The sequence below is a fragment of the Pholcus phalangioides genome, unplaced genomic scaffold (genome assembly GCF_987345545.1).
Source record: "Pholcus phalangioides strain wild (caught in Gottingen) unplaced genomic scaffold, Ppha-v1.0 ptg000011l_1, whole genome shotgun sequence".
Classification (NCBI taxonomy): Eukaryota; Metazoa; Arthropoda; class Arachnida; order Araneae; family Pholcidae; genus Pholcus; species Pholcus phalangioides.
The window spans coordinates 24,037,824-24,277,026 of NW_028301604.1; the positions used below are offsets into that span (position 1 = coordinate 24,037,824).

Below are 239,203 nucleotides of genomic sequence, written 5' to 3' on the forward strand. Positions count from 1 at the left end.
TCATCAGAATAACTGTAATTCGATCTTGATTAATTTATGTCAGCCTCAAAATCTCTCTCCAGATAAACCACCACTTCCCTTTCAGAAAGTTTTCAAACCACTTTATGAAAAATGAAAGATTGAGCTGCATAGGCGGAGATAGACTTGGAAGTCTGGGGGGGGGGGCACGTTCATTATTGCTGGGGGAGGGGCACTTGGATGCTTTCAGTACTCTCAGCAACAAACCGAACAGTCTAGACATTGTAGGAGATTATCTTTTCTATCTGTATGTATCAAAACATAGGAAATAGCTGAATACATCAGATAAGAGGACAACTATGAACCTGACTGGTTTGTGCACATGGTGTAAAATGAAAGCGTCTTCAGTTTCTCAACTTCTTTTGAATTCTCATTTATCCGATTAAGAAACTATTCATTGGTGGACTATAACTAATATCCATATAACTAATTGGTTAGTTATATGGATATCTCAGTTGTATTAGATATTTATAACCTTTAGTTAGAGGTATATGGTTTGGGGTTTTATAAAAATTATCTTCAAATTTTGGGCCGTAACCTGGAACGAATTAAAAGACTTTTCATGGTAAACTTGGAGAAATCGCGTTTCGGCTTACGAACGTGATTCCGGAACGAATAATCTTCGTTAGCCGAGGCATCACTGTACAGTGAGAATTCCTATGTATTCTATGTACAGGGTAGTAAGAAAAAGTCGCTAAGCCACATTTTACTAGAGAACCGTTGATCCTAGAGCAGTGGCTGAGAATCAAAGGTTGAGAACCTTTGGAAGCCCGCAGCCCGGCTGATATATTTTTGTGACTGGAAGGCCTGGTCTCACATACGAATAATTAGAAATAAATAGGAAAAAAATGGAACGACGAATTTTTCTGACCACCTGATTTTGCTGATTTCTGGGCCGGGTACTGGGCCGTGGCTCTCTGGTTGAGAAACACTGTCCTAGAAGCATATTTCCAATTAGGAAAAGCTATCAAAACATCGTGTAGACTTCAGATACGTCATTCATATTACAAGGGGTTGGGTAGTTATCAAAATACAAAAACTGACTTTTTATATGGACACCCTGTTCTCAAAGACCAGTTGAGAAAGTTCTTGCCCTTTCTTCGGAGGCCAACCAAAAAATTCCACGTTTGTAAGTGCAATATTCACTGAGATATTTGAATTCAAATATAGAGAAAAATTGATAGGAAAAGCAAAAACTCTAACGGACAACGCTTCTTTCCCTTATTTATGTTATTTTCACAATTTTTTAATTGAAATATTTTTGTGTATGTTTGTATAAATTTGTTTTTTTTTCTTTTTGATATAATAGTAAAGTTTTCCAGAGTATACCACGAATCTTGGCAACAGGATGAGTCCGGTGGCAGAGTTCTGGCGTTCGTTCATTCATTCATTCGAAATACCACTGTACTGTAATATGTAAGTTGAAGGTGATTGCTTGCTAAGCACCAAAACTTACTGTATTAAATAATTTATTTGTAATACTTTCAGAACAGTGTATTAGCACATCGCAGTATCACTATATTGGCTAAAATTGACAATTTCGATAGAGCCTCGGTTGTGTACGGTTGAAAAAAAAGAAAGCAATATTAGGTCACGATTACACTGTAAAAGTTTTGTAAAAGTGCTTTTATAAAACTTGAAAAATACAACCAACAAGCTGATCGATTACATTCGAGCAAATACAACAGACACTCTCATTGGTTGCATTTTTCAAGTTTTATAGAAGAACTATAATAAAACTTTTATAGTGTAATTCTGACCTTACATTTTTATAGAGTAATTCTGATACAGTGATATCCATTGCGATTCAAACATCGGAAGATTTTTCTTTTACGCGCCCTAAATTTTGTACGCTTCCTAGTACTGTAAATTTTGTCTCTGAATCTTGCTGACTTTCGTTGCGTTTTAGATATACGGTATCATTTACTAAACAATATTGAATTTATTATTCTTTGAAATTTTAAAACAGTATTAGTGGTGAAATAAGCACGCTTGTACAGGGTGATTCAGAAAAGATGGGAAAAATTTTAAGAGGTGATAGTACATACCAATACAAACAATTGTCATTAAAAATGCAGGGTCTAACATGAAACGCAAACGTATAAATCTTAATATGCGCCAGGTTTCCTCCTCACACCTTGGACTTACTTCCTCCTCACACCAGTAACTATAACTGTTCACTTTAAATATGACCGCTACAGTGAGGCCTTACACATGGTATGTACTTGTACCTTCTGCATCTATTTTACATATTTTATATATTTTTATATTGACTGCAACTTTGCTTTTTTTCTTAAACTTGACAAAAAACATTCGTTTTGGCTTTATCTTTTGATTTTTGAATTCAATGGTACTACAGCAGAAAGTCGGGGGATCGACCATCTATTCAGGCCATGGAGGCCAAGGAATGCTCTCAGAAACGTTCTGTGTTAAGCCAATGTCAGGGTGTTTCCCCTGATGAGAGTCTTAGACATTGGGTATGACTTTTTTCATTTTTGAATTCTTCGATTAATTTCTTTTTGAATTTTTCATTGTTCATATATTTTGCTTTCTCTTTCCAGTTCACATAATTAATTTGTTTTTTGTTTTTCATATATAAGTGATTCAGAATAGGTGGGGAAAACTTTAAGAGAGGTCATAGTACACACCAATACAAACAATTGTCATCAAGGAATGCATGGTCTAACGCGGAACACAAACGCGCTAGCGCGTTTCGAAACGGTCGCTCCACAAACGTTAAAACGGCATTCCTGTTGAAATTTATCGGGAGAAAAAGAACACCATGCATTCAAATGCATGGTGTTCATGCATGTAACCTAAGGAAGACGAAAAACCGTATGCAAATCTGTGTCACAGTGAATGAAAGGTGCGGATGCCAGCCCTGTGAAGTTATTCCAGCGTGCAACCGTTCTAACAGTTGTAACGTATTAGGATAATGGCGCACTTTACTAATACTTAAAAAGCAGACATGCGTTTCATTTACGGAGCTGCAAACGAAAGTACCACAGAGGCAGCACGAATGTACGGTGAGCGTTTTCTCCACAGGCGGTTGCCCAATCCGAAAACATGCGCGCGCTCTTGCATCGGCAGTTGTGCGAAACGGGATCCTTTGTTGCTTCCTGGTCTGATTCAGGTCGGACGAGGACTGACAGAACGGATGCATACGGTTTCTTCTTCTTCCCCAGGTTACATTTGCATGCATGGTGTTCTTTTTATCCCGATAAATTTTAATAGGAATGCCGTTTTAACGTTTGCGGAGCGGCCGTATCGAAACGCGCTAGCGCGTTTGCGTTCCGCGTTAGACCATGCATAATTTGATGACAATTATTTCTATTGGTGTGTACTATTACCGCCTAAAATTTTTCCCATCTTTTCTGAATCACCCTGTATAATCAGTATGAATAAGGTAGAAAACACAAAAATAAACTTTTGTTTTGTCTTTATTGATCTTGATATATGTCCCAATTGCAGGATCATAAAATCAGCTATATATGAAAAAAAATGGATTTTTATTTTACATTTCCCAACGAATCGAAGTGATGAGAACGAGAGTATTACGATAGTTTATCAAAAATACATATACCGTGTACAGATTAGATAATTAAAATGAAGTGGCAAGAGAACAAAAATCTTGAAGCGGAACTTTATAAAGAAAACTTTGAATAAAATTGCAATCACTCCTGATTGAAACCATTTTTTTACTGATCTTACAGGTTTAGAAACAACATGACAGGGCTGTAACTAGGATTTTTGCCGCCCCCACAACTTTAAAATTCGATTATTTTGTAATGGTGTTCTTTTTTCCCACCTAAAACTGCTACCCCTAAATTTTACCACCCGGGGCACTTGCCCCTGCTCCCCTTTAGTTACGGCCCTGAGCATGAGATACATTGCGATTTCGCTTAAGATCTAATTCAAGCTAAAACCTCGTTTATCTTATTTTGCAAGTGACAGGAAGTCGGAAGAAAGTTTTCCACAAGTAATGAAAACATGTAACATAATAAGAAAGAATTGCTATATACACGAACAAGTGTAAATATGCATTCACGTAATTACATATAATATTTGATAACCATTGTGCTTGTTTATAAGTAAATTCATAGATTTAACCGAGTTCATAGAAGTTTACTGAGGAATGTCCTCAAAGCTTCCAGTGTAGCAATTTACAAATTTTTAACATCTAATTATGGCAGTTCACAGAAGATCCAGAAAAGAAAAGAACCCATTTCACCTATTGAAATCATGTTTTGTATTTTGACACTGGAAATGATGCATCATTTTGCCTGAAGATTCAACAACGCTTCTCTTATATCACCAAAAGTCTATCTTCCACAAGTTTATAGTATCAAAAAACTTCAATAGTTTTTAATAATCTGCTTGTTAAACGTAGTTGTAATAACAACTGTCATGTTTTTTGTTGATTGAAAAATGTTGAACAAACTATCATCGAATCACAACATAGTTGACAGCTCATTTCGGTTTCACTAAGGTCATGTATAAATGATAGCAATCGCTTCTTAGAAAACAAAATTATATTTAACAGGTGACTGGCTGGTTACTGGCAAAAACTCCCCCGAATTTCATTAACATCTTTGTATTTAGGTTTTCACTTTTCGTTTCAGTCAGAAAAGTTTCGGTAATTTAAATTTTGTGTGTTAAACGTTCGTTATTTTCATTGCACATTTTCCATTCATTACAAATGCTCAAAAATTTCATTTTACAAGTACGATGAAGCCATGTAATAAAAATGTTTATAGGTTTTATTCATTACAGTTGTGCTGTGGATTGTAATGCAGTCAAAGAAACACAAACCCCACCGTCGGCGCAGCGGTGGTCGGCTGAAGTTGGTTTTTCTGCGGTTCCCAACTTCGAGGCGCAAATGCGAGCCGATCTCTCCGTTAAAAGTCTCGCCGCAGAGAGCAACAGGCCTACACAATGGTATAATTATTCATTCATTACACTTCACTCACTATGGTTTGAAAAAAAAACTCATAGTTTTTAATAAAATTAATTGCAGATGGCAAGCACTACACATAACAAGCTTTACACAGAAACAAACTTCACGGAAGGTTTACTATACGTACACACACATTCCAACATGTACCAATTCGTTAGAAGTTCCGCAGAGGAATATGGACGAAGTGCATGTCTGGTTTAGTAGTAGTCAAAGAAACATCAAAACACAAACTTGGACATTTAAATATGCATAATTTTTCACACAGCAGATGCTGAAAAATTCAAAGTTTTCAGTAATTAAGTGACCACACCATTTTCCCATCCTTGCGTTTTTTTCTTAACGGGGGGGGGGGGGGGCAATGGAAGCTATCATCCTTTCCCGTTTGATTAAAAAATTGTGTTATTGGCATAGGCGAAAGGGCGGAGATGGACACATTCACCCCTTCCCCTCCCGTTCCGTTCGAGTAGACTGTATCCACTTGTAACAAGGAAGTGCAGTAGAACCTCGATTATTCGACATGCGGTTATAACTCGACATTTATTATTCTCATGGTTGCCTTAGTACTAAATTCAATGGAGAGAAACCTCGACACAAGATAACTAAATCCCGCTTAAGATGACATGCTCATCGATACTTTCGAGGTGTCGAGTTGTCGAGGTTCTACTGTATATTTTCTAAATGAGATAGGTATCTGTCCCTTACATACATATCATCTTTGTATCTCACACGGCTATTTCAGTCACAACCAGCCAATTCCCAGGACCCACCATTTAAAGCCGATTCCGAACGTTTATACTACTACACGTCTAACCGGGATTCAAGCCCAGACATATCGGATCGACAGTTGATGCGATTTTGAAATAAAAAATAGATGAGAAGAAAATGTCTTTTTTTTCAAAGGGGGCAGTATATACAGAGTGCATAGGTAACAGGGCGTATGACATTTTACTGGCGAACCGTTAATCCTAGAGGAATGTTTCCAATTAGGAAAAGTATCCAAATCACGTGTGGACCTCAGATACGCCATTCATGTTTCAAGGGTTTATATAGTTATTAAAATAAAAAATTCACTTCTTATACGCAGAACCTATGCTCAAGAACCCAATTAGAAAGTTGTTGTCGTGTTTTTCCTGTGTGAAGCCAAGAAAAAAAATTTCACGTTTCTAAGTACAATATTCGCTGAGATATTCGAATTCGAAAAACGGAGAAAAGTTGGGGGGGGGGGGAACAGCGTTAAATACGGGTAAACCATTCCACCCGCATTTAACACTGCAGTAAAAAAAGCAGAAAAATTATGAGGGATTAGGGCGCAATTTTCAATCATGGAGCTCTCACTCTTGCTGCTGGAACCACCTCTCTGTTTCATTCGCAGCAGCTATGGCGTCAGTAAAATAAAAAATTAGAGCATGCACCAAGTCACTCCACTAATCACCAAGTCACACCATTTGACTGTACTATCAATGAAATACTATTTACGCTGACAACCAAAGCTTTATTATTCACCAGTATCAGAAAATAAATCGTCAAGAAAACGACCTCCTAGACGTCTCACTCAGTCATTCAAAACAATGATCATGAGAGAGAGCCATTTTTTTCTCTTATATTAAATAAGAAGATATTTTGCATTTGAGTTCCAGTTGAATTTTAATCACCTTTTGAGTGACATGAAGTGCAATTAATTTCAACCCTTTTTATTTAAATATGGGTTATTTAAAATGAATGCAATTTTTATACAGGGTGTCCTGTCTGTCTTAGTTCGGCTTTTATCTCATATCATCAACCGTTCGTTGCAGAGGTATAGTTTTAATTTAAAACTGCTTAAAATCTGTTCAGCAATTCCCCTGTGCCAGTTTTTAGATTGAAAATACAGTATGTCCCAAAATAAAAAAATTTAATTTTCATACGGTTTCCCTGTCCTCTAACTTCCAAATAAAAAGTTGTTGTCCTGTCTCTTCTAAGGCCAATAAAACAATTTTCACGTTCCCAAGTGCAGTATTTGCTGAGATATTTTAAATCGAAACAAAAATTTTTTTTAAAGACTAATAAAAGTTTGAGAGACCTCTACTTTTTTTCTTTTCGTAATTCAATGCCAATTTTAACATTGGCGTGAGTGCATCGAGACTGTGTAGGCTACTACTTAATATCGATTACACTTTTCAACCTATAGATAGATCAAGGTGTAGCATTCAAAATCTGAATCTTTTTGTCGTCATTAAGAGTACGGGATGTATCGGAAAGTTCCGAGAGATCGCGGGGGGGGGGGAGAATGTGTGTAATAATACGTTGATGAAAGTATATTTCCCCTTGATGGCATAAGAATGATAAGCAAAATTTGGGAAACAGTTTCATAACGGATGATCATGAACTGTTTTCGTAAATTAGGCTTTGAACATGGTCAAGAAATTCTGCAGTGATGCTGATTCCAGAACAGTGGAATAATGTAGCAGCTACGATAAATTATTATAATTATAAATTATTAAAATTTGGTTAAAAATTTCGTAACTCATGATAAAATTTCAATAATTAACAATATTGTTATCCTATAAGGATGTTGATGATTAAGTTGCAATTTGTAGTCCTCTCACAAATCCAGTATGAATTAATTGGATAATTCGAACTTTTTTCCCGCGACTTTGGAGTTCGAATTAACCAAGTTTGATTATATGTAGGGGTCAACCAGGTCGAGATAAGATACTCGTCTAAAATAGCAAAGGATGTTTTGAGGCGTCGCAAATTCGATACCGGTCTAATTAGCCATCGTGTGCAGAAAATGACCGTGGTGCGACAAAAATGATCAAATGATCAAATTCGACTGTATATGAATCGCAAATTCAGATTTGGTTTTCTAATACTGGCACTAGAAAATTCGTATGAAAATTGCACGTATCACAAAGGTACCTATGAAAAATGCGACGTACATCTTCTGTCCCTGTTAGAACTAATTAAACGGCAAAAAATCAACTTCACGTGATGAGCCCTGACTATAGAAACCGGAAGAAACTAGTTAGTGTGTGTGCTCACGCAACCCCGAAAAAACAATGAGCGCATTCCTAAACAACGGAACAAGCAAAAAGACTTCGGAAGCTGTAAGGCTATCTAATGCAGCTGTTTAACTCCCCGTCCCTTCCTTGCCTTCGTTATGCTTATCGACTTCCTGGACGTAACAATCTATTCATCCACGCAGTGCCTGGGTGATTGTAATTGTTGTCCCGCATTCTCTAAATTTCTCGGCCGAAGATCATGAAATACAATGAGCTCCTATTTACCTGAAATGCTCACTGCAGACCCGAATACCTACGGTTCCATTTAATAATCGACAACATTACTTGCGTGATTGCATCGATATCATCCGGTGAAATCAATGATAACCAGTTGAAGGACACTGCGGAACAATAGGTCTCGATGTCTGCTGACCTTTTAGACATGAATTTTCAGTGTGTAGCGTTTCCGACCCACTTTTATGATTTTATTTGTCGTGGGTGACAAAATGCATAATATTCAAAAAGAAAAATGCAGAGAAGTTACAAGAAGCAAGGGCTAACAAGGTTTCCATGATGCTCCTATTTCAAAACAATAAATGACAAATTACCGGATTTCGCTCGAAAAACGTGAGTTCAATTGCTCTCAAACCTTTAAAGATGCATATGCAAATGAGGGAAGAACCCCACACTAAGACGTCCCTAACCCAGCCTCAGTGATAATTTCCAGCTTATGCTCGTAATATGCCACACAACAGGTAAAATCAAATAGGGAAGTAAAAGATAGGAAACAAAAAAAAAAAAATTTCTTTTACTTTCACGGGATCATACTACAATTACTTGGCTTACCCTCGGTATGCTCTACACTTATGGCTAACGATTTGACGTAATCCCTAGATATGACGTTTCGAGCAAAGTTGTTGGAATGCTCAAATTTTCAAAGGAAAAATTTACGCTACTAAAGTACGAACATTAATTTGAAAAAATTAGCTTCGAAAACAAATTTAATAATCACCAAAGTTTCATTTGAGGCATAAGTATAAAATATACTTTAATAATGCAACAATAGTAAAACAAAGCAGTCGATGGCACACAGATAAGCATTCCTCACGACCAAATATTTCATTGGAAAATATTTTATAATGAAATGCATTAATAATCATGCGTTGTGTAAGCCGATTCCGTTTATGTTGAAGGTTTCATCTGCTGTATTTCCTATGACGGGCGTTTTATTTAGATAATGATTGTTCAATGAAATAATGGAATTCGCGCTGATTGCTTGAATATACAGGTTGGACAAAAAGTCCGTAAAACTTTAAAAATGAATAAAAACCGAAGTAAAAAACGGTTTGCACACACACACACGGTTAGCATCGCTAGGTCACGGGAATTTTTTTTTAAGACAGGAAAAAAAAAATAAATAAAGGGTGATAGATGGCACTGGGACGAGCGACTTTGGTGGAAATATGCAAATGAGATGGTTATAAGAACTTGCACTCCTAATCCACAACCAGTTCACCGTTGTAAACCGTGTATGTGAACAAGGATGCTGAGTGCGAAGGATAAAGCTTTGTTGAAGTTGTTTTACGTGAACCAGGAAGCAGCGACGATTGCCTTGCGTAAATTCCCAGTTCAGAAGAATGTGAAGACTGGAAAAGGGCCTTTAACAGCGACAGGCCTCATAAAGCTTGTTCAGCGGTTTCAGCAAACTGGAGGATTGTGTAAGAGGACGATCGGACGACCATGTTTAAGGAAGGCACGTTCACCGCGTGTTGCAGCCGAAATGGAAGCGTTAGCGTCCGAATCAGCTGCAGGGACCAGCAGTGCTCGTGAAGCTGCCAGACGCTCGCGCTTACCACCATCCTCGATACGCAATATTCTTCATGGAATCTTTAATCTGTATCCATACAGATTGCAGTCGTGCCGTGAATTTTACCAGCGGATACCGTACAGAGGGAAACATCTGCGAGATGCGCTTTCTCCAAAATCGAACAGAATCCCGCCTGGGTTTTTAACATCTTGTGGACAGATGAAGCTCATTTCCCGCTTCATTTCACCCATAAATCCGCATCTGGGCGACATATAATCCACGTGAGTTCACGCAGAAACCATTGCATTCCCCAAAAGTGACAGTATGGTGTGGGTTCACGGGTTCGTTCTTGACGGGACCTTTCTTTGAAACGCAGTGCCCAGTAAATGAGTGGAAAACGGCTACGCGGTGAATGTGCACAGCGTTATTTAACGCTTCTGCGCGAGAAGGTCGTGCCATGTTTGCGTGAAAGACATGCGCTTTCTACAGTCACGTTTATGCAAGATAGAGCAACTAGTCACACTGCTACTCCGGTCAAGGCATTCCTGATACAACCGTTCGGGGAAGACAAAATCATTAGCAGGCGCTGCAGGTTATCATGGCCTCCTCAGTCTCCAGATTTGACACCGGCAGACTTCTGGTTATGGGGATATTGGAAATCTCGGGTGTATCGATCCGGTCCATCCAATCTGTCGTAACTGAAAGATGCGATCCACCGAGAGGTGTCATGTATACATCCGGACCTGCTGAATTCTGCCGTTGCTGGATTTGTGACTCGCCTGCAATGTGTTATCCCCTGTAGTGGTGGTCATGTGGAACACATACTGTGTAATAAACGATTTGGAGGTATTCTGTTCGTTATTTGCGTATGTTTTCTTTGACTTGTGTACGTCAGCGCCACCTATCCGCTGTTTTGTAGTTATTTTTTCCTGTCTTAAAAAAATTCCCTTGATCTAGCGATGTTAACCCTGCAAACCGTTTTTTATTTCAGTTATTTTTCTGGTTTTTATGAATTTTTAAAGTTTCTACGGACTTTTTGCGAACCCTGTATAATAGAAAGTTATTAGAGAAGAGAGAGAAGAAAACACTTTATTCTCTCTTTACATTTTATCCAAGGGACAGGAGAGCGACAGGAGAGACGCTCAAATAAATCTCCTAGGCAGTGTTTCCCAACCGGTGTGCCCCGGCACCCTAGTGGGCCGCGATATCGCCTAACCGGTGCCGCGAGATATTATGGAGATAAATAAAAAAATATATTACAGTCCACTTAAGGTCTTAAAATATAAAAAAAATATAAAAAATAAATAAATTAAGTTGAATTGATATTACTCTCATGCATCACAGACTCATCCGATAAGTCATTATCTGGTGGCAATGTCAGCAATGTGCTTTGGCCTGAGTTAGGTCTGGTTGTCCATGTACGGCCCGTTCAGTCAACACCATCTATAGCAGAAAGAATCCACGCGAAGCTCGTGACGTCACTGAAGAAATCCATTTCACGTATAACCATTGGATATACTGCAAAAAAAATGTAAAGATATCGCATGCGTCGGCCTGCTTTACCCAATGGCTACAGATGAAATGGAATTCTTCAGTGACGTCATGAGCTTCGAGCGGAGGCTTTCTGCTATATGTGATGTTGAGTCAGCTCACACGAGCTCTGAGAAAAGAAGATTCGTTGGCTTTGTAGTTTATTGGTCTAGAGCGCTCGCACGGCAAGTGAAAGGACGTGGGTTCGATACCCAGCAAGGCCAGTTGAGTTTTCTTTCTTGAATTTATCTTCGCATCGGCCAGCTGTCCAAACCTTCGTAGTAATTGCGGAGAGTGACATCATCTTCGGATAATAAGAAAGACCTCATTTATCAAGATTGCAAGATGCACACACACACACAATAGGTATGTACTTTCTTTCCACTGAGAATTTCGACTGGATTGTCTCACCATTTGATTTCGCAGACAGCGCGGAGGAAATAAATTTCACTGCTTGTGAACGAGATTAATTTATTTATCTTAGGGCTTTTATATATATATCGCCATTTATTTTTATCTTATTTATTCGTCTTATTCCACACTCAAAGGTAACTTCACCAAGAGTGAGGCGTCGGTGGCTGCTTTTGGCGTGGACTGAGAGAGGATTATCCTAATCTATAAGTAATAAAGAAAGCAACAACATATCTGTGCTAGCAAGATTTCTGTGCTATGGCAACAATAAAATACAAAGCAAGAAATAAACGACTACTACTACTTCTCAAGCGTACATGCAGCTCACACAAATTCCTCTACGGGATTTCTAACGAATTGGTACATGCCGGAATGTGCGTGTATGTGTTGTGAATCCAACGTGAAGTTAGTTTCTGCGTAATGCTTGTCATTTGTAGTGCTGCCATCTGCAAAGAAATAGACTGCAAGAGTTTGAGGCGAATTTACGCGTTTCGTTGCAATCTGTAAGGCTTGATTTCAAGTAACTGTGCTCTAAGCATCAATCAAAAGTTTCATATTAATGATTAATCGAACAAAACTTTATTGATATATTTTTACTCGGTGATTTTTGTTGCAGTGAACTGTATTTTGTGTGTATTCAAGGAAGGGTGCCCCAAGTTTCTAATGTTACTCCCAAGGGTCCCGCGAACTCCAAAAGGTTGGGAAATACTGCTCCAAGGTTCGCATTTATTCAGTGAATATCAACCGGAAAAATATGTAATTTAGCAGATATGAACAGAATATTCTTTTTTTACTTTAAAATTAATTGGACGGGTTTTATATAAAAGGAACCAAGCGCCATTTTTAACATTTTTGAGATATACCGAGAGCCATCTGAACTATTGAAAGAGATGGGATTTTTTTATCTAAATAGAACCAAGTGACATAGGCTGTGATGCCGTCTGTGTGCACTTGAACCAACTACCAAACTGAGAGATACCAGAATCGACGATAACTTTGAATAGTTTTTCAGTTTTGATTTAATTCCGCTTGGTTCCTTTTATATAAAAGCCGTCCAAATAAGCAAATAAGCTAGCTACAGTTCTGTAATTAATTTTAAAGGCTAGTTCATTAAATCACACTCACAACAGCCAACACAGACCCATAGTCTCGATTGATAATTCCTCGTGATGATCGAGTTATTTGTGCAAAATCTCCTGGTTATAGCGTATACAGGATTTTCTGAAAGGTGGGAGGGGGATGGGTGTTCATTTTATTTCCTCGAAAGAGAGAGGGTCGTATTTTACTAGTACTAGAGGGAGGTATTTTACTGCAAAAAAGAAGGGGGGGGGGAAGTCACTTGCATATGATAGTGCTTCTGTCTCAAAAAGCCCGAGCTTAAGAGTTTTTGTTCAAACTCGATCCAAACAGTTGGCCCCGGTAAAATTAGCTGTCAAGTATATGAAAGAGCATTAAGGTGACAAAATGAATTAAACAAATGAATGGTGCAACAACCTTTCTTCTTAATGAGTTTTAAATTTACTGTTTTGCACTCAGAGAGAGAGCCTTAAACATAAAACAATAACATTTACTAGAGACGATTACGCTGAACAATAGAAGACGCTGTGTGTGTGAGAGAACTTTTGTTTTATTTACTTGAGTTTCAACAAGCTTGTTCCTTTTATTCTGATGAGTCAGAGAATGTGAACCCATTAAAGATTTGGAGTTTGATTTACTCGTGTGTCGAACGGGAAAGTCGATTCAACCACACTTGGAGATTTATTTATTTTAAATTGACGATTTATATCGTTTACTTTGTAAATTTTTAAGTAGGTTCCAACGGGAACGAAATAGACAGACAAGAAACAATAACATTACCCCCCAAGCTTGACGATGATAGATTTCTTTTACATGGCTATCCATTATCAGCTGTTTTCTCAATAGAATCCCGTAAGCAGAATAAGATCATCAATCATTTAAAGATTTATAGAGGTAATTACCAGTTTTATATCAGATGCGCAAAAAAATCATTTGGTAAAAAAGAAAAAATGTGTATTGAGGCGAAATGTGTGATCAATGAAAATCTAGATTGAATAAAGTCAATGTGCATATAATACTAGTGATGTCGTACATCTTCATCCATATGAGTTGAATTCTAACTTTTTTGGAAAATTTTTTTTTTTGTTTTCTACTTGTATATTCTTATCTTTATCATCTTAGAAGTTACGATATTTATTCCACATGAATTCGAGCTTTCCATAAAAAAGTCGATTTAGCAAAAATTGTGGGTCGTAATGACGTCTTGCCCATTTCAATATTACACAGTCAATTACAGGGCTACCATGACACTCAAAAAGGGCACAAACATGAGGTTCTTACTTTTTCTAATATTTTTACACTGCATCACTGCATTCACTATAAAATCCATTCTCTAGAGACCATTATACCATTACAAAAGTCCTGGCCTAAAGCCCACTTCAGAACGTGAGTGAGGGCTTTGGTCTTAATACATGATCACACTTTGACAATGCTAAAGGCCCTTGATACATGGAAGCTCAGTGATATTGCAATTTAAATCAATTGCAGCATTTTAGTTAATTTTAGTATAGTAATAACTTATACTACAGTAAAACCTCTCTTTTACAGACACAGGTGGGGCAAAAGAATTCATCCGTAAAAGAGGGGGTGACCGTTAATCCGGGGTTTGAAATGCATACTTTTATTATATAAGGGGAAAATATTATTTGGCCGTAAATGAGGGATGTCTGCATCTGAGGGATGCCCGTTAAGAGAGGTTTTACTGTAATACAGTAATTTAGTATAGTAATTATTTTAGCCCACCGTAATTTTCGATAAATAAGACCCTGGAATACATAAGTCGCACCAAGAAAAATGGCCGGGGGAAAAAGTTTTCGTAGAAATGCTACATCTCTTTTGTATGAGTACATAATATACGGTATGTGATTTTGTAAAAGAAGAGGGAGTGATACAACACGCCCTAAAGAAAACCTCCTTCTTGAGGGGATATTGGCAAAGCTTCCTAGATACTACTAGTACTTCTGGGAAGCTTTGATATTGGGCAATATCGTTACAGCTCCTATACACTGGACCTAAATCTCTCCGTGTCGTCCCCCGAACTACTCAAAATTATGCTTAAATTGAATTTGTATCTGTTTGTTCGTTTGTACGTGTGTATGTCTCTATCTTTCTACAAATTCTCATTCTTTAACAAATTCCATTTGATACGAGGGTACACAGGAAAGTTCCTTTGACCTCGAATAACTTACGAACAGAGTAAGAGTGAGAGCTACATCTATGCTATTTAGATAATAGTATAATGAAATGATTATTTCGCTCAGTTTCTCCTAATGCTTAATTCGCTCAGTTTCTCCTAAATATTTTTTTTGGGGGGGGGGGCGTAAAAAAATTTAAATTTTTATACTGCTCAATCAGAAAAATGTCAATTAATAAAATTTGCGCCTCTCTCTCGATGAAAAGTTACCACACAGAAAAGGAAAATATATACGTCTGTTTCAGAGACGTCACACACAAACACGCACACACACAGTGTTGTGGGAATAAGATTGTAACTTTCTCAATTGTGTTGTGAGAAAAATTATATATATAACAACACATATGATGTGAAATGTTTCAATAAACCAAGGGTGCTCAACCTTTAGGAGAGCGCGGGACACTTCAGTGTCGCTTAAATTAACTGAAACAGCGCCACAGGTCACTAAGCGATCTGCAAATGTGAACGGATCGCTTAAGTGATCTGTAAATGTGCCGTGGATCACGTAAGTGATATGTACATATGCCGGGGATCATTTAATCGATATGTACTGTGCCGGGAATCAGGAAATATGCCTCGGATCACTTAAGTGATCTTGAATGTGTCACTTGGTTCAATTTTTACAAAATGAGGTCGAGGTCGCGGGCCACTTCAGATGACTCCGAAGATCACATTTGGTTCCTTGGACATGGGTTGAGCATGTATGCAATGAACACTTTCAAATTATTATTCACCCTTCAAAAACCCTCCACCCCCCTGGGTAACAGCTTTTTTACCCTAGATAACTAAACTGGAATCAGTGTTACTCAGTAACTAATCGGGTCGGTAGTTTACTTCGGCGGGGTGTGTGTGTGTGCCTTCGGCGGGGCTCACCAAAGGCTGCTCGCCAAGTGCGAAGACTGCGCGAGACGATGATTTGACCGGAGCGGAATACTCAATCAACGTGTTGTGTGTGATTTGAAGCTAATGTGTTTTATATCATAAAAGAAATATTATAAAAGAAAAAAAAATTATTTTAATGGCATCTTACTCGGTGCGCAAAAAACTGTTTTTTTTTTGTTTTTGCCCACAAGTGTTTGTCAGTGCCTACAAACTTCACTAGTTTGTAGACACCTGAACTAACATTCTACCCATTGATAAGTCCCCTACAGAGCCACTTTAATGATCTCTAAATGTTTCGTGGATCCAAGTGCTCTGCAAATGTGTCCGGGTCGCTTAAGTGCTCTGAACTGTGTCACGCATCATTCAAGTGATCCGTAATTATGCCGCGGATCACTTAAGTAATCTGGGAATGTGCAGCGGGTAACTTGAGTGATGTAGAACCGCACTGGGACCTCTTAAGTGCTCTAAAACTGTGCCACATGTCACTCAAGGGATCTCTAAATGTGCCGTGGATCGCTTAAGTGTTCTGGAACTGTGTCGCGGGTCACTTAAGTGATGTGTGAATGTGCCACGGGCCTACTTGAGTGATCTGAAAATATGCCATGGGTCGCTTAAATACTCTGGAGCTCTGGAATTGTGCGACGGGTCACTTAAGCAATCAGTAAATGTGCCACTTAGTGTATTTTTACAAAATTATGTTTTGGGGGCAGGCCACATCATATAACCCCCAGGGCTACATTCTGTCCGCAGGCCAAGGGTTTACCATATATGGCTTAGAGGGTGGGTCGCAATGAATTTCTTAAAAAGAAGTTTTGAGTTCTTAGCCTTCGAATAGCATTGAAATTAACAGAAATTGATTATAATAACATATAAAGGTATTTTATTTCGAAATTTTAATTTTTTTTCTTGAAATATTTTTTGCATTAAAAAAATAAATTTTTGATCGTCTGGGGATGGGGGGGGGGGGCACGAGCCCCGCGTACGTCTCTGATCCCACCAATTTGCGTTAGGACCCTGGAGGACTCCTTAGGAGGTGGGGGAATCTAACGAAATTTTGCTGACAAGGGGAGGAGGGGCGGTGAGAGTTTTGCTGACTTTTACTGGCGGGGAGAGGGGGTCAAAAATGTCTAAAAATTTGCTGACGTAATACTTGAACGGCCTCTTATAAAAAAAAGTTATACAATAGCAAAATTAAATATCATAAAGGTCATGTGGTCAGTCTATGATACATCAAAAGAGCCATTCCGTAAGACGAATGTTTAGTTATCTAGGGTTAATTGGGTTTTGGGCACAGGGTGTTCGTATAAAAAATTATTTTTTTTTATTTTAATAACTATGCAACTCCTTGCAACATGAATGATGCAGCTGAAATTCCTAAGTTTGCACATTTATATTCCGCAAGAATGACTTCAATATCTGTCACCGTTTCCTTGCTATCCTATTTTGAAAACCGTCAGTCGATTGTGGGACACTGTAGATAGAATATTTCAAGACGAACAATATTTGCAAAGGAACAGAGGCCGCACTCCAATCAAAATGCCAGGAAAGGCTCAATTCGATAAACGGTATAACTTGTACACTATTACCACTATTCATATGGATGGACTGAAGTAGCACGATCTTGAGCACGTTTCTGAGGCCCTACCTCTAGGTCACTCTTTTGGTTATTCACATGCTCCCTCTTGCACACTTTTTGTCCTCACTGACTTAGTCCCTATCTTTCTAGACAGAGGCGGATTTGTGGTGGGCTATACCAATTTTTTCTCCCTTCTCTCCATATTCTAATTTTCTTAACCACTTATTCCTCAAATTTGCCGACTCTTCGAACTTGGAGACCTGGGCTCTAGAGTCTAAATCACCAAGCCCCCCCCCCCCTAAAGAGATACTTATCCTCGACCTCGCGAACGCGATTCAACATACGGCGTTCCCTGAAGGCGGTAGACGCCACGAAGCATCTCCCCCCCCCCTGAGCCCGAGAGGAGCCTCCATGTAATTGCATGGCATTGTTTACGAACATAATTCATCACGCGTATTTTCATCAAGTCAAACTTCTCTATAGAAAATAACGGAAACTCAAATAGATTCATTACACAACCCTCACGCCAGCCACGATTCTTTTCAAAGATAAAGTGTAGGTTGATTTTATTTATGTTATTGCATATTTTTCTACTTTATATTTTATATTGAAGGCTCGGGTATTTTCGGAATGATCCAAAAGAGCAGAGGCTCCACTTTGAAATTCCCACTAGCATTAACACACAAGATAAGGTGAGAACAGGTGCGGATCCAGGGCGATGTGTCGGGATGGGCGAATTATGTAAGCTCTGTGAATCATCCAGTATTTTTTTCCCCATATTATTCGGCTATTGGGAGGAGCAATCGTGCCTATCCCCCCCCCCCCACTGGTTCTACGCCTGGGCGAAGGCAAGCATCTTCAGCTGTGAATGAAGCGAAGACGACATCTTCAGCTGTGAATGAAGTAGAGGCAGATAACTTCAGCTGGGAATGGAGAGGAGGCAGGCAGATCCACGGCGATGTGCTGGAGAAGCGACCTATTATATAAGTGCATTGGATCATCCCATATTTTAAGGGACAGATAAATTTACCCCGTATCACTCGACTCTTGGGAGGGGCGATCACCTCCATCGCTCCCTTCTAGATCCGCGCTTGGGTGAGAAAGTCTTTTGGGCTAATGCTAAGAATTCCACTCCCGTATTCAGTAGTATCTTACCGAATGGGCCCCAAGCTGAACAGGACTCTAAACCAGTGGTTCTCAACCTTTTTTTGTCCATGGCCCCCTTTCAACCTTTTCTCATTCCTGTGGCCCCCTTGCGAACATGAATAATTTTCTACTCCCCCTTCCTTTCTTCCCCCCCCCCGTTTTCCCATTAGAAGATATTCAAAAATTGTCTGAAGTATAAATATTTTTGAATTTAATTTGACTAATTTTTAATTTACGAAAATAACGAAAAAGCAAAATAACCATAATAGAATACAGTAAAAAGAGAATAAATCCCTTGAGGTCACAAAGGGTCTGTATCATCGTAATGTTACTTTTTGTGAAGTTTATTGTTTTGTGTTTTTTTCAGTTTGATTTGTATGTTTTATGTGTTTGTGTTGTGTCAGTCCAATTAAAAAAAAATATTTTTAATCAACGTAAACTTTGCGCTTGAAGATGGCACAATGTCATTAAGTTACTGTACTGGATGAAATTTTTATTATTATAGGTAGGGGCTATGAAAGGTGCAATAGGTAGGAGGCGCAAAAAATAAGTCCCACACGGGTACAGATTTTGTCTCGAGCCGCCCAGATAGCTTACATTCTTGTTTCTGGTATTACGATCAGAGGCCTTGTCTATTTTCTCAACGTTTCCGTTGTCGAGACTCAAAAGCGTGATGTCGTGAATTTTTACTGTGTTAAATTTTTTTGTCTTAAGTAAAGTCTATGCTGCCGCCCCTTACAACCTGCCGCCCGGGTGCGTCGCACCCCTTGCACTCTCGCTTAAGCCGCCCCTGTCCCAATACATTATCACAGTAATGTAGTTTTAAAAAATTTTAAATTTCGCGGGTATTTTTCCTCATGTATGATTTGGTCTCTTGGAGTTCGTTATAACTGAATTTGACTTTCTTTTCAGCAGGGGCAATGCATTGGCACCCCCTTTCAAAATTCATAAAAAATACCCCAAAGCAATCATTCTCTATTCGATTTTTATAAATATATTCCCCATCAGACCACTGTTGAAGATAGCTTTGTGCTAAACTAGATGGCTATCCGTCTGTAATTGCATGAAAACGATGGTTTTTTTTACAAGCTTTCATTTTTCACCCATCTACTTCTTGGATTACATTTACTACCAGCACTCAAAAGAATGTCAATGAATGGTCAACAAATCTTTGTCTGTTTTCTTTATGGCAGCCCTCTTTGAATGAAAAGTCTGAACACACACAATTTTCTGTCTTTACAGTTACACCATTTTGCTTAACCTCTTCTATAGTTTGTGTCAGGGCCTACTGTCACCCCCAAGTCGTAAAACCACCGAGATAAACATGAACCACTTTAATAATAATAACCACTTTAATAATAATAACCACTTTAATAATAATAACCACTTTAATAATAATAACCACTTTAATAACATATTACATGAACCACTTTTTTTTATTTCCTTCCTCATGTTAATGTTACTTGAATGGGGAAAAATTACGAAAAAGATAATCCATGCATTTTGTTTTAAAATTAAATTTTTTTAGTCAGAGTGACTAAAAAACATTTAATGTCACAAATTTCTTCGTGGCACCGTATCAGTAGCCGTGGCTCCCCTTTTGCAAGATTTTCATCCGTGGCCCCCCCCCTGGAATATCCTAGGGCCCCCGGTTGAGAACCACTGCTCTAAATTATTAAGATTTTCACATTAACAATTCTCACACATGCGGGCGTTTTCAGCTGTAACGGTAAAAGTGTTTTATCCTTTCTTCTAGGCGCAACACTGGCGCAATATTGCAACCTTGCAAGGGCAAGATTACTTTATTCGTAGGTGCCGTAACCTGTGGGATGAGGCTATTTGAGCCCCCCCCCCCCACATTAATTCATGAATATACAATGCAACACACCATTCCACCTCTTGCGTACGGTTTGACTTCCGTCCATACGGAACGAATGGCGATTTTCAGCCCCCACACAATGTTTTCTTCATGTCGGCACCTCTCTCTCTGATTCCATTCACACTCTCTCATCTCCGTTTTTGTTTTTTTTCTCCTATTTTATATTTTTCCACCCACTTGAATTGAACAAAAAGAGAAGGGAAAGAAAAAGATCAAACACCATTTCTTTTTCCGCGTTTTAAAAAGTGGAACAAAGGATTCCACACTACTCGACAACATTCTGCAGCTGAAGAACGAGATTAAAATTCCAGTTAGACGAGATTGTGTACTAAGATCTCAGTCCCTCGCATGTAATTTGTTAATGCGCACACATTTGCGCACATACAATATATTTTCTAATTTGGTTTTGTTCGGGACTGATTGTACTATTTCACTAAAATAATAAAATCAGTCTCGAACAATGCTTGGGCCTGCCGCCTATGAACCCGTTAAGACAGTTGCGATCATGTCAAAACCCATTTCTTTCGGAGGGGAACAAATGCTGTTTCGAGAGGGGAGTAGGACCATCTCTTGGGCCGTGCGACCCGTGCAGCCGCACTGGGTGTTGCTCCACTCAATTCGAGTTTAAAGAAAGCTTTCTCGACCAAAAAAATCACGGGTCACGGGGGGGGGGGGAGAGAATTGGTTGCACACGGGTAGAGATATTTTTTCTCGAGCCGCCCATGGGCCAAGCTGATAGAACAATAGACGTTAACATATTATTCCACGAACAGTGTGTCCTGCGAGCAGGGCCACAACTAGATGCTTGGTCACCCGGGGCAAGTGCGCATTTTGGCGTCTCCTCGTAATGTTGAACGACAGGTTTGAGAATAAAATTTGCGCCCCCTCTGGTCCAGCGCCCGGGGCACGAGACCCGCCTGTTCCCCCCTAGTTGCGGCCCTGCCTGCGAGTCCTAATTGGGCCTCATCAATCGTTCGTCATAGAGGTATGGTTGTCATTTAAAAGATGCTCAAAATGCGTTTAGGAATCACTTTGGGCAAAATTCGAGAGTGAAAACACAGTGGGTCATAAGATAAAAAATCAAAGTTTTAAACGGTCCCGTGCCTTCCATTAGAATGTTGTTGCCCTGTCACACTCCTGAGGCCTGTGCAATATTCACTGAGATATTTGAATTGAAAATTGGGGGAAAATAGTTTGGAAAGAACATCGTAAACTATATATATATATAATGGTCAACGCGTTTTTCCCTCATTTATGCCGTTCTCTTTCCCACCTCTCTTTTCTCCGATATATATATATATTTTAAAATTCATATATCTCAGTAAATATTACATTTAGAAACATGGAATTTTTTTGGCATCAGGAGAGACAAGGCGACAACTTTCTGATTGAAAGTTAAAGGGCAGAGGGACCATATAAAAATTAAGATTTTCTATTTTATGAACCCACGATACCTCGGAAACACCAATTATGGCTTCGACTTCGGACACACTGTATTTTCAAACACAAATACAAATACAAAGGCCACAATGACAAAATTTCCAACGAGGAAGCTGAAAAAAGATGTCCATAAAAGTATATATTTATTATATATATCTAAACTACATCGAAAAGAGCAACCCAATAAGAGCAATAAAAAAAACAATAATTATAATAAAATATAAATATAGGGCATAAAAGATTATGGTCGAAGTATTGATTGCTTCTCGATTTATCCCAATATGTTTATCGTATTTCTTTTTAAACGTGACAGTTGCATTGGAATTCACGATCATTGGAGGAAAGCTATTCCATTTATTCACAACCCTATTAGAGAAACACTCCCTACGAGACACCAAAGCCTAGAATTGTCCCTTATCAATCGATACTGATGTCCCTCGGTCGAAGCAGTTGATTGACTCTTGGTCCAGTTTATCCATTCAGTTGAAAATTTTAAACACTTCGATCATTATCCCTTCGACACCTGCGCTCTTCCAGTGTAAACATTTTGAAAAAAATCAAGTCTCTCTTCATAACTGTGCCACCCGTGTGCCATCACGAGCACGCGTGCCTCTTCTCTGCACCTCCTCGACCAAGTAAATGTCCCTGTGTAAGTATGATCTCCACAACTCACGGCATATTCCGATTCAGAACGAACTAAGCCCCGGAAAAGTGGAAGGATTGCTTTGGGAGAACGTGAACGCACCATTTTGAGAATGAAACCTAGCATTCTGTACGCTTTTTAACCACTGCTTAACAATGTTCAGAAAACTTAAGCAGCTGGTCAATGAGGATTCCCAAATCGGTGACCCTCTGTGCATCCGGAATGACACTACCATTCAACTCGTAGGTGAAACATGGGTTGTTCGAACCAAAATGGGCGACCATGCACTTGTCAACACTAAAGGTGATGCTACAATCACGAGCCCATCATATTCAAGTTCGTCAAAAGCCTCTCCCTTTCGCTTTGGTTTCCTACTACTCCTCTAAGTTTTACGTCATCTGCGAATTTGTTCACAATCTCATCGATACCCGGATCGAGATTATCGATAAAAAGTGCAAAAAAAAATGGGGCCAAGAACCCTTCCTTGGACTCCACTTTTAACACCTGCCCAATCAGAAAATTCCCCATTCACCATAACCCGTCACAGCGGGTTATGGTGAACGGGGACGGGTCATGAACATCTCGCAACCACGATTCTATCCAATTTAACAAGTTGCCCTCATTACCAAGCTCATGTAAAAACGCTTCAAGAGTTTACCATGTTGGACTAGATCAAATGCTTTCTGGAAATCAAGATAAATAATGTCGACGTGTTTGCCTTTTTCTCAAGATCTTAGTCACGTGATCATAGAAGCAAAGGAGGTTGCTTACACATGATTTCCCCCATTCCTGAACCCATGCTGGTCTTCCGACATTAAATTATTTTCGTCTCTCCACTTCACCAATTGCCTTTTGATAATAATTTCTAAAATTTTCGAGAGGGAGCTCGTCAAAAACACTGGACGATAATTCGACACGGTTCTCTACTACCCCTTTCAAATATCGTAACACCATTATCGAGGTTCCAATCCTCTGCGACGATATCCTCAGCAACATTACTTCTGTAAATCAGTGCATTTGACCACAACAGTTCAATAGCACATTCCCCAAGGACCTTAGGGGATATATCATCTGGTCCTGCTGCTCTGCTGGCACATACATTTTTTACAAGTTTTAGGAGTTCCACATCTTCCACTTGAATTTCGTTGAGGAGTTTATCACCCCATGACAGACCAGTACTTCGAATATCCCCTTCACTATTAAAAGCTGACGTGAAGAGTCATTGAAAGTACTGCACTTGCCTACATTGCTCTCTACCCTGGACCCTTCTAACTAGAGTGGGCAATTTCCCCTTATATCCATTATTGACGCAACTGAAAAATGATTTTGAGTCAGAGCTAGTGTTATTTGCTAACCTTGATTCAACTACCTTTTTACTATCCCTCATCGCTTTCTTCAACACCCTTTTTTTCAGTAAATGACAGGTCACCTCTTCCACTTTTTTATTCTCTGAATGTCCTTCTCTTTTTAGGATAAAGATTACGCAGGTTATCCGTGAACAAGAGGGGGTGCGATGAATACACCCGCTTTTTAATAACAAAGGGTATGACATCATGTAAAACAGAGGACAGTTTTGTTCTGAATTCTTTCCGCTGACCTACCGCACCCACTGATATCAACCCGTCTTTTGAAAATTAAAAATAACCTTTGCTGCTTCTAAAAAGTTAAGTTGTTTCATCGTAAAGAAGGAACCATTCTTTAATTGTTCGATTTATCCGCGAAGAAAAGCTACAAAAAAAGTTAGTAACCCGACGATAACTAGAAGAAAAGTTGTCTCCCATCGAAACATGTTCAACAAGATCCTCGGAATTAGTGAGAATCAAATCCAAAATAGAAGTGCCCCTAGTAGCTTCAGATATCTGCTGGCACAAGAAATTGTCGGACACAAACCTAAGAAAATCGCTCATATTGATCCCTAGCCGATATAATCGATACCCGGATAGTTAAAATCCCCAAATATTACCACCCTCTTATGTTTACACATGTACGGAATTCCTTCATGAAGCTTGGAGATGCTTTATAGCAAACTCCTACAATAAGCCTTTTTTTATTTTGAAGCTCAACCCATATAATTTCAATATCACTTCTCTGTACGTTACACTCTCTAGCCTTCAAACATGATTTCATGTAAATCAAGAGTTCACTATCTTTCCTGTCAGATCTATTTTTCAAAAAAGTATCGTATCCGGAGAAGTGTAAGAAAGATTCGTCCCCATCGTTTGCCCAAGATTCCGTAATTGCTACAAGGTTAAGGCCCTCCACAGCTATCATACTTTCAAAAAGTCTTTCTTATCACCCAAGCTCCGGGCATTTATTAGCACACATTTTAATTTGCCCTGTGATTTAGAGGCAATCGAGAAGCTATCCGAGTCAGAATTGGGTAATTACCCGTCTACAATGTTATTAATATTATTAACTAACCCACATTTCCATCTACCTGGTCTAGGAGTAAAAAAACCTGACCTAAGCCTATCGTAAACCTCCCAGACTCCCCGCCTATTTAGGTGAATCCCATTCCAACGAAGCCACCTACGAGTGAAATCAGAAAGCTCCAAAGAACATGACCCCCAGAGAGGAGCAAATATCTTCCAGGCCCAAGTTGAAATACTACTAAACCACACACGCACCTCGTCCACATTCCTCTGCAGAATTTCTAACGAATTGGTACACTTTGGAACGTCAGTGAACGTGTTATGAAACTAACATGAAGTTTATTACTACTACTAAACAACACATGCACCTCGTCCATATTCCTCTGTGAAACCTCTAACGAATTAGTACATGTTGGAATGTGTGTGTACATGTAGTGAAACCTGACGTAAAGTTTGTATCTGTGTAATGCTTGTTATGTGTAGTGCTGCCATCTTCCACCAGTTTTTATAACTATGCGTGAAGTGTAATGATTGAATAATTTATCGTTGTAGTCCTGTTGCTCTCTGTGGCGAGACTTTTTAATGGCGAGATCGGCTCGAATTCGCGCCTCCAAGTTAGGAACCACAGGAAACCAACTTCAGCCGACCACCACTTCAGCGAAAGTGGGGTTCGAACCCGGATCCTCGCGATGCGAGTCCGTCACTATGACCACTCGACCACCACTGCGGCGTGAAGTTTATTACTGTGTAACGCTTGTTATGTGTAGTGCTGCCATCTGCCATCAATTTTTCTAACTATGACTGAAATGCAAGGATTGAATAATTGTACCGCTGTAGGTCTGTTGTTCTCTGTGGCGAGACTTTTTGAAGGGGAGATCGGCTCTCGCATTTGCGCCAAGAAGTGGATAACCACAGATGATTTGAAATACTGGATCCTACTCCTAAATGCCTACTTCCCCCACGAAAGACTTACACACCCTGTTCCGCAGTTCCCTAATCATAGAATCCCCGATAATTACACCCTATCGCTATCACCCTCTACCACATCCTTAGCAACCCATTCCCTTTCAAAGCTATGATTGTTCGTGGAGACTGTTTCCTCGACGACAGGTGGCTCCGTTATACCTGAGCCCTCCAAAACCCTAGATCTCTCCCTCGAGCTGCAACCTTGCCCTCTCTAAACAACCCTTACATTTGATACTATTAGCTACTATCCACCTAGTCCAGGGTAACCTCCCGTCACACCCGCTATACAACACTAATCGAGGTCCAGGCATATTAATGGTATAGCTAGATAAGAAGAGAAATAAAAAAACACTTATAAAAATAAGAGAAAAGCGAATTGTTAACAACAAATTAAAATAACCTAAGATATGTTGCAAATCTACAACAAACAATCTACGAGAAAATCGAAAAAAAATATTAATTAAAATATAATACCAACACTATACTACGAGAGAGAAAAAAAAGTTTGAAATATGCCTCGAAAAAAAGAATCAAGATATTACATTACAAACTATCTTGTCTATTAAGACAATAGTATTAGGTCTAAAGAAATAAATACCAATTATCAAGAAAACCAGAAAAATAAAACTATTCTGTTTGGTATATACTACGGCGAAAAAAAACCCAAAACAAAAAAAATACAAAAAAACTGTTCATCATAAAAGGGAGGGGAAAACAACAAAAAACCCAAAACACAAAAAGAGATTTTCTCAATTAGTACGAGCAAATAGGGGGGGCAAACCGTAAATTACCAACTACAAACAAATCAACTGAAAACCTGACAGGGTTTAAATAAAAGCGAAAGAGAGGGGGAAAAAATTTAAATTGATCTGAATATACGCAAATGAAAAAATTCAAAAAGATAATATAATTATTATTTTTTTATGCACTTATTTATTTTTTATTTTTTTTACACTTATTTCACAAATCGAAGCTGGCTGACCTTCGCGGGAACGGGGAAATTCTACAAAATAAAATTCGCTAGCGAACACTACCTAACACTAAAAAAAAATTGAACACTAATCCACAAATACAATAAGAACACGAAAGAATTAAATCCGCAAAGCAAACACGAAATCGATATGAACACAGAAAATTCGAGAACCAAGCACAAGAACAAAAAAAAACCCGTGAAATTTCGCAACGACGCCGCGTTAAACCAACACCACCTACAGAACAAGGCCACCACACGAAGCTCGTGACGTCACTGAAGAAGCCCATTTCAACTATTTCCATTGGATATAGCAGGCCAGCGCATGCGATATCTTTACGGTTTTTTTGTAGTATATCCACTGGCAATAGGAGAAATGGCCTTCTTCATTGACGTCACAAGCTTCGTGTGGAGGCCTTGTTCTCTAGGTGGTGTTGGTCAAACTTGACTGCCGATACTTAATCGGCGCGATCCCGCTACCCGACTCGGCCAATTGCCGGCAAACGGAGCGAGATAAGAAGACAGAAACACATTTTTTGAGTATTTTTAAATTAGAACTATATCTCTACGAGAGAGACGAACAGTTGTTGAGATAAAGGAATTACATCACATTGGTTATATTCGGTTACATTCGCTGGAAAGTAACGGATGCACTTATCGGTTACATTTTAGTAAATGCAATAAATGCGCTTATTGGTTGCATTCTTCAAATGTTATGAAAGAACTTTTATAAAACTTTTATAGTGTAATCCTGGTTTATGAGATAGATTTTTGTCCCGTCCCATCTTTATGAATCGAGCTTTGCGGAATACAACCACGTGGAATTATTCGAGATGCTCCCAGAAATGATGCCGAGGCCAAAAGGATATACAAATGAGATGAGTGACGCGAGAAAATCAGAGTACCCTCATAGTTTTTTCAACTGCATTATATTGTAAATCGGAAAAAAGTATTAATGAAAATGTGTATTGAGAATTTCAGAATGAGTTTTCAACACATATCCTTTCCAATTGTACTTGTCATCTCTGAGAAACATTTCGTAAAAAATTCTGACTTACTTTTTTTTTCTAATCGCCAATTTCTTCCGGCACTGTAGAAGTCGTAAAAGCGATTCTTTTTTTCTTGTTTTTTTCGAAAAATTCGCTAAGAGTGAGGCTCCCCTCGAACCTCAAAACTTAGGTGAACATAACGGGAAACATTGTATATTATAAGAAATACTCAAAATTTGTTGGGGGTTTCGTGGCATGTTCCCCACATTCTTCAGCAAAGCTCCTAGGCTGGAATCTTTAGCGGGCCCCCAAACCAGATTTTTCTCGGACCCTTCTATAGTGAAAATTTATAGCATCAAAAAACAAAAAATGGTAGTAATTGTTCCGTGCCCCCCAGGGCTGGAGCCCTGTCAGCCCCACCCTTGTGGAGGCCATGTTCCGTGGAACAGCCGCATAACCATCAAGGGTACATAGATTTTAGACTTTTACGTTGGAGACCGCTGGAGTTTTATAGTCCTCATCTACGAGCAGAAACCCCGGCATAAAAAAAACATTAAAGGGAGGAGGTTGGAAGTCTGCTGGTCGTTCCTTACGTACGGGCCAACGTACGCAGGAGAGGGAAGGTGCATTGCGTTGCTTTTTCAGATATTATTGGCATAGGCGGAGATAGACATGGAAGTCTGGAGGGGCACGGTCATTATCACTGAGGGGGCACGATGATGATGATGTCAATTCATATATACATACATACATTAGATCAGTCGACTCCACCTTTGACGCTGGGGGGGGGGGGCAATGCCCCCCACGCCCCCCGCATCTTCGCCCATGGTTATTGGGGATGCTCAAATGGTTTCAGCCCCCAAGGTTCCGGCGCCGATAACTAAGGGGCATCATCTACTTACCTTCGCGTACTGCGAAAAATCTCTAGTTTAAAAAACATTTGCAAAACATTGTTGCAAAACATTTCTCGTTTATCAAGTCAAAATTTGTTCGAAATTTTCGCTCGTCTTTTGAAATACTCGTAAATCGAGTTACTCGTAATCCGAAGCTTTATAATAGAAGTTTCTGTTCAGTAATGTGGTGTCGCCATCTATTGTATTTTAGAGTAAGTTACAAATATGAATTTTCACTAAAAATCAGATTTGAGACAGAGATAGTTGTTTAATTCCTACTAGACGCGAAGCCGGATGTGTTTCAACATATCTTGAAACTTCGGTTTTTCAAAATAAATAAGAACCATGACCCCACCCCGTCTGCATAGTGCAGCAGGGTTCTAGGTAAGCATCTTTCACGGGCCCCCCCCCCCCCCACAAAAGTGATTTTACAGTAGGAAAATCTGAAAATAAGAATTATATCCCGGGACCCAGGATTTGAGCTCTGTCAGCCCAGCATTGTGAAGGCAATGGGCAATGATTAGAAAATCTGGATAAAATGCATCAATTTTGCATAAAGATTTCAATACAAGTATACCGCAGCCGATTCTACGGCAATGCTCATAGATTAGGCGAAAATTGTATTTGGCCTAAGGGCAATGTCATATCCGAGACCCCCCTGTCCTTGGGAAGAAAACAAGTTGCTCCCCTAATCCCCTTGAAAGTCCTGTGTACGCCACTGCATATGAACATAAGCCACAATCTCCATAGTATTGAAACATCCGTGTTGCGTTCGATTCATCTTCCCCCCCCCCCCCAACAAATTTTCAAGCCCAATATTTTCAATAACTTCACGCCCATGATAGTGGGAATTATTACTTATACTCTGGGGGGGGAGGGTGTTGGGGCGCTGTGGACCACACCGGCGGGGCCTTGTCGCGGGTGTCGAGACGGAGGAGTGTTGCACTCGCGGTGCTTCCCTGACTTTGTCGAGCGGTGATGTGCCCGGGGATTGGGGGTTTGGGTGTGGAGTGTGGTTGTGCTGCTTGGGGGTTGGTGAGGTGTTGATCCGAACCGGGTGTGCTTTCCTGGCTGGGTTGCCGGTTTGAGTTTTCACCAGCACGCCCACGATCAATGAGCTTATATCGCAAAAGTGACAGAGCCTGAGCGTGCTCGGATCTAAACTAAACTAATACTCTGATTACATATACAGTCTATCCCGCTTATAACGTTCCCGCTTAGTACGACCTATTTCCACAGTTCATGAAAATTAGAGTTCCCAAATCTGATTATCATTTATTTCCTGTGTAAAGCGTTCTCCCGCTTACAACGTTTTACCACGATAGTTTCTTGAAAAATGTGATAAGCGGGATCCCCCCCCCCATGTATATACCTAGAATTTGTAACGGACGGAGATACGGAGGGGGGCAATGCCTGCCAGCATCAATGATGTGTGTGGGTGATCACAAGGGTGTTCGTAAACTACGAAGGTTTTTAACGGTTAAAAATCTTCGTATGGTCGCGAAGAGTGACGTCATCCTTGTATATGTTCGTAAACCGTTTAGAAACAATTGGAGGGGTCATAATACACCCATCAAGACGAACAATATTTACAGTGGAACCAATCCACCAATCCAAACCAATCGTCGGAATTCACTCAGAGCGTCAGAAAAACATAACTTAAAGCCAGTGCACACTACTCTGACGTAACGTGAGTGCATAGGCGAAGATAGACTTGGAAGTCTGGGGGGGGGGGCATGGTCATTATTGCTGGGGGGGGGGGAGACACACGATGATGATGTCAATTCATATTTACATATATACATTACAAGATATACGGAAGACTGGATGTTGTGAAGATATTTATTATTTGAGATGTTGATTTTTTTTTTCAAGGAAGGAAAAAACTCATCTCTGCCTCTACCCGGAGGAAAAAAAAAATTAACATCTCAAATAATAAATATCTTCACAACATCTAGTCTTCCGTATATCTTGTATTAACAAGTGAAGAGCGACATTCATATCATATATATACATTAGATCAGTCGACTCCAACTTTGACGCTGGGGGTGGGGGCAATGCCGCTCCCACGTATCTCCGCCCATGTGTGTAGTGGCAGTACATCTAAAAGCCGAAACACATTGCACTGTTTTCCCCCGTCTCAGAATTTCCACTAATCAGAATTCATAATGCCTTTGACATGACATAAAACCCCGTCACGTCGGTGTAGTGTGTTTCGGCCTTAACAAGCATAAATCATTTCTGCTGGAGAAACAGCATTTCTCCAGAACATACCGTCAATGATCCGCCGTAGAAATTTGCATACGGTGAATAATTGACGCCGGCACGAAGAACCAGATAATCAGAAATGACGTCAGAAGGTTTTAATGCCAAAACACAACTGACCTGACGCGATTATCACGTTATTTTATCATTGCTTGAAAAATTCATTTCTTGAATTCTCATGGCTGCAACCCTGGGGTCCGGGACGCATCCTGCTACTTTTTTACACTACAAATTTACTTTGAAGGGGCCCGTGAAAAATCCTGGTCCATGGTCTGTCAAAGATCTTAGCTTCAGAATCTAAAATTTTGATAAAAGATCTTTTATAAAACTGGAAAAATACAACCAATACGCGCATCGGTTACATTCGAGCAAATGCAACCGGTGATATTATTGGTTGGATTTTTCTAGTTTTTTCAGAGAGCTTTTACAAAACTTGACAAATGCAACCAATAAGCTGATCAGTTGCATTTGCTCGAATGTAACCGATAAACTTATCGGTTGCGTTTTCCCAGTTTGATAAAAGTACTTTTATAAAACTTGAAAAATGCAACCAATAAGGTGATCGATTGCATTTGCTAGAATGTTATCAATGCTCTTATTGGTTGAATTTTTCAACTTTTATAAAAGTACTTTACCAGACTTGTATAGTGTAATGGCGGCCTTATATGTGTTTCATGGATGTTATGTGATAAGAGAGGAGATGTCACTTTCTCTCTCTCTCTCTCCCTCTCACATACAGATCAGAAATTTAAAAAAATGGACAAAGTGAATGAATATTTTTATGAGCGTGATTTGATATTGTATCAATCAATATCGTAATTTGATATCGATTGTACGTTTGCTAATAACTTGATGAGATTTGTTTGAAGAAAAAAGACCGGCTTTAAATTTTTTTCTGAGAATCATTGGTAAAAATTTGTGTTTTTAGCTGCTATAACGAACTCGAGCCTGTTCAATCCGGTCAGGATTCCTTTTTCATTAACTATCGAATTCGATTCCCTGTAAATATTTAGGTGATTGCAGAAACTGCTATTCGCTGTTTTTGTAATGAATAAAATACCGAGTAAAAAAGTCGAAGTTGTTTGTATTTTAAACGAGTGGGGGTAAAACGAGACGGCAACGAAACACTTTATTTACAATTGCAATATATCTGATTTTACGAAATTCGTAGTCAAGTCCCGTGAATTTAAGGCGCATGACCCCCACATCCTGAAGCAGGGCCCCAAGGCTGGGATCTTTTACGGGCCCCCCCCCCGACCAGACTTTCACGGGGGCCCCCTTTATGATGAATTTATAGCGTGAAAAAAATGATTAAAATCCTCCCGTGCCCCAGGCCTGGAGCCTTGTCAGCCCACCCCTTGTGGGGGCCATGTTAAGGCGCCTATAAAAAGAATCCTATTTTTAGGAGCTTTACCTGTCGGTATATTTGTTCATCTCAGTCGACCTCGATTCAATGAATAAAAATGTTGGCTTTATCTAATATGTCAGATCTTAGTTAGATCAACTGCATACTGATATTACTTAATGAAAAAGAATAACCATATATAGTATATACAGTGTGGTTCAAAGGTTCAGTCATAATAAGAAAATTATAATGAACAGAAAAACTAAATAGTGTCAAGAAAAACTTTCTTGATGTTTATTTTGATACACACGAGGCTATGTATCGAACGGTCCAATATCATAACATGGGAAACAATTGTTTTTCCTTTTTCCATATTTTGAAGCTAAGGTTGAAAACAAGACTCATTCTTTCCCTTATAAATTATCGTTATCAACCTAGAAGACTATGTAGATGGTCAAAAGGCTTCCTTCTTGACAAAAATTTCCGTACTCATTTCACAATGTCCGAAGAGGGCCGTAATAGCTGTTATGATCCATGTAGCTCTGCTTTTGCAATGGTTTTCCTATAGTGTGTGAAAAGAGACAGTTAAAAAACCTTTCTTCAGTTCTCGGTCTGTTTTTTTCAAATAATCACATTTACAGTGCTTCGGCCGGAAAAATTTTGCAAGGGATCTATGGAATGTACCGTACATATAAAAAGTATTGTAATTCGTGATACACATTACACAGTTAGTTCCATTTCAACAACTCACAATTTCTGAGTAAAAAAAGGTTTTTTTTAGCTTAAAGGGGGGAAAAATCTTGTGTTTCAGAACAATATGAAAACAAAAAGGGCGCTGTTCAATATTTTGAAACTAGTTATGTGGGAAAGAAAAACGGAGCTGTTCCGTTCAACTGAACAGGACATTGGTGATCATACTTGTTACCGGGATTTTTTTTCGGATATAATTATCGATTGGTTATTGCTATCAAAAATATTGAGTCCCAATGTGATCACATTAACTGGCGTGCACCGTATATAAGACGCAAATTTTGTTTTCACCAATTTTTGATTTGTCATGTATAAAAAGTCAATAATCATTTTACGGGAGTGAAACTACCATAGCTTACGAGGAAAAGGTGCCAAGATGACGTCTTCGAAAACTTTGGAAACAATTACCACTGATTATATTCATTCGAATATGCACAAAAATAGTAAAAAAAAAATCCGGTGGAATTATTGTGGATTACTCAAAAAAAATGTAAATATTAATATTTTGAACGCCAATGGAGGCCAAGAATGAATTTAAAAATTCCGCAACCTTAGTGTAAGGCGACTTGATAACTTTATTCTAGTGGCTATACCCTATAAGTAGTACCCCCCTTATAGTGTATTAGAATGACGTCATTCAAACAACACATGATCAAGTACAGCACTATCTTTGAGGACGACACCTTGTCACCCTTTCCTTGTCAGAGAGTTTCCCTTTTTATACTTGCACAGTATATATATTTTTTAATATTCAACTGTAATTGCACACACAATCAACCGTTGAAGTTTTTTTTCCTTTCGTACAGACTTCGTGAAACACTCCGTATGCGGAATGAGAGAGGACCGCCGAGCTAATGAAACGAGAACTATGTACTTAATTTTCTGACTCTTCAAACTGCGCGAAAAGTGGGAGATACGTACAAATGTCACGCGTGCGAAAAAAAAAAAAAGACAAATGGTTCTACCTTTTTTTTGGAAAGATAGATGGCGTCTGCGCAAAGAATAAAGAGTATGGTGTAGTGGAACTTCGGTTTACGAGCAAAAATCGTTTCATGGATATTCTCGTAACCCGAAACACTCGTATATCGAATCAAACTTTTGTAAGTGTAGGTTGATTTATATTAGATTATTGATTTTTAATTATTCTACATTGAAGACTAGATTATTTTCGAAATGCTATAAACCAGTGTTTCTCATCCACCGGGCCATGACCCAGTACCGGGACCCAGGGCCGTCTTAAGAGTATCATGGGCCCTCGGGCTAAGTGGTTCTTCGGAGGCTCTACCTGGTATATCTTGGAGAATTTCAACCAGATCTCATTTTTGTGAGGCCCGGGTGGGCCCATGCGTTGAGACGGCACTGCCGGGACCTAACACTAGTCACACCGGGCCGTGAGTGATTCGCAGTTTCATTTTTTCCCTTAATTTCTCGTTAATTGTGTGTGTGTGAGCTATGGCCGGGTCTTTTACTTACGCAACAGAGATTTACCGGGCCGCGGGCTTCCAAAGGTTTAGAACCACTGCTATATACGAGCAGGAATTCCTACTTTTTGCATTGCCCCTTCTCTCAGTGTCAAGTATGGAGCTAGATTCGGTTATCAATTTCTCATATTTACATACGAGAAATACAAGTAAATTTATAAGCATTTAATAACAGATAAAGTATTAAAATTAAGAAGTTATTAATATTTAAAGTTTATTAGCTAATATCATTAATAAAATTATGCATTTAGTTAATTTGTGTGTTATTTAAAAAAAATTAAATAATAAATACATTGATTAATAGAAATTATTGGTTCTACTCTCGCCGAAGTTTCTACTCCGAAACAGGTCAATGTGCCTGAGAGGGAGATGAATATATCTCGTGGATTGCCAATAGTGTTTTGAGCCTAAAATATACTATTTATACAATGGATGCGGTGAATAAATTATTATAATTAAACTATTGCACAATAATATTCTCATTTATTAGAAGAATGATCGCAGCGTAAACTATTCTATAATATTATTGGAAATAATAATCATACCCCATCAGTTCGGGCGATGGGAGATTTAACAAAAACGGGACATTTTTGTTCAATGTGTGACGTATGGTCTTCATACATATCCAAGTGAGCATTATCATCGAGAAGAAATATTTCTCCTCTAAGAGCATTATGTTCATTACTCGAGCAATACCGAACATTTTTGACTTCCGGCGTCCCTGCGTTATATCTAGTATCGTTGTAGCGAGATTTCACTGTATATGCATATATATGTATACCATATTCTCCCGCATCATCCGGCTTACCGGGAAATATCGAGAGAGACCAGCATGCCGGGAATACCCGCATTTTCATGCATGCCGGGAAATTTGAGTCACAGATTCAGAAAAAACATTAAATATCTAGACCAGCGGTTCTCAACCTTTTTTGACTCGCGGAGCCCTTTTTAGTAAAAGAATTCTATGGCGGAGCCCCGTAGGCCCATTTCTTAATTATTCATCAAAGTTGCTGATTTATTTTTACTATTTGAAAATATTTATAAGTTGTTTTTTTTTAGTTTTACTGTTTTTTTATTTTCCTCAAGCGGCCGCAGAGCCCTTGGAGAGTGCACAAGGAGCCCAAGGGCTCCGCGGAGCACCGGTTGAGAACCGCTGATCTAGACTAAAAGAATCGATTGAATTGGGTGATTTGTACCTTGTCTGTTCTCTACATTTTAGAATCCTTTATCTTCAACAAAGATGGGTTGGAGATGGTTCGAATTTCACGTTTGTTTTCGCTCTCATAAGTCTTGGTTTATTGCAAATATCGGATACTAAGCATATTCGTACACGTAGATTAGATGAGCTAAATGGAAAAATTAGTCTACTGCGAAATATTTTTGTATTCTTTGATCACGTGTTCAAGATTTGAATAATCAGACCAAAAAATTAATGAATTGCTCGGCGAAACATAATATTGTCAGCATATTCAATCTATTCTTTTGCAAAGTGGATTTCCTCATTCGTTTGTATATCTTGATGATGTGTGTCCCCTCACTCACTTCACTTCTGAAATATAGATGGCAGCACCACTGATGAAAAATCAAACACAACACTACATACGCACTCAGACCGTTAGATACATACACACACAGTTACACTTCAGGCACAACTCACTAGATAGTAAATCGGCCATAGAACAGGGGCGTAGCCAGAAATTTCGTTCGGAGGGGGGGGGACCAAAGTGACAGAACAATGGATTTGGCCATCTTTTCCCCTTTTTTCGGTAATTTTCTCACATTTCGGGGGGGGGGGGACCAGACCCTCAAGTCCCCCCCCCCCCGCGCTACGCCCTTGCCATAGATGGTGATAAACCTGAGTTGTGCTCGGTTTGAAAGAAAGAAAGAAAGATGTGTGTGTCCTATATATATATATATATATATATATGTATATATAATTAACTCACACGGATATTTTTCTTCTACAACGTGAATCATTCTGAGTGATTTGGGCTTGGATACATTAAATTTTGTGAAATATTCATGAATTTGCTTCTTTCACACATTGGTGTTTTCCTGTCTTTGCTTGATGCAGAGGTGGTTTGAAAAAAAATCTACACCCGTGCGGGACCTATTTTTGGCGGCCCCTGCCCGATTTCGTTTGTTCGACAAAGCTCGTTTTAGCCCTTTCGTCTTAGAGGAGGGGCACCCCGGCTTGATGTCCTGGTTAACTTATTCTTAATTTCTTCAAGTTCAGCTATATTTTGAAATTTTGCGTCTCAACAATTTCGGGGCACCAAAAATGTATACGACCCCCTTTCCCCGACTTTATATATTTTATGGGGGAGGGGAATCGGCATCCAATATTTCAGCATATACAGGCATGCTAAGAAAAATATCCATACAAAAATTTTAAAAACACAATTAAATGTAGAAACAAAAATACAAAAAATTAATGAAAATTCATCACTGAAGGCAGGGGTAGCTTAAGCGAAGGTGCAAGGGGTGCGGTGCACCCGGGTGGCAAGTTGTAATGGGCGGCAGTTTAGAATTCAGTTAGACACACACACACACCCCAACATTTAAAAAAAATTTTACGCTTTTGAGCCATATTTTGACGACGAAGACGTTGAGAAAACTTGAGGGAACGCACGGATGCGATGGCCCCTCCCAACAGCCGAATAATGGGGAACGTTTGTAAGTCCTGCAAAATACGGGAGGATTCGATGCACCTATACAATAGGTCGCTTCTCCTACACATCGCCTTGCATCCTGCTGCCATCACTCCATTCGAAGCTGATGTCTGCCTCTGCTCCATTTGTAGCTGCAGATGCCCACCTCGGCTTCATTCGTACCTAAAGGTATCTGGAAGAGTAGACATTTGATGACGACTTTTTGAGTACTAAAGATATCTGCCTCGCAGGTGTGCGTGTGTGAAGATGCTACTTCCACTCAACTCGCAGCTGAAGATGCCTGCCTTCACTCAGGCGCGGATACAAAGGGGCGCGATAGGAACCACCACCCTTCCAAGAGCCGAATAATATGGGAAAATTCATCTGTCCCGTAAAATACCGGACGATCAAACGAACTTACATTACACAATTCGCCCCTCCCGACTCATCGTCCTGGATCCGCATCTCGGAAACATACAGGGCCTGGTGCCGTAATACTAGTAATAAGGATATACTCTGTCACAAGGGAGGAAGTGTGCATTTGCCCCAAACCAGTAATATTTCTGGAACTGTCAAGTAAAGACAAAGTAAAAATTCGGCTTCTTACTTGTCCGGTTTTGGATCACCAGAAACGAATTTGAAAAAAATAATTACCATCCTACATTGCTTGATACATAGTGATTAGTTCAGCTGAATATAAAGGCGTTCTTTAGTTTCGACATATTTTTAAATAAAAATGAATTTCTTATTTGGAAGTTTTACTTTGGGGAATCTCTCGCGGACCCCCCCCCCCCCAAGTTCACTGACGGGGGGGGGGGGGAAAGGTCGCGACTACGTCTGCGTACCACTGGTTTAGAGCATAGTTTCCCAAACTTTTTTTGTTCCATCGCCTCCTTCTACAACAAATTTTTCTTCCCATCTCCCCCCAACTCGTAGGATCCTATATTAAATCCACAGAGTAATAATACTAATTTATATCTTAAGTCTATGATTAAACCTAAAGCTTCTACCGCCCCCTTGTACCATTCCATCGCCCACTTTGGGAAGCACTGATTTATAGTGTGGCTCCCAATCGGAGGTGCGGGAGAGCATTTTTGGGGTGCAGATATATAAAACAAAAATACAACGTGTTGACTGATTATTCAAGAAAATTAAAATGATGATAAAAATTGAATTTTTCATTTCCTAAAAAAATATGAATCATACCCATATTTTGAAGCCTCATTTTCTGACTTCTGCTCGCAGAAATGTGCCATACGAATTTTGTGTTGTAGAAGTTTCTTTTTCAATTAGAGATCATACTTGTTTCCATTTCGGTTGAAAAAACAACATTATTTACCTAAATTATTTCGTGGTTTGTTTACATTGCTATACCTCGTGCTATTAACATGTGCTTAGATTTGGTACTGTCGTGAACACACAACTCAGGGAAAACGTTTAAGAATTCAGTCAAGTGTCAAAGAAACATTAATTTATAGTTGTTGCGGCTGGAATCAATAAATGAAGAACTATTCAATGAATCTTATTTTCGCAAATATCAAAATTTTTTAAAAATACATTTTTTTTAAACTAGTTTAAAAAAATGAAGCCAAAAAGTATAAATATTTATAAGTTTAAATATTAGTAATAATTATAAGTTATATTATCTAAATATTAGTCACGCCGAAAAGACATTAAACAATAAGTAAATTAATTAATAGAAATTAATTATTGGATAATTAATGTAATCAATTACAGGAAAAAAAAAATCTGAATTTTTTTAGCAGATAAATAACGTATTATCCAGGGAGGGTGCGGGAAGGTAAGTCGCATTGCTCTGGGGGTGCGGGAAAGGAAAAGGTTGGGAACCACTGATTTAGAGCAGCGGTTCTCAACCTTTTCTGACTCGTGGAGCCCTTTTCAGTGTATAATTTCTATGGCAAGCCCTGTTTTTAACTCGAGGAGCCCTTTTTAGTATATTATTTTTATGGCGGTACCCTTTAGACCACTTTTTTTTTGTTTTTTTAATCAAATTTATTGATTTATTTTATTATCGTCGAGTGGCCGCGGAGCCTCAGGGAAGTGCGCACGGAACACAGGTTGAGAACCGCTGGTTTAGAGCATCAACGTCTCGGCGAGACATGCGAAAAGAAAAAAAAATCCTGCCATTCGGCAAGTCCTGGTGTGCAGAAAATGATAGTGGTGTGACAAAAATGATCAAATAGTTATTAAATAAATCAATAAATTGAAAGGAAGCTACCAAATATCGGGTTAAAAGACCATCGGGAGAGGAAGGCGTTTGTTTCTCTTCCGCAACTCAGTTCACGGCATTGTAACCTGTGAGGTCACGTGATTATTGGCAACCTGTTGAACTTTCGTTTCCGAAGAGAGAGAGAAAAAATATCGTTGTTATATACAGCAAAAAAAACACAGGTGAACTTCTATCATGAGTTCCGCGAAGTTGTACAACCGATATTCGCTGGCTTTCTTCTCGGCGCATCATTTTATTTGCATTTGTTTGACAGTTCGCAACTTTATCATTATGATGCAGTTTTGCGTACAATGCAGGGCACCGTGACAGCCACTTTCACTTTATCATTATTCATCATCTACTGTTTGGCGGTTCCTCCAGCAAGTAAGTTGTTTTGTCCTTATAGTCATATAACTTGCTTCTCTGTGATAATTCCAAACAGAAATCAGTGTCTCATCTCTGTTTAAATGGCTTTTAAACTGTTACTTTATACTGTACAATGTAAAAAATAGTTTAACAGTTATTCATACATGATACGACACCTTTCGTGGGAACTGCGGGGCCCCTTTAAAGGCTTCGGAACCGGGGTTACTGTGGGTTCTTGAGCTCCAGTTTTTTTGTAGCACGGGGTGAAGCACCCGAAAAATTAGTTCAAAAATCAAAATCTCCCATATAAAGGTCAAGCCGAGCACCCACAAGTCCCATGGGCCCATTATATTGACTCTAGGAAATATACGGTATAAAATTTTATATTTGATCTCCGAGGCTATAGCTCTGTTGTGGGGTAAGGAGGAAAGGGTGTGCGTAAAAACCAAGTTGATTTTTTTCCTTGATCTATTACTATAAAAAAAAAAATCTGACAAGGACTGTAGAGGCATACACAGGATCGACCTTTGAAAGGGCCACGTAGGGTTTAGGTGGAGGGGACGTCGTTTGAAATCATCTCTTCCTGAGAATTGGAGCCTAATCTTCAAATAAACAAAAATTGCTTAAGATAGCATATAAAGATATTTTCTTGCAATATTTATATTTTTTCAAAATATTTTTAATTGTTGATCCCCTTAGGAGGGGATTGTGGCCCTTATCTCTCCTTGGGCATATCTTTGACAACCTCCTACTATATAAAAACTTACTGTAAGGCAGGGCCTGACAAATTGCAAGAAAATCTAGGCTCCAGAACAATTTTTCAGGTGCCAAAATTTTTGACCTGAAAAAAGTCCAAAATAATGTTTCCTTTGACTTTTCCAAGGCATAGTGAACGTCTTTCATGTTGACAGATATGCATATATGCTATAAATTCCGTACATTTTGTACTGTTTGCAGCCTGCAATTTAGTAACTACACAAAGAATATTTTAGGAGCCAATATAGATTTTTTAGTTACCATGGCGACCTGATGTCTGGGACTTGTCCAGCCCTGCTGTAAGGTGGCTTTTTTAAAATCTGCCTTTTTTTTTGTTTCATTTTTAGCAATTCTGTAAGGGGGGGGGGATACCTAGGAGTCCTGTTCTCACTTCCCAAAGTGAGAGAAAATGACATAGACCCTATGTATGGCAGAGGTACCAACATGAAGACAACATTGGGGGGGGGGGGCTGAAAGTTGCTGGTCGTCCCGAAAATTTGGGACTCAAGCACGTACGCAAGAAAGGAAAGGGCCATTGCATTGTTTTTTTCCCCCAGAAATTATTGGGGGGCTCAGCCTCCCTACAAAATTTATTGGGGAGGGGCTCAAATGGCCTCAGCCCCTAGGTCCCTGTGCCTATGATATATGGCACATCATGGTCAAAGCTATTGTTTTATGCCTTTGGTCCCCACCCATAATACCAGTTCCCCTCAAGAGAAATTTGAAACCCTGTAAGTGGTGCAGCCCTGATTTTTACTTATATATTTGTTAGGTGGTAATTTATAGTATTATGTTAGTTATTTTATAGATGACATTAAAAAATATTTGCATCAATTGCTAATATAGTATTTTAAAGGATTATAGCACCATTTGCTGATTAGCATTTCAGCATTTGTCAGAGTTTCTATATGAGTGACCTTCAGATTATGGGTACTGGCAACTGGAATGGTTGAAGACCCTAGTAGCTGGTACCAACGTAATGTACTTAATTCTCATATGGTCTGTTTACTATACTTTCATGACAGCTTTTCAAGTTAGCCAGATCATGTTTTATAACTAAAGTGTGGTTTTGTCCACCTGTTAAGATTTTAAAATGAAGACTCCCTTATCATCGCTCAAACGTGCGTTCAAGCCGGAGCATCACAATTAATCGTGCTCTTGTACTCCCCAAACTGTAAGTTATTCCTACTAAATTTTTCTAACATGAAGTCAATTCTACTCTTCCTTTAGGTGTCTTTAACCTTAGCTATAACATTCAGACTTAGTTTCCATTGGTAGACAGAAGATAGGTATATGGCCATGTATATCACTTTTTTAACTGGAAATTGATATTATTTGAGAAATTTCATAGCTAATTTTTTTATTGAGAAGCTAAATGACGTGTCTTTTTACATCAATTTAAATTTTTTAAAAGCACTCTATTAGGAGCAATAATATTGTGAATGTACCACATTTGTTGGCTATATAACTTAATCTTCTACTTATATATTCCAGATTTTCCTTCAATAACTCCAGTTCCGTGTCAGAATCAGGTTACCAAAGAGAGTGGTGTTTGTATGTTTTATTGGTCTTGTACTCATGTGGCCCACGGTGTTCACATTGCCTCTTGCATGGACAGATTTCTCATTGGGAGCTGTTGCAAACTGCCACAAGACACTCAAGCATACACCAGATGGTTCTTTGGAAAAGTCACCAGTCAGCTGTCATCATCAGAGAAAAAATATATGCAAAAAGAAGACAGTGAAGTCACGTCTAGCACAGTTCCTGAAATCGCATCAGTTCTTTTTTATGAGGGGCAAAACAAGAAGGATATTGGAAACAAAGAAGTTATGACACCTAACAACCTGACCATTGCCACATCAAAAGAATACTATTTAAGATCTGGTTCTCAAATTCATACAAACATTAAGTCTAACAAAACATCATTTCAGAACTATGACAGTTTGATGCCCCTCTTTCCAACTGTGCTTGATCAACCTAATGTGAAGCCAGTGGATCACTCTCATAACTTGCATAAACCAGTTGCCATTGAACTCGCATATAACATTCGTGCACCAGTAGACCTCGAATCATCTCATGATATTCGTGTGCCAGTAAACCTTGAACCATCTCATGATATTCGTGCCCCAGTAAACCTTGAACCATCTCATGATATTCGTGAGCCAGTAGACCTCAAACCCTATCACGATATACGCAAACCAGTCACGGTAGAAGAATCTCATGATTTAAGAAACCCTCTATCTCAAGTTAATTATTATGAAATGGAAAATCATGACGATAAGCTGAACAAAAGTATGGATAATGATATCTCGGAAATGGTTATTGACTATGAAACAGAATCTTCAATCATGATAGAAAATATCAGTCTTGCAGAGAAAACGAGTATTAATGGAAATTCACAAATGATTGAAATTGCAAACCATTTTCATAAAAATTCCACTCGTGCACCTGATGAAAATCAAACAAAAATATTTGAGAATTCAGTTATTCACTTATCTACTGATTCTACATACACTGACAATGATTTTAAATTTCACTTTTCATCAACAGTACCACCTATAACACTTCACCTTTCAACATTTTCATATTCTTCTGATTATTTAAGTGATACATCAACTAGTTCAATGGAGATGAGAGAAGCTGGTGAGAGACTCTTTTTCCAAGATATCTATATCATTGAGATAAATAATTTAAATGCATCCCACATCTTAACAGTACAATACCTATTTTTTCAAACATTTAATATTTTTAAATTACATACATACAGTGGAACCCTCTCAAGAACCCATGGATCACAAATTTTGTCTTTTAAATTTGTCCATGAATAGGTTACAATCAGGGCCATAATCAGATGCTTAGTCAGTTGGGGGCAAGCAAGTATTTTGGCACCCCCTTGTAATATGGAAGGAGAAATTAGTGTCAAATTTGAACTCCTCCCCTCTGCTTCAACGTTGCCCTAATTGTGGCCCTTGTAACAATTATATAATGGAGACTTATTTCACACTATTAAAAAAAATTTTCATTAATGGGATGATACACTGCAGGCTATATGGGTGATTCTCACGAAATTGGTCTAAGTTGTGTCCCCAGCAGTTTACATTGAATATATTTGACAACTTTTTTTTTGTCACTTTCTATTTGTATTCTAGTTTCTAAAAAAATCATCATTAATCATCAAATTCTCATTTGTTCAAGGAAAAAGGTTTGAAGGAAATGTCCTCATGGCTGTCCTCGGCCCATTTTTTAAAATGATAAATTTCTATCCTAAAACAAAAAAGAAAAATATTTTTTTCAATAATATTTCATCTTTTTTACAATTTTGAATATTTTTGTCAATAGTTTAATATTTAAATATTATAGGAAATTTAATATTATGCAAAACAAGAAAAAGGCGAAAAATTTGCAGACGCATATTTTTATCGTATATTTTTCGTGACTACGATGCACGGTCGTCAAGTGTAATTATGGGCAGTCGATAGAAAGAATGCTCCGGGACAACATCATCCAAGGACTGTGTGACAAAACACTACAAGAAAGACAGGTCTGAGAAACGAGTAGATCAACAAAAACAAGGCAGGATGGTGCTGCCATTAATGTTATTAATTAGTAGATATATTACAATACCCAAATGAGAATTTTTCCCAGTGTTTTTTTTCCATTTACGATATTTGCAAAACATTGGTTCAAGTCTTAGAATATCAGTTGCCACTTATCTATTTATTTTATTTTTTTGAGAAGGTTAAGAATGTAGCTATCACTTGAACCTTCTTTTAAATCAATTAGAATCGTAAATTAATTCACGAATTAGATTTATTTGGAAAAAAAGAGGCGAGTGTTTTTATTAAATGCCCTTCTGGTTTTTTTTTCTTTTGTGAGAAGTATATAATTGAAAATTATTTTCATTTTACTATGTGTTTCAGTTCAGAGACATCTATTATTTCTGGAAAGCACATGTTTTCAATGTGCTTAGTTTTTTTTTAAAAATCGAAGTAATTAACTAGATCATTGTTGCAACACATGTAAAAATATCTTTCTCCTGACATTAGGTAACCAGAAGAAAGGTTTGATCATAAGTTAAGGGGGAAGTGAACAAAATCAAAATTTCTTGGTTGCAACATGAGACTGCAGTAATGTTTCATCTAAAGACTGTTTTGAGAATGCAACTTGTGCTCTAGTAAAATAGACAAATTAGAAATCTGTTGTCCCCATAAAATTGACAAAAGAAAAAAAGAAGCAAGAAGCACAAATAAAAAAAAGAAATAAAAATGCAATCGATAAAAAAAATTAAGAGTATCAGTACTTGTCCAAGTTGAAAATACAATACCAAAATATATGGAACATGTTGGGAGTGTCAAGCATAAATACCGATTTAAGTGCTGAAAAAGTGCTTTCAGATTTGCCTATCTCTTAACATGGTTAAATTTGAATTAATTTTTTTCAAACTTCATTGGTGACTATATTTTATTTATTGGCAGGTAAGGAAGCTGCTGTGGTGGTCGAGTGGTCACAGTGAGGGACTCTCATTGTGGGGACCCGGGTTCGATCCCCACCATCGCCACAGTGGTAATCGGCTGAAGTTGGTTTTCTGTAGTTCCCAACTTTGAGGCCCAAATGTGAGTCGATCTCCCCGTTAAAATGTCTCGCCACAGAGAGCAACAGGCCTACAAACAGTACAAATATTCAGTCATTACACTTCTGAAATATAGATGTCAGCACTGAAAAATTATGCAAAACACTAGATACACACTCAGACTTAGGTACATACTTACACTTTCGGCACAACTCACTAGGTAGTAAATTTTTCATGGCGATAGACCTGAGTTGTGCTCGGTTTAAAAAAAAAAAAAAGGTAAGGAAGTGTCCCTAAGAATGTTTTTTGGATTTTTTGGTTGCCTTTCTTTTGATAACTTTTTTGTCATTTTTTATTATTTCGTGAGAATGATCCATATAATATTTTTACCAAGTATCATAAAAACATGTTATAAGACATGAACAAAAGGTAATTAGAAATGGATTACCTTTTGGGTTTGATAATACGATTAAATAATACGATTAAACCCAAACGTCGAGTATTTAAAAGGTAATTGCAATCTAATTGGTCAGACATATTAGAAATGGCCTATGTGCTTATTGATGGCTGATGGAAATTCTTTTCTTGTTACAGAATGTGGCATTTCTCCAAGATATCCTTCTGGTAGAATAATTGGTGGGCATAAAACTAGATACCTCAAATGGCCTTGGATGGTATGTTATGGTACATTTTCTGCCGTTCTCTCACTTTGTTTTAAGTTTATGTCCAACACATTTTCTCTCAGGGTTTTGGAATGAATGAACATACACCAGAACTCTACAGGTTTTTTGGCAGTGAATTAGGACAATGTGTTGCTGTATTACCAGCAATATATCTCAGCAACTGCTATCTTTGTTAACATTTAAGAAATAAAGAGGGTAAGAGATGAGTGAAGTAGGCAGTTCCTTAGTTTTCAACTACATTCACCACTCTTCTAATATATATAGATATGTATGTCCATGCATTTTTTGTACTCTATCTTCTCCCTTCTCACATGATCTTCACTCGGGAAAAATGATTAGAATGTAACTAATGCTAAAGGAGAGAGAAAGTGTGAAGGAGAAAAAAGAGAAGAAATACAGTGGATCCCGCTTATGTTTTTCAAAAAGCCGCCATGAAAAAATGCTGTAAGCGGAAAAACGCTTTAAATGGGAAAATCTTATGAGTGTAGCGAGAGTTGGGATCACAAAAATAAATCTTACTAAGCAAGAAAACGTTCTAAGTGGAAACATTATAAGCAAGATCGACTGTATAATGAAAAATTGCGAAGATGAGAAAGTAAGTAATGTTAATATAAATTCATTAATAGAAAAAAAGGCAAAAAGTCGCTGCAGCCTTGGGGAGGGAGGGGGGGAATAAACCCTTGATATTAGTATTCACTACAGTGTATATACAGGGTGTTTCAAAAAGAATCATCCGATTTAAAAAATCATAACTGTTCAGCTTTTAATCCGTTGTGATCAAATAATGTATAGGGCAAGTGTGAAGTCTTGAGTTTCACGCAGTTGCCAACAAGTAGTGCTAACACTCTTCCTTTGGCCGCCACTTCAGTGTTTGTCAATATGGTGACTGCACAACAGAAATCGTTTTGTGTTCTAAGCTTCCCAATGTGTGAGTCCGTAACAATTGTTCATCATGCTTTTCATTGACAATACCCTGGTGTTGAACTTCCTACCTCTCAAAGAGCATCAGGTGATGGTATAAACAATTCAGAGACACGGGCTGTCTATGTAAAGGGAAATCCCTTGGCCGTCCCTGCATGTCAGATGAAAATGTGGAGCGCATCCGCCAGTTTCACACATAGTCCACAGAAATCCATTCGCAGTGGATACAAACATGCTCGCAAAAGTTTAGGACGAATTTGACTACCATATATAGACATATGCCGCACATCCAAAGGTGGACATATTGAGCTCCTTTAATTTGGTTTGTAAAAACACTTCATGATTAGCCATGTAATATAAAATTAATCTTAAATGTATGTTCAATATTTTTCATAATATACGCATTTCAAATTGGGCGATTCTTTTTGAAACATCCTGTATATATTCTTATTTTTCTTCCAGATATCGCTTCAACATTTGGAAAAAAACCGGTACAGACACAAATGTGGTGCTATTTTATTGAACAGAATGTGGGCTGCCACTGTTGCTCATTGTGTGGATAAGTAAGTCTGTAAGACCATTATATTTCTGTAAAAACTTGTACCGTAGGCTCTCAATAATCAGCCGGTAATCCTGCGCTTTCTTGCAAGTTCCTTCAAAATTCTGTTTCCCTGTTTTTTAGTTGTAAAAACAAACACTTTTCACAAATATGCAAACCTGACAAAAACATGAAGACGAACAAAAGCAATTTAAAAATACAGTATATGTATTCAAGGGACTATGCATATACTGTATATTGTCTCAATTGAATTTCTATGATATATCCCTCTATAGATTTTATTTGCGAGGGATTTTGGTTTCTTTCAGATGTGAAGGAGTAGAACATCTCACCGCATGTTTGTTAAATGGAAGAAAAAAATATTGTTACCTGTGCCCATTGCCATCTATGTAAATCGATCCCTACTCCTATATGATTGTCAGTATTTTACATTTGTGATGGTGTCGGCATCTCTATCATTTGTTTGTTTCTCTTGCAAGTGCAATATGCCATCGCAGTGTGAACAAAAAGTAAAACAAACTCTCCTTAAAAATTACATATAATTAATTTATATGTAAATATTTATAAATTAATTTATATGTATAAATTTATTAGTAAATTACATATGCAGACAGTACCATCTGTGGAGGAATTTCAGAACCAAACACTGCTGAATGATATCTCAATGACTTTTTTTTTTTCGCATATCCAATTAATAACTGTCAGGTACTGTTTCAATATCTCAGCGATATAAGTATTTAAATGAAGTGTGGTACTTAACAGTACTATCAGTAAATAATTGGTTAAAATTTTCATTCAAGAGATTTTTTAAAAATTTATGCATCTTAATATAGGGTGTCCCATAAATTTGGACCGATTTTAAAAAATAATAAGAAATCAAATTGACATAACAGGGTTTGTGCCCTTAGACTTGTCAAAGAGTCACATTTTTTCTGACACAAAGAAATTCTTTTTTAGAATTCTTGCTGATAGGTGGCGCTGCATGGTTTTGTTTCTTGATAATAAACAAGTTTAATCCTTTTAAAAAAACAAATATGAATCAACAACTAGCTTGCAAACACGTTCTTCTTAGATCAGCACCGTAGCGTGCCTTTTCTGGCAGACTTTTTTGTCTCCCCCCTGCTCCCCTGAAAGGGATGTTATGCAAAATAACTGTCCCATTTGGCTCGGGCCCTGGGGTAGTGCCCCAGTTACCCCAGCATAGTTACAGGCCTGTCCTAGATGATAGTGAACGTGAATTGAATTACAACCTTGTTACATTATTATGTCTCCTTGAAAGACTGCAATGTTGACACTGGTAGAAAAGACACATTTGATAAACATTCTTAAGTGAAAACAAATGTCTTCTGTATAATCTAGATGTTTTCAATATATGTTGTCAATGGGGAATCGCCCTTGTGCTGAAAAAAAATCTGACTCTGACAAGGCAAAATCCCTCACCCTAGTACATTTATTTTTTTTTTAGATTTCTTTTATAATCCTATAAATTTATATATTTTCAAGGATACCCTGTATAAATACAATGCAATTTTTACAATTTGCAGTTGTAGTGTGATTGTGTGCATTAGAATTACTTTTTGTTTTTTTAAAATTGAGTCTATTAAGTGGATGATTTATTGAGTGAAAATTTTAATGAAATACTCTTCCATAAAAGTACAGCTACTATATACTCTACGTAGAGCATCGATTATCCCAATATCAATCAACTGAAACATCGGTTAACTAAAAGGGTTCTAGTTGGTAAATTCACTACCTTGAGATGGCTATAAAGTGGTTAGAACAACATGAAGAATGTGATGCTGTTCAATTGCTGTCTTTAAAATATTTGCAATATTTAGTGGTAAAAAAGAAAAAAAAAAACTATTCTAAGCTCTGAAGCAAAAGAAAATTTTGGACTTATTTTCCTAAACTGTAGGCCTACTTTAATGGCCATTTTAAACTTCAGTCAGTTCTGTTTTATTTGTAAGACGTGTGACTCAAAATGTATACAGTTTTGTGTTTAATATCACTGTTTCTTTGTTTCATATTGCTCCTATGACACTAGCTATAATTTTTTTCCATGAATGATCAGTTATCTGAACACCCTCAGTCCCCAATTGTTTTGGATAATCGATGCTCTACTATATACTAAACATTCTGTTTTCATCATTAATTTGGCAGTCTTATTGTATATTTTGTAAAAAAAATAATACTTATACACATGATAAAAGTTAACTTTAATTTCAATTAATGATTTTGAATTATGTTTTAATGTCTGCTATAAAGTTAACAAAATGTTCTGGCATAGCTGTATAACAAAAAACATTCTTTGGTGTAAAAAATATTTTTTGCAAGATATTTGTTATAAATAGATGTTCTGAAGTAATTATTTTTGATGAAGCATCTGTGGTAGCCATGACGCCTACAAGGGTGGGCAAGGTTTACAACACATTATTTGGATGTTTTTCTAATTCGAAGTATGCCTCTAGGATTAATGGTTAGTCAGTAAAATGTCATGCGCTCTGTTGCTACCTATGCACCCCGTATATTTGGAAAGTAATGCTACTCAAATGCATTTATTTTATGTGTGATTTTTGAGGTTTTACATGTCTTCAATAAGACCTTGTATGAGCAGCACAATTCGAAAACAATTTTTTTAAAATGCTTTTTCTGGCTTTCAATACATGTCATTAAATATTAAAAAAATTATGTACTAAAAAAAAATTGAGCATTTAAGGATCAGTGATGTATGTAGTAAAAAGAATTGGATTTATTATTTTATGGATTTGCATTCATGAAAAGTATCTAAAAATTAAATCTTGACATTTAATTGAAGTGAATACAAAATGGCTTTCTTTTCGAAGTCTCATTATTATTATTTTTAATTAAACCATAAGTTATATTTGTATTGAAGGATTTGGAACTTGTGAAATTATTAGAACATAGTCTTCTTCATAGTCGTATCTTAATAATTTTTAGTATAGCATAATAAATCTTCAAAAGAATATTTAAATTGAATATATTGAAAAGTGGTATCAGTTTACACCACATCGGCTCTCTTGTATTGATTGTTGTTCATTTTTTTTCAGGAAGCTACCAAATGAGGTTATTCTTACTGTTGGTGACTATAATTTGCATAGTACTGAGGAATTTCATTCTCATAAAGAAATGAGAGTGTATTTAATAGTGATGCACCCTGATTTTAATCCACATACTTTCGAAAATGATCTAGCACTTCTTCGTTTTTATCAGCCTGTTCCAAACCAAGTCAACATAGCTCCTATTTGCCTTCCAGGCCCAGGGATAGATCTAAATGGCAGAACAACTGTTGTTACAGGCTGGGGAAAATTAGCAGAAGGCAAGTTTTTTTAAGTTTATTTTTCTTCAGCTAAAACAAATTCAGTAACTGAAACTTACTTATAACTCATTTACTGGTGATAGTAGACTCTCGATAATCTGGCCGTGCACCACTACAGCCCGTTCAGTAATCCAGTGTTTTTAGGTGGGTTTTCTTCGAGTGTAAGAGACTAAAACATGTTACTGCATGTCTTTTGTGTAGAAGTTTGTATTATATAACCCTTTCTAAGGCTTCTGATACTTCATCTTAAATACTCCTTTGGGAAGTGCCTATCATCCTATAATAGTTTGGGCTTGTTATTATAAGTCCAATATATTCAATTAAATAAAAATTGTTTCATTTATTGGTGATATGTTTCTTTTACACTTTGGTGTGCCAAGTGGATAACACATGGGTATGGCATAGCTGCCAAGTGTCCCAAATTTTAGCTTCATCTCTCGACCTCCCAGAAAGTTCTTAAATCTTCCGAATTTTTAAGAAAATCACAAAAAATTCATAATTGCCTGTAAAAATTCCCTACTTCATTTAAAAAGAATCCCCGCTTCTGAAAACATTTTGTCTGCCAACCTCTGGGTAGATGACAGCTAATTTATTTTTAAAACTATAACACAAGAGCAAACGTCACTGCATGTTCACGTAATATAAAATTTTGTTAAGCCTCAAATAACTTCAGAGCATAAATTTCTTAGACTAAAAAATGCTCTTGAGATTGTCCTTTTTTTTGACGAAAAACATTCTCTCTGAAAAACACAGTATCACATGGTTGTAGTGTGCTCATTCTGCTTGGTGTTGACTGAAAGGGTCTTGTGTGCACTAAGTGCTCAGCATTTATTATATTGTAATATAATTTTATGTGCAATCAGTATGTTTGTTATTCGTTTCCAATTTACATATAATAACTTATTGAAAATACAATTGAGAAAAATTAATGAATGCAACGATTAATACAAGTTAATGCTAGATTTTTCATTTCTTGTATTAACTGAGTTTGACTATACAGGGTGATTCAAATTGATTGTCACTGGACTATCTCTAAAACCGTTGACAATAGAAGTATATTTCCAATTACAAAATGTTTTCTAATGACATGGTTTTTTAAAATGTCAGTTTTTTCAAGAAGTCATACACAAAAAATAAAATAAACTTTTTATACAATCTTTTTGTGCTAAAACTTTTAATAAGTGGAATGTAGAACCTGCTCTGAAGAGTCATTTACAAAAAAATTCCATATTTTAAATTCAAATTTATCAAGATATTAAAGATGAAAAATTATGTTTTTTGGCGACTTATCACTGTTGCCAAGTTTTTTTTTTGGTCGAAAATCTCCAATTTTAAGGACTGCGCACAAATAAAGTAATCACAAGTATTATTTTATTGCATATTTTAAAAGGTAAATGCTTTTCACAACTCACTGTGTCTGATACTTCTCATCCCTCTTGGTTGAAATTATTTTCAATTATAAAAAGTTAGTAATTATTCAAAGTCCAAGAATTGAAATGAAAGTAATAAAATGAGCCTATAATGTGTTACAAAAAGTCTCTTCAGAAGATACATAAAATGAAAGTGCAATAAAAACTCCAAACAGGTGGTCACATGAGAAACGTAAACGGTGGTTTCATTGTGAAACTAAAGCTTGAAACTATTTTAATATTTTAGTCATAATGACAAATTTTTACAGAGTTTTAACACTTTGAATTTGGTTTGTTTTCATAATTTGTGAACCATACAATCATTGGTGATAAATGCTGAAAACTCAAAATATCTGTAAATTTTACATTTTCAAATGTGGAATTTTCTAAAATGACTTTTTGGAGCAGGCTATATATTTCAATAACTGGAAGTTTTAGTACACAGAGACTATATAAAGTTATTTTCTATATTTTTTATGCATATGATCCATCAGAAAAATTATGAAATTTTGAAAACCGCACGTCATTTTTAAACTTTATATAACTGGGAGTATACTTCTAATGCCAATAGTTAGAGATAGTCCTATGGACAAACAGCTTGCATCACCCTGTATAAAAGTTTGAATCTCAGTCATAGAAAGTCTTTTCCCCCAAACCTTTGTTTTTAAAAATATTGAATATTTTACAGATGGAGAATTACCAGGATATTTGCAAGAAGCTCATATCCCGATCGTATCTAATGAAGAATGTCAAGCAATGTATATAGATGCTGGTTATCTTGAAAATATTCCTGAATCATTTATATGTGCTGGTCGTGTAGAAGGAGGAGTTGATTCTTGTGAGGTTTGAGCGATTTTCTTTTACTTTAAATATGCATGAAAATACATTTTTGAGAACACAAATTTATGAAACTTGTGTTCTTTTCTAACAAAAGCTTTAACCATAATCAGCATTGTGTAACGATAAGTTAACCACTTCACATACAAGGTTTTGGCAAGAATTTTTTTTAATTTCTACTTGATGAATCAGTGATAAATCTGTTAAACTTGTTCTAACCTAACCACACATTTTACAAAAAGTATATAAAAAGGAAAAAATGTAATAGATAAGAGAATTATTTTTAGTCCATTTTTCTCTTTTGTTGTATGTGTTCTCTTTTGTTCTTACATGTATAGAAAGATAAATTATATGTGTTGAAAAAATGAGGAAGGAAAGAAAAAAAAGCAAGGGTGACTATAAAGCTTTGCGATGATGAAGAGAGGGGAAAGAAAACAACTTTGAATTTATTCCCCTGGTGTTTGAACGTAATATTACGCCTGTGATCATAAAGAGGTTAAAGCAATTCATGTAGATTTAAGATTAGTCAATGGTTTTCTAAAACGTTTATTATTATCACTATATATAGTATATGACATCGTTAATGGTAAAAGCAGCTTATGTGTAGATTTTATTTTTCCCCTAAATTAAAAATTGAATCAATTGAATTACTATACACAGTCAAACCTCACTACAACAATACTCTATAATCATAAATCCCTCTAAAATGATATTTTTCAAGTCTTTTGGAAAAATGTAGTCTAATGTTTAAACTACAGCCTCTTGATATAACCATAGTCCCTCTACAACAGTGTTTTTTCTTGGTCTGTACAGAATCATTAAATAAGGAATTCACTTGTACATTAAATAAAGGTAAAAGTTATAGTCTCACTTAAGCAGCCCTCTAACAACAGTTTCCCCCTAAAACAGCCTAAAAGAAATTAATTTTTTACTCAGTGTTGCAAATGATCTTACCTTAATACATGTTATATCATGAACAAACATTGTAATATACATCTCCTTATTAGTACGAAACATAATCTCCTAATTTTTAATTCTAATTCATTAGTTTAATCTTCATAAAAAATATAGTCAAACCCAGTTATAACGAACACAGATATTATGAATTTTCACATATAACACAAGGTTTTTCCATGTCTTGAGAATTTTGTATTGCTTATCTGTGCTATTTTGATTGCTTATAACAAACACCAATTACAGCAAAGAATGCCTGTAACAAATTTTCAACTAGTTTTCAAACAATAATTTTTGACAATTTCTTTGTATTCTTATCTAAATCTTATCTGAAAATTTATCTTTCTACAATGTTTAGTTGCAGATGAAAATGTTTTGCTTTTTTTTCTTGGAAGACATTCTATTTGTGCGTTTTTTATTGTGAGAAATCTTTTTTTTTACTGTTCTCCATTGAGTCCTATTTTGCTTAAAGAAAGTCTTAGAAGAAAGAAGTGAAAGGTTATTTTATTCTTCAGACCATAACCTCTAAAATACCTTTGTTACATTTGCCACCAGTGGCATCAGAGCCGGGGCCAAAGCTGCATTAAGAGTTTAACTTTCAAACGGCTTTGGCCAGGGTGCTTTGGGTACTCCCCATAGTATTTTTTATCACGTCAGACCAGCCCCAGAATTTATTCAGAAATCAAAGTTTCCTATGTAAAATTCAGTTCAAGCACCCACAGGTCTAAAACACTTCCGATGCCTCTGCTTGCCTCTTTTCTTTAGCTAGATTTGGATGTTGGTTGTGGTAATGTTATCGTGAGTGAGTAAATTTTGAGAATGTCCAAGTGCAAAGCACTTTCCATTGTTTTCAAAATTGAAGCTATATAGTTGGTTTGAAACCAAAAATACACAGACAAAGAGTGAGGTATCAAAGAAATTCTAGATTACTCGAAGTTTAAGAGAAATTCCAATGAGGCAGAATTAAAGAGAAATTCCAATTGAGAGAAGAATCTGATGCTGATCTGAACATCTGTAAGAAGAGATTCAGAGAAGGAACTCTCACTGATTCGGAGGCAGCTCTTGCATTGTTCGAAAGCAGTCATGTTTATTAGGCAAATATGTTTTTAACACAAAACATTCAACGTCTAAAATCATATCAAGGAAAAATAAACTAGTACAGATAAACATATTTTTGTTCACGTATTATAAACAGGTTTGACTTTATAACTGTATTCCTTTGCATTAGTCAGCATGCAATAAAACTCCAGCTTTTTGAATGTCTGGTTTGAGTAAGGTTGATCCCTAGTATGCAGGGAGGTTTTACCCTTTCACTGATCCACATTATAAGTGGCACAGTGGAAATAACCAGACCCTCTATAAAATGTCACATCTTTTTCCAATGTTGTGCGGTGATAGTGCTCTCTCTGTTCCCATCCTCATTTCCAAGAATTATAATAAAAAAGACCAAGGAAGAGAAATAGACTATGTTTTTCTATTATTTATACTGTATGCATATTCCTATACTACCTGGAAGGTGAAGAAAAGTTGTATTTTGAACACTCTCTCTCCTTCTGTTGATCAACATGTTGGATGAGATAGAAAACATGTTTGACTAAAAAAATCATTACCCACCTCTCTGTGCTTATCATTGCTGAAATAAGAAGGTTTTAACTCTTTTATATACAGCCATTTTCCCCCCTCAAAATAGACTCCTCCAAGTTTGACTAATCTTTTTTCTATTTTTTCCTTCTCACCCTTCTACGAGACTTAGACTTGATTTTCAGCTTTCCACCCCAGACAAGAACTTTCATTTTCTTCCTCACCCTTCACAAATCCAAAACATACCTATATTCCCTATCTCTGCCGTCTTCGGACGTTTTGGCTTTTATAGAGTTGAGGCAAGGTATCTCATAATTTCTTAAATACAAAGCTTCAACTTAGGCAATATATATTGTTGCCACTGAGAGGGTTAATAAGAATTGGAGAATAACAATTTTTCTTTCAAAAGACCTACACAAGTGGGAACTCTGCGCTGCACTGCACAGCACCAAAGTTAACATCTTTGCACCATCCTGCTCCAATAGTGTATTTTTGTAATTTTCTGTGCCAAATAGCAAATTTTGCTTCAGTATGCCCGGAATTTTGGAAAGGACGCCAAAAAATTTTTGTTCCTGCTTGCCGCGAAACGATTCTTTCCGAGAAGAGCGTGTTTTATTCCACTGTACTTAAACTATCTGCCCCTTATCGGGCTTTCCATCGTGAAACCCTGGTAATATCCATGATCGTGCAACTGAAGATGGTTTGCAATGGTCTTTCAGCTTTAAAGCGCAAATGCGAGTCGGTTTCCGTTTTTAAAAAAAAAAGTCGCCACTGGAAGCAACAGAAATTACTGTTGTCGATCGTCAAATCCAAATGTTTCGTAAAAAAAAATTTCATTCCGAGAGTAAAAAGCGCATGTCCGCTGAATTACGAATGCTGATTTTGAAACTTTGCCGAATAATGAGTGTTAAATCGTCAATATCACCAAATAACGAGTGTGAGATCGCCAGTCTTGAAAAATAATGGGTGCTGAATTGCCAAACATCGTGTTGATTCTTCTGAAATTCTCTCCCATTTTGCAACAATTTCTTTCAGAGTATTAAAAGATTGAAAACTTCTAGAAATTTTTTTAGCCCATTTGAAGTGCTGCTGTTCCAGACAGCAAATAGTGCCCTCAATAAGCAAAAATCATCTTAAATAGACTGGTGGGAAACATTTTATGTACAAGATAAGCCAGATAATAGATTAAGATAATAAATGCTAATAAAAATAGCCAGGCTATATTCTACTGAACCTCCTATCTCTCCAATACACAATCAACTACTGATCTATGGATCCACTACATATAAAAGGGAAATTTTCCCAGAATCCCATGGGCTTACTCTGATTGAAGGATAATGAGTGATGTCACATAATTGCTAATTTACATATACTGATGTCACTTTCTAAAAATGTATAAGTACCAATTATATCTTCAAACAAACTCAAACAAATATTATCTCTAACTTGATAATTACACAAATTATGAACATAAATATAATATATACTTCACATTTGAGCAAAAATACATAAATATATAGTTCTTTCAATCTAACAAAACAAGGTGTCAAAAGCTTGAAACACCAAAAACAAAAAACAAGCTGATGAAAAGATGTTTGATAACAAAAGACAGTGCAGTTGTGTTATTTTGAAAAGGGGGTGAGGGTTAATAAAAATATTCTTGTTAATTTCGCTGCTCCAATTTATAAATATCTGCCCTGAATCCTATGTTTTGCTGCTCCAAAACTGCTACGAATCCTTAATTTGCTACTCCTTGAACTGCTCCGAAATGGACTTTGTCACTTCCCACCCCTGCCAAATAACCAAATCCGATTAAAAATAATAGTTTTCACTGTAGCACGCATGGTTTGTCCAGGAACTTGACAAAAATAATGAAAATTGAACATTTACTTATTGCTGTAATTATCAACCTAGACAAAATATGGATACTGTATCTCGCATGTTTGCCAGTTGAAGAAATATGCTGTCGCTTTTGTATTGCAACATCATGTGCAGTGTAGTTTTTAATTTTTCACTTAGCTTATTTCAATTTTACACACATGATGATGAAATACAAAAATACTTTGCAGTGTACCCACTTATATATCCATTATTAGAGTTCTGAGAGTTTACCATTTTTCCCTTAAAAAATTACAGGAAGAAGGGGGGCTGCTAAAAAAAAAAATAGATACTGGCCTCAGGCGAAAGAGTAAAATTTTGTTCCTAGTTGTGGCTCTTTTTAGGGATCATATGATTTGTCCATGGTGAAATTGTTACTGAAAAACAGTATATGAATGTTTTTCAATAGACTGAAGAATAGCTGATAATGATAAGATTTAACTGGCTATGCAACAAACCTATTTTAGGGTTTTTTTTCTGTAAATGTGGTAAATATATATGCTGATGGTTTGACTTCTTAATTTTTATTTTCCTACTGATAGGGTGATTCTGGTGGACCTATGATTATTAAAGGAAATCATGGGCAATGGCTTCTCATCGGCTTGATTTCTTGGGGTATGGAATGCGGATCACCTAGACTGCCAGGTGTGTACACTAGAGTACCAAAATTTGTGGAATGGATAAAAAAATTCATCACTATTTGAATTTGCAACATTAGTTGTTTAGGTGAGATGTCAGCTTAGATTTTAATTTTTTTTTTCTGACACAAAATCACAAAGAAAGTCTATAACCAATGAGAGCAAAATTACTTTATTTGTTAGTGTATTGGACAAACCTTTTGTACTCGTATTTTGTATGTAATACACTTAGAATGGTGATTCTCACAGTGGGGCCCATGCCGCACAAGGGGAGGGGACAATTTGAGTTTTTCTATGAAGGCTTGGAATCTTCTGAACTCCCTTCATTTTTATATCAGTTTAAATTTTTAAATGTTTTGGTGCAGTTTGACCTAATTGGTCCTTGCACCAATAAAACTAAAATCCAATCCTAATTTTTAAGCAATTTCTTGATGAGGTTTCTTTTATTTTTTTTTACAGAGGGACGGGTTTGACTATAGGTTCTTAATGCTTTGTGTTACATGACAAACTTGTGCCAGTAACACGAAGTCCATGCACCCCCTTGCCCATAAAATGAAGGCCATGAACTCCTTTACAAAATAATATTCTGTATATAGCAATGTAAAAACACGAGTTAATCAGCAATAAATTGTAGGTCCCAGTCTAATTAGCCCTTGTGTGCAGAAAATGACAGTGATGCGACAGAAATGATGAAAATGATCAAATTTTCTCATCCAAGCTCACAGAGCCCCTGAAATCCTTCCCAGGACCCTGATTTAGAGCTACTGCTTTTGATTAAGTAGACAGAAATGGAAGGGAGGGGCAAAGACCCATGCCTTTTAAAATTTAAGGAGGTGAAGCAAAAAAGAATGATACATTAAAAAAATTATTATGGAACTATGAAGTTTCATGGGGTAGGGGGTACCCACTGACAAAAGTATGGGGGAAAATCATGAGGTCAGAGATGCTTTGGTGGTTCATGGCCTAAAAAGGTTGGGAACCACTGACCTAGGTTTCTTCAAATGATTGAACAAGTGAATGACACTGCAGCCACACCGGAACAATGAAGTCGATGACCATCTCTGTTAAAACAACTTATCAATGTGGCAACATGCATATGTACTGTACGTGGTTGTGGAGGAATTGAGTACTGTTTATGATATTTTAGACTTTTTTTTACAAATAGTCATATTTTCTAAAAGATCTGTTGCATCAACAGCACCAGTCTATATTGTGCTGTTTACTTATTAAGCAAGGCTAAAACTGTTACCTGGTGTTCATTTCAAATTTTTCACACTAGATCTAAAACTTTAAATCCAGTTTCTGTCAACTTTTTATTGCTGTCCTTGAAATATATTCTATATGATCACTCATCTTAAAAATTTATTTTTCATATTGTTTGAGATTTTATGTTGAAATTTATCTTTATTTTTTGAAACTTTAATCTTCTAAATAATTGTTAAATGATCAATAAGCTATGGTGCGTTAATATTTAAATGTACAGTATATCATCATATTTAAAATCGATGATATTTAAGATATGTAATAAAATCAATGTACAGTGAAATCTTGATATAATGATACTCTGTGGACCAAGAAAAAATATTGTTGTGGAGGGATTGTTATATTGACACAACAGAATTTAATGTTATAGTATAGACGTTCCAAACAAGACTTGAAAAAATATAGTTGTAGAAGGATTTATTGTTACATCAAGTACCGTACCGTTGTAGTGAGATTTCACCCTTATTACATTTCTGAACACTTCTAATCTACCTTCTGACTGGAAAATTAATAAGATAATTCCCATCCATAAAACTGGTTCACTGTCCCACCCTCTCAATTTCAGACCTATCACAATCACCTCTTGCAGCTCTTTGAACACATAATTGCCAAGAATATCCATTCCCACCTCGATTCGATTAACTTTTTCTTTCCAACATGGATTTAGATCATCGTTATCTGTATCTACCCAATTAACACTTTTCATACATGACTTAACAAACTCCATTGACAAAAACCTTCAATCCGATATAGTTTTCCTAGATTTTTCCAAAGCATTTGACAGGGTGTCCCATAATAAACTTCTACTAAAACTTCCAAACCTTGGTCTAAATGTTCAACTGTTGAAATGGGTGGAGGCCTTCCAACTGTAGCCAGTTTGTCAAGGGCCAGAACTCCCCTTTCCTTCATGTCAAGTCTGGCACAACTCAGGGATCGGTCCTCTCGCCATTACTATTTCTAATTTACGTAAATGATCTACCCAACTCCCTAATCTGCCGTATCAGACTCTTCACTGATTGTGTCAGCTATAAAACAGTGTCCAATCTTTCTGACCAAGAATCTCTCTAACACAACCTTAACATTATTTCTGAATGGTGCTCAACCTAGGAATTACCCCTCAATTTCTCAAACTGTTTTTATGAAAGTTAACCTTCAAAAGAATTCTCCCACAACTTCCCTCATTCAGTAAACAACGCTTTGATCTCTGAGATTCCTATTATAAATACCTGGGCATTATAATCTCTTCCGATCCCCGCTGGAACCTTCACATTGATTATATCTTTAATAAATGTCTCCAAAAATTCTTTTTCCTTTGCCGTAACCTGAAATACTCCACTCATCATGTCCGTCACTTGTGCTACCAGACATATTTTCCTTGCCCTCTCCTATGCCTGTGAAGCTTGGGATCCCCATACCCAAACCAACATAGACAAATTAGAATCTCTCCAAAATAAGTCCACTCGTTTCATTTTTAACTGTTGGTCTTCATCTGTCTCCATAACGGAACTCAAGTGCCAACTCAATATCCAACTCCTCTCTCCGACTCATTTCTCATTTAACTTTTCTTTACAAAATCCTCCATGGGTTTTTTAATATTGACACTACCAATATTCTAATCAAACCTTCTCTGTTAGATTCAATCATTCCCAAAAATTACAGCCCCTCTTTGCCTCTTCAGATTGTCACAAATTTAGCTTCACAAGAACTATTATTGACTGGAACAACCTACCATCAAATATTGTAGATTGTACTACGATTTCTGAATTCTCTTGTACCATCAATCGTCACTTTCGTCATATAAATTCCGCATCCTCTTGTATAGGCCTCAGCCAATCAATCTTGAATAAATTAATAAATATTTAGATATAAGAAAACTACATTTGAAAAAAACTTGTATGTATAATATTTTTTTCTTTTTCAGGTATGAAAAAGTAAAGTCTAAAATATTTGTTAAAGTTTACAGACATTTCTGCATTATTCAATGATGTATATGATGGGCTTCATCTGAAACATTGTACATATTAATACTGTCACATCATTAGTAAAAACATTTTCACATTGAATTGTTTTCATCATTCAAAATGTATTTTATATGATATTGTAATTGAGTAACAGTGGTTCCCCACCTTTGTGCTGTATGCGGGTAAGATCTAAGACAATTTCATACACAGATTTTCTACACCCAATTTTCACACCTACCGTTGTTTTTTGAGCAGTTTTTGATTTATATACCCACAAAGATCCGCAACTAGGGAGATCGGGTCTGCTGTCCGAGGCGCTGAAGTAGAGGGGTGCCGAATTCACCCTTTCACCACTCCTTCTAGCCACTCCCTACACGGGGACGCCAAGAGTGTGCTTGCAGCAGCTAAGAAAGTGCCTAGCTGCGGCACTGTACATACCTTAAGCCTTACAACACACTTACAGTGAGGTGCCGGGCCACAACTACATGCTTGTTCAGTCGGGGCAGATATGCATTTTCGCACTGTCTGCTCCTTCCTAGTTGCGGTCCTGGTGCTGTGTGTACAGGGTAACCACCTGGGGGCCAGGGTAGCAAGTTCGGAGGGGCGGCAGATTTCAGTAATTCGTGGTCAAGAACTTTAAATTATAACGTGAAAAAGGAAGAGCAATTTGAAAGCCAGAAGGCAACAAAGCCGTAAATATGTGTCTCAAACGAGTTTATAAAGAAGCATTTATATGCTTTCGTAATCCAGTATGGGCAGCCTCCAAGAGACCGGAGAAATCACCTTGTTATTACAAAATTTTGTTATAAAGGAATTCCAGATTTCTCGCATTGTTCCTATGTAAACTTTTCGGGGGGGGGGAGGGGATTGGAAAAGTTGTTAAAACAAAAGATTTTCACTATAACGGTGTTCATTAAAACGGGATTCGTCTGTATTTTTTTTATTTCAGAAATCTCTCTCCCATATATTCATTCATATTCCCATACTCATTTTAAGATATCCTGAAAATTTTACTGTACTCGGATAATCTGTTTTTGAGAAAAACCACTCAAAGTATGAGAACTTTAATTATAATCCTGCATCAGTGGTACCACATCTCATCATGTGGGCCCCATGCGAACAAGAGGCCCTGGGCCAAGCCAATATGGGTTGAGATGGGCTTTGCTACCTTCTGAAACTGGTCCCTTTTTTCCCAACGTAGTGTAATTGGAAGCTTCTTTTAAGCATGGCTCTCTGCCCCCCCCCCCCCGCCCGGTGATTTTGACAAAGAATCCTTTGTAGCCCCTTCCCGAACTGCTGGAGTTAAAAAAAAAAACAACATTTTATAGACATTTTCAAGTAAAGAAAACACTTATATTTACTTTTTTTGAAACATTTTAATTTGCTGAAACATAAACAAGAATAAAGATGACTCACAACTTGAAAACATAAGGCTCTTGTTAAAAAAATAACACTATATACAGTAAAACCTCGTTAAGTCGTCACCCTGATAATTCGTCACTCCGGTTAAGTCGTCATTTTTCTTCAGACCCTTCCAGCTCTCATAGACCACAATGTTATTAAACCCTCGTTTACTCGTCGCTAATTTCGGTTAAGTCGGCAGTATGAGAAAGAGGAGCAGACTATTTTTATGGCTCCCATTTAAAAAAAAGAGCTTGTTAACAGCATTGCCATATGCTTAAAAGTCACCATAAAATCCTATACACCCAAACGGAACAGTTTAAGTAAGTTACGCTGGCGAAGTTCATTTGCCGAATAACGTTTTTGGAACGTTGGGGACTGTTCAAGCTAGATCTCATTTCTGCCTGGACTCCATTGGAGAAACTGGACAAACCGCGAGACACCCAAGCTCTGTCGCAAGAAGTAACGTAAGCACTGGGCCCCCCCCCCCCGGGGGGGGGGGGCATCTCCGGAAAAAACCAAAATTTCTTGATATGTCAAAGATTACATATAGTGCAAGGAAATCAAAAATTATGTAAATCGAAGAATCAAATTAATCAAGTTAAATTCAAAGCGCAACGGGCACGGATAATAAATAATCATAGAAAGCATGGACTCTACTAATTTAGGGCTTGAAATTTAAATAAAATATCTTTGTTGAAAAAAATTAGACATTCTTTCCCAAGTTGAGGTCTTCAGTTTACTTTTCCCTGCCCAGGGCCCCTCCACCAAATCAAAAGTGTTCGAGATGACCTTGTAATTGCATCATGAACTACTGATGGAGAATTCAAACACTAAAATTAAATTTGATGTATATGTAAAATTAATGTGCAATAGAGAGTTCTGTTATTAAGAAAAGCAACTAGTAAAATTACTAGTATAAATCAAAGTGTACAGTACATTTCACCACAATAATTTAAGTAATGAGATAAAAAGATAAAAAATTTCTATTATTTTTTCTTAATATTGAGATAAGAAATTTATTTAATATTCATTTATAATATAAATTTTATTAATATTGTTATTTTGATTCGTACTTTAATAAATGTCATATTACTTTAAATTTATACGATTTTCGTAACATTGCACATTAAAACTGACGGAATGCCGCGTAAGTCGTCACTCCGCTTAAGTCGTCATAATATTTTGATAACTTGAGGTGACGACTTATCGAGGTTTTACTGTAAATGTAACATTCATTTTTTCAAATCCACTACAAACTCTTTGTCACTGCAAATTGGTCTAGGTTCATTGATTTTCATTATGATTTGGCTCCGCGGATACTAAATTTCATCGGCTGGGTCAAGCCATGGTGAGTATCTGCTTGTTTCTTATCGCACGAAGAGCCTCTTCGAGTGTTTTATTTGAGTAATTGCGGTAGGGTCGACTACTGAGCTTCCGCACGTGCTTGCGAACCATTGCTGGAACAATAAAAAATTACAAACTAATGAAAAAAAGGGCAAAAACGCTGAAGAAATAGGTGGTACAAAGTCACCACCTGAATCCCCACTTTTTTGTTTATGCGTCATATTTCTGCAAAAAATGCTGTATTTTTACAATTCAAATAGGTATTTCTAATCGTAAGTAACTTGTACGTAGAAATATCAACTTATCTAGTTTCCACGAAACTGCACTAGGAGAGGTTTACAAGCACTTGAAAAATTTTGTGTAAATCATAATATAACAAAAAATTCTCTAGACTAGAGTTGACTGGCGATGATCCAATAAATGCGGTCGGTGAGTCACCTAAAGCTCCTGAATCGGCATGAAAAATCTTGAAACTGACACTTCATGCACACGCTCCCAGGAAGCGCTTGTGTTCTAAAATCCGTGAATGGCACATAGTCGGAACCTTTAACTGAAAGTGATGTCAAATCGTCGATTAAACGACAATACTTAACATCAAGACAAAACAATCTAAAAAATCAGCGCCTAAAATAAGCCGCTTGGCATCTACAATAACAAAGGACCATTCGAAAATACGTCTCAGGCCTAGATCAAGTGATACGAATTTATTAACAAAACTGAATTTTCGATTTCTTAGCCGCATATAAAAAATATCGTTATCGGTGGCTCTATACACATTAGTATCTCTAGGTATCACGGAAACACTAGCGCCTGTATAGTGTTTCCGTGAAACACAACTAGGTATCCTTCGCCGGATTTCCTATCATGAATAAAAAGACGAACTACTACTGGCAGAAAGTGTTCGTTCATCCATGAAAACACTAGCAATGTTGCGTTTAAAACGCAAAAAACAAAAATAATTTTTTTTTTCCTAGTGAAAAATTTTGTTAAAATCAATCATTCTGCATTCGGAATAAATGAAAAAAAATCATAAATTTATTACAAAATTTGACCATGAAAATCATTTTATAAACTTGTTACATCCGATAAAAAAATGTTCGATCACCTCAGTTTTGAGGAAAGAAGTGATCGATCACTGTTTCAAAGAAATGTGTTGACTCGAATTATGTGAATTAAACTGTCTGCGCAAAGAAAAAAAAAATGAACTCGACGGGTTTTTATCATCACAATGTTTTCTGAAGTATAAGACATGGCTTCCAGAAGAGAGAGAGAGATATCTTTCTCATTCATGATTTAAAAAACGGATAGTTTCCATGCTCAAAGATAACGTTTTCTCAAAGGGAATTCGCAAGAACCTTCAGCTGTGCTCAAAGTACGGTGTGCTGCCTTTGGATGAAATATCGGAGGACTGGCGGTGTAGAAAATTTTGCCTCAATCTGGTCGCCCTCGTAGTAAAACAAAGAGAGATGATAGAAAACTGATCGCAGTTGCCAAGAAAAATCGCCGTGCCATCTCGAAACAGCTGATTGCAGAGTGGGTGAAGTACAACGTTCGTGTCTGCCACCGTACCATACGCAATCGTTTACGAGAAAAAGGATTCAGGTACTGCAAATCAACACCTAAACCTCATTTAACTTGGCAGCAGAAGAGGTCTCGGTTGCTATGGTGTAGAAACCATGTCCACTGGGACGTGAATGACTGGAATAAAGTCATTTTCAGTGACGAGTCAAGAATCGGCTTTGGGACTGGAAATAGCTAGAATAAATTCGTTTGGAGAAGAACAGGAGAAAAGTTTAAAGATAAGTGCATTGATAAAAGAACTAAATTTCGTCGCTCGTTTACCGTGTGGAGTTGCATGATAGCTGACAGATCAGGGAAACTGAGCATCGTGAAGCGTACAGTCAGCTAAGTCTACATGGACATTCTTAAAAATGTTTTGATTCCCAGTGTTGACAATTGGTTTGAGGATTCGACTGACTTTACGTTTCAAGACGACAATGCCTCTTGCCACCACAGTAAAAGAGTTGAGAGACATGTAATAAGTGCTAACATTTCAACGGCGGACTGGCCTGCAAACAGTCCAGATATAAACCCAATCGAGAATGTTTAGTACCAGTTGAAGAGGATAGACTCCAAAAGGCGTAATAACGTCATGGAACTGAAGCAAGTGTAGTGCTGTCCACACGATGGCGCTGGCGTATCTTCCCAGCTTGTATAATTATTAGTCTATTTTCTGCTGGTGGCATCACAACAGAAATCGGGAGTCAAAGGCGTCTGGCTCGGGTTGTTGATGGTTGATGTTGTCTCACTCACGGACGCGCGTGTCTGCGTCTCATCATGCACGGGCCACATTTTCCTCTACCAGCATCCCCGTTTGTATTGTGTAAATATTATCCGTTGTAAATAAAGTGTAATATAACAACTAAAGATTGGCGACATCGGACGTGAAGCAAAAGAAACCACCATGGCAGAGGTGAGTGCCGTAGTTATACCGCCATTCAACGTGCGTGATGTATCGTTATGGTTCGTGATGTGTGAAAGCACTTTCGAGTTAGCCGCTCCGAAACCGATAACAGAGTCAAAAACAAAATACAACTACATCGTTGCAAATCTTCCTCCAGATAACGCATCTCTAGTACGAGACATTCTCATGAACCCGCCAACTTCGGAGCCATACGAAAAACTAAAGCACGAACTAGTCACGCGTTGTAGTGAATCCTCGTCTACACAGCTTAGGAAACTTCTCGCTTGTGAGCCATTAGGAGATCGGAAACCGTCTGACATTCTCCGTGAATTAAAACGAAGAGCGGAATCTCTCAGCGTTTCGGACGAACTATTGACAGAACTCTTCCTGCAACAACTACCCAAATCTACTCGATCTATACTCGCTGTCGTGAGCCCACTAACCCTTGACAAAACGGCTGAGCTGGCCGACAAGATCCAAGAAGCAAGCCCACCTCATGTAGACGCCGTGAACAAAAGTCAACAGTCGAACACGATCGCACAACTCCAAGAAGAGATTGCCCAACTACGCCGCGAACTGAAAACAGTTTTGCGTGTGCGTTCCCGTAGTGTTTCGCGCTCGCGTTTCTCCCGTTCAAAGAGATCAACATCACCATCTACGTTGCCGGATAGGCAATTTTGTTGGTACCATAAGACATTTGGCAATCAAGCCGGAAGGTGCACTTCACCATGCAGGTTTACAAAAAACGACGAAGGCGGAGAGTAGTAGCGACATGCTCCCTGCCAACGACATCTCGTCGCTTATTCGTAGCCGATCGAAGCACCAACATTTCATTCCTTGTAGACACTGGATCTGACGTTTCAATACTCCCAGCGTGCAGCACTGACAAACGTCAACCACTTCTCCAACTTTCCGCTGCAAATTCGTCTCCAATAAACGTCTATGGTGAGCGAACAGTCACTTTAGATTTTCAACTCAGCAGAGTCTTCCGGTGGACTTTCCTCTTGGCCGCGGTACCGAAACCGATTCTTGGAGCCGATTTCTTGTATAACTTCAATTTGCTTCCGGACTTACGACGACGATGTCTCCTCGACATGAGGACGAAACTTACTGCAAACTGTCAACTAAAGAAGTCAGAAGTGCACTCAATCAAACTTTTCGACGGTGACTCAACTTATCAAAGCCTGCTCAGCAAATCTTCGCTGAACTCCAAACCATGCTGTGAGCATATCATCGAGACAACAGGTAGGCCAATTTTTGCTAAAGCTCGCCGTCTCTCTCCAGAAAAGTTATCTTGCGCCAAAAAGCAATTTCTGGACATGCAAAAACAAGGATTATGTCGGCCATCAAACAGTGCATGGGCCAGTCCAATTCATATGGTCAAGAAACCTAATGGTGCGTGGCGTATCTGCGGTGATTACCGTCAGCTAAATAAGATCACCACACCAGACAGATATCCCATTCCTCATATCCATGACCTAACCCACATGCTTCACGGGACTGCAATCTACTCGACCATCGACCTCGTCTCGGCGTATCAACAAATTCCAGTGGCAGAAGCTGACGTGCCCAAGACTGCCGTCATCACGCCTTTCGGGCTTTATGAATTTCCTTTCATGCCCTACGGACTTTGCAATGCCGCGCAGACATTCCAGAGGTACATCGACCAAGTGTTGGCTGGTCTTAGTTTTTCAGCGGGATACATAGATGATATCCTCATCGCATCAGCGAACTCTGAACAGCATAAACAGCACCTGGACATAGTTTTCAAACGACTGGCCGAACATGGTCTAAAGATCAACTCTCTGAAGTGCAAATTCTTCCAAGATGAAGTCACATTTCTCGGACACAGGATATCATCAAAAGGAATTTCTCCTCTTCATGATAAAGTGAAGGCGATAAAAGATTTCCCAAGACCGGCAACCATCCAAGAACTTCGACGTTTTCTAGGAATGTTGAATTTTTATCGGAGATTCCTTCCTGGGTTAGCAGAAACACAAGCTCCACTATGTTTATATCTTCAAGAAAAAGCCAAAAGCAACGTGAAGATTGAGTGGACGGAAACATCAAATCAAGCTTTCGTAGATTGCAAGAAAAAACTCATTTCTGCAACCCTTCTTGCTTTTCCACATCCATCGGCCGAACTCTCTATCATGGTAGATGCATCCAATACAGCAATCGGTGCTTGCCTACAACAGCTTGTCAACTCGCACTGGCAACCTCTCGCTTTCTACTCCAGGAAGCTTACCAAAGCTGAGATGAATTATAGCGCTTACGACAGAGAGCTACTAGCAGCATATGCGGCAGTGAAGCAGTTTCAACACATGATCGAAGGGAAACATTTCATCCTCTACACCGACCATAAACCCTTGACATTTGCATTTCGTCAAAAGCCTCACAAGACATCTCCCAGACAAACACGACATCTTGACTTCATCGGACAGCATACCACCGACATACGTCACGTATCAGGCGTACAGAACCTAGTCTCTGATGCTCTTTCTAGAATACAAGCCATTGCATGCCCTCCATCAATAGACTATTCCAAGATCGCAGCAGCTCAAGCGACCGACAGTGAACTTGACTCTCTCAAGCATTCCTCCTCTTTAAAACTCAACATCTGCAATTTAGTTGGTATAGACAAACCACTCTGGTGTGACACATCCTGCAATCGAGTACGCCCATACATACCGAATACTCTTCGAAGACACGTTTTCGATGTTCTTCACAATCTATGCCACCCAGGCATCAAAGCAACAACACGTCTTGTCTGCGATCGCTTTGTATGGCCTTCAATTCGGAAAGACTGCACCACCTGGACTCGATGTTGTGTGCCTTGCCAAAAGTCAAAGGTACACAAACATACTGTTTCCGCTCCAGGAAAAATAGAAATGCCAGACGCTCGTTTCAAGCACGTTCACATCGATATCATTGGTCCACTTCCGTCATCCCAAGATTACACATATTGCCTCACCTGCATCGATCGATTCAGCCGTTGGATCGAAGTTTTACCGATGAAGGACATGACAGCAGCCACTGTTGCTTCAACATTCTATTCTGGTTGGATCAGTCGTTTCGGAACCCCAGAGAAAATAACAACAGACCAAGGTCGCCAGTTCGAAAGCTTCATCTTTCACGAACTCACCAAACTCCTTGGCATTCAGCACATCAGGACGACACCTTACCATCCTCAAGCTAACGGGATGATAGAAAGAGTTCATCGACAACTGAAAGCAGCTCTGATAGCTGGGTCAAACATGAACTGGGTGAACACACTTCCAACAGTCCTGTTAGGGCTACGATCCTGCTACAAAGAAGACCTCAAAGCCACACCAGCACAACTCGTATACGGCACAGAGCTCAGATTGCCTGGCGATCTAATCACCAACAGTAGTAACAGCATACCGTGTCCCACAGAATTTGTCTCCATTCTAAGGGACCAAATGCAGCAGCTACAACCAACTCCTGCAACGGCGCATGGTGAAAAGAGACTGTACATACATTCGGAACTGAAGAACACCACCCACGTGTTCCTGCGGTCAGACACAGTAAAACGAGCTCTCGTCCCCACTTACAACGGACCGTACGAAGTGCTGAAACGTGGTGAGAAGACATTTTGCCTTCTCATAAAAGGAAAACCTTCCATGGTATCGGTCGACAGGTTAAAACCTGCCTTTCTGCTCACCGGCAGTGTGCCTCAGCCAACCAACAAAAACACAGATGTATCCGTGCCAAAAACTTGCTCCGTCGTTCCGAAAAGCATCCTAAAAAAGACAACGACCTGCAAAAATATTTGGAAAAACCGTCTACGTTCATCGAAGCACGTGACTTTTAAACTTTAATTCTTTCTCTTCTGTCCTCGTCCTTCGGACTGCGAGGGGGGTACTGTAGTGCTGTCCACACGATGGCGCTGGCGTATCTTCCCAGCTTGTATAATTATTAGTCTATTTTCTGCTGGTGGCATCACAACAGAAATCGGGAGTCAAAGGCGTCTGGCTCGGGTTGTTGATGGTTGATGTTGTCTCACTCACGGACGCGCGTGTCTGCGTCTCATCATGCACGGGCCACATTTTCCTCTACCAGCATCCCCGTTTGTATTGTGTAAATATTATCCGTTGTAAATAAAGTGTAAATATAACAACTAAAGATTACAACTAAACAAGTAATTAAGCCGCGTATACACTAGCGCCAGCGTCAAAGGTGGAGTCGACTGATCTAATGTATATATGCATATATGAATTGTCATCATCATCTTGCCCCTCCCCCAGCAATAATGACCGTGCCCTCCCAGACTTCCAAGTCTATCTTCGCCTATGACTAGCGCGCAGATCATGCAATGAAATCATTCGCAATTGGTTGTTCAGTAATTTGTAAGGTGTTGCGAACGATTCTTGAGCTGTTTTCACTGGACCCACCCGGAATCGGTTTTTCAATGAACACAAAGGAAAGAAAGGAACACAAAGGAGGTTTGTGTACCCACGAGCGGATTAGAACCGCTGCAGGATCGGCGCGCTAGTGTATACGCGCCTTTAAATTTCTTATTTTCGATCCCATAATCGCTCACTTTTCTCGTCAAAACTGAGGTGATCGAACTTTTTTTTTTCTCGGGTGTTACAAGTTTATAAAATGATTTTCATGGTCGAATTGTAATAAATTTATGGTTTTTTTTCCATTTATTCTGAATTTGGAATGATTGACTTTAATAAAAATTTTCACTCGAAAAAAATATTTTTTAATTTTGGTTTTTTACGTTTTTTAAACGTAACATTGCTAGTGTTTTCGTTTCGTGGGTGAACGAACACTTTCTGTCAGGGGTAGTAAGTTTCGGCTTTCATCCATCGTCGCCGAAACGGACGAGCCACTTAGTTTCCGAAAACGTGCAAGGGTTAGTCTGTGATTTTGCCCAATCCAAAAAAACCCACCAAAAATCACACCTTAAAACTGTACTTACAAACATTTTGCTTTCTAATAGATTATTGAATTGTCACACTATCTAAAGAGAAAATGCATTAATAAGTCTATGTATTCGATGCTATTTAGACTAGGGGTTAGAGAAAAACCCATAAAATATTACCCGTTAAAACTGCACTTACTCGCAAACAGTATGCTTTCTAATGTCGTTATTTGCATTGTCAACCTATAAAACCCGGGCTTTTGGCAATCCTGGGACCACACACTTCAAAGCTTTTTTTTTCCAAACTTAAAATTGATACCGACAAAACGTTTTATTTTTTATTTTCGGATCTATCAGGAGTTTGAGATCGATCGGAATTTTCTACGTTTGTAAAAATGTTTTTGCCTATTTCGTGACAAACGATTAACTGCGATTTGCAAATTAGAAATTTGTGTCTGCAATGAATGCAAGTTGACTGAATCGACATTGACGGCTGAAATTTCATGTGTATTTTCTGTAATCTTGCTAATTTTGTCTGAAAGCTGTGACAAATCTTGCAAAGAATCTTTGCTTACCGAGAGAATTTGTTGGATTTGAACCGGTTTCATATATTAACCACCCCTTTTTTTCCTTGCCACATTCAAAAATTCCAAATCTTATATAATATAGGATTAATCTAATAATATAAAAATCTTACAATATCTTTAATATAGGCTATATATGTCCTACTAATGACGCTGGAAAAAAAAATTAATGGAATAAAGCGAATATAAAGATAAGTTTAATTTTCTTCATCAGCAAAACTGTTAAAATTTCGAAAACTGGCTCACGAAACTAGAGCTTCAAAAAACGAAATAAAAAAAATAGCAATGTTAGAGGAGATATAATTTTTGACACAGTTTTTTCATTACATTGTTTAATTGGTAATTTGCATTCAAAACAGTATTCAATTAATAATTTTCGACATGAATTTCATTCCTTACATATTTATAAGTAAAGGGTTCCTCATTCGTTTACTCGCACAATCACTCTCTCATTCGTCCGCTCACTCACTTACTTGCTCACAGACTCAGTAGCTCACTCATCACTCGCTCAAGGACTCAGTAGCTCACTCATCACTCACTCACGGACTCAGTAGCTCACTCATCACTCGCTCCCTCACTATTTCACTCTCTCACTCGCTCAAGAACTCAGTAGCTCGCTCGCTCACTGACTGAGTAGCTCACTCACTCGTGTCGAACTGTTGTCGGTGAATTTTCCGGACACGAAGTTGTTCTCCACCATGGCACCACGCCTCCTGAGACGAACCAGCTTATACGTATCCCCTAAGGGGGCACAGAGCGGGGGTGACGGTTGGTCTGGAGGACACGAAGTTGGTCATAGTTGTTTCTACTTGCTCTGCTGCCAACAGAAAAAAAGAAGAAAATTACACGCCTACCCTAGTGGGTACTCCATAAACGAAAGATTGTTATACCTTTCGTCTACGGCCGAGATTACACTATAAAAAGTTTGATCTTTTGCAAAACTTGAAAAACACAACCAATAATCTCACTGGTGGCATTTTTCAAGTTTTATAAAAGAGCTATTCTACAACTTTTGTAGTGTAATGCCAGCATACGGTGTACTCTTATCATCCTTTTCCCCATTTCCCTTTTCTTCTTGAGAGGGAAAATCTCAATCAGAAAAATTGAGAAATTTTCATTTGGGATTACGTAGACATAAAATTAACTTAGTGTTATATTATATCTATGTGGTAACATGTTTTGATGTCCCCTATAGACAGGGCTACAGCTAGATACTTTGTCAGCCTGGGCAAGCACTCATTTTGGCTCACTTGTGTGCAGTAATGTAGAGGGAGCAGTTAAAGGTTGAACTCCGCGCCCCCTTCCTAGTTGCACTTTGCCTATAGATAAGAAAATTTATATGAAGTACCATATATTATAATTATACCATATAACGCCGTTCAAACATGTTTTTACATCATAATGGTTAGATTTTTTTTTCAACGTTCCTGGACTAGAATTCCGAAAAGTCTCCCCCCCCCCCTTTAAACTTCCATTCACGTTTCCTCCTTTCTCAGGAATATGAATGGAGAATGAACCGGTTTATATATATACGTGACGACTACCATCTGAAATAATTTCATGTGTTCTTTTTTCCCCGGTACGTGATAATAACTTAGTGGTTGTTTGATGCTCCTGAGAGGACTGTGTGTTTGTTGGCCTTTGAGAGAGAGGACTTACCTTGGCCTTCCGCTGCCGCCGGCCGAATTCCTCTTCGTATGGCGTAACGCAAACCGCTATTTGTTGCGACGAGCTGAGGTCAATAACATAACTATAGTTGCAGCCGGTTTTCAGAAAAATCAGCTTTCACCGGTTAACTCAAGACGCTCATAGTTCTATACTAATTGTTGACAGTATGCCAGTGAGAAGAAATCTACGGAATTTTTGAAAAAAATAAATAGAAATCGCTCCGCGTTTGTTTTTCCTTCGAAATATCGGTGAGTTATAACGGTACCTTATTTTTCATTGTTATCATGTTTATGAATCCTTATATAGATCTCGATTGTGTGATATTTTGTGAAAAGTCTTTCAACTTGTTGCGTGATTCATTCACAATTACTCGAATTGAAAAAAGAAAAATCTGAAAATAAATATATTTAAGTTAATGATATGTATTTTTTCATTCACATATATTTTCAGTTCGATTGATAGTTTTTGAGATTGTGTTGAAATTGATTGAATATCTCGAGATTGTCATTTATTTCCCTTGTACTCAACTTTCTATTCACTAAAGAGAGAGTAAAATCTTTTTTCGTTCTCGAGAAAAATTTCTTTTTTCATTCTCGAGTAATTTTCTTTTTTCGTTCTGGCCTACAACATATCAAAGAAAGAGATTTATGGATATTAGTGCCGAGAATTGAATCCTCTTGTAAGAGGACCCAGGTTTGATTATCGGTGCAGACAAACAACTTTTCTTTTCGAAGATCCTCTCGGCACCAATATCCAGAAAATCTTTTTCTTCAATATACTGTACAAATTATTTACTCTTTATGTAACTTGAAATTTAAAAAAAAAACATTTCATGAAAAAGATACTGCAGAGATACTTTGAAAAAAAAATTAAGAAAGTAACACGACGTGATTTTTCTTATGAAAGTAGGTGTACCTGATATAATATTTTATTAACCGTCTTGATGGTATTTGTCGGAAATGCGTCATCGTTGATGCAACATTTGCTTCGTGTTTTTCACTTCACACAGAGTGCTTAACATTTCTTTTCAATTCTAGTAAAATGAAAACAGCAACTGATGCCATCCAGCCAACCACTTTCTTCTGGATGATCAGAAGAACTGTATGGACAGTTAAACAATGGATCTTAATGGGTTGGATGTCGATTTGGCAACGATTGAATTCACGAACTAACTATTCAGCTAGTGTTGACTGTTCTCAATGGATTTAAATCATGGACTATGTTGTTGACTACAAGTAAGTGAAATCTTATTTTATTTTTGTACAACTTTCGGATGAACAAAAGAAATCAGGTGAATGAAAATTATGAGAACGATTATTAAGTGGCATTGAATATCTTAAAAATTATCTTCATTCTTGAAATAACATTCATTTCCTGAAGGCAATGATGTTAAAACATATATAAGTTAGTAAATTTTATCGCTCAGTACAATAAATGTTGAATAATTTAGATTGAATTGCACTCATTGATTGTGTTCTTAATGTGTTCACGCGTATATTTGAGCTGAAAAATAAGACGATGTTATCATTCATTCCACATCGATTACGTAAAATGAGTCAGCAAGCTAAATATGTGTATCTTGAACTCTCTGCCAGAATAATCACGTTTGATTTTGAAATAGATTTGATAAATACGATAAAAAAAAATTTAAATATTTTTTTTTTCATTTCAATTAAAAAAAAAAAGATTCCGGTGTGCAAATTCGCATGAGAAATCTATATCTTCGTTATATCCAGAACCGGAACTGGGGGGGGGGGGTAAACAAAGGGGGCTCGTGCCACGGGTGGAAATTTTACAGTGGAGAAAGGCCGTAGCGAATGTTAGAAATTGCTTTATTTTTATGGAATAACGTGGTTAACCCGTTTATGCCCGCACCTCGAAGCGCTTTGAATTACATTACGATATTGGGATATTTTTTTGAAATTGCACCAGTTAAGAGACTTTTTGAATACATCAACAGGAAGTATGATACTGGACGACACGGTGTCCTCGATTGAGGACAGCAAAATATGACGACATATTTGAAAAAAAAAGTTGAAGCGGAACGAAATATATATTAAATTGTGTTAGTTATTCACATTAAACTGTAATCTAAACAATATATAAATTATAAAAGAATCACTTCCATGAAAACAGCAATATAATGTGTGTCATGGACGGAGATACGGGGCCCCCCGTCAAAGGTGGAGTCGACTGATCTAATGTATATGTGTATACATGAATTGACATAATCTCATCATCGTTCCCCTCCCAACAATAATGACCATGCCTCCCCCCCCCCCCAGACTTTCAAGTCTATCTCCACCTATGATGTGTGTGTCGATAAGGTGGAAAACAAGAGTGCCCACGAGATAATAAAATGTACCAACTTCAAGAGAGAGAGTTCATTTCTCTAAACCAGAAATTACTTTTCGAGAATTTTTTTCGATATCAATATAATCTCTGAGTAGGGTTGTCATTTACACGTGATAAAATATACAACATCTAGCTGCAAGGCTAAAATATTATACAAAGTCAAATCCTTGCTGTACTCAAATGAGTACAATGGGCAAAATCTATTGTTGTGTGTGTATCACTTTGCCCCCCCCCCCGATCAAAAATTGTGGTCAAGACCCTGTTATTGTCGAACTAATACAATATACAGTCGATCCCGCTAAAGAACTTTTCCACTTAGAACGTTTTCCCGCTTAGTACGACCTGTTTTCATGTTCCCAACTCTATAATTCTCATAATTCCCTCTCTATAATTCCCCGACAGTTTCTTGAAAAACGCTATAAGCGGAATCCACTGTATATATATTTTTCAATCTCGATTACAACACGTCTTTAAAAAACACATTTTTTTGTGAGGAATGAAATAGTGTTAAACCGAAATAGATCTCTGCTACAAAGCTTGAATTAATAGAATAAGTGAAGCAAGGAAGAGAGAGACTACTAACATTCGAGAACTGGCATCGGTCATTGTTCCCGACGTATGCATGCGATTTCAGCTATGTTGCCAATACTCTTAAATGTCTTTTTGGAGTCTAGACACAAAGCAGAGAAAAGACAAAATAACTATATTAGAAGTCTTATGATGGCTACATACTACTAGGATTGTATGAGAAAAAAAATCGTGTGTCGTAAACAGCTTTTTTTTTTTTGTTTTTATATCGTGGAGAAAGATGGGTGGTTTCGCTTGATGTGGTGGATGGTAGAAAAACTGAAGAATTTTTCTGCTTCGCTCTTCCGCGAAATAACGTGTAAACTGTTTGAGGCCAAGGTCGAGTATGACCTGAGGAGGAAAAAAATTGCTGTTATACGTAGCCACAGCTGACGTACAAGGAAAAATGAAGAAAAAGATGTTACGAATGCCGTCGTCTTCCGCGAAAGGTATTATTCGACATCATGGGTGACGTTGAAATACACTCACTACATAATAAGCACCCAACAACGTCACTTTTGGTGTGTGTCTGTATGATGGCAGAGCTCATTGAACTCTTGGAAATAAAAATTTACAGAAATGCTCGTCGTATTTCTTCATCACTCGACCCGTTTTCATGGAACCCACTTTAATCAAATCAATGCATAGCCTGGATTTTCATTTTTCAAACATGCGTAAATCAACTTGTGCAGTTAAATTTTGTGCCTAAACTTTTGTGCTGCATTGTATGGATGATAGTGGTTTCTTGAAACTCCAAAAACACACGTGTTAAGTTGGTCACAGTCGTTTCTACTTGCCAACAGAAAAAAAAATTACATGCGTACCCGACTGTGCACTCCTTTTTTATAAACGAAAGATTGTTATATCTTTTGATTTAAGAGGAACACTTTTACTATCCTTTCCCCATTTCAATTTTCTTCTTGAGAGGGCTAATATCAATCAGAAAAATTGAAAAATTTTCGTTTGGGAACATGTTTTTGGTGTTCCCTGTATAAGGGTCGTAACTAGGATTTTTGCCTCCAGGGCGGGCAAACATGATTTATCAGCCCCTCCACAAGTTCGATAATTTTATAACGGTGGTTTTTCCCCACCTAAAACAGCTGCCCCTAATGTTTTCCAGAAGGGGAGCTGCCCTCCACAACCCCTCTAGTTCTGGCCTACCTATGTATAGGAAAAGCTACAGTCAAACTCGGTTACAACTAGGGCTGGTCGGATTAATCGATTAATTGTTAATCGCAGTTAAAAATTTTAGTTTAGTTAATGGACTCGATTAATCCGATCAAAATTTTTACTAAAAGCTGATAATTTAACCAGATTTATTTGTCTAAACCGATTAAATGTCTTAAATTATGTTCCTATACATAACATTTCTGGTAAGTGACCGTATTTAAAAATATTAGAATGAATATTTTGATCAAATTTTTTGACATGGGGAAACACAAGTCGATTCAACGAATACTAGTAATGATTCCTAAAATTACCGATCAGTCGTATAGTGGTCATGTCATTCAGCAAGTCCATTATATATATATAATGGACAGATTTATTTTTTTCCAACGTTCCTGGGCTATAGAATTCCGAAAAATCTTCCCCCTTTAAACTTTCATTCACGTTTCCTCCCTCCTATGAATATGAATGGAGAATGAAACCACGAATGAATTTTTTCTAGTCACATGCATTTGAATTTTTGTAGTAATCCGACAAGGGTTCGACTATATCGAGTGTTGACGATACTTGAGGTTGAAAGCAATAAGAAATACGACAGTCATCACTGAATTCTGAAATGCGTAATTACATTCTGAGAGATCGAGGGTTTTTGTTTTCTCAATGAACTCGTTGAATGAAAATGATTTAAAAAAAGTTATTGTAAATGCCTATATTTTGTAGATAAAAATAAAAGAAGTTATATATATATATATATAGAACCAACTCTAATAATAAGAACTGAAATTCAAAGTATGAATATAATTTCGAATGAGATTTCGGTCTTGGTAGTGCATTGAAATTTCATAAAAATAATTCTCTCGATGCGACAATTTAAAAAATTTCGATGTAAAAATGTACTCGTACACATCATATATGAACAAAAATAACAATAAACTTATTTAGCTAATATATAAAAAATAATTAAATGAAAAAATAGTGCAATCTTATCTCTTTTTTTGTTATGTGTTGAAGAAAAAAATACAAGAAAATATCTCTAAATTTTATTCTGGAAATGAAATAATAAAACTGTCCACATAAACTGAAATTAATAAAAATATATCTTGACGAGTATAAATATTAGGTTGGGGAAAAAGAAATCCATTATTTTTACGTGAACTTCAAGACTTTATTTAACATATTTCGGATTACCAATTTTGGTCAAATATGCACCGTTTTGTTCTATAATTTGTTGCCATTTTAAAGGTAGCTTCATAATGCCTCTCTCATAGAAGTTTTGGTCCCTATTGGCGAAAAACTCTAGTAATCGATTTTCACAATCTTCTCTTGATGCCAATTTCTTATCACTAAGCAAGTTTTGAAATGCAAGAAAAACATGGTAATCGGTTGGTGCCGGTCCGGACTATATGGTGGATGCATCAAAACTTTCCAACCAAGCTCCTGGAGTTTCTGGCGAGTCACTATAGACGTGTGTGGCCTGGCGTTGTCCTTATGGAACACAACACCTGTCCTGTTGGCCAATTCTGGCCGTCTCTGGTCAATCGCTAGCTTCAAACGGTCCAGTTGTTGACAGTAGTTACAACTTACTCGTGACGTCCGACTTCTCTGCTACCAAACTTATATTTCTCCCGTTCTTTCTTATGCAGCTGAGTTCTGGGACTCCTCCCACACCTCTAGTAACATCGACAAACTTGAATCTATCCAAAATAAATTCGCCCGCTTTATTCACGACTGCTGGTTATCTTTTAGTTCAGTTTCCGATCTTAAACTCAAACTTTATCTCCACCCACTCGCTACTAACTGACTTATCTCCCGGTTAGTCATGCTTTACAAGATTATTCATGGTCATTTAGATTTCAATACGTCCGGTATTCTGACTAAGCCTTCCTATGTTTCTAATACAGTAAACTTGACCACCCCAAAAAATTAAAACCTATTTTTGCCTCTACAGATTGTTTTAAATTCAGTTTCTTTCCCAATATCATAGGTGAATGGAACAAGCTCCCCTCTACTATTGTTAACTCCCACACGATCTCCGATTTCTTGTCAAATGTTACAAAGCATATGTGTACAAATATACCGCGTCCTCTTGTATAGGCCTTGGGCCAACAATATTGCATAAATTAATAACTGTATTCGATTTCAGCTGAACATTTCTTTCAAAAATGTGAGAAGAATAGCCAAAACCACGCTCACTTTGTGCCAAAATATTTCACTCTGATTTGATGGCTCCAAATGATTAATTTAAAAAATTTAATCAGAACGTATTCTTGTCCGGAAACAATATTTTAATCTACTTAAATACTGATGCATTTTATGGTGTAAAGCAGTGGTTCCCAACCTTTTTCAGTCCGCGTACCCCCAGCTGGCGCGGTTCCTTTCCGCGTACCCCCAGCCCCGAATCCTCCGGACTTCCCCCCCCCCCCAATCTGTTTCACTCATTACAGTTATCGGAAAACGTAAAAAAAAAGGTACATGTTGAACTAAATTAAATGGTGTATTTTTCATTATTTAGCTTTTTTTATTTTTCAAGTAAGCAAACAAATTAACACAAAGATTGGGAAAAAAATTAATGTGATGTTTGGGACTGTATTGAATTACAAAGTTTTGAAAAATTAAGCTCAAAGGGATAAATACAAACTCAAAGCCGGAGCTGCGTTCAATTTGCTTCTATATTTATTTTTCATGTAAAAGTTACATGAAGAAAACGCCCGTTCAACAAGCTCCGCGCTAACAAACGGCAACAAAAACATTATGGCTTTTCTAGAAAGTTCAACGTATTCGTCACCGCGGCAAGCCCAAAAACTGACTAGTTTCACCATTCCGTCATTGAAGAGGATCTTCAGAGGGGTATCTGATGCGAGCTCTAGCAATTTCTCCTTTTCTGGAATCGCCAATAAAGCCGGTTCAAAATACTTTGAAAGGATTAGATTTCCACCGATCACTCATTTCCGGCTCTGAAAAATATTTTTAAAACGAGGATTTTTATCCGTTCAAGTGGCCGACTGTTAAATTTAACTCGGCTTGTGACAAGAAATCGTGAAGTGTTTTAAACACTTCCTAAAAAAAGGGCTACCTCCTTCCGAAGTTCGAACAGCAACATCAAGACTTAACCCCGGGACAGCCACGTAACTTCCGTGTACAAAAAGCAAAGCGTTGTGAAGGATGTCCATATCTTCCCACAACCAGGACCGTCTTAAGAGCATCATGGGTCCCCGGGCCAAGTGGTTTTTTTGAGGCCCTACCAGGTACATTCTGGAAAATTTCAACCAGATCTCATTTTTGTGAGGCTTCCGGGCCGTGCGTTAAGACGGGACTGCCCACCACAATTTAAACAACCTGAAGTTGATAGGATTCACCTTGACAAAGTTGAAAACCTTGATCGCTTCATCAAGAACGTTTCGCAAATTTGGAGGCAACGGTTTCGTTGCAGGGCCGTGAATATATCAGTGAGTCCATTTCGTTTTGGGGGTGACTTCTGCCACGCGTGCACGGCAGCCTGAGTAGCACCCTTCCGTGGATTTTCCTCCATCGGATGTGAGCCCAATACATTTTTACCATTGAATTCTTTTTCAATGAAATAATCATTAATTGCTTCAAATAAGTCTTTAACAGTCGTACGACCCCTTCAATGGGTGACAAATAAAAAGATTTACTTTTCGAATTCTCTTTCAAGTGCTTAGCAATTACAAGTAGCACAGAATATTGCGCAAAACGCCGATACTTTCGTCGACTTGGAACGACGAAAAGAAAAAAATCACAACCTTTGACGTGACTTATGACTGCGCTCTTAACATCGTCTGACATGTCCTGTATTCTCCGAGACACCGTATTATTTAACAGAGGTATCAAACTCATTATAAGAGCACTTTCCTCAGCAAACATGCATCTGACATCATATTTTTACCAATAGTGTGATTTTTTTCCCCGTCTCGCAATACGATAGCTAATGTAGTAGGAAGTTTCGGTAGCTTTGGTAGAATCACTTTTGGAAGATTCAAAATGTTTTCTCGTTTACAGGTGCTCGGTATTTCATTTTGATGTTTCGGTGAACTTCCGCGCAGATCTAGTTTTTAGCCACTGATCCATAGCGCAAATCGCATGAGTAGTAGGTGCTTGGTAGAAAAGTTGACGCGAAAAACTGTGGGAATAACACGCACACGCCTTAATACAAACGTCCATAACAAAAGTTAAACACAAAACGAATTAATTCTACTCTTTTATGCACAGCCAGGCATGTGTCAACAATCAAATCTAAAACACCGAAAAAAAGTGAGTCGAGAGGATGGAGTTCACGAATCCCGATCATAGTGTGGGCGGGAGGAGGGAAGGCCGAATCTTCCAGCGGACAAAACCCCTCTGTTATAGAAGATTTTGTTGATAGGGAAGGAAAATATATTACAACTCACAATATTAGTAAAAACATCTACCTACTTTTAAAAATTCTTTTTAATGTTTTTTAATTATTTTTGTTCTTTTTTAGATGGATGGCCGTCATTACCATTTTCTTTTCGCGTACCCCCTAACGGCCTCTCGCATACTCCCGGTTGGGAACCGCTGGTGTAAAGAAAGCAAGGGGTGATTTATTGGAATCAAAATTTCAAGAAAAGAGTATCAGTGGAATAGTTACTATGCTAATAATAAATATTAATGCGAAAAAAACTTAATTGGGAAAGGTTTTATTGCTAGCAAGGACAGCAGTATGTTATTTATTCTGTAATATCGGGAGATTTATTATATTTTTAAGCGTCCACATCGTCCACACGAGGAGTTTCTTCTTTCCGTTGATATTTTTAGCCACTTATCACGTTACATCCCCCTGGATGCAAGAAACTTTCAGCAAACTTATATCTGCGGGCTATAATCATTATTTTTCGTCAACCGCAGTGATTTTCAAACTTATTTGACCCATTGCCCCCTTTTTAGACAAGAAATTTCTCAGTGTCCCCCCCCCCTTTCCCCTCGATGAGAGTTATCTTCAAACTGACAAATAAAGTGATATTTAGTGGTAATTTCATATTGTTTTATGTATCAATGGTGTCTACTTACATCCTACAAGATTGTGCGATAAAAAAAACAGATTTTGCTGTATAGGAAATATGAAATTACTTATTTAACCCTAGAATATATATGCTAACTCTACGTCTCAGAAACGTTAGACGTATAGGCAGTTAACATGCAATTTTTATAAATTTTTATTTTAGTTAGTATTTTATTGTTAAATTAATCGCCTTATTAATAAAGGAAAAAACAATAACAATTATAATACAGTATTGTAATAATCCTCGCAGTAATATCTAACAAAGCTGTGCTTTGTCGCCAATCGGGCGCGGTAACCCAGGTCGATAAGATACTCGCCTGAACTACCAAAGAATGTTTAGAGGTGTCGCGAGTTTGATACCCGGTTTCGTCCTTGGTAGAAACTTTCTTGACACAGGGGTACACACAACAGAAATGGTGACATGACGACAGAAAAAGACTATTACAGCAGGGAGTCGCACCAACCCTTTGTCGTACAAAAGGTAATTTTTTTATTTTAATATCTATACAACCCCTTGCAATATGAATGACTTATCTGAGGTTCACACGTTATTTTGATACTTTTTCTAATTAGAAATATGCCTCTAGGATCAATGGTTCACCAGTAAATTGCGATGCCAGTTGTTAGCTATGCACCCTGTGTAAAACATAAATGATCATACAAATAAGCATTAAAAATTTGACATATTTTTGACCGTCAAACCCGGGACAAATTGAACCTGGTAGGGTAAAATTGACTAAATAATAAATCTATAAGATTAGCGACACAAGATACATAACACAGACTTAGATTGAAAATGACACCATCGAAGAAAAAAAAAACCACATTCCTTTTTCATTTTCAGGTTGCTCCTTTTATTTGTGTTTTATCTCTCAATATTTCCATTCAAATGAAGTAAAATGCAACTTTCTATTTACTCAGCTGGTTCTAGAGTGGTTACATTTTTTTATTTAAAAAATTAGGTTACTATGACAGAGTGGATGGGATTGAGGATATTGGCTTTGTTGGGCATATGTATGAGCCTAACATCACATGCGAAGTATCATCAACAGAGGTTACCAAACTTCAACACAATGAGTGAGTACATAATTTTTTCAATTCGAATAAATATTCAGCATGCCCAACACTTTGAATAACTTTTTTTAACTTGTCAAATTTTTTTTAATGAAATATGGAATATTTTTTAACCGAAAAATTTTCCAAATCCTTCTGGTCTATAGTTTTTAATTTGTATATGTTACGTAAAAGTCTGAAAACTATTAAAACCTTGGATTTACCTGTAAGACCTAGGTTTTATGAAGGCGAGTTGGCAAAAGCCGGAAATACGCTTGCAAACGTTTTCATTTTGGACTTTTACCAAGTCAAAGTCCGCGTATAATAAATCAATGAACCATCATGACCTTATTAGTTGCAGCCGATTATTAATTTATCAATAATTATAATTATTTAATAGTTATAATTAGGGCTGATCCGATTAATCGGTCAATTGTTAATCGCAGTTAAAAAATTTAGTTGAGTTAATCGACTCGATCAATTCAATTAAAATTTTTATTAAAAGTTTATCATTTAACTTGATGAAACCGATATTAGCTGTCTTAAATTATGTGTTAATAACATAATATTTCAGATATGTGACCATATTTAAAAATATTTGAATAAATATTTTGATGAAATTTTTCAACACGGGAGGAAACACAAGTAGATTCAACGAAAACTGGTGGTGATTATAGTTTCAAATTCAGTCTGATAAAAGTTTTGGAAGAGAAGACCAAAATTTATTGTCTCTACTGTGAACAGCAGTTTCCGTTTTCGTTCGGAAACGTCAGTTCTCTCTCCCCAGCCCAGTATAATACCATTATTTTATACTACTTGGGAGCAATTTCTAGGGAAACAAGTAATAATATGAAAATCGAAAAAGTTTCGAAATCAGTAACAAAATAACTGATTGTCTAAAAAACGGCAAAGATCTAAGTGAAGAAATTCCAGGATTTGACAAATATTTTCAGCATATTAAATTGCTTCAAGCTATCATCCTTAATTCTCAATCAATTCCTATATTTGTTTGCATCTAGGGAATATGTGCGTGAAATAAAATATATGAATAAAGATATTTTTTTATGGCATCAATTATCATACAGTTATAAATACCACGCTAGTTGTAAATGGTTAGCATTTGAAAATTTTCGATTAAAATTCGATTAAATTTTTTTTGACTAACCAGTTAAAAATTTTATTTGATTCGCAGCCCTAGTTATAATTAATTAACAATTAACAAATGAATAAACTCGCCGACTTATTATTCTTATTAAACTTATTAGTTCCTTACGCTAACTAAGCAATTAATAATGATAATAAATAAATAAATTAAATTAACCATCATGAACTTACCAATTCCTGATGCTTATCAATGAATTAATAATTATATAGTTAACTGCTATAATTACAGTCAATTGATAATTACAATTATTTAGTAATTATAGTTAATTGATAATTATAATTATTTAAAAATTTACTAATGAATGACGCTTATTAATTAATAATTATAATTTAAGTAAAAACTTTTATTATGCCATGTGACCTTATAAAATTAACAGAAAATAATTGATCATTGTAACCAATTTATTAACCGTTGATTATAATAATTAAAAAATCATAAATTAGACTGGTAAAATCTAGGATTTACCAGTCGTCGTGCTTTTGCGGTGACATGTAGACAATTAGAAGCAAATAAATTGCTACGACAATTTTTTTCCTTTTTACAAATCTCACATAAAAAAAAACCTGAGTATATCTATATAAGAGAGAAGCAGTTCATTTGAATTAATGATTTATTTGTTTAACTTCTTAATGCATCAAACACATCCAATATCGACATCGATTCATTTCTGAATGATATTCAGAGTTTTCTATATTACTATATGGTTTCATAACGAATCCTCTACGATTTCTGGGCTTCGACGTGTCCCTTCGAGCTTAAAAAAGACTGTATTTATTTTGTTAAAGTGACCAAAATTTCCCAAGGGGACCTGAGAATCGTAAACACACTTCATGTTAAGCTTTGTTTTTTGTATGTTAAAGAAAAATGGAAACTCTCGTGCTTTTGTTTGCTCAAACGAGTTTGTTTTTTAGATTTTGATTTGGTTATAAATCCAAATATAATAAGTAATTACTTTTAATAGTTTCGAGTTGATTTTTTTTACAATCGTTAGAGAATCAAGGAACACTTCAGAGTTGTTATATTCACAGTAGGGTTTATAAAAAGTATAGTTCAGTGGACCGTGGCACTATTTACTATGGAAATTTTCATGATGGTTCGACCTCTACTTCTCACACTAGACCCATTTACTCTGTTCAGTCACATTCGCACGCAATCGATTGTGTTCTTCTTTCTCTCAGCAGAATATATATTTCCTATTCCATCGCTTAATTCTTTCCGAAACTAGTTTCTATATGGGAGAAAGGGGGATTGTGCGAAATCGATTTACGTTTAACAATTAATAGCGTTCATGTAGTAAATATTTTGTTTCAAGTTTTTCTGCATGGAAATATTTCGATCGGCTTATATTTTAATCAGATTTCATCATGAGAAAATCTTCCATCATTCTGAATGGTTATTTTCGGTGGGTGAACCAATTTATTCATTGGAAGTACTTTGTTTGATTATATGAATTTCAAGTCAACGGTTGTTTCTCCTTTGATTAAATGATAATTTGTAAAAGAGTTTATACATATGATTGGAATTGATGCAAGATGACATTTTCTATTCGTATTTAACGATACATAGGGATGTCTCATCAAGGAAATTTGTAGTTAGATAATTCTTTGCTTACTTCAGCGTTTATAATTACAGTAATGAAAAAATTCACAAACGATTCCATTAATTTCCATTACATGCAGTCCAATCTTTTTCAAACCATGAATGAATAGAATAGAAGGCATTAATTTTCTTTGAAAAACTAGATTTTAGTGTAGTTAAATAAAATTTATAAAAATTCTCAATAAGATAAAAAAAGAATTTCTTTACAAAGGGGGAGTTTCTTTGATAGATGAGAAAATGTTCACAAAACTCTCGATTTCTATGAAACCTTACACCCAAAATCACCCTGAGGCGATTACTCCCGCCAATTGTGTGTTTTTATACTCACATTCACATATTACAGAAATTTCTTTTCGAAGAAATACACCGAGTGGCCACTTCATCATGACCATATGACTGTTGTCGCTAGAGGGCTAGGCTAGTATTAAAAAGAAAAGCTTAGTTCCTAAGACAGTAATATAGGTGAATTGCGTCTGCAAAGATATAAGGGAAAAATGATTTGACGGACGTTGAACTTGGGGTGATTGTAAGATCTTGGAGCCATGGAAGCGAGTATCAGCGAAACTACCGCATTTGCGAAATGTTCAAGTATGTTCAAGCTGTAGTTAAGTGTTCAATGACAGGCAAAAATCTGGGTCTCAACGAGCAACTTGTGGTCATCACCGACTGGTGAATGGTCGGGTGGAACAAAGTCTCCAAACTTGTAAAAGACAACAGAATGGTAACTATCCAACAAATTGCAGATGATCCTAATAAAAGATCGTTTCAAAGGATCTCTGAACACACTGTTTGCCGTACAATGCATTGTATGAAAAATACAAGAAGAAAGGTCTCGAATTCGATCAGGAGCGCAAGGATTGGACAGTGGATAATTGGAAACAAGTTATGTGGTCCGATGAATCATTTTTTCAATTACACCATGCAGATGGTCGAGTGAGGATTTTTTCACTCGAAATAGCACGAAAGCATGGATGCCAAGTGCATTGCTACAACCCATCAAGCTGGTGGAAGCAATGTGATGGCATGCTTTTTGGGCTCTTTAATTCATGTTCATGAACGTCTGGATAAGACATTATACCTAAACATCGTTACTGGCCAAGTACATCCTGTTAAGTCTAGGGTTCATCTCAATGGTGATGGCTACTTTTAACAAGATAAGGCGTCCTGCCATCGCCAGAGTTGTACAGGATTGGTGTGAGGAACATGAAGGAGAGATTATTTTGCTTAGATGTCCCCCACAATCCCCAGATCTCAATCCCATTGAGCATTTGTGGGATATGGTTAAAAGAGCCATCAGACACGCACAACTACCCAATCTCAGATTATGGGAAAGTGCCATTCATCAAGCATGGTCTCAGGTTTCACAAATGACCTATCAACATCCCATAGAGTCAGTACCAAGAAGAAGCTGCGCTAAAGGCAAATGATTGCCTAAAGAAATATTGACGAAGTGGTCATAATAAAGTGGCCACTCTGTGTATAAGCTCGAGTTTTCAAAGGTGTAAAATTGAAATGTAAAATTTATTATAACTTTTTTACCTTTCTGTGTTGTATAGGCCTTTCTACCAAAAATTGTCTTATCATTTACTTCAAGTATGCATGCATAGTATTCCGTAAAAATCTTCACAGTACAATGAATGACTTCAATATTTGACGTATAATAATAGAGTTGTATGTGTCTCACCCCTTTCTTAGTTTTCTTATATCAGACATTTCAATAGACCTAAAAAAATAAAAAAAGTTAAACCCATAAGTTTCAGATAGAAATTTTTCAACTTGTGACTATGCAGGTGTAGTGGGTAGAAAATGATTTTAAATGAAATATTTATTCTGTGAAACGATACGGTGTGAATGTTCACGAGTATGTCAAACATTTATTATTACCATTTTATGTATGATTTTTTAATGTACACATTCTTGTTTTTTTTTGACAGAACGATCATTTACGATGAGTAAAAAGCCTTGTCAAGACTCAGCAGGAAACTCTGGAGTTTGCTTATTTAAATGGGATTGCATCAGCCAGAATGGTGTTTCACTTGCCACTTGTATAGATGGTTTCCTGTTCGGAGCTTGTTGCAAGTTGGGAGCAACGTCTACAAATGTGAACATTTTGGTAACAGACGAAACTACTCATACTGAAGATGCATTTTCCATTCTGAACAATTCTTATTACACTTCTTTTTACGGAAAAAATACGGATACCACGCAAGATTTCTCTGTTACTGCTTTGACTTCGCTGTCAAATTCAAGTGACCAATCAACATTTGAATCAACAGAAAACGTTACTTTTGTTTCTTCTCTGGATTTAAACGCATCATTTGATGTTGAGTCTTCGAAAGATTATTCTTTATCGTCAGTTTTCCAAGCTTTTGACGGGAGCACCGAAGCAAGCACTCTTACAGAATCATATTTAAGTGAAAGCGAAGATATTACGGAAATTCAGAAAGAAGTATCACCAACTGTTACACAAGCATATACAATTCTTAAAATACAAGCTCTTGGCCTCACATCCCCTTCTTCTGAGGCCGTCGAGTTAAATTCCACCCAAATAAATATGTCTGGTAATGACGAATTTAATAGCTCAATAACTAATATAAATGTTAATGTGAATATAACTACGTATTCTCGAAATAATTCCGAGACCGACACCTTAAATCTTCATTCAGATTTATCCTCCCAGATGGGGAATGAAAACGATTCATATGTATTTTTGAACGACGCGAGTTTGAGTAACGCTATTGTATCGAGTACAAAAAATGACTTAGAAAAAACAAATAACTCAAACTCACCAAATAACGGGAGTAATGATATATTATCAGAAGATAAATTTCAAATAGATATAGATCTCTCAACAACCACTCATACATCTGTGCTGGGTTTAAGTGAAATGTCAACAAATGCAATAGATCAAGGTGATTTTCTGTCGACTGATCTTTCAAAACATATTTTACCGATACATGAAATGTCTACTGGAAAAATGTCTACCGAACAGTCTGAAATTCTTTTGAACAAAGGGGTAACATTTTTTGTTCACCATGATACAGTAGAAACTGAAACTGAGACGAATTCTAACGCGCACGAAACATTTTCAAGTCCTTTAGCATTAAAGTTTTCTGAAATTACTGGCGATACCCAGAACTCAAATGATGTCTTTGAAATGACTTTATCGGGTATTGAAGATGACGTTGTCAGTAACAACCAAACGGAGAGTATTTATGAAGTCACAGGCACCCAAGATGACGATACAACACTTTTGAGAAAAGTGCCAAATAAAGTTGTGCTGTCGATAGGAAGCACGCCATCCTATGACGCAAATACAGCCGACAATCATATACATGCCATGACGAACTACACTATTCCATCAACTGTATTTCATATTTTCCATTCAATTATTGGAAATAGCACCGAAACAATGCTTTCCGAAGAAACGCAGTTCGACAGTCATTCTCAGTTCGTAACCAAAGAAAGCAATGATGCAACCAGTTCTACTAATGGACAAAATGGTGGAACAACTCACATTCAGTCCAGTTCACATGTGCGACAAAACACAACAAATCTGTCTGTGACGACACAAAACGTATCAACGCAAACTCAACAGCAACAAAAAAACCGTACTGTCGAAAATGATATTGATTCAATGTTCACCGGTTCAACGTTTGAGGACTTCAGTGACTATCTCAATATTTTAAAACTAACTTACAAACCTTCCACTACTATTTCAGATTCCCAAAACACATCAAAAATTCTTGAAAGCCAAACTAGTCAAACTACCTCTCATTTTTCGATTTCTACTAGTACAATGACCTACGAGGAAACGGAACATTTCAGTGATTTACTTCAAACGCTCAACCAGTCCTCGGCTTCAGTACAAAATTATGACAAAATTACTGCTGATGTGACATCCACAAATTTACCTGAACAGTTTCACACTTTTGATTCGAATTTGAATATAAATACTTATGAGGTTGTTATTAACAATCATCTCGATGCAAATGGTGATAAAAATGAAGATTTTGATGGTGTAATTCTTAATCAAAATAACGATAACACAAATTATGTCGGAGATCTGACGAGCTCTAATGTACAACAAAGTTTAGACGAAACTACCAATTCTGTGACATACTATTCAGATGCAACATCGAATATTAACGAAATTTTTGATGCCAACTCATCGAGTACCCAAGATAGTGAAAATTTTCAAAATGAGACGACACCAAGTTACGATAAAGCCACGGAAATAGACATATCTTACCACTCAGTACATCAGTCACACGTCATCGCACCTGATTCTAACGAGCTGATAACTACTACTCGTGAGATTTCATCTACAGCTGTATCTGCTATTAAAACTATTTCAGTCGATAACTCAACAGATTCGGTTTCTAAAATATTCTCCACAACAAGTCCCAATTTTAGTGATGGTAATTCTACGATATTTGACGTTCCATCAACCGCGGAAACCTTGGATTACAAAAAAGGTGAGAAATTAGTTTTCAATATTACTTTCAGATCAGTATTCTTCAAGTAAAAAATTTTCTGCAAAAAAAAAAACCATGAAAAGCTGAACTATGTATAAAGACTATATTGTTTGTCCAGTGTTGTTTGTCTCTTCAACCCTTGACTTTAAAAACATACTTCCAATAAATATTTATAAAATGTTTTCGAATGACATGCAAATAGATGAAGAAATATCCGCCGCAGAAAGCTTAAAATACATAAATCAAAACACCATGCAGCTGTTTCGAGAATAAGATATAGCCCCTTCTTCCATATTGTCTCGATGCATGTACTAGGTATTGTCATGATTTGAGGAAATAGCTACGCTCTTACTTTAACAGATATCAGGGTGAAGGTATGAGCGGCCTCAACATTCAATAAACACACACCTTTAGCAATCCTAGATAGGAGAAAGGACGCACAAAAATACATGTAGGCACTAGAAAATCATTTCATTATTTTTGATTAAATTTTAGGTAGCTAGAACTGGTGCTTTTCAGCATGATAATGCTCCCATGCATATTTCCAACGTTTCGAAAACCTATTTCAAAATGAAAAATGTGACTCTACTGGACTGGCCGCCGATGAGTCCTGATCTCAGTCAGATAGAAAGTGCGTGGAACGTAATGTTCCATAAAGTCTGCTCCAGAGGTCTTCAAACCTTTTCTAGTCGCAAGCACTGCCTGTACCCATCATCAAAAGAAGAGCACCCTTACGGCAAAATTGACATACGTACATGAAATCAGGATTTTAATCCTTCAATAGAATTTGTACAAGGTATTTAATTGGGACGTTGATCAAGGGCTGGTGAACTCGAAATCGGACACGAGCCTCAAGCACTCTTTGGGTTTCAGGGAGTTCCATGGTGCTTGCGAGTAACAGGTTGAAGATGTTTGTTTGATGTCGTTGAAGATAATGGAAAAATTATCAATTATTAATCAACACGAGTTTGCCAGAAATTATAATGTATTTGATTATTCTATAAACTTTTAGGCCCTCATTTGTTTTTGGTTTTTATTTTGGTATAAAATTTATTTTCCTTTTGAATGAGTTGTTGAATGCCAATCACATCTGGTCTGTGGCACAATATCTTTTATTCATGCATTTATATTTATTCGTCTGAAAAACAAGTTTTTCGAGATTCTATAAACTTTTGGGACAGAGTGTAAGACACCGCACTGACAGGAAATATTGTAAGTACTCCAACTGTTCAGGTCTTGTTAGTGCGGTCTTTCATATACAAGGTGTCCCATAAATAGAGGTACAAACTTTAAGTGGAGGTAGAGAACATCAAAAGGATTGAGAATTACATAGGAATCCACGACCGGAAACGTCGCCGCTCGGCAGTGCTGTTCGAGACAGAGCTGGAGCGGAAATATGGGATGTTTCCTCATTCGACCGGTATTTGCCGTAGGAAGAGCATGCAACGGTATATGAACGGGAGCTGTCATGAACAGAACCGCCTAGCGGCGTACGATGACGCTTCCGGTCATGAGTTCCTATGCAATTCTCAATCTTTTTGATGCTTTCTACCTCTCCTTGACGTTTGTACCTCATGGGACAATGTACACTGTATTCCAAACCATAAAATGTCTGAAATTTTGCCTCTCCGAAAAAAAACGATGTGTTAAAAATCAGGAGCTCAAACAATTCTCTCTTGCCCAACATTGCTGGACTAATAATCACCATTTCAATCTTGATACAAGCAGAATCATTCAAAAGACCTTGACTTATACAGTGAAACCTCGCTACAATGATACTCGATATAACGATATATTCCTCTACAATGACATTTTTTACAAATCTTGTTTGAAATTGCCTATAGTCTAATTATGAACTCCTCTCGATAAAACGATATCCTCTACTACGATAAATCCCTCTATAACGATATTTGTTGAGATTTTGAGACTGCTACAATGATGTCTTTATGTATCGCTCAAAATCACTTTCAATATATTTTTAAATTCCTCACCAGTTTTCGTTTGTTCGAGGATGTTTAACAACATTGGTATTTTGCACTGTTTGCCCTCCAAAAGTGTTGATGAAGTTGCTGTGAAACCACTTTCTGTGTACTACACAAAAGTATTGTATAAAAAACCGCTTTACAGTGCGGAAAAACAAACTGAATTTTATTAACTAATCAACTAGAATTTTTTGTTGCGAATAAATACTTAAATAGACATTTTTTATGGTTTTATAACAACGCCAATTCAGATAAGATGCCAATAACAGCATGAATTTGTTCGGCGACTGATGATAATGTAACATCTCGATATAACGAGAAGCCCTCTACAACGATAATTTTTCTTGGTCCGCAGAATATCGTTATATCGAGGTTTCGCTGCATTTCTTTTCTTTGAAGCTTTTCAGATTCATCAACATTCTTTCGCTGGTTAACGACTTCTCTGGCACTCTATATTTCTCCAACATTTCGGCTCAATTTTTAATTTTTCTCCTCGTTACTCCGTCATTGAAGAGTAAAAATAAATACGATAAACATGTTGGAGTAAATCGAGAAACTATCCATACTTAGTATAAGACAAGCATAAGTATTCTTTATGGGCATTGTATAGTATTATCATGTGCATATATATTGATTATAATTTTTGTTAATTGCATTTTTAATTGGGTTGCTATATTTTTTTGGAAATATATGACATCCATATTTTTATGGACATCTTTTTCTCAGCCACCTCGTTGGGCATTTTGCCTGTTGTGGCCTTGTATTTATATTTGTATTGATACATTCTATCTTACAATCGTCATCATCTCATGCCCCTCCCTCACCATCATCACTATTTTTCCATTATTGTACAAGGTGCGTTCCATAAGAACTTAAAGTAAAATCAGAAAAATCCAGAAAAATAGTTACAGCAAAAAATAATTTACTCTTTTCAAAGTATCTTCCTTCAGATGTTATGCAATGGTCCTTGGCAGCCTTTTCTGGAAGCTGTCTTAATCCTACACACAGCTTAAATAACTAATAATTCTCCCTCGGTGCTTCTCCTTCAACATCGGAAACAGCTAGGAATCGCATGCTGCCAGATCCGGAATGTAAAGTGATCGTGGCATGATGATGATTTTAATATTGCATTTACACATTACGTTTCAGCTTTGACAAGTTTGTGACAACACATTTATTTATTTGCACATCTCAATAGGCTGAGACCAATTACAGAGATGGAAAACCACTACGGACATAAAAATACAATAAAGTAATGAAAATAAAAGTAAAATAATAACAATAAAATAATTCATCAAATTTACGCGTTAAAAAATAAATAACCAAATAAACACATCATGAAATATATACACTGAAGAGCCCAAAAAACTTGTAAACCTGCATAATATCGTGTAGGGCCCCCGCGAGCCCGCAGAAGTGCCGCAACACGACGTGGCATGGACTCGACTAATGTCTGAAGTAGTGCTGGAGGTAATTGACACCATGAATCCTGCAGGGCTGTCCATAAATCCGTAGGAGTAAGAGGGGGGTGGAGATCTCTTCTGAACAGCACGTTGCAAGGCATCCCAGATATGTTCAATAATGTTCATGTCTGGGGATTTAGGTGGCCAGCGGAAGTGTCTAAAGTCAGAAGAGTGTTCCTGGAGCCACTTTGTAACAATTCTGGACGTGTGGGGTGTCGCATTGTCCTGCTGAAATTGTCCAAGTTCGTCGGAATGCACAATGGACATGAATGGGTGCAGGTGATCAGACAGGATGCTTACGTACCTGTCACCTGTCAGAGTCGTATCTAGACGTATCAGGGGTCCCATATCACGCGAACTGCACACGCCCCATACCATCACAGAGCCTCCACCAGCTTGAACAGTCCCCTGTTGACATGTAGGGTCCATGGATTCATGAGGTTGTCTCCATACCCGTACACGTCCATCAGCTCGAAGCAATTGGAACCGAGAGTCGTCAGACCAGGCAACGTGTTTCCAGTCCTCAACAGTCCAATGTCGGTGTTGTCGGGCCCAAGCGAGGCGTAAAGCTTTGTGTCGTGCAGTCATCAAGGGTACACGAGTGGGCCTTCGGCTCCGAAAGCCCATATCGATGATGTTTTGTTGAATGGTTCGCACGCTGACACTTGTTGATGGCCCAGCATTGAAACCTGCAGCAATTTGCGGAAGGGTTGCACGTCTGTCACGTTTAATGATTTTCGGCAGTCGTCGTTGGTCCTGTTCTTGCATGATCTTTTTCGGCCGCAGCGATGTCGTAGATTTAATTTTTTACCGGATTCCCGATATTCACGGTACACTCGTGAAATGGTCGTACGTGGCCAGTGGTTTCATCGCTACCTCGGAGATGCTATGTCCCATCTCTCGTGTGCCGACTATAACACCACGTTCAAACTCACTTAAATCTCGATAACCTGCCATTGTAGCAGCAGTAACCGATCTAACAACTACGCCAGACACTTGTTATGTTATATAGGCGTTGTCGACCGCAGCGCCGTACTCTGATTGGTTCCATATCTCTTTATTTGCATACGCATGCCTGTACCAGTTTTTTGGCTCTTCAGTTTATATATATATACGTAATGGAAATAAAAATTGGTAATTCGATACACAAGGAAGACAAAGCTAAGTCTATCCAAGATTAAAAAAAATAAAAAACCGAAAAATAGATGAATTTCACAAAAATAACAAAATAAAAAGATAAGTAAACAGAAGAAAATTAATATGAAAAACAAATGAAAACAAGAGAAAAAAAAATCATGATGGGAAAGCACACTTAGAGATAAAAAAAAACATTAATGAGAAATATTTACAGAGTATATATATATACCTAGTGAAATGAGGAATCTTTATGAAAAATATCTGGGAATTCACCCGTGTTATAATTTCTACATGCCCGCAAAATAGGTGAAGTATCCAAAATGTTCGTGAGCGTGCACGAGGTATATAAAAAAGCATTGCGGGAACTCGCGAGATCGCACAGAGATGCTAATTAGACTCGTCAAATAAGAGTCATTAATTCTGACGAGAAAAACTTTGTGTAGAAATGACAGTTCTCGCATTGTACGTCTGCTATCGAGAGATGCCATCTTGAAAGAGAGAGGAGATCCGAAGTAGGTACATCTGGAACGTACACACCAACACCAAAATCCTTCCGGAATAATGACCGCAAAAATTTATTCTGTACACGTACAATATATACGCACGCCCATCGCTGTAGGAATATGGCCCCATATTACTGAGCATACTCAAGTGAGGGTAAGATATATGCGAAATATAGTCGTACCATCGCTGGAACAGAGGTGAATGGTCCAGAGAACCTAACGATAAAGCCAAATGACTTGTTGGACTTTGGCAGGACACTTTCCGCGTGAACGCTGAAGTTCAAAATCAGTCTTGAAAATTACACCTAAATCCATTGAAAGGCTCTTTTCTATAGCTGTTGCTTCTACGATATAATCGTAAAGCAATCCATGCAATTTTCACGTGAATGAAAACACTTTGAAACATTCAGACTTAGATTGTTGTCGCGACACCAATCATTCAGACGGAATATATCATTTTGAAGAGCCAGTAGTCTTCTATGGATTGAATTGATCGATGGTATTTTACGTCATCTGCGAACATGAGGCAACGGCTATTTTGGAGATACAACGGTAAGTCATTTACAAAAATTAGAAATAATAACGGACCAAGGTTGAACCCTTGAGGAACACCAGACGTGTTTGTATTGTATATGGTTTAGAAAGATTTCCTGAGATGGCTGCCTAACGATATGTTTGTTCCATCACTCAAATAGGAAGTGAACCAAGCTATAGATTCATTTGACAAATAAAGTTGTGAGCGTAATTTCGTCAAAAGTACATAATGATCTACTCGATCGAAAGTTCTTCAAAATCTGTGTATATAGTGTCAATCTGTTCCCCATTGTCAAGTGCAACCGACAAATCATGGGTAAATATCAAAAAAGAGTGATGAACTGGTAAAAATTTCAGTTGTGCAGAGTTCACTCACTCACTCTCTCTGAGGCAGTTTCCAGAAAAAACTTTCTCCATTTGCTTTGAAAATACATTGAACGATGGGATAAAATTGCATATCATCCTGAGGGAAGATTCTTTGAAAAAGAATAAATTGTTTTTTGCTGTACCTATATTCTTGATTTTTTTATATATGATTTTACGCTAAATTCTTATAGAACGCGCACTTACACATATCATGCTTCGGATTTCAATACGATCACGTGCTATGATTTTTCATTCAAGCGACTTTTCATTTATTTCTTCTCTATTTTGTGATAAAACTAGGAAGCAATACTAAGATATTCGAGGAATTAATTTGAATAGTATATGGTTTATATTTCACTAATCAACAATGTTAGAACCGGGACTGCATAAACATTTGTTTTTTATTCTGTCACGTATACGACTGCTCAAAAAAATTGATGACATTTCATGGACAGTAACTGCATGCCATCTGAAAACATTTTATAATAAGTATGTTTCTAAAGTCAGTCGCTACAGAGATAGATAGCCTGAGACACCCTGCAAACTGAGTAAACTTTTTTTTGAGCAACGTGATCGTCACATATTCCCAAGAGATCTTTACGATCTGTCCGCGGAATTGGTTAGTACACATCCATGCCCGAACCGGGATTCGAACCCAGACCCGCACAGTCAGAAGCCAGCTCCCTAACCACTCGATTGCCGCCGGGCAGTCGAGTTACATTTTAATTTTTACTTATTATTAATGAAAGTGAATTTCTACTAAGAAAAATCATTATCATTATTGGTTTCTACAGACTCTTTTGATGGTGAATTTGTTTTTATGCTTAACGATCGCGATTGATTCAATGATTTCAGATTGTGGTGTAAGGCTCATCCGTCCGTTTGGTCGTATCGTCGGCGGGAAAAACACATATTTTGGCAAATGGCCATGGCAGGTAAGGAAAAAATAAATTAATATATATATATAATTAAAAAAAAACTAAATACTGTATATATATATACACACACATACAGTATGTATTTAGTTTTTTTTGAATATCTATTTACAAATACCTCATTTTTATCTTGATTCGAAATGCAAAATTAGGTTTGAGTTTATTTTTCTAACATTTTTTGATATAAATTATTTTCTAGTCTGGTTATTTTTCTCTATAAAATGATCGTATCTTTGCCTTTCAATAACAGGCTCTAGTGAAAGAAGCCACGTGGTTGGGTCTGTTCGTTAAGAACAAATGCGGAGGAGTTTTAATAAATGCCAAATATGTCATTACGGCAGCTCATTGTCAACCTGGGTGAGTTATGATGGTTCAATGCATATACTGGTGTATGCCACCAGTTACTCATTTACTACACTTTATATGTATAAATTTGTTTTTCAATGCTGATGTCAAAAAATGTTTACGTTGATGCGACGAACACAAAAACAAATGTTACGTGTTTTTGTGGAAATTTCATTCTTTGCAACCATCAAAACAAGTATAAAAACACCTCAGGCGGAATACAAAATAAGTCGTTGCTGGGGACAGTAAGTAATACTAGCCCGAGTGGCGCAGTGATAAAGATGCTCGCCTTCCACTGTGAAGGTTGCCATCAAGGTTCATGGGTTCGAATCCGGGCATAGAACATCAGAAGCAAGTTCTTTACCTACCGAGCCTAGGGCGACCACCGATGGATGTAGCTTTCATTTCCCTCCCAACTACAATGGTTGGAAATTACCGTATGGCGATATATGACTGGAGTTGGTGTGTGGTGAAGTAGTAAGTAATACTGCGCTCGAGTGGCGTGGTGGTAAGATGCTGCCACGGTCCTGGATTCGAACCCGAGGGAGGATATATAGATAAGATATTTTCCCTAACGAACTTGAGGTGACCACCAATAGACAGCGCCTCCATTTCCAACCCATCTCATTAATGGCAGTTAATTACAATATAGCGATATGTCCAAAGCTGGTGTTTGGTTAAGTAGTAAGTAATACTGCATCAGCTCTGACGAACCTCAATTCGCCGCTGAATTCATTTCATTCAGCACTTTTTTAATGGAGATGCCCACGAAATCTGTTGCGAGGATATTACGATCAGACACAGATTCAGGGCTATGCGTTGGGAGAGAGCAACTTAGTTGGACTAAAGATAACACATGCGGTGACAGTACGTCCAGTATTTTACGGGACTGAATTATTTTTTGGTCGTGGGGGACTGACTACGTTTCTGTCAATCAACTTTTCACCCGCTTGCACCAAGAAACCATAAAGATATACATACATGTCAATAATTGTAACAAGAAAAAAAACTTCAGACCAGTGGTTCTCAAACACTTTTCACCCGCTGCTCCCTTGCCCAATTCATGGCTTATCTGCAGCTCCCCAAAATATATATAGTCGACATTTTCACTTATAAAGAAAAACAACTTCGAAGCGTATATAAAAGGCACACAAATCAACATCTCTAGCTCGTCGCAACGCCCCTCACAAAGGTTAGCGACGTCTTTAGGAGCCGCGACGTACACTTTGAGAAACATTGCCCTATACCATAGTTTCCTAAACGTTTTGTGTTCCATCGTCCCCTTTTTCAGAAATTTTCTTCTCTCGTCGCTCCCAACTCAAACGAAATCATAGGATCCTACTTTACACTCGTAGCTTCTATCGCCCCCTGGACCATTCCATCACCCAACAGGGGGGGCAATATTGCCCACTTTAGGAAAAACTGCCCTAGACCGTTGAATAATGATACAATATTTTTGTTAATTTACATATATATTTTACATTGGACTCAAACAGTTGCGTCATAACATTTGGCCCCGAACTATCAATATTCCGACACATCAAGTGGGGCATTCCGAGTTCAGGCTGAATGGGTTTTAGGGAGCGATGCCTTTCATTTTATCATCGGTTTATCCCTCAGACTGAACAAATTTGGTACATTGCATTGAGTGGAATGAGAAAGAGAGAAACAGAGTTGAAGCATTTTAACATTAAGTAAGTGTACTAATTTGACTTGTTTGACCAGTAACTTTCCGCTGATAATGGCTCCCCCCACAGTTGCAGAAGAATAAGCTGGGGGGGGGGGGGGGTTAATAGCCCTGAAGAAGAACCGTGTTTTCGAGGTAAACGGTGATTTTAATATTACGTCAGCACCGAGGGGGGGGGGAGATTCCCCCGATTTTGCTGACTTTCGATGACGGGGGGGGGGGGGTTTGGATTATGCTCACGTCATCAACCACTTTTTATAAAAATATTAAATATTCTTAATGGTATCTTTACTGAGTGTGCCAAAAACGACAAAATCCTCCCGCTAGTTTATGAGCACCTAAACTAACATTCACCCTATTGATAAGTCCCAACAGAGCCACTTTAGTGATCTCTAAATGTTTCGCGGATCCAAATGATCTGGAAATGTGTCCGGGACGCTCAAGTGCTGTGGAACTGTGCCAAGTATCACGTAAGTTATCTGGGGATGTACCGGGGTAACTTGAGTGATGTAGAACCGCACTGGAGCCACTTAAGTGTTCTGGAACTGCGTCGCGGATCACTTAAGTGATCCGTGAATGTGTCACGGGCCTACTTGAGAGATCTGGAAATGTGCCACGGCCCACTTAAATGCTGTGCAGTTGTGCCACGGTTTACTTAAGCGATGTGTAAATGTGCCGCTTAGTTCATTTTTACAAAATTAGTTTGAGGGGGCAGGTTATATCAGGCAGCATTTGGCCTGTGGGCCAAGGTGTTGCTGACTTCTGCTGACGGGGGAAGGGGTCAAAAATGGCAAAATATTTGCTGATGTAATACTTGAAAAGCCCCTAACGAAAGCCATGAAAATTAATGTTCGTTTTCATTTTTATACTGATATGTACTTTCATGAGAATTTTACTTTTTTTTTTTTTTCTTGATTCATCGCGAATACTTTTTGCATAGGTGCCAATGCTTCCGATTTTTCGACTAAGGCCAGTATTACATTATAAAAATTTGATAAAATCCCTCTTATAAAACTTGAAAAATCCAACCAATAAATCTCATAGGTTACATTCGAGCAGATTTAACCGATAAGCTTGAATTTTTCAAATTTTATGAAAGAACTTTTAGAAAACTTGAAAAATACCACCAAAATAAGATATTAGTTATTGATAACATTCTAGAAAATGCAACCAATGATCTTATTGGTAGCATTTTTCAAGTTTCGTAAAAAGACTTTTATAAAACTTGAAAAATGTCACCAATAAGATTATTGGATACATTCTATAAAAATGCAACCGATGACATAATTGGTAGCATTTTTCAAGTTTTATAAAAGGACTTTTTTTATTAAACTTTTATAGTGTGATTCCGGCCCAATCAAAATCTTCCGGATTCTTCCGAATTTTCGTATCTGTATAGAAAAACCCTTAAAAATCCTTAAATTGTACTTCGCAAAAATTAAAAATTCCGAAAGAAAATGGCAGTTTCCTTGCGATATCAAAGTGACCGTTTTCTCGAGAAAAATATTGCTAACTTTCGTCAAATATAATACTAAAACTGAGCAAAGTTTCCAATTATCGCTAAGATCTCCAAAAAGAAATCGCCAATGGCGATAAATGAAGTGCCTGAAGTGCTACTCACATCACAATGGATCAGCATGAATTCTACAAAAAAAAAAATTTAACATGACAAATACGTGTGACGAAAATTCCTGGTCATAATAATCTGCTTGATTTCAGTGAAAAATAAAAATTCAAGTATCATTAAAAATATTGGAAAACAAAGGGACAATTTTGATTTAAAAAAAGTCGGGATGACCGAAAAAATATAGTAATGTCCGGAGAAAACGGTAACTGAAAATACCCAATTTTTTCTTATTTGGGTTACATGTTTCCTTGGGTAGCGAAATGTTTCGTCACTTGACAAAATACATATTTTTCAACTTAGGAAATCGGCACGTATGTTTTTGTGATAAACACACACAAATAACAAAATATCCATTAACTATCATCGATTCCGACTCACAAGTAGTAAAAAAAATAGAAGTACCTTTTACTATGCATATACATCTGTCTCATCGAAGTTAACCATTTTTTACAAGCAGTACATTACAGTACTAATTTTGATTTCAAGATAGTTTTCAAGATAGATCTCAAAGCTTGAGTAACAAAAAAAAAAAAAAAAAGAGATAAAAATAATAAAGAAAAATATCATTTAAAAACCATGTTTTTTTTTAACATCACAATTGCCATTTTTCTTCGATTTGTAATAAAATGGTTGCTTTTTTTTCACTGATACAGATTTTTAGCTACACTTGTTGTTGTTTTGGGAGCTCACGATCTCACTGGATTAAGCGACGTTAAAGGTCCTATCACGAGAAACGTTAAACGAATGGTTGTTCATCGTCATTACAATGCCCAGACATTTGAGAACGACTTAGCATTATTGGAAATGGAGACGCCCATCGAGTTCCATCCTCATGTGGTACCGATTTGCCTTCCTCATCGGAAAGAAGATTTTACTGGGAAAATGGCATTTGTAACAGGATGGGGAAAACTTGTACATGGCAAGTTCATCTATCGTAGATATACAGTACTTCATATCCGTACATTTACTTGGATAAGTCAATAGATTTTTATTTATTTATTCACGGTATTTCATAATGCAATACTACATACAGGGTGACCGGTTAAGTCCCTCGGCCGCAAATCACTGGCGAAACGTTGATCCTAGAGGAATACTTCCAATTAGGAAAAGTGTCCAAATAACGTGTAGGTTTAAGATACGTCATTCATATTGCAAAGGGTTAAATAAGTTATTGAAATAAAAAAAATTAACCTTTTCTTCGGCCACCCTGTCCTAAAAACCCAGTTAGAAAATTGTTTCCCTGTCTCTCCTGCGGCCAACAAAAAAAAAATTCCACGTTTCTTCGGAAAATATTCGCTGAGGTATTTGAATTTAAAAAATCGCTGAAAAGTTGAGAAAGAACAGCATATTGAGCTTGACCGTTAGTTTATGCTGTTCTTTTACAACTTTACTTCGATTTTTAAATTTAAGTATCTCGGCGGTATTTCATTCAGAAACGTGGATATTTTTTTTTTGTTTTCCTCAAGAGAGACAGGGCAAAAACTTCCTGTTTGGGTGTTTTCGGGCGGGTGGTTCCGTATAAAAACTTGATTTTTTTTTATTTTAATAACTATACAACCCTTTGCAATATGAATGACGTCTCTGAGCGTCTCTACGCGTTATTTGGATACTTTTTCTAGTTGGAATTATGCCTGAAGGATCAACGGTTTGCCAGTGATTTGAGGCCAAGGAACTTTTCACCGGTATTCTGTATATATGATGCTGCCGAAGTCCGTGGTTGGCCATTTCGCCTATTGGACCCGGCCAATGCCCGATATTCGTTCCTTCGCCGGACTTCAGCCGGCCCCTATATATCGATCCCTATGATTCGGGGTCATCGCCGCGTTAGCGTATTTTTTGTGTGATAATAATGGCTATTTATAATTAGCCACAGCTAACCATAATTTTCATGGTTAGCTATGGCAACCCTAACGATCAAAGGAATTTGAATATCGATATCTTAGAGTGATACATATGTAGGGATGTATAGGGATCTACATATAGGGGCCGGCCAAAGCCCGGAGAAAACTCGAATTTCGGACATTGGCCGGGTCGACTGGGTGGGCCATTTAGCGAAGTGGCCAACTTCGGGCTATGGCAATAACACACACACACGTGACGGGATCAAATTTTACTGGCATGTTGTAAACAGGGTGGTAACTATCGACCGCCCAGTAATTATACACGTGATTCCTTGTGAAAAACTGATATGGAAAAGTGTTTTCTCTCTGTTTTTGGATCGAACGAATATTAAGTGAGTTATAAGGTTTTGAAATTTTGTGACGTGTCATTTTTCTAACTGTCAGTTATGTGCCGAATTCCGAACGAAAGTATATTTCTCCGCCAGCATCTGGTTGTCACTTCTTCAAAATGAACTGAGATATTCAATCCCAATAGAAGCCAAGTTCTCTCTCTCTCCCCATACACACACACAGCCTTCCTTCACGATTGGCACTTTTTCTCTCTATGTAGTGTGATACCTTGCTATTATTACGTACAGCTTACGTGTTAGCTTTCCCCTCTCTATGTTGATAAATTTACCACCAGATTTGTACCGTGTTAGGCAAATGAGATGCGTTTGAAAGTTTTTTTAGCCAAAGCAACACTTTTTTTGCCGAAATGTGGCAATTCGTTTACCTTCACTATCAAGTCAAATTTTTTGAGGGAAGGTGCATACAGTGCGTACGTGTTTACTGCGAGATCGTTTTTTTACGTTGTCGTTTTAATCAGATTATATGTTGATCAATAAAACGGCAATATACTTATATATTCCTTTGGATTTTTTTTTAACTTTCCTCGTCATATGTAAAATTCTTCAATGAAGGATGTAAAAATTATAGCTTGACAAATGTGTGACTGGTGGAAACAGTAAAATAATAACAACGATTCAATCAGAAATTTTTAACCAAACTTATTATTATCACAAAAAAAATGAGTAACTTTGCCTGGTTTTAATTTATACAAAAATTGCCACGTTTTTAAGACAAATAAATTACACTGGTCGAATGATCGACGCGTTTCGGCTCTTCAATGGAGAGCCGTCATCAGGACCTCGTGGTCAAAACTCACACGAATGAAGAGTGATGTTTACGTCTGGTCGTCCGAAGAGTTCGCCTTTGTATTTGCTGCGTCCGAGTGGTCTTTGGATGCGAATTGGGGAGCCATCTGTTGTAAAGTGTTGAAAGTTTTTTCACGACTGAGGTTAATAAAGCCTGTCCAAGCTGACGAAATAGGTGGTGTGTTTCTTCCATCATTAACGAGGAAATTCTGGCATGTTCTGATGAAGTATTCCTCGAGAAAATTCAATTCCGAATTGTGTGTTGCTTTTTTAAAAACAAATGCTTTGTCAAAATCAAAATGATGTGAATGTTGCCAGCAGTGTTGGGCAATAGCCGAATTATCCGTCCGAGGATCAGGTATGGATCAGGTTGGATCAGGTATGTTGATGACACATTCACTTTAGTTGATGAGACTGATGTCAATGTCACTGAGTTATTCAATTTTATGAATTCTATTGACCCACATATTGAATTCACCTATGAAATGGAAAAAAATAATATACTGCCTTTTCTCGACGTGCTCATTAAAAAGACAGACACTGAATTTCATACATCTGTGTACCGTAAGCCATTCGCTATCTCCATGCCACCTCATGCAAAATCCTTTCATCCTCCCAATCAGAAACTTTCGGCATTTTCTTCTTTTGTTCATCGAGCACTAAAACTTTGCAGTGATTCAGCCTCCCTCCAGAATGAACTCAATATCCTTCGTGACATCGCTTCTAATCGGGGTTTTTCACCTTTTATCATCGACAAGGTCCTCAGAAAAATGACCCAGACATGCACCACGAACCTGCTCCCAGCTGACTCAAAACAGTTTTCTAATACCGTTGTTCTTCCATTCGTTTCTTCAAGTTTCATGATCTCTTCTATCTTCAAGAAATTTGACTTCCATACAATATTCCAGCCAACAAATATACTCACCTTTTCCCATCTGAAAGATCCTATCTCACCCTCCAAAGAATCTGGTATCTACTTCATCCCATGCAAGAATTGTGAAAATGGATATATTGGCCAAACTAGAAGAAATCTAAATATTCGAGTTCTCGAACACCGAAAGCATGTTGAGAAGGGACGGACGGATAATTCGGCTATTGCCCAACACTGCTGGCAACATTCACATCATTTTGATTTTGACAAAGCATTTGTTTTTAAAAAAGCAACACACAATTCGGAATTGAATTTTCTCGAGGGATACTTCATCAGAACATGCCAGAATTTCCTCGTTAATGATGGAAGAAACACACCACCTATTTCGTCAGCTTGGACAGGCTTTATTAACCTCAGTCGTGAAAAAACTTTCAACACTTTACAACAGATGGCTCCCCAATTCGCATCCAAAGACCACTCGGACGCAGCAAATACAAAGGCGAACTCTTCGGACGACCAGACGTAAACATCACTCTTCATTCGTGTGAGTTCTGACCACGAGGTCCTGATGACGGCTCTCCATTGAAGAGCCGAAACGCGTCGATCATTCGACCAGTGTAATTTATTTGTCTTAAAAACGTGGCAATTTTTGTATAAATCAAACTTATTATATTATGAATTATATTATCACATTGTGTGTGTGTGTGAACATATTCAAAATAATTTTTGGTTTCGGATTTTTTCTATTGATTACACTACTCAACACTGATTTTGTCCTCAGATATTTCAGTGATTTTAGGGTGCTTTTGGGGCACTGATTCCGAATTTGACATTGACTTTATCAGATCGACTCTAGTTTTTGAGATAAAGAGAAAGTTGAATTTTTCAATGGTAATACCATAAGCCAGGCGCGTATCTATGCGGGGGGGGGGGGGGGGTGGAGATTATCCCACCGACCCAAGCAAAATGCGATAATTCATGAAATTTTCGAAGCTTTTGTATGATAATATTGCATTTTTAATCAATCCGTTGAAAATTACATGTATTAACGTTTTCGATTAAATAACAAGTTCAAGAAAACTTCGACTAAAAAATAGGAAAAAGCAGTACATTTTTTCAAAAAATTCGGGATGGAGAAAAAAAGGAAAAATCAAGACTATTCCGGAAAATATGGGACAAAATGAAGGACGTATGGTTACCCTATTCAGTGACTTACTCATTTATTTATTCATTATTATTATTATTTTGTTCAATCAACCCTCCCAACAGAGAGCTCTGTATCAGCTCATGCCACAAGCAGCATACAAATCACATTGAAACTGTGCGAAATATAAATCATTAATAAACTTAATATCAATACATAAAGATCAGTGATGTCTGGTAATGATGTAAATGCGATGATGTGTTGCATAAAATAGGAAAGTAAATAAAAAGTTGAAAGAAAAATTTCCACGTAAAAATTAGTGGCTGCAGAGTTTTTATTATGCATTATCTGAAAAACTGGAGCCAATTCGGTAAAACTAACACTGTAGTTTTTAAATCAGCAGCCCAGCTAAAACCATTAATATTTCCTTTGCGAATATGAAAAAAAAAATTTCTGGCCTAAAATTTGACTATTTTAACCTACTTACAAACGTTAAGTTTTACGGTAGTTACTAGTGCCAGTATTATTCGAAAAAATATAATTTTGAAGGATAATTGCATTCCTTTCAAAACATTTTAAGAGTAGTTTGGTATAAAAGATTTCTTTCTTTCAAACCGACCACAACTTCGATCTATCGCCATGGGCAATTTATTACCGAATAAGTTTTGCCGGAAGTGAGTGACGTGCACCTAATATAAGTTGCATGTCACAATATTCTTGTATGCTGAATCTCATCAAACTAGAAATTATAACAAAAAAATAGACGCAGTACTTTCTGGGGAATAAAACAAAAATGACATGCTTAGCTATAACTCTGTAAAGCTGGCGTTGTGAGATGCAAAGAACATATTCTGATTGACTTGTTAAAAAAAGTTTTTCTCTTTTCTGAAAAGTTTCAGGGAAAAAACTCGTTTTTATATCTCCCGTTTTCTGAATTTCTGTGTGAAGGTAAATGCATTTTAAGCATTTTCAAAAACGCCAAGTTATATGTTTGGTGAATTTGGCAGGATTTTGAAGTGGCGTCATCAATTTTTAAAGCGTTATAACTCATTAATTATGGGTCAAATCAAAAAACTCAAAACACTTTCCAATATTAGTTTTTCACAAGGAATCACTTGTGTAATTATTGGGTGGTCGATACTTAACACCTTGTATAAGGACTCCTTATATTCATGATTAACCAGAATTTTTTGTGATTTTTATTTTCATATTTATTATATCTCTGCTGAGACTGAGACGCGACTGTATTATTTTAATAATAATAATTTATTGACACAAACATGCAAAACGTGGGAAAAGACTGGACATAAATCCCAATCGGAATGAGGTGAGTAAATAAATGCAGCGACTCATGAGATCTAAATGATCTCTCTAAGGTCAAGTCACAAAACAATTATCAGCGTTGTCACATACTATTGAAACTCAGTTTTATAAATATACACCAAAGTCAGAAGATACAAGTAGATCAAATACAGTATACAGTTATCATTTCTTGCAATGTTTTTTTTTTACATAGAAGTGAAACACAACAGAGACAAAAACCCACTTGATTAAATGATTGGACACTTGATATACAGTCAAACTCGGTTATAACAGAATTATAAAATTTTTCCTTATCTTCTAATTTAGTAAAGGTTATAAATTAAAATGAGCTTCGTCGAAAAAACACAGAAAAACAGGACATTTTTATTAAAAGAATAAAATTGAGAAGAGCAAAATTACGATAATGTTCCGTCTACGGGTCATGTAAGTCGGCGCATCAAACTTGTAATGAATTTTCATTTTCATCGCCATTGTGAAAACGCCATAAAAATGAAAGCAAAAGAGACGAAAAGTGCGTCGTTATATCTGATGTCGTTGCTTTTCCATCGACGTTATAAGCAAGGTTCATTTACGTAATTTTCTATGGGAATCAGCCGAGACCACCAATTTTTGATGTTATGGTCGAGGCGTCTTTACAACCGAGGTCGTTATAACCGTGTTTGACTGCACGTTGGTGTTTCTTTAGCGTTTGAATTTTAGACATAGTTTTTTTTTAGGAGTTAACGAGTAGACTATGTTTAAAATTTTAAATACCACAACTTGATTCGTGTGCTTATCTCTGTTCGTTTCATTCACAGAACTTCTCTTCATAATTTTTTCCTAAAAACACAAACTAGAAGGAAATATTTATTCTTATTGTTTAAATAATCGATAATTGTTCATTTTGTAGGTGGTGATGTGCCAAACATATTGCAAGAAGTACAAGTTCCAATATTATCTAATCCAGAATGTCAAAGAATGTTTCAACGGGCTGGTCATCAGAAAACGATCAGAAACCATTTCATATGCGCTGGCTACAAAGCCGGAGGACAAGATTCTTGTGAGGTAAAACCTACGGATTAAATCCTCTCTGAAAAATTCAACGAAACTAAATAATTTTTTCGCTTATATTAACTTATATTTTATACTCTTGATTAAATGGACATGATGGAATATTTGCCCCATTATATTAGATAAAGCCTTTTTCGATTGAAGTCACTGAATATATGACATTGAAAAATGAAAAAATTCAACAAAGCACAAAGAAACAATATGATAGATAAGGTGATCATGTAAATATAAATGAAATTATATTTATAATGAAACAACCCTTTTTTTTAAAGAAACCCAAAATGGCAATTTTGTTCCCTTCTGTTTTTGAATATGCAAATTAACTTTTTTTTCTACCATCATTTGAAATTTTTTGTCATCAGTCTCAAAACTGAATCAGCATGAGTATAATGTTAAATATTAACCAAAATGAAAGAAAAAGGGGTATACATATGGGGGAAAGGTGTGGATAAGAGTACGTACACATCTAGTGTATTTTTGATTATAAAAACGGAACTTGAAAAAATGAAGTCTGGAAAATTTTATATAAAACATACGTTATTACATCAGAAATAATTGTAAGAAAAATGAAGGAAACGAAAAAAATAAATGAAAGCAAGTGACCTTATAAGCAAATCAGTTATTTATATATATTTTTAAAATGCGTGCTCTTTTTGCGCCTTACGGGTAAGGGTACTGTGTACCAAGAGTATGCCCTCAAAGATTTAATAGCCAGACGCAAACGAATACTCCGGTGTACGAATACTTTGCAATGAGAGCTGTTCTCATGCCACCACTTCTTATATATTCCCCATTGAGTCTAATCTTTATCTATATGCTGGTCAGAGGGACATCTCATTCCATGGCCAAACTTGTTGTGAGAATCGTTATTTCAATACAGTTCTAAAAGTCTTTTTCAAGTGATTTCAGGGTTTTTTAAACCCGTTTAGCAATTACACGTTTTCATCCTTTTATGGGCTTGGTCGACCCTTGATAATAGAACTCGCATCACAGTTGTGTGCGTACTCTTAGCCGCTCGTGCATTGTTTTCCAAATCACTCACAGATAGGGCGCAGTAATAGGCCAGGTCGATAAGATATTCGCCTAAAGTACCAAAGGATGTGTAGAGGTGTCGCGAGTTTGATACCCGGTTCATCCTTGTCAAAAACATTCCTGATGCAGGGGTACAACAGGTACAGTGACATGACCACAGAAAAAGATTGCTACCTCAGGGAGTCCCACACCGAGGGGTTAGTACACCAACCTCTCGGTGAGTATAAAGAATACTGCCGTTCGGAATCGGCAATAAATTGACCGTGAAAATGACCGTGGTGCGACAAAAATGATCAAAGCTCATAGATAGCAACACCCTAAGATACAGTTGAATTTTAACGTCACCCTATTATTCGGGAGAGAATGTTCTTCCTGATAACTTATACCTTAGAAACTTTCTCAATCTTCTTATCCTGAAAAAAAAAATTTATATTCTCCTTCGCATAAAAAAATTACATACCAACTTGACAAAGTCAAATTTTACCCAATAGGAGACATCAACGGTGTAATCAATAATGCCACTTTCTTGAGACCGTTCGAAACACGCATAAACTCTTCATCGTCACTTTTACTTACACTGTTGCCATCAGTAAAAAAAATGCATGTCTACTCTTACACGACTGCAAACTCTTACCCAGCTCGCCCCTATATTAAATCGTTGCAATAATTTTAAAAATAAATTGAGTGTTTGAAATTGAATGAATTGAATGCGTTTTTTTTGTGCATATTATACATGCTGTTCTAAATTATTATCCACATTATGTGAATTTAACGAAATTTTATTTTTTCAATTAATTTTCCTTATTTATTTTATGGTTGTTTAAACGAACGCCTGGAAAACTGATCAAGTTTAATTAAAAAAGTTAATCAACCAACTTAATTATTCTCAATGTTCACTCTCCTCTAGAAGCATCCAAATATTCATTCTTTCAAGACGATTCGTTAAGTGTTATTGTGTCTACTTATAATAATAGAAATAATAGTATAGGCCTAATTCAATAATGTTTTGAAAGAAGCGTTAATACAGGGTAATCAAATTTGAGTTAAGGGAAAAATATTTCTCGTGACATCCGGGTATAGTTGTGCAATCTCTCATCAACCTACGTAGGTCTTTTCGTTGCAGGGAGATTCCGGTGGACCACTCATGGTACAACGTGAAGATAAGAGATGGGCTCTGGTTGGAACTGTGTCTCATGGAATTGGATGTGCAGATGCAAATTTACCGGGAGTATACATGCGCATGTCAGCATATAGACCATGGATAGACTCTATAATTAACAAATAACAAATGCTGAAAGAGAAATTGGACGTGCTCGGAAAGTAACTTTATTGTGCCAATAAAACGTTTATTCTACGAAATTCACTCTTGGTGATGAGAAATCCTATTGATGAACATTTTCAATTCGTTTTAAGGAAGAAAGATTTGTTCGAGAATTTTTTTTTGCTTACAAAAATTTAAGATCTAATAAAACGATCATTTATGCAGAGTATATGTTTAAGATAACATTTCCATGAACTTTATTTATTTCTATTGCTATGTTACTGCATTACTGCAAGCAAAGTCATTTACACAACAATTACGAGATTATACATATAATATATGATATATGAATTGATATGATTGTGAATTTGCAAAGTATGTCGACGTTCTTTTGCTTTTAATATGTTATTGCTCATCATCTAAACCTCATACCTTTTTGAAAATATCAATACCACAGTATGTTATAATTATATATTGAAAAATAAATATATGAAAGCAAGAAGTTTCTTTCCTTTATTGTTTTATGAGCATACGCCTACACAACAGTGACATAATATGAACGTGGTGATTTTTATTTTTCTTTCTCTATCTATGGTAACATTGCATTCAACCTGTAAATCACAATACAATTCAAGTTTGAAGCAGAAATTAAAAGATTTATTTTACATGTTTTTTTTCAACCCTTCATCTACCGACGTTACTTTTAAGTACCAGGTTAAATAATTTGTTATGCACTAAGTGTGAAATTTTTTTCGTCTTTAATTAGAACTAAAATGGCTAAAATGTTCTACCAATTAATTTATGTAAGAATTATTTATCATTATATCAATATATTTTTATTTATTACCATTTTTCTCCTATTTTATTTTTCATAATGCGGTAGATGAATGGTTAATCTAGTACTGTATTTGGTAAAAATATGTCAAAAAATAATACTACAGTACCTCGATACAAAGTTTTTCATCATTAGGACACAGAATCATTTTGCATGAGTTTTATATAAAAGTGACGTTTTAAAATTTCTGTATACAGAGGTTTAATTTGTCAAGAGATTTCATACTTGAAAATGCGTTTGTTGGAATGCGATGTTGAAAAGGACATATACTAACTATACATATAGCTTTGAGTTAGTAATACGAATACAGTACTTATAACCTAATTTAATAGAACTTTTCAGAACTCCCACTATTTTTATTTCAGTTTAAAATTTATACATTTAAACAACTTCTTAATGACTTCTTTCTTTTATTTTCCTCTTTCAGCATTTTCTTTGGGAAGGATTCGATCGTGGGGGGGGTTCAAGTTTTGCGTTCCACGGACAATTTTATATATAGAATAGTACTTTGTAAAGGAGTGCATGGCTTTCATTTTTTTTTTCATTTCATTGGTGCAGCGGGTGCATGAGTGAATTATTATCCCATCTTAAGCACATGGACCCCCTCCCCCCGAAGTCTTTCCAAGGACCCTTAAAACCACTGTTTTTGACTAAGTAAATGACCTTTTTGGCTCCCTCGATATGAATAAAAGTTTACTTTTCAATAACAATAATTATTAGTAATAGAGGAAATATAATTAGGGTGAGGGCAAGGCAAACAGGTTGCAAAATTTAAGGATTTAAAGCAAAAAAAAGAATGGTTTTTACATAACAAAAAACCTTTGTTATGGAAATATGAAGTTTCTCAGTTTTGAAACTATTGAACTCGTTTTTCAGAAGTTTAGCAATCATTTCATTGTTAAAAAGAATACCATTTTTGAACGAGCACAGTTCACCAAACGTGCACAGCAAGGAGAACCAGTAAACAACTTCATTACTGCTTTACATGGCCTTGCTGAATAGTGCGATTATGGAGAATTGCATGATCAACTCGTACGTGATCGTATTGTTGGTGTTCAAGATAGAGCTTTTAGTGAAAGGTTGCAATTGGATGCCGAACTTACACTAACGAAAGCGGTAGAACAAGTTATGCTTAGTGAATCAATCAAGCGTCAACAACATAAATTCAATGAAACGGAAACCACAGTTTTTATACATGCAATGCCTTCTAGAAAATCTGATCTCTTTCGATCAAAAAAATCTGGTATGAAAAATAAACCAAAGAGCATCAGAAATTTTCTGATTCTCAACCCTCTGAGACATGCAAATGGTGTGGCAAGCAGAAACATGAGAGAAGATTATATCCAGCTAGGGACGCCAAATGTTTTAAATGTTTGAAACTGGGACATTTCGGAAATGTTTGTTTAGCAAAAAAACCAAACCACAGCATCCAAAAATTTCGTTCTTGGGTCATATTTGAGACAACGCAAACCAGGACAGGACAGTTTTGTCAATGTTATGAACAAGAAAGTGAAATGTCGACTAGATAGCAGATCATGCAGTGATATCTGCAAATTTGTATCGCAAGTTGTTTCAGAATCGCATTTGAAACCAGCTGATAGAACTCTCTGTGGTCTCGATAATACTTCGTTTAAAGTGCTGGGCATGTTCGAAGCACCTTTGAACTATGAAAACAAACAATGCACACAAGAATGTCATCGATGGCTTAGAAACTGTCTTCTTGCGAAACCAGCTTTGATATCCTTTGGCTTATGAACCAATATTAGTGCTGTTCAACGGATTAATGCAATGGATTCAAAAAAAAAGTTTCCTGAACTGTTCGAAGGACTTCGACTCATGAAGGAATGCTATTTCATACAACTCAAGCCTGATGCTGTTCCATCTGCAGTAACATCGCCAAGACGAGTATACTGCAGATGGAACATATATGCGTATAAGATGACTTATTATACGCATATATATACACCTCTTTTGAGAAAGACAGAAATCGAGATAAAAAGGATGGTCGAACAAAAACTCAAAACTCCAGTCACTGAGAAAACTGAATGGTGGTCTCCCATCGTCATAGTGCCCAAAAGTGATGGAAAAGTGAGAATTTATGTGGACCTAATGGAACTGAACAAAAATGGTATTCGAGAATTGCATCCGTTATCCAAAGGGAATACACTAAATCCCTTATCTGGTGCTAAAGTGTTCTCAAAACTGGATAAAAATTCAGGATTCTGGCAAATCCCATTGCATGAAAAGTCATCTTATCTCACAACATTCATTACTCCGTTTGGAAGATTCAGATTTCCTAGGCTGACCTTAATTGAGAGAAGTTTGTTAATTACTGAAGGATGTTCATTTGACTTTGAATGAAGAAAAATCTATCTTCCAACCAGCAAAACTAAATTTCTTGGTCACATCATTGGAAACCAAGGAATTTACCCAGATGATGAGAAAATCATTGCTATCAAGGAGTGTAAGCCACCAACAAATAATAAGGAACTGAAGCAGATGTTGAGCATGGTGAATTACTTGGCTTGTTTCGTTCCAAATTATGAAGAAGTGCTTTCTTCTCTAACTACGCTTCTCAGCAACGAAATAGATTTTGTCTGGGATACACCTCAACAAAATTCTTTTCTCAAATGGAAGGAGATACTGTTATCAGATCCTGTTTTTAAAATCTTCAATTCCAACCAGGAATTCATAGTTACTCTCGATCCATCATCATATGCCGCTGTGGTGGTCGAGTCGTTATAGTGACGGACTCGCGATGCGAGGATCCGGGTTCGAACCCCACAGTGGTGGTCGGCTGAAGTTGGTTTTCTGTGGTTCCCAACTTCAAGGCGTAAATGCGAGCCGATCTTCCCGTTAAAAAGTCTCGCCACAGAGAGTAACAGTCCTACAACGATAAATCATTCAATCATAACACTTCACTCATAGTTAGAAAAACTGATGGCAGCACTACACATAACAAGCATTACAGAGAAACAAAAAAAACTTCACGTCAGGTTTCACTACACGAAATAGAAAAAAAGAGAAAAATTTCACACCTTGTATTAAAGAATCTAAGAATGGGCACCAACCTCTCATTCCGACACCATTTCCTGAAAGACTATAGGATATTATAGGTATTGACTTGTTCAAGTATAAGAATTCATGGTACTTCTCTTAGCTGACTGCTATTCTCGTTTTCCTGAAATTGCCAAACTTGATAGACTGACAGCTGATAAAATCATAAACCATTGCAAGTCTATATATGCTTGACATGGGATTCCAGTTACTGTTTGATCAGACAATGGGTCTTAATTTGATCCAATGTGGACATTTGAATTTCAAACGTTTTCTGAAGGTTATGGGTTATGGATTTATACACATTTAGCCCAAAGTTTGCTCCCTCGTAATGAACTGGTTGAGTCAGCAATGAAAACAGTTAGAATGCTGATTAAGAAGTAAGAAGACCCATGCATTGCTTTGATGGCATATCGAGCTACTTCTCTAGAAAATCGATTCAGTCCAGCAGAGTTGTTGATGGGTAGAAGAATCAAAACAACTTTGCGAATAGCTTAAGGTCAATTGTAACCACAAGCAGTAGATAGAAAAACCATCGAGTTCAAGGTAAAGGGAAGAGTCAAAAGGCAATGTCAAAACTACAGCCAAAAACATGGAGCGAGAGATCTCTCAAGAAACTAAGGGAAGGAGAAGAAGTATGGATAACTGACAGAAGATCTACCGGTGTGGTTGCTCTCTGTACAAAATAAATCGAAGATCATCTCCATTTTCAAGATCTTATTTGTTTAAGTCGGGAAACAAGGTTTAGCGAAGAAATAGGAAACATCTGATCCCATCACAGAATTTCCACCCAGAGATAGAAGATGAACTAGACTTTCCTCCACTGGAATATTCGGATCCAGACGTAGCAGCAAGTCCTGTGGCAACTCCATAAAATTCGAGTGACAGCAATTAAGCTGTCAGGGCAAGGAATTATGTGACTAGAAGCGGAAGAACTGTTCATCCCCCCTAACAGGCTTAACTTTTGAAAAAAAAGATGTGTCATAAAAAAAGAACAATCATCAATCATCTGGACAATAGGATTCAAAGCCGTCAGATGTAGAGGTGGTAAATAAAAGCCATGTGTGTATGTTCTTTGTGTATGTGATGTGTCTGGTTAAATAAAGTGATATAAAGCACTGTTTTTTATGTCCTGGATTTTTTTAAATTGGATCTTGCTGTTTTTCAAAAAAATTGGTTAACTTAGTTTCGTCAGTTATTTCATAACTAATTTCAATCTTCATACCGTTACTTTCCTCGTAAAATAGATAAGTAAAGTGATAAAGAGTGTTCCGATCTTAAAGGGAGCTGATGTTTCTATAATATGAAAAATGTTGCGTGTACGAATGAATGAATGAACGCTAGGACACTGCCAACGGACTTATTCCGTTGCCGAGATCTCTTCATGCACAGCTTCGTGGCAGACTCACTCTTGTGTGCAGCGAAAATGATGAATTTTGGTCTCGTCTTCTAATTTTTTTCCACCTTGAAATTTAAAGATTTACCCATTATTATCCGAATTAACCCGAATTCATCCCATCTCAAAGTTAAAAAAAAATAACAAGCAATTTTCTTTGAATCAACTTGTTTTTTGTGTAAAAAAATGTTATCTAAAAGTTTCACGATTATTGGAATTGAAAAGCACAGAAAAACCAAGAATTCGACTATCAACTTATCCTTGCTAACAAACAAAATGAATACAGAATAATGATATTCTAACATTATGAATTATTATTGATTTGAAGCATTCGCATACAGGACGGCCAAAATCAAAGTAAAGGTGTTCAGAGGCAGATAGAAAAAAAATTTGGTTTCAACTTAACTACACTTTGTGTAAATACCATTTAGACCACTGGTTCGCAGAGTAGGGAATATCAACCTCTGGAAGGCAATGAAATGGTAGAAGCTACGGATATAATATAAGCTCCTATGGGTTGGCTTCAGTTTTGGGCCGTGAAGGAAAAAAATTTCTGAAGAAGGGGGCGATGGGAAAAAAATCAAGTCAAATCAAATTTGTTTATTTTCATACATACAAAAATATTTAAAATCAATTAGGGAAAATATTTTTACCATCCAAAGGCTATGATTGCTGTACAGGTAATTGAAAACTTGATGCAATGAAATAAAATAAAAAATACAAAACGAACAGAAACGTGAAAAAACGCACACACCCACACAAAAAAAAGGCAAAATTCTTAATATACGACGAGAATGTAAAATAAACCAAACATAAAATAAAAATATATAGAAAGAAATGAAACTCTCACATACATAATACATCACAAACAAGAGCAAATTTTGAATTTCAAAAATATACATAATTAAAGTGGCAAAGCTATAATGGATAAATATTCTTGCTCCTCCTGGCAAAAGGTCAAAGTAAAAGTCTACATCGTCTATTGAAATGAATAATTTGAATAAAATAATTTTTTAAATGTCGCGTGTGTGGGCATATTCTGTACTTCTAGAGGTAATAAACCATATAATTTCGGTACTAAATATTAAAAATGTTTACGAAAAATTTCTTTCCTAAACTTTCTTACTTATACCGTAAATTATATGGTCTTCTTTCGGATACATTATCTCTCAAATTGCATAAGCCTTTATTGCGGTTTAAGAAAAGATTAATACGGATAAGAGCATTATTTAGCACAGGATTAAGATTTCTAAAAATTGGAGAAGAATGAAAGTGACCCCGACTCAAAATTTTCAAAACTCTTTTTTGTATTGAAAATAAAGGCAATACATTAATTTTATGACCACTAAATCGTATAATTGTATCGTTATTTATAAGTGAATAAAAGCATGCATATATATAGTATAGGACTTCCAAAAAATTAGCAGATACCTTTTTACTGATATACTAAAAATATATGAAACAAAACGAAGTTTTTTAAGTAATTCATAAACATGGGACTTCTATTTTAAATTGCTGTCTACATTTAAACCCAAGTGTTTTATAATATTTACTGCTTGAATTGAATCTCAATTTCAATGAGGTTGCAAATTGGGGTGTGAAATTTAAGATTTAGATTTAAATCTGTTTGCAGATTAAAATCAACGTATTTTGTTTTTTTTTTGGAAATTTTATTTTAATTCATTAACATAGAATCATTTTTGAGGTAATATCAAATCGTGGTCAATATGATTCTCAAGACTGTTAACATCATCACATAAATATATTAATGCAGAATCATCGGCATAAGTAATCATGGAAACGTGCAATTCCGAATTAAAGTATATAAATCATTAATGAATATCAGAAAAAGCAAAGCACCCAATATAGATCCTTGTAGGACTGCTCTTTTTATTTGGATTTAATTACTCAAATTATTCTGTCTTTTGACTCGTAAAAATTTGGAAAACTGATTTATAGACCATGGGATTGATTTTAAAAAAACCACCAGAGGTCAAAATGGTACAGTATTGGTGTGTTTTTTTCATTAGAAATACAGAATATTAAAAAATTATTTATTGGTATAACATTTGTGTGCATCTAAAGCCCCTTCCCAAATAGATAGATGGATGGCAGCACTTCTGAACAAACAACACGCACGACTCAGACATGTATGTACGTTACGGAACCCAACACTTCCCAGCATGTTGCATCATTAGTTGGAAATTTCTCCGAGGAATGGTGTGCGTCAGTAGCAGCATATATGTTACTGTCAAAGCCCGAAGTGCTGCCAATTCGCGATGGGGAAGGCCACTTCTCGAATTGACCAAGAGTTTTGGTCAAAGTCCGAATTGCAGACATGATTCGGACTTTTGGCCGACCATTTCACGAAGTGGCAGGAGATGGCAGCCAAAGTGGCCAAAGCTCGTTGTGTTGATGTAAGACGGCCCGGTAGGAGAAAGATCTAATTTTTTTTAATCGCCAACGTGTGATAGATACATGGGTATATATAGTAGCTGTATTGGATTAGCTCCATGTGACGAGGGGAAAAAAAGTGAAATTTGAGAGAAAAACCTAAAAAATAATTATATAAACATATAGTTTTTTCTGCCAAATACATACAGGGTGGTAACTATCGACCGCCCAATAATTACACACATCGTTCCTTGTGAAAAACTGATACGGAAAAGTGTTTTCAGTTTTTTGATTTGACCCATAATTAATTAGTTATAACGCTTCAAAAAATTGATGACGTCGCTTCAAAATCCTGTCAAATTCACCAAACGTTTAACTTGGCGTTTTTTAAAACTGAACTATGATACAACCCTAAGAAATTGAAAAAGTAAACCAGTTTTTTTTCCTCTTTTGTTGTATGTGTGTGTGCACTTTCCAAATTTTTACGATTTTCCAAGATTGCAGGGTTTTGAATTCATCCGTTAGATTAAAAAAAAAAACTACCGCCCTAAAAATTCTGAAATTTTGCTCAAATATGTTACTCGCCACGTGTTAGTAAAACGAACCTCAGCTTTAGAAATTAATCCAAGTATTTTTTAAAACAAATATTGAATTCTCAGATTTTTGAAATTTATTCAGTTTTTCAAACTTTATAAAATTCTAACCGGATGATCAGACATCGAAGTTCGAGGTTCATCATCATCATGCCGTACAAATTTTTTTACAAAATTTCAGAATTTTCGGTGTAGTAGGTTTTTTTTCATATCTTAAACGGATATGAGCTCAAAAACTGCAATTTGTGAAAATCGCGTTCAAAGCGTTTTTTCTTGTTTACGTTTAAACTGTAATTCATTAATTTTTCTTTTTATTTTGAAAAAAAAAACAAATTAACCAAATTGAAACAAATTTATATGAAACAGTAGGCTCCTACTCAAAACCATATTTGGAACAACAGACAGTAAAGACATGGCTTTCATTTCGGAAATTGAGAGCTGGGGGAAGGGAGATGTAAGCATGATTTTTCGGAAAAAAATTAAGAAACAAAATACATACATATAAGAGCAAAGGGACGGCAAAATTAGTAGTGCCTAGAGCGGCGACATCCTGAAGTCCGTCTGTGTGAAGAGGGGGCCCGGGAGCATACACAACTGCCCCCTTATAAACACACGCCTCCTTTCCTGACATGACAAGCGCAGTTATTTTTAATTGGTCATTCGTTTTGGCGCAGTTTGACCTAATTGGTCCTTGCGCTACAAAATACATAATCCAATTCAATAAATACGCCCCAGAATAAACCTTCATCTGAAAAAAATGAACAAGTTCTGCGCGAATCATGCAGGCTGGAAAAAATAGTAATCCAAATCTTTCTTGTGAAAGGTAAAGTAAAACTTTATTAATATTTCAGCGCGACAAAAATCAATTGCAGTCAAAAAGGAAATGAAAAATCTTCATTGCACATGCAGAAATCAGTATGAAAATGTGACTCGATGAATAATCGATAAAAAATATCGGAAACTACTAATTATTTTGAATATGCCAATTCATAAAATGCCTTAAATGTTATTATTTTACTGTTTTTACAAGTCACCTTCGCAAAGCTACCATTTTTGCAATCTTCGTTCAAGTTTTTTACACGTGACTGTTTCGAGATGAAGTTTCAAAATAACTCAAAAATATTGTGCCGTTTCATTGATCAACATGTACGTAATGATTAAAACGACAGCACATAAAAAGGATCGCGTAGTAAACACAACGCACTGTATGCACCTACCCTCAGAAAATTAGACTTAAGAGTGAAGTTAAAAAAATTGCACATTTTGGCAAAAAAGTGCTGATTTGGCTAAAAAAATTTTCAAACAGATCTCATTTGGCTAACATGGTACAAATCTTGCGATAAATTTGCCAACATAGAAGACGAAGCTAACACGTAAGCGATACGTAATAGCAAGGTTATAGTACCACCCTACATGGAGAGAAAAAGTGTCAATCGTGAAGGAAGAAGGCCGAACTTGGCTTCTAATGGGATTGAATATTTCAGTTCATTTTTAAGAAGTGACAACCCGCTGCTGGCGGAGAAATGCACTTTGGCACGTCGCAAAATTTCAAAACCTTATAACTCACTTAATATTCGTCCGATCGAAAAACGGAAAACACTTTTCTTTATTAGTTTTCACAAGGAATCACGTGTGTAATTATTGGGCGGTCGATAGTTACCACCCTGTATATACTTTTGAGGGAAAAATGATTACCGCATTGTGACTGCGGTTTAATGGGTTGCCATAACTAACGTGGACATAATTATCACGAAAAAATACGCCAACTTGACGATGATCTCGAATCATGTCTTTTGTTATCGGACTTCGGCCAGGGAACACCGGCCACTTCGCGAACTGGGCTAATATTTAACAAAATTTACCAATTCGCGAAGTGGCCGGCTCTGTCGCGAATTGGTCACTTTCGGGCTTTGGCAGTAACACATACATAGTTGCACTAGCAGAATGCTTCCCCTGTATCCGTACGCGCTAACGATGATGCTTTACACACCATCGAAATTCATCTACCATATTGGTGTCGAAGATTAAAAATATTAAAGGACAGGACATAAATTTCTTACAGAGCTGTTGACTTGAAATGCATATGGCAGCACTTCGTATGCATAATCATGTACATTGGTAGAGAAGTTTCGAAAATTTTGCTTGGATATGCCTTCAACAATGTAAATAATAAGTAAAGTTTTAACTACTTTCCTAGTAACAAGATCATTTAATCTACAAACTAACATGTTTTTTTTATATGGTACTCAAGGTTCTCATTTTTGCCTACGGCTTTACCCTCTGTATAATGGAGAGGAAAACAACATAGCCAAATTAACAGTACCGAAAGTAAAAGTGGTACGTATCTTTGTTTATGGTACGTATAGTAATACGTATTATAGTTTTACGCTACTGCCTCTCACTCTCTCAATTTTTACGCAATACTCCAAATTTTAAATATAAAAAAAGAAACATACACCTGAGAAAAAAAATTATGAATATAACAGTACAGTGGACTTTCAACTATCCGGCTCGCGACGAACCGGCCTCATTGAAAAATTATAATTCTCCATAATAAAATGATGAATAATTTACTTTCCCAAGACATCGAAATAGCCTTTTATTTATGAATGAAATACGTTAAAAAATGATTTTTGTAAAAATCAATCCTATGCTTTACGTTAATATTTTGTTTATTTTAACCCTTTCTGCGGCATAGTAAAAATCACTAAACCTCCTATAAAATGTGATATCTTTTTTTAATGAAGTAGGCTTTCGTCAGATTTTCAGCTGGTGCAAACTAAAAGGTATAGGGAAGAGTGTTTCATTGAAAAATCTTCACAAAATACCTGGGCTTGTCAATACTAAAATAAAAGACACTTTTAAGGAGGCGAGATATCTCGTCAATGCCGCTGGGAGCGTTAAAAGAATGTATATCCATACTGCACAGTGTAAATGATTTTATGTTTTCTGCAATCCAATTGGCATTAGAAAATGTATCTTAAAATTTGTGCAATATTTTTATTTTTGGACTGCATTTTTCTGTAATAAGTTTTTAAAACGTACAGTAGTTTACAGTACATAACATTTTTAAAGTACTGGCCTATACCGAGAGGTCAGAAAATATGAAATAAGAGCGGTTTTGGTATAAAAAAAGGAGTTTTCTCAATTGTATGGGTAGGGTAGGAAGGGAGCATTTATAGATCTCCGGCCTATCCGCTATTAGGCTGGATAGTTGAGAGCTTACTGTATTTTGCAGTGTCTTTTGTTTTTAAAAAAATAAGTGTAGGGTCTTGAGAGGCCCGGGACTTTTCAACAAACTCTTCACAGTAAGCCAATCTTTTCAAAATTATATATGTATGTGTTACGGTAATAAGTATAAATAAGTAATTATGCATAATTACCGATTATTATGCATAATTACCTATTATTATGCATAATTACCGATTATTATGCATAATTACCTATTATTATGCATAATTACCTATTATTATGCATAATTACCAATCGTCTTGGTCAGTTTGATAAATTTCATTGCATTTATCATTTTGGCCAGTGATTATGCAACATTCTCCAACGGAGTTCGTAAGTTTGATTAAATATGGAAAAAATCATGCAGAAATACACTTTACTTCAACAACTTAACAGTTTTAGCCGTGCGTGATGCGTGCACTGCACATATTTCGCTATAAGAATTGAATTAAATTGAAATAATTGTGAAGAAGGTATAAAAATAAATTTTTGCATCGTCCTTGTTCATGTTAGCTTTTTTCGTGTGTGTATCAACATGTGCAAACATGACCAACATTACCGATCGAATTCGTCATCCTAGACGGAAGTGTGTGAATGAAGTCCGGAAAATTTAAACAATTGATTTAAGATTTATAAAGGCCGTAGTCAGAAATTTATTTGGGGGGGGGGGGAAGTGATAGGACAAATAGATTTTACCATGTTGTTCCATGAAAATTGGTCATTTCCTAACATTTCAGGGAAGAGGACCAGGGTGTCCGATCCCTCTTCCCCTCTCGTTACGGCCTTGCGATTTATCTATTAACCAATACGAGAGCTAGGGATTATAAATAATCACCGGTTAAAAGTACGGAAATTTATCAAACTTATCAAAATGGTCGGTGATTACGTATAATAACCGGTTATTATACATATTTACCACGTAACATATATGTATATATCCTCCTCATGGGAATTTAGTAATATTCAAATACTATATAGTTTGCTTTCTCTGAATTAATTCATTCAATTTGTAAATGATAGAGGGCGCTGCACATTGGACTTCGGTTGTTTGGGGTAAAGATAGCGCACACCGTTTAAAGCAGTGATTTCCAACGTGGGCGTTAACACCTCCTTGGGGGTGATGGAAAGTTCCGAGGGGGCGGTAGAAGCTACGGGTATAACATAGGTTCATATGGGTTAGATTGCGTTGCGATGTGTGGGACGAAAAAGGTTGGGAAACTATGGTTTAAACTTTAAACCATACTTTCCCAACCTTTTTGTCCCATCTCGCTCCTTCTTCAGAAATGTTTTCCTCCCATCGCCCCCAACGCAATCCAACCTATAGGATCCTATGTTATACCCGTAGCTTCTACCGCCCCCCCCCCTGGAACATTCCACCGCCTCCCAGGGGGGGGGGGGTTAACGCCCACGTTGGGAATCACTGGTTTAAAGCATGGAGGTATTATCTATCCCATAATAACTCCATGGTTTAAAGTGATGACATCGGGAACGGAACTGCAGGTTTTTTAATAACAATAACAAATTTATAACTATATCCGAAAAAATCCCTGTTGTAAGAATGATGACCAAATGTACCGTTTGGTCGAACTAAAAGCTAAAACTTTTTTTTTTCAGAAATTGTGAGGAGTTTTAGAATAGAGCTGTCTGTCGTGTCAAGCCCAGAAGTTTAGGCACTCAAAAAGGCATTTATAATTTGGAAAAAAAACTATCTAAAAGATAAACGATATTAAGGGTGTGTGAATATTGGATTAAAAAATTGATTGCACTCATTCAATCTATTTTTCAGTAACAGATTATAGTAACTGCATTAATAGCTAAGTTGATATTATTATCCGAGGATGATGTCACTATTCATGCGAAGGTTTTTAACAGCTGGCTGATGCGAAGATATATTTGGGAAAGAGAGAAAATTCAACTACCCTTGCGGGGAATCGAACCCACGTCCTTTCATTATCCGGGTGAACGCCGGATGAACGCTTTTATTACACCGCCAAAAAAAGTGTTTGCGATCCTTGAAAGTTAGGTCGGAGTTTGATTTAATCAAGCATTGATACGTAATTTTCTGACGTACAAAATAGTGCTAGCTGAAAATGAAGAATAATTATATCAAAACTATGTATAATGTTTTTACATGGAATTAAAAAGCATTTTCATAACAACACGACATTATTTTTCTCAAAATGTTCAAATATCGAGTTTTGTATCCGATCAGTTTGCATCGATTTAAAAAAAATCTCTCGCTAATTCTGGAGATGATTTGTGCACGTGGAAAATAACTTGTCATGGTTGTTTGAAATAAAATCAAAACATGCATCCCCCCAAGGACCCTGTCAGCTCCTACCCCACCCCGTGTGAACCATGACCAAGGGCTATTGAGACAGCTATTCATCTACAATGCTGTGCAGTGCGTGAGCAAGACGTGTAAAGCATGTGAAAAAACAAACTTTCCTAATTTATTCTCAGCTTTTCACATACAGTACGTGGGTTGCTTTCATCTAGAACTCTTACAATTTTACGCAAACTTGATGGTACGTTGAGTGCTACTGTATCGAAAGATGAAAATTCTTTGTCAGTTCTATGCCTATTTTCTTGTCTCTCAGAAACTTTCGTCTATTTGCGTTCAAATGGGGCTGGGGGGGGGGACTGTTGATAAGAATTAATACCAAAGGCTAAAGAATAAAAAAAAAGTTATTTTGAAGTTGAGAAATTGAATTTTCTGGATGTTATGCCGAAACTGATGTTTGGAAAGAAAAGTGATTTGTCTCCTCCGGGAATCGAACCCGCCCCCGTGGGACACTGGGCGAGTGCGCTAACCATTACACCAGAAACACGCTTTTCAAACCCTTATCACACTTTAATGTTATCACTTTATCTTTTTTCTTCCCAAATATCAGTTTCGTTATAACAAAGAAAATTCAATTTCTCAGTATATTTCGTGCCGAAAAAATACCATCTCTTCTTTTGAATAAACATAAAACAATGTGAAAATAGGCATTCACGGCAGGAAAAAAAGTAATTTTCACAAAAAGTTTTAAAATAGGCAAAAAAAAGTCATTTATGGCATTTTGCCTGAGCTTCCGGGCTCTCTCGTGTGTCATGAATTAGGATACTTTTCATAATGTACGCGTTCCATAGATCTCTAGTGAAAGTCTTCCTGACGAACAACTGTGAATGTGGTCAGCTTTTGTCAATTGACAATGTCATCTAGACAAACATTGTAAACTGAGTACGGAAGTTTTTGTAAGCTATGCAGATTTCTGACCTCCCACAGTCCTGTAGATCAATAACGATAACTTATAGGGAAAAAATGAGTCTGGTTCAACCTTTTAGTTTCGAAATATGCACAAAGAAAAAAATTGATAACATAAAACCGAATTTTTTCCTGTTATAATCCATTGATCCGTTCCGTACTTAACAAAAGCGATAATAATACTCGAATGATAACGTCATCCATGATTCTAGTAAGCGGTATCTATGGCTACATTCTCTGGAATGTAACCGATACGCTTATTTTTTGCAACTTTCAAGTTTCATAAAAACACTTTTATCAAACTTTTAAAAAAGGTAAAGAAAACAACCAATAAGCCTATTGGTTATATTCGAATGTAACCGATACGCTTATTGGTTGTTTTTTCCAATTGATCTTTTATCAAACTTTTATAGTATAATCTCAACCTTAGACTGATTAAGTCTTTAAGATTTTAGACCTAAGACAGTATCAGCAGTTGAAAAAAAACACTTTCGAATCGATTTGTCGCGGAATTAAATGGATCAAAATATTTTTCTCCAAATCTTCTTTTTTTTCCCGAAGTAATATTTTTGAAATGGCAAAACAGAATATATTCATTATGAATAATTGCAGCCCATTTAGAGAAATAAGTGTTTTCCACTTTTCTTTCTTCGAATCCGGATTGTAGTCCACACTCATGGCCAGAAGGCGCGTTTTAAAATTCTGTCAGCATCCATTTATGAGAAACAGTTTATTTAACAACAGTATATTACTTTGCTTTCAGTAAAGGCAAAAATGAGGTTTCGTCAGTGTACATGTTCAACCTCCTATTTCTATTTTTATTAAAAAATGATTTCCATCTTTTTTTCGAGTGAAACCGAGTTTGAGGAAAACCACAAAAAGATCTAAAAATAAGACCAAAACAACCCCTACGCAAATAAAACATGTATAGTCTTTGCATTCTGTTATGACTGAGGAAAAAATAAGTTCAATGGCACTGGTGTTGCCTCACGCCTGTCGTTCCTTTGCAAGTTCAATGTTAGGGATCGTCAAGAAACAAACTTGTCTCTATTCAAAGGACACACACTTTCCTACTTTATTGCGATCTTTATAAAACAAAACTGTAGTTTTGTGCCTCACACACCTAATTGTACTCTCTGGATTTTGCTCAGACAAGATAGCATTTGGATAAAGTTATACAGCGCTAAAATTTTTCTCTGCATGCTACAATGCGGGAGCTCTTAACCTACGTGGTTTGGACAAAAGTAGATTTTGTCTAAACTTTCTTTTTTACCTGTTTTCTTTTATGTCTCCCTTCGGACCATATTTATTGCTTGTGGCTTCCCGTATTTTTTAGGGCCTCATCCACTAGCGAAATCAGTTTTTGTTATCGAGTTCATTTTTGTGAAAATTTATAATTAATAAAAATTTTATAAGTAACGTCAGTCTTCGGACTCTCTATGCTAGAGTTCCCTTGTGAGTGTTTTATGCTAGGACGTCTTAACATCATGGGCCTAAAGCAAAGTTATGTTCTGGGGTCCTTAAAATTTTCTGGCGGCCCATTAGTTGGAGGTAACAGCAAACTGATTGTTGTATAGTTACATACTTAAACGCAAAAATCATAGCACCAGATCTCATTATTTATCTCATTTCAGTACAAAATACGACTATGTAAATACAATGCTTTATCTAAAAAGAGTTGATTCCTTGTTGGTGTCATTACGAATATTTGAGAGCTGTTGAAATTTTATGCGTTCAGAGATTTATAAAATCACACGAAAAATTGAGGGAATTGAAAATAAAATTCAAGGTAAATACTCTTCAATATTGCTGAGCAAGATTTTATCCGTTTATAAATAACATTAAAATCAAGGCTCAAACATATTTTACCCTTAATTATCATTTAGGTAATTAAAAAAAATCCCCTCTACTCAATTAAATTGCTGTACTGATATATTGTTCCAATTAAAAATATGCTAACAGCACCCATTAGAATCCGTATTTAAAAAAAAATTCTATTCGTTTTTATGGGAGTGAACCAAAGAGATTTACATTTTTCTCTGAGATATCTTACAGCTGTTGAAATAAGTATAGAAGTGGCAGTGAAAATGACAAATCGTGACACATTGAAACTTAGAGCATCTTTTCTACAATAGATCCGGGTTCTGTTGCGTTTGCTTTTTTTAGATCTATTTTTATTTCTGTTTTTTATTGTAAGAGAAAAGAATAGTTTTTTAAAATTCAGAAGTAAGTTAACAAAAGGGGAAAAAAAGAAAGAAAAGAGTGAAAAATCTTCAATGAGGTGTTATTTTTCTTCCTATCATGATAGGTATTACGAAGTGGTCCTTTTTGTGCCAAACGTTAAAATGAGACAAAACAGATGGTCTAAGACGAAGCAAATGTCGCCTCCTATACATATAAAAGTGGTTTGTTGAGATAGATCTTCGTCGTTGTTGCAGCCATTGTGCCGTCAGTGACAAGCTTTTACTATTTGTGCTGACCTTCCTTATCCAATAATGCGGGCGGCGACGGGTCAACAGGGTCAAAACAAATCCTGGATCAGCTTAACGATGTTGGTTAGGCGATGATGGTGCTTTTATTTTCTAGTACAACGTGATAAAGGTTCAACATGACCTAAAATAAAATACATAACTTTTATAGAAATATTTTCTCTCATACTGATGCAACTGCAGCATTGCTGTTAAGCAACCTCCCGGAATAATTACGGCATCCTTTGACATGTCACGAAAGTTGGGCTACTTTACTAGTTCTAAAAATACAATGTTACAGATGTTAATATGTGTAATAATTTATTATGTATCAACCCGTTTCATTTAACAGCAAAAAAAAGTTAATATAATTTTTCTGTACCAGATTTAATGTTCAATGGTTTATTGGTTTGAACTACTTTTTATCGCTTTAATCATATGTGATATTTATTAAATATCACAGTTTAGGAACTGCCTATTATTACAACTATCGCCTGATAAGCGTATTCTGTACGCCTCTATAGTCTGACAGCTGGAAACGAATGTTAATCGTGCTATGAGCCCTTTAGAATAACAATCACCAAGAACGGTAAATTATGGCCCAAACGGTTGTGAGAATGAAATTATATTTTCAAAAATTTTTTAATTATATATGTATACCGTGTATGTGACTCAAATAAGGTTTCAGTCAGATCACAATACCACAGAGCTACTACCAGTATATCTGATGGAAGTAGAGCACTTACTATCAATCCAAAAACAGCTATACAGTAAATCCAAAGAACTGATAAGTTTTGATTCCGTCATCCGTTATGTTTTAAAGTTATATTCTGACAGATTTCACGTGGAAAAGAGACAGAATAGAAAGTTCAACAAAAGGAATGAAGAATGACACCGCAATACCACTCCGTAGAAAAACTTTCACTCTTTAATTTGTGCATATTTTTGCGTATCACTATATTTTAATATAATGATAAGACCCTTATTTTCACGTGTACCTGAAATTCTCATTCAGGGACTAACATATTTTCCATCAATTTGTGTTCACCACCAACGTAATTAAAATGAGATGAGAAAAACAAACTGGTAGAAGTTCACACACAGGAATTCGTTCTATAAACGATAAAGTATTTCGAATGAAGTTACAGCATCTGCAATAGCGAATGCGATGACTATATATCATTTATATTACTTTGAAAAATTGCATGATAAAGTGGTGTGAATGTTAAGACCAACATGATTTTCACGCCCTCAAAACTTTTCCGTTCATTAGCTCCGAGATTTCTCCATGCTTTTTTATTCCCAATAAATTCATTTTTTCGTTTGCAAACAACACACACACCCATATACAGTGCATGCACGAAAAAAATCAATCACAAACATTTCTTTGTCAACTGGAACTGATGGCAACTGAGGGATTGGAGTGAATTCTCACTTGACGAAGATAAATTTGAATGGATTATTTGTTATACGGTAGAATAAACAACTTTGAGAAGTCGCTCAACAACTTTCAGTATTTGTAGAATTGAATTTAAATGATAGAAACAACTTGTCTCTAATTAGAAATGTTTCGATTCATTTCAGGTTGTTATTGAAAAAATCAACCTAGTCGTGATGTGATTTTTTTTATAAGACTTGCATATACAGTGCGTAATAACGTTTATCGTTTGGCAGCACAAAAACAGACCAACAAACAAACCTCAATTACATTTTTACACAGCTTGTATAGTATCACAAATATCGAAAAACCCAGTATAACATTAAAAAAGGTTTATACCACATTCCTATGAACATTCATTCCCCCCCCCGCTATTTTTACTCAACATCTTTTTCTTTATATTTTGGGGAATTTTTATGAATATTATAATATATTGGAAGATGTTCTGGAAGCGAAAATCCGTTGTCGAAACGAGTTCATTTTCTCAACTTTTCCTAACACCAGTGGTTAGTATCATCCGTAGAGCCGCAACTGAAGAGAACTGGCGCCCCTATAAAAAAGGGGACAAAAATTTCCCCCTTTAACCTTCCTTTCAACATTACAAGAGGGCGCCAAAATCATAGGCGGAGATACACATGAAAGTCTGGGGGCATGATGATCATGATGATGATGATGTCGGTTCATATATATGCATATACATTACATCAGCAGGCTCCACCTTTGACGCTGTGGGGGGCATGTCCCCCGTATCTCCGCCTATGGCCAAAATGCGTGCTTGCCCCGGCTGACAAAGCATCTAGTTGCGGCCCTGATCATCCGGAAGTGATGATAATATTAGAATCTATTCTATTTTTTCACATTCATAATAAAAAAAAATTAATTTCCTTCATAATGTTTATTATAGTTTCTGTACAATGCAAATGCGTGAAACATCTCGAGCTTATAGACATGAATCATAGACACACACACTTGAATTTATCTGATTTTTCGAAAAACAATTATTCCAAATGAATTTCTACATCACTGAGACACTAAAGGTTCTCTAATAGTCATAGTTCCTAAGGATGCTTTGAAAAATAACTTAATAACGTAATCTTTAAAATTGAAATGTGCCAGAGCATCCACCTACTCAACCCCTCGTCCGTACAACGTTTTTGCGTTGACAACGAATATTCAGCAAACATCAAAACATTGCGTGTATGTACCTCTTTGAGACGAAAATTTTTGGACTATGTCTACTTTCCAGATTTTAAACCACCAGATGCACACCGCATCACAGCCAAAACACTCATGTGCACCATGTTTATCCGAAGAGAACGTGAAAGAAAACATGAGAGTAAATACTAGAGTTCAACTGACCTTTTACTCTTGAATTACTACAAGCTGGTGAATTCAGCAAAGCGTGTATTCCAACAATAAACCAAATTACAGAGACTTCTGAGTTGTATTTATAGAAAGACCGTCATGCACTGAATAAAACAAAATCCTCACGGTCTGAAAAAGTGCATGGCTATGTTAGAGAGAGGGAAAGCTCTTGGAAATCTCTCGGACTTTTCAATACCCGAATAACTGTGCTCAGAAGCCGAGTTAATTGTTTCTTTTAAAACGGAACATTAAGAAGGCGATTGACGATTTGTCTGATATATAATCAGTAAACTTACATAAAGGCTCTTCGTAAATCACTGGTCAGCCATAATTACACATTGTTCGTAGAGGAAGTGATATGAAATTGAAAAGAGAAAAAAAAGTTCTAGAGAAAGATATGATGATGTGTAAAATTGCAATGTGATTCAACGTTTCATTTGCCCGAAGATATTAAACGTGAACTCGATAATTTAATCTCTCATCTTGTAATATCAGCGCTTTCTTTCGTTTTTCATCTCTGACGTAGAAACTGTATTCATAAGTGCTCAGTAAATCAACAATAGTACTTTTTTTCTCTTTGCACACGTCAAAAACTTTTATGTTCGATTTGTTAAATGGTTTGATATTTTTCAGTGAAACAGTTTGTCATTGGTCATTGAAAAAACCTGGATAGAACACATTTAAAACCCAGAGTGCCTAAAATACTATTTTTCATGTCATTTTTTTATTTGTTTTTACGTGATTTTTAAACTTTTTTAGTTTAATGACTTCCGAAGCATAACTATTGAATGTATTAGAAAAGGAATCTCGTGGAAACAGAAAAATTTTTTTAGACAGATTTTCGTACTTCGGAAAATTTTTCTTCCTAGGAATATTTTTTTTCCTCGCTTCAAAGACAATCCAATAATCTTTGAAGATTTTGATTCTTCTAGGTCTTGTTCGCCATTTTTGCGAAGTAATAGATCTCAATTTTCTGTTTATGTGGACGGCAAGGACCTCCAGAAAATAACAGATGACGACACTGAAGTGTTAAAAATTGAGACTATAGAATATCATCAGTATGACATGGCCGGTCAATTTCCCGGACCTCAATTTTATCAAACGAACATGTGATGCTCTTTGTAAACGCGAAAAACACCACCCCAGAATGTGTGCAGGACCTTCAATTGCCAGAACAATCGGAAAGTTTCGCGCAAATTGTTCTGCACGGCCTAGAGATATGCAATACCGATGCAGGACGTGTATCGAAGTCTCAGTAGGAGCCAACTTCCTACCGAGAGCTGTTGCCATACACGAGAAAAGTTGCATAATAGCTGTCATGAAGCCCATAAATTTCTATGAGACTTTATGGATCATGCGATACTTTCTTCCTTCAGTAGGGGTTTTGAGGGACATGAAAAAAAATATATATATAGTATCCAAGGTAACCAACTAGGTGACTTCACTAGATGCTTATGAAGGAAAATTTTAATTACAGAAATGTAGAAATGGATGAATTTTTTTCCTCCGTGATCGGTGCTAGATATTACTAAAAAATTTCAAAGTTCAAGTTCCTGTTTGATCTTGAGTCAAAAAACGTTTCAACTAAATCTGCAGACTTTCTTCGATGTATTTTATGGCTCATTGGAAATTTATTTTAAAAAATCAAACTGTGCGAATTGATGCAGTTAACTATTCAAATATGCTATAAAAAAAGACGGATATTCTTTTTCCACACTCATTAAAATATAAATAAAATGTTTAAATCAATGTTATTGCATGTACTGCATATCGAACTCAAAAGCAACTGCGATTTATTATTTTCTATTTAATTTTTACTGCTTCTTATCCATAAGAAAACTCAAGATTATGAAAGCCGAGAACACTTTTAAAATTTTTGAAATTACTGAACAACCATACAAAATTTTTGCATTTACACAGTGAAGTAGGATTAATTCAGTAAATTACTTAAGTGTATCCTTTTAACAGCAATTTATGGCGGTCATCCTGTGCTTATCCTTCAAAGTGATGGTGATGATGATTACAGCATCTATTCGAAAAAACCTCATTGGGACTTTTTTTTCATCCTGTGCTTTTCTCTGCTATGCAATCTGTATCAATATGGCATCGAAAGACACCAAAGTTTTCTGCTGAGGATTACGAACTTTTCATTCCGTTGAACAGTTTTGCCCAACAAAATCTCTCGCTCTTTCTTAACAATTTTCAAACAGTGTAGTAGATGCGAAGTATGAAAGACTGGATAACCAAGCGGAAATGAAGATGAATTCGGAAAAATAAATTCACATTCCTCCGTGGGGAATCGGACCACCAACCTGTCACTGTCCCGGCGAGTGCTCTACCATTCAGCTACAGAGGAATGTGAATTTTCTTTCTGAACTTCATCTTCTTTTCTTCTTGGTTATCCAGGCTTTCGTACTTCGTATGAACAGCGGAGAGTGACATCATGCGCTCACGCGCGCGTATTTCTAAGTGTAGCAGATAGACGCTTTTTGACAGCTGGTTTTGAAAAGTTTTCTTGTTCTTTCCTGGGAATAAATCTCGAGTCTACAACTGCAATTGATGCAGCTTTTTCTTCTTCCATGTTCAAAATGGCACATTTTTTTCCTCCATTTTCAGCTGTTACGCTACGCATCCTGGAGTAATTCTGACGTGATTCTCTTCCTATGAAATTATAGACCCGAGGGTATACAAATCAACTATCAATCCTTCTAAACACCGTTGTGGAAAAAGAAAGTCATAATGTTGGTGGTTGCTGTTGTGTTCTTATTTCCCTTCAAGTCATAAATATAATGTCAGTGTGATTATTCTCCTTCATGCTTCAGCAAACTACCGACCAAATCCACCAACTTATTTCTCGGTATTAGAAAATTGACAATTCTTTTTCTTTTACCTTATTTATTACAGCGAAGTTTTTTATTGAAGTAATTGAAGATCCGACATGGAGATGCAAATTTCTCGTTTATTCTCCAAGTTCCTCAAACATTTATCATTTTGTAATTGACTGTTATGGTGAGAGTTTACTCACCTTATTATAAAACGGATATGAGCAGGCATACAATGCGTTTTATCTACGACGGTGATTCCACATGTTATGTTTGTTCCCAGGTTGTATGAAATGCCATTTATACTAACGTTTATTTCAAATAATTCATGCATTAACTTCCAACCTGAAGTCATTTTTTGAGTCATTTGATGTCACAAAAACTACTTGATAGAAATGTCTCGAAACATATGGTTTTTATCGGACTCATCGACCGGGGAAAATAACGAGAGGTGCGTAACAAATAAGTCTTATGAATGCCAATTCATCAGATTTATATATCCGGGTTGAACTTTGTTTATTTCCTGTAAATTTGGTATATTTCAGATATGCATTTGAACGTTCCGTATATCGATAAAACTTTGCATCAAAAATAAAAATTTGCATCAAAATCGTGATAAAAATTTTCATCAAAAAAAAATTGCATAGAATTTTGGAAAAAAAATTCTCTGAAGCAACGAATATTTTTTCCCAAAAGACTGAAATCCCATTTACAAAATTTTACGGTTTCAATAAAACATCCCTCATTTTGAATATAATTTCACTGAGAACATTTCTTTATTAGAACTAGACGTTTTATAGTTGTTTTCAAATCACATTTTTTTACAGAAATTCAAAATTTGCTCATAATACGATTCCGTGCATATTCGAGTGATTAAATAACAACCGGATTATGTATTGAGCACGTCATTAAATCGGACGGACACGTAGTCAAAAAACAACTCGAAATGAATCAATGAAATGGCTATCATTTGTTATCCATCGCGTAGGTAATGAACCTAATGTTTTATGAGAGTGGGAGCACACACTACTTAACATTCAGCACTGTTTGTTTTGTAAACAACCAAGTTGCTATTAGAATAGATCATTGACCAAACGATGGAATACATTAGGAAAAAAACTAATTTTTTAAAACGTTTTTGCAGGATATTGCCTAGTACATTTTCATTTTTTCTGTACTTTTTTTGATTGAACAGTATATGGTAAAATACATATACTAATAATATAGTTGTTATACATAATTATACATAATATATATGCTACGGTAAACATGATAAATCAGTTATTATACATAATGGCCGGTTGTTATGCATACTTACGAATCGTCTTGGTAAGTTTGATAAATTTATCACTTTTACCGGAGAATATGCATAGTTCTCAAGCGTCGTTGCTAAATTTGATAAATAATAAACAAATTATCACTTTTACCAGAGATTATGCATAATGCCCTAGCGTCGTTGGTAAATTTTATAAATACTTGAAATTTATCCCCTTCATCTGTGATTATACCTTGATGTAATTAGTGAATTTGATAACTATGAAAAAGGAATTCCAAATGAGTCTAGTATGTGTGATGGATATAGTCAGACCCTGAAATAATGATAACAAATTTTACGATCGTGCACCGATATAATGATAGAACACGCGTATCATGTACACATAATATATCATATAGTACGGTTTATTATGTTTACTAACGACGCGACGCTTGGCTATTATGCATAATCGCCGGTAAAAGCAGGTGCGGATACAGAGGTGAAAGATGGGGCGATCGCCCCTCTGAAGAATTATTTTCCGTAAACTTTCAATCTTTTTACGAGTTACAGTCACTCTCACTTGTTTTCCGTGTACGTATTAGAGGGGAAAAAATTACTATCAGTATTTTAGATAGTGGTAATCGAATGCAGAGATGGCCAAGTCAATTTACATGAAATATGATATAAATCGATATTTTAATTAATATACGTGGCATCCTACCTAATACATAATTGTTATCTCTACCAATTTTCCGATATGCATAAAACTCAAATTACACTTTTGGTCTCGATCGCGGATATGAAATGATGGCGATAGTTATGTTTTTATATATATACCTAGCTTTTATTGTTTTGATTTAACTTCAAATTTAACGGAATTGACACATTTTTCATTGTTGCTTACTTCTTTTGTCCACCCGTTTTTCATTCATTGTATGATACATTTCAAGCTATAAAATGGACTTCGCCCCTGATCACACATTTGAAAAGAAGAGCACGTTTAATGTATTTAAGTTAAGAAATCTCCACCTACAATACAGCACAGAACTTGGCGAACCAACATTTGGTTTCTTTTCGTCTTCTCTTGTCAAACGATTGCCGTAAAGTAAGTACCTCCACCTTGCGTTCTAGAGTTAAAAAAAAAAGAAGATTTTTTTTTTGTTTTCGGAGGGAAAACCTTTCTCTCGATACATCATATATAGACAAGGCTATTGGCGAACGAGAAAAGGAGAAAAAAAAGTAGGTCTTCTATGGACAATCCTTCAGCATGCATGCTCCCGCCTGCAGGCCCTACTAACACATATCTTGTTGACTGTTCGTTCATTTAAGCATTTCCAGAGTATTTCAAGCTGGCTGGACGTCGTCGGATTCAGCTTGCCGCTCATCAAAAGAGGTCAGGCTGGGGAAAGACTTGTTGCTTCTCCCTAAGGAGGCTTTCAGGGTGGAGAAGAACTCGCTCTAATTTTTCACCCTTGGTCGTGAAATCAAATTCGCTTTTTTAAAGCCGGGGGAAGTTGTTCTCTTTCGTTCTAATCAATTTTACCTTCGTTTGCCCCCCTTGGGAAAAAATAACCCGATGGAATGACATCAAACTGTAAACAGCAGTGTCCGCCGAGAGGAACTTGGTGAGTAAAACGTAACTTATATATATTTATGTGTATCAATATATCAATGATTTTTACCCGCGTTTTTTTTAAATTTAAATTTCATTCAAAAGTTTTGCTATATCAAAAATTATGATTTCGTAGAATGTCTATTTGATTCAAACGTTGTTATATGGTTGGTGTTGATGAACACTGGGTGAAATATGAATTGGAGAGATGATCAAATTTGAAGGAAAAAAAACCTTTCCAAAAATGTAAAGGGTTTGCGTGTATGAGTAAAATATTCAATGATCATCCGAGATTTTAGACTTTTTTCTTCGTTTCCACGGGAAGCGCAGCTAAAGTAAGTATATAAGACGAAGTATACAAACGCATGCATGATGATGTTAGCCAAAGAATGTATACTCAAAAATGTACGTGTATAAAAAGGTAAGTGTTCTCATAAAATACTCGAATCACGTTTGAAAAATTTTAGAATTGCTTACGGAAAAGTTCAGAGGGTTTTTCAGGTATTTTCAATGATAGTTGTCTCTCGCATTTTTTTTTCTAATACTTTACATTCGAGGTACTGCAAACTGGAGTGACTTGGATACAGATTTTGGACATTTTTTGTATCATCTCCCTTATGAGTTACCATTTGTACTAAAAGTTGCACCACTAGAGCTAGAAGTTTTTAGCCATCGTAACGATCGTTAGCTATCGTAACTTTAAGCAAGTAATTGTTTTTTTAACTAAATGGAGAGAGAGAGAGAATAATGCAAAGTCGTATCCAAGTCATCCCTTTAAAAAGAGCCACACTTGGGGGTGTGCGACAGGTGCGGTTGCACAGCGCCCTGCACTTTGTTAGGCCCCGTACTCACGATAAGTTATTGCAAGCTTTCGAGAATTCTTAAATTATTTCTTGCAGTAATTCTGAATTTTCATCAATTCTGGAATTGTTTTCTTCCAATTATTTTAATTTATTCCAATTATAAAATTTTCATTAGTTGGGAATTGTTTCTCTCAAAATATATAAAATTGCGACAAAGGAGGGTTCTAAAAATTTTTTGTGCCCCGAAATTGTTGAGACGCAAATGGCCCCGCTATTATTTTTGCACTAGGCCCCACGCCCCGTAAGGGCAGCCCTGACTTTGAGTTTACGGTATTCAACATTGCTGAAATTTTCTCATTTTTAAGTTACAACCCAAATTAAGAAATAAGCTACTCGCGGGAAAAATTCAGTTTTTCGAAGACTCGGCTAGTTTTTCATTGGCTCTTTGATCGTGCCTTAAATTAAAAAGTGTGACTGAAAGTGTGACTCGAAAGTGTGACTAAAAATGAGAGGAATTGCGCAATATACAACCATATTTAGTCATAAATATTTATCCTGTTACAGGATCAGGTATTTCTTCTCAATATTATTCATTACAGATTGTTATTATTATTACTACTATATTTTAATATACAAATTGCTTTTATACTTTAGAAGAAACAAAAATCTAGTTTATATGATGTCTTTTATTTCCAGCAGTCATAGATTTCTTTGCGACGGGTGTTTTTATTATGTTGTTAGTAACCGCTGCAAATTTGAAGAGTTTTAGAATGTTGATATTTAGCAATTTTCAGCCGTAATCTCTACATTTAATATCTGCATAAAAAAACAACAAAATAATTGTGAAATAAATTCGGTCGCTAGTAATTATATAAAACAAATGAGTTAACTTGAATAAAAACAATTATGTAATCTGATAGCTAACCTTATGTCAGATCGGAAACACATTGAAGATAATTTAAGCAAAAAAAGTGAATATTAATACACTCCACACTCTGAAAAATAATTATATAATAATGTTTTTAATAAAAATGATTATATACTTTGTTAAAATTAAGATAGTATTTGGTAATTAAGATGATTATATTTTACTTTGTCTGGAAAGTTCCAGGATGGAGTTTATAATTTTTCACCAAAGAATTTAATCACAAGAAATGGGTTTCATTCAGTCACATGATGTGTTCTATAAAGACATGCCTGGAAGGCGTTTCCATGTAAACTCTCTAGGTATCAAGGCTGTGCTTAGCATCCCACTGTTCGGCCTGTTGGTTCATTTAGTTGGAAGTATAACAGGAGTTGATAACACTTGCTGCTGAACACTAATTAGAAAGGGCCAGAATTGATTTCTTATTTTTTTTTTGTGTAAACATTATTTTGCCGAAAATGACAGCTGATGTCACCAGTATGATTCCGGGCGCGGTAGTCCAGGTCGATAAGATACTCGCCTGAAGTACCAAAGGATGTCTTGAAGTGTCACGAGTTCGGTACCTTGTTCGTCCTTCACAGAAAACATTCCTGACACGGGTACAATGAAGAAACAGCGACATGACCGCAGAAAAAATTGCTTCCGCAGGGAGTCCTCCATCGAGGTTTTAGCGCACCAATCTCTCGATGAGTATTAAAAACAAGCCTGCCGTTCGGAATCGGCAATAAATTGTTGGTCCCGGTCTAATTAGCCCCCGTGTGCAGAAAATCACCGTGGTGCGACAAAAAGTGATCAGTGATCAGTATGATTCCCTAAAATGAAGTGCCGAACGTCGAGGTCATGATTCACCAGCCTCCAAAAAAGTGCATATTTCGATGCTGAAGGATTAGTGCTTCACAGTTGCCCATTTCAAACGATGAAATATAACTTTATAACTTTTATATGGACATGCTGAGTTTTTCGGAACCAGAGCAGTGATTCTTATTTCACGACAATGCAAGACCTAAAACTACTGAATCAGTCCAGGCAGAAATATCTGGCCAAGCATCGTGATCCTGATCTACCACTTGACCTGTCACTGCATAATTTTTGTTTGCCCACGTGAGAATGCCGCTGAAAGGGAAGTGTCATGAGGAAATTGTAGGCAACTCAAACGGGTGTGATAAATGTACTGAGAAGCATCCCGAATAAGCTTTCTCTGCTTACTTTCATGCCCTTTCAGAAACGATGGCGGCTGTGCATAGACAGCCGAAAGCACTACTTCGACAAGACTTAAAACCATTAGTCGGTTAGTTGAATAAATTATTTTTTACGAGCCCTAGTCCCGCAGCTTCTCTAACAAGGCTTACTATATGATGAATATCTTCCGTTCATCTTCGTTTTCAATAGCATTGTCTGTAAATGGTAGTAAGACAATCTTCATCGTTTAGTAACTAAAATGGAATTAACCCTATGTTTTTAATTGAAACATTACATCAACACAACAATTTTATTAATTAGAGTAGATTTTTTAGTTAGTTAAATGGCTAAGTAATGGTAAAATGTGCAGTTTGCCTGGACTTTAATGTTATCTATAAAGAGATAAAATCCTGCTTAGCGAAGTTGTATAATTGCTACTTTAAATTTTATTTCCAGTTCCCTCAATTTGATGCGATTTTATAAATCTCCGAACTCTAAAAATTTTAACAGCTCTTAAAAAAATGACATCAACAAAGAATCAACTCTTTCTAGACATAAACAAAGCATTGTACTTATATTGCTGTATTTTATACTGAAATGACACTAAAAGATGCTTAAAAAGATAGTTAATTCGTACGTGGTTAACTTTTACGAACTCCCCTTGAATTTTCCATTTATAAAACTTGAAAAACGTAACCAATTATCTTATCAGTTTCATTCGCTCGAATGTAACCAAGATTGTTGGTTGTTATTTTTTCAAGTTTTGTAAAAGATATTCTATCAAATCTTTATAGTGTAATCCTGGCCTAATTTAATGTTAAAAAGTTTTTTTGTTTAAATTAGATTTTTTTTCCCGATTGTTGTGCATAATTCGAAGTTGGAGAAAAAAGATAGAATTTTTGTATATGAGTAAGTTCATTTTGGAAAATTCAAACAAGAAGTCACTCAGACTTTTTTAAAAAAAAGTTGGAAAAAGTCTCGAATTTTTTAGATAATTTGAAGTTGGAGGGACAAAAATCATGATTTCCATTTTAGCAAATTTAGTTTAGAAAAATTCTACAAGAAGCCAGACTACTTTTCTCAACCAAGTTGTTAAGCAACAAATCTTTAAAGAAAAATAAAAGTTCAAAAATTCTGTTTTCCTGTACTCTTTCTTTGGTAATTTAATGCCTATTTGAAGATTGTTCAGCTGGAGTGCACACATCGAGAATGTGTACCACTTGATACCGATTATATTATTCAACCTATGGATCAAGGTGTACTATTCAAAATCTGAATCTTTTTATCGTCGTCATAAAGAGTATGGAAAGTATCGGAAAATACTAATTGTGATATGTTAATGAAAGTATATTTCCTTGCATAAGAATGATAAGCAAAATTTAGGAAATTTCTTAACGAATGATCATGAACAGTTTCCGTGGATCAGGTTTTCAAAATCGTCAAGAAATTTTGCAGTTATGCTGATTCCATAACTATGGATAATGTAGCAGCTAAGATCAATCATTTATATACTAGCTGTTACCCGCAGTTTCGTTCACGTGGATTTGGTAATCTGAAATTATTTGGCGCTGATTCCATGTAACATTTGAACGCCTCACGACACCCCTTCGGGGGGTTAAATTTTCAGAAATCTCGCCTTAGTGGGTATCTACATTATAAAATATAATACTGACCAAATTACATATTTGTAGCTTCAGGAGTTTCGGCTCGGCGTGATTTTTCTACGTTCCTTTTGAACCCTCTCAAAACCATTTTACCGGCTGAAAACAGTTTTACCCGCATTTAATGCTGTTTTTTCCCCACCTTTTCTCCGTTTTCCGAATTCGAATATCTCAATGAATATTGCACTTAGAAACGTGAAATTTTTTTAGTTGCCATCAAGAGAGAAAGCGCAACTTTCTCATTCAAAGCACACGCAAAACAATGAGATAAATTATTGTTTTCTATAGTGTAAAATCACTCAAATAGACATGGTTCTGAAGTACAGATATATAGATATACAGGATGCATAGGTAATAGGGTGTATAGAATTTTACTGACAATCCGTCGATGTTTGAGGAATATTTCCAATTGGAGTAAAGTATCCAAATAAAGTGTAGCACTCAGATATGTCATTCATATTGCAAGGGGTTGCATAGTTATTCAAATAAAAAAGTTTACTTTTCATTTGGTACGTTTAATGCCACGTTTCTAATGCAATATTCGCTGAGATTTTCAAATTCGAAAAAAGGAGGAAAGTTAGGAAAAAAATGTTAAATGCGGATAAAATGGTTTACCCGTATTTAACACTATTTTTTTGCCAACTTTCCTCTGTTTTTCGTATTAAAATATCTCAGTGAATATTGACTTATAAATGTGGAGTTTTTTTGGCATCAGGAGAAACAAGGCAAAAACTTTGTAATTAGTTTCTTGAACACAGGGTGTACGTATAAAAAGTTAAAATTTTTATTTTAGTTTTTTGCCAAATAAGCATGCAAAATTACTTTTTCTTTTAGAAACAGCACGGATATCGGAAAATTTTTTTCATCTCATCTTTCCCAACCATTTGAAGAAAGAATATATAATCCCCTTTTTTATACCTCACTCTCTTTTTATATTTTTGGCTTTCAAACAATTGTATAGCTTTTTAATTTTTGAAGCAATAAGCAGTGTTTTGCACTTGCACTTCTCAAAATTAATTTCCACACGATGAAACCTCCACAAACAACATTCGAATTAAGCTTGAGAATGGAAAATGTGCACTGAAGATGGTTAGGAGGTTGACTAATAAATAACTTAGGAATAATTAGGAATAAATAACTCCTCGTTCCTTACTTTCTAATGAGGTTTTCTGCTAACAAAATGAGATTTAAAAGAGAAAAGTAGAGAATAAAGAAGCAAAAAATAGGATTTTACAATTTCCCAAAACAGTCTTACTAGAATGTCTTCCAAGGAAAGAATACATGAGTTGCTGAAAGGTAAATTTACAGATAAGAAGATTTAGATAATATTACAAAAAAAGAAATTCGTGACATTCGTGAATGTCCTGTTTGAAAATCTGTCTAAAATTCGTTATAGGCATACTTCGCTGAAATTTGTGTTCATAAGCAATCAAAATAGCACAGATAAGCAATACGAAATTCACGGGATTTGGAAAAACTTCGTTATATGTAAAAATTCGTAATATCTGTGTTCGTTATAAGATATTCCGACTGTATTATAATGATAAATTATTAAAATTTTTTGGAATTGTTTCGTAACTGCTGATAACATTTTAATAATTGATAATAGCAATTCTATGTGAATGTTGATGATTAGGTTGCTGGTCATTTTACGGATCCAGGAGTTTTGGATAATTCGAACTTTTTACAGTGACTTTGGACTTTGAATTAACCAAGTTCAACTGTATGATGCTTTAAAGTGAGAAAAGAGAATTTCTTGATCAAAGAGGTGTGATTAATAGAGTATTAGAATATAAACGATTCCTAGATAGAATCGAGAGCCTTATTCACGATATCACATATTGGAACTTGGCTATTGCACATGCCTAATGGTTATAGGTGCAGAACGTTTGTAGTCTTTCTTTTGTCAATAGCATTTTCTGCATCACGGGATTAATTATCTTAATCCAGTAGTAAAAAAACCAATTAATACGTCAAGCTTTGTGATCGTTGGAAACGCGTATCGTTGCTACTGTTAAATCAGTATTACCTACTGTATGTAGAGTAGAGCGCACCGGTCATTCATTTCTGTCACCGCCCCCACCGCCTGCCGCATGTGGAGATCTGGTTCAAGTATTCCTACGCCCGAGTAAATAAACAAAGATCCCATTGTGTTTTCCGCATAACTGATGAACTTTGTAAATCTATACATTGACCAGGAAACATGTAAACATATATTTACGGGACCAGCTAATAATTTCCCTCTCTCGCTTTGTGCGAGGAGGCAGTTTGATTTTTGTTCTTGAGTGGTTCTTCTGTAAACTTTTTTTTTAATACTTTCACGTTATTTTCAATTTCAATTTTTAAAACGTACATTTTCACATACAGTGTACTCTGAAAACAATGAATTTTTGCAATTTTTTTTTTGCATACAACTTCTGTTTTTATTTGTTCTAAGTAGCTCATCGCATTTAGCCTGGTATTTTCTGATGTACCATGGGGCCGTCATGTGGTCAACATTTGTACACCATATTTTCTCCAACGCCAGCATTTAGGCCATTGGTTCTCAAACTTTAGTCACACGCAGTACTTTCACTTTATTCATCGATTATCCACGGCTATCTAGAATAATCTAGAAAATAATTACTTCATAGCACTGAGCTTCGAGCATTGATTGGAGTTTATAACAACAAAAAATATACTCAGATTTTTTAAGAAAGATTTTTGAGAACAAGAATAAATACTAGTATTATTATTGATTAACAACATTCTCAATGAAATAAACAGAAGAATCGGGATTGGATGGAGCACGTTTGGGAAAAACTGCGTGATTCTGAAGAGCGACAAGCTCTTCAGAAGCCTGAAAAGAAAAGTATTCAACCAGTGTGACTTATGGAGCTGAAACTTGGACACTCACAAGGAAGCCGTCTTATTTGCGACTGAAACAAAAACCGTAGTATTTGCGGCCGAAGCCACAGGAGGGCATCAAAGCAGAGGCGGATTTAACGGCGGGAACACCGAACGCACCCGTGGCCCCGACTTTTAAAGGGCCCGAAAAAATCCAAGCCTCTCACTATTTTCTAATTTAAGGGGCCCGATATTTTCTTTTGCGTCCGGGGACTCGAACGACTTTAATCCGCCACTGTATCAAAAGAAGGGTAAGTTGAAGGAAGATGTAGCAAGAGGTGATTTACAGCACTCAACGTGTCAGAACTATCTCAGGGAAAGGATTGCACACTCGATTTAACGGACTATAGCGGCGTATGGTTCTCGTGAAATCCGATTTTTCTTTTGAAACTAAATAGCTGCAATGTTTTACTGCACAACTTGATAAATATCATCGATAGTAACGGAATAGAATATTTACAATATTTTAGATGTACAGATCTTTTGCATCGTGAATTTTTTTGTTTATTTCAGGTGGAATCTCCTTAATATTAATTTTTTTTGCGTTATCACGATCAGATTGTCAAAAATTGGAAAGTTTATTTATTCTGTATTATCCGGATACAATCCATTCAATCCGAAGTTGGATCCGTTAAATCGGGGTTTGTTGCGTCTTATTGGGGGAAATTAATTCCACAGTGTAATATTTCAGATAAACTTGAAATAGATTACAACACATTTATCACTAAATTAAAAAGTAAATGTAATATATACGTTAAAGTATAGGTCAAGAGAAAAGGTTATACTGGTTTGAAAAATTCTTAAAACGAAGTGTGATACTTGTTACGATCTGTTTCGAATAAACATTTCAAGAAGCTTGAATAAATTTTTGAAATACAGGGTGGAAATAAAATTCAAAAGCCTTACAGGTGAATTAAAAAAAAAAGATGGCTGAAAAAAAATAAAAAAAATGCTCATAACAAAAATATGGAATATCATTGAGCATACAAACGAAGAGAAAAAATTATTAACAGATTAATTAAAATTTCAGAAGTACCCAATGTGATTTCCTATTGCGATGTGATAGACTGGTAACTGGTTCACAGAACACTTACCGACAGAATTCATCAACTGTTAATAGTTTAAGGAGACAAATTATTATGTACACGCCGAAATATTATTGTTGTCAAATATACATTAATTATTGAATATTATTAATACTTATCAATTAAAACAGATGCCGTCGAACTCATACGCGTGATGTAAGTAGGGAAATTATCTACATAATTTTTTGTTGGTGATTTTACTAGATATACTAGCAGACAGACAGTTATTTGTTTTTCTGAATGTACCTAAAAAATTCGTCCAGAAATTCTTACCGCATTTCCCAGAATCCCGGGAAAATTTTTTCAGAACCCGGAAAAAGGGGAACCCGGAAAAAATAAATTTTTTTTTTAAGTAATGGCCCTTTTTGGAAATGTGTCAGAGACATTTTTATCAATGGGAGAATGCGTCTTGGAAGCTATAACTGTTAATTTTTGAAGAAAATTGAAATGTTTGAGAACAAATATAAATTTCTCATTAATGCTTATGTATGACAGTAGCAAAATTCGGCACAACTCTAACAACATAAATACGTCAGGGGCCACACTTACACTCTGGCCACGCGTTCCAGCATGTACCGATTCGTTATAAATTCCGTAGATGAATGTGTACGAGGTGCATGTACAGTTAAGTACTAGTAATAACTGACTTCGTCAGAAAGATCCGTCACTTTAAACAATGCTTCAAATTATCATCAGGCTGTAGAAATTAGCGAACTTATGGCATTCGCAGCAACCTTGGGAATGAGATCAGAACTCTAAGTATCTCAAAGTGTTTCTGTACGATCTTGAGGGATTGCGGAAGTACTTGAAAATGCCCTGGAACAATGGTTGGGAATCGCAGAATATTAATACAGTAGTACTCAATTATCCGAATCAATTGGGAATCAATTCCCGGATAGTTGGATAATTCATGAAATGAATGTTATTTCTTGGTAAAAAAAAGTAATTTTGCTTTAGTACGTAATGTAACTTGATGACTATTAAAACAATTTTGTTTACATTTTGTACTTACGTACTGTATTAAAATGTATCATTCCCTGAACATATCGGTTCGGCCAGTTGTTTCGCTGCCTTCACTGGTTTCAGAGCAGCCGAAGCGATCCAGATAGCTGCAGTCTTACTATATTTTCCCTAAATGTAATTTTATTTCTGAAATATGTTTTTGCATCCCGAACAATATCGCGACCACAGAGTAAGAATTATATATTTAGTCTATGATCGCGGCACTCTACGGCATAAATTTCCAACTATAGTCCGTTTCAGGTTAACTTTGCAGTGCAGAGAAAGGTAGAGAGTGTATTCCTTCGCCACAAAATATAGTTCCCATATATCGGATGCTTACGATGATCATTTATGCAGAATATTTCAATTTTTTGAATAATTGAAGAAAATACTGAAAAAATATTGTTCTGAATCGATCTTTATTTGGTTAAGAATTTTAAATTAGAAAAAAAAAATGGTCACCATTATACGTGAAAAGATTTTTCTCAGTGAGAATAAGCTATACCTTACCGCGACCGCGCATCGATACATAGGTTGAAAAGCTTTCGTTGTCATAGCAACGTGTGATGCGGTTCCCTCGTAGCTTCCCTTCCACTGCAAAGTTAACCTGAAACGAACTATAGGGTACCATGAGATCTTTTTTGGTGTTCCACGGAATCAAACGTCACGGAAACCCTAAAAAATTCCCGAACTCCGGGATGTAAGAGCTTCTAAATAAAAACATTTTTTTTAGTTACCGATGTTACAGCGGTTATTTATTTTGAATTCTGGTGAAATAGTTCCATGTGTGAACAAACACAGACCATTTGGATGACTGAACAACTAACTGAGAAACAGTAGTTCCAGAGTAGTTTTGTCGGTCAAAAACTATGAACATTCTAATCATGGAGAGAATTCAAAAATAACATTGCTCCGTGCAATTTTTTTTCTTCAAACACTTCTTTTGTTCAATGTCTAAATCTGTTGTATTTTTTTACATTGAATTTTAAAACCAGATGCTGGTTTCAACTCCATGAGACGGTAAGACGCCATAATAGGCGATATTCCGAGTTTATTTTTTGAAAACAACAGGATGACCATATAACTCATCTTTATGAGACATTCAATGATTTGGATGTTTAATTTACCCTTTTCTGTATGAACATGCATGTTTATGACGTAGATGAATAAACTTGAATTTGAATAATTCGTAAAAGGATTGCTTTTTTTGGAAGATTTTCTCTTTGATAGGAGTGAGGATTCTTGAACCACCAAACTTGAGTGAACTTTACGGCACACCCTGCATCTCTACTACATACTAATGTAGTAAAAGCGTCAAGATACATAGAAACGCTGAATGAATCGAATAGCGTACGACAATGAGCTTCTTCAAAAGTGTACCTTTGAAAGGTACGAAATGGGTACTGGAAAAATGCAAACACTATGACATAACATCTGTTTTTTTCAATATTATTTCAATGTCCGCTTATGAAGACTGTTTATTTCAGAATTTTTTATAATCACGTTAGTACAGAATCTCGGTCATTTTTACTGCTACCGTTGTTATAAGTATTTGAGAATTATACTGCAGTATATTCCCAGAATATTTGTATTCTAGGAATTCAAAAATCTCAGATAGATGGCCAATCTTGGTGTAATCGCATGTTAAATGAGCTTTCCGGTCAAAACGACCGCTTCCGTCGTTTTAGTGTTAAAGTGGTTCATAAATGTTCAGATAAGTATGTAAAAAAAGACAATTGTGAATGCAAAAAGAAAAATATATGACACAATTACAAAGTTCTTCTCTTGAGATGTTAAATTAACTTTTCTGTTGTGGAAAATAAGGTTCTTGAAAATACTACGATAGAATTGCTATATATGTCCATGATACCAGCAACCCATTCAAAAAGCACTTGCAAGTAACCTCCTAAACAATATATTTGTGGTAAGATATTTAAAGGAATGATGAAAATCGTAAATAACCAGAATATGACACCAATATTTGATCATTTTAGAAAAGAGATGGACTCTTTTCCTTGTGAGATAAATGTACCGTAATTTCCAGCGTATTAAAATACGCAGATGCAAATTTCACTACTTTGAGAAAATTATATATTTCTTAATCCGCATTTGCAAGTTTTATGCACTAATAATGAAATATAAGTTTTTTGTAGGTGTTATGGGCCACGTTCTTGTTAAAAAAAGTCGATTTTCAACTTGAATTTATGTGCCATCTATATATGTTTAAAAATTAGTTTTTGCTAGTCAATTTTTGAAAATATCCATTTAAATCAGCAAAAAAGCTATAGATTACACGAGAAGTCACATAAAATCTGCAGTAAAAAATCGAGATGGGTTTATTTTTTAAATTTATTTTTTAGTATGTCTATCTTGAGCCCATCCCTCTTTCCAAGCAAACTTCCTTTCGCACTTTTTTAATGAATTTTCAAACTGATTTGAATCACAAAATTTTGAACTTGGGCGCTGTTTCACGTACTGTGATTCACTGGATCAGTCCGGGGTTGTGAGCGGTTCTATCTACTGTGATTCATCCTTTTTCATTTTCTCTGATCTTGCTGAAAAGGGAAATTTGCAGATGGCCATAGGTCAAAGGTCAACACGAAAACGCCTGAGAACGGAAAGAGATGAGAGGATCTAGATGCCCATCATCGTCCCTTAGCTTCCCTTGTGGTTTCGGTCGCAAATACTACGGTTTTCGATTCGGTCGCAAATAAGACGACACGCTCACAAGCAAAACGGTGCAAAGACTACAGACGGCAGAAAGAAGCACGGAAGAAAAGACAGAAAACAAATTACGTGGATAGGAGCCAAGCAAAAGTATATGATATCATAGAAAGAATTAAACGTCTAAAATGGAAATGGGCTGGACAGATTGCAAGAAAACAGGACAACAGATGGACCACAGGTATTCTGGATTGGTACCTTCGAGGTGTTAAACGTCCGAGAAGGCGTCCCCAAACAAGGTGGATCGACGATATACGAAAAGTGACTGGAGTCAATTGGATGGCAAAAGCATCAGACAGAGTAAAATGGAAAAATTTAGAAAAACTTTAAATGGTAGGTTTGTATAGAGAACATGCACACAGGCAGGCAGAAAATCAATTGTATATATAATTTATATAGATTGAATCCTCTTAAAAAAGAACGTAACGAAGAATAAAAACTAATTTTTCATTTACTTCCAGTGGTTAAGAACTGGTAATCATGTTCAACATCATCGAACATTTGCGTAATTTCTGATAGCAGTTTCGATATAGCGCATACTATTTCGGTATTTTCTTGAGTTTTTCCTTCTAAATATGAAGAACCATTCGCCAAACCTTTCCTTAAAAGAAAAAAAATGTGCTTGGTGAAACTTTTGCATATATGTAATATGGAGATGATGGTATATCCTGTTTATTTAAGTTCTCTCTATCCTACACTCGGACACGCAGCTATGAACACAAAGGAAAACAAGAGGGACCTTTAGTTTCCAAGATCAAGGTTTCTTACGCACTCGTTCTTTTTCAGGTCAACGAAACTGCATCAGCTAAGGTTCGCTTGCCTGTCAGGTAACTGCCCGATTCCTCCCATCTTCCAACGCAAACAGAAGTAACTGGATTTGACAGCAGCCGTCTTCGTCAATTGTCAGCACAAGAAGAATCCTATCGAACTGACATTTGTATCCAAACCATCCGAATGTTGTTTTCCCTTTTCATGTCAAAACGTCAGATACCCATTCAGTTTGAAAAAGAACGAGTGATCTACGGTCATTATGCGTTTTAGTCCTATATCAATCAACGTTGCATTTAATTTCACACCCGGTCAAGGAACTGCGAAGTGTGAAGAAACTAGCAGTGGCAGTGCTAAAAATATACGCGCTTCACTTAATGATCGCGTTGTTTCTTCAACCAAAATCTTTACCACCTTTGAGAATACAAATAGGGCGTAAGATTTCCCTATACATACATTATACAATCACACACAGAAAATTTGTATAATTTCACTCGGTTCTCTGTTCTTTTTCATAAGAGCGCAACCATTCTTTTTTCCTTATTAGCGAATTTTAAGGTCTGATGCTATATAAGAGTAGAAATTAATGTTTGATTTTTCCAAATTTGTTTTACATTTTGATGCAAACCTTGTGAAACAAATTGATGAAAAAAGTATCGATAACTACGGCAGCCCTCAAAACATAACTTTTGAAGCCCCTGGGGGTTCGTGCAACAAAAAAAAATTGATAACAGTTTTTGATTCACTCCTTCACATACAGGATTTACCAACACATTTTGACGATCTATAATTGAAGTATCGGCGATAAATCTCAAAAACTGGCTTCCTTGCTCGCATATTAAAAACAGAAGAGGAAAAGATATGAGCGCAGTAGATTTCTATTTCGTGATCAACCACATCCTTCAACCGTCCCGAAGTGTTCTCTTTCTCTTTCATATGCATATAGTGTATGTAGTAGAAAGATAAAGTAGGACCTCTTAAATCCAACTTCTCGAGACATAAGGAATTCCGGATTAGGGAGTCTTCAGGATTATGGATCCAGTTCTGTTTATTCCCAAGTTTTCATATTTAAAGCAGTAATATATCTCTGAGAAACAATTAATAAAGCAATATACATGTACATGCGTGTAGTAAGAAATAATTTACTTGAAAAAAAAACAGAATTTCTAATTTACATACTGTTACTAGAAAAAAATTCCTTACTCTTTTTACAGTTTTTGTAGTCATTGTTCGGATCCGGAAAAAAAACTAAAAAATATATTTTTTTTTTTTGTTTCTGAAGGTCGTAAACGATAGCTTTTCGATTTTTATGTTCTCCACACAATATTCGTACTGGTGTTCCGCGTTCTTAGCTTTTCAAATTTCAACTTTCTCACGTATACATAAATCATCATGTTTCCGTTTGCACCTTGCACTTGTCAAATCACTTGGCGTTTTCAGCATGTTTGGAAATTCACTAAGATAACCGCAGAAAAAGTAGAGCTTTGGACAAGTTCTAAAACATTAAGGTTAACTGTACAGCATGGAAAAATAAAATGAGGAAAAGTTCTTTTTATCAAAGCTGACTTTCTGACAATCACATTCATTGAGACACACAGGTGTCATCATTGCTCCACAGAAGCCCAAAAATCGCAGTGGACCCCTAAAATAATTGATACAAAAAGAAATAATAGAGCCGATACATTAAAAAAGGCTAAATCAGAATTCGAGCAAAAAAAAAAACAAACATTTAATTCCCCGGTTGAAAAAAACAAGAAGTTTGGCTGAAGCGTCCGGACATGGGAAGTCCTATTGTACATTATATATGGGGGCGAGAATCACACTAAACAGGTGTCTAGAAAGATAGAAAACGAATAACATCCGTTTATAGGGTTGCGATGAAGCTTCGAGATGATGAGAAAAGGGGTAAAGAAAACAAAAATAGCTGAAATGTATTTTAGCTTTCTTTGTTTCTCCCACTTTCATTGGGCAAAGATATCCAGTCGCTAATCGTTAAGGGGTAAAATTCTCTTTGTAATTATACAAATACGCAGACACAAATGTATATGTGTTAAGTATACAACAGAAAGATGTTTCCACATTATATATAGAGTTGAGAAAAAATAAAAATTCCACAAACACATTGACATTTTTCAGTTGAAGACAAATATTCAAATCTTTCAAAACGCGTCTTTTTTCTTTACCATTATGGTACTTTTCTATGACTTCACAAAATTGAATTTGCTTTGTGATTGTGATCCGGTTCTTAAAAAAAATCGATTACCTAAAATCTGTTCAAATGAAAATGGCGTGCTAAACGCTCTGAAGGTTTAGATAACACCTTGGTCCATCGTAAGAAATAAGCTATCTGTGTTTGTGTTTGGAGGGAAGAAAGCAACTTTTACCGAAATTAATTCACAGTTGTCGATCATGTGCATCGTCATCAATGAGCGTCACATTGAACGAATGTTTTTTTAAGACTGCCAATAACGTTGGACTTCAAATATGAAATTGTGATCTATTCTGCAAAAAATTTAGATACCATACAAGCCTTAGATTTCCATTTTTAAATAAACCGCAAAATATTATCTTTATGAACTGTCACCTCTCAAAAATCAGTGTAGTTTCATTACATATTATGTTCTAATTGAATAAAATAATTTTTACTTGATTATCATTTAATAATCTATACTATCTCAGCAATTAATCCGGTGATTTTTTATATTTGAATTTTGAAATGTACATGTTTCACAAGAAATCTCTTACATGTTGAAAGAAAAGAAAAAATACTTTTAACCTGACTAAAAAAATGCCGCGATCATGATTCACAAGTTTGGCATCATGTGCGCTAACCTGGGCGGATATTGTGGAGGTCAAAGTATCATGACTATTTTTTGTCATTTTAACGATTTGATTTTGACCTACTTTTTTTTTGTGGTCTGGACATTTATTACATAAATCCGTTACGAACGTTGACTCCAGACGGTCACTCATGCAAATGAATAAACTCCCAACTCCCGTATATACCGCAATTTAATAGTTTCAAAAATTACTTTTCTCTTTCTGATATCGTTGGGGGGGGGGGGGGAGTTGTATGTAATGCTTTACGACCTTGTTATTTTTTGCAATAATAAAATAAAATGAATTACATAAGGATAACCACGCAAGTGATGTTATATAAGCGAAAATAGAAACGGAACCGGTTCGTAAGGTCAAATATATTTCTTTTTGATCTGATGTTATGTTTAAGTCACCGCTAATTCATTTTATTTCTATTCTGTTTCGGTAGGGTATGTTTACTGATGTTTCTCGTAAATTTGGTCGTTTGAGGTTTGAGATATCTTATTTAACGTTAATCAAGTTCGGGCTAGAAAATTGCTTCATCAAATACTTAGAAACCCCTTATTATAGTAAACAGAAAAATTCTAATATAAACGAGAGGTTGACCGTAAAAAAAGGGGGTCATATGAACAAAAAACTAATGCTGTAAAGTCTTAGAAAATTTGTTCGGTTTTTTTTTCTATTTAAGAATCTAGCTGAAATTTAGGTTCTTGATGCATTAAAATTTTTAACTGCATCCCTGCAGTATGCTCAATGATAGTTATTTTACTTCAACAGACAAGACAAAAAGAAAAATTATGTTTTCGTTGATACTTTAGTCCATATAAAACCATTGTCAAATAAACAATGCAATCAAATCGTGTTCACGTGAATTACAAGTGAACAAGACAAATAATTTACGTTAAACGGAATCCGTGTTATCCGATAAAATAAAATAAAAAATAGGCAGTCTCGGACACTGCAGTAATTATTTTAGTGCAAACGCCAATCGTGTAAATTGAAATTAAATTAAATATTTTGTAGTATAAATGCTGTGAAGGGGAATCTTAATTCATGTTTAGATACGTCAGCAATGCAAAAAAAAATGTAATCCACATCCATACTTGATCCAGACCACCAGATGCCACCTGAGTTGTCCGAGCAAGCTTATGTTGCCTACAGGGTGATGCCTTAAGTCCCTTGGAATCAAATTACTGTTGATCCTAGAGGCAGACTTCCAATTAGAAAAAACATCCAAATATAATCTCTCTCTCTCTCTCTCGAGGTAATTCAATTCATTGATAAATTCACGAAAATTATGAACGTTTGAAAACGTTTGATGTTGAACTGACATGAAAGAACTAACATGAAATAATATGAAACGACATGAACTGACGGATAAGCTCATTATGCTGTTCTTTCACACCTTTTCAGCTACTTTTTTATTTTGAATATCTCACCGTATAGTATATCGCACTTGGAAACATTGAATTTTTTTTGTGAGCCTCAGGAGAAACAGGGCAACAACTTTCTCTAATTGGAATTTTTAGGACAGGATCACCAAATGAAATAACTATACAACCCTTTGGAATATGCATGACATATCTCAAATCTACACGTTATTTGGAATTTGGATACTTTTTCTAGTTGCAAGTATGCCGCCTCTAGGATAGGTAGTAATCGCCAGTAATTTGTGGTCAAGGGACTTGAGTCATCAACCTGTATATTCGTAACAGTACTGCGCGTTGGTTTTGGGTTCGGGCCTGATGTTTCCCGGAGTTATTCTCTTTAGAATTTTGTGTCTACATTTCATTTTTGACTCCCGTTTGTTTATTTTGACATCGTTCACGTATGTTATGTTTAAGCATTTCTCTTATATAGCATCAGACACATATGCTCCTTCATTCGCATAATGCTGTGGACTTATTCTCGAAATAATCAAATAACAGAAAATAATAGAAATACCAATTTGTGGAAAATTCCTTATTATTCAGTTGCTTTCAGCAAGTTTCGAAATTACAGCTCAAAATATCGCGCATATCTTTCTGAATTTTCACGACATTCAACTGGATACGTTTTCATTATATATCTGGCAATCAAACTATAAAAAAAAATAAATTTATATTTGTTATGCATGCGCAATTAATAATCATTTACTAAAAATACTCGTGTCTCATTTAATAAGAATTTCTCGCATTTTAAATTTTATACAGTATGTGCCATGTATAGCGTCATGTTTTCTGTAAATACCATAAAAATTAATTGAAAATTCGGTATGTTATAAGCAAAATTCATGGGATGAAAATTGGAATTTTTATACAAGACACTTTTATTTTTGTGAATATACGTGCTATTCTCACGAAAATGCACAGAAATATTATAGAAAATTAGTACAACATTTTTTCAAAGTTGCAAGTCATCTGCAGCTTTTTCTGGTACAGAGTTGATCCAAAACATTTTTATATTATTTAAATTTTTGTCAGTCCCCTAAATGCAATCGTGACTAAATTTTCACTGGAAATGGTGACTATTAATATAGGGCTCATGTGACCGAAATTTCAGAATGATTCGCATAGTGTTTTTCTAAAAATTCGAGAAAAAATGTCTAAACTCCAAAAAGGACAGAAACTTTTGGAAACATAGTATATTTTCCGTGCTCATGCAATTAACGTTTTCAACTTTAAACATGTAACTTCTTAATATGACACTTTTCATCACACTAATTCATCACACTTTCATGGTGTAATCCCGGCCTAAAGAAGATAAACGAGAAACAAAGTGAAAAACACATAAGGTCGGGATTACATTATAAAATGTTGATAAAAGATCTTTAACAAAACTAGAAAAACCTATAAGCCTATTTGTTACATTCGTTCGAATGTAACCGATGTTACATTTTTCAAGTTTTATAAAAGAACTTTTCTAAAACTTTTATATTGTAAAGCCGCTAAAGGATTATTTTTTTGAATTGATCATCTGTATGTATTAATATGTGAAATTAAGAACGCTTTTGTGTTCTTTAATACTATCGATATCGGTTTTCTCAAGCCAGGATTACACTATAAAAATTTGATAAAGAATTTTTTACAACTTGAAAAAATAATCAATATGCCTATTGGTTACTTTCGCTCGAATGCGATCAATAGGCTGAGCTTATTGGTTGCACTTTTCAAGTTTCATAAAAGAACTTTTACCAAACTTTAATAGGACCTATTGGTTGCGTTTGAATTCTGAATCGGTTGCATTTGCTCGAATGCAACCAATAATCTTATTGGTTGAATTCTTCAAGTTTTATTAATGAAATTTTATGAAACTTTTATAGTGTAATGCGGGCTTTAGGGAGAGAGGAATGCAGTATTTCTCTCTCTCAATCGTAATCTCTCTCGAGCCTTTTACGTACTTGTTTATGGCTTTATTAGGCCGGAATTACACTATAAAAGTTTTCTAAAAGTTCTTTTATAAAATTTGAAAAATTCAACCAGTAAGATTATCGGTTGCATTTGCTCGAATGTCACCTATAAGCTTTATTGGCTGGAATTTTCAAGTTTTATAAAAGGGATTTTCTCAAACTTTTATAGTGTAATCCCGTCCTTATTCAGTGCTTTTAAATCAATGCCAATTTGCACGTGGCTCTCTTCGCGTATACGTATTCAATATTCACTGAAGGGATTTTTATACTTATAACTTTTTGTGCCACCAAAATGTATATATGCATATATAAATATATATATATATATTAATTCAGAAAATAAAAACCATTCAAACGAAAATTTTAAATAAGATTATGAAAATAAAAATTTGATATGTTTGTAAACCACGGGCACAAATAGCATTTTTCAGTGTTAGAAAAGTCATTTCCTTTATTAATTATTTCTCAAAGACTCAAAATCTTTCACAATAACATGTACACTACGCTTCAAGAGAACCAGTTGAAGCATTTTTTTTAGTTATTTATGCATTAGTATTTTTTGTTAACTTTCTACGTTCTCATGCGAATACAGCTGAATCATATATGGATTCACACAGCATTTGTTGTTGCGTATTTATGAAGTAATTCATTCATTTGTCATATTGTTCAAACCATTTCAAAATTTTGTCTAATATCACATGTCGAAATTAAAAATAATAAATGGACAAAGAAAAAATATACAATAACAAGGTTTGCAAGTGTTTTAGTGTTCATTTTCCGTTGGCTTGCGTAATAATAATTATTTTAAATGCGTTCTTTGGTTTCCTAGAGTTAATATTATGTGTTGGATGACCTACTCTATTCCCAAATCTCATTGCTATTTTAATTTAGAGTTTTGATTTGTTTGTTGGGTGTTCTCTATGTGGAAAAAAAATCTTCACGCGAGGTTTGTTTTTCAATTTTTTAAATCATAATGTACAGTTCACGTATCATCCATCGGTTTAGTTAGTCACGTTTACAATTAACCCCAAAATCGACCGCTTTTAGTGTCAATTAGCTGCTGACAATGCAACTATCGACAAGTATAGTCATTTTTATAGCGAACAGGTTCACCGTTGATCGGAGCAATTAAAGAAAGATGTAGACAAAAGTTGAGCTACTGATGGCTTAATCAGATATCTTTGAAAGCGATCGTAGTGTGCTCTCACACCGTGACTAACAAACAAATAAATACAGCGTTCGAACACGTAAACACATAATCAATGAATCGTAATCAATTTCACGAAAAAGCATTTCTAGTTATGGTCACGAAATAAATTCGGATGTAACGATAACGGTAATTTGTGCAAATAAAACACGAATTCTTTTCTTTTACGTGTAAAAGCATTGTATGTGTGACGCATATTACCTTCTTTTTTATTACAACCATTGGTTATAATAAAAACAAAGCTTATGCTTCCAAAGTGAATGGACTCTCAAACACGTTCAAAATTCTAATTATCAAAAGATAATTTTAATATCAGTCAAGGGAAGAATATATACAACGTTTGGTTGTTCCGTGACACAACTGAGACACATTGCTTTTACCAGGTGTACAAGTATGAAATCCGCATTTCATACTTGTACACCTGGTATTAGTGTGCTCCAATTCCTCCCACAACGCGTTTCAAACTAACCTTTATGGAAAATAAAAGCTATGTGGAAATGGCAAATTTAAAATTTGATTTAAATAAATTTAATAAACCAAAAACTCAGAAATTATTATCCCAACTGATTTATAAAATTATTTTCAGAGCAACACATTATGTAACTAAGCGTTTATTTATTATGCAAGAAAAAAGTAATAATATGCGACCAAAACTTTTCTCCGATTTTTAAAATTTTTCATGGGACTGAAACAATCAAATTATGAACAAAGAAATCAGCTCGGTGCATGAGCAGGTGTTTCTTGCATAAACATTATTTGTCCTTGTGAGAATCTTTCCTGACACTGAGATAAAACAGAAACGGCGATTAAATGCCACATAACATATACTACAGCAGGAAGTTCCCTACAGAGAGGTTAGCGCGTCCCAACCTCTCAGCCAGACATAATGCATATGAATAAAAAAACCCGATCTTTGCCGTTTTGGAATTAGCAATAAACTGTAGGTCTCGGTCTAATTAGCCCTCGTGTGCAGAAAATGACCATGGTGCGACAAAATGAAAGATGATATTAAATGAACATTAGTTACTATGTACAAAACGAATGGATATGTAAATGATGACTATGCGTTCGTAAATTTTACTATTATCTAGGCTATCTTAGAAGCAGAAGAGCGATGCCGTACATCAATTGTCCCAAACTTTTGCCACCGGTGGCTCCTTTATCCTAGTCATCGTCCATCTGTGGCTCCCCAGAATAGTTTTTCAGATATTATGCATTCATAAAAGAACCAATTTTAATACACAAACAGGCACACTCATGAATGTCTTTAGCGTGCCGCGACGTGCCTGGGACCCTTGAGGCGCACTTTGAGAAACTTTACCTTAAATCATAAGAAAAAGGAGACGCAACAAGTACTGTAGCCTGAATGTTTTAGAACGTATAAAAAATTCAATTACATCCTTGGAACCATGCACACAAGAATTCCAATAACAAAAAATTCGTTTTGAAAAAACAAGGAACGATTTGATCTTCTATGTCATGTTACCTGTGAAATATTTCAGTTCAAAAAAGGGTATGCATATTTAATTCTTTGAAATATTTATGTATTTTTCAGAGATGAACTGAAAAAACAGAACCTCTCTCTGTATTTTCACATGTAAGCTATTTGGCTTGTAATTAAACAAACCGCAAAAATGAAGGAGTATTACTCCAAGAACTGACACTAAGTGACTAACATAATGTCTTTTTTAGCGTTCCACGGCTCTCTAAATCACTTCGACCTCTTTTTCGTAGGATTGACCAGTTTATTTTCAACTCGTTTTAACAACTCTGATAACAGTATTATTTTATTCCTCTTCTCATTAGAAACCTAGACAGATGCATCTTAAAGCTTTATTGAAATTCTAACCGATCTGGGGACTATCTAATTTATGTGAAGGATGCCATATCCTGAGTGTGAAAAAAATTAATACGTAGTGATGAGATGAACTTGTTTTTACCTATTACCTCAACTATTCCAGTAAAATAATTCTCCAATCACCCATGTGGCAGTAATGTTAGTCATCTTTATGTAAGAGGTTTTTTTTCTTTCATTGATGTGCACAGCAAAATGCTAAATCTTTTCTCAACGTGGAAACAAAACAAACTTTTGTGTATTATAATATGAAGATCGGGGAATTTTATCATTTCTACTTCACGTATTCGTGTGGTTAGTCAGAGAACATTATTATTGATATTATTAATATCATTATTATTTTTATACCTATTGTTTCCACTAACTATGAAGAAATGTTTCTCAAAACTACATTGTTTACAAAAAAATTACAATTGATTGAAACTGTTCGGAACATCAATAAACAAACCGGATTCTTGTAGTACGCGTTCGAGGCGGAAATGCGTTTTTTGCCGTGAGCAGCCAATCCTTCCGTTTAAAAGTCTGGCCACAAAGAGCAACAGGCCTACAACGATACAATTTTCATCGTTACAATCATTACACTCATAGTTATAAAAACTGATGGCAGTTAGCGGCACTACACATAACAAGCAGTATACAGAAACAAACTTCACGTCAGGTTCACAACATATACACTCACATTTCAACACGTACCAACTCGTTAGAAGTTCAGAAGTTCTGCGGAGGAATGTCGACGGAGGTACATGTGTGGTTTAGTAGTAGTATATCGATATGCATCAAAATAAAACAAAAATGATCTCAAAAAATCGTGCTAGTCATTTTGTTCTCACATTTCTTAATAATTCGACTACGACATACTCCATTGATTATCCAGATAAGATTATAAGAGCTTCAATTTTTCACGGTCCTGTAAATTTTTCGATCTCTATAATTCTTTGTCTTGTTGCGTAAAAATGAATGAAAAACTTTCTGATTATTTAATCATCGTGTTTTAAGATAACAAATCAGAGATATACGTGGAATGGAAATTATTTATTGAGCGAAAAATATACCGATTTCTACTAATAAAGGAAAATTAATTTCATCCATAGAAGATGATGCTCAACTTCCAATGATTAGTTCTTCAAACAGTAAAAAATGCACACGGTTATAAGTGAATCATGTGTATTGTAACACTCATTTAATTCCTGTTAAATACAATATTCTCGTTACGCCCTCTCATTTATACGTTTCTTTCAGTTATAAGACGCTTTTCTGCACTCCTGGGCGAAGGTATAGAAAAATAATATTTCTAATTCATTTGTATGACTTTTCACATTTCATTTACGAGACTCATTTTCCGACGTACCTCTCTGTTGTGAGTTACAGAAAATATTTTGATTATTTTTCTTTTCTTTTTTCTTTCAAAAAGATTTTTACGAAGAGTCTAAAGCGACTTTCAGTAAAAAAGCTAATTATGGCTAACCATATATCTTATATTTGTGCTAAAGATGGTATTCTCTCCCTTCCTTGGGGGTCTAGGTCAATTCGTCGCGATCAACTTGTCGCACGACAATTCGTCGCAATCAATTTGTCGCAGCGTCAATTCGTCGTGCTACAAACTCGTCGCGGTACAAATTTGTCGCAGAGTCAGTTCGTCGCGGTACAAATTTGTCGCAGAGTCAGTTCGTCGCGGTGAAAATTTGTCGCAGAGTCAGTTCGTCGCGGTACAAATTTGTCGCAGAATCAGTTCGTCGCGGTACGAATTTGTCGCAGAATCAGTTCGTCGCGGTACAAATTTGTCGCAGAGTCAGTACGCCGATCAAATAAATTTTCAAAATTAAATTTTCACCGTATAAGCCGCACTCCCGCTTTCTGGCGGGATCTCCATTTCTCGCAGCGAGGGGCGTTGGGCGAACACACCAAGATGATAAATTACGATAAAATAAATTTTCAAAATTAAATTTTCACCGTATAAGCCGCACTCCCGCTTTCTGGCGGGATCTCCATTTCTCGCAGCGAGTGGCGTTGGGCGAACACACCAAGATGATAAATTACGATAAAATAAATTTTCAAAATTAAATTTTCACCGTATAAGCCGCACTCCCGCTTTCTGGCGGGATCTCCATTTCTCACAGCGAGTGGCGTTGGGCGAACACACCAAGATGATAAATTACGATAAAATAAATTTTCAAAATTAAATTTTCACCGTATAAGCCGCACTCCCGCTTTCTGGCGGGATCTCCATTTCTCGCAGCGAGTGGCGTTGGGCGAACACACCAAGATGATAAATTACGATAAAATAAATTTTCAAAATTAAATTTTCACCGTATAAGCCGCACTCCCGCTTTCTGGCGGGATCTCCATTTCTCACAGCGAGTGGCGTTGGGCGAACACACCAAGATGATAAATTACGATAAAATAAATTTTCAAAATTAAATTTTCACCGTATAAGCCGCACTCCCGCTTTCTGGCGGGATCTCCATTTCTCGCAGCGAGGGGTGTTGCGGGAACACACCAAGATGATAAATTAGGATCAATGCCCATCCCAAAGCACAATTTGCCTAAGGGGTCATTCAAGTATTACGTCAGGATCGGGGAGGGAGTTTCGGATTTGTTGACTTTTGATGGCGGGGGGGGGGGGGTTGAAGGTCGCTTACGTCATCAACCAGCCCTTTTTGAAGATATGAAATATTCTAAGCTTCTGGTGAAATTTTGCTGACGGGGGAGGGGATGGGGGTCAGTGTTTTGCTGATTTTTGCTGACAAGGGGGAGGGGGTCAAAAATGGCTGAAAATCTGCTCACGTAATACTTGAATGGCCCTAATTCACTATTGAATATGTATCTGCCATGTAGGGAATACATCTTTGAGGAATTTTTTACCGACAATATATCTAAGGCTAGCATTACACTATGAAAGTGTTCTAAAAGTCCTTTTATAAAACTTGAAAAATTCAACCAATAAGATTATCGGTTGCATTTGCTCGAATGTAACCTATGAACTTTATTGGTTGGATTTTTTGAGTTTTTAACTTGAGCAACTTATCCGGTGCAAATTAAATTTTGAAAATGTATGTGATCGCAATTTATCATCTCGGTGTGCGCCCCAACTCCCCTCGCTACGAGTAATGCAAATCTCGAGAGAAAGCGACAAGTGTGGCTTATCCGGTGAAAATGAAATATTAATTAAATTAAATTATTAATTATTTCAGGTTCTTGTGGAGATACTGTAGTGGTTAATGTTGGTGGGAGTCTCGATTCCACATGGGACAGATACAAGTTTACACTTAAAGACAGCCTCCGCTGTACTGTAATTTGGGGAATATCATAAACACCGACATTTTTTTACAGAATTTTAAAATTTTATCATAGAAAAAATGATTTTTTTAACATTTACAATAATTAAATAATAAAACATTAATATCAATTGTAATTTTAATTTCGATGTAATTTCGATGATTTTTTTCGAAATGACAAAAAAAAAAATTTAGTAAACTGTGTGCATTTCTTGATGGAAAAAAACTTTTCTTCATGTTTATTTTTTCACGTATGAGACAAAAAAACCTACATACAGATCGCGTGACGAGTTGACTCTGCGATAAATTGACGTCCCGACGAATTGGTTACACGACAAATTGTCACTGCGACGAATTTGTACCGCGACGAATTGGCTCTGCGACGAATTTGTACCGCGACGAATTGGCTCTGCGACGAATTTGTACCGCGACGAATTTGTATCGCGACGAATTTGTACCGCGACGAATTTGTATCGCGACGAATTGGCTCTGCGACGAATTTGTACCGCGACGAATTGGCACTGCGACAAATTGATGCGCGACGAGTTGAGCGCGACAAGTTGATTGCGACAAATTGACCGGCTACGCTTCCTTGGACAGCATCGTTGTTTATGACTGACAAGAAAATGATCCAAAGGTACGATCCTCAAAAAGTTATGACAAAAATTAAAGTACATTCATCTCACCCCAGAACATAAAAACAAAAAAATTAGCGACGGAGTTCAATTACTAAAGCCGCGAAAAATTATTAAAAATTACAACAATTGGCTATTCATCGCCTCTGGCGCTTCTTGGCGATATCTATTAAATTTTATTTTCTGTTGAATACTAAGCGGGGAGAAGAAAAAGAACGGAAGAGGAGAGAGGGGGAGAAAAAAATAGCAATAAAAGAAAGCGATGGGACGCAAAACAGCATAATGTGCATAAGCAAAAAAAAAAACTTTTTTAAATTTAGCGCTCTCTTGCGCGAGTTTCCCCTTCCAGCTCCTAGAAACCAGTTATTTGTCTCTTTCTTTGTTTTTCGTTGTACCTGATCACGAGTTGTTTGAATGACGTCACTAACACTTTAGGGTTGTGGGATTTTTTATCATTATGGGCTTCTATTGGCGTTCAAAATATTAATATTTAAAATTTTTGGGAGTGACCCATAATAATTCAGCCGCATATTTTTATATTTTGTGTATATTTTAATGAGTAGAATTAGCAGTAATTTTTTCGAATTTTTTTGAGGATGACACCTTTGGACCCTTTCCTTGTGAGATCAGAGTAATCAGAGTGCTTTCTCTTTGGAATCCTTTTTTGGAGGTTTTTTGCACTCCGTACTTTTCAAGGTGCGATTCTGTTATCCATCATTACTCTGGCCAGTGAGGCTTATCAGTATCAATAAATCACCACACCGGTGGCACAGTGATGGTTGGTTGAAGTTGGTTTTCTGTGGTTCCCAACTTCGAGGCGTGAATGTGAGCTGATCTCCCACTGTTAAAAGTCTCACCACAGAGAGCAGCAGACCTACAATGTTCAACCATTACAATTTACGTATAGTTTGAAAAACAGATGACACAGCACTAAACATTCACGCACAACGTTCAACGTTAGATACGCACTCAGACTGTTAGGTACAAGTACAATCTTACAGCACAACTCACCAACTCACTTGGTAATATATCCCCAAGGTGATAGACCAGAGTTGTGCTCTGTTTGAAAGAAAGAAAGTATCAATAAACCATGCCGCTCTACGGGTGATATGAATTGCAACTAAAGGGGTTAGTTGAATTGATGTGATGATGATGAGAGAGATTGGCGATTTGGACAAAATGTTGCAACTAATATCAAGTCTTTCAGAAAGGTGGAACATTTTTGTTTTTGCTAGAGATTACTTAATTTGTGAAATTGGCACTGTTAAAAACTTACTATCATCCCAATAAAAATGAATCACCAAACATTTGTATCACTAACCGTTATTCATCTTCAAAGTCATGTAGCCATTTTCTAGACACCTTGTGTTTATGCAATTCGAACAAAAACCTTGGGGGAAATTATTGTCTCTCTAAAAATGCTGAAGTTAGTCTAGATCAACTGATCAAGCATGAAAATACAATTCACATAGTTAAACTAGAGGGCGCTTTTAATAGTTGACCTGTCGTATAATACAGTCGGCCCCCGTATTCGCGGAGGGTTACGCGAATACGGGAAATCCGCGAATAACTGAAACCATAGGTTTTTTTGTATATCTCGTTTATATGAGAAAGAAAGACGGCCTCGCCCCAGACGATGCTCGAGCAATTGCAAGGAAAGCCATCATCTCCAACGAGGAATGGATAAGAGCTGCCCTTGCATCTCCCGAAACCAGAAGGAAAATAGACGAAACCACAAGGTGGGATACCGTCTAAGAAAAGAGATGTCTGAATCCAAAAACTAAGTTCCTGGCAACTTGTCTCCGGCCGGACCCCCTCTTCTTTTTTCTTACCCGCTCTTTTGTAGCGTCCTCTTTCTTTATGTGATTTTTTTCTTTTATTTTTTATTTTTTCTAATTCTTCTCGTAAAAAAATCCAAAAATCCCCAAAAAAAATCAAAAAATTTTGGAAAAAGAAAAATCTCTCATCTCTCTTGTTTTTCCTTCTTTTTCACTGGACTTTGTTTTTTCCTGCAATCTTTCTTTCCCACAGGTCAACAGCCAATCCTGAAAAGGCGAGCTCCTGGCCAATGACGTTCCACCGTTGGATTTGGGCTATTTTTTCTTTTTCTCTTTTAGGTGCTGTTAGGACTCGGCGGCATTTTACTTGCGGAAAAATTTTAAATAGCCGGAACTTGAACTTAAATTCCCAAATTTGTCCTTACACCACATCTTACACACACTTTTCACACAATCACTCACACGCTCCAAAATAGGCCACTCCCTAGTGGCCGCTTCTAAGACCAGTAGAGCGGCCATAAAAAATTGTGCCGCGGGACTGGCAAATTAAATTTAATTCAGTTTAGTTCAATCATGAGAAAGAGCCGGGTGACGCAGAGGTAGAAGGGAATGTAAAAGAGGGTGCAGCGATTGTTGGCGATGTTTTCTGAAAGAACAATGTGATTTCTGCTTGCCGTTTCTTCTTCATATCATCAAGTATGTTGGAGTATGTTGACAAGGCTTACTCTACTAATTTTTCTACTTGTGAAGAACGTACCATACAGGGATCTATGTCATGAAAATAATCTATTTCTGATTTGAACTTGCGAAGCCCTTCCGCTATGTCACTTGTGGTAAACATGTCTTCTACTTCTTTATCTTAATCTTCTTAGTCTGGTACCGCTTCAGTTTCAGGACCAGTCAGCTGCATTAATTCGTCTTCTGTAAATGCCTCTGAATTGCTATTAATTAGCTGTTCAACTTCTTCTATATCCATATCATTGGACTCTTCCCTCCCCCTTCCCCACCTGTTTCGCTAACGTGACAATGTCTTTTATAATCTCTTCAGTTGGCCCTGTAGAAATGTTTATGTCCTGGATGTCATGGAGCGCACATTGTGGCCAAAGGTTAATCCAACCTGAGTTGACTATTTCTTTCTTAAGAACTGACAGCTCTAGTGGTGACAGTAATGACATTAACAATAGTGTAATTCTTTCATACCTTCAAGACATTTTCTGCATTTGCATCTCCTTCTATTGCGTGCACAATCACCTCCATTGAGTCACGTGCATAGTGAGCCTTGAATGCTCGCATTACACCCGATCAAGGGCTGAATGATAGATGTTGTATTAGAAGGCATATAAAGGACTTCCACAACATCAGCTTTGAACTCGTTGACATCTGGGTGTCCATTATCCAGTATCAAAAGAACTTTGAATGGCATGTATTCACTCTCAAGGTACCTCCTGACTTCCGGAGCGAAACACTGTTTAAACCAATCCAGGAAAAGTGTTTTCGTTGTTCAAGCCTTTTTATTGTTCGTCCAAAATACTGGGAGCTTTGGATTATCCTTCCCTTCAGTGCTCGCGGATGTACAGATTTGAAAAAAACGATGGGCTTCATCATGTACCCATACGCATTTGTACAAAACAACATAGTAAGTCTATCTCTACTTGCTTTAAAACCAGGAGCTCGTTCTTCTTCTATTGCTTAACTTCTTTGCGGCATTTTCTTCCAAAATAGTACAGTTTCGTCAGCACTAAACGCCTGCTGAGGTGCATAATCCTTCTCTTCAGTAATTTTCTACAAAGTCTTTGGAAATTTTCTAGCTGCCTCCTGGTCAGCAGTGGCTTGATCGCCAGTGATTCTTACCTTACGTGATCCGAATCGTTTCTTAAACCTATGAAACCAACCTTTACTTGCATAAAATTCTGATGAAATGGACGTTTCACCAGCCCTTTCCTTTATAGAAGAGTAAAATTTTTCACCCCTTTTCTGTTATAATATTACAATCAATTGGAATACCTTTTTGTAGCAGTCTTGTACCCACAAAAAACAGCATTTTCTGTACGAAAAACACATGGATCCCGTAGGCGATGCAAAGTTTTCACTGCCACGGATGCAGCTACAGGCACGGCTGATCGAATTTCAGATTCCTTTTGCTTGATATATCTCGCCATAGATACGTTGATTCCGTAATGGCGGACTACAACAGGTATTGACTTACTTTCTCCAAGCATAGTCAATAAATCCAGTTTTCCTTGTCAAGTTTTCACTTTTTTTTGTCTTTTCAAAGCATTATCAGTAGCACTAGAAAAGTAAGCCGTCCTAAACACATGCAACTCAAATTTTGTAAACAAAACACGTGAATGACGATTGTTGTGTTACCAAAAAAAGTTTCCAATAAAAAAAAAAACCGCGAATACAGGGGGCCGATTGTAGTTGAAAAATGGGGAAGTGAAAAAAAAATCATTCATCCGGTTGTCTTATCAGATCACATATACATAACACCAAACATGGCCCCCGCTCTGTCCCTTGCGGGATATCAGATCACATATGCTGACCAAACGACCAATCGTAACCGAACCAGTTCAACACGATTTACTGATGGTGTGCGTCAAACTGATGCATGCTAATTTGCTAACGAACACTTGATAATCACCTAACCGAGCGACTGTAACTCGATCATTTTATAGATAAGAGTTTGGTATGATGATAGAGTACCTCTGTAAACTGTTTGCAATGACCAGATATACTATCGAGGCAGAAAATCAAAACAATGTGTGATTATACTCCTCTTATTGAAATCAAATGTGTGTGCGTACACAACAGCTATTGCTCCTAACTTTGGATGTTGAAAAGCGTTATTATTTTTTTTTTTTTTTTTTTTTGTCATGGTTTGACAAACAAGGATAAGTATTCTTTATGGGCATTGTATAATATTTTATCATGTGTATATATTGTTTATAATTTGTGTTAATTGCATTTTTAATTGGGTTGCTGTATTTTTGAAATATATGACATCCATATTTTTATGGGCATCTTTTTATCAGCCACCTCGTTGGGCATTTTGCTTGTTGTGGCGTTGTATTTGTATTTATTTGTATTTGAAAACTACAAATTTTTTGGTAGCATTTTGGTAGTATTTTTAATTTAAAGTAGAAAACTCACTAGCGTTAATGTGGGAAAATTCGAAAATCACTTAACCAGCATACTTTCGACAAATTTGTACTTTTTGTACGATTTAAATAACAATCTGTCACTAAATGCATTTCTTTTTACTATATGTCTTGAGTCAATCAATTTAACCTGTTCACAAGATTCTGACGACTCAGCATAACACCAACATCGGGAAGGAAATAATATTTTAACACACTTTTATTTAAAAAATAGGAAGTTAGATAAATATACTGGTAAAGTTTTAAATTATTGTTAGAAGGCAAGTCCGTAGCCAGAAATGTATTTCGGAAAGGAACCGGGGAGGGACCGAACCCCTGAGCCCCCGTCACTTCGACCTTGTTAGAAGGAAAGGGATAGCTTTGCTGAACAATCTTAACCTTTACAGCGGTAATCCCGAGTTATCTTGGATTCTTGAAACCCGTCAAAACATCAATCCCGAAATATCTCGAATCTCAAAACGGCAACCCCGCTCCCGTTGTAAAGTTTTTTTCTCCTGATAACATTTTTTCCTTCTCACCTATCCTGTCAATCGACTGTGCCAGTGGGTGGAGTCAGCTTATGTTCAAAATATGATAACAGAAGGGGAGAAAGAATGCCCTACACATGCTTGCATTACTCTCTACCCCAGGCCCTTCTAACGAGAGGTGGTCAACTGTCCCCTTACATCTTCTATTGACATACCTGAAAATGATTTTGCGTCAGTGCCAATGTTATCTGTCAATCTAGAATTAACTTTCTTTTTACTATTCCTTATCCTTTTCTTCAACGCCATTCTTTTATCATTAAACGATGGCAGGTCACCTAGTCCACTTTTATACACCCTGAATACTTTTTCGTTTTAAGATAAAGATTACGCACGCTATCCGTGAACCAGAGAGGGTGCGATGTACAAACGTGTTGCTTACGAACAAAAGGTATGACATCGTGCAAAAAAACAGAGAACAGTTTTTCGTACTAAATTCTTCCCATTGACTTACCACCTCGACTGATTCTAACCGGTCTTTGAAAACTTCCGCTATCCGTGTGGTTCTCTCAAAACATCAACGTTAGTTTTCCGAAAACAAGGAACCAGTCTTTTGTTATCAATCTTACTAGAAGAAAAGTTACAGAAAAAAACTAACGACACGAGATGTGTGTGATCACTGAAGAAAACTCGTTTCCTACCGAAACATGTTCAACAAGATCCTCGGAACTAGTGAGAACTAAATCCAAAATAGCAGTACCCCAAGTGGCTTCTGATACCTGCTGATACAAAAAATTATCGTGCACCAATTTAAGAAAGTCTGTTCCATGTCGATCTTTAGCTGAAAGATTCTCTCAATCGGTACCGGGGTAATTGAAATCCCCTAATATGACAACCCTTTTACGCTTACTCATGTAAGAAATTTGATCATGAAGTTTATCGATGCAGTTTGGGTCTTTCGGTGGATTATAACAAATCCCTACAATAAGTTTATGACGCCTTTTGTTTTCGAGCTCAACCCATATAGTTTCAATATCACTTCTCTATAAATTACACACTCTAGCCTTCAAACATGATTTCATGTATATCAAGACTCTACCCCACTTTCCTATCAGATTTATTTCTTAAAAAAAAGATCATATCCTGAGACGTGTGTGAATGATTCATTCCCATCGTTTGCCCAAAATCCTTTTATGGCTATAAGATCTAGGCCCTCCACACCTATTATAGTTGTTAAAAAAATGTTCTTATTATCCAAGCTCCTGGCATTTATTAGAATACATTTTAATTTGCCCCGCGATTTAGTGTCAATCGAGAAGCCATCTAAGTCAAAGGTGGGTAATTCCCCATCAATACTTTTATTATTATCATTAACTCACCCACATTCCCGTCTACGTAGTCTGGGAGTAAAAAACCTGATTTAAGCCTATCGTAAACCTCCCAGACCCCAACCGTGATTTGGGTGATTTCCATCCCAACGAAGCCACCTATCGGTGAATGCAAAAAGCTCCAAGAACGTGACCCCAAGTGATGAGCAAATGTCTTTGTATAGTTTTATTGTGTGCAACATAATAACAGGAAACGATATTTTTTCGCTCTTCCGTTGTTTTTTATTTCGTGTTGGGGTGGGAGGGAACGAATTTATCAGCTCGCAATCGGAAAAAAATTCTTTTTGAAAATAGGTGACAGTTTCTAGAACGTTTAGTGATTTCCAATATGGCAGTTATAATGTGATCAGCAAAATTTTAAAAACCACTTAAAGGGTTAGTGCGAACTAAGTTTTATTGTTTAATTAATATTCGGATATAGAAGATGAGAAAAAATGAAAGAAAAAAAATTCTGGTATGAAATTTATGGAACATATCAACGTTCCTTTTCTCATTCGATTGAGATTAGGCGAAAAATATTTTTATCATGCTATGAAATATGTAGTTTTGAAAAAATGTGGAATTCTATAATCAAATATTATGTTTATGTTTATCTACTTTTACAGATCAACCATCCCACATGTGCCAGATACATAATGCGATCATCTTTCCTCACTTTGGCACTACTGCTAATGATAAGTGATTATACGCACACAACCTCGAGTTACTCATCTGTATCGGTCCGCCAAAACAGTTCAGCTTCAACCAATAGACGTATGAATTTTTTATTCTTTTAAATTTGATACATTTGAAATGAAATCGTTCAATCGCTATTTTGAGCAAAATCTATTATGGAAACTCAATAAATTTGTTAAACTTTTTTGTTTAGTTACTGTAGAACTTCATTTATACGACGCGTCATAACACTTTGCTATCGGCAAATTTCTCTGATGGGAGTACTAGCTAGTTGGAGCAAATTTAGTTTTCGGAGTTATTTCTCCCTACATGATGATTTAAAGCAAGTATATGGATATTAAAAAACACAGAATTTGTTGAAACTGACTTGTGTTTATATAACAGTACTTATAATACATAAGACATAAATTTTTAATTTCTGTAATTTTGTTTGATGAACTCTCAAAATTTCCCACAACATGCCGCCAGGCTGGCGGCATCAACCGCAAAGGGTTAAACGTCCAATCTCATTTATACGACTCAGCCTGTCCGGCCTTTTGACAAGCCGAGTCAAAACGTCTTGTAAATGCGTAGGTCGAATAACACTGAGACATTGAAAAAAATTATTCCCACCCACCCCCCCCCCCCAGACATACAAATATTATAAAATTCAATATGTTTGATTGCATCTCCCCAATTCTGTTATACAAAAAATATCATTTCAATCAGACTTGAGGAAAAAAAGTCAAATCGGATTTCAAATCACTTGAGGAAATAAAATTTATCAGAAAATTACTTTTGAGACACGACATTGGGCAAAAAACCACAACAAAATATTCTCGACTTGGGAAAATTCCCAATCTTGGACTTATTTTTTTTTCGCAGTACATAATTTGCAACCACAGCTTGGTTTTTTGATTTTGCTTCTCTGCTTTATAAACGTTTTCAGAGGGATAGTAACCTGTTTTGCAAGATATAGTTTTAGTCACTAATTTAAAATTCTTGTCGAATTCTTCTAAAATTCATTATACAGTATTAGACAGTTCCATTATAACGACTCACAATGGTTGAATAACAAAATTGCAGGACTTTAGCTCAAAGGAAAAAAACCGTTTTAGAATATGTAATTTTAAAAAAATGGAATGATTTTGAACATTTTGAAACCAATTGTGTGGGAAAGAAAAACAGAGTTGTGCCGTTTTACCAACCGGTTTATACCATGCCATTCGACCAAACGGGATTTATGGTCACCTTACTTGCAAACGGGACTTTTCTCGGATATTGTTATCATCCGGTTATTATTATCAAAATCATTAAATTCGATGTGATCACAAAAAGCGGCATGGACTGTATATACGATATTATTTTCCTAGGGGCTCTTCAAAAATCATTGATATTAATTAAAAATCGATAAAAATTAAACCATGAAATTTGATGTAAGTATATGGTACATATAGGCAAATTATATGCTTACATACTACAAAATCTTTCTGATAAAAGAGCAATGTACTTCTGAAATGTATACATTTGAACGTATGAATATCATGCATAAATGTTATACGATCAACATACGCTTATCCAACACACATAACTTTTACATAACATTATCTGAAAAAAGGAGACGTGTCTATGTACGGGGTGATTATAAAAAAACTATCCCGACATATGGGCCCCTAACTATCATACCATTCACAGAAACTGAATGAAATTTTGGCATAAGGTATTTTGAGGTATGCGCTCAAGAATGATATGGAAAACAACAGTGTCACTCTAACAGTTACGGTTACAGTGAGAAAATTTCGAAAATATCAAATGGCAACACCAAGTTTTTTGTATTGGAATGCGATCTCCATACTGAAAAATACTAAATAGCGTTGGAATGGCACCTGTAGCACGAAAATCCCCGGAGCTAGGCAAGGAAAAAGTAAAAAGGACTTTGCCGTGCACCAGAGCATTAATGTTCGTTTCATTCGTCACACCGTTTCTTCGGCTGAGATCCCAGCCTGATTAGTCCTCCACAAGGAAAATTTGTGAAACACAATAAAATGCTTTATTTTATGCTGCTTCTCTGTCCTTATTGGTTGTCCTCACTTTTAGCCTATCTACCGCCGGTGATTTTCGTGCTACAGGTGCCATTCCAATGCTATTTAGTGTTTTTCAGTATGGAGATCGCATTCCAATACAAAAAACTTGGTGTTGCCATTTGATATTTTCGAAATTTTCTCACTGTAACCGTAACTGTTAGAGTGACACTGTTGTTTTCCATATCATTCTTGAGCGCATACCTCAAAATACCTTATGCCAAAATTTCATTCAGTTTCTGTGAATGGTATGATAGTTAGGGGCCCATATGTCGGGATAGTGTTTTTATAATCACCCTGTATATAAAAACAAACACATTGTTTAAATTTTCAATGCGTGTGTTTTAACCAAGCGTAAGTAAAAGTAAGTTAAAAAACTGAAAATGGTTATTAATTAAATTAGATTGATTAGCATTTATTTCTATCTTATTTGCAGGTTCATTTTCGCAAGACCTGAAAAAAAGCTCTCGCATTCGAAAACCAACTATTTTTCGCAATCTTTTAAAACCGAAACGAGTGACACTATTTTCTGGTTGTCCAGCAAACACGAGATGCGCTTTTATAATGACTTGTTGGATTTCAGGAGATTCCGTAGGAACGTCTTGCGGCCCATTTTTTTTTTGTTGCGGAAGCCAAGATAGCAGAGGTGATCAACAAGTTCATCAATTATACTATGGTCCTGTTAGGAACGATCCGCGTAAGTCTTTTTTCACTCCGAATTCATCTCACACAAAATAAAACTATACATTTTATACTTGCACTCGAGTTAAATTCATTTTATCGCATCATGAACATTTGAACAATCGAGAACAATTTCGTACGGGTGCTCGATAGACTTCATTCCTCCCTAGCCCAGCGTTTCTCCGCAAAAGATGGCATCGGTCTGCAGGCAGACTTGGTAATTGAATTCTAACTGAACGGAAAAGTCATTGAATTGTTACAATTGTTACAATATAAGTACAGTAATATCCTCACATGGTTTAAAATAGAAAATTAGACCTTCGTTATTAGGGTAACCATAGCTCGAGAAAAATACGGGAAATTTCAATTCTAGGGAGCTAGCCTCTCACTGTGCAGGTCTGGGTTCGAATCCCGGTTCGGGCATGGATGTTTACTAACAAATTCCCTGGACAGATCACGCTGATCCCTTGGGAATACGTGATGATCGTGTTTTAATTTTTAAAAAAATACGAGATATAATTGTAGTTAATTTGGCTAAAAAGACAGTTTATGATGAAACTGCAAATCATTACTGAAATTGCTGAAGGACATAAAATTGAAGATCTGCTGCAGATGTAAACAAAAATTTGTTTCAATGAAAAGATTGATCATGATTCGGGTGACCATATTCATTCAGAAAAATACCGGAAACTGGGAGCTTAAAATACGATAAAATAGGAAAAGCATCGGCCATTTTCACCGAAAACGATGCCATAAGACGGAAAAATCATCAATAATTGCTTAAAAATTATCGATTAGTGGGTAATGAAGAATTACTGGAAACCACAGTGAATTTTGAAAATTAGTTCCCGAAAAAAACTTGAAACAAGACAAATATGTTTATGATATAGTTATAGTCGTAATTATCATAATATACTTTATAAGTGATGAAAATTATTTCCATAAAAAATTTTAGTGAACATTGCAAATTAAAATATGCTTCGTTGAAAAAAACGCGAGACAGGTGTATAAGTAAGTGAAAACGACCAAAAATACAGGAATATAGCTTGCACAGTACATTCCTGTATAATACTGTATGTATTTTATTCCTGAATTTAAATGCCCCATATTTATATGTATTTACATCACATATGGTCACACTACTCATGTTCCAAGTTGGTGTCCATCGAATTGTTTCAGCCATTTTACTAGTTCTTGTGTTCAGAAAGGTTGAGAAACGCTACCCTAGCCGATATTTAAACCAAGATTCACCAAATCTTTTTTTTTAAGGCAATGCACTAAACTCTTACTGCACAGGTCACTTTTACAATCGGGTGTTCCAATATTAAATACTAGTCATTTTTATTGCATGAAAAATAACTAGTATTAATATTTTTTCTTATTTTATTTCGTAAAATTACTATAATCAGCATCTACAAAATAATTATCCCACAATATTTATTCTACTGAAAGAGAGTGAGGTTCACATTGACCTCGAAAGACTCAAATGGGTATTTTTTGTTTTTTCGTAATGAGATCGGACATCGATTATCATTTCATTTATTATACATTATTTGATGATCATAAATACCTGAAACCATGAAACCCTTCTTGTAAATTCCAAAGATTCAATGAATAATGGTTTTTTACAGAAAAGTGAAGGAAAAACAATTTTTTTTCATCGACTCATGACGCTCTCGTTCTTTTTTATGCAGAATGAAAAACGAGCTGTCTAATCAGTGTAGTGCTGTTTTTGAATTGAAAAACGTTTAATCATTTTTGAGGTTGAAAAAGAAACAAGTCCATGTACAAAATATATCAAATAATTGCTCCAGCTCGTTGTAGAACTTTATACTTTTTTTCCATCCTTAATGATGACAAGTGTTCTCTCTGATGTAATTTTTCAAAACGTCCAGCTCATCGATGTAGTTGAAAAATGACTACGAGTGAATAGCTAGGGCATTTTATTTCAATTACGACACGTTTTTGCTTCTTTCCTTAAACATATAAACACATCATAACAGCATATGATGATAGCCGGAATGTTATACTAATAATTCGAATTATGAACTTCTTGAAATAATCGTGAAAGACATTTTACGCGCCAAAAGAATCTAAAGTGTTTTTGAACCTCTCCACACAGGCATACGCTTTTGGAGTTTAGTTAACATAGAAAACTCTCTTGGATAACTTCTGTTATTTATTTATTTATTAGTTTCTGGTTCTTTTTACAGAAGAAAAATGTAAAACGTAACATTCGGTTACCAAGAGAACTCTGAAATCGAAAATTAATATTAAAATTTCTGCACCGTTCATCTATGATTGATGAAAATATAAATTGATGGATGAATATAATCACAAATGATTGATGAAAGTTGCAGCTTTTTTTATCCATGTAAATAACGTTATGCAAAAGTGGTTCTTTCGATTATTTTAGTAAAAAACTCTACGTCTTGAAAACGATGCGAAGGTAAAATTAATATGAATTCATCAAAGGGGGAAAGAGAAGAGAGGTTGAATTCTAGATTTCTCATCATAAAGATGAAAAGCTAAATAATGATTAAGGATATAAAACAGCAGTATTGTTTAATCTTCGCGTGAAGAAATTGGTTAAAGGAATCGATATATGTATATATACACATAATGTCAAAAATTATAGTCCGAACGCTATTTTGGGCCAAAAAAGGCAATATAAACAGGAAAATTCGTATCAAAGATGCAAAATGATGTCAGCAGAAAATTCTGACCTATATCCGTACATACAGAGCACAAAATATGATCACAAGGCAAATTTATAAAATATAGCAAGAAGGGGGAGGGCAATATAAATTAGAAAAAGGACAGAGAACGATTCGTCAAGTCTTTTTCTAGAAATTTGAGCAAAAGAAGGTCTAAACTCCAAAGCGTACACAGACTTATGGCTATATAGTGTAGATAGCACAACCTTAACGCCTGGTCCACACCGACCGTGCTACACAATCTTCAGTGGCTCAAAACTGGTTTTTGGGTGTGGCTCCTCAAAATTGACCGTTAAAATTGTCCGCTCTGTACTAGCCACACCCAAAAAACAGATTTATCGCGGCGCGAAATTACGTAGAGCGGCTATGTGTGGACCCGTATTAAGATACATATGAATTCTAAAGCCGGGTCACACCCGCAGATCTCCGATGCACAAAAAACCGTTTATGCGATGTGGCTAGCACAGCGCGCGTGATTTTAATGGTTGATTTTGCGTAACCATACCCCAAAATCAGTTTTTGCGCTGCGTAGTTCTACGGATGTGTATCCGGCTTACTGTCATCATATTGTTCGGCACAGAATGTTCTTCACAATGAACTAAACTTTGATAGCTTTTATCAATTTTCTATCAGCAGGAAAATTGAGAAAAAGTACCTAATGACTTGCCAAAATCCCTTAAATAATTTTGCATTATTAATTGGAGACATCACGGTGTTATAAATAACGACGTTTTTCTGAGACTGTTCAAAACACACTTGTTAACTTGATCATAGTCACTTTTACTTACCCCGTTGTCAGAAGAAAAAATATTGCATGCGTATTCTTTAGATCGAAACACACCACATGACGTAACATGATTTTACGTCATGTCAGAAATTTTGAAATTCTGATTTGTGGAAATTCTGTGACGTAGGAATTTCACTTCACCTAATTTCGACGTCACAGAGTTTCCACGAATCAGAATTCACAACGTCTATGACATGACTTGATTTTCACGTCACGTCAGTGTGTGTGTGTGTGTTTTGACCTTTTTACCCACCTTTCCCCTACTCTGTTCTAAAAAGAGTGAAATTCTTAAAAAAATATACCGTATATATATATAATGCAATTTAAGTATAATGACTAATCAAAAAACTATTTCATATTTATTTATTTGTACTTGAAGATGTTACTAACTTGAAATTATTTGAAATTAATCTAAGTAATATAAATAGGTCTCTTCAATCAAAATGATAGACAATTATTTGATTGTTGGGAAAAGAACAGCGTTAACTACAGTCCGACCCAATTCGAATTCAACAAATTCCTGGATTTAACAATTTTTTTTGGAAATTCTGACGAAAATGAAGTTCAAACCCCTATTTAACGAATAAAAATCTTCGATATAACGAACTATCCCAATTTTGTTTTTCTCATTTCTCGTCACTCAAAACCACAATCCGTCGATTTGACTTCCCAGGATTTTACCTGCAACTCTTCTCCTGAGACAAACAAAAAAGCAGGACTCGTTTTTTTGAGTGGAGGAGACAATAAAGTCATTTATGGTGTTCGTAGTCAATAAAACACTGTGCTGTCCGCATGTTTAGATTTCAGTAAAGAAGTTACTTCAAGTTTATGCTCTGTCTTGGCAAGCAGAATGGCGGGTCATATGAAGAGAAAGCGTTTTTTGGTATGCTAAAAAAATCACCATTTCGACAGGATTCAATAAAAATGTTCAACGTACCAAACAACCTTCTGTAAGGCAGTTTATTATGCGTGCTAACTTTATTCTTAAGTTTATTTTTATTTCTTCAAATTTTAGTCAGAAATAAGTGGTAATAGAGCAACCCCAAAGCCAAAGTAAGTAGCTTTTAAAATTAGCCGTTTTGAGTGTGTTTATGCTTCTGACAGTGCCGTCTTAACGCATGGGCCCACCCGCATGGCATGGCCCGGGGGCCTCAAAAGAAGAGGGCCTCACAAAAAGGAGATCCCTTTGAAATTTTCGAAAATGAAAGTGTATATTTACCAAGAAGGTTCTCAGAAACACCACTTGGCCCGAGGGCCCCATGATGCTCTTAAGACGGCCCTGCCTCCTGATCAATTTTACCCCGATTCAACTGTATTTCATTTCTGCTATTTAGACGTAAGAGCTCGAATATATGTTTAAGGGGGTTGGTGCACGCAAATGTTCCAAAAACACATTTTCGAATTTTTCAATTTTCAAACACTAAAATTTTCACAAAAACTAAGATTTTGTTCTACCGGTACTGGAAATATTTTTAAAAAGTTTTAATATAGACTGCTAGGAGTCATTATATATGCTAATAATTTCCACTAAAATGCTCTTTTCTCAAAACTAATTTTTTTGTTAGATGAGGAATATTTTTTCAAACACCACACATTCAAATATCTTGAAACTTTGCGCGTCTCTCAACACTATGGTGTTACATACTTTAACACGAGGATTTTATTATAATTATTTTGAAAAAACTTATGGCACAAAATATGAGTACATTTTGGTGATTGTTGAAAAAGTTGCATGTTGTTAAGGATGAAGTTCGAGAAAAAAAATAACCAGCAATATTAAAATTCTAAATGCTCGTGTTAAATTATGTAAAAATATCCTTAGTATTTGAGGGAAAAAATGAGTGCCTAAAGTGAATAGAAAAATTTGAAATGTTCCTTAAAAAGGAAGATTTTTCCCATAAGAAAGCATCGGAAGTCAAGATCGGGCCCATAGACTTAAGATATAAATTATATCTTAAGCGATCACAGAGTATTATTACTCTGTGATCGGGCCTCAAGTTACACCAGCGACCCCTAGTGTAAGCAGGAAGGGAGGGATGGGGCTTCAAACCAAGACTGTAGTGGTTTTTCTGGTAAAAAACGAACTCTTCCCCCCTGGAGAAGAAAAAAAAAGGTACCCACTTCCCCCTTCTGAGCTGTATAATTGAGGTATTTATTTGAAATATTCTCAACAGGTCACATCTCTTCACCCACAAAAGAAAATTTTTTAGACCCGTAGTATCCATAAATTGTATTTCGCATGTTTTGCAATAGTTCATCTCTGGGACAGAGTAAATTGTGAACTGAAAGACGATTCGAAATGATAAAATATTCGGCTGAGAGAGAATGCAGCAATGTATAGAGAGAGATTACTACAATTTCATACATTTATTTTTTCTCACCCGTAGAGTGCGGCAGAAGTTCTGTTTCTACTAGTCGTATTGTTGGGGGTGAGGACGCTGGTTTCGGTCAATTTCCCTGGCTGGTAAGCTGTTTCATTTTTTGTAAGCAAAAAAGGTTCTATCTCTTCTGTGAAACAATACGCATAACATACTACATAACAGTACTTACGAAACTTATTTTTGAAAGAAAAAAGATTTTCATTTACCTAAAAAGTTTCGAAATATATACATTGAAATACAGGGCGCATAGCTAACAGCACGCACCGCAAATTACTAGTGAACCTTGATCCTAAAAGTATACGCCTATTTCCAATCAGAAATAAAGTATCCAAATAAAGTGAAAGTGAAATAACGTGCGGACCTCAAATGTCATTCATATTGCACACAAGGGGTTGTACAGTTATTAAAATACAAAGAATAAACTTTTTATATCGACACCCTGTGCTCAAAAACCCAATGGTAAAGTTGTTGTCCTGTCTCTCTTGAGACCAAAAAAACTCCACGTCTCTAAGTGCAATATTCGCTAAGATATTTGAATTCAAAACACGAAGAAAAATTGGGCGGGGAAAACAGCATAAATGGAGCTTTACTACAAAAAGAAATTTTTTATATATACCAAGTTGCTCCTGCAAAAATTTAACATAGCCTTTTGAGTTCATCCTTGAGAGTAGAAAAACTACATCAGTCTATCCTTGAGAAGAAAATGCTCTCCAAACCATCACTGAACCAACCCATTCGTCGGCTCATTAACTGCAGCGTTGCAGGTCTCAAATTATTCCAATGGAAATCATTGGTCAAGATTAATTTTTTTCTTCATCGGAGAATATAATAGAATATATCACTGAGGAGTCCAAGACATGGTACGTTTTGCAAAAGACAAACGATCATGTTCGCTGTGAGCACTAAATTTGCAAGGCAGATTTTATATTTCTGTATGACATTTTGCTCCTCATTGCTAGAGCACAAACAATAAGTTTTATTCGGGCAGACAAACTTGGGGTGTGCTTTTTTCATAAAACCACGTATTTCACAGCTCAAAGCCTTTGTGACGGCACATCGAGAACGTCGATGTGCCGTCAGTTATATACCAGTGCAATTTTATTTGCTACATACCAGTGATTCCCAACGTGGGCGTTAACGCCCTCTGGGGGGCGATGAATGTTCCAGCGGGGCGGTAGAAGCTACGAGGATAACATAGGATTCTATGGGTGAGATTGCTTTGGAGGGCGATGAGACAAAAAAGGTTGGGAAACTCTATGCCATATACGTTTTAGAAACGCCGGTGCCATGCGATAGCCAAATTTCACGAATTTCACTTTCTTGCAGCTATGTGCCCCGTGGTATTTTTTTTTCTACTGATGAGAGGTAGTTGTAAAGAGGGTATATTTTTAATAGCTTGCCATCCAGTGAAGTAGAGGTGACAAAAAGCATTTGCATAAATTTTACCCAGTGCTACACTACTTAAAGCAGTGGAAATTAAAAAAATGTCTTATATTCATGTTGTTCTAATTTCTTAGTGGGGAGAGAGAGAATTCACAGAAATATTAAAATATCAAAAACTATTTCTAGGACGTCCTAGTAATTTCACTTGTAAACAACATGACCAATACATGTATTTAAGTCTTATAGTGTCTTATAATTATGTCTCGCACTGTAAGGCAGGGATTACACTCTAAAAGTTTTATAAAAGTTCATTTATAAAACTTTATAGTGTAATAACTGCTTTAGGCCGGCATTACAGTTTCATTTTTCGAGTTTGATAAAAGAACTTTTATCAAAATTTTACAGTACAATACCAGCCTAAGGCCGGGATTACACTATAAAAGTTTTATAAAAGCCCTTTTATAAAACATGAAAAATTCAACCAATAAGCTTATTGGTTGCATTTGGTAGAATGTAACCTACCAGCTTTATTGGTTGGATTGTTTAAGGTTTATAAGAGGGATTTTATCAAACTTTTATAGTGTAATCTCGGCTTTGAGCCGGCATTACACTATAAAAGTTCTTTTATAAGGTTTGAAAAATGCTACCTATAAGGTCACATCAGTTATTTTCTAGAATGTAACCAATAATCTTATTGGTGGCATTTTTCAAGTTTTATAAAATTACTTTTATCAAAATTTTATAGCGTAAACCCGGCCTACACTATAAAATTTTGGTAAAAGTTCTTTTATAAAACTTGAAAAGAGCAACCAATAAATCTATTAATTATATTCGCTCGAATGTAATCAATATGTTTATTTGTTGCATTTTTCGCGTTTTATAAAAAAACTTTTACAAAACTTTTATAGTGTAATGCCGGCCTAAGAGTAAAATTGGTCTTTCAGTGAACTTTGAAATATTTGCATAATTGAAAATAAACGATTTTTAAGGAAATTCGTGGTTTTCACTTGTTATTTTCCTCTATTGCTTGTTTCCCTTTTATTACACTGAATTAATATAAGTCTGTAAGAATTATATTATTTATCTAAATGTACCATTACTATCACCGGTAATGTCAAATATACATGCCAGGTAAAATTGATGAGGAATAATCAAAAAAGTGTCGTTTGATTCTTATTCTCCATGGATTAACTTTTTTCCTAGGCTTTCATCCAAGTGGGTGGGAGTAGATGTGGAGGAGCCCTTGTAGCCTGGCGACATGTTGTTACAGCAGGACATTGCGTTGCCAAGTGAGTGCGAGTTTTTCAAGTTCATTTTTAGCATGATCAAAATTACACTAGTTATATTATCGTATTACTTTAATTCTCTGTCATTACTGAAACTATCAACACGTACATTAAAAATACTAAAAAAAATTTTTATGTTCAGAATTTGAAGTAAGGAAGGAAGTTACTCATTTTAGGAGCTATCTATATGGTGCTATCTATAGCTCTGCAATGTAGTGTAGAATTTGTAGCAAATGAATACGTATCTAACACAGAGAGAGGAGAGATTACAATCACCTATAATCTAAGATAAGGGTTTGTGCAAGCATAGCTGCCTTTAGAGAGTAAAGGGACTGTTATCCGCTCGGGAGGGAGTGTCAGATATGGCAGTGATGCCAGTACTGCCAAGAGGTTGCAGGGCATATAGGAGTAGGATCCAGAGAGAATTTCAATTCAGTCCTGAAGGATATTTTCTCCACTCTTGGAGTCACGTTTTTGAAGCTTCCTGGATTCACTGATAGTCCCATCCACTTCGTTTGGATGGGATTCACCTGAATAGGAGGGCTCTGGGAGGTTTACAATAGGCTTTGGTCAGGTTTTTTACTCCCAGACCAGGTAGATGGGAATGTGGATTAGTTAATGATAATACTAACAGTATTAATGGGGAACTACCCCCCTCTGACTTGGATGGCTTCTCGATTCACACTAAATCACGGAGCAAATTAAAATGTATACTAATTAATGCTAGGAGCTTGGGCAATGAGAAAGATTTGTTAGAAACTATATAGCTGTGGAAGGCCTAGACCTTGTAGCCATTACAGAATCTTGGGCAAACAATGGGGATGAATCATTCTTACACATCTCAGGCTACGATACTTTTTCAAAAATAGATTGCATGATGTCATACCCTTTGTTTGTTAAAAGTGGGTTTGTTCATCCCATCCCCTCTGGTTCACGGATAACGTGCGTAATCTTCATCTTGAAAAGATAACAGCATTCAGAGAATACAAAAGTAGAAGAGGTGACCTGTCATCATTTACTGAAAAAAAGAAGGGCATTGAAGAGAATCATTGTGGCGAAAGTAAAACGGAAGTTGAATCTAGGCTAGCTGATAACATTTGCGGCGACACAAAATCATTTTTCAGGTTTGTTAACATTGGATTTAAGGGGACAGTTGTCCCCCCATAACATTAGCATCTAGAGTAGAGAGCAATGTAGTCATGTGTAGTGAGTTCAATTACTTTTCGCGTTATTTTTTGATAGAGAAGTTGATATTTAAAGTACAGATGTGTCATAGGGTGATAAAGCTTTGAACGATACACTATAATTTACCGTTACATTCAAAATGCAAAATTTTCCTGGACCTCCAGCGCTCATACAGCCCCTCACCGTAACAGATACATATAGCGAATTTCACTGAGCGTTTCAAACATTGTTTAGTGAATGTTTCGGGTTTGTAGCGCCGAACGCGGATGCTCATTTGATCATTTTTGTCGCACCACGGTCATTTTCTGCACACGAGGGCTAATTAGACCGGGACCTACAATTTATTGCCGATTCCGAACGGCAGGCTTGTTTTTTATACTCATCGAGAGGTTGGTGCGCTAACCCCTCGATGGGGGACTCCCTGCGGTAGCAATTTTTTGCTGCGGTCAAGTCGCCGTTTTTTGTTGTACCCCTGTGTCAGGAAAGTTTTCTGACAAGGACGAACCGGATATCGAACTCGCGACACCTCTAAAAACCTTTTGGTACTTTAGGCGAGCATCGTATCGACTGGGCTACCGCGCCCCGAACGCGGATGCCTTGAATGACCGTGGGACACGCAAAACATTGACGTGACTCGTCATTTAGGCCGGTATTACACTATAAAAGTTAGATAAAATCCCTTTTACAAAACTTGAAAAATCTAACCAATAAGGTTATTGGTTACATTCTAGAAAATGTAACCGTTGACCTTATTGGCTGCATTTTTCAAATTTTATAATAGGACTTTTATCAAACTTTTATAGTGTAATACCAGCCTAAGAAGTACGTTTTCCCTGTTTAGTTGACCTCATGCAAGCATATTTTTGCATCATCGAACTCTAGCAGTTTTTTGCTTGGAAGTGAGAAGTGGCTTTTTCTTAGGCACACACGACTAAAATCCAAATTTATGCATTCGTCTGAGTGCGGTGGAAGATGATATGTGTGGTGTGTGCAGTCATTCCTATTCTTCCCACTCTGTAAATAAATCGCAAACTTTTGAAGTGGTTTTTTTGTATGATTTTTTTCAATAGTCTATCTTGACGATTTATAGTCACTGGCTTACGACCACTATTACCACGATTGTTCCGAAAACTACTGTTGCTTATAATTTTACTTACACATGCTTGAGAACATCTTCATGGCCGTAGTATGCCTTTTCGGGGCAGACTTTTCTTGGGGCCTCTTGAAAGGGTTATTATGATGCAATATAAGTTTAAATTTTTTTGTGGAGTAGGGGGGGCATTTGGCCCGGGGCACCGGTTGCACAGCCTAATTACGGGCCTGAACATATTGCTTTTCGGGCAATATCCTGTTGAGTTAGGCCTTTTCCATGTGGAAGTTTGGTAGAAAGTTCGGAAAGTCTTTCTTTCTACCCATTTTCAACGTATAAATGACTAAAACCTGCTTGCTAGCAGGTATTTATAGCAGTAGCACATGCACAATCGAAAATGTTTCCCTCAGTGACAAGCTATAAGAAATATTCACGAATAATCCAATATTTTGACAGTTTTTTTCCCCTCTCCAGAGTATTCAATTTTGCGATTGGTTGCATTCTTTAAATATTTTATATTGATTTAGAGTGAAGGTGTGAATAATATATGACACTTCTAGCTGATACCCAGTGACGTTGCCTACCCCGTAAAATATTTATATATCTATAGCTCAATTAACCGGTAATTTCCGGCTCATCTGAAAGAAAGTGATCCAATAATGTTAATAAACTCTATATTTTATAAAAGGACTATATAGTCTTTGGATGTATTTCTTTAGAAAATCTTTAGTGAGTATTTGAGTATATACTCAAATAATCACTAAAGATTTATTCACGTGATTATATTTGATTGTTACTCATAACACAGCAGAAAAGAATACACTAATCAATGCAGCACTTGTTTTTTTCTCTTGAATACACTGATCGCCGCAACATTTGTACATGCACCGAAAAAAAAATATATTAATCAAAGCAACATTTGTATTCATAAATTAAGATTTAGGGTAGAACACAAAAACCTATTTGACTCAGTTATTTGTTAACCGATTTTTAAAATTCAAATTGCAATGGAAAACCCATCATTGAGCATCTTTTGTGTAGAAAAAATTTGGGAAAAAATTGTTGTATCTGATTGAAAACTTGGCAAAAAATTGTGAAAAAACAGGGTTTTTTCGAGAAATTTCTTCAATAAAAAAAATTGATAAAAATATTTTTTGGCGGGAATATGCTTACGGCTCCTTCCACACTTTAGCGAAGAATCCTGAAAAAAATTGGAGTAATACGATCAACGGTGTGAATTTCTATAAAGAACAAACGTACATAAATACTTTCACATTTATATATAAGATTTCCAAGTCTTCATATATATAGCATGACCATTTTTTTTCCAAATTTACACTGTTTATTTTTCAAAATATCATTTATTTTAAAACATCAAACATCCATTTTTCACTATATTCTAATTTTTTGAATGGGAGTTGTAATCAATTAGACGTTTGCTACGAATAATTGCAAACAAATGAATTTTATCAAGGCACAAACAACGCCAATTCAGAAGAGACGTTAATAACAGCATGAATTTGGTGGCTATTGATGATAATGCTACCTTTCGATATAATGATAACCTCTCTATAATGAAATTTTTCTCTGCCCACAGAGTATTGTTACATCGATGTTTCACTGTATGAAGTGGGATATCTGCTGTCTTCAACTATGAATATGTTTATGAGAATCTAAATAATGTAAGGAGTCCTACAGGACCCATTGTGTGGGAGATCGAACCTTAAATTCACATTTGTGCATTGTTTGTTGTTATTATATCGATTAGATACTTATAAGTATTGTAATGCGCGCTTCTTTTTCGTTCGTTGAATAAAATATTTTAAAAAAGCTACATAGTAAAAACTATTCTTCTCCGGAAAGGGGGCCTCGCGTCTGGTAAGGGCTGCATGTTTTTTTCAAAAAGCTAAGTATCAAGTTTAAGCAGCTCAAAAATTGCTAAAAATTACTTGAGAGAACATTTTCGTTCTGCTTTTAACTTTTTGAACGGCATTGATGAGATATCTTGTCTCCTTAAAGGTTCCTTATTTTATCATTGACAATCCCACATATTTTGTTTAGCATAATTTCTCAATAAAACGCTGTTCCTCATACCCCTTACTTTGCAACTGCTGAAAATCGGAAGAATGACTACTTAATTGAGAAAGATAATATGGCATTTTTTTTAATTGGCTTAGGTTTTAGTGATTTCTGCTATATGTCACTTAAAGGGTTAATATAATAAACTTTTTATGAGCAAATACAACAATGCACAAAATATGGGCATATAGCATACTAAATAAATACACATTTATGAAAAAAAAATTTTGAAATAAAAAATACAGTGCTGTATGTACTTTAAAAATACTTCAATAAAACAATACATATTTCTTGTTTTCTAATATCAAAATTTAGAGTTCAATAAGTCTGTAAATGTTGCATATGTGGAGTGCATACAAAAATTTTATGCATTAAAATAACATAGTATATTTCGTCTCTTGCAGAACGCAGCATAATCCTGGCAATATTCGTGTCACTCTTGGTGATTATATTCTTAATTCGGACTTGGAAGGTCTACCAAGTGAGAGCTTCGGCGTTGATGAAGTCAAAGTTCATCCGAATTTCAGGTTCACTCCTCAGGCTGATCGCTTCGATGTAGCTGTTTTGCTATTGGACCGACCAGTTGCATATCGATTCAACATGAAACCCATTTGTCTACCAGAAAAAGGAACCGATTTCCTTGGTAGTATTGGTTTTGCAGCAGGATGGGGTGCATTAGAACCAGGTGAGATATACATATGCAATACCAACCGGTCCTTCATCTGAAAAAAAAGCTTTTTGGAGAAGTGGACTCTTAATGAAGATCAAATGTGTAAAATGGTGTTTCAGACAAACAATTCATATAAACGGATAGTCTTTGTCTAATGTTGTATTCAACACTGTATTCATACGTGTTTCACGAAGATCGTCGGAAGGGAATAAAAAATCTAGTCATTTTTACCGTAGAATTCGCATTCCTTCTGGAAACCAGTTATTGGAAATACTTGCAGGGCTCAAAAATGTTGGGGGAAGATTCAACCCCAATAAAATATTGGGGGCGGGGGGGGGTCCTTGCTCTTCATGTGCTGAATGCAAGTTTGCGTCTATGACATAGACATTGAGTGATAGAAAGAATATCCGAATCTGATCGAACTCCGAACAAAAATTTAAACCATTATGAAACATGTATGGCATTCAAACAACAATCAGATAAATCGTTTTAATGTCTTTGCTCTTGATTATAAAAGATTAATCAGTTTCTCAGTGAATATTGCACTTGGAAACATGGAATTTTTTTTTTTTTTTTTTTTGCATTAGGAGAGACGGCCAAAAAAATTTTAATTGGGTTTTGGGGTACACGGGGACTGTATAAAAGTTAATTTTTTTATTTTAATAACTATACAACCCCTTGAAACATGAATGACATATCTGAGTACTACACGTTAAATTGTGGAATGTGTATGGGATACACATATGTACTATTTTATTTTGCTGGTTATTTTACTGTGCTTGTATGTAGGACTGTTTCTGAAATGTTTGAAAGTTGTGAAATGCGTACGGGATGAGCATATGTATTATTTCATTTTGCATTTTAAACATAATTGAAAATATGTTTCCCGGTGATGGCTTTTCGGTTAGAAGTCCCGTAGGATATGGACCGGGCCATCACACGGTTAGTGAGTTAGTACTACACGTTATTGGGAAACTTGTTCTAAATGGAAGTATACCTCTAGGATCAACGGTTCGCCAGTAAAATGTCATACCCTCTGTTTGCTATGCACCCTGTATGTATAGAATGAATTTTCCAGTATTAATTAAAATTGTCGTGACACATTTACTTGGTAATCACTATCTTCACTACGTCTAGTGCCGTAACGACGTTGGGTCAACCGGGCTGAAGTCGGGCTCCAAGACCCCGATCTTCAGGATGGCCCAGTTAAGCAATTTAGATGGAAAAAGATAAATACAGTACACCCTTGGTTTACGAACGTCTCGGTATGCGAAAAATTGGGTTTACGAACAGCAAAAATTGAGAAAGCATTTCCAGAAGAATAGATTTTTTTCCCGATAAAATTTGGTTGAAGAAATAAAAAAAATTTCATCAGAATAAAATTCCTGCCATCAAATACGTCTCCTGTTATCCAGTTCACGGATCTCATTTGAGGGGTTTGACACTAAGATTATAGAAGATAATAATTATTCAAGGAACCAAACTTGCATTTGCATTTCATCGCTTTCAAATTATGGTAAGTTTTTCAATGTTGGTTTAATGATAACGATATTGGTTATGCGCAGGAGGAGCACAGTAGAAGTTCACACTAAAAATCGTCGGAGTTCCAGGAATAGATTAATTGTAGCAGGAATAGTATGTAAGTCATAAAAACCAAATTTAAGTCTCTGTGTACCAAAGCCATAAACACTCATTGCTAACACCATCTTTACAGAGCTGCAGAAACTAAATTATTTCTAGCAAGAAAAACTTATTATCTTTATCATGCCAGTGGCATGGGTTCATGTTATTTTATCCGTAAAAGAATAATATTCGATTTCTTGCAACTTGGGCCATGTCTACAATCATATATAAAGTCGCGCAACAAATTGCTTGATTTGTCGAGCAACAAGTCGCAGAACAAGGCACAGAACACGTATTCTGCGACTTTGTATATGAGTGTGGACATGACCTGAGATGCTTCTCCTATCAATGCTACAATTCGTTTTACATTGATTCCTATGAGAAAAATTATTTCGGTTTTCAAACGGACTTCAGGAACGAACCAAGTTCGTATACCGAGGGACGACTGTATCGGGGGGGACCCGGATTCTTTTTCGCCCAAGACCACTGCAGTAAACGGTGTTGCCCTGATATGCTCAATATAATTTTACCCGACAATACATCGCTCGACCCCTGACCAGTCTTACGGCATACTAGAGCGTCGTGACACACCGATTGGGAATCGCATAGGGGGAACCGTCTACACTCATTCACACTCAGCAGTGACCTTTTCCGATTTGATTGTTCGAGTGCAACAGCCAAAGAACTTTATCCGGCAACGTGACATTCGACAAAAATTACCTGAGCTGAATTGAGATTTGGCTCTCCGGTTCCGTGTCACATATTTTTTGGCCGTTCTACCGGTCTTATCCGTGGGCACTCTGTGGAGGGAGCCTATGGTAGACAACAACAAATTATCACCATTGCAAATTATTTATGTTTAACTGTAACCGCTTTAAGCTCCGCACCATACATTAATATCCCAATAAAAGCTAGAATAATGTCGTTTCTGATGTGTTTGAACATTTCACTAACATTGGTTTAACTTATTTCATCGAGAAAAACGGGAAATGGGAAAATCTCCAGTTGTCATCAGAAAATTTTTATGCTTTACTGATATATTAAGGATTAAAATTATTTTCTCAACTCATAAATTATATTGTGATAATATATATATAATGACTTTGAATATAAATATTAATCTCAACTACTGCACAAGGTCTTCCTCGCTTTACGCTATTAATTAGTTCCACAATTAGTTGTGGGTAAGATAGGAATTTGGATTTTCTTCAGAGAAAGATAAAAAAATAAACCAACTTCCAGCAAAAAAGAAAAATTTTAATGACAGAATTGAAATTAATTTTATATATATATATAAATCTCGTAAATGCTTTTTACTTCTTTCTTCGGTAGAAACTTCTGATTTATTCCAGTGGGTAAATGTAGATGTTTTCTCTTTCCTGAAGAGCCTGGTATGATATAGGCTGATAACTTTTTTTAATGAAATGGTCTCGAGATTCAGGTGACAAGCTGCATTCGTGGTCTCCATGAAAATTTCAGTGGCAAAGAGAATTTGAAGATGATGTCACTCTCTGCTATCTATACGATTTTTAACAGCTGGATGATGCGAAGGTATATTTTGGAAGGAAAGAAAATTTAACTGCACTTGCGGGGAATAGAACCCACGTCCTTTCACTTTTCAGGTGAATGCCCTGGACACTAATTCTGAGCTTTGGCCTGAGTTGGGTCCGACCGTCCATGTACAGTCCCGTTCAGCGCACACGAGCTCCAGAGAAAGATTGAGATATTCGTTTCCTTTATAGTCTAGTGCGTTCACCCTGAAAGTGAAAGGACGTGGGTTCGATTCCCCGCCAGAGCAATTGACCTTTCTCTATTTCCAAAATATATCTTCGCATCAGGCAGCTTTTAAAAACCTTCGCAAAGAGAATTGCCACAATCCTCTGGCAATTCTGCTTGTGAAGGTTCTGAATATCCCTCGGAAATACGACAATTTTAGTTTCATTAGGATATTTTCTTCAATCAAAATTCTGATAGCATTGTCAATGTTATCAGATATTGAGTACTGAGATCTGGTAAATTGGATTTGAGCGTTTGTCCCATATCTGTCTCATCTAAATCATAAAATCTAACGGATTTTGTTATTTTAACTACGTTATATCTTCAATTTGCGAGCCCATTTTCAGGATGAACATCAAAACTCCAAGTCAAATTGCGCAGTTTACGTTTTCTAAAGTCAAATTTTCAAAATCACGTTATAGCGAAATTGCGTGTCAAATGAGACCACGTAAAGCGAGGGATACATGTATTTGTCATGACTAGGGCTAGAATTTTTATGCTCTAAAAACTACTAAAAAACATTCTCTATTAAATATGCATTTATGCTTTTAAAAAACTGTAAATATGCTCTATAAAACGAAAAATACCGGTATGTCCTAAATTTTTTTCATTCCTATCTCAAATAACATTAGTTTTAGCAAAATAATATGATAATGAGAGGTGTTGATGCTGGCTAAACTATTTTGAACCATTACTTTTATTGTATGAACAGAAATTCTTCGCTTTGCTATCTCACCAAAATTTCGCTTTTGAGCATGTTTTCCCTATAAATTAAGAATAAAAGTGCTGCTATCTATAGGTAAAAATACCTAGCCAAGTAGTGTATTTAGGTATCTTAAAAGGGCACAAAATTAAAAAATAAATAATTCTTTTCATATGATGAACACTGAATATTTCCCACAAACGCTAAAAAATTCCCCATTTGCCAATTTTGGCCAAAAGTTTTCCCATGAGTTACCATCACCGACACCGATTCAGGTGATTAATCTATTTACAGCCACACACCAGTGTTGTTGAAGGGCTAGTATTTTTATGCTCTAACAATTCAGTGTCATTGCTGATTGGTTGAAAAACCTGTATTTCGGCCTTTTTACCAATCAGCAACGTCGTTCCATTTTTAGTGCATAAAAATCCTAACCCTAAGAGCTTTCGTCAGAGGCGGGAATAGTGAGGAAAAAATTTACTTTTTATCGAAAATCATGAAATATGCAAAATATGCCCTAAAATTTAGAAAATATGCTCTATCACGTAAAAATAGCGAAATATGCAGACATAGAAATCCGAGCCCTAGTCAATGACCAACGTTCCCTCCCCCTCCCCACTAGCCCCTTGAACTGCAATTTATTTTCAGGCAGCACTGCTCAGACATACAATTTCATGGTGAGCTGGACTCGTCATTTCAGTTCAAGAGGTTAAAATACTAAAAACTGCTCAACATAGCAAAAATTTTAAGTGATTTTACCTATAAGTATAATCCACTTAGCTATGGAATCATTTTTTTGGTGATAATTTGTGATTTCTCATATTTTTCCTGTATTTCCGATCAAAATGTTCCGTATTTTTTTCGAGAAAATATGGTCAGCTTATGTGAGAGTTTTTTTTGTTGATAGGTTCAAAGTTGAGACCCAAAATTTTGCAGTATGTTCCAGTTCCAATAATCGATAATAAAATGTGTGAAGGCTGGCACCGGAGAAGAGGAATCAACATAGTTATTTACGATGAAATGGTCTGCGCTGGATATGAATTCGGAGGTCGAGATTCTTGTCAGGTAGAAAAAACTTTTTACACATTTTTTAAATTCGAAACTGTTTTTTTTTTTTTTTTTTTTACATGATGAAACGGTCACAAAATAAGCAATGACCGTATACAAAATGACGCTATCGTCAGCTGGGATCGCCAGACCGGGCGTATTTCAAAGATATTTTTATAGCACTTTTTTCTTATCCACTATTTTATTAACAAGAAAGAATTAACGAGGTCCAACCGAATCTTTTCGCCGACAACATCAAGGTTTTCCTACGCCAGCTAAAAATGATTTTGTCACTATTGTGTCAGAGACACACAGAGAATGATTTCCTGTAGAAGTATTACTTGTATTGGAAGAGTACTACACTGCCTCAAAACAATTAGGAGAATGTATTACAGTCCACACCGCTATTTGTGATCATATCGAGACTCGGGATTTTTTAGACCAATAACCGAATGATAACTGTATCTGAGAAAACTCCTGTTTGCAAGTACGGTGAACATACATCCCGTTTGGTGGAACGGGATGTATGGTAAATGTGTATTGGCAAAACGGCACTACTTTCTCTCTCTCTCTGTTTTTCTTTTTTCTTTCCCACACAACTAGTTACAAAATGTTCAATTATTCCATTTTTTAAAATTATATTCTAAAAAGGGGGGGGGGTTTCCCTTTGAGTTGAAGTCCTGCATTTTTGTTATTCAGCCATTGTGAGGCGTTGTAATGGAACTGCCTAATACTGTATAACGAGAGAGAATCAGAGAATCACGATATTTTTTAATGCACAATTCCATAGATCCGTTTAGGAAGTCTCTCGGAAAAAGAAATTTGAATCTGGCCAACTGGAAGAAACTAATCAAGAATTGAAAGAAAGGGCTATTTTTTCGTCATGCGTTTGCCTTGACATAAAGTATGGGAAATGTATGTCAACAAGGGAGGGGAAAGAGAGCACCTTCTAGCCTCCTACATAGTCTTGCAGCCTGATAACGATAACTTACAGGGAAAAAAATGACCTTTGTTATACCTTAGCGCTTCATCATGCGCAAAAAAAATTCGACGAAAAAAAGTGATAACATTATCCAAAACCCTGATATCTATAAACGAATTTTCCCCATGTTACGGTATTGGCCCGCTTCATTCTTTGCAAAAGTGATAGCAATGCCCAAATGATAGCATTATCCGTGATCTTAATAAGTGGCGTCGACTATATCTATTCAAATTTATTAAATTTACTTACTTAATTTTTTAAAATTTAGTTGATGTGTTAACTCTTTGACACAACTCTTTGTGAATACCTAACAATGTTCTTTATCAATATTTTATTAATTAAATTGTTTAGAAATCACAAGTAAAAACATTTCCCCTAATTGTTTTGAGCAGTGTAAAAATATCCAGTTGTAGAACCATTTGTGTGCTGCACACAGAGGCAAGCAACTTTCAAAAAACTGCCTCACTTAAGTGCATGATGGCGAACGTCCAATCTCAATGATTTTTGTTGTTTAACATTGTGGAATTTGCAACAGAGGAAGCCCGAGATAAAGCCAGTCTAGGGCCCCACTAAAAGTATGTGAATTGGGTCTCGGATCCTTGATTGGGTTGGGGGCCCTGGAATTTATTTGTTGGTAAAATGAATACAAGGGAAAATTTTTCGAGATCTAACAGGGCTACAGTCTGAGGTAGTACTTGGGTAGTACTTTGGTAGTAGGGTACTTGATGAATCACATTTGCTTTTCGTTGCTTTATTATTGTAAAGAAAGCCGGTGCTTTCACATGCCATTTTTCATAGCACTCTGATGAAGTAGGAGGAAAATAAACAAGATATGTTGTGTAGAGAAGAAAGGGGGGTGGTGGCCAGAGGCAGCAGGGGCGGGCAGAGCCTCCTAGTACAGTTATAACTTTAAATACTGTATAATTTGAATATAATAAAGTACACATTTTTTTTAACACTTTACAGTTTGATATGGAAAGCTTTGAAACAATTCCTATATAGCACAAAACATTAAATCCTTTTACAATTTGAGCAAAACATAGTTACGTAGCCATTTTTGCATGCATAATCTGCATCGTCCCTTTGATCCATGTTCACGCCAGTGGACATACGAACCATATCGATTGTTCTGCGAAAAGGAATGGTAACTTTTTCTTGGGTTGTGGTTCCGAGTCCAAAGATTGCCTACGGATTTTTTTGCTTGCTAGCATTATCCACAGCAACCTCATACTTGCAACCGTATCCACAGATACATCTCACAAGTGTTCTAATTTTACTAAATTTTGAAGAAGAAAAAATTACTTCGGCAAATCAAGAAAAAGAAAACGCTGTACTGTAATTTAATGGTTCATAACCGACTTAGAAGGTAAGTGAGGGTAATATGGCCATGTTAAGCTTCAGTGATTTTTGCTGCATCACCAAACATACTACCACTCTGCCTCCATGGGAGAGATATAATTTATCACTCTATTATATAGAGTGATTTTTGCTGAGGCCTGTATGATAAATTCTTAAAAACAAATAATATTTAAAAAAACATTAAAGTGTAGTTATACCCTAGGCTGCAAGAATAGCTGCTCTCAAAACGGCTAAGTAAAAAAAAAGATTTTTTTCAGTTGTCTTTTGTGAAAGATAGATGGCACTCAAACTCATACTTTTCAAATACAGTGATACTTCGACTAAAACGATGATAATTCGTTCCGGAATCACGTTCGTTAGCCGAGGTATCACTGTGCAGTGAAACCTATCTACGACGGAAACCTGTCTTCGACGGAATCAAAAATAAAAATACTTCCTTCATTGACTAATGCTTTTATGTGTGAGAGTGCACATTTGAGAAATGGAAACCTATCTAAAATGGAATGTTATTTCAGTCTCTTGAGAAGTTCTGTTTTGTTCAGGTTTCATTGTATAATACAATCTAAAACAAGGTGTGATACAAACAGAGAATCTGTCTTCGAACCTACAATCGCCAACAAATTTGTGATCAAGCAGGTACTCTACCATATAACAATATACAATCATCCCACATAGAACAAGCAAACCTGTTGCAGAAACAGAAATGATTTAAAAAAGCAATCCAGAACATGGGATGAGATACGGGGGGTGGAGGGGCATTGCCCCCCAACGTCACAGGTGGAGTCGACTGATCTAATGTATATATGTATATATGAATTGACATCATTATCATCATCTTGCCCCCCCCCCCCCAGACTTCCAAGTCTATCTCCGCCTATGATCTAGAATTTAGACGTCCTTTTCAAAAAATTAGAACGTCCCAGACATTTACGAGAGTAGTTCATGAAATGCTCAAGCTGAATTGAATGTTTTTTAAAGTGTCAAATTATTTTTCCTCAAAAACTTAGAACACCCCGAAAGTTGTTTCAAAAAATTAGGATTATTATTGAATATTTTAAAGCAAATTTACATCAACTTGATCGAATTCGTGTCTTATGTCTTTCTTCGTTATACAGGGTGATTCAGAAAAGATGGGAAAAACTTTAAGAGGGGATAGTACACATCAGTACAAACAATTGTCATCAAAGAATGATGGTCTAATATCAAACGCAAACGCGCTTGCGCGTTTCGAAACGGCCGCTCCACAAACGTTAAAACGGCATATAACAACGGCCTAAAATTTATCGGTAGAAAAAGAACACCATGCATGCAAATGTAACCTGGGAAAGAAGAAAAAGAAGAAGAAACTGTATGCAAATCTGCGTCACAGTGACGATAAAAGGCGCGGACGCCAGCCCTGTAAACTTATTCCAGTGTGCAACCGTGTTAACAGTTGTAACGTACGAGATAATGGCTCACTTTAGTAATACTGAAAAAGCAGACATGCATTTCAGTATGAAAATACTTAGCGTATTTCTCCAGGTTATATTTGCATTCGTGGTGTTCTTTTTCTCCCGATAAATTTCAACAGGAATGTCTTTTTAACGTTTGCGGAGCGGCCGTTTCGAAACACGCTGGCGCGTTTGCGTTTCATATTAGACCATTATTCTTTGATGACAATTGTTTGTATTGGTGTGTACTATGACCTCTTAAAGTTTCTCCTATCTTTTCTGAATCACGCTGTATATGTATAAATGTAGATTCGTTCAATTTTCGCAATACAGGTAGAGAAACGGGACATTTCTGCAAACGCAAAATTGCATGTGTATTTAGTAGGCTAGTACGAGGAATCGCGTGCTAATATCGTACGAATACATTGTATTCTGGCCATCTTTGGCCTTGACCATTGATTTTATTCATCAAAACGTTGAATTTATATGTGAGTTGCTGAAGCATCGATATAGGTTTTTAGACAATTTCAAAATCTTGATGCAGCTCAAGAGTTCGTTTGAAGATGGAAAACGCAAATTGCATCAAGAATCGGCAATGCCTATAAAACATCATTGATACTTCGTTGGTTTTGTGATTCGTAATATTTGATGATTGTACCTGACACTGATCCTACCAAGACATTGTGGAATCATGCTAAAAAACAGCTAATCAATTACAAACCAGCTACTATCGGCTCTAAAATAGTGACGATGGGATTCATGGTTGTGGTCCAATCCAGATCTTTGCCTGAGACTTAGCAATTCAATGTCTTGATGCATAGAATCCATGGTCAAGGCCAAAGATGGCCAGAATACAATGTATTCGTACGATATCAGCACGCTTTTCCTCATATTGTCCTACCAAATACACATATAATTTTGCGTTTGCAGAAATAACCCGTTTTTCTACGCGTATTGCGAAGATTGAACGAATCTAGGTTTACATACATAACGAGGAAAGACAAAAACACGAATTCGATCAATTTTTTGGAAACTCTTTCGGAGCGTTCTAACTTTTTCAAACAAAGAGGAAAAAGTAATTTGACACTTTAAGAAATTTTCGTGACGCGAGTGCTGGTGGATGTCTAGTTGTTTAAGAAATACACTAGATCATGTGTGTGTGTGACTCCGTTTCCTTTTTTTTAACTTATTTAATGTATGGAAATAGAATAGAGAGATTTTATTACATATGTTGGTCTACGGTCGGAGCCAGACTGAACTGCAATGCAAGAGGACTAGATAATGCCTATCTGTTGGGGGGCATAAAAAACATAATAAAAATATGAAAATTGTATGAGACAAGCAGCGCCACAAAACTGTCAATCTACTTTATGCAAATTTTATGCCGTCGATTTGCTCAAGAGAAGAGCCTCTCAGAAGATGAAAATAAAAATTTCAACCGTACTCTTGATTTTGGGCTTTCGAGCTGGAACACTTCATGGACTGCTCTCGTAAATTTCTGGGGTGTTCTAATTTTTTTGAAAAGAACGTGTATACATATACGCCATCTGTACGTCATTTTAAGAAATGTTAAAAAATGTTGAAGTTAAAAAATGTCTGCAAAAAAATCCAGATCGCTGAAGATAATGGAGCACGCCGCTACGCTCATCATCCCTGGATGATGGCACGCTTTGAGGGTTAAAAGAAAAAATAATAATGATATAATCTCAGCTGAAAATATCAAAAAATAGTTTATAAAAAAGTACCTCTCTTGGCCATACTCCCAACAGGTGAAGGTAATATGGTCATTATAGTATACCATATCAAAAAACGGTTAGAGATAACACAGGGTTGCTATGGTGCTTTATGTTCCACTTGGGTTCGTCTATCACCTCCTTTCATTTGACAGATTAAGTGCACTTCACCCTGTATATTGATGAACAGCGAAGTGAAGTCCTCAAACCCTAATTTTTGAACCGTTGATCAGGAGATACATATATATTAAAATGCAATGTTTATTTTTTTATATGCCTCACCTTAGCAATAATTTAAATCAACAAAATTTTATCATCCATGATCTCATAAATCAAAACAGAAAAAGTTCCGTGTTTATGATCATAGGCGGAGATAGACTTGAAAATCTTGGAGGGGAATGATGATGTCAATTCACATATATAATGCATATATATTAGAGCAGTCGGCTCCACCATCGACGCAGGGGGCGGCGGCAATGCCCTCCATGTCTTTGCCCATGTTTATGACTGAAATGCTGGACGAGAAATTCAAATTTAAAATCTTAGATTTTCATCACTCACATATTTCAATGAAACCCCCCCCCCCCCCGCCGCTCCCGCATGTTCCGAAATTTCTCATTAGTCCTGCAATTAGGACTACCGCTAGCCAAGTCCGTAGCCAAAAATTTGTTTCGGAAGGAGATGACCGGTGCTTCAGGGGGGGGGGGTGAGAGCAAAAATAGGCTTAACCGTATTATAAATATGTGTCAGCCATTTTCTCAAATTTCGTCTCGTCGCTCTTCCACTCTCGTATACAGGATGAATGTGACCTGTTCTGATAAACAAAAGGGGCTGATAGACAAATTCGTTTGAAAGTTTAATGCAGCTTTGGTGATAGACGAGCCTTATGGAAGTACGTTAGAAGTACGGTCGGTCACTTTTTTATGTATACTTTGTACGGTAATTTTTTTTAAATACCTTAGAGATTATTTTCTGTTTCTAACTTTTCCACCTTGTTTCGGTGCCTCCTGTTATTTGGCTTCTGGTATAATTGTACAGGTGGCACTGCCGTATGACCGGCACTGGCACTGCCATCTATGTTTCAAACTAACAGTCAATAAATGACGAGGGGGAGCTGTTAGCTGGCGATATACGATAACTAAAGCAATGGAGCCGCAATGTCAATTTATTTTATTTTTTTTGAGCTACTGCTGTATAGGTATCAGTAACACACATTTAATTAATACAGAATATCATAAAAATCCCGTATATTTGTAGATTAAGTGTTATTCAATAATCAAACGGTTTGTTTCAGGGTGATTCTGGCGGCCCTCTCATGATCAATCGTTTCGGAATCTGGTATTTGGTAGGTATAGTTTCTGCGGGATACTCTTGTGCCAAACAGTTTCAACCAGGGATCTATCATAGAGTCAGTAGCACGTCAGACTGGATATCGACGAACCTCTACTGAATTCCAAAAAAACGGCGATGGTTTCGAGCTCCGTCGTCTCTTGGGCTGCCTCTCCCGAGTTTTCTAGTTCTGTTTTATTACCTCGTGCATTTTGTTCCGTGCATGCATATTGCTCAAATAAATCCCGTGCGGATGAACTTTCCTGTTGGTTAGTAATACATTTTGATGGACAATTTCAGTATTTGTATATCACTGAAAGGAAAGAAAAACGACGAATGCTTGAGCGTATTCTTGAATATGCCGACATCTTTTGTGATTCAGTGTTATTCTTACCTGGACTCTGACTCATAGTGAATATTTTCATAAACGAACTGTCAACGCAATGGCAGAAGTGATCTCACGTGTTACATTTTCACGAGCTAGATTAGGCCATACAATGTGCGATAATGTATTATTCTTGAATTAAAATCGTATTTCCGTCTTTTGTTTTCATCTTGTTCATTTTATATTCAAATTATTATGAATACCGGCAAATTTAAAAATTTATCACATTTACAAGGGTCGAATCTTTAAGCATGCGCCTCCCCAGAAAATTTGAAATCATTAATTCTTCAAATGGATCAGCCGAAATTTATGTATTTTCAAATGAATTTGATAAAATTAAAAAAGAAATATATCCAAAAGAGCATAATTAAAAAAGTGTCCTGTAAAATATGGGTCATATAGTCTCCTCATATGCAGAATGACGCATGAGGGTCGAACGCCAATGAGAGTGCCTTAGTAGTTACAACGGGGAAACAAGGGGATGGGTGATCTGCTTTAGCGAAATACGGGAAATTAGGATTCAAGATACGGGAAAATACGGGTTATACAATTATCGCCAAAAATAATGCCGAAAGTGAGCAAAGTTACAAATATTGCTGAAATTACATAAAAATCACAATGACGGGAAATGAAGCATTATTGCGAATTGCAGCGGATTAAACGTTCATTACCTTGGTGGATATTAATCTCCACATTTAAATGTGGGAGATTAATATTCTTATTTGTAGTTTTAATTATCATAATATAATATGAGTTGAGAAATTATTTCAAACTTTGACTCTTCAATAAAAATTCAAGTAGGCTTCGAATAAAAAACGGGAAAAACTGGAACACGTTTTCCAAAACGTCGGGACGGCCAGAAAAACAAACAAAAAACAGGGACTCCCGACAAATACGGGTCACCTTATACCTTCATATATGGTCACCTTAATTATACCCCTCCTGGGCAATCGGGAAAAACGGCCAAGAACACTGATGCTGCAATCTATCTTTTAAATTAAAATACAATATTGAAAGAAGACAATGGATTTTCGCAAAAAATTTGTATAATTGTATAATATAAATACAGTATTGCGTGGCAACTGCTGAGCGTTGAAAAAAAAATATCACACAGCTGGGCTCACTTCACAACTTATTCACTTCAATATTGCGTTGATAGAGTATTGTTATTTTCGTACAGCATATATATATATATATATAGACATACTGATAATGAAAAAATAATTAACTAACAAAAGTAGTGAATTACCCGTAAATCCAGGACCATAGGTGTAAACTTGTATTGGACCAACAGGCCAGGGGAGTACGCAGGATCGACTTTTGGGAGGGACACAAAACGCTTGAATGGGCATAAAAATTTTCTTCCCGAGAATTTTTAACTTACCATTCTTCCAAGGCATTTAAATTACAGAAATTGGTTAAAATAGCATATGTATATATATATATATATAAAGGAATATAACCGAAATATTTTTCAATTTTTAATTTTTGGTCTTCTTGGGGAGGGTATGGTACGTACGTCTCTGCAACAAGCTCAAGCTCCCTTCCCATCTCCCTAATATGTCACTATAATCCCTATAAAACGCGTCATAGCGGGGGGGGGGGGGGACTTGGGGTCTGGTCCCCCCCCGAAATGTGAAAATGACCGAAAAAAGGGCAAAAGATAAGCAAATCTATTTTGTTCTATCACTTTGGTCCCCCCTCCCCGAAATGAAAGTGGTCCCACCTCCGAACGAAATTTCTGGCTACAGCTCTGCCCAGGATCTGATTTCGACTTGCGGGGGCCCCTCTGTAACTAAAGTAAAAGATGTTCGGTGAATCAGTGTGAATATACAGAGTGATAACTATCGACCGCCCAATAATTACACATGTGATTCCTTATGGAAAACTAATATGGAAAAGTGTTTTCAGTTTTTCAATTTTTGAACTGACCCATAATTAATGAGTTATAACGCTTCAAAAATTGATGACGTCACTTCAAAAGCCTGCCAAATTCACCAATCGTACACGAAACGTATAACTTGGCGTTTTCAGAAATGCTAAAAATATCAGGGGCGTAGCCAGAAATTTCGTTCGGGAGGGGGGGGGGGACCAAAGTGATAAAACAATAGATTTGGCCATCTTTTACCCTTTTTTTCGATCATTTTCGCACATTTCGAAGGGGTGTCCTCTCAAGTCCCCCCCCCCCCCCCCCGCTACGCCCTTGAAAAATATATTTACCCTCACACAGAAATCCGGAAAACGAAAGAGAGATATAAAAATTAGTTTTTTTTCCTCACACTTTTCACTCAAGTCAATCAGAATATGTTCTTTGCATCTCACAACGCCATCTTTACAGAGGTTATAGATAAGCCAGGGGTGCCACGTGAAGGAGGCGCGTACGCGCGCGCTCCCACTCCTGAAAATTACGTCATTAATTTAATTTTTTAAATGGATTTGATGCCAACTTAATACCATTGAATTTATTTATTTTTTATTTTTTAAATTAATTTAATAAATTAGAAAAGAAAAGTTTTCGGAATCATTGATAAAAAAAAAAGTCCCATCAAATACGGGTCATATGGCGAAGGTTCGACAGCGCTTTCCATGGAGAGAGCTGTGTATTCTTCTTTCCTCTTTGGCCGCTTTCCGTCGCGCGCCGTATGAGATACCCTTTAGCCGGGTTTTCTTAGGAGTAGAACTTTTGCACCGTGTGCAGCGTGAAAAAGCTGATTGGTTATTTTTCACCAATCAGCGTTTTCACGCTGCGCGCGCTGTAGAAACCTGCTCCTAGGAAAACCTGGCTTTTGGTAGTATGAAAACCAGAGGAGGAAGAAATATATATGGGGATGATATATATTTATAAAATTAGAAATAATCATTTTTGGTTATGAGTTCTGATTTGATGGCATACAAGAATATCGTATGAATATTCAGCATACAAGAATATCGTATGAATATTCAGCATACAAGAATATCGTATGAATATTCAGCATACAAGAATATCGTATGAATATTCAGCATGCAAGAATATCGTATGAATATTCAGCATACAAGAATATCGTATGAATATTCAGCATACAAGAATATCGTATGAATATTCAGCATACAAGAATATCGTATGAATATTCAGTATACAAGAATATTGTATGCTAAAGAACCCTTAAAAATTTTGAGAGGGATGAAGTTATTCTTCAAAATTATTTTTTCGACATAAACACACTGGCATATTATTCGACATATTACACTAGCTCTAATAACTACCATAAAACTAACCATTTGTGAGTAAATTAAAATAGCCAAATTTTAGGCCAGAAAAAAAAAGTTTTCATGTTTCCAGAGGAAATTTAAATGGTTTTAGGTCAAACTTGGGCTGCTGATTTTAAAACTGGTGTTGGTTTTGCCGAATTAGCTCCATTTTTTGAGATAATGCATATCATCAATATTTCAATATAGTCTGCAGCCACTAATTTTTGCGTGGAATTTTTCTGTCAACTTTTTATTTACTTTCCTATTTTATTCAATGCATCATCACATTTATATCATTACCAGACATCAGTGATCTTTTTATGTATTGATATTAAGTTTATTAATGATTTACATTTTGCACAGTTTCAATGTGATTTGTATGCTGCTTGTGGCATGAGCGGATCCAGCGCTCGCTGTTGGGAGGGGGGATTTTACAAAATAATAATGAAAAAAAATAAGTAAAATGAGTTATACACTGTGAATAGGGTGCCCATACATCCTTCATTTTGTCCCGTATTTTCCGAAATCGTCCTGATTTTTTCTCTTTTTCTCCTTCCCTAATTTTTTGAAAAAAATGTACTGGTTTTTCCTATTTTTTAGTCGAAGTTTTCTTGAATTTGTTATTTAATCAAAAACGTTGATATAGGTAATTTTCAACAAAAAAATTCAATATTATCATATAAAAGTTCCGAAAGTTTCATGATTTATCGCGTTTTGCTCCGCTATAGATCCGCACCTGGATTATGGTATTACCACCGAAATTCAACTTTCACTTCCTCCCAAAACTAAAGCCGATCTGATAAAACCAATGTCAGATTTGGAATCAGTGCCTCGAAAGCACCCTTAAAATCACTAAAATGTTTTTTTTTAAACAAAATCAGTATCATAGAAAAAATCCGAAACCAGAAATTATTGTGAATAGGTCAATTTATAACATAATAAGCTTGATTAAAAGTTTCCGATTGAATCGTTGTTATTATTTTACTGTTTCCACCAGTCACACATTCGTCAAGTTACCATGTTTACATCTTTCATTGACGCTTTTTACGAGTGACAGTTTCGAAGAAAGTTAAAAAAAAACCCCCAACAAATATATATTGCTGTTTTATTGATCAACATGTAATCTGATTAAAACGACAACGTAAAATAACGATCGTGCAGTAAACATGTACGCATTATATGCCCCTTCTCTCAAAAAATTTGACTTCGTTGTGAAGGTGAACAAATTGCCACATTTTGGCAAAAAGTGTTGATTGGGATAAAAAAAATTTCAAACAGATCTCATTTGACTAACACTGTACAAATCTGGTGATAAATTTGCCAACATAGGGGACGAAGTTAATACGTAAGTTATACGTAATAACAGGTTATAATATCCCACAACATGCAGAGAAAAAACGCCAGTCGTGAAGGAAGAAAGGAGAACTTGGCTTCTAATGGGATAGAATATTTCAGTTAGTTTTTAAGAAGTGACACCCCCCTTTTCATAACTGACCGTTAGAAAAATGACACGTCACAAAATTTCACAACCTTATAACTCACTTAATTTCACGTCTGATACAAAAACGGAAAAAAAACACTTTTCTGTATTAGTTTTTCACCAGGAATCACGTGTGTAATCAGAGATTTCGCTTTATTTCTAAGCCCAGAGCCATCTCAACAGCATCATAGGTCCTCGGTTAAAACCAATTTTTCCACCCATCTAATAGCCCCCCCCCCCTCCCACCTAAATATAGATAAGCCTACCTGCCTCCCAATTTGCATACTCGCTCTCTCCAAAATTTTAATCACGTGAAATTGTTGTGAGGCCTTCCCGGAACTTGAGGTTCCCGAGCACTGACATCGTAGGAATTCGGGCAAAAATTTCTACTTCTTCCACACCCCCACCTAAAAAATAGGTGAGTGACCGAGTGAGTGTGCAATTGACTATATGAGTGAGTGACAGTATGAATGACCAACTGAGTAACCAAGTGAGTGACAGAATGAATGACCAACTGAGTAACCAACTGAGTGACAGAATGAATGACCAACTGAGTGACAGAATGAATGACCAACTGAGTGACAGAATGAATGACCAACCGAGTCGATCTTCCAGGACAGACGAAATGTCGGGGTTAAATGTCCAATTCACTTGATCACTGATAGGGTCACTCACTTTGTCGCTTATATGGTCAGGGCAGGCAAAATGTACCAGAGGCGAAACGTGCTAAGGGCAAAATGTCGGGGGCAAAGTTTCCGTAAACCCCTAAAAACACCTGCTTGCCAATTTTCATAGCCTACTTACACTCGAAAATTGTAAACAGATCTAATTGTCGTGAGGCAGGGGGCCATGCGTTAAGGTTGAAAGTAAAGGGAAGGGGGCTTAACGAAAATTCCTTGAGTGCTTAGGGCCTTGATATGGGTTAGTCCGGCCCTGATCATTGACCAGACAATGTATGCCTGCAAGCATATGCTGATGATATCATTCTTATAGTATATCAAGCAACACATCAAAATCCATCAATGAAACGGCAACCCGATGTCTAAAAGAAATAGAAGAATGTCAAAGAAATCAATAATCTGCAACTTCAATCCAACAAGATAGCATATTTCTGGCCTTATAGAAAGAAATGAATAGAACGCCTGAAAATTCAACACGATAACCAATACATTGAAAGAACACGGAACTGTAACTATCTGGGAATCAATTTTGACGAAAAATTTAACTGGATCTACCAGATTGACCAACAAGTACTTAAAGCTCATAAAACACTCCAGTCTTTCTATAGGATTGGGAGCTGCAAGTGGGGTATTAACAGGCTATTTAGAAATGTCTATTATCGAGCCATCATCATCCCCCAATTATCCTATGGATCGAGTATTTGGTTTGCAAACCCCACCTGGAGAATGAAACGCAAGAGGCGTTTAAGTATTGCTCAAAGGCAATACTTACTTTTTGTAACGGGTGCATATAGTGATATAGTACTACGCAAACTAATGTGTTACAACTTTCCATTGGAAATTTACCTTTAGATCTTCAAATAGAAGTTATATCGAAAAGAAGCCGACTCCTCCTATTAAGACACAATGTCATATGTAACGATTTCAGTCTACTAGCATCTGCATACGAAGAAAAAATAGCCTCATGGCCTCACAATCCAGCCATAGATGTTCAAGATAATCAGCTCATCACTGAAGCAAAATACATTCCAATTGCCATCAAAATATATGAGGATGTCTCGAAAACCTCTAATGGAGCTGCTTCGGCTTTTGCCGTCTTTCGCGACAACGTCATCATACACGAATGGTCACAAAGGCTCCAAGACTTCACATCTGTTTTCCAGGCAGAATTGTATGCTATTCTCTCTCTCATCAGGCCATTCTCCATATACTTCATGAGAACGAACCCATTCAGATTATAAGATACATAAGAACATAAGATTATAAGAACATATTATATTCAGAACCCATTCATATTCAGATTATATCAGACAGTCTTTCTAGTATTCTCGCAATTTTATAAATACAGTGAAACCTCGTTAAGTCGTCACCTTGATAAGTCGTCACTCCGGTTAAGTCGTCACCTTGATAAGTCGTCACTCCGGTTAAGTCGTCATTTTTCTTCAGGCTCTTCCAGCTTCCATAGACAACAATGTTATTAAACCCTCGTTTACTCGTCACTAATTTCGGTTAACTCGTCACTATGGAAACGTTTGAGAAAGTCAGAAAAAAAACAGACTATTTTTCAAAGTCACCATAAAATCCTATATACCCAAATGGATTAGTTTAAGTAACAAAAGTTACGCTGAGCAAGTTCATTCGCCAACTAAGGTTTTTGAAACGTTAGGGTCTGTTCGAGCTAGATCTCATTTCTGCATTGGCCCTACTAATTTAAGGCTTCAAATTTAAACAAAATATCTTTGTTGAAAAAAATCAGTTGATATCACCCCCAAGTTGAGGTCTTCTGTTTACTTTTTCCTGCCCAGGGCCCCCACCTCAAGTCAAAAGTGTTCGAGATTACCTTGTTGTTGTATCATTAACTACTGTTGAAGAATTGAAACACTAAAATTAAATTTGATGTATATGTAAAATTAATGTGCAATAGGGTGTTCTATTATGAAGAGCTACTTATATTAACAGTTGCTCTGTTAATCTAAATTAAAAATTACTGGTATAAATCAAAGTGTACAGTACATTTTACCCATAAGTTAAGTAATAAGAGATCAAAAAAGGTAAAACATTGGCTATCATTTTTTCTTTTACAATCTAAATTTTATTAATATTTTTGTTTTGATTCATACTCCAATAAATGTCATATTACTTTAAATTAATACGATTTTCACAAGATTGCACATTAAAACTGACGGCAGTCCGCTTAAGCCGTCATAATTTTTCGATATCATGAGGTAACAACTTATTGAGGTTTTACTGTAATTTTTCTCCCACCCAATTTATACAAATCAGAACAAATCTAATTGACAAGCCCAACACTTTCCTTTCGTGGACCAGGGCCCATGCGGGTAAACAGCTACTTAAGAAAATATGAACTCTGATGTTTCACCTCCTTAGTCTCATGCCAAACACAAGATACTTTGTGTAGCGAAAAAAAACTTGGCAATCTAGACTCTAAATGGATTGATGAAATGGATGGACTGTCAACGAGACAGAAAAGTCTTCCAAATCATAAATAAGACCAAAATCTTCAATCAACCATGGATTAGAGAAAGGACAATCCTATATACACTGCTCAAAACAAATAGGGGAGCAAGCAAAAAAGTGAAGAAAACCGTGCGAGACAGCCACGTATTGGCATACAATGGATAGTACACGCGTATCAATGCGCAATACAGAAAAAAGACGTAAAAAAATTTGGAATTAAGCTTTAATTCTTTGAAAATATGGAAAAAACATGAAAAGATGATTTAGGGCAACAATTTGGTTACATGTAAACGATAAAAAAAAGTACTGTTTAGACATGATGCATGAGTTTTAATGGGGCGTGTGGTCTCCTCGAACAGCTAAGACTGCTGCACACCTGTTTGCCATGGATGCGATGAGGTTATCGATCAGACTTTGGGGAATACTGTTCCACTCCTCAAGAAGTGCAATCTGCAAGTCTCGGACAGTAACAGGCGGCCTTGGTCACGCAGCAATGCGTCGTCCGAGCATGACATGCTCGATTGGATTCAGATCAGGAGAGCACGTTGGCCATTCCATACGCTGTATTGTTTCAGCTTCAAGCATGTTCTCCACCAGACGAGCTCTATGCGGTCGGGCATTATCATCCTGGAAAACAAAGGAATCTCCAATGGCTCCAGCGTAAGGGATGACATGAGGTCGCAGTATCTCGTCTGCATACCTTTGGGCCGTCAAAGTGCCATTCCGAATGATATGCAGGTCCGTACGTCCACCTATGCTGATTCCACCCCATACCATCCAACCAGCTCGTCTGTATTGTGACCTTTCATGAACGAATGCGGGGTTATTTCGAGTGCCCCTGTCCCTCCATACCAGAACACGTCGGGTGTCACACTCCAGACTGAATCGGGACTCGTCTGTAAACAGCACTTGGCTCCAATCATGTTGCTCCCAATCTCGATGTTCAGCAGCCCATCTTCTTCGGGCCGCACGGTGGCGTGGGGTCAACGGAATGCAGACCATTGGCCTACGTGCATAGAGCCCTCCCTCATGAAGCCGATTACGTACTGTTTGGCTGGACACCCTTCGTCCTGTTGCCAAGAGCAACCGTCTTTGCAGCTGCGTAGCATTCTCTGTTCTGTTTCGACGGGCTGTTAACCGTACATACCGGTCATCAGTTGCTGTAGTGGCGCGTGGCCGACCTTGCCCTGGTCGACGTCTAACATTTCCTGTTTCTTGGAATCGATTCCACAGCCTTGCAACAACACTTCTGGCGACTCCAACAGCGTCCGAGACACTACGTTGTGTTTGCCCGGATTCCAGTCTGCCTATAACACGCCAGGCCATGGATTTCGGTAAATCACGTTGTCGAGACATCCTCAAGTCACCTTGTCTCAAAAAAAAATACTGCGCAATCGAATTTCACAGTTACGGCAGTAAAACAGACGTTTCTGCAACATCCCGATTTCTGCCCTTATCTCCTTTTTCTGGTTTTTGACGTCATGAACTTTGATTTGCATATGAAGTTTTCTTCTTCCGTTTCCTGCTAGGCTTTAAATTATGGATGATTCATTTTATGTTACTTATCGGTATACATCTTTGCGTAATTTTGTTAAAACCATGTGCTCCCCTAATTGTTTTGAGCAGTGTAGTAAGCATGGCCCTGTTCGGTGCTACCCCTAAGGAGATTTAAAATATCTATAAAATAAATTATGCGCTTGTGGGGAAATCGGTACATTTCCTCACTATATTTGGTCTTGCACAGCACTGCATCCTACCACCAGCCCCCGGTTAACCTAAAAAATTTCCACGTGTCTGGAAACGTCTAGTAATACAAACTATAAACTGGGCTGACATCATCAAGCTTATCCAATTTCTAGAAAAAAATCTGTCGTTATTGCACAGCAAAACTGAAAATCTCTTCGAATCTGATGAGAGTAGTCAAGACCTTCCCCCCACCCCCTTTCCTCACCATGGTGACTAGATCCATGACCAGATCAGCACCAACACCCCAAATTTAATGATTACGCTGAAATTGTAAAAAAATATGTGTCCACATTTTCTTTTTCTCCGAGTATTTTTTTTTCCTTTCGGACTGAGACGTGCAATGTGCTTACCACAGATATATAATTTTTGCATTGTTTTGTGTTTACCGTGTTTGCATTTTTTGTTTCCCATATTTGCATTTCTGTTGTTCCCATTTTTTTTCTTGGATTGTGACGTACGTGACTTCCCCCCCCCCCCACAGATGTTTATTTTTGCATTTTTTGTGTTTATTATAGTTTTATATAATTAATATATATAACATATATATAACTGATGTCCCCCCCCCACCACTTTTCTATTTTTCATATGTAGGCCTATGTACTTGGACTATGACATGCATTCTGGTTACCACAGATGCTTAATCTTTGCATTTCTCGTGTGTTTACCATATTTGCATTTCTCATGTGTTTTCATATTTGCATTTTTTGTGTGTTTACCATATTTGCATTTTTTATGTGTTTACCATATTTGCATTTCTCGTGTGTTTACCATATTTGCATTTCTCGTGTGTTTACCATATTTGCATTTCTCGTGTGTTTACCATATTTGCATTTCTCGTGTGTTTACCATATTTGCATTTCTCGTGTGTTTACCATATTTGCATTTCTCGTGTGTTTACCATATATGCATTTCTGTTGTTTCCCCTTTTTTCTGAGAAATTGCAGTTTTTTTTTATTAACTTCATTCATTTATAAAATTGATAAGATTTATTGCAAATACACGCTATCAAGAAAATCATTCAGAGACATCATGAAAACTTTTACCATCTGACTATTTTTAAAAACATTTTATTATTTGGCTGTTTAGCTTTAAACCATTAAAATAAAAGCAAAGTTTATTATGTATAATACAAGCTGGAGAAAATTATCCATAAGAGAATTTTTTAATATTAACTGCTCGGATATTATAGTGCATATTCATTCCTTTTTATGTTTCATCAGAAATTTAATAACATGCAGCACTTATTTATCTTATCACTATTGCAAAAAATTGTAGTTGTTCAGTCACTTAATTGTTAAAAGGTTGATGGTTTTTCTTTAGAATGCTTTCACACACACACACACAGGAACAGTCTCTTTGCTGTGTAAGTGTCATGTGTGAAATTCAGTGCCTAAATGTGTAATATCTGAGCCATATAATGTCCATAAATAATCTTAGGCAATAAAAATTCATAGAGAAACCCCTTTGAGAAATCTTTCTTAAAACATAGCAAAATACATTATATAAATCCAATAAACTGTAAGAAGAATTCAGAAAAAAAGCTTAACACTTCAAAGAATAACATGGCCCAATGTTATGAAATTTGGTTAAAACATATATCAAATATGTTATATGTATTATATCAAAACAATTCAAGACGTTATAAGAATACTTTCTCATCAGAGAAATACAACATGTGCTATAGGACACTGGTTAAAATAATAGTAGCTGAACTAAGTAAAGTGGGTGTAAAAAAATTTCAAGTTCAAGTTTTCATCTTTTTTATTGGATATATAGAGCTGATGTTAAATTACATAATGCCACTCATTAAGCACACTTTGCAGCAATGATCTTCATACTCACAAAATTGTTTGAAGCCCTTTATGTGCTTCAGAAGTTTGGTTCAGAGCAGCAAAATAGCATATATGTCATATAGTATGCCACATGTTTTATTAAAAAAAACTGATGAGTTGAAAAGAATTATAGTAGACCATTTTATGTTCAATGTTCTCATCCTAAAAGTTATCATATATATTCACAATAATGAAATATGGAGATATTGGTAAAGATAAAATATCACGAAATAATGCAAGTTCAAGGCATGAACTATGATTTATAACAATGTATTGCAACTTTTTTTAGTCTCTGACATACCAAACTTAGAACGTGATTCTTAATAGCATACCAATAATATTACAAACATTTTTTTAATGTTATTGTGTAATTCTAAAATCTACACAAAAGTGTTAAATACATATATATACATATTTTATATCCTCTTTTTTATGAGGCCCCCCCCCCCACAAAAAAATATGCATCTACCTTATTTTCAAATTTGAGATTTGTATGTCAAGATTTCATTTTTTTTAATTCAATGCACAAGTAGCTGGTAACACTTGTGTGTTGTGTCACACTGGTTGCAGAACATGATGATGAACAAATGCATTGGACTTTATGTCATCTGCGATATACTTGCTCAATATGTGAGAATATAGGCTATTGAGCAATTAAAGTATGAAATTACCGAACACTCACACAAAAACAGTACTTGTTAGATTGAATTCTTTTTTTTAAATTATTGGGTTTAAGGTAAGAATTCATCTAAATTAAGGTATTCTTTTAAATAAAAATCTATGCACAAGTAAACAATATATACCAAACAGTTTCACTGTTCAATTTTTGTGAACTTAGAAATTTCAGTTATTATATATATAGAATGTAATATATATAACAATATATACAATATAAATATGTATCTTCATATATGTACAATATATATTTTTTACTCATTTACTTAGAAAGAAAAATGTACTGTATGCATAAAGCAGATAATGCACATAAGACACATATGCAGAAAAGAACAATCAAATAAATTGATGGACACACTCGAATTTTCTTCTGTTACTTTTTTTTATAAGAGTTTTGCCATAATATATATACAAATTTTCATATCTGTATATAAATGATCCATTTTTTTAAAGAATGTTTTAATTCTTAATCATACAACTGTGTATCCACTTGTTTATTATTGTTCAAAATAGTTAATAATTATGCAGCTGGCACTAAAGAATGAGTTGAAGACCGAATTACACTATAAACTTTCCGACTGATTTGTGAAAGCTATATTGAACCAATCTGGGCAGTGTTGAAGAATATGCATTATTTGAAAGCAAGTAATTCTACAGTGGCCTGAGCATTTTGCATATAAACACAAGCCACCCCTTGAGCTGAAGATCATCACCCTTGCCTGCCTAAGACAAAATGGTTTAAGAGACCTCTAACTCAGTTTTCTCCATGGTGAATGCTGTTGAAAAAACACCAGATTGCTTTATCATGTCACAAGAATATGGCAAAACTTGAAAGGAAATGCAGGGAATCATTTCCACTTGTAGCCAAGATTTTCTACATTAATATGCACATTTAGGTCCATGATACACATGCTACTAAGAAGCACAATATTTGCATATGTATCATGGGCCTTATAGTTACTCTCATGATGCTTTTTTCCAGTGGATACAATTTAAAGTTGAATACCCTGTCAGGGCCATCTTAAGAGCATCATGGGTCCCCGGCCAAGTGGTTTTTTTTTAGGCCCTACCAGGCAAATTTTAGAAAATTTCAACCAAATATCATTTTTGTGAGGCCTCCAGGCCGTGCCCCGGTGGGTCCATGCGTTTAGATGTCATTGTACTCTATATAAACAGATCTGTCTGATTTTCATGTTACTGGTTCATTTTTTAAGTAGTAACAGCATTAAATATATTTGCCTGTAAATTATGCAAATGTGTAAACTTGTATTAGGCCCATGAGCCTGAGCCCTCCCATCCTGATATTTGCCACCATCTCAATAATACCCCATGATAATAATGAATTTGATTCTCTTCCCCCCCCCCCAATATTTCCAAGCCTTCCCAATATTTTGAATAATTTTACACCTATGAAATTGTGTATCAAGAAGTTATTATTTGATCAAGAGAATTATTCAACTTAATTCTGTGGGGAGGTGATTATGAGTCCAACTTGAATGTTTTGATTAGTGCTCTGAAAAAAACTATGAATATTATTTCTTTTGGTAACCCTACACCACCTGCCTATAATTATAAATCAGACTATAGATTTAATATTGAAAAACTATATATATATATATATATATATATGTATATACCGAAGTCTACTATTTGTTTATAAAAATCCTCTTTGGTTTGAAATTGGGAAACTCCCAACAAACACACATCTCCATTGAGGTTTTCAATATAATATTATACAACCTAAAAACATTAACCCAAACGCAATTCATATATTTGGCTCCATTATATTTTAATAACTTGCCAAATGGAATAAAATATTAAAAGGAATTAAGAGCTTTCAAAAAACTAATTATCAATTATATTAATCTTTTACTACAATGAGAAGGTACTTCTCTGCCCCCAGTATACAGCGTTGTCACACAGAGGCCTATGTAATATTTGTGTCTATTTGTAAATTTTGTTTAATAGGTATGAAAGTGTTTGCCACCACGGAAAAAATTCATGTTTGCATACTCCGGATGGATCAAGTGATCCCTTGAGTAGAATATTGCATGTATATATATTTTATTTTTTCTTTTATCTTTTTTTTCCCCTGAATAAACTATTATTATTAATGTGAGTAATGATAATTAAATTAGTATCTCATCAGATTTTTACAGCTGTTGTCTGATGAATAAAAGTTTTTTGGGTTACTTGGCTGTCATAGATTAGAATGCATACTTCAATCTACAATGATATAGTAGCCCAAAAACTTCATATATACAGTATTATATATATATATATATATATATATATATCAATAATAAAATTTCTCATTTTTCATCATACTCTTTAAAGGAATCTTCACTCTTTTATTTTTTAATGAACTTATAAATTGAAGATTTTTTTTTTTCATTCAGCATGCTTTTCAATTTCCTCAAGTATCCTAACTTGTAATGTTGTTTAAGCTGTATTCATTGTCTTTTCTTATTGGACATTTTTCTTTTTGCATATGAAGTCTTAATACATTAACCTTTTACCTGCCAAAGTCAGATTTAGATTGATTATTAATTTTTTCCCTTTTATTTCTTTTTCTGATCCTTCAGTTCAGACATATCAATCAAGCAATTCATGGAAGAAAAAAAATTCTAGCATGTTTTCTGGACTTGCCCATGTCAATAGAAACAACAATAAGATTTTTTTTTAAAAAAATCGATTCTTCCTTAAAAATAAGTGATTTAAAAAAATTAAATTGATAGTATGCGTTGAAATGATTGAAATTTTTATTTTAGAAAATAAATTTGAATCTCACACCTTCAGAGGAAGTTCATTCATAAACAAGAAATATATTGTTTTTTCCTGGTTAATAAAACCAATGCTGTTTGGTTTCCAATCCCAATTGGGAACATACTTACATGCCCCCTTAAATTTTACTTGTAGGGCTCCTTGAAATAGAAATACCTTAATAATTTACCTTTGATTACCTCTTTGAAATTCTTTACAGGTGCTTTAATCATTGTCAGGTGAAATGCAAACTACGCGCAGGGGCATTTATTTTTATTATAACTTGAAATAAAATACGAAACTAACAAAGTTTATCTTTATTTTCATTTTTCTATGAAGTTAACAAATAAATTCCCTTTGACAAACATTTATTATTATTTAGTTTATTAGTTATTCCCATACTACAAAATCTGTCTAATTATTTTAAATACAGAAAGTCCTCTTCTATCATTATCCAATAAATAATTCCTAAGTTAGTCTTAGAAGACTCCCAATCAATATCACTATTTTAAACCAGAGGTTCTCAACCTTTTTTGACTCACAGAGCCCTCTTTAGTTTCTAATTTCTATGGCGGAGTTTTTTTCCCCCTAGGCCTCTTTTTTATATACAGTTGATCTTGATTATAAACAATGCTAATTAAGCGGTTCTGTATTGTTGACATTCTGTGTTGTAGGATTATGACGGTGCCTTTCAAAGTAGTCCCATGTAGGAGGTGTTCGAGTTGACAGGTTCCACAGAATTTGTTTTATTTAGGTGTTCGGCGAAGTACTTCTATTTTCACAACACCATAAGTCCCAACAGGGGCGTAGCCAGAAATTTCGTTCGGGAGGGGGACCAAAGTGATAGAACAATAGATTTGGCAATCTTTTTCAATTTTTTTTGGTCATTTTCTCACTCCCCCCCCCCCCAGCAACGCCCTTGAGTCCCAAGGGCGGGAGGCTTGGTCGATTGTCCTGAAATATTCAGTATTTAGATTATGTATATAATGGTTCAGTATTTATAGATAATGGTTTTTCTTTATAATTCTTTGATATCTGGGTGGGTGTAAACGAACCGAAAAACGATTCCAACATACACTCGTTTGGAAGACCTAGGCAGGGGTTCTTGGAAATTTCGCCACTGGTGGCATGTTTGGCCTTATCATCTTTAATGCGCTGCTCGTAAGAATAGCCTAAAAAGAGCCATTTCAGAAAACTGCAGGGGACAACATCAATGAACAAAGTCAACGCGACGTCCCAGGTGACAATCCGTAGCAGAAGCGACGTATACATTCGGGAACCTCTGTTTTGGGGCACAGATTAGAGAGAAGTGGGGGGTGGGGGGATTTTCCGAATATTTCTGTATGTTTCACTAACTTCTATAAATAATCGTTTTGGTTATTAAAACCCCAGCGGTTCGGGAGGGGGCTACAAGGGATTCTTTGTCAAAATCACCGGGGGGGGGGGGCAGAGAGCTGTGCTTAAAAGAAGCTTCCAATTACACTACGTTGGGAAAAAAGGGACCAGTTTCAGAAGGTAGCAAAGCCGTCCGTTGAGCCAAGCCCATCTCAACCCATGTTGGCGCGGCCCAGGGCCTCTTGTTCGCATGGGGCCCACATGATGAGATGTGGTACCACTGTTTACAGTGTAAATAATTATATGCAGGATTATAATTAAAGTTCTCAGACTTTGAGTGGTTTTTCTCAAAAACAGATTATCCGAGTACAGTAAAATGTTCAGGATATCTTAAAATGAGTATGGGAATATGAATGAATATATGGGAGAGAGATTTCTGAAATAAAAAAATACAGACGAATCCCGTTTTAACGAACACCGTTATAGCGAAAATCTTTCGTTTTAACGACAACTTTTCCATTCCCCCCCCCCCGAAAAGTTTGCATAGGAACAATGCGAGAAATCTGGAATTCCTTTATAACAAAATTTTGTAATAACAAGGTGATTTCTCCGGTTTCTTGAAGGCTGCCCATACTTGATTACGAAAGCATGTAAATGCTTCTTTATAAATTCTTGTGAGACAGATTTACGGCTTTGCTGCCTTCTGGCTTTCAAATTGCTTCCTTTTTCACGTTATAATTTCAAGTTCTTGACCACGTATTACTGAAATTTGCCGCCCCTACGAACTTGCTACTCCGGCCTGCTTAACTCCCTGTAAATACGGCATTAGGACCGCAACTAGGAAGGAGCAGGCGGTGCGAAAATGCGTGTTTGCCCCGGCTGAACAAGCATGTAGTTGTGGCCCGGCACCTCACTGTATGTGTGTTGTAAGGTTTAAGGCAAAGCGCTTGAAGAGGCAAGCGCTTTGGTTTAAGGTGTGTACAGTGCCGCAGCTAGATACTTTCTTAGCTGCTGCAAGCACACGCTTGGCGTCCCCGTGTAGGGAGTGGCTAGAAGGAGTGGTGAAAGGGTGAATTCGACACCCCCCTCTACTTCAGCGCCTCGGACAGCAGACCTGATCTCCCTAGCATGGCCCCCACATCCTGAAGCAGGGCCCTAGGCTGGGATCTTTCACGGGGCCCCCTTTATGATGAATTTATAGCATGAAAAAAAAAAAAATTAAAATCCTCCCGGGCCCCAGGGCTGGAGCCTTGTCAGCCCACACCTTGTGGGGGCCATGCTCCCTAGTTGCGGATCTTTGTGGGTATATAAATCAAAAACTGCTTAAAAAACAACAGTAGGTGAGAAAATTGGGGGTAGAAAATCTGAGTGTATGAAATTGTCTTAGATCTTACCTGCATACAGTGTTTTGTCGTGACGGATTTTTTTTTCATTGCAAAAGCACACATAAACGGGTGCATTCACACACGATACAAAAATAAATGTAAAAAAAGACAGAGTAATTAAAGCAAAACACGCACAATGCAGCTTTTAGGGACATACAGTCGAATCCCGTTATAAGGAACTCCAAGAGACCGCAGAAATCACTTCGTTAGAAAGGAATACAGGGTTTTGTATTATTGCTATGTTAATTTATCTGAGAAATTAGAAAAGTGTTCATTAAAACGAAATTTTTGCTATAACGGTATTCGACTGTATTTCCCCGGTTCATACGTATTATTTTAGTGAATTTTTAAAATATTTGATATGGAATTGCAAGAATAAAAACTTCTTCCTTGAGATGTCTATTTTTACGTCTGATAATTTCTTATGAATTTATTACAAATGGTCGGGCCCCTGGTAATTTATACTTTTTTGGATGAGGCATTTTTTAGTTTTTTTGCTAAAACGTTATAAGCGAGATCCAATGCATTTTATTCAAGTATTTTCAAATATATATCTTGGTTTTTACGGCGTAATCACGTTATTTTATGAGTTATTTTTACGTTATTTTATGAGTTATTTTTACGTTATTTTAACCGAGTTTTACTGTATGCTCATGTTGGAAAGCAAAAAAAATATATTAGTTAGAAAAATTTCGTTTTTTATTTATCGGTTTCTTTTTAATTGGTTATCCGTGCAAGAGCGCTAAAGAAGGAATTAGTTTGTTAAATGGAACCTCACCATTAATTTCCTCGAGAGAGAGAGAGAATTTGTCTCTCCCCATTTTTTCCGGCAACCTGAGAAGAAGAGCAGTTCCTTCGTCCAAATGCGATCACCCCAAGGGCGTAGCCAGGGGGGGGGGGGACTTGGGGGTCTGGTCCCCCCCCCCCCCCCGAAATGTGAGAAAATTACCGAAAAAAGGGAAAAAGATGGCCAAATCCATTGTTCTGTCACTTTGGTCCGTCCGTCCCCGAAATGAAAGTGGTCCCCCCCCCCGAAAGAAATTTCTGGCTACGCCCCTGGATCACCCTACTCATCAAACAACGTAATAGACAATGGGAGACAGAAAACCCGCGTCCACCCGCCTCGCTGATCTGGGCGCTCAAACATTTTCAATAGATAACCGAAGATTTGCAACCGCCACCACCCGCCACCAAAAATGTGGATTTTGGACGGGTGGTGGCTGTTAAAAAAATCGCTACCACCCGCTAGCGGGTTGTCTGTGCGCTTACTGAATAAACCATAGACTAAAGATATTATTCTTACTCTGTGGAATAAACCTGTAGATGGTCGCTTTCCCCCCCCCCCCAATCGCAGCCGCCTCGCAGTCAGTTCTGGGCCTAAGACCCGCAAAAAATATGTTTTATAACTGCCGTGGAAAAATCGCCAACCGGTGGAAAATGAATGACTGGAGGTAGTAACAAAGACGTACCGTATACCGTATATATTCTAGAAACCTTGCCGTATACCACCACATGTCACCAAAAAAATTTACGATTATTGATAAAATAAATTAGTAATTATCAAAATAAAAAACGATAAATCCGTGGGAACTAAGCTGCAAATAACTCTACTTAGAAATTCAAACTTTCTACCGTAATGTAATGGAATCAAATCTACTATGAATTAGAACATAATTCTTAAAAGTTTAGTACTGTATTTATACACGTAGTTATGACTTTATAAACTACAAATAAATACTTCACTTTTTTAGGTACATAATTATGCTAATTAAGCTCTATATCCATGATTAGAATGAAGGTATGCAAGCTTCGTTTAAAAAAATTGGGACAATCTTATCGGAAACTCAGAGCAGACACAAAAAAAATTGAAAATTTTAGGAAAATATATTCCTGTAAAATATGGGTCACCGAGTTAGTTATTACTCGATAATAATTGAAGAGAGACTTGTGAGGAAAACCTATTGACTGCCTGTGTCATCGACACTAAATATGTCTTTTTCACACCTGAGAAATACAGTCTGTGCTGAAGACGTATTCACGAGAATGAAGTATAGTTAGATTTGTTCGAGAACATGACCTAGAAGTAGATACCTTGTATTTTTATCTGCATCTTATATTTCTCGAGATATAGCCCAAAATGGTTTTCTTCCGATCTAGTACCTAAACCTCAAGAAGTATTCACATTAATGCAGGCGGTTGGATTTTCCTAATCGAGATATATCCGTAAACATAGCAGGGCCGTGCCCGGAGCAAACATGATTTCGCCATCCCCACAACTCCAACATTCGATAATTTTGTAACGGTGTTCTTTGTTCACTAGAACTGCAATAAATGCCCTAAATTTTTCCGCCCGGAGCAGTTACCCCCCCCCCCTCTCTAGTTCCTGCCCTAACATAGTGTTCCATATTTTACGAAACATCCCAGTAATGTTCACCTTTTTTTACAATCCTGACTTTTTGATGAAAATTTCCCATTTTTCTTGCACAACACTTTATAACCACAAATGTGAATATTTAACTTTTTCTACGAAATGCATTCGAATTCATTACAGATGTGTCTGTGATTTTCTTGTATTAAGTGTGAATTAAAATCACGTTTCACCTATTATTTCTCATTGGTTGGCAGTTTTATGATGATATATATATGGTTAGCACATTTTTACATTCTTAGAAGCATATTGGGAGAAAATATATTTGAAAAAAAAAAAAGTGTTTCATTTTACGGAGGCTTTGGTTATTCCCACTGAGTGAATGAATGAACGCCAGAACTTTGCCATTGGACTTATCCCGTTGCCGAGATCTCTTTCAGCCCAGGGGGTCTATTACGCTCACGTCGTTATACTAGAACTCCTTACGTTATACAACGAGGTCGTTAGTGACGTCACGCCCTTAACGCAAATTCTCAACGACCATCGTCAAAAACTTGATTTTTCTCAGCAACCCGCGGTATGTCGTTATCTATTTTACGAAAAACTCCCTGGTCCGAGAGTTGCGTTAGCTCCCAAAGGGATGGACCAATCGGATAATTTTCTCCGCTGCTGATAATCATCATCACTATCAACGAGTAGGGAAACACGTGCGTTATTATTATTTTATTTATTTGTGCGCGTTTGTGTGTGTTGGTTGTCCCTAATCTTCTAAGAAAATTTTTTTTTTTAAATTCATCCGCATTATTTTTATTTTCATCAAATATTTGAGAAAAAGGTAGGCTATGCACGCACATGATACTGGCGCGGGGAAATTTTCTAAATTATTACATTTAAAAAATGATTTTCTATTGAAGTTCAATGATATGAATTTCCAAAACGACTATCAAAAATATCATAATATATTACCATGTTTTTAACACATTTATCTACCGTCTTGATATTAAGTCAAAATCAAGAACAAGTAACCTTTTATTTACATCATTAATTAGAAAATTGGTTTCCTTGTTTCACACATGAAAATAAAGTGCCACCAAATTTACACTGTTGTTGACATCTTTTATACTCCGATCAGAAAATGCACTCAAGGATTAGAAAAAATTTGTTAATTAATAAAATTTACTTTGATTTTTTATAGTGTACTTAGTGCGCAGAGTATAGTGTGTGTGTAATGGTATTTACTGCATTACGCTTCTGTGTACTGCACAGAAAGTAGCAATACTTCATTGATATTACAAAATATCAATGTTATTAACCGAATTAAGAAGGGAAAATCTGGAGACGTTTAAATATATATTGACGTCGATTTTGAACGAGATGTAAAAAAAATATTGAACGAATTTCAAAATGTCTTGACGGACTTCTCGTTATAAGCGAATGCTTTTTGTAACATTAGCTCTGACAATCACCTGCTAATCACTCGTTATATCGAGATTCTCGACGCACCTAGTTCACAAACTGGGCAGATGGACTTCTGTCGCAGCCCTGCTCCGATGCGCTCTCCTTATATGGGAACAAACATTGCGTTAAGGGGAAGGTAAAGGAGATTGCCTAAAAGTGATACAAAAAAAAACTCGCCAAATTACGGGACAGTGATCGTATAGAAACTTTTCACCGACAAATACATAAAATCAAAACAGAGAGAGACCGAGGGAAAACCGTAACACATATGGGGAGGATGCTTAATTCATCCATCGAAAATCAAACAAAAATAACTAAAAATTTAAACACGTCTAGATAGAACAGAAGGAGATTTATTATAGCCATTATCGCATTTAAAATACTAAAATATTGATTACAAGGGAATATTTCAGGAAAGGTACAGTGAAATAAAGTACAAAAAAGAACAAAATGTGACGTGACTCACAAAATAACTCCATCAATTTCGTAATGCCGATCTCACACCCACAAAAACACAAAACTTTTGAGAAACATAAAAAAACAAGAAAAAGAAAACTACATTCAGACATTGGATTTGGCCCTTAGAAGAAACGTAATTTCGTATCAAAATCATATAAAATCTAATTCATAAAAAAAGCAAGGGGAATGACTCCACGGACAACGCTGCTTTTGATCTACATTACAGAACAACTTTTTGGCGGGCAATTGGCGAAACCAAGAACGTTGCTCTATCCTTGGAGAGAAAAAAAGTATGTGAAAAAAACGAAAAAGAGAGAGTGTGCCCCTGATTGGGTATAGGGGGTGTAATAAAAATTTAAGGGTACAGAAAAGGATGAGTCATGCTTGATGACGAAGAAAAAGAAAACAGAAAATTCTGGCAGGATACAAGATGGCGATTTAGGACAGGAAAGAGCAACAGTTACTGAATGAAAAAGAGAAATTTTAGCAAGCGACGTCCCTTCCCCCATACACAAAAAACAAAATTAGACATAAAAATAGTACCTTCAAATAATAAAATTGGGAAAATAAACACAAATTCTGGACTATTGATATAAAAATGCAAAAGAATAATAGTCAGATCTCGATAAGTCTAATATGCAGCGGCCGACAAAAAACTTCTAGTTATCGTTAGTTCGACTTATTGAAAATCTCGATTCCAAACAACTGGAAATGAAGACATTTGCACAGATAAATTACTCTAATGCAATCAATCATATTTAATTGGGAATCAAATTAATAGTGTGGAATGGATAATTAGTTTAAAGAGAGTCTTGATCTAATAATGTCCCCTTGTTTTTTCAAGAATCTTGATACGGTATTCGAATTCTTTACTTTGGACCAACAAATTTTTTCTTGAGAATTGTATTTCTTTTTATTTTTCATCGATAATCTGGTTTTTTTTTCCTTTCAAATTTAAAGCTTTTACAATTTTTACTTCGAAGTTTTTGAAAAATCTACGTACAATTAAAATTTGTGTTGACGTGAAGCCCTAAATCCACTCGCAACTGGATGAAGGCGAAATAGCGATTTCGAGATTTTGACAAGACCAGATGGGCAACAAATGAATTCCGAACACAGATGATCAAGTTGATTGTCATTGGTGAGCGCTCAAAAAACCGGAGTAGAAGGAATATAAAGACGTTTCTTGATTTATGTACGCCACACCTTCAATTCCCCACTGAGAGAGAAAAAAAAACTAAATGCAATTTTTTTGTAATTTCTCTCACTCTTGAAAACTTCGAGTTAAGGGTATTTTAACATTAAAATACGAAAATAGTTCCGGAGCAGAGTAAAAACTTCAACAGACTTAACTTAAACAGATATTCCAGGTATCGAAGTTCGAGTTATCGCGAATTGACTATTAAAAAATATATTAATGTATGCTATGGGGCGTTATCACCATAACAATTCTTATTGCATGGTCAAAGTTGTTGAGATAATCGCTTTTTTTTCGTTGGAGTTTTGAACGTCTTTTTCCTGTGATTTCGGGGCTTTTTTAATGTTATCATCCATTTTCTTCCTTTTGTGGGCTCAATAGGCCCCTTTGCTATTTTAATTCCAGATTTTACTTTATTTCGAATAATAATAAAACTCACATCACAGTTGTCTGCGTATTCTTAGTCGTGTATTTTTATTCTAAATTGCTCATAGATAACAACACCCTAAGATAGAGTTGAATTGTAACGTCACCATATTGCTCGGCAGAGAATGTCCTTCAAAGTAACAGTAACTTGAAAATTGAAAACTTTCGTCAGTCTTCTATCGACAAAAAAACTAAAATTCCTTCGCAGAAAAATCACATACTAACATGAAAAAAATCATTTTACCTAATAAATTGATAACCATTTCAAAACGGTTATCTTTACTTATCCCGCTGCCAACAGCAAACAAATTACATGATTACTCACCCATCTTTTCCCTAAATGTTGTAATTAACATAAAAGTAACGTAATAGTTAAAAAAATATATTAGTCTACCTTTTTAAGGATGTTTGAGTGCAGGAATTTGTTATTCACACTATAAAAAAAATTCTTTTCTAAAGATCATTTACCTCCATTTTTTTTATTCTGTTTTCGTTTTCGTGATCAGTACGTGCCTAAAGATGAGTATGTTGACCGCAATACGCTTGTGGTCAAGTGGGAGATACTAAATGGTTCTTGACGTTCCTAACACTTCTTGTGATGAACGGGGCCGGACAGGATATCTCATTGTCGTCCTTGAACTCGGTAAATGCATTTAAGAAGTTATTGTACCTTGCTATCTCAGTTTAAAAGGCAAGGGTGTGATTAGATTTATTGTTCCTTAGTAATCATCTGACGTTTTATCCAGCATAGTAAACATGACCTCAGCATCAGATGCAAACAAGCAACGCTCAAGAATTTTTCATCTGTTGTGTGAACGGAGAATCGTTTTTTTTCTGCCATGTCTTTTAGCTTACACAAAACTATTTTTAGAGTACCGAGTAGGATATTTGTATAGTGATCGGTGTTGTACTATATTAACATTTCTCTTTCCGTTCTTTTCTCATACTAATTGCATCAAATATAATTTCAACCCCCCCCTTCCTGAAAGACGAAGAAATCGTTCCAAGTATATACACCGTGTCCCGACATAGACTTAGTTTTCAAAAAGCAATATCAGGTAAACCCTTTCAAAAATTAGTTCCGGTATCATATGAGTCTAATATACACTTCCATCCAGAGAAGTCTTCTGATTCATTGGTCTCCATTTTTTTGGTTCCAGCAGCTGAAGACTTAGTTTGAAGATGGAAAACACAGGGATCACACACACACACACACACGCGCGCGCGCGAATTCGGCAATGCCCATCAAACATCATCGATACTTCGATGGTTTCGTGATATCTCTAATAATTACACCTGATGTTGAGCATATCAAGAGATTGTGGAGTCGTGCTAAGAAAAAGCATTAAAGATCGGTTGAGGTCCGATCCAGATCTGTGCTGAAGACATAAATTCAATGTCTTGATGCTTTAAATCCATGGTCAAGGCCAAAGATGGTCATAGTACAATGTATTCGTACGATATCAGCACGCGTTTCCTCATGCTCTCCTAGAAAATGCACATGAAATTTTGCGTTTGCAGAAATGTCCCGTTTCTGCGAAGATTGAACGATTCTGGGTATACATGCATAACGAGGGAAGACATAAAACCCGAATTGGATCAAGCTGATGTAAATTTGCATTAAAACATTAATGTTATAATCCATTTTGTGTCTAATTTTTTAAAACAACTTTCGGGTTAAAGTTCAGTTTTCGGATTTTTTGGGCGGCCGTGACAGAAATTTTTTATCTTTCGACGTTTTGTTCGTACGGGTGGCGAACATTTTCAAGAAATAAAACCTCACGTGACGGCGGTAAAAAGACTACTGAGATTTTATTTCTGGAAAATGTTCACCACCCGTGCGGACGAGAAACACTGAAAGATAAAAACTTTCTGTCACGTCGGCCAAAAAACCAGGAAACTTTGAATTTTACTTTACATGATGGCCGCATTTTATTGGCCATACATTTACTTTGTTTGTTATATTAACTTTCGGAGTGTTTTAATTTTTTGAAACGAAAAGAAAAAAGTCATTTGACGCTTCGAGAAACATTCAATGTACTTTATGCAAATATTTTGCCGCCGATATGCTGAAGGAGAACCTCTTAGAAGATTATGTTAGAAAATTGATGTTAAAATACAAATTATATATAACCATACCCTTAATTTGGGCTTTCCAGCTTGAGACTTTACAAATAGAAAGCCACAACAAGCAAATTGCCCAACGAGGTAGCTGAAAAAATTTGGCCATAAAATATATGGATGTCAAATAATCAAAATACAGCAACCTGGTAAATTTGCAGGGATATACAAAAAAAGGTCACCATTTTCTTCTTCGTGTTGTGAATCATTATATTTTCCTATAGATGAAAAATATAACAATTTAAATTTATAGTTAATTTGTCGTCTATATATTTTCCCCCGTAACTGGTGAAGCCATTTTGTTGCAGAGCAAAAAAAAGTGATCCATTGAAAGCTTTAGTTATTGTATTCACCATTTTTTTTATAAGATTAAAAGATTTCAAAGGAGTCACTTCATTAAGAAACATTGACCGTAAATATATGAAGTATATTGAGCAAATCAAGTAACGGAGTCTTTTAAGATGTTAAAATATTTGGAAAATATTGTTTATTCACATTTATTTCTCTATTCAGTTTCATTTCCTTTTTACAAAAGAAGGTTTAAATTGAAAAAATTAGTTTATAAATACTCAACAATAAATATATGAATCTCTTTCGATATTGTGTTCAGTTCGATGTATTTTTTTTTCCTTTTTTGGCATCGTGCTCATTTTAATTGCATTCAGATAATGTTTAGTCATTGATATATATATAATCTTTTCTTTTTCCTAGAGCGTGAGTTATTGCTACCATGTATAAATTGATATCCTAGCTGTTGGGAAAAACTATTCTTCTTTGAAAACGTTATTGGAGGAAACAAATTATATTCAAGTATGTTAAACTTGTCATGGGTCACCCTATTGTGCATGTTTTGAGGGAAGAAAGATCATGCACTGTGGTATAACAGTCATAGACTAAAGATATATTATTCTAACTCTGTGATAATAGTCAGTGCGCGCGCTTTCTCGGTTTGTGAGAAGTCCTGTGTTAGCTTTTCTTCCCCCAAATTCACCTTGGCATAATATCTAGAAAGTCTTGATTTGATTTATTATGCTTATATTCGTATACTGTGTACTTCATGAAGAGTCCAAAAGAGAGAGAGCAAAAGAAATCTGAAAAACCGTAGAAATCCTGATTGAAAATTAAACTGAAATAAATAAAAGATATTAGGGAAGGGAAATTGAGCTGTGATATGGTTTCGCTCTCGTGAAATGGTGAGGAAAATGTGCAAATTTTGAATTATACACAGCAAAAACAATGTTAATTAGTAAAATTTGCGCTTTTATTTATTGTATCGTAGAAATTCAGCCCGAAAAATTGAATGAAATTTAGCATTTCCTGGCATTTGCCTCATTCGTGATGATTTTTTGAGTATTATTAGGCAAAGTCATATACTTTTCCGTAAAATTCGTCGAGTCATTGATAATTGAAATTCTTTATTTTTGTCACCTTTTACGTGCTATAATGATGAAATCTGAAGAATACTAAGATGGTCTTTTTTCTGATTAATTGATCGGGTGCCGTATAAAAATATCAACACCGTTGTCTTTCCCCTTATTATTTTACGGAAGTAAAACTATCACAGCTAAATAATTCATTTCTTGCTGATATTTTACTTTAATTTTACGATCAACCATGAGATTTTTATTCCTTTCGGACACTCTTCGTGAAAAAAGTTCCATATATTTTCAACTAATATAAAGTATTTTTATTTACTAGGTATAATTAAGAGAAAATGTTTTCTACTTTATTTCTCATGACGTGATATTGAAATTCTTAATCGGAAATACTTTCATTGTTATAAGGGATAATTTTTAAAACCTCACAGTTCTTCATTTCAAGTTCAACTTGGCTTATTTCGCTCACATTACAATCATCTTATAATCTCTTTGTTTTTTTCTTTCTTATTCTACTGTTATTATTATTTCCATCTATCATTTTTTTACCTGACAAAAATGGCGACTCCTCCTCAATGACCTAGACCTTGATACTCTCGATTTGTATTACTAATCCTTATAAGAAACTGATTTTATCAGTGAAAATGCAGTTTAAAAAACGAATTAACTTCAGTATGAAGTTCTTCGTAAATTGATTTTTTAACATCTCCCTTTCCGGTAACTTATTTATTTATTCCAGTTTTCCTTATAATTTATTTTTTACTTTTAGTTCTATTTTTATCTATTTTTTTTTTAGTTTTGAGATGATGGGAAGAGAAATGCGTATTTTTTTTTTACTTTTGAACGGAACCGGTTCTCTTTAGTAAACACGAGGTTGACTTTCGAGAGGACTTTTTTCTACCAACGGGTATCTTGTTATTGCGAGTATGTACGGTGAGTATGTGTATATATATAAATATAAATGTTTCTCCCTGAAAGATAAAACACGATTGAGTTGGGCAACTGAAATTCATCTCCACACCTTCAGTACCTGAACTATGATGAATGACTTGTCTTTGTTCTGTCTCTTAATATTATGCATCCTCGGTTCCACTTTAGCTCAGAGTAAGTTGAATTTTGACAACGTATTTTTCAGCTCAATTTAATTTGATTTGCCTTGATATCTATGTACTCTGAACTAATTATGTTTTCAGCTTTTAATTCTTTTTGTGCTTACCTCATTCTATTACCCGGTTATTTCTTAATCATGTCCAACGTCAAAAAGATGCATCAAGTTATAGATTTCCTTTGGTAAAACGCGAGTGCTAATATTTTGAAAGTCAATTGAATTGCATAATATAAAAAGAGTATTTATACAGTATTACGATTTTTTTAAATGAGGGATTCTTCACACAAACAAGTTGAATTATATAAAAATATACAAATAATATGTAGGGCTCATAAGCCAATCAGTATAAGTCAATTTTCTGAAAATGACTTTCGTATGCGACAGCAGATAGCGCCACTTATACTGACAACGAAATCTTTAAAACATTGGTTCTCAACCATCACGGAGCCCAGAGCACTTCCCAGGAGTACCGCGGACGCTCGAGGAAAATGAAAGAAATCAGTAAATTTGATAAAAATAAATGGAAAAAAGAGACCTATGGTACTCCACCATAGCAATTATGTAGCAAAAAGCGAATCAAGAAAAGGTTGAGAATCGTGGCTTTAAAAACATCCTTTTATCTTATTTTGTAATATTTATTGTCTTACACTGATTGGCTTTTGATCAATCCGTGGTAGTCTGATAACTTTCATTTTCTGTATGCTTACATTTTTTTCCTTGGAAGAATAATCCTACAAACTATAACTTATGAGATGATTTTATTGATAAGAAATGATTTACATTGAAATCAATTTACATTGATTTCCAGTTTGAGTTGTGCTTAAAATTCTTCAAGAAATAAGAATTATTCCATATTTCTCTCATTAGCCGGCATGCCGTGAAATTTATTGATTGAAATCGGCATTCAACAGCACTTTTTTTTTAATGTTGAAGTTTGGTCAATATCCGGCATGCTGGGATATGCCGGGAAAATTCATTAAAAAAAAACAGATATCAATTTAATATTAAGTAAATAAGTAAGCGAATCAATTTTAAATAAGGGCTTTTTCACTGTAGCAAACGTGTATTGTCTAGGAATATAGTAACGATACTGAAAATTGAAGACATTTACTTGTTGCTCTAGTTTAATTCTCGTTAACCTGGTACGAAATACCGATACTGCATTTTGTACGTCTTTCTGCATATTCACAAATAGAAAATATATGCTATAGTTTCTGTATTGCAATATATGAGGTGTTATGTCATGCAAGTCTTCAGTTTTTCACTTTTCTTACTACAATTTTACACACATGATCAAGGTTTACATAAATACTTTGCTGTTGACTTATCTTTGCTGTTGCCCATCTAACTCATCTGGCATTCCACAGAACGCCGGATTTCATACTCGGTGCGGATAAAATATATGCCAAGAACATCCAAAAAAAACCCATATATATTTGCATTATAGGTATAAATTATATTCCATATAAATATTTCTGTTTGCAAATGAACATTTGATACGAGAGAGAGAGATTAATGCATTGAAAACGCCAATTACAAACTCATTTAAAATTCTTGTACGGATAACAGATTGTGGAGCAACCCGGTACGGAAACTCTACGCAGCGGATAGTTGGTGGCAGGTTAGCTTCCCGAGGAGAGTTTCCATGGCAGTTATCGTTGGAACTAAATCACCCACAGAAAGGCACTATCCCCCATTTTTGTGGAGGAGTTCTTATTGACAAGGAATGGCTCCTCACTGCTGCCCACTGTGTGGTCAAGTAAGTCAATTACAAATTTCACGTTTTATAAATTAGCGTATTCGTACTTCTTCACGCGGGGACATTAATCCCAATCTCCAAAAAACATAATCATTAAATAATCGTTGCTAATTAAAATGAAGAGTATATTTTAAGCTTTGACTGAATGAATTAGTTAATGTTGATTCTTTGAGAAGGCTAAACGTTAGCAAATCGCCAGAATATCAAAAATTCAAATATTTATGACCTTAAATATTTACTTACGCATAAATTCATTGAAAGGAACCCAATCATTAAGGAACCACAAATCTTATTAATAGTTTGAGATATTCAGCATAAACGGTCGACTTGAGAATTTCTTTAAAGCATGTACTATATTTAACCCCCAAGCGCGCGTTGTTCTTTTTTTTTCCGGAGAGAAACTTTAAACTATCTTTATTTTTCTACTTTCTTATAAGGTTTTTGTGAAACTGAGAATAATGCTGTTAAGAACACAAAAAGATTGGTTTTTACATAAATTCACCACATGCTTGAGAATTGTAGTATAAAATTTTAACCTTTGAAGATTAATTTAAAGTTTTCCAAGTCACCATTCGGTCATGAGCGTAAATGGAAAAGTATGACAAAATATCTTATACATATGATTGCATGTAAAAGATTTTGAACAACTCGAAGTGCTGACGGGAATTCACAGGTAATTGAAATTTCAGTGTATTTTCACAACTCGCGTAAGTTTATATACTCATACTGTTTGATATTCTCGTCATTTTTCCTCTACAGATGTGTTTAAAAACGTCAAAATGTATGTAACTTATATAAGGTTTATCAAAAGAAAAATATTTTGTATCAATATGTATGCTGTAATGAATCTATAGTATGAGTGAAATAGCTGCCTTTTCGATTACGGTACATTACTTTTTCTTCAATATACATGATTTAGTTCATAATTTTTACATTTTACGAAATTCTCTATGGTTTTTACTTGTAGATGGTGAAAGCTGTATGATATACGCACATATGAACGCTTATTTCAATGTATCATTTGATAATTCTTTTGTCTGTTATTATTGAGGTATTCAAAATTTTTCCAGTCCGATGTTTGTCTTGCCACACCCAACATTTTGGAAAGTTCGCGTTGGTGAACACAGTTTGAAAGATATAGAAGATAGTGAAAAAAAGATGGCGGTCAGCCAAATTATCTATTATCCATGGTACCATGGCTATGACAATGATATTGCTTTGATGAAACTCGCAGAACCCGTTCCTGATAATGCAAATATCAAACCCATATGCTTGCCTAAAAGTGATGACAATTTCAGTGGAATGACATGTATTGCTTCTGGATGGGGAAAGGTCGATTTCACGTCGAAAGCTTCGGAAGATTTGAGAGCAGTTGGTATTCAGGTGTTTGACAACAGCAATTGCAACTCGTACACGACTCAATTTCGTATTCCTATGCAGCCCTGGCACCTTTGTGCTGGCACACTCCAAGGCGGCAAAGGAACGTGCCAAGTAAGCTTTTTTTTATTTGTGAAACAGAATAAAGCTCGTAAGTAAATTATTATGAATACTTTTTTTCATATAAATCAATGAACCCTAACCATCAGGGCCCGACTTTGACTTAATGGGGCCTTGGGCAAAAGAGGTATTGACAGGGGGAAGGGGGAGCCCTCCACTGCGGTCGAAGAGGTTTGGTACGTCAGCAAATATATTACATATTGTTTGTAAACACATAAAAAAAAAGATAGGCGGTATTTTAAATAAGAAATGTAATGTAAAATTCTCCATGTGTGTGTGTGAAATATCTTACAATAAATGCTTTTTGTGCACTTTCACATGAGTAAAATCATGGTTTATGTCAACAAAATTTAATTTTTGAATTATCTCAGCTTCAATACACAATAAAGCTAAAGAGATGACAGTTTTTCTTGTGAAAGACTTGAGCGAACTGATGATTTATCCTCTTATTCCAATCATGGCTCAAACGCACTACTGCTCGTGCAATCTTCAGAGTAATTTGACGAAGGGGGTTTGCTGAGTTATTATTACGCAATGAAACCCCGGCTCGCACCAATCAAGATCTAAGGGGATTTTATCGTTTTTAATAAGAGGAATAATATTTCTCTATAGAACAGTGTGATGTTGGTGATGTTGTCAATGATGATTCAAATGCTGTCTCAACATGTAGAAACGTCTCTTCTAAACCTCCAGCGTTATTTAACATTTGTGGCATTGTCATGAACCTGAACCAAGGATGAAAATTGTTGCAGTTCGTCTGAAAAAGTGTTTGCAAGATAAAATGCATAAAGTTTTGCATTGCAAATATACAGAATCTTCATGAAGATTTGAGGGTTTAATGTTGATCAGACATGCAAACTTTCTTGTCAACGTTTCATAAATCATTTTAGGGTCAAAAAGATGTGAAATTGAGGAATTGAATAAAATTGAAAACTGTGATACATTGAAATATATTTTTGTCGTGCACAGAGTTAATATTGCAATAGGTGCATTGTGCACGCTGTCTATTACCGATTGGAATAATGTTAAAATTGATATTTAACAGGGTTTGCTAATAATGAGCACTCTGGAAATAGTATGATGTGATTTATGGAAACTTCTTTGATTTTCCAAAAAATTTTACCAAATAACATTTATAAAAATTTGTGTAAAATATATACTATTATAAATTTGGGGCCACTTAAAACATGGGGCTCTGGGTAAACGCCCATGTTGCCCATACGGAAATCGGACTCTGACCATAATTGATGTTTTCAACGATAACGATTTATCATTGCACCGTTTTGTTTTACTTCGATAACATAAAGCCATTATATAATATATGTATATATATATATATATATATATCATGTAGTTAGGATTTTTTATACTTGTTTATCCATGCGTATATAACAGTAATCTGATTCGATTGATTGATTGTATGCAATGAATATACTGAAAATATATATATAATAATATTTAAAAATAATATACAACTTTCGATACAACCGTGTATCAAAGATATATTATGATATCATCAATCATACGAATCATAACAATATGTATTTTTAAGAGCAATATTGACATAGTGGAACGAAACGTATTCGTCTCTCTCTCTCTCTCTCCGAAAGTGGTACTCGTCAAGTTAGCAAATCGCTACATTTATTGAAATAATTCAGAAATGGGCTTCTAAATACCCCAAATACATTTTGGAAACCGGTGTATTCAAATACGTTCATTTTGTATCTTTTTTATACTGTTCGTTCGGATTCAAGAACTCTTTACGCAAATTTTATACTGAAGTTTTCAGAATATGTTTATACATCTGTGTATTCAATAAAGACTCATTAAATCTTTATTTCTTATGTTAATTTAAGAAACACTGGTTAGTGTTTTGGATGGAAAATAAAAATTTTAGATTTGATAACTTCTGTAGGAAGAAGAGTAATTTACTCCTAAAATACGACATTTTTGTGTAATTAATATTTTATTAGGTAAATGGTTTGCTTTACCCAATGTTTTTCAAGAGCTCTAAAAAGATATTTTTTGTGAACGTACAGGTCGAAGTTTTTTGCGAGGTTTTGCCACCCGTCTACTAGGCAATGATTCTCTCATATCTGTATGTTTGCACTAGGAATTATAAAATACGTACTTTTAATACGTAGAAGCTGAATCGTGAAAGAACCCTCTGATCTATAAATGGAATCTCAGTTAACTTATAATTAAGATTCCGCTTCATGTGGCTATCGTATAATCGTGCAACTATTGCGTAAAAGATGAGAAACGATTCAAGTAATGTCACACGATGAAAAAGTGCTTAATTTCGTCGTAAATACTTTCTTCTCAGCTTCTTAATGAGCCTGTTTGCCTTAATTAGCTTATTCGCGTTTCACGAAAACTTCATCTAGTTTCCGTCCTTACAGGTGCCTTAGGCAATTCTCGAGGTTTTAGATCGGTTACTTTCATTATCAGCGTCTTCGTGTTTTGTTGCATCATTTTTTTTATTCAGAATTTGTCTTGCATATCCACTCAAGGACAGCGTAATGACCTTTTAGTTTCATTACCACATACCCTTAGCCTAAGAGAGTTTTCACCTTGATATACACTTTTCGAGATTGATCATGACATTTGAAGCAGAAAACCGTGAGAACTTATTGCAAAAAGATCGCAAATATGAATACAAATTCTAGACACGTTTTTCTAAATTAGAGACATATTTGATGCTTCTAATAAATCCGATTAGTTCTTAAAGTTGTGACATATTAATTGTTTTTCCATTCACACAAGATGATTGGAGTAATTTAGTTATTAATTAATTAATTTAATGACTTTCTTTGTTTATTTCTATCGAATAACTTTGAAAACCGGGATTTTTTTTTTGTTTCCTTTTCAGGGGGATTCCGGAGGACCACTTGCCTGCGCTACAAGTGATCGTGGCTGGGTGTTAGCTGGTCTAACATCCTTTGGATCTGGTTGCGCCAAACGGGGATTCCCAGACGTATATACCAGAGTTTCACATTTTCTCGCATGGATAAAGCAAATGAGAGGAATATAGTACTTAGTTGTTATCCTACCCCCCCCCCCTCCCGTAAAAGAATTTTTGTGGTTTGGCCAAATCAAAAAAATCATGGTAGTTTTTTTCAATTCACTCTTAAAAAAAATGTCATTTCCAACCTATTTATACATGACTCGAATATTTCCACTCTTATATGTAATGAATATTTTTTGATACATCATTGTCTGGTTTTATAATTCAAGTACATACTTATTTATTAAAGAAAAAAAAACCTCTATGGGGCGCGGTTTTTTTTAGTGGTGAATGGCTGGAATATCATTGCCCTTGTTATAGTAAACCGGATGCTTTTATTTGTATTTGTTTTATTATTGTTTCATTTTATTTTCATTGCAAAGAAATATCATTATTCATTGGCGCAATTGCTTAAAAATTCCTAATCATGTCACTGCCATACAGTATTTTATTTTCGTTAGTAACTATTACCCACCCCCCCCCCTATTTTTTCAATCAGTTTAGTTCCTCTAAAAATGAAAATGATCATAATACACGTCACCATATGCATAGTGTTGTATGAAAACGCATCCTAATGTATTTAAGGATGTGTTACATACATTTTTATGCGGCATGTCTTTGAATAAACTAGGATCCACTCATAAAATTTTAAGATTAATGCGTTTTGCGTTGTGCAATGTTATTGGCATATTATGTATGATTCATTGTAATTGGGGAAAAATTAAAAATCATATCTGCTGAATAAAGTTGGAATATCACTAAAGAGAGAGAAGAATTTATTCTAATCATGGTTATTTCTTTGCTGTTACATTTATGCAGAACACGTGTATGGAATCTGATTCAAAGCGACTCATTACTTTTATAAAAAAAACATTTTAAAAATACAATCCCTATTTTTGCTGTTAGGTATTTTTATCCATAACATTTTGTGTGCAAAACAGGGACACGTCAGATCAGTTTTTTTTATCATAACATTGAGCTTATGGTAATTCAATTATTGTAATTGAAAACAGTTCTTCAAATTGTAACTGTTTTTAATTCCTGAAAGAATATGACAATTAATTAGCATTGGAAAAAGTCCTTGGACATATTGTAGAAATTTTAATTGTACTTAGATAGCCCTCTAAAACATGTCTGGTGAAAGTCTTTTGAATGACCGAAAAGTTTGAGAAAAATTAATTCAACATTCATTGTTCTTCGTGTTCTTGCCCTGATTTTTGTGACGTTGAGGCGACTATATAGAAATTGCTTTTATTATTTTGCTAGAGTTCTCAACAGGCAAAAGCTTGCATAGTAATTATATCTTTCTATAGCACTGAGCATCGAGCATCGCGAGGACCCGGGTTCGAACCCCATCGTCGCCATAATGGCGGTCGGCCAAAGTTGGTTTTCTGTGGTTCCCAACTTCGAGGCGCAAATGAGAGCCGATCTCCCCATTAAAACCGTAAAGTCTCACCGCAGAGAGCAACAGGCCTACAACAATACAATTATTCAATCATTCATTTCACTCATAGTTAGAAATATTGATGGCAGATGGAAGCACGGAAGCACTACACACATACACACAACAACCATTACACAGAAACAAACTTCACGTCAGGTTCGCTACACATACACACACAACATGTACCAATTCGTTAAAAGTTCCGCAGAGGAATATGTACTTAATGCATGTGTATTTCAATAGTAGTAGCACTGAGCTCATTCATACGAAAGCTATTTCAGTTTTCTGCGGTTCAAGTGAGCATTTTAATGTAATAAGACTTTTCAAAATTATTCTAATACGTAATTCATGGTCGCATATCTGCACCGTTCAACTCCAATTCCAGAATAGTAGTGACGAAGGTTGCAATACCTCAAAGGAGCTAGCGTAGCTAATACTACCGTATTTTTCTGTCTATAATCCACGGATTTATACATTATAAAATCATGGGAATAATTCTGGGATTATACAGGGTGCATAGCTAACCCCCTTGCCGCATATTACCAGCGAATCGTTGGTTCTAGAGGCATACTATCAATTAGAAAAAGGATCCAAATAACGTGTAGTACTCAGATATGTCATTTATGTTCGAAGGGGTTGTATAGTTACTAAAATAAAAAAATTAACTTTTTATACGGTCACCGTGTCTTGAAAAACCCAATTAAAAAGTTGTTGCCGTGTCTCTCCCGAGGCCAACAAAAAAACTCCACGTTTCTGAGTGAAATATTCGCTGAGATATTTGAAATCAAAAATCGGTGAAAAGTTGGGAAAGAACAGTTTTCATTAGTTTATGCTGTTCTTTCCCAACTTTTCTCCGATTTTTGAATTCAAATGTCTCAGCTAATACTGCACTTAGAAACGTAGAACTTTTTGTTGACCTTGGGAGAGACTGGAAACAACTTTTTATGTTTTTCATACTTTTTGTAGTTTTTCAGGACAGTTATATGTATAAAATATTAATGTTTTTATTTTGTTTTAATAACTATACAACCCTTTGCAACATGAATGACTTATCTGTGGTCTACACGATATTTGGATACTTTTTCTAATTAAATGTATGCCTCTAGGACAACGGTTCGCCAGTAATTTGCGGCGAGGTGAGTTAACTATGCGCGCCCTGTTCTCTGTTGCGTATTGTGTGCAGCTTTTTTCCGAGAGGTTAGAATATCTTTAAATTTTCATTAAAAAAAAATGTAAACATTTTATAGATGCAAATAGGGAAGACGTGACAAAGAACCCCTGCTATGCCCTAATATTTTACTACCAGTGAACGCAATTAGTATATGTGAATTATATTAAATTAGCCCTGAAGTCTCTGGTTTGAATCTACCTCTGTAGAGTTTTTTTTTTCATATAATTTTTCCTTGTCGTAGGATTTTTTTGAAGGTGTCACACAGGTTAAATGTGATTCAATCTGTATGAGGTCATATCAAAGACACTCAGATATGGATCACTTGAATTATGTTCGGATGGCTTTTTTTAGAACATTACGGTCTTAATATTTTTTTCCACGTGATATTTTTGTGTAATATTTAATTTTTACTTGATTTATTATTTAATTATAATGTTTCCTACATACAAATACACTTGCACTAAAAGATCAGCAAAGAAAAAAGTTTACCTCTTGCGGTCCAGTGGTTTTTTCGGCATTTCGTATGTACAATTAATACATTATAATACCCCCCCCCCCCCCGCATTGAGGAAAGCCCCAGATGTTTATCCCTTAACAATTTTTGTATCGCTTATCAGTTGTGCAAAGAAGCTGAAAAAAACCGGGACATTCCTTAATCGTAAAGGGTTGTTATAACAATGAAGTACAGTTCAGACCTGATGTGGTCCTACGTGGGATTCACCTTGGCATAGGACCGCAAAGGGTTGAACATGAGGTAAAAAGATAACCTCACTAAGGTGGATTTCGAGTGAGTGTTCTTAGAGTTACGATCCGGCGCTTGACCAACTATACCGTATTATTTGAGAAAGCATGGCGATAAAGCTATACAGGGTGTCCTGTAAGTCTTAATTCAGTCCTTATCTCATCAACTGTTTGTCGTAAAGGTATGGTTCTAATTTAAAAAATGCTCAAAATGTGTCCAGAAATTACTCTGTACCAGTTTCAAGAATGAAAATAGAGTGTGTCATAAAATATAGAAAATCTAAATTTTTATACGCCCCCCTCCTCTAACTTTCACTTAGAAAGTTGCTACCTCGTCTTTCCTGAAACCAAAAATAAGTTCCACATTCCTAAGTGCAATATTCGCTGAGATATTCGAATTCAAAAATGGGCGAATGGGACATAACAGTTAAAACTACCAGACAACGCTGCTTCCCTCATTTATGCTATTCTTTCGGAACTTTTCTCCGATTTCGAATTCAAATATCTCAGTGAATATTGCACTTGGAAACATGGAATTTTTTTCTATTTGGCCTCAGGAGAGACAGGACAATAACTTCCTAATTGAAATTTAGAGGACGGGGAACCGTATAAAAATTCAGAATTTTTTATTTTAGGGCACATTTTGCACTCTCGAAAGTGGTAAAGAGTGATTTCTGAACACATTATGAGCATTTTTTAAATTAAAATCATGCCTCTACGACGAACAGTTAATGAGATAAATGTCGAATTAGGACTTACAACATACACTGTATAATAATTAGAGCACGAAAGTTCAGGCAAAATGTCATAAATGCCTTTTTTTGCCTATTTTCAAATGTTTTTTGTGAAATGCCTTTTTTGGAATTTTTTCCGCCTTGAATGCCTATTTCGAAATTGTTTTATGTTTATTCGTGAACTTTAAAAGAGAAGACATATTCTGTAAAACTTAGATATTTTAGCACTAGGACCTCCAAAACAACTTTTTTTAAATCCTCAGCCCTTGGTATTGATTCTTATCAGCAGCCCTCCCCCCAGCCTCATTTGAACGCAAATAGACGAAAGTTTGTGAGAGAAGAAAATAGGCATAGAACTGACAAAGAATTTTCATCTTTCGATACAGTAGCACTCAACGTACCATCAAATTTGCGTAAAATTGTAAGGGTTCTAGATGAAAGCAACCCACGTACTGTATGTGAAAAGCTGAGAATAAATTAGGAAAGTTTGTTTTTCCACATGCTTTACACGTCTTGCTGACGCACTGCACAGCATTGTAGATGAATAGCTGTCCGGTTACTGTCTCAATAGCCCATGGTCATGGCTCACACAGGGTGGGGTAGGAGCTGACAGGGTCCTGGGGTGCATGTTTTGATTTTATTTTGAAGTTATTTTACACGTGAAAAAATCATTTAAAGAATTAGAGATTTTTTTTTAATCGATGCAAACCGATCGAATACAAAACTCAATATTTTAAAATTTTGAGAAAAGTAACGTCGTTATTATGAAAATGCTTTTTAAATACTTCCCTGGGAAAACGTTATACATAGTTTTGATATAATTATTATACATTTTCAGCTAGCACTATTTTGTACGTTAGAAAATTACGTATCAAGTGTTCGATTAAATCAGTCCGACCTAACCTTGAAGGACCACAAATACTTTTTTTTGGCATAATAATATCAACTTAGCTATTAATGCAGTAATCAAACGCCTTTTGAGCATTCTTTAAATTCAAACTATACCTCTACGATGGGCGGTTGATGAGATAAAGACCGCATTAGCAATTACAGGACACCATGTATATAGGCTAGCAAAAATACCCGGCGCTTCCCGGGTTTTCTTCAATTACTGGGAGGATTGGAAATGTGACAAACCATTATGAAATAATAAACTGTTGTAACGACAGCATTAAAGATGTGACAAACCATTACAAAGACATATGCATTTCTGAAACGCATTGTTGGGAACCACGGTAACCAAAGTAAGCGTTCCGAAAGTAATTGTTGAGGCCCCAAAACCATTGTTTCCCGACAGTCTTTCGCCCATTTCGGGCATTTGCCCAGCTCTGACGAACTTTTAAAGTAGCCTACGGTTCAATCCCGGTCCTGTTTGGGATATATGCAAAATCTGGCGACGATCGGCCTAAAACT

The 239,203-nt window shown here is 36.1% G+C and overlaps 5 protein-coding genes and 1 long non-coding RNA gene across 13 annotated transcripts; 5 read left to right on the plus strand and 1 right to left on the minus strand.

Moving 5' to 3' along the window:
* The first annotated feature begins 39,419 nt into the window (after positions 1-39,419).
* Positions 39,420-61,268, plus strand: LOC149080252 (uncharacterized). Of its 4 annotated transcripts, none has more exons than XM_089239345.1 (8): positions 39,421-39,837; positions 42,070-43,218; positions 45,740-45,819; positions 47,212-47,312; positions 50,377-50,645; positions 52,743-52,897; positions 57,847-58,030; positions 61,127-61,268. In XM_089239345.1, the coding sequence occupies exons 1-7, from the start codon at positions 39,765-39,767 to the stop codon at positions 58,006-58,008; spliced, it is 1,989 nt and encodes a 662-aa protein (XP_089095471.1). In that variant the 5' UTR covers positions 39,421-39,764; the 3' UTR covers positions 58,009-58,030; positions 61,127-61,268. The 4 variants fall into 4 exon arrangements, with proteins under 4 accessions (XP_089095473.1, XP_089095471.1, XP_089095472.1 ...); XM_089239346.1 differs by having other exon boundaries at positions 57,847-57,949; XM_089239347.1 differs by lacking the exon at positions 57,847-58,030 and having other exon boundaries at positions 39,420-39,837.
* Positions 61,269-66,378: 5,110 nt separating this feature from the next.
* On the plus strand, positions 66,379-67,143 carry LOC149080253 (uncharacterized). Its single transcript, XM_089238623.1, has one exon. The coding sequence runs from the start codon at positions 66,379-66,381 to the stop codon at positions 67,141-67,143; it is 765 nt and encodes a 254-aa protein (XP_089094749.1).
* A 5,034-nt stretch (positions 67,144-72,177) lies between these two features.
* On the minus strand, positions 72,178-223,483 carry LOC149080254 (uncharacterized). 2 transcript variants are annotated; one of them, XR_016193557.1, is made up of 4 exons: positions 223,301-223,470; positions 185,379-185,406; positions 88,008-88,191; positions 72,178-72,673 (listed from the first exon to the last, which is right to left on the minus strand). It is a non-coding gene; the product is annotated as an uncharacterized LOC149080254 (long non-coding RNA). The 2 variants fall into 2 exon arrangements; XR_016193556.1 differs by lacking the exon at positions 185,379-185,406 and having other exon boundaries at positions 223,301-223,483.
* LOC149080255 (uncharacterized) lies at positions 73,459-111,740 on the plus strand. Of its 4 annotated transcripts, none has more exons than XM_089239342.1 (9): positions 73,459-73,772; positions 74,562-74,759; positions 83,614-83,728; positions 88,403-90,946; positions 97,787-97,866; positions 98,117-98,223; positions 102,179-102,444; positions 108,790-108,944; positions 111,091-111,740. In XM_089239342.1, exons 3-9 carry the CDS (start codon positions 83,620-83,622, stop codon positions 111,265-111,267), a joined length of 3,438 nt encoding a protein of 1,145 aa, XP_089095468.1. In that variant the 5' UTR covers positions 73,459-73,772; positions 74,562-74,759; positions 83,614-83,619; the 3' UTR covers positions 111,268-111,740. The 4 variants fall into 4 exon arrangements, with proteins under 4 accessions (XP_089095468.1, XP_089095470.1, XP_089095467.1 ...); XM_089239344.1 differs by having other exon boundaries at positions 111,106-111,740; XM_089239341.1 differs by having other exon boundaries at positions 102,179-102,470; positions 111,091-111,693.
* On the plus strand, positions 136,652-199,479 carry LOC149080256 (trypsin-1-like). Its single transcript, XM_089239350.1, has 8 exons — positions 136,652-136,972; positions 170,566-170,713; positions 173,132-173,392; positions 179,268-179,344; positions 181,848-181,933; positions 186,689-186,969; positions 191,964-192,121; positions 198,902-199,479. Exons 2-8 carry the CDS (start codon positions 170,596-170,598, stop codon positions 199,055-199,057), a joined length of 1,137 nt encoding a protein of 378 aa, XP_089095476.1. The 5' UTR covers positions 136,652-136,972; positions 170,566-170,595; the 3' UTR covers positions 199,058-199,479.
* A 3,763-nt stretch (positions 223,484-227,246) lies between the features above and the next one.
* Positions 227,247-234,463, plus strand: LOC149080257 (transmembrane protease serine 3-like). The gene is made up of 4 exons (XM_089239351.1): positions 227,247-227,433; positions 229,007-229,196; positions 230,267-230,687; positions 233,566-234,463. The coding sequence occupies exons 1-4, from the start codon at positions 227,367-227,369 to the stop codon at positions 233,725-233,727; spliced, it is 840 nt and encodes a 279-aa protein (XP_089095477.1). The 5' UTR covers positions 227,247-227,366; the 3' UTR covers positions 233,728-234,463.
* The last annotated feature ends 4,740 nt before the right edge of the window (positions 234,464-239,203 follow it).

What these genes read in the sequence shown, in the direction of transcription:
- LOC149080252 (XM_089239345.1), top strand. Translation starts at nt 39,765, where the DNA reads ATGCAGGGCACCGTGACAGCCACTTTCACTTTATCATTATTCATCATC. An exon ending in AATGGAGATGAGAGAAGCTG is followed by an intron (nt 43,219 to 45,739) that starts GTGAGAGACTCT and finishes TTCTTGTTACAG; the next exon opens with AATGTGGCATTTCTCCAAGA. An exon ending in GAGGAGTTGATTCTTGTGAG is followed by an intron (nt 52,898 to 57,846) that starts GTTTGAGCGATT and finishes TCCTACTGATAG; the next exon opens with GGTGATTCTGGTGGACCTAT.
- LOC149080253 (XM_089238623.1), top strand. Translation starts at nt 66,379, where the DNA reads ATGGCAGAGGTGAGTGCCGTAGTTATACCGCCATTCAACGTGCGTGAT.
- LOC149080255 (XM_089239341.1), top strand. Translation starts at nt 83,620, where the DNA reads ATGACAGAGTGGATGGGATTGAGGATATTGGCTTTGTTGGGCATATGT. An exon ending in TTGGCAAATGGCCATGGCAG is followed by an intron (nt 97,867 to 98,116) that starts GTAAGGAAAAAA and finishes TTTCAATAACAG; the next exon opens with GCTCTAGTGAAAGAAGCCAC. An exon ending in GCAGCTCATTGTCAACCTGG is followed by an intron (nt 98,224 to 102,178) that starts GTGAGTTATGAT and finishes TCACTGATACAG; the next exon opens with ATTTTTAGCTACACTTGTTG.
- LOC149080256 (XM_089239350.1), top strand. Translation starts at nt 170,596, where the DNA reads ATGCGATCATCTTTCCTCACTTTGGCACTACTGCTAATGATAAGTGAT. An exon ending in TTCAGCTTCAACCAATAGAC is followed by an intron (nt 170,714 to 173,131) that starts GTATGAATTTTT and finishes TCTTATTTGCAG; the next exon opens with GTTCATTTTCGCAAGACCTG. An exon ending in GCAGGACATTGCGTTGCCAA is followed by an intron (nt 181,934 to 186,688) that starts GTGAGTGCGAGT and finishes CGTCTCTTGCAG; the next exon opens with AACGCAGCATAATCCTGGCA.
- LOC149080257 (XM_089239351.1), top strand. Translation starts at nt 227,367, where the DNA reads ATGATGAATGACTTGTCTTTGTTCTGTCTCTTAATATTATGCATCCTC. An exon ending in GCTGCCCACTGTGTGGTCAA is followed by an intron (nt 229,197 to 230,266) that starts GTAAGTCAATTA and finishes AAATTTTTCCAG; the next exon opens with TCCGATGTTTGTCTTGCCAC. An exon ending in GCGGCAAAGGAACGTGCCAA is followed by an intron (nt 230,688 to 233,565) that starts GTAAGCTTTTTT and finishes TTTCCTTTTCAG; the next exon opens with GGGGATTCCGGAGGACCACT.